Genomic DNA, 288,358 nt, shown 5'->3' with positions numbered 1-288,358 from the left:
GTCAAAATACTAAAAGTTTGGCAGGATGGGCAAATTGCTCTGAGGTCCTTTCATTGTCTAGGAAGAGAGTAAACATGCCAATTAACATTAAACATTAAAATCTGATAAACTTCCATGCTCTAATATTTAGAGTAGATGTTAAAGGAATAATAAAAATGATACAACTCCTAAAAGGTTAAGTTAAATAGTTAAAATAAGCAGACCAGTAACTAAGAAACCTCAATAACTTGAAAACTTCCTTCTAGAAGTTATAAAAAGAACAGCGTATTAAAACTAAAAAAAATAGAAGTAAGGAAGTGGTTATAACAATTCTAGTAAAAAGCCCAATTGATATTTTAGGGTAGGAATTAAAAGTCTGTTCTAAAATTTATGTGAAATTTATATTAAATTCAATATCAATGCAAAAATGTTCGACAAATTTACTAGCAATCTGAATCAGGCAGCACATTAAAATGATTATACACCATAATCAAATGGGATTTATCCCAGGTATGCAAGGTAGTTCAACATAAGAAAATCAGTTAATACACATTAACAGAATGAAGGAAAAAGAAACATGATAATCTCAATTGATGAAGAAAAGACATTTGACAAATGCAGCACCTATTCTTGATAAAAACACTTATAAAACTAGGAATAGAAAGAAACTTTCTCAATATGATAAAGGACATCTGTGAGAAACCCACAGCTAACACCCTCCTTAATGTGAAAGACTAACAGCTTTTCCTTAATATCAGAAACAAAACAAAGATGTCCATTGTCACCCCTGTTATTCGACATTGTATTGGAAGTTCTAGCCAGTTAGGCTAGAAAAAGTAATAAAAGGCATACGAATGAAAAGGAAGAATAGAAGCTTTTCTTATTTGTGGATTACATGATCCTATATACAGAAAATTCTGAAAAGTCCACAACAAAGGTATCAGAACTAGATTCAGCAAAGTGGCAGGGTATAATATCACACTCAAAAGTCAATAGTGTTTCTATACAATAATAATGAATAACCTGAAGAGCAAATCAAGAAAAAAAAATTATTTCCAATAGCAACTAAAAAATCAGCTATCTAGAAATAAATCTAACCAAAGATGTAAAGGGCTTGTACACACACACACACAAATACAAATATTTGTTAAAAGAAATCAAAGAAAAGCTAAATAAATAGCAAGACATTCTGTGTTTATGAATGAGAAGACTATATGTTGTTAAGGTGTCAATTCTGCACGAAACAATTTACAGATTCAATACAATTCCAATCAAAATACCAACAGCCTTATTTGCTGAAGTGGAAAAATCAATCATCAAATTTTTATGGAAGGGCAAGCAATTCCAAATAGACAAGACCATCAAAAAAAGAATGGAGTTGAAGGACTCACACTTTCCAATCCTAAAACTTATGAAGCCACAGTAATCAAAACAGCATGGTACTGGCATAAGGACAGACAGGTAGACCAATGGAATCCAAATGAGAGTTCAGAAATCAACCCTCATGTTTATGGCCAACTAATTTTTGACAAAGGGGCCAGTTCTCCTTAACTGTAAAAGAATAGTCTCGTCAACAAACGGTGCTGGAAAAATTGGATTCTCACATGCAGAAGAATGAAGGTGGACCCTTACATCATAGCATATAGAAAAATCAACTCAAAATGGATCAGAGACTTGAATACAGGCACCAGAATTATATAACTCCTAGAATAAAACATAGGGAAACATCTCCAGGGCCTTGTGTTAGGCAAAGTTTCTTAGTCTTTACAACCAAAGCACAGGTAACAAAATAAAAAATAGATAAATTGGACCTCATCAAAATTAAAAAGTTTTGTTCATGAAACAGCTTTATCATGAAAGTAAAAAGACAACCTACACAATGGAAAAAATATTTGGAGGCCACCTATCTGATAAGGCTTTAATATCCAGAATATATGAAGAAATGCTACAACTATAAAACAAATAACCCAATTTAAAAATGAGCAAAGGATTTGAGTAGACATTCTTCCAAAGAAGATCTACAAATGGCCAAAAAGCACATGAAAATATGCTCAACATTCTTAGCTATTGCGGAAATGCAAATCAAAACCACAAGGAGTTATCATTTCACATGCACTAGAATAGCTACTATTGTAAAAACAACAACAATGGTAAATTACAGATGATGGCGTTGGAAAATAGCTACGCATTTATTATTGGTGGGAATATAAAATGGTGCAACTGTTGTGGGAGACAGGTAGGCAGTTCCTCAGATAATTAATATAGAATTACTGTATGACCTGGCAATCTCACTTCTAGGTCTGAACCCAAAAGAATTGAAAGCAGAGACTCAAACAGATGTTTGCACACTGATATTCATAGCAACATTATTCACAATTGCCAAATATTGAAGCAACCCAAGTGTCTATTAACTGATAATGGAATATTATTCAACCATAAAAGGGAATAAAGTTCTGATACATGCTATGGCCTGCATGAACTTCAAAGATATCGTGTTGAATGAAATAAGCCTAACACAAAAGGACAGAAATTGTATGATCTCACTGATATGAAATAATTAAAATAAGCAAATTCATAGAATCAGATACTGGAATATAGGTTACCAGGGGCTTGGGTGGGGATATGGAATGGGGAGTTAAGACTTAAATTGTACAGAGTTTCTCTTTAGGATGATGGGAAATTTTTCATAATGAATGGTAGTGATGGTGAGTTTAATTAACAGCATTAAATTATATATTTGTGGTTAAAAGATGAAATTTTAGGTTATGTATATGTTATTAGAATAAAACTTTTAAAAAATTTAAAAGGCTGTACAACATAAACTGTGTACCCTAATGATAGGAGAAATGGATCAATGAACAAGAGAGAGTCCAAAAATATAACCGTGCATTTATCATCACCTGATTTATAACAAAGGTAGCACTGCAAAACTGTGAAGAAATGATACTTTTTAAATACTTGCTGCAGCACATCCCATAAATACTTAAGTGGAACTAAAAGAAAAGGGTTCTTTAAAAACACAACCACAATAATATTATTACACCTCAAAATTTCTATAATTTCATAGTATACTCAAATATATAAGCAGTGTTTAAATTTTCTTGACTGCTTCTTAGTTTTTCATAATTGGTTTGTTAGTTTCTGTTTCCAAGTCCAAGTCCCCCACTTTTCATTTGCTTTTTATCTTTAAAGTCTCTTTTTTTTATTATTTTTTTATTTTTTATTTTTTTATTAATGGAAAGAAAAAAAAAAGAAATTAACACAACATTTAGAAATCATACCGTTCTACATATGCACTCAGTAATTCTTAACATCATCACATAGATGCATGATCATCGTTTCTTAGTACATTTGCATCGGTTTAGAGGAACTAGCAACACAACAGAAAAAGATATAAAATGTTAATATAAAGAAAAGAAATAAAAGTAGTAATAATAGTAAAAAACAACAACAACAAACAAACAAACAAGCAAACAAAAACAAAAAAAACCCTATAGCTCAGATGCAGCTTCATTCAGTGTTTTAACATGATGACTTTACAATTAGGTATTATTGTGCTGTCCATTTTTGAGTTTTTGTATCTAGTCCTGTTGCGCAGTCTGTATCCCTTCAGCTTCAATTACCCATTGTCTTACCCTGTTTCTAACTCCTGCTGAACTCTGTTACCAATGACATATTTCAAGTTTATTCTCTAATGTCCGTTCACATCAGCGGAACCATACAGTATTTGTCCTTTAGTTTTTGGCTGGATTCACTCAGCATAATATTCTCTAGGTCCATCCATGTTATTACATGGTTCATAAGTTTATCTTGTCTTAAAGCTGCATAATATTCCATCGTATGTATATACCACAGTTTGTTTAGCCATTCTTCTGTTGATGGACATTTTGGCTGTTTCCATCTCTTTGCAATTGTAAATAACGCTGCTATAAACATTGGTGTGCAAATGTCCGTTTGTGTCTTTGCCCTTAAGTCCTTTGAGTAGATACCTAGCAATGGTATTGCTGGGTCGTATGGCAATTCTATATTCAGCTTTTTGAGGAACCGCCAAACTGCCTTCCACAGTGGTTGCACCCTTTGACATTCCCACCAGCAGTGGATAAGTGTGCCTCTTTCTCCGCATCCTCTCCAGCACTTGTCATTTTCTGTTTTGTTGATAATGGCCATTCTGGTGGGTGTGAGATGATATCTCATTGTGGTTTTGATTTGCATTTCTCTAATGGCCAGGGACATTGAGCATCTCTTCATGTGCCTCTTGGCCATCCATATTTCTTCTTCTGGTAGGTGTCTGTTTAAGTCTTTTTCCCATTTTGTAATTGAGTTGGCTGTCTTTTTGTTGTTGAGTTGAACAATCTCTTTATAAATTCTGGATACTAGACCTTTATCTGATATATCATTTCCAAATATTGTCTCCCATTGTGTAGGCTGTCTTTCTACTTTCTTGATGAAGTTCTTTGATGCACAAAAGTGTTTAATTTTGAGGAGCTCCCATTTATTTATTTCTTTCTTCAGTGCTCTTGCTTTAGGTTTAAGGTCCATAAAACCGCCTCCAGTTGTAAGATTCGTACGATATCTCCCTACATTTTCCTCTAACTGTTTTATGGTCTTAGACCTAATGTTTAGATCTTTGATCCATTTTGAGTTAATTTTTGTATAAGGTGTGAGATACGGGTCTTCTTTCATTCTTTTACTTATGGATATCCAGTTCTCTAGGCATCATTTATTGAAGAGACTGTTCTGTCCCAGGTGAGTTGGCTTGACTGCCTTATCAAAGACCAAATGTCCATAGATGAGAGGGTCTATATCTGAGCACTCCATTCGATTCTGTTCTTTAAAGTCTCTTTTAACTGTAGATCTCTCTCCTCTTTTTTTTCTTGTAAGTTATTTGTAAAAATAACAGGATTCTTTTTCCGGTACAGCTTCCTACATTCTGAAGTTTGCCTTCGTGTTGTGTCATTTAATACATTCCTTTGACATATGTACTTTCTGTAAGGTAGTTGTTAGATAGAGGTTTAATCTCATTCAGGTATATTTGTCAAGAATGTTGTTGTTGTGCTCATTTCAACATAGCTGGAGGCACATAATTATGCTTGTCTTTATTCTTTGTGATTTTAATATTGATCAGTGAGCTCATTTATTGTTAACCTGACCCATCCATTATAAAATTCTTCATCAGCATTTAACCTAATGGGTTTAGCAGCCCTTGATAATCTACCTTGACATATTATTTCATTAAAGGTTACAAAATGATGATAGTGTAATTTTCCTTTTGTTAGCTTTAATTCTTCTATAAATAACTTTCTTTTATCAACTACTTAGTTCATTTGGATACAGTTCATATGGAAAGACAGGATTAATTCTTGATTCTGTCCTTTTATTTTCCATTTTTTTCAGAATAATATATTAGCTACCTAGCAGTCTTCAATATTGGTTAATAAGATTTATTTTAGGCATGGTTGATTCATGGATATTCAGCATCCTTGATTTTTTTCAGTATATAGTAGTTGTTATTATTTTGATGTCCAAATTATTCCATTTTTAATTAGAAGGCTCCTTTCAGACTGGTATCTGAGCCCTTTTGACATTTGTCAGTAATCTTTGATAGGTATAATTTGCTCTCTTCGGTGACAAGATATTCTACCAGGCCCTTCTTGTTCATTTCCTTCTTTTTTGATCATCTTTTGCTGTCCTAGGCATTGACATTTTTACCAGTTTTGTCGTTGTTTCTACAATAGATTTTTTTAAGTAAATAAAGTCATATTGATATTTGCAGTCAATATCTAGAAGTATAGAGTTTTTAATTATCTTTTTTATTTTATATTTATATTTTTCCTTTTACCTGAAAAACCTTATTCTTAATAGCACTAGCATTATTTATCATTTTAATTTATTTGCTTTATCTTACTACAGACACAATAGTTTCACAAAAAAATAGTTACAATATTATTGCTAATAATTTGTTTTAAAAATAGTTTAAGATTTCTTTTAAGTTCTTTAGGACACCACCCACTCAGGATATGCTGTGAAATTATTATGTTTTAAAATAACTTAAAATGGTTTCTCTCTGTGTGGTTACAATTATTTTTATGGCTTTCAATTTGGGGAGATTGCCTTTTTTAATTTGTATTCATTTTTATTCAATTGTGTTTTATAATTACCTAACATGGGTCAAAAGACAAATATACAAAATAAGCCCTTAAGATTTCTTTCCTGGCCCCTCCACCCTGTTTTATCCCTCTAAGTAATTATATTTATTAATTTTTTGGTTTATCCATCTTTTTGTTAAAATGTATGTACACATATACACACACACATAGAAATGCTTATTTGCATATTTGTGTTTCTCCTTCCTTTTCTTATAAAAAGCAGCAAACTATACACTGCTCTGCACTTCCCTTTTTGCTCTTAGCAATATGGTAATATATAGAAATATTCCACAATCTTTTTTCACAGCTGCATAGTGCTTAATTTTGTAGCTGGACCATAATTTATTAAACCAGTCCCCTAGTGATGGCCAATTGAGTTTCCATTCCTTTGCTTTTACAAATAGTGCTGCAGTGTATAGGCATGTGTATATGTCTTCTTGTATTTTTGAAAATATAGGTATTGTTGAGTCAAAGGTCAAACATGTAAACAGTTTTGCTAGAAATTATTGAAGTCTTAAATATTTTGACTAAATAAGATCCTCTAACAAAAGATACCATTAAAAGAATGGGAAGGCAGATAAGTAAAAGATGTTTTCAACACACATATGAATGATTTCAATACACATATGATTGAATCATGTCCCTACAAAAAATATGTTCTTGTTTCTGTGGGTGTGAACCCATTTGTGAATAGGACCCTTGAAGATGCTGTTGTTAGTTAAGGTGTGACCAGAGGGTGGACCTTGATTCATATGACTGTGGTACTTATGAGCAGAGAAAATGTGGATGCAGTCACGTCAGGAGAAGCCAGAAGCCAGACTTCTACATGAAGTGTTCTGGAGGACTTTTGCAGGGAGTGTGTGTGTGTGAAAAAAAAAAAAAAAAAAAAAAAAAGCTGCAGCCACATCCATAAATTAGGAGAAGCTAGAGATGAGGCAGATTATATGTTGCATGTGACAGAGGCAGAGATGGACGCCAAAGAACACAAAGGATTGCAGCAAGCCAGCCCCATAATGTTACAAACTTGGGGAGAAAGCATGGCCTGTCAAGACCTTGATTTTGGGCTTCTAGCCTCTAAAACCAAGAGAAAATAAGTTCCTATTGTTTAAAGTAGCTCATACTGTAGTAAATGTCATAACAACCCTGCAAACTAAGGCACTGACAAAAGGGCTTGTTCTAGTTTGCTAGCTGCTGGGATGCAATACACTAGAAATGGAATGGTTTTTAAAAAGGGGAACTTAATAAGTTTCTAGTTTACAGTGTTTAGGCTGTGGAAATGTCCAAAGTAAAGCAAGTCTATAGAAATGTTCAATCTCAGGCATCCAGGGAAAGATACCTTGGTTCAAGAAGGCTGATGAGTTTTAGGGTTTCTCTGTCAACTGGAAGGGCATATGGTGAACATGGCGATGTCTGCTAATTTCCTCCTTCAAGAAGCCTGCCAGGGGCATTTTCCAAAGGTCGCTGGCTGGTGGAATCTCTGCTTCTCATGGCTATATCATTTTGAAGCTTTCTCCAAAATGCTTCCTCTTTTAAAGCATTCCAGTAAAGTAATCAAGACCCACTTAGAATGTATGAAGACATGTCTCCATCTAATCAAGTTTAAAACCCACAATTGATTGAGTCACATCTCTGTGGAGAGAACTTAATCAAGCTTCCAACCTATAGTACTGAATAGGGATTAGAAGAAACCATCGCTCTCACAAGATTGATTAGGATTAAAACATGGCTTTTCTAAGGTACATAAATCATTTCAAAGTAGCACAGGGCTCTTATCCAGAGCATGTGTGTATAAATTTTCAAAAATCCATAAGAAAAAGATGGACAATCTAAACTAATAGAAAAATGGGTTCAATCTCATGAAAATTATGACATACAAACTGAAATAAAAACTTGTAATGCTAAAATGAAAAATACTGCTAAAACAGAGTGTTAGTGGGAATATTAAGCAGTGGGAAAATTGGTAAGAGTAAAATTGGTATAATCAGTCTGGAAAACAACAGTCTGACACTAAAGCTGAAAGTACACGTATTTATGATACTGCAATTTCTTTCCTAGGTAAGTGCATGACTAAAATGTGTGTTCATGTGCACCAAGATGTTTATACAAGACTGTACATGTCTATCACAAGTAGAATGGTTAATAAATGATGGTATATCCATTCATTTGGAATTAAAAGAAATAAACTATCTACATGCAGCAGTATGAAACTTTTCAATATATTGTTGAGTGAAATAAGCCCAACACAAAATACAGATTCTGTAGAATTATAATTTCATGTATATAAATTACAAAAATTAGCAAAACTAAATCATATTGGTAACAGGTTAGTTAACTTTGAGTGGAGAGGAAAGTAACTGAGGTAGTGATTAAGAAGGTTGTCGAGGAAGGTCAGGGATTTCTGGGCTGCCACTAATGTTCTATATTTTGACCTGGGTAGTAATTAAATGGGTATTGGCTTTATTGAGATGCATTTTTATTTTTATGCACTTTTTACATGTGTGCCTTACTTTCTGATAAAAAGTAAAAACTAAAATATTTAGAAGAGGTGTTTTTATTTTCACTGTTTGCGCATGTCTGCATTTTCAGAAGAAGGAGGAAATAATGAATCTCTGAAGTGACAGTACCTTCATTTTTACCCTAGCTTAACTATTTTCTAATTTTGTGATTTTGGAAAGCTACTTATCTTTTTGTGATTCAGTTTCCTAACGTCTAAAATGGTAACTGTTTCACAGTGTTCTAAGGATCCATTGAGTTAATTTATTAAATATGCTTATAATACTGTTTAACATATATAAGGAGCTCAGTATATGTTAGCCATCCTTTTTCTCTTTTTTCTCTCCTCCTCCCCCCATTTATTCTAAGGGGATTACTAATAATTAGTATTAATCTATACTAGGGGAAATACTAATAATCATTATTAATTAATAATACTAATAATCCTCAGTATTATTATTCTCGTCTCAGGGCACTGTTAGTGCAGGGGCTTTAAACTATCTTTTATAGTTAGTTAGAAAGGAGAGGGCTCCAAACCCTTTCTAGGAACTCTTCCTAGAGAGAACACCCTTTTTCTTTAGAGAACCATTACCAGGACTTGAGCCTGGAGGCAAAAGCTGTTCTCCCAGCTGTTCTGTATGTGCAGGTGATAGAGAGAAGTCTAACAAGCCCAGCTGTTCCAAATGTAATTCTTAAATTAATTACCTCGATGATTACCCTTTAGGTCTCTCTGACTCATTGTATTTGGTTGCTTTGAGCTTAGGGCTTCTGCAGGGCATCCCTGGAGAAGACCTATATGTTCCTCTAGTATGTTGGACAGATGCTTTCTCTGCTATGGCTTTTCTGTCTAGCTGATTTGAGGAATTCCCAGGTATTATAAACTTGTCAAAAACTTTAGTCTGCTGTTTGTACTGTTGTTTTTTATTGTTTTCTAGTATTTTGGCTTTGTTCTTTTGAAAATAGGCGGGGTTTTTTGTCATTTCAACAGAACCTTTGGAGAGAAGGGGTAAATTTATGTGCTCATGTTGCCACCTTGAGTAGAAATACACCTCTTAGATCTTATTTGTTCAAAATAAGACCTTATTGATAGTTGTTATTTAAATGTGTTGTCTGTCAGTCCCCTCTGATGTCACATCTTCTTCTTTGAGTTTAGCTTAATTTGTTAGCTTTCCCCCAGCTCCTGGTTAGGTTTCCCTCTCTCTTCCTGTTCTTCACATGCTCTGAACCCTTTCTGGGGGCTAACACCTAGAATAGTTCCCCAGTTTGACATCCAGTGAATATTTGAGCAGTTTAGTTAAATATGGTGTCTTCCTCTAATTTCCTTTGTTTTTTTTTCATAAAAGTAATTTTCTTGAATGTCTGTCACTTCATTTCTTCCATGGATATGCCAGTTGATACAATATTTGGTCACTGGAAAATATTAAGAAAATACTTGCTAAGCCTGACCTTTGAACCCAGGACTGCTAAGTCTCTCCCAATTTCCGGTGACAGTTGAATGACTGATGGCTCACAGATCCTTCCTGTAGTAATTTGGTGGGAGTGCTCAGATGGCAGGAAAGATCCAAGTTAAGAGTGGGGTTACATAAACAGCTACAGAACTTCCATTCAAACCATAAATTCTCAAAGGGCATTATGAACTCAGGCTCCATTCAAGCTTGGACCAATATTCAATATTTCTACATTTCTGGCTTTACAGTAAAAGCCTTTATGCAGGGCTGATAATCATCATCCAGAGGATGAGTGTGCCTTTATTCTGTTTGGTCTCTCTGTTTTTGGATAATAGCCCTATTCAGATCCAGGATGTAGAAGAAAGTTTCTGACAAGTGCTAAACAGCAATCTAGAGCTCAGACCAAATAGGCTGAGGTTTGAGACACAAATCTTACTTCTATGGTGATGGAGTTGCAAAGCAGAAAACCACAGCAACTGTTTTTTCATATGATTAGGAAAACACAGGGGCGATGGGAAGTGGGCAGCAGCTTGAGACCCGCTTGTGACCGTCAGGAGCTCATTCAGATACCAGTCACTGAGGATGGGTCTCTGAATGGACCTTCAAACCTGGTGAGGGCTGACTCAGGCTTGGCTAGGGATCAACTTGCAGAGTGAGACTGGGAGAGGTAGGGATTAGCATGCCATCTTTGTTCCTCCAATTTACTCATCTGTTTTTTCAGAGCCCAGCTATAAGACCTACTGCTTTTTGCAGCTGGGCCTTTTTATCTGCCAGTCTGTCTTCATTCCTAAAAATGGGTGATGGGTAAAATGAATGCATCTGATCTCCACCTTTCCAGCCTTTGATCCTTTAAGAAGAGCCAGTCTGAAGCAGAATCCTGAATGAGTAGGCTCCAGGGATAGTAACCTGTGCACTGGTATTACTCTGTCTTGGGATTTTTTTTTTACAAGTTTGACAGGTAGTGATGCTATTGAGTACTGATAACCCTTGCAGGCTCACCTTGCCAACTGCTCCTGCCAAATCTGGAAGGTGAAAGAGCAGCAACAGATGTTGCCATAGCAGCTGCAGCCTTCTGTTGAAAGATAAAAGGCATTGCCAAGAACAGTGCAGGGAAGAGAAGAGGGTATAAAGAGGACACACTTGAGATGAGTCAGCTGCTCCAGCTTAGAATCCAGAATCAGCAGAGTCAGAAGGTGGTTTATTGTTTTCCTATCCTAAGGTAACTCTCCACACCTCCCCATCTACTTCTCCAACTCTGCTGTTTCTTGGCAAGTATTTAGATGGTGAACAATGTCCACTCTTCTTTTTGTGAGAGAAGTTTACATTCTACAAACTGTAAGTCCCTGCCTTCCAAGTATAGATCATGTCATTATTTGGCCTTCAAGTTCCCTGGGCTCTAGTCTTGTTAATTAAAATTAAAATAAAAAGTTCTTCCTCTTTCTTGAATCTTTTTTCAGTAATAACACAGAAGCTAATGCCGTTCTCATTTAGGCCACTCAGACATAGGAGTTACCATGATTTTGCTTATTAATATACAGGTCTATGAAGGATATAAAGACTGTTAGATAAATTCTCTAGACCTCAAATATTTCTGGCATGGCAATGAAAGCCTTTATGCAAATCAAATGAAGGGGGACATTTGAGTTAATAAATTGTAATATTAATTAAGTATTTAATATATGCCAGGCACCAATTTAAGCACTTTACATTTATTAACTTAATTGATCCTCAGAAAAAGTCTGAGAAAAAGTATTATCCTGAGGCTCAGATATTAGGTAACTTTTCTATACAGCTGGAAGCAGTAGAACTAAAATTGAATTGTAATCAGCTGGGCTCTGCATTGTGCATTTCTTACCATATTATACTACCTCTGTAGAATTCTTTTCAATTTTAAAGTTCTCTGATTTTCTTCAAAGCTCCAGCCTTTTCTTCTCCTTGGGGAGAACACAGTTATTAGCATTTCAGACTTTAAATAATTCCAAATTTACCATCTTATAAAAATAGAACAAATAATATCTTCATTTTTAGAACTCTTTGCTGTTTTCTAACTTCTCTTCTACTCCCAAGTGCCCATAACTGCACATTGTCTATACCATGTGTGCTGGTTTGAATTGTTATGTACCCCAGAAAAGTCATGCTCTTTTAATCCATTCTTGTGGGGGCAGACTTATTGTGGGTAGGACATTTGATTAGATTATTTCCATGGAAATGTGACACACCCCCATTTAAGATGGGTCTTAATTACTTTACTGGAGTCCTTAAACGAACTGACATAGAGAGCAGATGCCTAGACACAGACACTTGGAGATTCTTGGAGAGCTGACAGAGCAGAAAGATGAAAACAGACACAGACATTTGGAGATGCAGAAGGAACTGAGAGAGCTGTTTGAACCCAGAACCCAGGAGAGAAGGACAGTGACTTCCTATGTGATAGAGAAACCCAGGATGTGATCAGCCTTCCTTAAGTGAAAGTATCTTCTTGTTGGCCTTGATGTGAACATTTTCACAGCCTTTAAAATTGTCATTTGTAATTTAATAAACCCCCTTTATAAAAGCCAACCCATCAAGATAGGTTTCTGGACCAGATAAGTCCTGCAGTGAAGAGGGACCAACCTCTCCAGAACATCAATTAGTTCCATCCCCCTAGCCCATGTTATCAGTAGCCACTTCCAACATGAAAAAGTTAGAATGGATATAGCCCAAATACCCCTAAAGGGTGGGAGAAAGGTCAAAGGTGATGGTGGAGTTATACAGAGAATATAGGGTTTAACAAATGACTATGACTGCTGAATCATTATATTGATATTTCTTTTAGGCTCCAGTATCTTAGAGCAGCTAGAAGTAAAACCTTAAAATTATGGAATTGTAATCCATACCAAACTCTGAAATTTGTTCTACAACTATTGTGCTTTGTAATTTATTTCTTTTTTGGCATATATGTTATTTTTCACACACAAAAAAGAAAAAATAGTATGTATTTCTTCTAGCCTCCAGTGTTTGGGAGCAACTAGAAAGAAAAATCTGAAATAGTGGAATGGTAACCCATAACAAACTCTAAAATTTGTTCTGTAACTACTTGCTGAAGTATACTTTGAAAATCACTGCTTTTTCTTTGTATATATGTTATATTTAGCAATACAAAAAAATTTTTTTAAAAGCCATCCCATTTCTGGTATATTGCATTCAAGCAGCTGTAGCAAAACAGAACAGATTTTGGTACCAGAGTAGTGAGGTGCTGTGGTTTGCAAATGCCAAACATGTTGCGACAGCTTTATAAATGGATAAGGGGAAGGTTCTGGAAGAACTGTGATATGCTTGATAGAAAAGACCTGAATTGCTTTGAAGAGACTGTTGGGTAGAAATATGGATTCTAAAGATATTTCTGTTGAGGCCTTAGAGAGAAATGATGGGTGTGTCATTGCAAACTGGAAGGAAAATGATCCTTCATTTAAAGTGACAGAGAATTTGGCAAAATTGAGTCCTGGTGTTGGATGGAAGGTAGAATTTGAAAGTGATGCACTGGGATGCTTAGCTGAACTTGGATATTTAGCATAAAAAATTACTGAACTAAATGTGGAAAATGCAACCTGTCTGCTCCTTGCAGTTTATAGTAAAATACGAGAGGAAAGGAAGAAGCTGAAAATTGGACTTCTGGGTATGAAGATACCAGAAACTGATAGTTTGGGAGGTTCTGAACTTTTGGAAAATAAGACCCCAGAGGATATTGCCCCACATGAGGATTTAACCATGTTGGATGGTTAAATGGATGCAGTCAGCCATTTCAGAAAAAGCCAGGATTGTAGATGGAGTTACCCAGGAAAGATTTGTGGAAAGGCCTATTGTCTGATGATTTTGATCCCTGTATGCTAAATGCTACATGTAACTTATTAAATTCACTTTTTAAAAGCTGTTACACTTCTGGTATATTGCTTTCTAGTAGCATTAGTAAACTAATACAGATTTTGATATCAGAGAAGTGGGGTGCTGTGGTTTGCAAACACTAAAAATGTTGGGATAGTTTTCAAATGGATTTGGGGAAGACTGTGGAAGAGTTATGAAGATTATCATAGAGAAGGCCTGAATTGCTGTGAAGAGACAGTTGATAGAAATGTGGACTCTAAAGATATTTCTGATAGGGCCTTAGAGAGAAATGAGAAATGTGTCATTGCCAACTGGAAGGAAGACATTTTTTCATAGATGGAAGGCAGAATTTGAGAGTGATGAACTTGGATATTTAGCAGAAGAAATTTCCAAACTAAATGGAAAATGCAATCTATCTCCTCCTTGTAGCTCATAGTAAAATGCAACAGGAAAGAGATGAGTTGAGAACCGAACTCTTGGGTACAAAGAAACAACAAATTGACGATCTGCAAAACTGTAGGCTTCCAGAAAGTGAGAATTCAATGAATAGGGCCCCACATAAGGATTTAACCAAACATGGAAGCAATCTGCCATTATAGGACAAGCAAGGATTAGAGATGGAAGTTATCCAGAAAGCATTTGTAGAAAGTCTGTTGGCTTTGATCCTTGTGTATTACATGGATAGACTCACTGTAAGTTTGGGCTAAAAGGGACAGGAAATAGACAAATTGAAGGAAAAGTGATTTCAAAGGCAGAACCATGGATGCTAAGGTCTGGAGCCAGGAAATCTTGGAGTAGGAGAGCAGACTCATCCATAGAATGGAGAGGGTGAGCTTGCCATGGAAACAGAGGGTGGGCCTTCTGTTTCATTGCTCAGGTAGAGTTGTGCCACCTCAGGCCTTAGAGAGGGTGGAGTGCATAAACTGTGGATTTGGAAGAGCCTGACTGCCACCCCCTTGTTCTGGAGGGGTTCAGCATATTCCCTGGAGATGGCAGAGATCTGGATGTTGCCCCAGTGTTTGGAGAGGTTGGAACCGAAAAAAAGGTGGTCCCCCTAATGCACGTCTGTGTTGCTATTCATCTCAATGTTTGGAGAGAGTAAACTGCTGCATAGGCCCTTGGAAAGGGTGGGAGTACTGCCTTCTAAAGCACCAAGGATAAATGACTCTCAAACTTTAAACTCCAATGGAGTTTGCCCTGTATTTTTAGGAATTGTCAGGACTTTTGACCCCTGTATTCCTTTCACTATCACCTATGGAAATGGGAATATGTATCCTATGACTGTCCTTCTTTTATATATTGATGGCAGATACTTATTCTGAGTTTCACAGATCCACAGCCAGAGTAGAGGTTTTGCCATAGGACAGACCACTCCTGTAGCTGACTTTGATGAGGTTTTGTACTGTTTTTGACTTTGTATGATATTTGTATTGTTACTGAAATGGTTTAAGGCTTTTGAGATATTGTGATGGAGTGCATGTATTTTGTATATGGAAAGAACATGTCTTTTGGGGGTCCAGAGGGTGTAATGTGCCAGTTTGAAAGTGTTGTGTACCCCAGAAAAGGAGAAGTCATGTCCTTTAATCATGATTCAATATTGTAGGGTGAATACCCTTTTGGTAAGATTATCTCCTTGGAGAGTTGGTGCTCCCAGATGTGGGTGTGACTTGTTTATGAGATTATCTCCATGAACTCATGACTCTGCTCATTCAGGGTAGATCTTGATTAGTAGTCCTTTCAAAGAAGAAACTTTTTGGAGAACGCTCAGAGCCAATGTAGAGGTTTGGAGATTGAGACAGAAATAGCCTGGATGCTAAGCAAGAATTCACAGATAAAGCCAGAATCTGAAGAGAAGAAATCTCCAGCCCTTTCATTTCTTAAGCTTAGAAATGAAGCCCAGAGCAGCTAAGTGAAGGCCCACATATGTTTAGAGAGGAAATCACTGGCGTCAGAAGCTGGAAGCAATGGTACCAGGAACAAGGACCAGCAGACACCAGCATGTGCCTTCCAAGATCACCCTCTCTTGAACCAAGATATCTTTCTCTGATGCTTTAGTTAGGACATATTTATGGCCTTAGAACTATAAACTTGTAAATTCTTAAATTCTCTTTTTAAAAGCTGTTACATTTGGTATATTCCTTTATAGCAGCATTATCAAACTAATACAGATTGCAGGAAAAATGACTTCAAAGGCAGAACCATAGAAGCTAAGGTCTGAAGCAAGGAAACCTTGGGCCAAGACAGTGGATCCACCTATGCATGTGGAAAGGATGAGTTTGTCCCAGAAGCAAAGGGCAGGCCTTCCACTTCATTGCTCAGGAAGAATTTTGCCCCTCAGGGCTCAGAGTGGGTGAGGTACATTCCCTAGGGATTGGGGAGGGCCTGGCTACCACCCCACAGTTCTGAGGTAGTTGAACTTGTGTCTCAGAGATGGCAGAGTGTCCAGGTGCCAACTAGATGCCTGAAGAGAGTGGGGCTGAGAACAGGGTGGTTTCCCCAGTGTTTGGATATATTGAAACACTCATCCCAGTATTTGAAGACAGCAGCATTGCTACATAAGCCCTTGGAAAGGGGCAGGACTGCTGTTCTCTCAAGTCCCAAGAATAAAAGATTTCCTTTAAATCCAATGGAGTTGGTTTTTGGAACTTGTTGGTTTTTGGAACTGTTTGGGTCCAGTGACCTGTTTTACTTTTATTTTCTCCCTGTGGCGATGGAAATATTTATCCTGTAACTGATCCTCCTTTATTGGTAGCAAATAAGTTGTTCTATGTTTCACAGGTCCACAGCCAGAGAAGAATTTTTATGCTAGGGCAGACCATGCTTGTAACTAACTTGATGAGATCTTATACTGTTTCTGACTTTGTTTTGTATTTGTGTTGTTACTGAAATGGTTTAAGGCTTTTGGAATTTTGGGATGGAATGACTGTATTTTTATATGGAAAGAGCATGTCGTTTTAGGATCTAGGGGGTAGGATGTGCTGGTTGGAAGATGTTATGTACCTCAGAAAAGACATGTTCCATTTCATCCAGGCTTGTGGGTGCAGACACACCATGGGAGAGACCTTTTGATTAGATTATTTCCACAGAGATGTGGCCCTCCAGTTCAAGGTAGGCCTTAGTTTACTGGAGGCTGTAAAAGAGCTGACACAGAGGGCAGAAAGATGAAATCAAGAGACACAAACATCTGGAGATACAGAAGACACTAAGAGAGCCATTTGAACCCAGAAGCCAGGAGAGAAGGACAGCAGATATCACCATTTGGCAGAGAAAGCCCGAATGTGATCAGCTTTTCTTGAGGAAAGTTATCTTCTTTTTGATGCATTACTTTGGACATTTTCACAGTCTTTAGAATTGTAACTTGTAACTTAATAAATCCCCTTTATAAAAGCAAATCCATCTTTCTGATATATTGCATTCAGGCAGCTTTCACAAACCAAAACACCATGTCACTCCTTATCACCATCCAGAACCATCCATTGACTTTTCAGATCAAATGTCAACTTCTTTCTACCTTCAAAGCTTTCCATTAGAATGATCTAGTGTTGCCTTTGTGAGTTCAATGTTTTCCAACACTTTCCTCCTTTTAGTCAAATTTGCCTTCTTATTCTCCCATCTTTTCAACTTCCCTTGCCCTCCAACATTCTCTGTTTTCATAAGAAAAATGTTGTTTTATATTTGTTTATTTCACAGTTCATAACATGCTTGCATATACGTTAGTTCATCAGTTACCCACAACAAGACTTAGTGTATTACCTGGATTATTTCAACCAGAGACTGATCTCTGTTCTTCCAGTCTTGTCCAATCCAAAGCTTCCTCCTCATTGTTGTGGGAGGAATCTACCTTAAAGGACAAATCTATTCATACTACACCCTCGTTTAAAACCTTTAAGTGGGTTCTCATGCCCACTGTTTTAGAATCTTTCTGTTTTATACCCTTCCTTAAGATTCACTCAAATCAAGGCCTTTCTGAGTTTATGTAGAAAATAGCATGAAGCTGGCCATGATGAATGGCTCACTTCCCCTAGGCTGGCTTGGCATACTTTCCATTGGAATGTTTTTCTAATGTGTTGTTTTTGCTTTTTCTTCGTTTCTTCTGATTTATCTTTGTAGCTCAGGTATAGGTATATATAATAGGCATCAAGCAAATGCTTCTTCAATGATCAGTGAAGCTCATGCATGTTTAATCCAATTCCACTGTGATTAAGCTTCAGAAGATTCCTTAAGGAAAGTTATTAGGTCAGAAGATTCAGCACTGTACTAAACAAAAATAAAGCAAAACAAACAAACAAACTCATTGCGTTCTGGGTACCCCCAGAAAGCCCAAATAATATGAGGTAGTTAGGTAATAGTAAAGGAAGGAAAGAATAGATAGTTATGGAGCAAATACCAGAGGCAAGGCACTAGGCTAGGTATCTACACACACATTTTCTCTATATTTTCAAGGCAGGAAAACTAAGGGCCTGAGAATATAAGTAATTTTCCCCAATTCACACGGGTAGTAAATAGGAGATCCAGGATTTGAAAACAGGTCTAGTTTGCTTCTCTTACTCACCCAGTCATATGCCTATATCCCATCTTAGGTCTGAGGAATGAAAGGATGTAATACCAGAGCACCTTTATTTTTGAAAGAGAAAATCATTCTGGATGCCTCAGTTTAATGAAAGACATCATGTCTTTTATTTGAAAACAAGTTAGGGTAGGGAAATACATACCATTAGGCAAGAATTGCTGTTTGAGTAAATCAACATTAACAGCTTCTGTTTAAGAAAGTATACAATATACAGAGGAACTGAGAGATAATAGAATGAGAAGAGATATGTGTAATATGTTGTGATAAAAGCAATATCTAAAATATACAAGAGACTTCTCCATTTAAATGGGAAAATACAGGAAACAATAGTGACTAGGAAAAGGAAACAGGAACCTGAATGATTTTAAATACTGAGATTGCTCAAACTTACTGTAATGGTTTGGCTAGTGTTCTCCCCCCTTCCAAATTTGTCCAAAATTTAATCCTCATACTGTGAATGTGACCTTATTTGCAAATAGGGTCTTTGCAGATATAATTAAGTTAAGGATCTTAAGATTAGATCATCCTGGACTTTGGGTGGCCCTAAATTTAATGCTGACTGTTTTTATAAGAGACAGAAAAGGAGAAGACACAGAGACACAGAAGGAGAAGGCCATATGAAAAGGAAAGCAGAGATTGGAATGATGTATTTACATGCCAAAGAATGCCAAAATTTTCCAACAGCCATCAAATACCATGGGAAGATGCATGGAATGGATTCTCCCTCAGAGTCTCCAGAAGAAACCAACTCTGCTAACATCTTGATTTCAGACTTCTAGTCTCTGGAACTGAGAGAGAATACATTTCTGCTGTTTTAAGCCATCAATTTTTGGTAATTTGTTATGACATCCCTAGGAAAATAATGTACTCACTAATAGTCAAATGTATAAATTATAACAGCCACGCTATTCATTTTTTAAAAATCTGGGTGTAAATTGGATAAGTCACGTGTTAGCAAAGGTATCTGGAAACAGAGACCCTTTTTCATAACCAGTAGACTGTGAACTGACAGAGGTAGTCTGAGGTGTGATCTTGCAGTCCTCATGAGGATGCAGCAATCCCACTCCTGGCAATTATGTCCCAGGAAAATCCTCATATAAGTGCACAAGGGTAAATGTCTGAGAAGATTCAAAGTTTGTGAGAGTGAGGAATTAGAGAAGCCTATGTGCTGGAAACTTTCTGTGAACTACTCTCAGCAATTAGGAGCAAGAAACACACAACAACATGGAATAATCTTAAGAATGAGGTATCAAATGATAAGGGTAAAGGGGATAAGGTCTGTTATGTAAAACTATTTATGTAAATTAAAAATAAAACTTTATGCTCTACAAAAAACTTGTTTAAAGAAGCAAAGGAATGTGGTTCTTAACTTCCTGTATATCTAATTTTTGAGGTTTAAATTCCTAAAAATGCTTATGGAAATATCACATGGGATTACCTTAATAGATGTATTGGGAATTTATCAGATGTGCTCCTAGTGTATAAAAAGCAACTTATGTAGATTAAAATCTTCTATATACTTTAGAATTTTAAGATAAATATATGGTAGAAGCCTGTCATTTTTAAAACATGGAAAACAGTTATTTTGTAAACAGAATAATTATTATGATGTCTATTTCTGTCTGATTGTTTTCTGTCTGAGATTTATTACAGCAAAACTGCATTGTTATTTTCTGAATAAAAGAGTTAATGACCACTCTTTTGATGGAGTCTGTTTTAGTTTACTAAAGCTGCCAGAATGCAATACACCAGAAGTATGTTGGCTTTTATAAAGAAAATTTATTAAGTTAGAAATTTACAGTTCCAAGGCCATAAAAAAATGTCCAAACTGAGACATCCAGAGAAAGATATGTTAACTCAAGAAAGGCTGATGGCATCTTGAACACCTGTGTCAGCTGGAAAGGCACGTGGCTGGCATTGCTGGCCCTTTGGCTTCTGGTTTCAAACATCTTCCCAAGGGTCATTTTCTTTCTGCATTTCCAAATAGAGATTGTCTCTGAATGTTTCCCAAAATGATTCCCTCTTAAAAAATTCCAGTAATCAGATTAAGACCCACCTTCAATGGGTGGAGCCACATCTCCATGGAAACAACTTAATCAAAAAGATCCCACCCCACAATATTGAATCAGGATTAAAGAACATGTCTTTTCAGTGGTACACAGCAGTTTCAAACCAGCACAGTCCTTCATGTTCTCTCAAAGATGTTATCATAGGGTTCTTTTTGCAGGGGGGATCACTGAAGGATAGTAAAGTTACAGAGAACAAAATAAGGGTGAACAGAAATTGTCTCAGTCTGTGTGGGAGCTGAGATTTGTAAAGCGAACACTTTCCTCAGTACATAGATTTTCTAACAATGTATTAGGAGAAGTAAATGGATGTATGTCTTTGTGTTGGAAAGTCACCCTATCTTAAATGAGACAAAAGATTTGCACAATGGAGTATCCAGATTGAAGACTGTTACCTGAGAACTGGCAGAGAAAGCTGGGCTAACATAGGGAAGGCTCATCTCAGATTTGTGCCAGAGAGGCAGACAATCTTTATGAGGGTCACTATAAGTGGTTTTATATGGCTTGAAATGCTTGAAACTGATTCCAAGGCAATTACTGAAGTGACTGGTACTGCCCAAACTAAGGGGCCAGAATCATCTGCCAAGAAGCTAAAATAGTGGCAGAGCCATTTTCCAGACAAGAGGAAGTATATCTTAGAGTCAGTGATTTCTGTTCAAGGGTGACAGCCACCATTTCAGGTGATCACCTGAAGTGACGAAAGATCATTTCAGGGTGATCTTGCATCTTTGCATCATTCAAAAGTAAATCTGATGAGATTTACTTGCACCTTGTCTGCAGTGTTGAATGCCTTCAATGTTGCAGCTAAAGAGTTTCCATGGTAGTCAGGTCACTTCCAAGGTGACAATGGGGACAGTGACTGACAGCAACTTTGGAATGTTTGAGATTATATGTCATTCATCGTGTAATGGACATTTGTAACTTATTTGGCTCCTGAGCATCTGAACTTCCTTTTTCTTATTTGGCCTGTGAGGGTAGGAGGGGGATGTCATATGAGCCTGTCTCCCTCTCTAGACTCTGAAAATGCCTGATGATTCAGTTTTGCAGTTCCCCTTGCAGTTAGGGCACAGGCATAAAAATGGCTGCCACTGATCAGATTCAGCTGTCCTTGAATTTTGAATCAGGAATGAGGGGTATAAAGAAGCCAGAATGTGGGAACATGGGGAACCATAATGTGAGTTTCCAGGGGCAACAGTAGTCACAGTGTAGTGGCTGTATCCACTCACCAGGGCCCAAGGTAGTATTGGCAATGTAGGTATCTGTCTAATGTTTAGAGGTGATAGTATCCTCAGAGGTCTAGTTGTGTGGTATGATTTTGGCTGAGGTCCAGATTATTGCATTAGCTTCCCTTGTTCTTAACTGTTCTCCTGAAAGGTCCAGTAGCCTTTCAATAAATATGTTTTCTGCTAGAGTAAAATCAGTGAAGCTTACTGGAAAAGAGCGCGTACCTAAGGTTCTTATGGTAACTGCTTTCTGAAACAAGAGACAAAATATGATTTGTCTCTAAAAGAATCTGCAGCCACTAGAGAAGAGCTTCTCATCAAAGTGCTTTCAGACTCTGGTTTCAGTGCCACATCTTTGTTACTCACTAAATCCACAATGTTTAATGAACACATATTTTATGTGGAGTATTGTGCAAGACATTGGTGAGATAATGAAAAACAGTTCCTATTCTCAAGGTGCTGTGTGTCTTAGAAAGGAGACTGATAAGAAAATGGGCAGTTACAAGAAGAAACTTATTTTTAAAGGAAAGGGGGTTCTACGAGGGCCATCTAATTCAGCCTTGCAGAGGATTGGGTTACTATATAGTATATCTTTATCTTAATGTTATGCTTTTGTCCTAAACTCATCTATATTTTCTACCTTTTGCCCTATTACTTGATTTTATTTTTTTATTTTCATTTTTCACACCATTAGACTCCAAGACACCTAACCCACACCTGGAATACAATTTTTCTCCTTCATTCTTTATGTTTATTTATCAGTATTGCAAACTAATAACACATGAAACCAATGCCTGAAAGAATAGTTGTGTGAAATAATACTTTATGTGATGGCCTCTTATTTTCTATACTTTTTCTGTTTAAGGTTTTGAAAATGCTATTTACAACCCACTAAATTGATTTCATCGTCTGCTAATGTTTATTATGTACTCCTGAAAAACTCTGTATTCTTCTGTGTATTTATAATGGTTTGAAGCTGTATATACCCCAGAAAAACGTATGTCCTCCTTTACCGTCTTGCAGTGATGCTATAAAAAATCCTGTTGCTGTGAACATTTAAATGCCTTCATTAAAAATTTTGCTCTCTAGTTGCAAATGTTAAGACTGTTCTCTTAAACTCTTTTGTGGAATCCATTTTTGTCTTTTCAAATGAGGAATGAGAAATGTAAGTATCATTGGAAGCCAATTACACTTGGGGTCAATGTCTTCTGTAAAAAAAATTCACAATCAGGAGAAAAAGCCTATCCTGGAACAGGGAGAAGGCGTCCTGATTATGCTTCCAGAATCATTTCTGTATGGTGAGGTTTAACATTTGAAGTTTAGAAAGGTGAACTCAAGCTGAGCACAGTGTATGAAAACAGCCTTCTTTAGCTTAGCAAATTGGTTTGTAAGTGATTCACTGTTGCATTCAGGAAGGCTTGTGCTGGCTCTCAGAGGAGAAGTTTCTACCAATGAGATACTAGTTATCCATCCAAGCTGATCAATCAATAGTCAGAATTGAGATTGAATATCTTGATTTATATGATAATGACCAGGGAAATGAAGATGTCCTGGAGAATGGCATGAAGTAGAGAAGGCTTTGGGTTTCAACAGCCTACCCTAAAGATGTGTTCTACAATATTTTTCCTAGGATCATGCTTGATATCCATTTAAATATTCCCTAAGGAACACAAAATTTTGCAGATTCCCTCTTATTTACTGACTGTTCTTAGAAGAAAGAATGCAGACTGCAAAGTAGTTTTGATATTTTGGATGTAAATAAACAAGGCTCATCTAGAGACTTAAGTAACATTTATCATGCATTTACTATGCACCAGACATTGCTGTTTTTACAGTTTTGACTTTTTTTAAGTTCCTCAGTAATATTGTGACATAGGTATTGATGTTCCTATTTTGCAAATAAGAAAATTGAGGCTCGAAAATTTATGAGTCTTTGCAAAGATACCATGCAAGAATCAAGCAGGTTCTTTAACTCCAAGTCTCATATTCCATCCTTCCCTGGACAAAGTCATGTAAATGTTCCAAACCCCATGAAGCTGGATGACTCATCCAGCTTAAAACTTATTCATCACTATGGGTAAAATGAATACGCTACTTTAGCTCTTTAACATTTTTTAATTAAATGGAGTGGTAACCACATAACAGATCACAAACTGACTATAGTCCTCATCCTGGAATTTGTTTGAAATATTTTTAAAACATGTGAAATTACATAATTGCAATGATGAAGTATTTGTAGCAGGTTGTAGAACAGGGCTCTCATATTTGAGGCCCTCAGGATACAGGAAGACAGTTGTTGTGTTTTGATTGATCAGTATGGTGTATTTTTGTTTGATTTGAATAGTTTTGAGATCACTTTTATGCAGGGAAGATATTCCCATGAGTTTGTTCCTGGTCTCACTATTCCTTGATTGTTAATTATGGCCAATTCATGCCATTCTGTGACCTACTTAACTCCTGAAGGCATTTGAGTTTGAATCCACGGTTAAAGACTTCAGAATCCATTTTAACTTCACTTTTGTTCCTAGTACTGTCATTGCCTGAGGATTTCAAGTTTTATCACCCTTGAGGACAGTATGCATCCATCTGATTAATTCACTATGGACTAGACTCTGCTAGGTGTAGCTGATAAATAATATTTAAAACATGTTTCAGAAGTGGGGCAAGATGGTGGCATAGGGAGGTGTGGAATTTAGTTAAATCCTCTAAGTTTACAATGGTACACTGTACCCTTGTAGGGTAGAACTGAGATCACAGTGCAGAACTATAAGTAAAGTCTCCCAAGCTGTGGAGTCTGGTGCCCCTCCACTACTGGTACTGCAAGTTTCCTGTGGGAAAAAGAAGCAGTCTCCACTAGGAGCAAGGCAAGGAGAGATCAAGCAAGCTACAATTATGGATGTTAATTGACAAATTCAGATGCTGAATACAAGCCCCAAGCACAGATAAATCCAGAGCAAGAACAAAAGGAACTCAGAGATCTTTCCTGACAGATAGGAGGTGGAGTAATAAAAACAAAAACAAAACACCGAGGCTTTTGGAGTTGGCTGAGCTCAGAATACTGGAAAAGGGCTATGCCCTAAGGAAAGGGCTGTCCCCCAAGAAGAGAACAGGGGTAGCTATTTTAATATCAGACAAATTTGACACCAGATGTAAAACAGTGAAAAAAAAACAAAGACAGACATTATATAGTAATAAAAGACACAGTTCATCAAGAAGACATAACGATCATCAATATTTATGCACTGAGCCAAAGTATATGAGGCAAACATTGACAACACAGAAGGGAGAAGTAGACACCTCTACAATAATAATTGGAGACTTTAATACACCATTCTCATCAATGTATAGAACATCTAGACAGACTATCAATAAGGAAACAGAGATTTTGAAAAGTATGATAAATGCACTGGACTTAACAGACATTTACATAACATTACACCCCACAACTGCAGAATACACATTATTTCAAGTGCTCATGGATCATTCTCCAGGATAGACCATATGTTGGGTCAAAAAGCAAGTCTGAATAAATTTTAAAAGATGTAAATTATGCAAAACATTTTCTTGGATCGTAATGAAATGAAGTTGGAAATCAATAACAGGCAGAAGGCTGGAGAATTCACAAATATATACAGACTAAACAACACTTTTATTTTGTTGTTTTTCCTTTTTATTTTATTAAATGTTTTGGGTTTTTATGCTTCTTTATTTAATCAAGGTGACTATATTAATAACTATATTTGCCTGATAAAGCATAGAATCTTTGTCATCTAGGAAGATTACTCAGATGGTTAAAAACCTTTTATACCTTCTCACTAAGAACAAACAAATAATCCAAGAAAACATTATCATTTTAACAGAGTGAAAACCAAATTTTTGTTTTGCATGATATACATCTGATGATAAAACTATTAAAAATCTTATGAAACTATAAAATCTTAGCCAACCTTAACCACAACAAATAAAATTCACTTCCAGTAAGACTTCCACAACTTTCTATATCCATGCATTTTGTCTTACACATTCCTGTTTCTCATTCTGCAACAATCAGAATTTTATTTTATTTTTTGGGAAAAAGTACTCTCTTTTTCCTTAACAAAAACACTTCCTGCAAACTTTACATATTTAAATTACCTAAAAAGATCTTGAAATCACTCTTCATGCGAGCATCCTATAAAACACAACTCTTCTGTTTCCTTTTTTCCTTTTTAAACAACACACCTTTAAACAACCAGTGAGTCAAGGAAGAAATTACAAGAGAAATCAGTAAATATCTTGAGGCAAATGAAAAAACTGCATATCAGAACTTATGGGATGCAGCAAAGGCAGTGCTGAGAGGGCAACTTATTGCCCTAAACACCCTATATTAAAAAAGAAGAAAGAGCAAAAATTGGGGAATTAAGTGCTTACCTGGAGGAACTAGAAAAAGAACAGTAACTAGCCCCCAAAAAAACAGAAGGAAAAAAATTAAAAAGCAGAAATAAATGAAATTGAGAACAATAGAGAAAATCAACAAAATCAGAAGTTGGTTTTTTGAGAAAATCAATAAAATGATGGACTCTTAGCTCGGCTGATTAAAAAAAGAAAAAGGGTGCAAAAAATAAAATCAGAAATGAGAGGGGGGACATAGGTACTGACCCCACAGAAATAAAGGAGATAATGAGAGGGTACTATAAGTAATTATATGCTAACAAACTAGGAAACATAGATGAAATGTACAGCTTCCTAGAAAAGCATGAACAACCAGCATTGACTGGAGAAGAAATAGAAGACCTCAACAAACCAGTCACAAATAATGAGATTGAATCAGTCATCAAAAAGCTTTCAACAAAGAAAAGCTAGGGCCAGATGGCTTCACGTGTGAATTCTACCAAACATTCAAGAAAGAAGGAGTAGCAATTCTGTTCAAACTCTTTAAGATAATTGAAAAGGAGGGAAATCTACCTAATTCATATTTTGAAGCCAGCATCACCCTAATGCCAAAGCCAGACAAAGATACTACAAGAAAACTACAGACCAATATCTTTAATGATACATCCTCAGCAAAATACTTGCAAATTGAATCCAGAAGCACATTGAAAGAATTATACGCCAGACCAAGTGGGTTTTATTCCAAGTATGGAAGGCTGGATCAACACAAGAAAGTCAATTAATGTAATATACCATATCAATAAATCAAAGGAGAAAAACCACATGATCATCTCAACTGATGCAGAAATGGCATTTGACAAAATGCAACATCCTTTCTTGATGAAAACACTTCAAAGGATAAAGGGAATATAAGAAAAATCCACTAACATCATCCTCAATGAGAAAGACTGAAAGCTTTCCTTCTAAGATCAGGTAGAAGACAAGTATGTCCACTGTCGCTATTGTTAGTCGACATTGTCCTGAGAGTTCTAGCCAGAGCAATTAGGCAAGAAAAATAAATAAAAGGGGCAGGCCATGGTGGCTCAGCAGGCAGAGTTCTTGCCTGCCATTCCAGAGACCCAGGTTCAATTCCTGGTGCCTGCCCATGCAAAAATAAATAAATAAATAAGTAAGTAAGTAAATAAATAAATAAATAAATAAATGGCATCCAATTGCAAGAGGTAAAACTCTCACTGTTTGCAGATGATGTGATACTATATATCAAAAATCCCAAAACTACAGCAAATCTACTAGAGCTAATGAGTAAATATAGAAAGTGGCAGAGTTCAAGATCAACACAAAAAAATCAGTAGTGCTTCTATACAACAGAAGTGAGAAATCTGAGGAGGAAATCAGGAAAAATTCCATTTACAAAAAAGCAACCAAAAGAATCAATTATTTAGGAATAAATTTAACCAAGGACTTAAAAGACCTGTAGGAAACTACATAAAAATTAGTAAAAGAAATCATGGAAGACCTAAATAATGGAAGGACGTACCATGTTCTTGGATTGGAGAACAAAATATAGTTAAGATATAAATTCTACCCAAATTGATTTATAGACTCAGTACAATACCAATTAAAATCCCAACAACTTACTTTTTGGAAATAGAAAAACTAATAATCAAATTTAGTTTGAAGGGCAGCACGCCCCCAATAGTTAAAAATATCTTGAGAAAGAAAAATGAAGTGGGAAGTTCTACACTACCTTACTTTAAAGTATGTTACATATCTACAGTGGTCAAAACAGCTTGGTACTGGCATAAAGATAGCTATTTTGACCCATGGAATCCTCAGAAATGGATCCTCACATCTATGGACAATTCATGTTTTTTCTTTAACATTTTCTATTGTGAAATATAACATATGTACAAAAAAGCAACAAATTTCCAAGTACATTTTTACAAGTAGTTGTAGAACATATTTCAAACTTTGGCATGGGTTACACATTTTTATGTTTTTCCTTCTAGCTGCTCCAAGACACTGGACTAAAAGAAGTATCAATATAATGATTCAGCAGTCATACTCATTTGTTAAATTGTATCTTCTCTGCTATAACTCCTCCTTCTTCTTTGATTCTTATCCACATATTTATGAGTATTTGGGATATGCCCATTCTAACATTTTCATGTTGAAGAGAGTTATCAACAATATAGGAGAGGGTGATGGAACTTGATGAATTCTTGGAGAGGCTGGCCCCTCTGGGTTCAGTATTTGTCTGGCCTTGGAACCATTTGAAGGGTTTAGGTTTCTGGAAAGTAAACTTAGTGCATGAAACTTTTGTAGAATCTCAGATAGATTTAAGGTTAACATGAATGATGTTGGTTGGGGTTGGGCAATTAGCAATATCCAACTGAAGCATACATCAGAGTAGCCTCAAGAATAGCTTCTCAACTCTATTTGAACTCTCTTAGCCATTGATAGCTTATTTTATTACATTACTTTTCCCCCTTTTGGTCAGAAAGGTGTTGCTGATCCACAGGGCCAGGGTCAGGCTCATCCCTGGATGTCATGTTCCATGTAAGGGGGAGGGTAATGATTCTCCTTGCAGAGTTGGGCTTCGAGAGAGCGAGTCCACATATAAGCATCAAAAGAGATTTTCTCAAAGTAACTATTAGGCACAATTATAGGTAGGCTTAGCGTCTCCACTATCAAAATAAGTTTTATAAGAACAAACCTCAAGGTTAAGGGCTTGGTCTATTTGCTTGGGAGTCTCTAATATTTGAGAAAATATAAGGGGTTTCCCAGGTTTAATAGTTCCAGATTTTTTCTCCAGTCCCTCAAGGGACCCTGCCAACAACATACTCTGCCTAACATACTCTGAGATGTGTCCAGGTATTGCATTAAGCTATAGTGAATTACAAGACCTTGTTCCCATTCTGGGCTTTATGTGTTTGGGTTGTTTAAATGAGCTATGCAGCTAGGTTGAGTTAGATTGTATGCCACAGAAAATTCAGGTTTTGGACAAAATAAATTTTTCTTCCTTTATTCTCAAACTGTTGGTGAAGCTCTAAAATACAGACAATATTTTCCTTTGTCCTGTATTCTGATTTACCTTAGTCCCAACCAGATCAGTTTCATTCTTATCTCTAATTGAAGCCTTATTTCTTTTTTGTTTTCTTTAACGCTTGTTGTATATAAGAGTGCTGGCTTTCAGAGCTGCAGAACTCCAACTCTGGTCTTAGGTGTCACATACACACCCAAAGTTCCAGGTAAATACCAGGTTAAACACATATAGCATGCATCTCAGAATCTAGAGATAGCCCAACTCCATACTATATGTGAGTCCTATATGAGCTTATAATTGAGGCCCCAATTTTCTTATAAGTATTTTCTAAAATGACCATATGATATTTGTTCTTTGTTTCTGGCTTATTTTGCACAACACAAATGTCCCCAAGTTTCATTCACTTCATTGAATGCCTCACAACTTTGTTCTTTTCTATAGAAAAATAGACCCTTTCATATATTCCATCAAATGTGTACATCACAGTTTGCTCTTCTGTTTCTCAGTAAATATACCCTTCACTTATCTCCATCCATTAGGAATCATGGATAATGTCCAAAAATAAGCAATCAGTGTCTTACATATCCTCACTTAGTTATACAATCATCAACACTCTCAATTTTAGACAATTTTCATTGCTCCAAAGAGAAAAGTAACAGTTAAACAAACCCTCACCTTAACAAGAGTTAAGGCAAATCTAAACCTCCCCTTAACTCTTGCCCCCTCCCAATTATTTACCCTTAGTATTGCTGTGGTACTGTTGATGTCTTCCTGTTAACTATAGGCCACAGCATGTAATAGTAGTTTTCCCCCTATACCCCTGTATTGTTGACTCTTTGTACAAGATTCCTACTTTTGAAGTGGTCCTTATACAAGTAGTATTTATACTTGTGGTATTAACCAGTGGGATACATAGCTCTAGTCAATCCTTTCCAATCCTATTCACCTTCAATATGGAAATATTACTTATAACCCCACTAATGAACTGTGATTACTTCTATCTGTTCCCTTAAATTTAAGCTCAATCTCATTATGTAACCATTTACCCATCTCTAGCTTCTATGTATCTCTAGGTACTCTATAGTCTATATGATAAGCCTCTGAGTTTACCTTTCCTGGGGTCATACTAACAAAATCATACAGTATCTATCCTTTTGTATCTGGCTTATTTCCTTCAGCATTATGTCCTCAAGTTTCATCCATGCTGTCATATGCTGCGAGACCTCATTTTGTCTTACTGCTGCATAATATTCCATCATATGTATATACCACATTTTGTTTATCCACTCAGCTATTGATGGGCACTTTGGGTTATTTCCATCTTTTGTCAATTTTGAGTAATGTCACTGTGAACACTGGGGTGCAAATGTCTGTTCGTGTCACTGCTTTAATCTCTTCTGGGTGTGTACTGATTACTGGTATTGCCAGGTGTAGGGCAACTCAATATTTAGTTTTCTGAGGCACCACCAAACTGTCTTCCACAGTGGCTCTGCCATTATACATTTTGACCAGCAGTGAATACGTGTTGCAATTTCCCACATCCTCCCCAATACTTGTAGATTACTGTTTCTTTAATAGCAGCCATTCTTAAAGATATGAGGTGATATCTCATTGTAGTCTTGATTTACATTTCCCTTATGGGTAATGAAGATGAGCATCTCTTCATGTGCTTTTTAGTCATTTATATTTACTGTTTGGAATATGTCTATTCATATATTTTGGCCATTTTATAATTGGGGTGTTCTTTTGTTTTTGAGTTATATAATATCTTTACATATATATGATACCAAACTTTTGTCCAATATGTGGTTTCCAAATATTTTCTCCCGCTGAGTTGGCTGTCTCTTCACCTTTTCAATAAAGTGTTTGAGGCACACGAGCATTTGATTTTGAGGAGTTCTCATTTATTTATTTTTTTCTTTCAGTGTTTACACATTCTGTGTAAAATTTGAGAAGGTACTTTGTATTACTAGGTCTTGAAGATGTTTCCCTATATATTCTTCTAGGAGTTTTATCATACTGGCTCTTATATTTAGGTGTTTGATCTACTTTGAGTTAATTTTTGTATAGGGTGTAAGGTAAGGGTCCTCTTTCATTCTTTTGGCTCTTGATTTCCCATTTTGTTCTTGTTCAGTGGACTTAGGGGCCTTGCTGAAGATCAATTGAAAATAGATTTGGTGGTCTATTTCCACACTCTTGGTTTGATTTCATTGACCAATACTTCTATTTTTGTGCCAGTACCATGCTGTTTTGACCACTGTGGCTTCACAACAAGCTTTAAAGTCAGGAAGTATTAGTGCTCCCACTTTGCTTTTCTCTTAAAATATGTTTTTAGCTATTTGAGGTCCTTTTCCCTTCTAGATAAATTTGATGACTAACTTTTCCAAGTCTTCACAGTAGGTTGTTCAAATTTTGAGTTGGATTGCATTGAATCTGTGGATCAATTTAGGTAGTAGAATTGATATTTTAACTAGATTTAACCTACCTGTCCATGATCAGGGAATGTCTTTCCGCCTATTTAGATCTTCTTTGATTTATTTTAGAAATGTTTTGTAGTTTTCTGTGTATAGGTCCTTTATCTCCCTGATTAAGTTTATTCATAGATACTTGATTATGTTAATTGCTATTTGAAATGGAATATGTTTGATTCTGTAAATTGCCATTTGGAGTGGAATGTTTCCCTTAATTTTATTCTCAGGTCATTGCTTCTGTATAGAACAATTACTGATTATGTACATTAATCTCATATCCCACCATTTTGCTGATTTGTTTATTAGCTTAAGCAGCTTTGTCATATATTTTTCAGGAGTTTCCAAGTATAGGGTAATGTCACCTGCATATAATGAAAGTTTTACTTTTTACTTTCTAATTTTGATGACTTTTATTTCTTTTTCCTGCCTGCTTGCTCTGGCTAGAACTTCTAGTACAATGTTGAATAATAGTAGTGACAGTGGTCATCCTTGTCTCATTCCTGATCTTATGGGTAAGGCTTTCAACTTGTCATTGTTAAGCATGATGCTAGCTATGGGTTTTTCATATATACCCTTTATGATATTGAGGAAGTTCCCTTTGATTCCTACCTTTTGAAGTGTTTTTATCAGAAAGGATGCTGAATTTTTTCAAATGCTTTTTCAGCATTACTCAAGATGATCATGTGATTCTTTTCCCTTTCTATTTGTTAATGTGCTATATTACATAGATTGATTTTCTTCTGTTGAACCATTCTTGCATTCTTGCTATAAACCCCACTTGGTTCTGATGTGTAATTCTTTTAATGTGTCATTGGTTTCTATTTGTAAGTTTTTTTTTACTTTTTAAATTGTATAATATAACACATATACAAAGCAAAGAAAGAAAAAATCAATAGTTTTCAAAGTACTCTTCAACAAGTAGTTACAGGACAGATCCCAGAGTTTATCATGGGGTACTGTACCATCAACTCATATTTTTCCTTCTAGCTGCTCCAAAATATAGGAGGCTGGGAGACTTAAATATTTTTTTTTTATCATCACTATTGACTTTTTTCCTCTTTTTTGTAAAAACTAACATATATACAAAAAAATAATACATTTCAAAGCACAACACAACAATTAGTTTAGAACAGATTTCAGAGTTTGGTATGGGTTACAATTCCACAAATTTAGGTTTTCACTTCTAGCTCCTCTAAAGATATTGGCAACTAAAAGAAATATCAGTTTAATGATTCAGCAATAATATTCATTTGTTAAACCCTACCTTCTCTGTATAACTCCACCATCAATTTTGATCTTTCTAGCTATTCTTTATGGGTATTTGGGCTATGGCCATTCTTAATTTTTCAGGTTGGAAGGGGCTGTCAATAATATGGGGTAGGGAGATGGAACTATCTGAAGTTCTGGAGATGCTGGGCCCTCTAGGTTTTAGGACTTACCTGGTCCAGGGACCCATTTGCAGGTTGTAGGTATCTTGGAAGTTACCCTAGTGTATTGAAACGTTGTGGAATTTTATATAGTGCCCTAAGTGTTCTTTAGGATTGACTGGAATGGCTTTGGTTGGGGTTTGGCAAATTATGATAGGTAGCAATGTCTAACTAAAGCTTACATAAGAGCAACCTCCAGAGTAGCCTCTCTACTCTATTTGATATATCTCAGTCACTGATACTTTATTAGTTACATTTCTTTTTCCCCATTTGGTCAGGTTGGAATTGTTGATTCCATGTTGCCAGGGCAGGACTCATCCCTGGGAGTCATCTCCCATTCTGCCAGGGAGAATTTCACTCCTGGGTGCCATGTCCCACATATGGGGGAGGGCAATGATTTCACTTATAGTTGGGCTTAGAGAGAGTGAGACCACATCTGAACAACAAAAGAGGTCCTTCAGGTCCTTAGGTATGCCTAAGTAACTCTTAGGCATGCCTATAGCTAGCTAAGCTTTTCTGCTATGTACATAAGCTTCACAAGACTAAGCCTCAAAATTAAAGGCTTGGCCTATTGATTTGGGTGTCCCTAATGTTTGACACAGTATCAGGGGATTCCCTGATGGTAAAGTTATTTTCTCTCACATTCTTCAAGGGACTTTGTGAATACTTTTTGATTATCTGTTTAATATAGTCTAGGATGTATCCAGACATTACATAAAGCTATACAGGATTAAAGGCCCTCATTATTATTCTGAGCTCCCTGTATTTCTATTGTGCAAACAAGTTATCTAGACAAATTGAGTTAGGTTATGTGCTACAGAAAATTTAGGTTCCAAACAAAATAAACCTTTTTTCCTTTGGTCTCAAGGAGCAGGTGTGGTTCTAAAATATAGACAATTTCTTCTTTAGCCCTGTGTTCTGAATTACCTCAATCCCCACCTGATCAGCTTCATTCTTATCTCTGAATACCAGGTTACATATATATATATATATATATATATATATATATATATATATATATATATATGTAACAGCCTCTCAAATTCCAGAAATAATAATTACCTCTCCAGACTTAAAGTGTCTGCTCTAAAGAGCTCAAAATCTAGGCCCCTGTTTTCTTATAAGAACTTTCTAAAGGAGACCATGCAATAATTGTTCTTTTGTTTCTGGCTTATTTTGCCTCACCAAATGTCCCACAGGTTCATTCACATTGTTACATGCCTCACAACTTTGTTTCTTTTTTGTAACAGCACAGTAGTCGACCATCTATACACCATCTTTAGCCAGTCTACTTCTTAGTCAGTGCATCCTTCAGCCACCTGCATTCATTAGGTATCTTGTATAATGCCCAAAGTCCACAGTCCATCAACACTCTCAGGTTTAGATAATTTAATTTTTCCCAAGAGAAACCAAAAACACACCCTCACTAAATAGGAAATCTAAACCTACCTGTTTTAGTTTGCTAACTGCTGGAATGCAATATACCAGAAACAGAATGGCTTTTAAAAAGAGGAATTTAATAAGTTGCTAGTTGACGGTTCTAAGGCTGAGAAAATGTCTCAATTAAAACAAGTCTATAGAAATGTACAATCTAAGACATCCAGGGAGAGATACCTTGGTTCAAGAAGGCCGATGAAATTTAGGGTTTCTTTCTCAAGTGGAAGGGCACATGGTGAACACAGAGTTCCTCTCTCATCTGAAAAGGCACATGGTGAACATGGTCAGGGTTCCTCTCTCATCTGGAAGGGCACGTGGTGAACACGGCGTCATCTGCTAGCTTCTTCTCCTGGCTTCCTGTTTCATGAAGCTCCCCGGGAGGCATTTTCCTTCTTCATCTCCAAAAGTTGCTGACTGGTGGACTCTGCTTCTTGTGGCTATGTCGTTCTGCTCTGCTCTCTCTGAATCTCCTCATTCTCCAAAATGTTTCCTCTTTTATAGGACTCCAGAAACTAATCAAGGCCCACCCAAATGAGTGGAGACATGTCATCACCTAATCCAACTTACAACCACTCTTGATTGAGTCATATTTCCAGGGAGATGATCTATTTGCAGTTTTAATCATACAGTACTGAATAGGGATTAGAAGAAATGGCTGCCTTTACAAAATGGAATTAGAATTAAAACATGGCTTTTCTAGGGTACATACATCCTTTCAAACCAGCACACTCCCCCTTAACTCTTATCCCTCCCCCCATCATATACCCCTGCTGTTGCTGTGGTACTAGCTGATATTTTCCTGTTAAACCTACCCTGTAGCATGTAATAGCAGTTTTCTCCTTATACCCTGGACTTAAACACTCTTTGTACATGAATCACACCTTTGAAGTAATTCTTACAAGAGCTTATTTATATTTCTAGTGTTAATCAGTGGGACACATTGGTCTATGTAATCCTTTTCAATTATGTTCACCTTCAATATGGTTATGTTACATATAGACATACTAAAGAACTAACTGCCTTCACTTTTATCTATTCCCTTACATTAGAGTTCACCCTCATTTAGCTAACTGTTCACCCATCTCTCACCTCTATTATCTCTAAGTCTGCTATATTATGTTTTATAAGCCTCTGATTTTACCTTTACCATGGTCATAAAAGTGGAGTAGTTATACAGTATCTATCCTTTTGTGTTGGCTTATTTCACTCAGCATTATGTCCTCAAGGTTCATCCATCTTGTCATGTGCTTATGTTTGTCATTTCATCTTACTGTGGCATAATATTCCATTGTATAAATACCACATTTTGTTAATCCACTTGTCTATTGATGGGCATTTGAATTGTTTCCTTTTTTTGGCGATTGTGAATAATGCCGCTATGAACATTGGTGTGCAAATGTCTGTTTGTATCACTGCTTTCAGCTCTTCTGGGAATATAACAGGTAATGTTAGCACTGGATCATAGGGCAATATGATATTTAGTTTCCTAAGGAACCACCAAACTGTCTTCCATAGCAGCTGTACCATTATACATTCCCACTGGCAGTGTGTAAGTGTCCCAATTTCTCTACATCCTCACCAACATTTATAGTTTCCTGTTTGTTTAATAGCAGCCGTACTTATAGGTATGAGGTGGTATCTCATTGTAGTTTGATCTGCATTTCCCTTATAGCTAATGAAAATGAGCATCACTTCATGTGCTTTTGACTCGTGTGCTTTTTTGCTCTTCAGAAAGTTGCTTATTTGTATTTTTAGCCTTATTTTATGATTGAGTTGTTATTTTCTTGTTGAGTTGTATGATTTCTTTTTTTAAAATTTCTTTATTGTGTAACATATGTACAAAGCAAAGAAATAAAAAAAGGAATAATTTCCAAAGCACTCTTTAACAAGTAGTTACAGGACAAATCCCAGAGTTTGTCATAGGCTACCATGCAATCCTTTCAGATTTTTCCTTCTAGCCACTCCAGAATATAGGAGGCTAGAAGACTAAAATATTTTTTTATCACCACAATCGATTTTTTCCTTTCTTTTTTTGTGAAAAATAGCATATATACAAAAAACAATAAATTTCAAAGCACTCCACCACAGTTAGTTGTAGAATATATTTCAGAGTTTGACATGGGTTACTGTTCCACAATTTTAGGTTTTTACTTCTAGCTGCTCTAAGATACTGGAGACTAAAAGAAATATCAGTTTAATGATTCAGCAATCATATTCATTTGTTAGATCCTGTCTTCTCTGTACAAATCCACCATCAGCTTTGATCTTTCTATTCCCCTCTTTAGGGGTATTCGGATTATGGCCATTCTAACTTTTTCATGTTGGAAGGGCTGTCACTAATATGGGGTAGGAAGATGGAACTATCTGATGTTCTGGAGAGGTTGGGCCCTCTAGGTTTCAGGACTTAACTGGTCCAGGGACCCATTTGGAGTACTAGTGCATGGAACCCTTGTGGAATCTTATATATTGCCGTAGTTGTTCTTTAGGATTGGTTGGAATGGTCATGGTTGGGGTTTGGCAAGTTATGATATCTAACAATGTCAAACTGAAGCATGCATAAGAGTAACTACCAGAGTAGCCTCTCAACTCTATTTGAACTCTCTCAGTCACTGATGCTTTATTAGTTACACTTCTTTTTCCCCTTTTGGTCAGAATGGAATTGTTGACCACATGGTGCCAACACCAGATTTGGCCCTGGGAGTCATCTCCCATGTCACCAGGAAGACTTTCATCCTGGATGTCATGTCTCATGTAGTGGGAAGGGTGATGATTTCACTCATAGTTGGGCTTAGAGAGAGTGAGGCCACATCTGAGCAATAAAAGAGGTCCTCCAGAATTAACTCTTAGGTATACCTATAGGTAGCTAAGCTTCTCTGCTACCTACATAAACTTCCCAAGAGTAAGCCTCAAGATAAAGGGCATGGCTATTGATTTGGGTGTCTCTAAAGTTTGACACAGTATCAGGAGATTTCATGATGTAAAGTTGAATATTTTCATATTTTTTTCCCATCCCTCAAGGGACTTTGCCAATACTTTTTGATTATCTGCTTAATAGAGTTTAAGATGTATCCAGGCATTACATTAGACTATACAGGATTAAGGGACCTCTTTTTTTATTCTGGGCTCCCTGTGTTTCAATTGTTCAAGTGATCTATGCAGATAGGTTGAGTTAAATTATGTGCTACAGAAAATTTAGGTTCCAGACCAAGCAAATCTTTCTTCCTTTGGTCTCAAAGAGTATGTGTTGTTCCAAAATAAAGACATTGTATTCCTTACCCCTGTGTTCTGAACTACTTTAACCCCAACCTGATGAGCTTTGTTCTTATCGCTAAATGTCAGGTTATATATATAACAGCCTCTCAAAATCCAGAAATAATAATTACCACTCTGGACTAAATGTGTCTGCTATAAAAGCTTGCAATCTAGGCCCCTGTTTTCTTTTCTTTATTTATTAATTAAAAAATAAAGAAACAAAATAAAACAACATACATAATCAGTAATTCACAGTATCATCACTTAGTTGCATATTCATCATTTCTTAGAACATTTGCATTAATTCAGAAAAAGAAATAAAAAGACAATAGAAAAAGAAATAGAACTAACACAGGAAAGAAAAAAAAAGATTATACCTACCATACCCCTTAACCCTGGCTTTCATTGATCACTAGCATTTCAAACTAAATTTATTTTAGCATTTGTTCCTCCTATTATTTATTTTTATTCCATATGTTCTACTTCTTTGTTGACAAGGTAGATAAAAGGAGCATCAGACACAAGGTTTTCACAATCACACAGTCACATTGTAGCAGCTGTATCATTATTCAATCATCCTCAAGAAACATGACTACTGGAACACAGCTCTACATTTTCAGGCAGTTCCCTCCAGCCTCTCCATTACATCTTGAATAACAAGATGATATCTACTTGATGCATAAGAATAACCTCCGGGATAACCTCTGGACTCTGTTTGGAATCTCTCAGCCATTGACGCTTTGTCTCATTTCCCTCTCCCCCCTTTTGGTCAAGAAGGTTTTCTCAATCCCTTGATGCTAAGTCTCAGCTCATTCTAGGGTTTTTCTCAATCCCTTGATGCTGAGTCTCCGTTCATTCCAATATCTCTGTCCCACATTGCCAGGAAGGTCCACCCCCCTGGGAGTCATGTCCCACGTAGTAGGCCCCTGTTTTCTTGCAAGTTGTTTTCTAAAGGAGACCATACCATTATTGTTCTTTTGTTTCCAGCTTATTTTGCCTCCCCAAATGTCCCACACGCTCATTCACGTTGTTGCTTGCCTTGCGACTTTGTTCCTTTTTTGTAGCAGCTAACATTCGTTCATAAGTGTATGCCATCGTTTGCCAATCTACTTCTCAGACAGTGCATCCTTCAGCCACCTGCATTCATCAGGGATCACGTTAGTGCTCAAAGTCCATAGTCCATCAACACTCTCAAGTTTAGTTTCATTGTTCCCAGGAGAAAGTAAACCAGTAAACACACCCTTGCCAAGTAGGAAATCTAAACCTTCTCGTAACTCTTATCCCTACCTCCATTATTTACCTCTGCTGTTGCTGTGGTAGTGTTGATGTTTTCTTTTTAAACCTAGCCTATAGCATGCAATAGCAGTTTCCTCCCTGCACCCTGGACTTAAATACTCTTTGTACGTGAATCATACCTTTGAAGTAGTTCTTGCAAGAACTAATCTATATTTCTAGTGTTAATAAGTGAGACACATAGGTCTATACAACCCCTTTCAATCATGTTCATTTTCAATATGGTAATGTTACTTCTAGACCCACAAGAACCACCTTCACCTCTATCTATTAACTTACACTGGAGTTCAACCTCATTAGCTAACCATTCACCCATCTCTAGCTTCTGTGTATCTCTAAGTCCCTTATATTCTGTATTATAAGCCTCTGATTTTACCTTTACCATGTCATAAAAGTGGAATCATAAGTACCTGTCATTTTGTGTCTGCCTTATATCACTCAGACTTATGTCCTCAAGGCTCATCCATCTTGTCATGTACTTCAGGATGTCATTTTGTTTTACTGCTGCATAATATTCCATCATATGTATATACCACATTTTGTTAATCCACTCATCTATTGATGAGCGTTTGCTTTGTTTCCATTTTTTGGCTATTGTGACTAATGCTGCTATGAACATCAGTGTGCAAATGTCTGTTTGTGTCATTGCTTTCAGCTTTTCTTGGTAAATACCAAGTAATACTATTGCTGGGTCATAGGAGAGCTCAATATTTATTTTCCTACAAAACCTCCAGACAGTCTTCCATAGTAGCTGCACCATTATATACTCCCACCAGCAGTGCATAACTGTCCTAGTTTCTCTACATCCTCTCTAGCATTTATAGTTTCCTGTTTGTTTAATAGTCATTCTTATAGTTGTGAGGTGGTATCTCATTGTAGTCTTGATCTGAATTTCCTTTATAGTCAATGAAAATGAGCATTTCTTCATGTGCTTTTGAGCTATCTGTATTTGCTCTTCATAAAAATACCTATTCATAACTTTAGCCCATTTTATAATTGGATTGTTTGTTCATTTGTTGTTAAGTTGTATGATTTCTTTGTGTATACAGGATATCAAACCTTTGTTGATATGTGGTTTCCAAATATTTTCTCCCATTGAGTTGGCTGCCTCTTCACCTTTTTGACAAAGTCTTTTGAGGTGCAGAAGCATTTGATTTTTAGGAGCTTCAATTTATCTATTTTTACTTTGGTTGCTTGTACTTTGGGTGTAAAATTTAGGAAGCTACCTCCTATTACGTGGTCTTGAAGATGTTTCCCTACATTTTCTTCTAGAAGCTTTAGGGTGTTAGTTTTGATATTTAGGTGTTTGATCCATTTTGAGTGAATTTTTGTATAGGGTGTAAGATGGGGATCCTCTTTCATTCTTTTGGCTATTGATATCCAGTTCTTCCATGCCCATTTATTGAAAAGGCAATTTTGTCCCATTTCAGAGGATTTGGGGGCCTTAACTAAAATCAGTTGACCCTAGATTTTGTGGTCTATTTCTACACTCTTGATTCAATTCCACTGGTCAGTATTTATATCTTTGTCCCAGTGTCATGCTGTTTTGGTCATTGTGGTTTTATAATAGGTTTTAAAGTAAGTCTTTAGTTCTCCCACTTTGTTCTTCTTTTTTAGGGTGATTTTAGCTATTTGAGATTTCTTTCCCTTCCAAATGAATTTGGTAACTATTTTTCCAAGGCTTCAAAGTAGGTTGTTGGAATTTTGATTGATACTATGTTGAATTTGTAGAACAATGTGGGTAGAGTTGGCATGTTTAGATCTTTGATTTCTTTTAATAATGTTTTGTAGTTTTCTCTGTATAAGTCCTCTATGTCCCTAGTTAAGTTCATTCCTAAGTATTTAATTCTTTTAGATGCTGTTTTGAATGGAATTTTTTCCTTAACTAACACCTCAGTTCAGTCATTGCTTGTATGTAGAAACGTTACTGATTTTGCACATTAATTTTATATCCCACCACTTTGCTGAACTTGTTTATTAGTTCAAGTAACTTTGCTGTAGATACCTCATGTTCTTCCAAGTATAGTGTCATGTCATCTGCAAATAATGAAAGTTTTACTTCTTCCTTTCCAATTTGGATGCCTTTTATTTCTTTGTCCTTCCTGATTACTCTAGCTAGAACTTCTAGCACAATGCTGAATAATAATGATAACAGAGGGCATCCTTGTCTCATTTCTGAACTTAGAGGGGAGACTGGGGGGACTTTCAGTCTCTCTCCACTGAGTATGATGCTGGCTATCTGTTTTTCATATATTCTCTTTACCATATTGAGTCAGTTACCTTTGATTTCTACTTTTGGAGTATTTTTATCAGAAAAGGGTGATGAATTTTGTCAAATGCTTTTTCAGCATCAACCAAGATGATCATGTGATTTTTCCCTTTTGATTTGTTAATGTGCTTGTGTTGAACCATCCTTGCATTCCTGGTATAAACTCCACTTGGTCATAGTATATAATTCTTTTATTGTGTTGTTGGACTTAATTTTCTAATTTTTTTTTTTGATAATTTTTGCATCTATTTTCATTAGGGAGATTGGTCTATAGTTTTCCATTCTTATAGCATCTATACTCAGTTTTGGTATTAAAATATTAGCTTCATAAAATGAGTTAGGTAGTGTTCCTTTTTCCACAATTTTTTGGAAAAGTTTGAGCAGGATTGGTTTAGCTCTTTTGGGAATGTTTGATAAAATTCCCTTGTGGAGCCATCTGGCCCTGAGCTTTTCTTTGTAGGAATACTTTTGATGATTGATTGAATCTCTTTACTTGTGACTGAATTGTGAGGTCTTCTGTTTCTTCCTGAGTCAGTTTAGCTTGTTTGTGTGTTTCCATGAATTTGTCCATTTCATAAAAGTTGTCTAGTATGTTGGTGTATAGTTCTTCATAGTGTCCTCTTATGATTTCTTTTGTTTCTTCAGAGTCTGTGGAAATGCACCCCTTCTCATTTCTGATTTGATTAATTGCATCCTCTCTCTTTTTTCTTTCTCAGCCTTGCTAGTGACCTGTCAATTTGATTGATTTTTCTCAACCAGTTTTTTATTTTATGATTTTTTCTATTGTTCTTTTGTTCTCCCATTCATTTAACTCTGTTTTTATCACTATTATTTCTCTTCTGTTTGCTTTGGCACTAGTTTACTGTTTTTTCTCAAGTTCCTTTAGGTAAGTAGCTAAGTCCTCAATTTTTGCTCTTTCTTTTTTTTTTTTTAATATAGGCATTAAGGCAATAAATTCCCCTCTCAGCACAGCATTTGCCACATCCCATAAGTTCTGATACATTGTATTCTCATTTTCATTCATCTGCAGATACCTACTGATTTCTCTAGTAATTTCTTCTTTCACCCACTGGTGGTTTAAAGTGTGGATTATTTAATCTCCATATATTTATGAAAGTTCTTGTTCTTTGGTGGTTATTGATATCCAGCTTCATTCCATTGTCATCAGAGAAATTGCTTTGAATAATATAAATGTTTTTAAATTCATAAAGACCTGTTTTGTGCCCCAGCATATGATCTATCCTGTAGAATGTTCCATAAGAACTAGGGAAGAATGTATATCCTGGTGTTTTGGGGTGTAATGACCTATGTATGTCTGTTAGGTCTAATTCATTTATCAAATCCTTTAACTTCTTTGTTTTCATGTTGATCTTCTGTCTAGTTATTCTATCTATAGAGGAGAGTAGTGTATTGAATTATCCTGCTATAGTTGTTGAAACATCTATCACTCCCTTCAATTTGCCACTGTCTGTCTCATGTACTTCAGAGCTCCTTAATTTGGAGCATAAACATTTATGATTGTTATTTCTTCTTGGAGAATTATCCCTTTTATTCATATACAGTGTCCTTCTATGTCTCTTATTATGTCTTTACATTTAAAGTATATATTTTTTTGTATATTAGTAGAGCTACTCCTACTTTCTTTTGGTTACAAGTTGCGTGGAACATCTTTTCCTATCCTGATCTAGTTTGCTAGCTGCTGGAATGCAACATACCAGAAATGGAATGGCTTTTAAAAGGGGGAATTTAATAGGTTGCTAATTTACAGTTCTAAGGCTGAGAAAATGTCCCAGTTAAAGCAAGTTGAAAGAAATGTCAATCGAAGGCATCCAGGGAAAGATACCTTGATTCAAGAAGGTCGATTGAAGTTCAGGGTTTCTCTCTCAAATGGAAGGGCACATGGCTAACACAGTCAGAGTTTCCCTCTCATCTGGAAGGGTACATAGGGAACATGATGTTATCTGCTAGCTTCTTCTCCTGGCTTCCTGTTTCATGAAGCTCCCCAGGAGGCTTTTTCCTTCTTCGTCTCCAAAGGTCACTGGTCTGCTTCTTGTGGCTTTATCATTCTGCTCTACTCTCTCTGAAGTGTTCTCATTCCCCAAAATGTTTCCTTTTTTGTAGGGCTTCAGAAACTAATCAAGGCCCTCCCAAATGGGTGGAGACATGTCATCACCTAATCCAGTTTAACAACCACTCTTGATTAAATCACATCTCCAGGGAGATGATCTGATTAGTTTCAAATATACAATACTGAATAGGGATTAGAAGAAATGGCTGCCTTTACAAAATGGGATTAGTATTAAAACATGGCTTTTCTGAGGTATGTCTGTCATTTTGAACCAGCACATTCCACCCTCTGGACCCTAAAAAAGACATGTTTTCCCCATATACAAAATACATTCATTCCATACAATATCAGAGAATCTTAAACCATTTCAGTAACATTACCAATACAATGCAAAGTTAAAACCAGTACAAAATCTCAAAGTTAGTTACTGTCCTAAGGCAAAATTCTCCTCTGTCTCTGAACCTTATTTGCTGCCAACATACAAAGGAGGAACAGTCATGGGATACATACACGCATTTCCATAGGGAGGAAAAAACACAGGGGTCTCTGGACCCACAGTTTCAAAAAACGGCAGGGCAAAGTCCATAAGATTTCAAAGTCTGAGAGTCATTTATCTTTGGGGCTTCTGAAAGTGGCAGTCTGACCCTTTCCAAAGGCCTATGCAGAGGCCTACCTCTCTCTGAATGCAACCTTGGGGGACATTGGGGAATCCACCTTTTTCTCAGCTCCACCCTCTCCACGCATTGGGGCCACACACAGGCTCTCTGCCTTCTCCAGGGCACATGCTCAACCCCTCCATGTGGTGGCAGCCAGGCTCTTCCCAAACCCAAAGGGACGTGCTTCACCCTCTCCAAGGCCTGAGGCAGCATGACTCTTCTACTGCAATGAGGTGAAAGGCCCATTCTTTGCTTTCGGGGCAAACTCACCTTCTCCAGGTGCTTGGGTGGGTCAAGTCTCCTAGCCTGAGGCTTTTTAACTTCAGACCTCAGCCTCTATTGTTCTGCCTCTGAAGTTATTTTTCCTCCAATGTGTCCCTTCTCTGTCCATCTCAGTCCAGACTGGCAGTGGTTCTCTTTATACAGATCCCACAACACCCTTGTTGGCTTTCTATGCAGTAGTCTTGGATCATGTCCATTAGACATTAAGAGTTTCCACAAATCCTTCCTGGATAACTCCATTTCCAATCCTTCTGAAATGGCTGACTGGTTCCACATTTGGTTAAATCCTCACACAGGGCACTATTCTCTGGGGTCTCCATTTCTGGAGGCTCAGAATTTTCAAGAACATCAATTTCTGGTTTCTTTGTACTCAAGAGTTCAGTTTTCAACTTATCTCTTTCCTGTTGCATTTCACTATAAACTTCAAGGAGAAACCAGGCTGCACTTTCCACATTTAATTTGGAGATCTCTTCTGGTAAATATACAAGTTCATGGCTTTTAAAATCTGCCTTCCAGCCAAAGCCAGTAGTCAATTTTGTCATATTATCTCCCATTTTAAAACAAGGATGGTCTTCCTTCCAGTTTGTAATGATACACATCTCAGTTCTGTCTAGAGCCTGGTCAGAAGTATCTTTAGAGTCCACATTTCTATCAAGATTCTCTTCAAAACATTTTAGGCCTTCTCTGTCAAGCTCCTCACAACTCCTCCAGATTCTTCCCCTTATTCATTTAAAAACCCATTCCAACATGTTTGGTATTTTCAAACCACAGCAGCCCCCACTCCTGTTACCAAAATCTGTTCTAGTTTGCTAGCTGCCGGAATGCAATATACCAGAAACAGAATGGTTTTTTAAAAGGGGAATTTAATAGGCTGCTAGTTTACAGTTCTAAGACTGAGAAAATGTCCCAGTTAAAGCAAATCTATAGAAATGTCCAATCTAAAGCATCCAGGGAAAGATACCTTGATTCAAGAAGGCCAATTGAAGTTCAGGGCTTCTCTCTCAAGTGGAAGGGCACATGGCAAACACAGAGTTTTTCTCTCATCTGGAAAGGCACATGGGGAACATGGTGTTATCTGCTAGCTTCCTCTCTTGGCTTCCTGTTTCATGAAGCTCCCAGGAGGCATTTACCTTCTTCATGTCCAAAGGTCACTGGCTGGTGAACTCTGCTTCTTGTGACTGTCATTCTGCTCTGCTCTCTCTGAATTGCTCTCATTCTCCAAAATGTTTCCTCTTTTGTAGGACTTCAGAAACTGATCAAGACCCTCCCAAATGGGTAGATACATGTCGCCACCTAATCCAGTTTAGTAACTACTCTTGATTAAATCACATCTCCAGGGAGATGATCTAATTACAGTTTCAAACATACAATGCTGAATAGGGATTAGAAGAAATGGCTGCCTTTACAAAATGGGATTAATATTAAAACATGGCTTTTCTAGGGTACATACATCATTTCAAGCCAGCGCACATCCTTTCACTTTCAATCTGTTTGTATCCTTGTGTCTAAGATGAATCTCGTAACCAGCATATAGCTGAATTATATTTCTTAATCCATTCTGACAATCTGTACCTTTAATTGGTAAGTTTAGTCCATTAACATTCAAAGTTATAACTGAAAAGGCATTTATTGAATCCACCATCTTATCTTTTCTACTTTATTTGTCAACTCTATATGTTTTTTTCACTCTTTCTCTTTTTATTCAAGAAACCCTTACTGCTTCTCTTCAATTCTGTGCCTTCCTCCAGAATTCCCTCTCCTGTCTTTTTTTCTCAACTGGCAGAACTCCCTTTAGTGTTTCTTGTAGGGCCAGTGCCTTGTTGACAAATTCTTTCAGGATTTGTTTGTCTGTGAAAAGTTTAATCTCTCCCTCAGTTTTGAAGGACAATTTGGGTACAGAATTCTTGGCTGGAAGTGTTTCTCTTTCAGGATCTTAAATGCATCATACCACCACCTTTTCACTTCTATGGTGCTAGTGGAGTAGTCTGAACTCAGTTATGTGGTTACTTTTGTATGTAGTAGATTGTTTTTCTCCTGCTGCCTTCAGGATTTTCTGCTTCTCTTCAACGTTTGACAGATTGATTAGTATGTGTCTTAGGGAAGGCCTATTTGGAGTTTTTTGAACTTCTTTGACTTGCATATTTCTGCCCTTTATAAGGGTTGGGGAATTTTACCCCAATATATCCTCAACTAATCTTCCTAGCCCTTTTCTTTTCTCTTTCCCTTCTGTAACATCAATGATTATTCTATTCGCATGCTTTGTTTTGTCCATCATTTCCCTGAGGACCACTTCAAATTTTTCCATCTTTTTTTGCCATTTGCTGTTTTGAGTGTTCAAAATTAGTTGTCCTGTCCTACTGAACCAACGACCTAAACATTAGAGCTAAGACCATAAAACTTTTAGAGGAAAATGTAGGGAAATATCTTTAAAACCTTGTGATAAGAGGTTGTTTCCTAAACCTTACACCCAAAGTATGATCAGTGAAAGAAGAAGTTGATAAATAGGATCTCCTCAAAATTGTAAACCTTTGTACTTTAAAGGACTTGGACAAGAAAGTAAAAAGGTAGCCTATGCAATGGGAGACAATATTTGGAAACCACATATCAGATAAGTATTTAATATTCAGAATATATAAAGAGATCCTACAACTCAACAACCAAAGGATAACAACTGAATTTTTTTAAATGGGCAAAAGACATAGACAGACACTTTTCCAAACAGGAAATGCAAATGGCTCAAAACAATATGAAAAGATGCTCAATTTCACTAGCTTTTAAGGAAATACAAATCAATGTGATATCATCTCACACCTATTGAAATGGCCATTATTAAAAAAAAAAAAACAGCAAACGACAAGTGCTGTAAAGAGTGTAGAGCAAAGGGCACTCTGATTCAGTGTTGGTGGGAATGTAGAATGGTGCAACTGGTCTGGAAAACAACTTGGCACTTCCTCAGGAATCTAAATATAAAATTGCTATATGATCCAGCAATTCCTTTACTTGTATATACTTGGAGGAACAAAGGCAGGCACACAAATGGACATTTGTACACCAGTGTTTATGGTACCATTATTCCCAATTACCAAGACATGGAAACAGCTCAAATGTCCATCAGTGTATGAATGGATAAACAAATTTTGGTATGTACATACAATGGAATATTACACAGCTGTAAGATAGAATAAAGTCATGATGCATGTAAGAATGTGGATGAAACTTGAGGACATTATGATGAGTGAAATTAGCCTGAAACAAAAGGACAAATACTGTGTGGTCTCACTAATATGAACTAACTATATTGGAAAAACTCTGAGAGTTGAAATTAAGAACACAGGTTATCAGGAGATAGAAAGAGGGTAGGGATTGGGCATTTGATGCTGAAGGAGTATAGGATGTTCAACAGGATTGGTTGTAAAGTTTCTAAAATGAATAGCACAATACTATCTAATGATAGCACAATTTTGTAAAAATGTTGAATAAAACTCAGAGTGAGTATGTTTGAAAGAGGAAGGTGAGGGGCATGTATAATACCAGAAGGAAAGATAGAGGATAAAAATTGGTACTGTATAACTTAGCAAAACCTAGATTGGATGATGGTGATTAAATGAGAGAGAACAATGAATGCCATCATTACAAGGTGGTAAAAATGGGGTAGTCTATTGAAAAAATACAGTCAGTGTAAAGTAGGGTCTATAATTAACAATAATGCTGCGATAGTCTTCCATTACTGGTAACAAAAACAGTATTCCAAAGCTAACTGTCAGTGAGAGGGGGATATAAGGGAGGGGTGTGGATTTTTTGTTAATGGTGTTGTTTCTCCTTTTCATGTTTTTATTCTTTGTTCATTTATTTTTATCCTTTGTTTTTTCTTTTTTAATTAATTTAAAAAGTATTTTTAATGTTTTCCTTTTCTTTCCTTGCAGAAGAAATGGAAATGTTCTCATATAGATTGTGGTGGTCAATGCATTAACAAGTGATTATAATCGGGAGCCATTGATTGTTCATTTTGGATAGTGTTCTAGGTTGTTAGCTGCTGGAATATGATATACCAGAAACAGAATGGCTTTTAAAAGGGGGAATTTAATAAGTTGCTAGTTTGCAGTTCTAAGGCTGAGAAAATGTCCCAATTAAAACAAGTCTATGGAAATGTCCAATCTAAGGCATCCAGGGAAAGATACCTAGGTTCAAGAAGACCAGTGATGTTCAGGGTTTCTCTCTCCACTGGAAAGTCACATGGCAAGGTTTGCTAGATTTCTCTTCCAGCTTCTTGTTTCATGAGGCTCCCCGGGAGGTGTTTTCCTTCTTCGTCTTCAAAAGGTGCTTGCTAGTGGACTCTGCTTCATGGTTCTGTGGCATCCTGAAACTTTCTCCAAAATACTTCTTCTTTTATAGGATTCCAGTAAACTAATCAAGACCCACTTTAGAATGGGAGGAAACACATCTCCATCTAATCAAATTTAATACCTACACTTGATTGAGTCATATCTCCGTGGAGATAACCTAATCTTGTTTGCAACCTATAGTACTGAATAGGGATTAGAAAAATTTATTGCTCCCACAAGGTTGATTAAGATTAAAACATGGATTTTTAGGGTACATAAATCCTTTAAAACAAGCACAGATGTATTGTATGGTGTGTGAATAAAACTGTTAAAAAATGAATAGAGAAATACAAATGCTGGAGAATACGTGGACAGAGATATAGCTACTCACTATTGGTAGGGAAGTAGAACAGGGCAGTGCCTCTGGAGGGCAGTGTGGTGGCTCCACAGTAAGCTAAGTAAAGGGTGGCCAAATAATCTTGCAACCCAGTTAATTGGTATGCACTTAGAAGAACTGAAAGCAGGGTCACAAATGGACATTTACACACTGGTGTTTATGGCAGCAGTATTCACAATTTTCAGTTGATGGAAGTGCCTCAGGGCACATTAAAGGATGAATGGAAGGGCAAACTGTGGTGTGTACACACAGTGGAATATTGAGTGGCTGCAGGGAGGAATGAAGTTGTAAGGCATGCAAATAGGCTAATGAACCTTGAAGACATATTGAGTGAAATAAACTAGAAACGAAAGGACAAATATTGTAAGACCTCACTAATATAAACTAACTGTAATGATTAAACTGTGAGTGTTAAAGTTCAGAACACAGGTTATCATGAGAGAGAAAGAGGATGGAGATTGAGCAATCAACAATAAAGGAGTACAGAATGTTCAGTAAGTCTTATTGTAACAGTTCCTGGATTGTAAGCTCTTATGGCAGTTATAGCTATTCCTGTTATTTCTAAGTTCTGAGATGCTGAGCTGTTTGTCTATAACCTGGTCATTCCCTGGAACTTTGAGTATTTGTGTGACATTTGAGACTCAAAGTTAGAGTTCTTCAGCTCTCAAAGCAGCATTACCCCAATCAGAAACTGTTAATGAAGCTGAAAAAGGGATCAGATTTGAATTAGAGATATGAATGACGCTGATCTGGTTAGGAATAAGGTAAATCAGAATACTTGGTAAAGGATGATATTCCTGCATTTTAAAACTTCAGTTTCTGTATAAGTGCAAAGGAAGAGATGTTTATTTGGTACAAAATTTATATTTTTTGTAGTACACTATCTAATTTAACCTGTATGTTCAGTTTATTCAAACAACATAATTTAATAGGGAATGTGGTCTTGTTGTTTTATACAGGTTGATATAATACCCCAATACATGCCAAGGTAATTTGGGCAGAAAATAAAAATGTATTTACAAAGTCCTCTTGAGAAACTGGGGGAAAATGTGAAAATATTAAACTTCCCCACCTGGGGAATTCCTGATATTTCACAAGTATTAGGGACTCCCAATTTAATAAACCAAGCCTTCAATCTTGAAACTTATCCTTGAAAAGAAGCTAAGCCTATTTATAGTTATGCATTAGAGTTATTCCCAGAGAATCTCTTTCATTGCTCAGATGTGGCCTCTCTCTCTAAGCAACTCTGCAAATAAACTCGCTGTTCTCCATGCTACATAGAAAATGACTCCCAGGAGTGTAAATCTACCTGGCAATGTGGAACATGATGCCCAGGGATGAGACTGGCCCTGGCATCAAGAGATGGAGAAAGTTTTCTTGACCAAAAGAGGGAAAAGAAATGAAACAAAATAAAGTTTCAATGACTAAGAGATTTCAAATAGAGTGGAGAGGTCATTCTGCAGGCTATTCTTATGCATTATATAGATATTCCTTTTAGTTTCTAGTATATTATAATGGCTAGAAGGAAATAATTGAAACTGCTGAACTGTAATCCAGAAGCCTTAATTCTTTTATTTTTTAATATTTTTATTGACAGATCTTCACACACATACATTCCATGCATGGTATACAATGAATGGCTCACAATACTATCACATAGTTATGTATTCATCAGCATGATCGTTTTTGAGAACATTTGCCTCACTCAAGAAAAAAGAAAGACAAAGAAAAAAAAACTCATACATACTATGCCTCTTACCCCTCCCTCTCATTGACCACTAGCATTTCCATCTACCCAATTCATTTTACCCTTTGTCCCCCCATCATTTATTTATTTTTATCCATATTTTTTTTACTCATTTGTCCATACCCTGGATAAAAGGAACATCAGACACAAGGTTTTCACAATCACACAGTCACATTTTTAAAATTATATCTTTGTACAATCATCTTCAGCTCAACAGTTTCAGGGTGTTTCCTCCAGCCATTCCAATACACCATAAACTAAAAAGGGATATTTATATACTGCATAAGAATAACCTTCAGGATAACCTTCCAACTCTGTTTGAAATCTCTCAGGCACTGAAACTTTGTCTCATTTCTTTCTTCCCCTTTTTGGTCAAGAAGGCTCACTCAGTCCCTTGACGCTGTGTGCTGGCTCATCCTGGGATTTCTGTCCCATGTTGCCAAGGAGATTAATACCCCTAGGAGTCATGTTCCACATACGAGGGAGGTCAGTGTCTTCAACTGCTGAGTTGGCTTAGAGAGAGAGGTCACATCTGAGCAACAAAAGAGGTTCTCTGAGGGTGACTCTTAGGCCTAATTTTAAGTATCATCCTTTGCCCTGTATTCTGATTTACCTTAGTCCTATCTAGATCAGCATTATTCATATCTCTACCTGAAGTCTGATCACTTTTTCAGCTTTTTGAACAGTTGCTGTTTGGGGTGCTGCTGATTTTCATAGCTCTAACTCTGAGTCATATAAATATATGAAGTTTCTAGGAATGATCAAGTTATAAGCAAACAGCTCAGATTCTCAGAATTTAGAAATAATAGTTACAAATCCTGAATTGATGTGACTGCTGTTAAGAGCTTACAATCTAGGACCCTTTCAGTAGGCCCCAAACTGATAAAACCCATGTCCTTGACTTCAGTTCACAGAGTTTTTTTTTTTGTTTGTTGTTTTGCATGGGCAGGCAATGGAAATTGAACCCAGGTCTCCAGCTTGGCATGTGAGAACTCTGCCACTGAGCCACCATCACCTGCCCAACTGAGTTTTTATATTATACTTAGTCCATGTGATTGAGGCATGATAATATTTGTCATTATGTTCCTGATATTTCATTCAACATACAGTCCTTAAAGGTTTATACACCTAGTTGCATGCCTCACAACTTCATTCCGTTTTGTGGCTGCTCAGTAGTCCAATGTATGTATTCACTGTAGTCACCCCTTTCATTCCTCAGTTGTTGTTTCCTTAGGCCACCTCCATCCATTGTGGATCGTGAACACTGCCACCATAAACATTGGTGTGCAAATGTCCATTCCTGTCCCCACACTCAGTTCCTCCAGGTATATTCTGAGTAAAAGTGTTTCAGGATCATGTGGCAACCCCAACCCTATCCTCCTGTGGAACCCCACACTGCTCTCTTGATGAGCTGCACCTCTCAGCTTCCCTACAAACAATGAATAGGTACATCTCTTTCTCCACATTTTCTCTAGCACTTGTTTCTGTTCATTTTTGAATAGTTATTTGCATATTATAGAATACAACCTAAGTAAATAGACATGCCATTGCCACCATAATCTATATGAAGGCATTTCCTTTTCTTTCACAAAGAATCCGTACTCCTCCCCCATGTCCCTCTGCCTGTTGACATTTGGTTTCAGCATAATGCCCTTGTTAAACATTCAGTGGAAGCATATTACAATGTTACTGCTGACTATAGACCCCTAGGTTGCATTCATTGTACTTTTTTTGTATACCATCTATTTTCAACACCCTGCAATGTTGGTTTTCTCCCTCATGCAAAAACGTTTTTTTTATTTCTACATTTAATCACCATTATTGTCCACTCTAGGCATTCCTAAATTATACTGTGGTAGTTGGATTCAGTTGTCAACTTGGCCAAGTGAAGGTACCTTGTTCTGTTGCTGTAGGCATGAGCCAATGGTACGTGAACCTCATCTGTTGCTCGTTACATTTGTAGTCAGCTAAGAGGCATGCCTGCTGTAATGAATGATGTTTGATTTAATTGTCTGGTGCTTAAATGAGAGAGCTCAATGTAGCATAGCCCAAGCAGCTCAGCATGCCTTATCTCAGCTCTTGCAGCTCAGCCCAGGCCTTTGGAGATGCAGAAAGAAATCACCCTGGGGAAAGTTGTTGGAACCCAGAGGCCTGGAGAGAAGGCCAGCAGAGATCACCCTGTACCTTCCCACATAAGAACCTCAGCTGAAAGTTAGCTGCCTTTCCTCCAAAGGACTAACGAGATAAACCCCCTTTTATTGAAAGCCAATCTGTCTCTGGTATGTTGCATTCCAGCAGCTAGCAAACTAGAACATATACCATCTAAATTTTTATTCTCTATCTTTCCTTCCGGTTTCATATGTGCCCCAGCCCTTCTCCCTGAATCATACTCATTCATATTCAATCATAACTTTCAACTTCATTCTGTGTACTTATATTATTGTGCTACAATCAGATAGTATCGTGCTATCCATTTCTGAATTTTTTCAGTCAATCCCGTTGCACAATGTGTATTCCTTCAGCATTGAATGCCCAATCTCTACCCTGTTTCTATCTTCTGAAAACCTGTGTTCTTAATTTTGACTCTCAAATTTGACCGATTAATGTTAGTTTATATTAGTGAGACCATACAGTATTTGTCATTTTGTTTTGGGCTAATTTTGCTCAGCATAATGTCCTCAAGATTCATCCACATTGTTAAATGCTTCATGACTTTATTTTGTCTTACAGCTGCATAATATTGCATCATATCTATATGCCACAGCTTGTTTAGTCACTCATCTGTTGATGTACATTTGGGCTCTTTCCCTGTCTTGTCAATTGTAAATAATGCAGCTAAAAACATTGGTGTGCAAATGTCCATTTGTGTCCTTGCCTTCAGTTCCTCTGAATATATACATAGTAATGGGATTGGTATATCATATGGCAATTCTATGGTTAGCTTCCTGAGGAACTGCCAAACTGCCCTCCAGAGGGGTTGTACATTTTACATTCCCACCAACAGTGGATAAGTGTGCCTCTTTCTGCATATTTTCTCCAATACCTTTTTTTTTATTTTTTATAATGGCCATTCTAGTCAGTGTGAGATGATAACTCATTGTGGTCTTGATTTACATTTCCCTAATAGCTATTGAAATTGAGGATCTTTTTACGTGCCCTTTAGCCATGAAAAGTTCATGTCTTTTGCCCATTTTTAAATTGGGTTGTCTTTTTTGTTGTTGAGTTGAAGTATCTCTTTATATATTCTATTTGCTAAACCCTTATCTGATATGTAGTTTCCAAATATTGTATCCCATTGCTTAGGCTGCCTTTTTACTTTCCAGACAAAGTTCTTTGATTCAGAAAAGATTTAATTTTATGGAGAACCCATTTATCTATTTCTTTTTTTCAATGCCCATGCTTTGGTATAAGGTCTAGGAAACCACCTAGACTGTTAATTATAGATCCATAGGAAATATGAGATATTTCCCTACATTTTCATCTAAAAGTTTGTGTTCTTAACTCTAATGTCTTTGATCCATTTTGTGTTAATTTTTGCATAGAGTGTGAGATATGTATTCTGTTTTATTCTTTTGCATATGGATATTCAGTTCTACAAACACAATTTGTTGAAGAGGCTGCTTTTCCCAGGTGGGTTGGCTTGACTGCCTTATCAAAAATAAACTTTCTATAGATGAGAGGGTCTGTTTTTTGAATATTCAGTTTAATTCCATTGGTCAGCATATCTATCTTTATGCCAGTACCATGACTTTTTGGCCACAATAGCTTGTAATATGCTTTAACGTCAGGTAGTGTGAGACCTCCCACTTCATTTTTCTTTGTCAAGATATTTTTAGCTATTTAGGGCACCCTGCCTTTCCAAATAAATTTGGTTATTGGTTTGTCGGTTTCTTCAAAGTAATTTGATGGGATTTTAATTGGTATAGTATTGAATCTATAAATCAATTTGAGTAGAATTGAATCTTCACTATATATAGTTTTTCAAACCATGAACATGGCATGCCCTTCCATTTATTTAGGCCCTCCATTATTTCTGTTAGAAATTTCTTGGAGTTTTCTATGTACAGGACTTTTGTATCCTCACTTAAATTTATTTCTAAATATTTGATTCTTTTTATTGTTATTGTAAATGGATTTTTCCCCTTGATTTCCTTCTCAGTTTTTTCATCATATATATATATATATATATATATATATATATATATATATTTTATATATGATATTTAGGCATTGATCTTGTACCCTGCCACTTTGCTGTACTCATTTATTAGCTCTAGTAGCTTTGTTATAGATTTTTTGAGATTTTTGATATATAGTATCATGTCATCTGCAAACACTGAGAGTTTTAGTTCTTTCTTTCCATTTTGGATGCCTTTTATTTCTTTTTCTTGTCTAATTGCTTTGGCTAGAACTTACAGTATAATATTGAATAACTGTGGTGATAGTGGGCATCCTTGACTTATTCCCAATCTTAGAGGGAAAGCTTTCAGTCTTTCCCCATTGAGGATGATGGTAGCTGTGGGGTTTTCATATGTTCCCTTTTTCATGTTGAGGAAGTTCCCTTCTATTCTTTTCCTTTGAAGTGTTTCATCAAGAAAGGATGTTGAATTTTGTTGAATGCCTTTTCTGCATCAATTGAAATGATTATGCGATTTTACTGCTTTGATTTGTTCATGTAGTATATTATGTTAATTGATTTTCTTATGTTGAACTAGCCTTGTATACCTGGAATAAATCCTACTTGATCACAGTGTATAATTATTTTAATGTGCTGGGTGGATTCAATTTGCAAGTATTTTGTTGATGATTTTTGCATCAATTCATTAAAGAGATTCATCTATAATTTTCTTTTCTTGTAGTATCTTCATCTGGCTTTGGCATTAGAGTAATGTTCAGTTCATAGAATGAGTGAGGTAGCTTTCCCTCCTTTTCAATTTTTTGAAGAGTTTGAGCAGGATTGGTAATAATTCTCTCTTAAATGTTTAGTAGAATTCATGTGTGAAGCCATTTGGTCCTGGACTTTTCTTTTTGGGGAGCTTCTTGATGACTGTTCAGTCCTTTTACTTGTGATTGGTTTGTTGAGGTCATCTATTTCCTCTCAAGTCAATGCTGGTTGTTCATGTCTTTCTAGAAAGTTGTCCATTTCATTTACATTGTCTAGTTTATTAGCATATAGTTATTCTCATAGTATCCTCTCATTACCTCCTTTATTCCTGTGTGGTCAGTGGTTATGTCTCCTCTTCCATTTCTGATTTTATGTATATGCTTCCTTTCTCTCTCTCTCTTTCAACTCAGCTAAGGGTCCATTGATTTTATTGATTTTCCAAAGAACCAACTTCTGATTTTGTTGATTTTCTCAATTGTTTTCAAAATTCATTTATTTCTGCACTAATCTTCATTATTTCTTTCCTTTTGTTTACTTTGGGGTTAGTTTGCTGTTCTTTCTTTAGTTCTTTGAAGTGAACAATTAATTCCTCAGTTTTGCTCTTTGTTGTTTTTTAATACAGACATTTAAGGTAATACATTTGCCTCACAGCACTTCCTTGGCTGCATCCCATAAATTTCGATATGTTATGTTTTCATTTTTCTCAAGATATTTACTTATTTCTCTTGTAACTTCTTCTTGGTCCACTAATTGTTTAAGAGTGTGTTGTTTAGCCTCTGTATATTCATGAATTTTCTGGCCTTCTGCCTGTTATTGATTTCCATGTTCATTCCATTATGATCTGTGAAAATGTTTTGTATGATTTCTGTCTTTTTCAATTTAATTGAGACTTGCTTTGTGGCCCAGCAAATGATCTGTCTTTGAGAATGATCAATGAGCACTTAAGAAAGAGGTGTAACATATCCTGCTGTTATGTGGATAATGTTCAGTAAATGTCTGTTAAGTCTAGTTCATTTATTTTATTATTCAAATTCTCTGTTTCCCTATGATCCTCTGCCTAGATGTTCTATCTATTGGTGAGAGTGGGAGTTGAAATCTCCAACTATTATGGTAGAGGGCCTATTTCATCTCCAGTATTGTCAGTGTTTGCCTCATGTATTTTGGAGCACTCTGGCTTGGTACATAAATATTTATGATGGTTATGTCTTCTTGTTGTATTGTTCCTTTTATTAATAGATAGTGTCCCATTTGTCTCTTTTAATGGTCTTACATTTGAAGTCTGATTTGTCAGAAATTAGCATAGCTACTCCTCCTCTTTTCTGATTGTTGTTTGCATGAGATATCTTTTCCCAACCTTTCACTTTCAACCTTCTGTTGTCATTGGCTCTGAAATGGGTCTTCTGTATGCAGCATATTGATAGGTTTGGTTTGTTCAATCCATTTTGCCTTTCTGTGTATTTTGCTTGGGAAATTTAATCCATTAACATTTAATGTTATTGCTCTAAAAGCAGTACTTTCTTCTACCATTTTGTCTTTTGGATTTTATATGTCATATCTATTTTTTTCTCTTTTTACCTTTACTGTTAGTCCTTATTTCTACACTGTTCTCCAGTTCTTTCTTACTTTTTCCTATCTGCTTATAGTAGCTCACTTTAGTATTTCTTGTAGAGCCAGTCTTTTAGTCACAAATTCTCTCAGTAATTGTTCATTTGAAAATGTTTTATTCTCCCCCTCACTTTTGAGTGTCAGTTATTCTGGGTATAGAATTCTTGGCTGGCAGTTTTTCTCTTTCAGAATCTTAAATATATCAAGCTACTGCCTTCTCACCTCCACAGTTTCTCCTGAGCTTCCCTTCTATGTGATGTATTGCTTTTCTCTTTCTGTTTTTAAAATCCTGTCTTTGTCTTTAACATTTGACAATCTAATCAGTGTTTTGGAGTATGTCTGTTTGGATCTGTTTTGTTTGGGGTATGCTGCACTTCTTGGATCTGTAATTTTATGTCTTTTATAAGAGATGGGAAATTTTCAGTGATTATTTCCTCCATTAGTTTTTTCCCCCTTCTCTTCTCCTGGGACGCCCACAACAAATATTCATGTGCTTCATTTTGTCATTCATTTCTGTGAGACCCTGCTCATATTTTCCCAATATTTTCTTTCATGGGTCAGATTTCAGGTATCCAGTCCTCTAGTACACTAATCCTTTCTTCTGCCTTTTCAAATTTATTATAGGTTTTTTTTTTTGTCTCTTCTGTTGTGCCTTTCATTCCCATAAATCCTGTCATTTATTTTTTTGCAAACTTTTGAGTTCTTTTTGTTTGCCCAATGTCTTCTTTATATCCTCCCTCAACTCATTAGTTTGATTTTTGATGAAATTTTGCATGTCTGTTTGAACATCCTGAATTAGTTGTTTAAACTCCAGTCTTTCATTTCAAGTATTGGTTTTTTCCTTTGACTTGGCCATATCTTCATTTTTTCTGTGTATGACTCATTATTTTTTGCTGGCATCTAGTCATATGAATGCCTTAATTAGTTTATTCTGGAGGTTGTTTTCACTTTTTCACCTAGAGTTCTCTTACTGGATTACTTTGTTACCTATCTGTTCTTTGACATTCAGTTCAACTTATTGTATACCTCTAGCCTAGGTTATGTTTAACTGATTAGTATTTTTCAGTTCTTGTTTTTCAGTTTCTTGCCCTCCCTATATGGAACCTTTTTTTTTTTTTTTAAGGATGGTCTTTTCAAGTATTATAAACCCCCGTCAGTTTTTCCCAGACTAGACAACCCCACATCTCAGGAAGAGAGAGTAGCCAGCCTCATCTTTTCCCCAAGGTAGAGACCCAAAAGATTGTCAGACTTTACTGTGAAGTGTCAGACTTTGCTTTTCCTATACTGCCCAGCCTGTGACACTTGTCTGCCTGTGGCTTCCCACCAGGTTCATGTGATACAGCATGTTTAAGTTCAGCTCCCTGCCAGGGGCATTTTTGAGATAGAGGTGAGGTAGTAGGATGGCTTTGCTTTTTTTCTAGCCCCTGGGGTTTGAATCCCTTAAGGGAGAGATTCTTCTTGAGCTGAGCCCTGCCCCCTTTTCTTGGGGAAGATACACACTTTAGGGAATTAATCCCTTTCACCAGATTAGTTACTTTGTCTCTTAGAAAAGCTTAATTCCACCACTTCCTGGGGCAATGCTGGAGCCTGAGAGTGCTTCCAGTTCTATCTAATCAGCTGTTTAATGATTTTTAAAAAAAGCAGAAAAACCTTTTCAGAGCCAGACTCTCTTTCCTCAGGTTTGTCAGTCAAGAGCTTGAGTTGGTACATGCCTCTGTGTATCTCCAGGCTTTATGTGCCCCCTTTTCTTGGGATCCAGCTCTTTTCCATTATTTTGGATTGTTCAACTCAAAAAACCTGTTTTATTTTATTTTATTATTATTATTTTTTCTGTCAGCCCTGACTCTGCTCTGCTGGGGCAAAAACTCCTAGTTACTTTAGTGCTTATTTCAGATTTGTCTGTGCTGGGGGCCTATTTCCAGTAGTCAGAACTGGTTAATTAATTCTGAAATTGGAGCTTGATTGAGCTAAGCCCTTACTGTAAAATCTGTTTCCTTTCCGCTCGGGGAACCGACCTGCCATGCCAGCTCAGGAGGGGGTCCCCCCTCCTCAGCTTGGGGGACTTACAGTTCTGAGTGTGAGTTCAGCCATTCTACCAGGTCCAGACTGGTTTGAGCTCTGTGTCCAGCCACTGATGTCCCCCAGCAGTTGTTTTGTATCATTCCTGGCTATTTACTAACTGCTCTGGAGGACAAACTAAATTCTGCACCTCGCTGTGCCACCATCTCAAATTCCCTTTTTGAAAGCCATTTCATTTCTAGTATATTGCAGTTTGGCAGTGTTTAGCAAACTAATACAGATTTCGTCACTGGAGAAATGGAGTGCTGCAGTTTGGAAATACCAAAAATGTTAGGATGGCTTTTTAAATGGATAAGGGGAAAATTCTAGAAGAGTTGTGGAGATTTTGATAGAGAAAGCCTGAATTTCTGAAGAGATTGCTGAAAGAAATGTTGATTCTGAAGATACCTTTGATGAGGTTTTAGACAGAAATGAGGACTGTGTTATTGCAAACTGGAAGGAAGGTGACCCATGTTTTAAAGTGGCAGAGAATTTGGCCAGATTCTGTACTGCCATTGGATGGAAGTTAGGATTTAAAGGTGACAACCTGGGATACTTAGCTGAGAAAAAAATGTCCAGACTGAATGTGGAAATTGCATCCTGGTTGCTCCTCGAGGCTTATAGTAAAATGCGAGAGGAAAGAGATAAATTGAGAATGAACTCTTGCTTACAAAGAAATCTGAAGTTGGTAGTCTGCACAATTCTGGACTTCCAGAAAGTGAGACGTTGTATAGGGTGCCACATGAGGATTTAATCAAACATGGAAATAACCAGCCATTACAGGAAAAATCACGATTGGAAATGGAGTTATCCAGAAAGGATTTGTGGAAAGTCTTATTGCCTGATGCTTATGATCCTTGCGTATTACATAGGAAACTGACAAGAGTGTTGTGTATAAATAGAAGCACTGTCAGGCTGGACTAAAAGGGACAGAAAAGGGACAAACTGAAGGAAAAATAACTTCAGGGGCAGAAACATGAAAACTGATGTCTGAAGCTAAGAAACAGGCCAGGAGGGTGGACCCACCCCTGCACTTGGAGAGGGTGTGTTTACTCCAAAGGCAGAGGGCAGGCCTTCCATCTCAATCCTCAGGAAGAGTTTTGATGCCCACCTCAGGGAAGATGGAGAGCTGTGGTAATTAGGTTCAGGTGTCAACTTGGCCAGGTGATGATGCTGAGGCCTTAAATCACCAGTATGTGAAATTCAGATATGGCTGGCTACATTTGCTATTGGCTGAGTGCCTTCTACAATGAGTGGGGTTTAATTTAATTAGATGGAAGCTTAAGACAGATAGGTCAGAAGAGAATTCAGAGCTCAGCACACCTCATCTCAGCACTTGCAGCTGAGCCTAGATTTTTGGAAATGCAGAAAGGAATTGCCCTGGGGAAAGCCGTTGGAAAACCATAAGCCAGGAGAGAAGGCCAGTAGATGTCACCAGGTGCTTTCCCATGTGACAGAGAAACTCAGTTGGAAGCTAGCTGCCTTTCCTCTGAAGAACTATACATTTTTAACTAAATAAATCCCCTTATTAAAAACTGGTCCATCTCTGGTATGTTGCATTCTAGCAGCTTTGGCAAACTAAAACAAGCACATAAACCAGGGGTTGAGGGAGCTTGCCTGTCACCCCTTCATTCTGGAGTGATGAAGTCCTGGAGATGGCAGAGATCCCAAGTGCTGCCCTGAAACTTGAAGAGGGTGGAACCAAGAGAAAGGTGGTCTTCTGCAATGTGCCCATGTTGCAACTCACCCCAGCATTTGGAGAGAGAGCAGAAGGGTGGGGCTGCACTTTCTAAAGATCTGAGGATCTCAGACTTTGAAATCCAATGGCATTTGCCTTGCAGGTTTTTAGAACTGTTTGGATCCAGTGACCCCTGTTTATCTTTAGATTTCTCCCTATGGCAATGGGGACAATGTATCCCATGACTTTCTTTCCTTTGTAGATTGGCAGCAGATAACTTGTTCTGAGTTTCACAGATCCACAGCCAGAGTAGAATTTTGTGCCTTGGGATAGACCATATCTATAGCTGACTTTAATGAGATTTTGTACTGTTTTTTTACTTTTTATGGTATTTTTATTGTTAATGAAATGGTTTAAGGCTTTTGTGATATTGTGATGGAGTGTATGTATTTTGTATATGGAAAGAACATATCTTTTTGGGGGGTCCAGAGGGTGAATGTGTTGGTTTGAAGCTATTATGTACCCTGTAAAAGGCATGCTTTAATTCTGTTTCCATTTTATGGTGGGGCGGGGGGGCAGCCATTTCTTTTAATCCTGATTCAACATTATAGGGCAGAAATAGATTAGATTATCTCCACAGAGATGTGGCAAGCCCAATTGTGGGTGTGGCCTTTTGATTAGGTGGAGATGTGACTCCACACATTCAAGGTGGGTCTTGATTAGTTTACTAAAATCCTTTCAAAGCGGAAACATTTTGGAGAAACCTTTGAGGTAGGTGCTTGAAGAATCGACAGAGACACAAATATTTGGAGATGCTTGGACTGCCAACAGAGAGAACAGATGCCTAGACATGGGTAGAGCCCAGTAGATGTCACCATGTGCCTTCCCATGAGATGCTAAGAAGCCAGAACCCAGAGTTGTGTCCCGGAAGAGCTAATGAATGCCCATAGATGCTTAGAGAGGAAACTGCTGGCATCAGAAGCTGAAAGTAATGCAACCAAGACAAGGACCAGCAGATGCCAGCCACATGTCTTCCAAGCTGACAGAGGTGTTCCGGACAGCATCAGGTTTTCTTGAGTGAAGGTAACCTCTTATTGGTGCCTTTATTTGGACATTCTCATAGCCTTATAACTGTAAACTTGTAACTTAATAAATTCCCTTTTAAAAAGCTGTTCCATTTCTAGTATATTGCATTCTGGCAGCTTTACCAAACCAATATTGTAGAGGTAAAGATCAAAAGGTTCAACAGAGCATGTGACTTATTGTCTCTCTCACTCTTTTTTTAAAGTATTGTCATAACATATATATAATACAAAATTTCCCATGTTAATGACTTTCAAGTTTTCAGTTCAGTGGTATTAAGCATGCTCACCATGTTATGCAACAGTCAGCATCATCCATCACCAAAACTTTTTCATCACCCCAAACAGAGACTGTGTACCCATTAAGAATTAACTCCTTAGTCCCTGCCCTCACCTCCTGCCCCACTTGTCCTGGTAACTTGTAATCTATTAGCTGACTCTATGAATTTGTATATTCTAGATCTTTCATGTAAGTGAGATTATACAGTATGTGTCCTTTTATGTCTAGCATATTTCATTTAGCATTATGTCTTCAAAGTTCATCCATGTTGTTGCAAGTGTCAGAATTTCGTTCCTTTTTATGACTGAGTAATATTCCAGTGCATGAATATACCACGTTATATTTATCTATTCATTTGTGAATGGATACTGGCTTGCTTCAACCTTTTGACTATTGTGAATAATGCTGCTATGAACATTGGTGTACAATATCTATTTTGAGTCCTAGCTTTAATTCTTTTGAATATATACCTAGAAGTGGAATCACTAGATTTTTCAATTTGCTGATGCTGCTGGAATGCAATATACTAGAAATGGATTATCTTTTGTAAAGGGGATTTACTAAGTTGCAAATTAAAATTCTAAGGCCACGTAAATGTCCGTAAATGTCCAAATTAGGTCACTAAAAAGAGGATACCTTCACTCATGAAAGGCTGATGAAGTCCAGGTTTTCTCTTTCACATGGGAGGGCACATGATGAAGTCTGTTGTCCTTCTCTCTGAGCATCTGTTTTTAAATGGCTCTCTAAGTATTTCTAAGCATCTGTGTCTAGATGTGTGCTTTCTGTGTTAGCGCTCTCTCTCTCTCTCTCTCTCTCTCTCTCTCTCTCTCTCAGTGAGCTGTTTTAAGGACTCCAGTAAACTAATTAAGATCCACCTTGAATGGGTGGGTTCATATCTCCATGGGATAATCTAATCTAATGGTCCCACACAAACAATAGGTCTGCCCCCACAAGATTGGATTAGGATTAAAAGAACATAGCTTTTCTGGGGCACATAACAGTTTCAAACCATCACACTAGGTCATATAGTAATTATATACATAATCACCAAATTGTTTCCCACAGTGGCTATACCACTTTATATTCTTACCAAAAATGTACAATGGTTCCTCTTTTTCTGTATCCTCTTCAACATTTGTTATTTTTATCTTTTTTAAAAATAATAGCCATTCTAGTGGGTATGACGTGGTAATTAATTGTGTCTTGAAATTAGAGTAGACATTTCCCAAAGCAACAGTCAAGAAAGGACATTTCTAATACATACTAAAATGCAAATGTATTAACAGTACACGACCCGATGAGGGAAAAGCTGGCTGTCTGGTTGTGGTTGTGGTATCATATGCATGGGACAAATGGTAAAAGTTGATATAAGAAAGAATAATATTATAGAGAATGTGGAGAACTTTGTACATTTTGCTAAGAAGTTAAAATTTTATTCTAAAGGTAAAGGAGAAATATTCAAAGATTTTAATTAGGGAAATGACAAAGCTAACTTCCTGTTTTTAGATAAAATTTGTTGGAATTCAAATTAGAAGGTAAAGAATTTGAAGAAAGGAGTCAAGTTAGGAGTTTATTCAATAGCTGAGATGAGAAATGAGAGACTAAGGAAATGGCAATGGATAAGAAGTAGTGCAGCTTCAAGGGATTACTAAGATAATTGAGAGGCAGAATGGACCATCCTGAGTAAAGGATTGAGTAGTAGGGTGTGGTGCATGTATGCAGCCTGAAAATGGACTGCTGCAGTATTATAGTTCACTCATGGGGAAACTTAAGAGATAGTGGTAAGGATTTCTCCTAATGTAATAGATCTTTGGGCAGTGTACTTGATCATCCACTTCAGGTGGAAAGAGAAGTAACCCAAGTTAAGAATATATACAAATTCATAAGTAGTGGTTAATGACTTGGTTGATTGGTCAGGATTTTAGAAGTAGTAAGATTTGAAGATTACAGACAAGCAGGTCTGCAGGAGAGGCATGTGTAGGTACCTATGGAAATGGGCACAAAGTATGAAGATCTTTTCATTGAATGTTAATTCTTGCCAGACAGCACCTGTTGCAGAAGAATACCAGCCAACCAAGTGGAAAGTATGGCATGATCAGTAAATGTCAGCCAGCCTCTGTCCTTGGTCGTCTCACTGTTTGCACAGTAGGTTCCTGAAAGAAGAAGATATCATGGTGGAGACAGAGGCTCAACATGGGCCTAACAGCATGGATCCTTCTCACTAAGGCTAGTCCAATTGCTCCTGCTGTTGTGTTTCTGACCTGTCAGGAACAGAGACCAATACTGAGCCCCTTGATAGAATGTCACACCTTGAGGAGACATCCTGTCATTTGGAAGAAACTGTGGTCGTTGTAACCTTATTCTTAGAAAGGAAGACATTTCATTCTGATTGGGACTAATATACATTCTGGGTATGGGTTTGCATTCCTGCCTACAGCGTCACAACCCAGCACCACTATGGAAAGGCTTAGTAGGTGTCTGACCCACTAGCATGAGCGGCCATGTGACATTGCCTCAGACCAAGGGACCATTCACAGCAAAGGAATTATGGCAATGGGCACATGACCATGGGATCCTATGATTCTTCCACATACCACATTACCTAAAAGCTGATGTCATGATAGAGCATTAGGATCACTTCAAAAGGCATAACTGAGGCACCAGCTTAAAGTGACACTGTTTCAGTCCACTAAAGCTGCCAGAATGCAATATATGAGAAATGGGTTGACTTTTTCAATGGGGATTTATTAGGTTAAAAATTTACAATTCTAAGGGCATGAAAATGTCCAAATTAAGGTATCAAGAGGAAGATATCTTCTCTGATGAAAGGCTGCTAGCATCTAGGGTTCCTTTGTCACTTGGTAAGGCACATGACAATGTCTTCTGGTCTTTCTGGTTTCACTGGCTATCTCCAAAAGTCTCTGAGCATTTCTCTCTCAGCTCCTGTTGGTCCTTGCTTATTTCTCCCAAGGTGTTTCTCTCTAGGCTCTCTGGGCTTTTACTGTCTTTTAACCTTTTCACAAAGGACTCCAGTAAAAGATTAAGATCCATCTTCAGTAATCTGGGTCATATCTCAATTGAAATAGCCTATCCAAAAGATTCTATCCACAAATAGGTCTGTCCCCATAAGAATGACTTAAAAGTACATGGCCTTTTGTGGGGTACATAACAGATTCAAACCAGCACAGACACCCTGGGAAGATATGATGCCATCCTTCAGCATATATCATATAGCTCAATTCTTAGGTGATTATATGGTGATGGTTCCCAATACAAGAATCAAGGAATGGAAGTAAGAGTGGTTCCATTCACCATTTCCAGGCCACACTTGGAAAACTTGGGCTTCTCAACTCTTTGACTTTAATTTGATTTGCATAAAGGTCTTTCATTCAGGGAGGGGTATATATTTCCCAGGATATAAAGAGAGTCCTACGAAACTTAAAGCTGTAGCTTGCACTTGGTCACCTTGGAATCCTTATGTTATAAGACCACCAACAAGGGTAATTGAACCTTTGAACCTTATTTTCTGAATAGGTAGGATTGCTGCTACACAATAGGGACATAGAAGAATGTGTTTAGGACTCAAATGTTCCTCCAGGGTATCTTTTTTTAACCTTTTTTTAATTATGAAATATAACATGTACAAAACAGCAATAAATTTCCCAAGTACATTTTAACAAGTAGTTATAGAACAGATTTTAAAGTTTGGTATGGGTTACAGTTCCATGATTTTTATTATTTTTTTCTTCTAACTGCTCCAAGATACTGAAGACAAAAAGAAATATCAATATAATGATTCAGCATTCATACTCATTTGTTAAACCCTACCTTCTCTGTATAACTATATCATTACCTTTGATCTTTCTCCCACTCTTTAGGGGTATTTGAGCTATGCCCATTTTAACTATTACATGTTGGAAGGGGCTGTCAATAATATGGGATAGGCAGATGAAACTAGTTCATGTTCCTTCCAGGTAACTGTAAAGGGGAAACCTCAACAAGTATAATATGAGAACCAGGTCTCCAGAGCTCAGAACTTTCAAGGAAGAGGGTCTGGGTCATTTCACCAGGCAAACCACCTAGACCTACACAAGTGCTAAACAAGAGAGAAGAGAATCTAATATGGTTAGTAGAAGAGGGAGAAAAGAAGTTATCAGTTATAGCCATATGACCAACTATAGCAGTGTGGGGAGTAATTCATATTACTAACTCAGAAATTTTCCACTTTGGCTTGATAAAATTGAATGTCTCTAATCCCATGTGAGCCGTGGATATTTTTCATCTTACTGCTTTCTGGTAGATCTTTGCCTGGCCTTTTGTGTTTCACTGTAAATATTCTCAGCTTAGTATTCAGCAATAGATTCAAGATGACACCATGCACATTTTTGGAGATGTTTCTCTACTAGATCTGGTTTCTCCAAGATTCTATCCTGCAAATTCAGCCATCTCAGCTTCCCTGAACTCTGATTGTTGGCTTCCCAACTTGGTGAGACCACATGGATCCCCTGTACCTGTACTGTGGTTCCAATTGTGCCCCCAAACAAAAATTCAGAGCTAATGTAGGGCTTACCTGGATTTTTTCTACCTCTCTCAGGATTTACTTTCCTAACTGATTATCTGTTTCCCTTTGTCAGAAAACAGCTGTTTCATATATATCACCCTACATTCTATTTGTATATAGTAGAAGATGCAAGTTCAGTATCACTTACTTGGTTATGGTCAATGAAAAAAGGAAGATGTCTACAAATGACTTTTAATCTTTTGAAAGCATGTTCAACCTCACTCATAATTAAAGAAGTACAAATTAAAATTTACATATTTTATTAATTCTGAAATTGGGATGTTTTTGTATGGAATAGAAGTGAAGTACAGTTTGATAATCTCCCCTATCCTCAATGCACAGGATCCTTTAGCAACCAGGAGGTATAGGACAACATATTTGTATAGAACATACATACAGGGAAGGTGGATTTTAAGCTCATGTCTGAATACCTAACCACCTCAGCTTGGTAATCAGTTTTGCTTCAATTTCTAACTCCATTTCCAGAGTTCTTGGATTGTGATTTGTTCTCTTCATGGCCATCCTGTAAGACCTTTACTCCTCAATTACTTCAGGGTAGTCTAGGAAAATTGAAGCTTCCACAGCTGTAGTAATATGTCAGAGAAGGAGTTATAATTATTTCCTGCAGAAACTAGACCATCAGTATAAAATATAAGGAAGGCTGGGGATGCAAGGGTAGTTCAGTGGTAGAGTTTTCTCCTGCCATGTGGGAGACCTGGGTTTGATTCCTGCCCCATGCACTTAAACTTCCCAAACAAACAAACAAGCAAACAAACAGACAAAAACCAAAGCAATCAACAGTTCAAAAAATGGTGCTGCGATAAGGGGATACTCATATGGAAAAAAATAATGAAATATGACCCCCACCATACCAAAAAAAAAAAAAAAAGGCTGGAGTGCATCTGAGGTTTGCCATATCCATTTACATTTGGGTAGTGTTCATTAAATTCCTAGGCTGTGGGTGTCATTTTCATCACTATTAAAATTACGAGGCCCTGAAATGATGCATACATAGGTATGGTGAGAAATATGGTTGTTTCATTTTAAGTCATTTGTATAAAGGATGTTTCTATAAAGGGAAGTACTGGCATTGTGTTCCCATAAGACTTCTATCTATTCTTCCAATAGTGTACTCAGAAAGGTTTCATCACATGTATAGTATTACTCTTGGTCTCATGACCCCAAAGATCACCATGCCTTCTTGATTTTATGCTTATTTTTGGGGAGATGGTGGGTGGAGGAAGAAATTGTGGTTAAGTGCATAAACTTTGGAGTTAAGAAGGTTTCAAAACCTGGTTCAATCACATTCTAACCCTGTGGCCTTGGGAAATTTATAAATCCTTTCTGGGACTGTTTTCTTCACTGGTAAAACTGAGAGTTATAATTCCTTTTTTTTTTTTTTTTTATAAGGCTGCTGTTTTAGTTTGCTAGCTGCCAGAATGCAATATACCAGAAATGGAATGGCTTTTAAAAAGGGGAATTTAATAAGTTGCTAGTTTATAGTTCTAAGGCTGAGAAAAGGTGCCAATTAAAACAAGTCTATAGAAATGTCCAATCTAAGGCATCCAGATAAAGATACCTTGGTTCAAGAAGCTGATAAAGTTCAGGGTTTCTCTCTCAAGTGAGAAGGCACATGGCGAACACAGTCAGTGTTTCTCTCTTGGCTGGAAGGGCACATGGTGAACATGGTGTCATCTCTTAGCTTTCTCTCCTGGCTTCCTGTTTCATGAAGCTCCCCGGGAGGCATTTTCTTTCTTCATCTCCAAAGTGTGGCGGTGGACTCTGCTTCATGGTGCTGCAGCATTCTCTACTCTCTCTGAATCTCCTCTTTCTCCAAAATGTTTTCTCTTTTATTGGATTCCAGAAAACTAATCAAGACCCACCTGAATGGGTGGAGACACATCTCCACCTAATCCACCTTAACAACCACTCTTGATTGAGTCACATCTCCAAGGAGATGATCTAATTACAGTTTAAGCATACAGTACTGAATGGCAATTAGAAGAAAGGGCTGCCTTTACAAAATGGGATTAGGATTAAAACATGGTTTTTCTAGGGTACATACATCCTTTCAAACCAGCACAGCTGCTTTGAGGATTAAATAGGATAATTTCTGTTAGCACTAAATTTGGAAGGTTATAACATACCAATAAATTGTCATTATTATTATTATTAGCATTATTATTTAAATTTATTGCTAAATTCCAAAAGATGAGATGCCAAATATTTTAGTCATAATTGTTGCTTTATTTTGATTCTATCCTTATTCATATGACAGACTGTGAGATATTTTTAGGTCTAGAGTCACTTTTTTTGAGACAACTAACATCCAGCTATTCTGTTTGGAGGCCTGTGTATTATTTAGTGTTGACAAACTCCTGCAGTAATAGAAGAAACAGAGTTGCATTTGAAATTAGAATCAGATGATGACCCTGTTGCCTTCCCATCCTCTTCCCTCACAACACAGACACACTAATACAACACAAGCTTATCCTGAGGTTGGGTTGAGGATTGAAGGGATGGAGCTACCAGGAAACGATTCTGACTGAAGTTTGTCACTGTCCATCCACATTTCCATTCCAGGAATAAACCTATCTGAGTCTCTGATATGTAGACAGATGGTAATTGATGATTAATTCTAACTATAATTCTTACTAAAATCATTCTCTAAAGATAATGCTGCTGAGCATATGGCCATAATCTAAATTTAAGATTATAGGTTATCTGTAGGTCCCAGCGATAGTGTTGAATGGTTCTCAGAGGCATCTCAACTCTTCCTCTCCTGTGTGTTTTAATGACAGTGATGAGCCTTGCGGAGGACAGACTTCTCTTCCCATTTGGATTTCTTCCTTCTGCTCTCCTCAGGGGTCTCAGGGAAATTCTGATTTCAGTGGAGATTGAGGTGTTTGTCCTTTAGCTTCTCCATTAGGTTACTGTAATTACAGGGCTTTTTTAAAATTCCAATGGATGTTTTCCTTACTTATAAAAGTAATATGTTGATACTGTAGAAAATTTATAAATATTTAGTCCTTGAGAGAAAGAAAAATCACTGTCCCTCATACCTATACACACACAAAGTCCTGTCATCCAAAGATAAGCACAATTTGAATTTGGCTTTTTCTTTTATGCTTTTCTTTTCCTATAATCAGATTTTTGTGGCAGATGAAATTGTTGCTTACTTAGCAGCTATTAGCTTTCCTTTCTTGCTCTTGGAACCCCCAAATCATTTGAGAGGCAAAGTGCTGGTCTCAGGCGGTGAATCATAATCATGATAGGTCTAAGCCAATCATGACAATTCGGTTCTGCTTGGCCAGTGATTGGGCCAAGAATGAGCATGCTTCCCAGGCTAGTGAGATCATGGGGAAAGTCTGTTGGGTGGCAGAGAGGTGGGGAAATATTTTATCTCTGATAAATATAGAATCAAAGAAAGAGAATTTTGAATTGCTGACATTTAAAATTATTCTGTTTGTAGGATTAGCAGCCATTTGCAACTACCTGTCTAAGGATGCAAGTCAATTGCCTGAAGATGATAGAGTGGGAGGTTGAAAGAGCTTGGGTCTTTGATGATGCTGTGGAGCAGGCTAAGCATCCCAACTTCATGTTTATAAACAGTATCATAATAATACAAAGCAGTGTTAGTTTTTTTTATTGCTGTTATTTGGTGTTAAATGTATACTCTTACACACTATTGTTTTGAAAAACTGTACTGAACAAGTATCAGCTGTGAGGCTGAAACAAAGATCCTTGTTATTGGAACTAGGAGAAGAGTTAGAAAACTTCAGAATCAGGGAGATATCATAATCCATGCTCTGTGCCCATTAGATATCTTGATTAAATGTTATTTTCATGAAGGAAATTGGAAGAGAGCTGAGGCTGCTCTTTCCTCATGTGCATATGTGTTTCTGGAGCAGATTCTTCATGAATTATTTACTGGCCTGATCAGAATTTATTTTGCAAAATGTTTGAAGCCTGGCAAGTGTAATTGTAGAAGCTATACTGGACGCATTCCATACTGGAGTCAGTGAATTGCCATTTGTCTGTTTCTGGAAACAGTAATACACAGTTCATCTGCGTTTGAACAGGTGTGTCACATCCTAAAGAGAATGGTATCTTGGCTACTCCTCAAGTCTTATCTGATTCTAAAGGGCGTGGTTAAATTAAGATAGAAATGAAAAATGATGGACTTTTTCTCTCTAAGAAAATGAGAGTTAAACATGTTCTGCTAACATGAGAATGTAATAATCTACAGCATTCTGAATAAATTAAGTGTTGGGGCCAGCCTTAGTCCCAGAATAATGCAGACAGATACCATTGATTGCACTCCTAGAATATACCTATCATTTTATATTTATCTCATTCAATAAATACTTAAAAGTAAGGTGACTTCAATTCATTTGTTAGAGACTATTGGGCTTTGCACTTAAACATGAGAGGGGTCCTCAAGCAGAAGCTGCTCTAGTCTAGTTAGAACCCATTGTTCTCTCCAAACTTCTGTATTTCCTTGGGTATTAATAAGAAACTCTTGGTTTTCTCTTAGTTGAATATGTGGCCCCTTCATTTATGTTTGTCCAACATACTGATGCTGAGAAGTATTGGAAATCAATGTGGGAAAATGAAACCGGACTCACATTATACACAAAAAGTCAATTTCCAAGTAGATTGTTCATCTGCATGTAAAGATAACATGGAGGAATATCTTCATGAATGTGGCTAAGAAATTCTTTCTTCAATATTATGAGGTAGCAGTTCAACTCCTACTCATACACTCAGAAGAAAGGTGTGCACATATTTGGAAGTAAAGATAATGGTTACTGTAGGGGAATAGTGATAGGGAGGAGGCCCTGCAGATAAGGGTGAGGAAGAGATTTGAGATGCCAGCAATATTGTATGTGGTAATTTATTGAGATGTACATTATGTTTTGTACACTCTGGTATAAGTATATGTTACATTTCACAATAAAACAGTAAAAAGAATTGGCTGTAGAACCTAAAAAAGGAACTCAAGTAGGGTTTTAGTACTAGAGTCATTGTGAGAAAATTTTTCTTTCCCATCACAGAGGAGGAATTTAGGGAAACAATGAGGGCTAGAGGCTCATAGGCAGAATGAACATAATGTGGTCAATATTGGAGGGGAAGAACAAATAAGGACATGTGTTCTAGTTTGCTAGCTGCCGGAATGCAATACACCAGAAATGAAATGGCTCTTAAAAAGGGGAATTTAATAAATTACAAGCTTACAGTTTTAAGTCCATGAAAATGACCCCAATAAAAGCAAGTCTATAGAAATGTCCAATCTAAGGCATCCAAAGAAAGGTACCTTGATTCAAGAAGGCCGATGCAGTTCAGGGTTTCTCTCTCTAATAGAAAGGTACATGGCAAACATAGTCAGGGTTTCTGTCTCATCTGGAAAGGCACATGGTGAACACAGAATCATCTACTAGCTTCCTGGGAGGCATTTTCCTTCTTCATCTCCAAAAGTCACTGGCTGGTGGCCTCCCTGGTTCATGGTTCTGCAGCATACTGAATCTTTCTCATGGCTGTCATCATTCTCTGCTCTCCCAGAATCTCCAGCATTTTCCAAAATGTCTCCTCTTTTATAGGATTCCAGTAATCTAATCAAGACCCACCCAAATGGGACGAGTCACATCTCCATTTAATCTATTCAAGTTTAAGCCCCACACTTGATTGAGTCACATCTCCATGGAGATGATCTAATCAAAGTTTCCAACATACAGTACTGAATGGGGTTTAGAAAAAATGGCTGCCTTTACAAAATGAGATTAGTATTAAAACATGGCTTTTCTGGGGACCATACATCATTTCAAATTGGCACAACATGTGATTATGATGTCAAAGTAAGATCTTTATATTTTTCAGAGTTACATCAAGGTCATGCCAAATCATTAAAATTACAACAGGATGTCAGCATCTCAGATCATATGGTAAAGAGCACTGGTTCTACCATTCTGTTTCCATGAAATAAGTTATTTAACCTCTGAAACACTATATGCTTGCTGCTAAATGTTGAAAAGACCCATCTCTTGATGCTATTGTGAAGAATAAATAAAATAAGGTGCACAAGCACCTGCATGTCATATAATAATGGTTTCTTTATTACCACACACCATTTTACAGTTATGCTGCATTGTTAGCTTATTGTATTGGTCATTAGGATCAATACTCCCAATTTTCAATTTACCCCCTCCTTGTCATGGAGTAATGATACAATTTTAGAGATAAATTCCAGTTCTGACATTGGATTCTGATTGATTTAAGCCACTCGCAGCTATCTTAATCTCTTTGCTAGTGATTGGTTCAAGAACAAAGGCTGTAATTCTCCTAGCAACTCTATTTATGAACAGGAGAATTCCAATCTGAGTATGAAGCTGAACCATGGCAAAGAGTATCCCTGAGAGAATTGAAGGGAAACAAAAGTTAAATCCCAATCATGACGCATCTGAAGCAACCCCCACCTATTTTTGAACTTCTGGTTATATAAATGAAAACCATTTTAAGCAAATAAAATTTCACATTTCTTAAAGACCAGATAGGTTGGGTTTCTATTAACTAATATGTTTAATATTTGCTGGTGAACAAAACTTCCTATGAAATATTTTTAAGCTCTGTTTTTTTTTTCTAATGGCTGATTTTGAAACTTAAGTGTAATACAGAGTAATTATCTCCATTAAATATTACTTAATTTTATATATTTGATATATTTGAAGTTTCTTTTGTGGAATTCCTATTAGCAAGATCCCTTCACAAAGTCCCAATTCCAGAAAAATAAATCATTGCCCGTGGCACTGGCCTTTCCAATAATCAATAAGCAGGGTCTTGATTGCTTCCCTCTTTGTCATAACTTATCACTGTGTGTGTATATGTGTGGCCTCTGCCTTTATTGCTTTTTGCTTCGGTCTCTATTTCTTTCTCTTTGTCTTTGAGTTTCTCTGTCACTTCTTATTCTTTTGTCTCTCTTTCTCATTGTGTTTCTGCATCTCTCTTTCTTTCTGTCTGCCTTTATCTATCTCCATATTGTCTTTCTCTATCACTATCTTTTTCTCTGTTTCTTTCTATCTTCTTACCAGCACAAGGAGATTTTACTCTCTTTGCACAGCAGAATTTGATAATTATTTGGAACAATGAGTGACTGGTGTGTGTTTCTGACTAGCCTATTTTCCACATGGGAATTTTACTGTGATTATCCTGTTGTTCCCCCATCATTGGTAAAACTGTGAGCAGATAACTGATCTTTCTATGTTTGTATTATTAGCCCATCAGGACTCCCAGCTTAATCTAAGGAGAGATTCTGGAGTTTGAACTAAATGGAGTATCCAGATGGGACTTTGAACATGTCTCGCCTGGGAAGAAGTATGTTCATGGATGGGAAAATAATCATGGAAGTTTAGGTAGCCAAATCTTTAAACTGTGATAGAAATTGTAGATTGATCTCCCCACCCCCAGCCCCTCACAGCTACCAGTGGCTGTTCTCTTAGTCTCTGAGTCTGGATAGGGAGACATTGAGGCAAGTTACAGAAATTACTTTTCCGGTCTCCTTTGCAGCTAGGTATGGCCATATGTAGTGTTTCTATACACTAGTAATGAACAATATGAGGGAGAATCAAGAAAAAAATTCCATTTACAATTGCAACCAAAAGAATAATATATTTAGAAATAAATTTAACTAAATATACAAAAGACCTATACAAAGAAAACTCCAAGAAAATGTTAAAAGAAATCACAGAAGACCTAAATAAATGGAAGGGCATGCTGTGTTCATGAATTAGAAGACTAAATATTGTTAAGATGTCAATTTTACCTAAATTGATTTACAAATTCAATGCAATACAAATTAAAATCACAAAAACTTACTTTTCAGAAATAGAAAAACCAATAACCAAATTTATTTGGAAGGACAGGGTGTCCTGAATAGTTAAAAGTATCCTGAGAAAGAAAAATGAAGTTGGAGGTCTCATGCTACCTGATTTTAAGGCATATTCGAAGCTACAGTGGTCAAACAGCATTGTACTTACATAAGATAGATATACTGACCAATAGAATTGAATAGTGTTCAGATATAGACCCTCTTGTCTATGGACTATTGATCTTTGATAAGGCAGTCAAGCCCACTCACCTGGGACAGAACAGTCTCTTCAATAAATTGTGCCTAGAGAACTGGATATCCCCATGAAAAAGAATGAAAGAGGATCCATATCTCACACCCTATACACAAATTAACTCAAAATAGATTAAAGACCTAAACATTAGATCTAAGACCATAAAGCTTTTAGGAGAAAATGTAGGGAAATATCTTATGAATCTTATAATAGGAGGTGGTTTCCTGGACCTTACATCTAATGCATGAACATTGAAGAAATACATAAATAAATTGGAACTACTCAAAATTAAACACTATTGTGCATCCAAGAACTTCGTCAAGAAAGTAGAAAGACAGTCTACACAATGGGAGACAATATTTGGAAATGATATATCAGATAAAAGTCTAGTATCCAGAATATATGAAGAGATTGTTCAACTCAACAATGAAAAGACAGACAACCCAATTACAAAATGGACAAAAGACATGAACAGACACTTCTCAGAAGAGGAAATACAAATGGCTAGAAGGCACATGAAAAGATGCTCAACTTCACTGGCTATTAGGGAAATGCAAATCAAAACCACAATTAGACATCATCTGACACCCACCAGAATGGCCATTACCAATAAAAAGGAAACCAACAAGTGCTGGAGAGGATGTGGAAAAAGAGGCACATTTATCCACTGTTGGTGGGAATGTCAAATGGGACAACCACTGTGGAGGCAGTTTGATGGTTCCTCAGGAAGCTAAGTATAGAATTGCCATATGACCTGGCAATACCATTGCTAAGTATCTACTCAGAGGACATGAGGGCAAGGACACAAATGGACATTTTCCCACCAATATTTATGGCAGCATTATTTACAATTACTGAGAGATGGAAGCAGCCAGAATGTCCATCAACAGACGCATGGCTAAACAAGCTGTGGTATATACATACGATGGAATTTTATGCAACTGTAAGACAGAATAAAGTTATGAAGTATGTAACAACATGGATGGGCCTTAAGGACATTATATTGCTGAGTGAGAGTAGCCAGAAACAAAAAGACAAATATTGTCTGGTCTCACTGATATGAACTGACATTAATGAATGAACTTGGAAAACTTCAGTTGGTAACACAGACCATCATGAGATAGAAATAGGGTAGGTATTGGGTAATTGGAGCTGAAGGGATATAGACTGTGCAACAGGACTGATTGTAAAAATTCAGAAATGGACAGCACAATGCTACCTAACTGTAATACAATAATGTTAGAACACTGAATGAAGCTGAATCTGAGAATGACATAGGAAGGAGGCCTGGGGCATAAAGGAAATCAGAAGGAAAGATAGATGATAAAGACTCAGATGGCAAAATCTAGGAAAGCCTAGAGTGTATAATAATAGTGACTAAATGTACAAATTAAAAAATGTTTTTGCATGAGGAAGAACAAAGTAATGTCAATAATGCAGGGTGTTGAAAATGGGTGGTAATTAATATTTTAAAACTTTAACTTATGTGTGAGACTAAAGCAAAAAATGTTTGTTTGGTACAAAATTTATATTTTGACTAGTGCATCTCCTTATAGAACTTATGTGAACAAATTAACTGAACACCATAGTATGTGGAACCTTGAGTAGAGCATGAGATTTTTGTAGGTTTGCCCAAAGTGATGCCCCAATAAATCCCAAAGTGATTTGAACAGTGAATAAAAAAATATTTGCAAAGTCCCTTTGGGGAATGGTGAGAAAGGGATAAAATTCAGCTTCCCCAAGTGGCAAATTCTTGATATTCTCAAAAGCAGTGGGGACAACCAAAGCAATAGGCTGAGCCCCCAATCTTGAGGTTTGTTCATAAAAAGGGAAAATACAACTTCCCCAAGTGGAGAATTTTCCCTCTTGATGCAAATGTTCTAAGAAATGATCATGATGATGAATATACAACTATGTGATGATATTGGGGGTTACTGATTATATATGAAGAATGAAATAATCATATGGTAAGAATGTTTGTTTTTGTATGTTCACATGTTTAATAAATAAAATAAAATAAAATAAAAGTAAGATCTCTGAATAGAAGGTCTATTCAGTATGGGAAGTTATAGCCTGAGAAGACTAAGGAGGAAAGTGCATGGTGTCAAAGCCCAAGAGAGGTGAGAAAAGTGTTTATGATGGAGAGGCAGAGGGTGGGGAATTGTGGCCTAAAAGAAGGTGACAGAAACTGAGGTAGAGGAGAGAATATCTTTGAAGGAGTAGCCTGGAAGTGTGCCAGAGGGTATCCATGTGAAGAGGCAACCTGAGCAGGGTGAGGAGGACATCCATGTAGGATGTGTCAGAGTTTGAAGGGAGTGAAACAGTACCTCAGTAGCAATGAGCACATTGACACCCAGATTTTAGCTTCTAAGCCAGATTTTCATTCCTTATAAAAATGACTGATTCTACAACTGGGCCATAGAAAGCAAAAAATGAGCTTGGAACATCTTTCTGTGCCAGAAAGCAATGAAGTTGTCAAAGAATTGTGGGGACATGACAAAAGTCCCAGAAAACAGATTCAATAGGCTCCCATTGGTTGAATTAAGGACTGTGTGATCACCAACAAAAATCATTCAATCAAATAAAGAATCACAAATCCAGTTATAAAAAAGAAATAAATTGGAAATCGTATGAGGAACAAGATATTGACATAATTTTAGAGTAGCTACCCATCAAATACTTGTTAATTGCAAAAGAGGAAAGGATAACTTTACAGTAGAAAAGGCTGACAGTTACCACCTTAATCAAGTGGTCGAAATGAACAATTATCAGAAACAAAACAAATTGAAATTGGGAAAATTTGTTAGAATGCACTGATCATACAGGTTGGCAGTCAGTGGTTTTATGCATCTGGAAGGCCATGGCACAGGCCACAGCACAATGGTCTCGGACACAAGATGGCTGCAGAATTGGCAGCATCAGATACTTTCCCTACCATCATTCAAGGCTGAAAGGAGTTAGTTGTGTGTAAATGATTTTGGTTAATCAGTGAGCTTGCTGTATGCTCTCTTTGGAAGTGAGGTTTAGTTATGTTGCATTAGAAAGATTAGGGAAAGAATATTGATTCTCTCTGGCTGTCTCTTAGATTTAACTACATAATAAAGGAAAATTTTATTCTTCATTGCACATGCATCCATACATTAGGGCCTAGAACCAATGTAGAACCTAGAAGTATAAACTGGAAGTTTACTAAACCCATCATGGACTATTTTAATGCAACTATTTATAATAATATCTCATTAATATTCATATCCAGGATAAATGCTAAACTGGTTGGGACATTTGGACAAACAACAGGTATAAACTGAAACTGTCCCTGATAAATCAGAAAGTATAGGACATATTATTTCTTAAGTACTAGGTCTGACCCATCCATGTTCTTCATCTGATGTTAATTATTTGTTGATCTAGAATAGGCTGTGTTGAGACATCTACCTCAAAATATCTGTGGCCTAACATGATTTACATTTATTTCTGGCATACAACACGCAGTTTGATCAGGTGTGGAAGGTTACCTTCCACATGATGATTCAGAGATCTCAGCTCCTATTTTGTGGCATAGCCATTTTCTAAGACCTTCTCTCGTTGGACTCTCTGGATTCAGCTGGCCAGCAGGTGAAAATGTGGAGAGTTACATGGGATGTTTTTATCACCAAACCTGGAAATGGTACGCATCCTTTCCCATTGGCCGGAACTCACTTGCATGGTTCCAACCACCTAACTAAAGTAGACTAGTAAATGTAATCTTTGCCCAGGAATGGGGAACAAGATTGGTTAGTGTTTAGCCAGTCTCTTCTATAATAACTTAAAAAATTAGTCTACCAGTAGTAATGTTAAAATTTTTTTTATCGTACTTTGGTATTCAGCAATGACTATTAAGACAATGACCAATTATTCTGTGATTCTTATAAAGCATCTGTGCATATAACTTTTAATGTTAGCTCATTTAATCGCCATAACAACCTTTTGAAAGAAGTATTAGTATTCCTATCTGCAGATGAAGAAATTGAAGAATAGGCTGACTTAGTTGTCTAATCCCATAGCTGGGAAATTAGAGTCAGAATTCTAACCCTGGTTTGTGAACTTCCAAAGCCATTGCACTTCATCATAATTCTTTGCTATATTGTTTGTCTTTCAGTGTTTGTCTATGTACTTCTTAAATCCAAGTATACCCTTAATGTAACTACACTGGTTACTCTAAACATATTTTTCCTTAATGTGTTAATTTTATATTTTTAATGAGAATTTTCATTTTTCTCTTTCTCTCTGTTAGAAAAGAAAGCATGGTGATTAATAGCCTGATTTTGGAATCAGACTGAGTTGGGTTTGAATTCTAACTTTACTATTACTATTCATGTGACTGGTAAAGTAAATTAAACTGTTGAGTATTGACTTCACTATATGTATACTAGAAATTATAATACCTAATCAAAAGTGTTGTTGTAGGATTACATGGAATAGCATATATTGGGCCAGATATATAGCATCCTTAACGGAGTCATCATTGCCTTTCTCCCTTGAATTCTCTTCTTCCTCTCTATAGCCAAAAACATGTGCCATACTTTCCCTGAATGTTAAATAGTTTGCCAATCTGAAGTGTGTGTGATATATGACTTACTATACCTGGTATTTTATTTTTCACTTTTATGAACTATTAAGATTCTTCACATTTCCTGATCTAAGTATTTTATATATATATATTTGTCTTTTTAAGTCCTAAAGAGAACAGAGGAATGAACTGAGTGTGATTTTTGGAGCAAAATCATCATATGTTTCTTCTGACCAAGTAGTTGTGGAATGTGACCACAAACATATCATTTCTATGTTTCTGTTATTTATCTTGTTCCCAAACTCTAGCTTCTAGATTTCATAAAAGAATTTGTCATCTTGCCTTAGAAATCTCTTTATTTCTAAATATATTGTGCCAGTTTGAAAGGATTTATGTACCCTAGGAAAGTCATGTTTTAATCCTAATCAATCTTGTGAGAGCAATAGTTTCTTCTAATCCCTATTCAGTACTATAGGTGGGAAACTTGATTAGGTTATCTCCACAGAGATATGACTCAATTGTGGGTATTAAACTTGATTAAATGGAGATGTGTCTCTACCCATTCTACATGAGTCTTAATTAGTTTACTGGGATCTTATAAAAGAGGAGACATTTTTGGAGAGAATGTGTTCTGAGAATGATGGGAGAATGAGGAGAACAATAGGAGAGCAACAGAACAGAGTCACAAGTATGATAAAAGAACCGTAGAGTCCACCTGCCAGCGATCTATGGAGGTGAAGAAGGAAGATGCCCCATTGTAGTTTGCTAGCTGCCAGAATGCAATATACCAGAAACAGAAATTTTAAATTTTAAATTTAATAAATTGCTAGTTTACAGTTCTGAAGTCGAGAAAATGTCCCAATTAAAACAAGGCTAGAGAGATGTCCAATCAAAGGCATCCAGGGAAAGATACCTTGGTTCAAGAAGGCCGATGAAGTTCAAGGTTTCTCTCTCAAGTGGAAAGGCACATGGTATACACGGTCAGGGTTCCTCTCTCATCTGGAAGGGCACATGCAAAAACGGCATTATCTGCTAGCTCCTTCTCCTGGCTTCCTGTTTCGTGAAGCTCCCCAGGAGGCATTTTCCTTCTTCATCTCCAAAGATCGCTGGTGGTCTCTGCTTCTCACGGCAATGTCGTTCTGTTCTGCTCTCTCTGAATCTCTTTCATTCTCCAAAATGTTTCCTCTTTTATAGGACTCCAGAAACTTATCAAGACCCACCCAAATGGGTGGAGACATGTCGTCACCTAATCCAGCTTAACAACCACTCTTGATCAAATCACATCTCCAGGGAGATGATCTAATTACAGTTTCAAACACACAGTGTTGAATAGGGATTATTCTGCCTTTATGAAATGGGATTTTGATTAAAACATGGCTTTTCTAGGGGACATATATCCTTTCAAACCAGCACATGCCCCTTGGGAGGTTCATTAAGCAGGAGGCCTGGAGAGGAAACTAGAAGATGTCTCCATGTTCACCACGTGCCCTCCAGCTGAGAGAGAAGCCCTGAACCTTATTGGTCTTCTTAAACCAAGGTATCTTTCCCTGGACACCTTAGATCAGATATTTCTATAGACTTGCCTTAACTGGGACATTTCCATGGCCTAAAAACTGTAAACTTGCCACTTACTAAATTCCCCCTTTTAAAAAGCATTCCATTTCTCATATATTGCATTCCAGCAGCTAGCAAACTAGAACACACATCTTTAAAATATGCTAATTTTAAATAATGTATGCCCTCCACTGAATTTTGGCCATGAGTTTCATCCAATCAAATTTTGCAAGTATTTATAATATTTTTAGTTATATTAAAACATAAAATTTATTTGTTATATTTATCTCCTACCATTGCTGGGTACTAGGTGCTGAGATCATAGTGTTGGATAAAGTAAACCCATCTTTCCCACTCAAGTAGTCTACATTCTGCTTCCTAATCCCTTTCCTTGTTAATTTCTGTTTTGATTTTTCGAACAGTCTCTCTTATACTATTTTTCTTTCTGTGGTACCATTGTATACTTTAGAGTATTATTTAGCAATTTATCTTCATCTCCCTTGAACATTTGTTGTAAGTCTTAGAGGTCATGGTGGTGGTTCTTTTCTTCTTGTTTTTCACGGGACATGGCCCTTGTCTTCCAACAGCCTTCCATTTTGGAATCACAAATCACCATCTGGAAACTTATTCTTTGATACCATCTGTTTAATCATCAATAACCCTACCAATATCTTCCTTCCCCTTCCTAAAGAATGATCTTCACCAGGAAAAAAAAAAAAAGAAAAACATGATCTGTGCTTCTAGCCCATCAGTAATATACTCATTGCATGTATATTACAAAGGGTCATCAGCTTAGTATTTGATTGAGCTGACTTGTATCCTATGCATTACTTTTGTTTTTCTGAAGAAAATATATATGCTCTGAGGGTGAAGAATACTGTTTTCTAATTCTCTTTTTATGTCCTAGAATGTTAAGCACTGAGATGGGCACAAAGTCATCATTCAATGCTAACACATGAGGATTGTCAACAGTCTTGTACATGGCCAACCTATTTAAGTAAAATTTGTCTCTAGAGCACACCACCAGAACCCAAATCTTCACGGAGCTTCTCCCTTCAGGCTCACTTGTAGTAATATCAACCTTATGAGACTCTCAGAGGCCTCTGAGACCAATATAGGTACTCTTCAGAAACTTCAATCTGCTCAATGAAAGAAATTGTATTCTGGAGACTACAATCCTCCCCCAGAGAATTGTTAAAATCCCTTAGGGCCAAATCTGGGAATAACTTTTTACATCCTCATAAATTCTGAATATCATTAGGACCTAACTAGTGCTTCCCAAAGAAACTTTTTTTTGACTTTTTTTATTGTATAGTATAACATATATACAATGCAAAGACAGAAAAAAACAATAGTTTTCAAAGCCCTCTTCAAAAAGTGGTTACAGGATAGAACCCAGAGTTTGTCAAGGGCTACCATATGATCCTCTCATATTTTTGTTCTAGCTGCTCTAGAATATAGGAGGCTAAAGGGCTTAAGTACTTTTTTATCAGCACAATCGACTTTCTTTTCCTTCTTTTTTTGTGAACAATAACATATATACAAAAAAGCTATAAATTTCAAAGCACAGTACCACAATTAGTTGTAGAACATATTTCAGACTTTGACATGGTTTAGTTTCACAATTTTAGGTTTTTACTTCTAGCTGCTCTAAAATACTGGAAACTAAAAGGAATATCAATTTAATGATTCAACATTGTATTCATTTGTTAAGTCCTATCTTCTAAGTATAATTCCACTGTCACCTTTGATCTTTCCATACCTCTCATTGGGGTTGTTTCGACTATGGCAATTCTAAATTTTTGATATTGGAAAATAGGGAATGGAACTATCTGCTATTCTGGAGAGGCTGGGCTAAAGTTTCAGGACTTATGTGGACCAGGGACCTATCTGGAGTTTGTAGGTTTCTGGCAAGTTACTTTAGTGCCTGGAACCCTTGTGGAATCTTATAAATTGCCCTAGTGTTCTTTAGGATTGGCTGGAATGGTCCTGGTTGGGTGTTGGCAGGTTATTATAGGTAACAAGGTCTGCCTGGAGCTTGCATAAGAGCAACCTCCAAGTAGCCTCTCGACTCTATTTGAACTCTCTGCCACTGATACTTTATTAATTACACTACTCTTCCCCCATTTGGTCAGGATGTAACTGTTGATCCCATGGTGCCAATTCTGGATTCATCCCTGGGAATCCTCTCCCACGTCACCAGGGAGACTTTTACCCTTGGATATCATGTCCCATGTGGGGTGGGGGAGAATGATTTCACTTGCAGAGTTAGAATTAGAGAGACTGAGGCCACATCTGAGAAAAAACAGAGGTCCTTCTGAAGTAACTTTTAGGCATGCCTATAGGTTGTCTAGGCTTCTATGCTACCTACATAAGCTTCACAAGAGTAAGCATCCTGATCAAGGGCATGGCCTATTGATTTGGGTTTCCCTAAAGTTGGACACAGTATCAGGGGATCCCCTGATTATAAGGTTTAATAGTTTCACAGTCTTTCCCAAAGAATCCTCATGGTTATTTTTTCTTTATTAAAGAAGTTGTGAGATTACAGAACAATCATACTTAAAATATAGAATTACCATGTACTACTCCATCACCAACACTTTGCGTTGGTTTGGAACATTTGTTACAATCAATAATAGCAAATTTTTATAATTGTACTATTAATTAAAACATGGTTTAACTTAAGGTTAACTGTATAGTGAGTGTATTTCCATGGCTTATTAAAAATTTTTGTTCTGTTACCATATTTACAATCTAACATTTCCCCATTTAATCATATTCAGATATATATTTCAGTGTTGTTAACTGCATTCACAATGTTGTAGTGCCATCACCACCATCCATTTTAGAACATTTCCATCATTCCAAACAGGAGCCCTGTACATTTAAACTTTAGCTTCCCATTCTTTATTCCTACCTGGTCTCCTAGTAACGTATATTCTAGATTCTGATTCTATGAGTTTGCTTATTCTAATTGTTTCAAATCTGTAAGATCATACAATATTTGTTCTTTTGTGTCTGCTTGTTTTACTCAACATGCTATCTTCAAGGTTCATCCATGTTGTTGCATGTATCAGGACTTTATTCATTTTTATGGCTAAGTAATATTCCATTGTGTGGATATACATTTTATTTATTCATTTATTGGTTGATGGACACTTGGGTTGCTTCCATTTTTTGGTGTTGTGAATTATACAGTATGAATATCAGTTTGCAAATATCATTCAAGCCCTGCTTTCAGTTCTTCTTGGTATGTACCTAGTAGTGGGATTACTGGTTCATATGATAGTTTTATACTTAGTTTTCTGAGGAACTGCCAAACAGTCTTCCACAGTGGCTGCACCATATTATTTTTGCATCAATTGAGATGACCATATGTTTTTATCCTTCATTCTGTTAATGTGACATGCTGCATTAATTTATTTTATTATGTGTAATCAACCTGGCATGCCAGGAATAAATCCCACTTAAACATGGTATATAGTTCTTTTAACATACTGTTGGATTTAGTTTGGTGGTGTTTTGTTAAGGATTTCTGCCTCTTTAGTCATAAGAGATACTGATCTGTAGTTTTCTTTGTGTGGCTTATGTATAAGAGTAATATTGGCCTCATAGAATGAATTAGAAAGTGCTCCCTTCTCTTCAGTTTTTTGGAAGGGTATGAGCAGAATTGGAGGTAAGTCTTTGCTAATGTTTGTTAAAATTCCTCTGTGAAGCCATCTGGTCCTGTTTTTTTCTTGTTGTTGTTGCGAAGTTTTTGATGATTGATTTATTCTCTTTATTAGTAATTTTTTTTGAGCTCTTCTATTTCTTCTTGGGTTGATGTAGGTAGTTCGTGTTTCTAAGAATTTGTCAATTTCATCCAGGTTTTCTAATTTATTTGTATGCACTTGTTTATAGTATCCCCTTATAGTTATTTTTATTTCAGCAGTTTCCGAAGTAATATCCCCCTTTTCATTTCTTGTTTTCATTATTTGTACCCTGTCTCTTTTATTCTTTCTCAGTCGAACTAAAGGTTTGTTGATTATCTTGATCTTTTTTAAGAACCAACTTTTTGTTTTGTTGATTCCCTCTATTGTTTTGTTGCTGTTGTTGTTTTCTATGTCATTCATCTCCACTGTAATCTTTGTTGTTTCCATTCCTCTCCTTGCTTGGGGTTTAGTTTGCTTTCCTTCTTCTAGTTTTTCCAGTTTTTTGATTAGGTCTCTGATTCAAGGTCTTTCTTCTTTTTAAGTGTAAGCACTTAAAACAGTTTGCTACCCTCTCAGGGCTTCCTTCACAGTGTCCCATGAGGTTTGGTATGTTGTATTTTAATTTTCATTTACCTCAAGATATTTCCTAATTTCCCTTGTGATTTCCTCTTTAACTAATTGGTTCTTTAAGAGTATGTTAGGGAGGCAGGGAAATATGGCAGCATGGTGATTTGTGGAATTTAATTTGTCCTCCAGAGTAGTTAGTAAATAACTAGGAACTGTACAGAACAACTGCTAGGGGGACATCAGTGACCAGACAAACATGGTACACCAGACTGGAATAGGTGGAACATCTGAGATCCCACACATAACTGTAAGTATACCAAGCTGCAGAGGCTGGTGCTTCTCTCCCATGGGCATGATAAGCTAGTTTCCTGAGGGGAAGGGAAACAGAGTTTACTAGTAGCAGGGAATAAGCTCAACCAAGAGCAAATTGCAGAATTTATCAACAAATTCTGACTGCTGAAAACAGGCCCCAAGCACAGATAAATGTGGTGTAAACACTAAAGGAACTAGGAGTTTTGCCCTGGCAGAGAGCTAGTGGGGCTGATGGGTAAAAATGAACAGCCAGAGAATTTTTTACTCAGACAGCACAAAATACTGGAAAAGGGCTTGACCTAAAGAAAAGGGGGTCACATATAGCCTGAGGACATATAGAACCATGTACCAACTCCAGCTCTTGACTGACAAGCCTGAGAGCAGGGGTCTGGCTCTTAATAGTTTTTTGTTTTTCTTTGTTTTCTTTTTAACCTCTTAACAGCTCATCAAATAGAACTGCAAGCATTCTCAGGCTCCAGCACTACCCCAGGCCAGGGTGGAATTAGGACATGTCTGAGAAACAAAGCAAATAGTTACATGGAAGGGGACAATTCCCTAAGGGTGTATCGCCAAGAAAAAGGGGGTGGAGCCCCAGTTGAGGTAGAGACCCTCCTTCAGGGAATTCAGATGCCAAGGGCTAGAAAGCAGAAGCAACCAAATCTTGTCTAATACCTCAGTGTCCATCTCACCCACACCACTGGCAAGGAGAGGCTGTTGAAATTAAAGTCACTGTATCACTTCACACTGGTGGAAAGCTGCAGGAAAACAAGTGTCACATACTGGACAGGATAGGAAAAGTATAGAGTCTAGGGGCTTTCTAGAAAATTCTGCCAATCTCCTGGGTCTCACCTTCAGGGAAGCTTGATACTGGCTAGTCTCTCCCCCTGAGACATGAGCATGTCTGGTCTGGGAATATCTGACTGAGGTCAATCATATCTGAGGAGACTCTCCTCAAAAAAAAAAATTGCTCCTATAAGCAGGGCAAGAATCCAAAAAACAAGAACTGAAAAATCCTGTTCAGTTAAACAGAATATATACTAGAAGTCTAGAAAAATTAGAACTGAATGCTAAAGAACACATAGAAAACAAAACTATCCAGCAAGAAAATCCTAGGTAAAAGAGTGAAAACCAACCTCCAGAATAAACTAATTAAGTAAATCAGATGCCTAAACAGCTGTGAAAAATAATGAGTCATACTAGGAAAAGGAAAGAAATGGCTCAGTCAAAGGAACAAATCAACACTTCAAATGAGATACAGGATTTGAAACAACTAGTTTAGGATGTTCAAAGACATATGCAAAATCTCATCAAAAATCAAATCAGCAAGTTGAGGGAGGATATAAAGAAGACATTGGGCAAACATAAAGAAGAACTTAAAAACAACTCACAGAACATATAGGAATAAAGGGCATAGTAGAAGAGATGGGAAAAAAAACAATGGAAATCTGCAAGGATAGATTTGAAGAAGCAGAAGAAAGGATTAGTGAACTAGAGAACTAAACATCTGAAATCCAACACACAAAAGAAAATATAGGGAAAGAAGAAAAATATGAGCAGGGTCTCAGGTAATTGAATGATAATATGAAGTGCATGAATAAATGTACTATGGGTATCCCAGAAGGAGAAAAGAATAGAAGGGAAAAAGAGGACAAAGACTGATGGAGGAAATAATCACTGAAAATTTCCCATCTCTTATGAAAGTAGTAAAATTACATATCCAAGAAGTGCAGCATACCCCAAAAGAATAGACCCAAATAGACATACTCTAAGACACTTACTAATCAGATTACAAATGTCAAAGAGAAAGAGATAATTTTGAAAGCATCAAGAGAAAAGCAGTCCATCACATACAAAGGAAACTTGATAAGACTGTGTGGATTTTCCAGCAGAAACCAGGGAGGCCAGCAGGCAGTGCTATGATATGTTTAAGATTCTGAAAGAGAAAAATGGCCAACCAAGAATTCTAGATGCAGAACAGCTGTCTTAAAAAATGAGAGAAAGAATAAAATATTTTCAGACAAAAAGTCTTTGAAAGAATTAGTGACTAAGAAAACAGCTTTATGAGAAATACTAAGGGAGCAATGCAGGCAGATAGGATAGACAGGACAGACAGGTTTGGCAAAAAGTATAGAAATTAAGACTATCAGTAAAGGTAAAATGAGAAAAAAACTAGGTATGATATATAAAATATAAAAGACAAAATGGTGGAAGAAAATACTTCCTTTACAATAATAGCATTAAGTGTTAATGGATTGAACACCCCAATGAAGAGACATAGACTGGCAGAATGGATTAAAAAACAGGACCCATCTATATGCTGTCTACAGGGAACTCATTTTAGACCCAAGGACAAACATATGGTGAATGTGAAAGGTTGGAAAAAGATATTTCATGCAAACAACAACCAGAAAAGAGCAGGGCTAGCTGTATTAATATCTGAGAAAGTAGACTTCAGTATAAAACAATAAAACGAGACAAAGAAGGACACTATGTATCAGTAAAAGGAACAATTCAACAAGAATATATAACAATCTTAAATATTTATGCACCATGCCAGAATCTGGCATGCATGAAGTAAACACTGACAACATTAAAGGGAAAAATAGACACTTCTACCATAGTAGTACTAAGAGACTTCAATTCCCTGCTCTCATCAATGGATAGAACCTCTAGAGCAAGTGTCAGTAGTAAACAGAGATGTTGAATAATATGATAAATGAACCAGACTCAACAGACATTTACAGAACATTATACCCCACAAAAGTATGATACGCATTTTTCTGAAGTGCTCATAGCTCATACTCAAGGATAGTTTATAGGCAGGGTCACAAAGCAAAGTCTGAATACATTTTAAAAGACTGAAAATTATATAAAACACTTTCGTGAATCATAATGGAATGAGATTGGAAATCAATAACAGGGAGAGGTCCAGAAAATTCACGAATATGTGGAGGCTAAACAATACATTCTTAAACATCCAGTGAGTCGAGGAAGAAATTACAAAAGAAATCAGTAAATATCTTGAGGCAAATAAAAATGAAAACACATATCACAATTTATGGGAGTCAGCAGAGGTAGTGCTAAGAGGAAAATGTATTGCTTTAAGTGTCTATATTTAAAAAAGAGGTAAGAAGGGCGGGCCGCGGTGGCTCAGCGGGCAAAGTGCTTGCCTGCCATGCCGGAGGACCTCGGTTCGATTCCCGGCCCCAGCCCATGTAAAAAACAAACAAGCAAACAAAATACAATAAAACAAGAAAATGTTTAAAGATGTTTCCCTTTCTTCCTTCCTTCCTTCCTTCTCTCTGTCTTTCCTTCCCTTCCTCCCTCTCTCTCTAAAAAAAAAAAAAAAAAAAAAAAGAGGTAAGAAGAAAAACTGAGAAATTAACTCTTCACCTGGAAGAAGTAGAAAAAGAACAGCAAAACTAACCCTAAAGCTAACAAAAGGAAAGAAATAATAAAGATTAAAACAGAAATAAATGAATTTGAGAATATGACACAATAGAGGAAAAACAACAAAATCAGAAGTTTTCTTTGAGAAAAAATCAATAAAATCAATGGACCCTTAGCTAGACTGACAGAGAGAGAGAGAGAGAGAGAGAGAGAGAGAGAGAGAGAGAGAGAGAGAGATGATGCAAATAAATAAAACCAGAAATGGAAGAGGGGCATAACCAATGACCCAACAGAAATAAGGGAGGTAATGAGAAGTTGCTATGAGCAACTATATGCTAATAAACTAGACAATGTAGATGAAATGGACAACTTCCTAGAAAGATATAGCAACCAACATTGACTTGAGAAGTAGATGAAGAAGCCCCCCAAAAAGAAAAGTTCAGGATCAGATAGCTTCACATGTGAATTTTACCAAGCATTCAAGAAAGAATAGGAATGAATCCTGGTCAAAACTCTTCATAAAGATTGAAGAGGAGAGAAAGCTACCTCACTCCTTCTGTGAAGTGCACATCACCCTAATACCAAAAGCCAGACAAAGATGCTACAAGAAAATAAAAGTATAGACCAATCTCTTTAATGAATATAGATGCAAAATGATAAGAAAAAACTTGCAAATCAAATCCAGCACCACATTAAAAAAATTAGACACAGGAATAAGTGGGATTTATTCTAGGTATGCAAGGCTGATTCAACACAAGAAAATCAATTAATGTAATACACTCTATCAATAAATCAAAATTGGAAAACCACATGATTATCTTGATTGATGCAGAGAAGGCAGTAACACAATTTTACGTTCTTTCTTAATGAAAGCACTTCAAGGTATAGGAATAGAACAGAACTTCCTCATTATGATAAAGGGAATTCATGTAAAAACCCACAGCTATCATCATCCTTAACAGGGAAAGACTGAAAGTTTTCCCTCTAAGATCAGGAGGATGACAAGTATGCCCACTGTCACCATTGTTATTCAACATTGTGCTGAAAGTTATAGCCAGAGCAATTAGGCAAGAAAAAGAAATAAAAGGCATCTAAATTGGAAGGAAGAAGTAAAACTCTCACTGTTTTCAGATGATATGATACTATATGTCAAAAATCCTGACAGAGTTCTTTGATACACAAAGTGTTTAATTTTGAGCAGCTCAGTAGGGCATACCTTGTTCGTGGATTGGAAGACCTACTATAGTTAAGATGTCAATTCTACCCAAATAGATTTACAGATTCAATGCATTACCAATTAAAATTCCAACTTACTTTGAAGAAATAGAAAAATCAATAACTTAATTTATTTGGAAAGGCAAAGTGCACTGAATAGCTAAAAATATCTTGAGAAAGAAAAATGAAGTGGGATATATAAACAAAGGGTCCATTGACTTTGTGTATCAAAGAACTTTGTCAGGAAAGTAAAAAGGCAGCCTATGCAATGGGAGATAATATTTGGAAACCACATCAGATAAAGGTTTAATAACTAGAATATATAAAGAGATCCTTCAACTCAACAACAACAATAAGACAAACAACCCTATTTAAAAAATGGCAAGAGACATAAACTGACACTTTTCAGAAGAGAAAATACAAGTGGCTAAAAGGCATGTGGAAAGACCCTCAATTTCGACAGCTGTTAGGGAAATGCAAATCGAAACCACAATGAAATATCATCTCACACCCACTAAAATGGCCATTAAAAAAAAAAACAGAAAATGACAAGTGCTGGAGAGGATGTGGAGAAAGAGGCACACTTATCCACAGTTGGTGGAAATTTAAAATGGTACAACCCCTCTGGAAGACAGTTTGGCAGTTCTTCAGGAAGCTCAGTATAGAATTGCCATGTAATCCAGCAATCCTATTACTAGGTATATTTCAGAGAAACTGAAGACAAGGACACAAATGCACATTTACACACCCATGTTTATAGCAGCCTTATTTATGATTGCTAAGCAATGGAAACAATCCAAATGTCCATCAGCAGACAAGTGACTAAACAAGTTATGCTATATACATATGATGGAATATTATGCAGCTGTAAAACAGAATAAAGTCATGAAGCATATAACATCATGGAAACACCCAGAAGACATTCTGCTCAGTGAAATTAGCCAGAAGCAAAAGGATAAAAACTCTATGGTCTCACTAATACGCACTGAACATTAATGGGTGAACTTTGAGCATTAAAGTTAAGAACACAGGTTCTCAAGAGATAGAAAGAGGGTAGAGATTGGGCATTTCAGTGCTGAAGTACAGGGATGATTGTAAAAAATCAGAAATGGATAGCACAGTACTATCTTTTGTAGCACAATAATATAAGTACACTGAATGAAGCTGAGTGTAAGTATAGTTGAAAGAGGAGGGCTGGGGGCGTATATGACCTTTCCAGAAGGAATATAGAGGATAAAGAATGAGAAGCAATGACATAAAAATGATGGTGATAAAGTGTACAAATTAAAGACATTTTTGCATAAAGGAAAACAAATGAGTGTCAATATTGCAAGGTGTTGTATAGCTATATAGTTTTACAATGTGACTATGTGATTGTGAAAACCTTGCATCTGATGCTCCTTTTATTCAAGATATGGGCAGATGAATTAAAAAATAAGGATAAAAATATGCAAATAATAGGGAGCATATGGGGCTAAAAAATGGGTAGATTGAAATACTAGTGGTCAATGAAAGGGAAGAGTAAGGGGTATGGGATGTATGAGTGTTATCTTATTATTTCTTTTTCTGGGGTGATTCAAATGTTCTAAAAATGATCATGGTGATGAATACACAAATGTGTGAAGGTCTTATGAGCCATTGATTGTATACTTTGGATGGACTGAATGTGTGTAAATATATCTCAATAAAAATATGTTTTAAAAAAGTGCATGAGAGGTTTTCCAAACCTTGGGAGGAGCTACCCTACCTCAACCCACCAGTGGAAAATAAAAGAGTATGTTATTTAATTGCCCCCTTTTTTGAATACTCCATTTCTTCCTCTCTTATTGATTTCTAGCTTCATTCTATTGCGTTTAGGAATATACATTGTATCATTTCAATATTTTTGTACTTATTGAGACTTGTTTTGTGACCCAACGTATGGTCTATCCTGCAGAATGACCCATGTGCACTCAAGTAGAATGTGTATTCTATTTTTGTTGAGTGCATTGTTCTATTTATGTCTGTATTTAGAGTATCATTCAAGTCCTGTACTTCCTTATTGATCTTCTGACTAGATGTGGGGCATTAAGTGCTCCTTCTGTTAATGGAGAACAGTTCATTTTCTCATTCAAATCTGTCAGTATTTGCTTCATATACTTTGGAGTGCTGCTGTTAAGTGCATATATATTAATAAGTGTTACATCTTATTGAATTTTTCCCTTTATCAGTAGGTAATGACCATCTTTGTACCTCATAACTGTTTTTGATTAAAGTCTATTTTATCCGATATTAATATAGATACCCCAGCTCTCTTTTGGTTACTATTTGCATGGTTTATATTTTTCTATCCTTCCATCATCAATCTACTTGTATCTTTGAGTTAAAGTGACTCTCTTGCTGACAGGATGCAGGTGGGTCATGCTTTGTTATCTATTCTGCCAATCTGTGCCTTTGGACTGAAGAGTTTAACCCATTTAGATTTAAAGATTCTACTGATAATATAGGTCTTTCTTCTGCCATTTTGCTATTTAACCTTTTGTAAGTCTTTTACTGTTTTTGTCTTATTTCTATTAAAGCTACTATAATATTTATTTGCTTTCTTGCATTGTGCCATATTGAGTGCCTTCCTATTTCTATCTGGATGTATATTTTTTCTTCTGTTTTCCCTGTAGTTACTGTAGGGTTAAAATTTAATATCCTAAATATTCATAACATCAAAGTTGTATCTACTTTGATACAAACTTAACTTCGGTAGCATGCACGCACACTTTTTTTCCCCTTTATTCCTTTATCTCCACCGTTTTTTTTTTTTTTTTTTTTTTTTACTTGTTCCCATTCATATCTTCATAAGCTGTATGTTCAAAACCTAGATGTGTCATTACTTTTTATACATTTGCGTTTTAGTACCTTCAAGAAGTAAGAAATGGAGTTAAGCACCACACAGTATATTATAAGAATACTGGCATTTATAATTACCCAAACGGTAATGCCCTCCTATTAGGAACATTTGTGCAAGGCAAAAGCATTTTGCAGGTTCTTTCCTGTTTTAACTGGGACTATATCTTGTCCTGGGTTTTTGCTTGTTATTTGTTTTAGAATTACCCTGCTTGTAGGTGTTTGGTTATTCCCTGTTTCCCAGGGATAATCTCCCTCCCCCGGGTATCTGAAGCTGGTGGATCTTTGTACCAGGTTGTCTGCCTCTGGTTTTTTATACTCCTTTCTTTGTCTCACGGTGCTTTTGCCTGGAGGGCAAATTCTGGGAGGAGGTCACCCCAGAGAACACTTTTCCAATTCAGTCTTTTCTGACCAGGGACCCACAAAGCGGGTACAGACTGACTCCAAAGTGTTCTGTGGAGGACCTCAGGAAGGGTCCCTAAAACTTCTTTGAGGGCTCCACAAATCTGAGCTTTTATGGCCTGCCCAACAAATGCAGGCTTTCAACTAACTTCCCCAATAGCTCCTAGAAAGCACTGCATCTTTAAATCTTCATCACCTATGCCCCTGTCTAGGGAGGATTTAAACAGTGGCTGCCTCTGTCTGTCACGGGGTTGAATCAATGGCTGTTGCTGCTGTTTTCTAGGGCTCGTTTAAATAATAACTGCCCTCAGTGTTGTGGCCCAGTGATGCAAATTCTCTGTCAAAAATCATGATCGGTGATTGTCTGTGCACACCACTGTTCTTGGGGATGAGGGTTTTTAGGTCCTCTTCTTCCAGTGACAGGACCCGGGGGCTTCCTGCTGTGAGAGTGGTGATGGGTGCTGGTAGTCACCATGAGAAGAGAGCAATTTATAGTTCTTACCATGATTTATCAGCCTTTTCTTCCCACTCTTCCCTGGATGCTGTGCAATGTTCTGTCTTCTGGAGTTTCAAAATAGTTGTTTCAAACAATTCCTGCCTGTTTAATCATTGTTTTGGTAAAAGTACTGAGTCCTGGAGCTCCCTACTCCTCTATCTTCCCCAGAAGTCCAGCATAACTTTTAATATGGAGCAAAAATTACCCATCTGTGAGTGACTATAGCTCATATCCACCCCTCATATATATCAGAAAATTTTATTATTAGTTGTTCAAATGCTAGAGTTTAAAAAATAAGTTCAATTATTGTTTTGTTAAGATCTGGAAAAATTTGTAAATTGCTCTGAAAATATAGTGTATTTCCCTAGAGATAAATCCTGACAGAAATATAAACTTTGAAGTCTCAAATACAAGTTGAAATGTTCACTTAAAAAAAAAATAGGCGGGCCGCGGTGGCTCAGCGGGCAAAGTGCTTGCCTGCTATGCCGGAGGACCTCGGTTCGATCCCCGGCCCCAGCCCATGTAACAAAAACGGAGAAACAGAATACAATAAAACAAGAAAATGTTTAAAAATGTTTCCCTTTCTTCCTTCCTTCCTTCCTTCTATCCTTCCTTCCTTCTCTCTGTCTTTCCTTTAAAAAAAAAAAAAAAAAAAAAAAAAAAAAAAAAAATAGTCCAAATTTTAGTTAACATAATTTAAATCTTACCAAAATCATAGTAACCTCTAAGCATTAAGAAAAGCCAAATATAACATGGTTGAATAAGTACAGAGAAATTATTGAACTCTTGCTTTTATAACACACATTTTGGCTGATAGATGTTTCTAGATAACAAGAGAAAATTGATAAGGACAAATACTTCCAGATGAAAAAGTATGACTGGTTTCAGGTACTCAATATTTTTGTATGCTTATAATTTCTTAGTTTGACCTATACTGTTATATAAGAGTAAACATAAAGTGAAGGTGATATTAATCAGGATAACCATGAAACTAACCATTGTACTTTATAGAAAATGGTTTATATTAAAGGTCTGCTCATGCAACTAATAGTTAAACCTTAGAAATTTAAACACTGTGATAATACTGATGATATAAAAATATGTTATCGGGCGGGCCATGGTGGCTCAGCAGGCAAGAATGCTCGCCTGCCATCCCAGAGGACCCGGGTTCGATTCCTGGTAGCTGCCTATGTAAAAAAAAAACAAAAACTCTAAAAAAAATATATATATATTATTTGAGACCTACTTCCATATTATAATCAATCTAGTAGGGATAATAAGACTGTACAAATTTAACAAGTATTTGTCATGCTTGTTGGCTTCCTAGACTCTAACCCTCTTCCTATGTTTAGAAATATTTTTTTTAACTTTGTGAATCTTGGTGAGAACTAAGGCCTGTCCTACAGTCCAGATATTCCAGATACTTACTTTCCAATCTAACCCTGTATCTAAGGCATGACCATGCCAGCTGGTACCTACTAATCATAAGCAACCATTCTGGGACAAAGATTGTGGGATGGGGTAAGTTCTTTATGGTGGGGTTCTCATAATGTTGAGTTCCTCAAAAAGCAGTGCAGAGGACAAGAGTCAGCATCCCTGACTCAACATCCCTGACCCAACAACAGTGCTAGCAATGTTGTTGGGTCAAGGTGCAATCTTTGGAGGCTGGCAGCAGCAGCTGTGATAAATGTACTCTCCAGAAAAGTTCTGAAGCCTGATTTGGGGCAGTATTCCTGGTTCTTACCTCCATACTTGTTTCTTCAGCTTTCCTGGTTAATTCTGTAAGCTCTCCAATTTGTTTTAAATAACCTTCCTGCTTAAATCATTCCAATTTAGTTTTTACTTTTTAATTAAGAAGCTTGAGTTATATATATAGTAAAATTCAATTTATGGTGTCATAAAAATTATAGAAAAAAAGGCAGAAGAATGGATTACTTCTGGATATGTCCTTTGAATGACTCATTTACCTTTGATAAGAAGGGGTGAATCCATGGTAACCCACCATAATGTCAACCTTGAAAGATTGAGTAGTCTTCAAGTGAAACAATAATTTTTTTCATTTAATAGTCTGTCATCTGAATTTCTACGAATCTTGTTGAAACTGTAAAATACTTTCATGCCATAACCTTATGAGACATAAGGCATTTCTTACATTGATTATACAGTAAGTACCTCATGATACTTTTGTCCTATAGTAGACCTGGTTAATTGATTATGAATGAAGAGAGTAAAATCATAATATTTGAGTTAAAAGAACTTTAAAAAGTACTTTAACCACATTTTCTTTTTTGATTGGGTTGGTAGGATAATTGTCAATACTTCCACTTTCCTTTTGGTTCACTGAAATCTAGGTCAAGGACCAATAGACTGCATGCTCTATAGTTGTTGTTCAACTACACAGGTTGTGAAGAGTGCCAGATACAAATTTCTGTCAAGTAAGCACACATGTGCTCTGGAAGGTGGGACCAATTCTGTCTTCCAGGCATGCCAATTCCACTGTAGTCATATATACACATTTAGAATCCTATAACACTTTCTCCTTCTTTATGATATTGTTTCTACCATTATAAGCACCCTCTTGAGAGTATTATTTCATTAACAGTTTGGAGGATGACTTACAGACCATAATCAAATCAGTATCTCCTGCCCTGTATTCCCTACTCTTGTCAGACTTTTCTAGGGTTTAGAATTAATCCATGCCTCATACTCAGATTGGAGATTTTCTCATCTGTCATACAAACTGATCAATGGAATTTAATTCACTGGGTGTTTCAAAGCATTTGCTTTGTGTCCAAGGTGAAGTATAAGTACCCTTCATCAGTTTGAGCAAAGATAAGTCACTCATAACTATTCATCTCCTTTGGAAAGCTGGTGACTCTATTTTATAGTCATTGACTTCTAAGTGGATTCTTTAAACAATGATCATGGAACTCTGCCACCTTCGGTTCCTCTATCCTCTAAAATTCCCCTGACCTATACTTATACACCATGCAACTTTGAAAATTCATCTTTTTAGCTAGATGTTGATCTAGCTCAATATTTGATATATTCATTTGATTTATTATTTTATGTTGTAGGTTGAAGGATTGTTGAGGATAGATACTGTATCTGTTTTATCTGCCTTGGAATATGACTTTCCCCTAGGAAACCTTAATTGAGAATGATCTATTATAATTATATGTCTTTGTCATGGATCCATATTGAAAGTAGTTGATATTTTAAAAGACATCATATCATTATATATCCATATGACTATAATTTTATTTCATTTTCTTAATACCATATAAAAAGGGATAGATGTTAAAGAGGATTTGAGGACATGAGGTGTAGTAATTTAATGAGAGATAAGGTTGAAAAGTTAAGCTGAGACCAGTTTAGAAAGGGCTTGAACTTTAAATAAAAGAGTTTGGACATCATTATGTAGGCAGAGAGGAAATGGTTAGGGTCTTTGAACAAAGGAATGATGTGATCAGAGTAGTTCTTAGGGAAAATCAATCTTGCATCCAAGTGTGGGCTGGTTTGGAGAAGAGTGGACATGGAAGTGAGCGCCAGTGAGGCTCTACTGCTCTTGACGTGGTTCTGAGTTGCTGAGCTGAGCAAACATGGCTGGCGGTCATATTATTGGAGGTCTTTTTCCAGAATTGAGTAATGTTATCTAGTGCCTTGCAACATGAAACAAAAAACTTTGTGTTCTCAGTTCCCATTTATCCATGAAAAATCAGGTAGCTAAAGCCAGTGAATTCAAAGTAAGCTCTTTGGTGAACCAGAGAACATTAAAGGGGATTATACTGAACAGTGATTGGGTTTGTGTGATATACATATTGCATTCCTATTTCTAAATCTATCTACCTATACTCCCACAGGGTCTAAATATACATTTAATATCTAGGGCTTCATATAATAAAAAAATGCAGAGAAGTGGTGGGCCACAGTGGCTCAGCAGGCAGAGTTCTCGCCTGCCGTACTGGAGACCCAGGTTCAATTTCCAGTGCCTGCCCATGCAAAAAACAAACAAACAAACAAAAAATGCAGAGAAGGGAGAATTCAAAAGGGAATGCACTAAATATTGAATTAATAATATATATTATACATATTTTATATGTGAGCAAGTGAAGAAAAGGGTCTCCATATTTTTCAGGGGGAGGTTCTCATTTTCTCAGATTGGGAGGTTATCTAGAGATGCCAAAATAGGTTGAATAAACAGGCCTATTCTTGCGTCTTTGGGAAGTGTATGGCAATGCTGAATTTTACCTGAACCTTATGCTTCTGGAAGAGAGCAAGGCTTATGATATCATTCTACCCTTTTGTGTTCCAGAAATGGCTTATTGTAATGGACTGCCCTTTTTCATATGACTTGGATAAGACACAATGATCCTCCCCTATTTTTTAAAATGAGCAGTATTATTTTTAATTTGCTGATTTTTTTAAATATGTGAAGATGCTGTTACCATTAAACAACCCCCATTTACTTAAAATAATTATTGAGCTCAAAGTGGCTTTTTAAAAAAATCCACTTTAGTCACACACCATACAGTCCAATCCAAAGTTTACAATCATTGGCTCTTGGTATAATCACAGAGTTATGCATTCATCACTACAATTTGAGAACATTCTGCTTGCTCCAAAAAGAAAAATTCCATACCCTTTATAGTCCCCTTATGGGTGACACTTAGCATTGGTGTTGTACCTTTATTACAATTGATGAAAGAATATTATAATATTGCTGTTAACTATAATCCATAGTTTGTATTAGTTGTATTTTTTTGCATACTACTCTATTATTAACATCTTGTAAAAATGATGTACATTTCTTCTGGTTCATGGAAGAACATTCTTTGTACAGTCATTGTCCACAACAGGGTTCACTGTGTTACACCGTCCCATGTTTTGCCCTATATCTTTCCTTCTAGTGATAAACCCAACCCTAAACTTACCCTTTCTACTATAATTACACACATAGTTTAGCATTGTTAATTATACTAACAGTACTGTGCTACAATCACCTGTATCCATTTCCAAACATTTACAAATGGCCTCATTAAAAATTCTGTACAAATTAAACATTAGCTCCCCATTCTCTACCCTCATTCTATCTCCTGGTAACCTATACCCTAGATTTTAACTAGGGTTTGCTCATTATAATTAGTTCATGTTAGTGAAGATATACAATATTTGTTCTTTTGTGTATGACTTGTTTCACTCAGCATAATGTTCTCAAGGTTCATCCATGTCGTGGTATACATCAAAACATCATTCCTTCTTTTAGCTGAATAATATTCCATCATATATATATATATATATATATATATATATATACACACCACATTTTGTTTATCCATTCGTCAATTGATGGACACGTGTTGTTTCCATCTTTTGGCAATTGTGGATAATGCTGCTGTGACCACTGATGTGTATAAATCTGTCTGTATCTCTGCTTTCAGTTCTCCTGAGTATATACCTAGTAGTAGGATTGCTGGATCATATGGCAATTCTATGCTTAGCTTCCTGAGGAACCAGCAAACTGTCTTCCAGAATGGCTATACCATTCTACATTCCCACCAGCAGTGAATAAGTGTTCCTATTTCTCCACATCCTCTGCAACATTTGTAGTTTTCTGTTTTTATGACCATTCTAGTAGATATGAAATGATATCTCATTGTGGGTTTAATTTGAATTTTCCTAACATCTAGTGATGTTGATTATTTTTTCATGTGCTTTTCAACTATTTGTATTTCCCCCTTTGAAAAAGTGTCTAATCCAGTCTTTTTGCCCATTTTAAAAATTGAGTTGTCTTTTTATTTTTGAGTTTTAGGATTTCTTTATGTATTCTGGATATTAAAGCCTTATTGGAGATGTGGTTTCCAAATATTTTCTCCCATTGAGTAGGGTTCCTTTTCACTTTCTTGACAATCCTTTGAAGCACAAAACAATTTAATTTTGAGGAGGTCTGTTTTTCTATTTCTTTTTTCTTTTGTTCTTTGGGTTTAAAGTCTAAGAAACCATTTCCTACCCCAAGAAGTATTCCTCTATTTTACCTATGACAAAGCCATATATAGACTCTGCAAATTCCCATTCTTTGCCTCATAAAAAATTAGTTGAGCTGTTTGTACTCACTCAAAAATCTGGGCAAAATATGCACTATCTTGATTTGACCAAACTTTGGTTAAGCTTCTCTCCATCCATCAAGCCCTTGACTTTTGACCCATTTTATTCTGAGCCAGCATATCTTCCCTTTTTAATCTCCCATCCTGAGTATCAACTGATCTCAGGGTAAAGCATTCCTTGGTCAACTGTCCTCTCAGGCTACCTTTTCATCCCACTTACCCACACCCTTGAATAGCCCTGCCTATAAAAATAAAACCCCTTTGTGCCTCCCTTTATGAAGCTTGCAGATTTTATGGTCAAACATTCTCTCTGTTGTAATATTCCCTTTGCCCCCTCTTGCAATAATAATCCTTTTGAATAAAGTCTGACACCACCTAAGTCTGGATTTGTTTTTATTTGACAAGCAGAATGTAGGAAATGAGATTTTTTAGAGGAGCCTGCCAACTTTGATCCCTTCCTTGAAAATTCCAACACAACAGGAGAGAAGAAGATAGCACAGTGATAAGTGGGCTGGACAATCTACTCTTCCCATAGGCTCCTCTAACTAGAGTGGATCCTAGGAATTAACCCTCAATTTGCAAATGAGGAAGCAATGGTCCTATGCATCAGTTTTCTATTGCTATGTAACAAGCCACTCAAAACATAGTAGCATGAAACAGAAAATATGTATTTTGCTCAGGATTCTGCTGACTGGCCTCAGCTTTTCAGCTCTGTGAGATTGGGCTGGGGCTTATTTGTGGGTCTATGGTCAGCTTCCAGGCCAGATAAGGACTGACTGGTTTAGGGGGGCCTTGGATGAGATAACTTACCTCTGCTCCATTAGCCTTTCATCCTCCAGCAGGCTGCCCTGGGCTTGTTCATATGATGACTGTGTGGAATTCGAAGAGATCAAGTAGAATTGTGCAAGGCCTTTTGAGCCTCAGATACAAAAACTGGCATCTCATTGTTCCACTATATTCTGTTGGCCAAAACAAGTCACAAGGCCAGCCCATATTCAAGAGGTAGAGAAATAGATTTCATGTCTTGATGGGAGGAGCTGCAAGGAATTCAGCCTTTTAAAATTTTAATCTACACAATCCCATGAGATGAAATCCAGTCAGTGGCAAAGGGACTAAAACAAATGGTGTGTATCTTAATTCAATGCATTGCCCTAGTCACAGCTTTGCAGTCTTCAGATGCCAATATTCTTGAACTAGAAGAAAGAGGGAAAGAACAATCCATTTCCAAAGGATTTACCATGAAAAATACTTGAGAGGATGAGATTAATAGTGCTACTGTATAATATGATTGTTCAAGTTTTGCCCTGCACAAGGATGACAGGCCATGAAGGTAAACAGGAGCTGATAGTCAGTTTGTGCTCTGCCTGCAAAGCCATGTACTCTTCTGCAGGTTTTATTTGTCTGGAAAAAGAACTTCCTTTTACTAATTTGTACAAAGGCACTGTTCATAGCAAATCATATGCCTGCCTAAGGAGATGCTTATGTCTAATCCATACAAAACTCCCTGAGCTAGCTCTGGCTATGGATACAGAGCTCCCAAAGCTGCTGAGAAGCTGAATGTACAGACAACTGTTCCAAGCTTTTCTCCCAAATCAGTCATTCCAGTGAACAGTGCAGAGATGTTTGCCTTTGGAAAACTATTTATGGAAACTTTGGACCATGTACTGAAAAATCAGAATTTGCAAGAGTCAAATCCTATTTTGAAAACCTGTAAAGACATTTTCAGGAACAGAAAAGGTCCTTCTTATTGTTTTTGTTACATCCCACACTTGACTTCCTGTTCCTCTTACCACTTTAATCTAGCCCCTATATCTCTCTAGAAATATCTCTTTTGTAAGTGTTGTCGACTGTATTAGTTGTATGCTTCGTCTCAGACACCTCCTTAGCAACTCATTCCTTATGTTCACTGATCTCTGTGAGCTGTTCTGCTTGAGTTCCTCTCTGCACATGGTTTTTTCCTGTATGAAATTTATTTCCCTTACTTATAAAGGTTTGAAGAAAAATGATTTCTTTGATTTATTTCTGAGAATAAAGTATATGACATTCCCTTAAATTGAAAGATCATCTTTGAAAATAAACTCCACAGGTGTTTTCAGTAGCTTGGTTCGGTGCTGTAAACCTGCCCCATGAGGGGCTCCCTAATGAGCTTGGGAAACATTCCTTATTGTATCCTCCTCTTCAAGGGTCATGTACATTTACATGTTAGAGGCTGTGGGAAGCCCTCCAGAAATGAACCCTATTTTGTATATATATATGTGTGTGTATGTGTGTGTGTGCATATATATATTTTATATATATGTGTGTGTGTGCATATATATATTTTAATATATGTGCACGGTCCGGGAATTGAACCTGGGTCTCCCGCATGGAAGGTAAGCATTCTACCACCGAACCACCTATTTAAAATATTTTTAAAATGTTCTCAAACTTATTTGATTATGCACACTTACTAATATTTGGTTGGGCTAGTATTGTTTGGTGCACTTAAAAAATGCTGCACTACCTGTGACTGCAACACAGAAAAATATGGTTTAATAGAATTAGGGAGGATTAAGAACTGTTTGACTTAGGTTATGACTGCCTCTCCACTGCTAGCCATCTGTGTGACTTAGAGGGGTCCAGTCACTCAACCTCTCCTAACAGGAGACATGACAAAGCTCTATGGGAAAAACACAGGCAAGATTACTAACACAATTATTGTAAGAGAATTTTAGGACTATGAGAGGCCACGAAAACTTAGGGTGACCCTGCCTCTGATGTGCAGCTTCAACCCCCCAACCCAGTCCTGCCTTCAGATTGGATTTAATTCTCCTGATATAAAAATCTTTGGTGAGTTTCTGTTGCCTACAAAATGAGATACAAAATTCTTATTCTGGCATGCAAAAAATACACCAGACTGTTCCGGTTTATCTCACTGGCCTTATTTCTCACCATGTCCTACCTAATATCCGATATTCAACTTATGCTGACTTCCTATTATTGTTTTTTAAATATTGTAAGCACTTTTCACTTATGCTCACATTCTCTCTACCTTTTCTGCTTGGAAGTCTCTTGTCATCCTTCAATGTCTGTCCAGAATGTCTCTCCCCTGGGAAGCACAGCTCTCTTCTTTACATTCATATAGCCTTTTGTACATACCTATACTATAGGACTTACTCACATTTCATTCTAGATGGCCAAGAATCTATATTTCTAATATATTATAAGCTCTTTGATTGCAAGATTTGTACCATAGGCTTCATGGTATCCCAGTGCAGAGCACAGTGCCTGTCACATAGAAGGCATTCAGTACAGACGTGCGAGTAGATTGAAAATGAACCAGCCTCTCCTACGTAAAGCTGGAAGGTATCTTTATGATGATCTAGTCAAGGATATGGCATGTATATGGCTTTCTCCCTCTAACACTCTCCCCTATCAACTCTTGATAGTGATTGCTAATCAAAAATTGTACTTTTCTCGGTGAGACTGGGTGTAATTTCAGAATTCATACCAGCATTATTCTAGGAAGTCACTATCAGTTGGTTAAAGTCAGCACGTAACTTGAAATCTATTTTCCATCCTTGATCTATTTGAACTCCTTTACTTTACAGGTGAGAAAAAAGATTTAATGAGTTATCCAAGAGGACACACAGCTAATAAGTATCAAACACATGACTTGAATCCAGGTGTCTTGATTACCACTCCAGTGCTCTTTCTGCTGTACTGAGATGTTCATGTTTGCTAATTCTTATTTTATTCCTGGGCCCTTAAATTAGCTTGAAATTCTATGAGAAAGAATTAAAGATTATGTGGGGGGTTTTTTGTTCTGTTTTGTTTTGTTTTTTACCTCTTATTGCCTTAAACATTGTAGGATCTCAGGGTATATTTGCAGATTATTTTATTTAATTTGCATGTCAGTCGTGATATGTTCCCTTACCCATATGCTTTCACAATCAGTATGAGGAAAGATTTTACTTGGGGCAGGTAAATGTTAGCCCACATTCTAGCTGGTACGTCATGAATTCTGAATGAAGAGATCAGCTTTCGCTATGCTTCTCTGTCCTGCCATTCCACTCTGCAGCACTGGCTTTGGTATCACAATGACCCTTCACTTAAGAAATTGCCAGATTCTTTGTGAACATTGCATTTACAATCATGGTTTCCCCAATAATCCCAACACAAATCTAGGCAAGCTGTTAGTAATAACTTTCCATCACAGCAGGGAAAAAAAGATAAAGACATTTTAAAGTTGAGTGCTGAGCATTTTGCAACACATCAAGCACACTCAATCTTCCCTTTCCCATATGGGTCTTGTGAGTATACATTTAAGTGGGCCAAAAAAACCGAAAAACAAAAAACAAAATTTTACCATTTATATCCCTTTATTTTGTGTCTAGAATTAATGGTGGATAGTCTTCTTCCTACTGCAGCTGGTAGCACAGAGCTTTGAATCAGGAAAGTACTGGGAAGTGTGATTATCTGAGGTTCAAAAACGGCTTTCTACTCTAAATTGTCTGTCTCCCATCCCCCGCCCTGAGTTGAATAGCCAATGTGCTGAAAATTTCCAGAACTGGAGTCATTCTTTTATGCAAAAGTTGTTTTCACGAAATTTTTGTTCAAAGATTAGAGAGCAGAAAAGTGCCTGAGTATGAGGGTTATCAGCACCCAAGAAGCAGCACATGAATACTGGGTACCTGTAATGGGGTGTTGAATGGTAGACTGCTACCAAAGATACAGAGATGAAGAAATTATAAAAGAACATTTTGTCTTGAATTTAGCTCATGACTCAACGGCCATTAATTTAGCAAGTCATGCCCTTCTTTGAGTGATATATTTTTCCTTTTTGGTTTGGATTTATACCCCATCTTCTACCACTACCTTAGTCTGGTCCGTTTGTCTCTCATGTAAAACATTGCAGATGCTTACCTCTGAATTAATCTGCTTACCTCTAGGTCCTCCAACTCAGGTCATTCTTCACACCAACTCCAAGGTTATTTTAATAAAACACAGTTCTGATCAAAATCACTTTGTTGTCTTTTTAGTTCTGTTCTTTGCCTGATGGGTCTCTCTCTTTTCACCCTCCATCACTCTTAATCAGTATTCCATGCCAAATGCAAGTGTTGCTTTTGATTCACCAGACAGAGTTTATTGCTATCTTACTGTATTCTCATTGTATTTTCTGATATTGATTTTATGGCCTCCCCTACTTGGCCTTATATCTAGCAGTATATCAATCTATTTTCCCTCTTTGAAATCACAAACACTTTTTTTCTGTGTGTCCTTATTAAATGGTTTTTGGAAGTGAATTAAACTCAAGGCATTCGACATTCTTAAAAAAATAGTGTGAACCTGCTGTAAAAATAAGGAATTTTACATTTCAGAGCATTCTCTAGATGTGGGAGCAATATTGTTCAATGTGTAAGGTTTCATTTATCTTTTTTTGGCATTTAAAAATCTTTTCCTATTAACTAGAGGCAAGTTGAATTAAAAAGGAGCCCCCAATTTACACAGAATTCTGTCCTTCCAGCTTGCTTTTACTTTAGATGGTTTTGATTTACTATTACAGAGATTGCTACTCATCTCTTTCTAAGGAGCGATATCTGGTTTATGTATTCCCCCCCCGCCAGCTCCTCTTTTTTCCTTTTCCTTTTTATCTTCCATCAGTGTTGTTGTTGTCATAAGTTATCAAAGCGTCATTATCCTCCCATTGCCCTTCTACTATGTATCAGATGGTTTACATATAGCATATCATACTTAATCTCCATAATATTTTGCATAAAGGTATTATATTTCTCTTTTTCAAGATGAAGAAACTGCAGTTCAGAGATGTTTAGTAACTTTCCTAGTGTCACAGAGCTGGGATATAATGCTAGGAGTGTTTGTCTCTCTCCTTTTTAACTTTCTCCCTCCCTCCCTCACTCCTCCTCTCCCTCTCCTTCGACTTCCTCTCCATCCTCTTCCTCTCCTTCCTTGTCCTCCTCCCCCTCATCTTCTTTTTCTTCTTTTTCCACTATTATAAAAGAAAACAGCTAGGATTTCAAATTCTGCCCTTTTATTTCTGGAACTGGATTTCTTTTGTTGGTTAATACATGCACATGATTTAGGCCTCTGAATTAATCTGCTTACCTCTAGATCCTCCAACTCGGGTCATTCTTCACACCAACTCCATTTTTTCACCCTGTTAACAAGTCCCATATATACTTGAACCCACACTGAGAGGCTGGATTATTCTCATGGTTGTAGAGATACCTGTGCTGTCATACAGATCTGGATAACTTGCTAGTGATCAGCTCTGGATGCATTCAGGTCCTCATTTGTGCTCATTGTGTGGGTGGCTCTTTCTGAGATGGATTTTCCCCTTCATCTCATTTGTTCTTCCTGAACCCTTATTTTAGTTTCCCCAATGCAATAGCAATAGAGTTTTCGTGGATTTAAGGGTGCTATTTTATACCCTAAGGAGGCTAATTCTTAAACTTGGATAGATAGCTAGAGACTCTTAGCCAAGATTTGGGTACATATAGTGTGGTGGATTACAGAGGATTCTTTAATAGGAAAATAGAGGAAAGGTCCCAAATCAGTCTAGGCAATTTTTCTTCTGACTTGTTGACTTCTTAACCATCACTAACCTAGATAAGTGGTAACAGATGGGCTGAGAACTAAATTGAGCTAGGATGTGGTCACCCTTTGCAACCTACTTTGAGTTTATAATCTCTTAGAGAAGGATGCCAGTGCTGAGGAACAGAGTTGTTTTCCTCCCCAGAGGGCACCCAGTGTAAATGGTGTGATAAGTGAAGCATTTTCTCCACTAGTGACAGATTTTCCCTCAAAGTCTCATTGTCCCCAAACTTCATGTGTTCCCGCAAAGGTCACTGCTTTCAAGTCACTGTTTTATTGCATTCTTTTTTGGGGGTAGGCACTGCTTGTCTCAGGGGACAGACAGCATTCTTGTCTTCAGACCTGCCAACTGCTCCTCCAAATAATTCTACCAACCACAATTTCTATGATTTGCTTCATTATGTCTCAACTCCCTTACACAGTGTATGATTTTTATAGCGTTGGTCTTTCTTGGGGAGGAGCATGGAAAGGAATGAGGGGTTTATAAAAATAATAAGACTGAGCTTTGCTTAAAGATTTCCAAATCACTCACTTATAAACTGACTATTTAGAGAGGCAGCTTTCAAAATTTGGCTGCAGAGCTAGAAGGAAAAGAAGTAAAAATAATCCAAGCTCAGCAGATATATATTTAGATAACAAATTCAAAGAGAAGCAGATGAAGAAACCTGGATAGACAGCTAAAATCCAGCAAATGAAAATAACAGATTGCAATTGGGCCACACAGCTGACACATGAATAGTAAATCCTCATGGCGAAAAGCTGCAGATGAGGCAGCCCAGGAAGCAGAGATTAGTGGGGAAGATGTGGCCCAACAGTCCGAGAAACCCAGTGTCTCTGCTTGAGAAAGGCTCTGGAGCCAGGGCTGGGTGAGAATTGCAGAAACCAAAAGAATTCTTTAAGATGCAAAGGAATAAATCATAAATGGGGGCACTTCAGATCATGGTGACTGGTAGATAGGAAAGATACCTTTGGGAAGGGAGTCTTGCTGGCTGTCTCCCAAATAGTACATCACAGAAATTTTCTATTGATAAGTCTGACCCATTAGCCAGTCTTTTAGAGGAAAATGTCTATGGATAGACTCTCAGTGAGTGGATAAAACTCCATTATTGGAGGGTTCAAACTGTGGTTCTTCCTTAGATCAGCCTATAATTGACCACTTATGTGAGAAAACAGCCTATGGGTTAAAAATCAGCCCATATATATGCAGTACATCCTAATGACTCTTCCCTTCTAAATCCTGATTCATTTTTCCCTGAACTATTACAGTGGCCTCCTCCTACTTCTTCTCCCCAGTTTTTGGCCTGCACAGCTACACAGTAGCCAGTCTAACTCACAGCCATGGTCCGCATTGCCACTGGGTCAAAAAAATATTTGATGCTCCTTGTTTTAGAGAAAAATATCCATAGTATAATACTGACAATAAGGGTGATCACACATTGTAGCTTGCCCAGGACAGTCCCAGTTTACACTTGTGGTCTCAGCATCATGGTTCTTCCTTCCCTTCTCAAATGCATCCTGGTTTGGATGTCACCCCCTATTCTAGTTCCTCAAACATATGGTCTTGGCCTACCTTACCAGACTCATCATTTCCCCCCTCTCTGCTATGGCACCCAGTGCTGTAGATAGAGCCCTCCTGGACATCACAGACAGTCTCTGCATTTCTGTAACTATGCACCGGTCTAGCTTTTTGGCCTGTTCAACTTTATCTTTCAAAGTCAGCTCAGATGTCCCCTCCTCCTTTTAACCATCTCTAATAGCTCCAGAGTTCATTGCTTTCTTCGGACCTTGGAACACTTCCTTGATATCTATCATGGCATTTGGTTCCTTCTGTCAAGAATTATCCATGTTTTCTGATCAGATTCTCACACTAGAGTGTGAAATCCCTTAATCCCTTAAAGTAAGGGACTACATTGATTGTCTAACCATTCCTGGCTGCCTGGCCCAGTCATTTGTAAGCAGAAGTAGGCTCAACTGGGAATGGTGACATGTCTTAGTTGTTGTATACTTTAGTAAATTAAGAGTTAATTTTGTTGAATTTTTTCAGGAGCTGTTACCCTTTTGCTGTAGCTGCTCAGTTTAGAAGTTTGTTCACTTTGCCAGCAATTAGATCTCCTGTGGCCTCTGTGACCCTTTACACTTTGCCAGGGAGCCTCACTTTACCTCTTCTTATATAATCAGGTCACAGGTTTCAATCACAGACATATAATCCTTCACCAGATATTCCTTGTCTTATTAATAACCAGTATCTCTTACCATGTACTTGGTTTATTGAATATTTAGATCCTACTCTGAGCAAACCAATACAATTCAATTGGGGTTTCTCAAACACACTAAGGGATAATTGTTTGCTTTGTTAAAAGGTTCTCCATAGGATTGATTTTTTTTTTTTTTTTTTTTTAAAGAGAGAGGGAGGAAGGGAAGGAAAGACAGAGAAGGAAGGAAGGATGGAAGGAAGGAAGAAAGGGAAACATCTTTAAACATTTTCTTGTTTTATTATATTTTGTTTGTTTATTTGTTTTTTACATGGGCTGGGGCCGGGAATCGAACCGGGGTCCTCCGGCATGGCAGGCAAGCACTCTTGCCCGCTGAGCCACCGCGGCCCGCCCACCCATAGGATTGATTTTAATAGTTTAATGCTAGTAATGTTCTTTATTTTAAATAATGTTTGAGGAATGCTTTAGTTAAATTAAGACAGGCTCCGCATTTTGAAGACTGGAGAGGATTTGTCTTGTTAGTTGTTATCCCTTCTTAATTTCTTGATTGTTTTGAGATAAATCTGACCATTCTGGGTTTCTGACCCTGCCAATTTTTTTCTTTTCTTTTCTTTTTTTCCACATAGACTAATTAAAGCTTCAGGTTACCAGGTACATGTTTTTCATTCTTTTAGGCCATCTAGCATCTTTGAATACTATTCTATGCTTGAGGAATTACCTCCTGTGCCATATAGAATAAAAAAATTGTTTTCTAGCTTCCCTTATAGTGAGGATATAGGCATATGGTTTCTGTGCGTATAAGCAGAGTACCCTTGCTAAACTTGGAATTGGCAGCTATTGCTACAGAAAAGGAGATACCTTGAGGTATCTATGACAAGGTGGTGGCAGTTTATACTATTTCCAATGCATCAGTGTCAGAGATTTCATGGATACTTTCAATACCCTGCCTTGACTACATTTGAGGTGCAGCTGTGGGTCTCATGCCAGTAGTGGTGCAATGGTGTTTGCACTAAAACAGCTCTGTGGTGTGATTTTGCCTTTATCCCTGTCTGCTTCTCTGGCCTTACAGGAGATTCTTTGAATGACCTAAATATCCTTTAATAAATTTTTTTTTGTAAACTAGTTAGAGATGTCTATCAAGAAAATCCTGATAGACATGAAGTTCACATTATGCCCCATCTAGTTCATATTGTTTATTCTGCCTCTGGTAGTAGTCTGTCATAGTAGAAGTGATGGTGAGGTGGGAGGATCCAGCTATGGATGGTATCTCTGCAGTACAGATATTGTCTACATCATCAAGCGCTGGGGTTCCAACTTTTAAATAACTCTTAATTCTGTTGACTTCTCTATATCCCTATTGCCAGCATCTGAGGCCATCACTGTCTGCCTTGGTACTGTCTTGGCACACTATAACCCATCCTCCATACTGTAGCCAGGGGAAGCTTTCTAAAGCATTCATTTAATTCTGGTCTTCTATTTTGTGAACCCCTGCAATGACTCTAATACTCCTCAAATAAAATAAAGTCCCTAACATGGTTTGAAGGCTTTAATGTTATAGTTCTACCTCTTTGGCCTAGTATCTCACTTCTCTTATCTGTTCTTTTTTTATAATTCAAACATATTGAGCATGGCTCTAACCTCTGGGTCACTCCGTCCCTTCTGCTTGGTACACTGTTTCTCTCCTCACTCAGCTTCCTTTCTTTAGATCACTCTTTGCATAAATCAGGATATTGTTAGCTGCTATAAAATATAATCTAACATTTTTAGGGATTTTACACAATAAGAAGGTATTTCTCATTTGCTCCAGAATCCAAAAATGGCATTCCTGGACTTAGGCGCTCTCTCTCTCCCCCCCCACCCCCTCACACACACACACACACACACACAGACAACTCAGTCACATGGCCACACCTAATTATGAGGGAGACTGGGAAGACTAGGAAATATATCAGTGTGGCCTGTAAGAAGCAGAAGTAGAAGACTCTACCACAGAATTTATTAATTTTCAGGCCTCCATTGTAACTGCCTTTTTGGAGGCTTCTTCAACTCTCTGCTCCCAATTCCTTCTAGATGTTCTCAAACTACCATGTTTTCTCAGACAGGTAGTAGAGCCTAGAAACTAAAAACGTAGATTCTGGAAACAGGCACACATGAGTTTACATTCCAGCTCCACTATTTTCTAGCTATTGGATTTAAGCCAGTTATCTACTTTTGGGCCTAATTACTTTTTCTGTAAAACTTGGATAACAGTAATGTTTATAACAGAGATTTGTGATAAAGATTAATGAAACAATACATGTGAAGAGTTTAGTACCCTGTCAGACATACAGTAAATGTTTAATAAATATTAGAACTTATAATTTTTTTTGTTTTTCTACCAGAACATGTTTTGTGGTGTGCTAGAGCTGGCTTGCTCAGTAGAGCCAATTTTGTGCATCTCTTTCTAATCCACATTGATAAGTTGAAATGAGCTGTAGTGGGAGTATTTATACCATGGAAATAGGCAGCAAAATATCAGGTTGTTTTATTTTTAAACCACCTTGTTTTCCCTCAAGTGACTCTGTCAGGGAACTTCTGTGAAGGCAAAGCCCAGCACAGTATCAAGTACATAGTAAGTGCTCAATAACCATATATTGAAAGACCGATTCAAAATGTTGGAAGAACATAAACTAGACAATTAGAGAATGTGGCGCAAAGTAATACACATAACATATTTACTTCCTCCCCAAAGACCCTGAGCAACAGAAGATTGAAGAGTTATCTAGCATTGCCAAAGGCTTACCCAATAGTATCTGGACATTTCTTGGCTGAACTCATTAGGAAACCAAAAGTAGAAGTGATGAGGTCAGAATCAATTGATGATAGATGTTTGTGTTCCCCAGGTCTACCTGAGAAGTACAAGGTGGTTTGAAGGTGAACTTGGTCAAGAAACATAAGCTGGTAATTCCTTGAGAAAGATGATATAAGCAATGCAATGGATAACAATGCTCCATAACTGATCTTGGATTCGGTTCCATGCACTATAACTTTGTGCCAAGGTTAACCGACATTCTCTCCCACGGTAATTTGTTGTTTTTTTTTGTTTTTGTTTTTTTGTTGTTGTTGTTGTTTTTGCTCTGGTAGCAGGATTAGCTTGGACACTCCCTTTATTTTATAAATACATATTAATTGTGGAGAGAGGGTCACACGTTCATTTATTATTTCAACGCTTTCTGGATTGTACTGTAGTGTTTGGGGACCTAGAATAATGACCTGATTCAGTTCTCTACCTCCCATTAAGGGTGTCAAGCTCACCTTTGCCTTCCTCATAGCATTTGTCCCATGTTCAATAAATATTTATTGAAAAAATACTGTTGGCTCATTACTTCAGAACACTATCAGACAAGAATGCAATCTAATGTATTTAAAAATATATACAGAGAAGCCTTCTAATTATTCATCAACCATTTATGTGAGAGACTTTCTTCCTTCCTCTCTTCATTCTGTCCTTTCTTTTATTTTTAAGATTTCAACCTAACTCCGTATCTATTACTTCACAGATGTAGTAGTTAAATTTCACCTTCATTTATAATCTCAAAGGCACTAATTTGTGCAGTTAGAGATCATTTAGTTCAACATCAACCCCATCTTCTCTGAACTTCAAAAATTGAATTCCCCATTTTTCTTTGTAAGTTATAAGTTCTGCATCATTCTGAGTCTTTTTTTATATGAAAGGGGTTTCCTCATAGACGTCCTTTTTTGCATTGAAATTTCTTTTTAACCTATCTATCAAATTTAGATGTTGAAGGGAATTTAGAAATCTTCTGTTCCCAAAATTCTCTCCCAGACATACAGAACAACTGAAGACTCGGAAATGTTAAATGAATTTCCAGAGGTCACAACCAGTAAATGGCAGAGCTGAGACTTGAACCCAAATCCTCTGGTACCAAACTGAGCTTTCTCTACAATGTTTCAGTGGATCTGTCTACTACTGAGGATATTCTAATGATTTGTCGATGTAAAGGGCCAGACCATGGTAATGAATGAGAAACCTATAGGACCGTTTTGAGGGCAAGTGCAGTTTATCTAGGTCTTTGGCAGCCCTTTAGCAGAGGAATGGCAATGAAATACTACTTAGAGCTTGCAGAGGTATGATCATTCCTGCAGGAAAGGGAATACACCATCAAATAGAGATGCAGTTTACACCAGGCACTGCTACTTCTGATCCATTACTTCAACTTTTGAGGTTTTTTTTTTTCAACACAAAAGAAAAGGACCTGGGAGTGCAAGGGTAGTTCGGTGGTAGAATTCTCACCTGCCATGTGGGAGACCTGGGTTCAATTCCCAGTCCTGCACTCCCCCAACTGAAAAAAAAAATTCAGTAAACGGTGCTGCAATAATGGGATACGTACATGGAAAAAGAATGAAATGTGACCCTTACCATATGGCATACAAAAAAAATCCCATCTGAACCTGTGAAAATCTTGTTCCTGTTGAGGAAGAAAATATCCATTTACTAGGAGATTAAAATAGTGGCTATTTGCATTTCTCCCAAGTAGATTTTTTTTTAAATATGATGAAATAATATACAACCACATAAGAAAGATACCATCCAATCACAGGAACGTAATAAAGATAAGCCAAGTACAGGAAAATTATGACAGAAGTATGTCCTAACTGTTAAGCCTATCCCCACTCTGATTAATGTGTATGCAATCTCCTTTATTGAACTGGGCTCTGTACTTTTTTGTACTTTTCTGAGTACAGTGCCTGCTGACTTCAGTTTTTTTATGTTTATTTTTTTGCAGCATAATAATTTCCCAAGATGTAGAGACGCTACCCATTTGCTGCCTGGTCAGCCGCAAGAAGTTTGTTTCTGAAATACATGACTGTTGTTGAGCGTCTTCCATAATAGAAATGAAACAAAGGGAAGACAGTCAATATTTTTACTGATACTTTTCATTCCCTTCAAATTCAGAGCTATTGAATACTGTTTACGAACTAAGCAAGGTTGGTCTGAAAACAATAATACAGAGAAGGGTTGTGAAGATGGCTGTTCCTTGCAGCGTCCCCTAATCCTTTGACATGTCTAGGTACTCACAGTAGGTAATAAAATAATTCCAGACCCATTAATGTACCTGATAATAGGCCAAGGATCATATTTCTTTTGTATACTTCCATTAAATATAGCACTGAAATCAGTACATAGCAGGTGCTCAATAAATATTTACTAAATGAGTGAAATGAATTCTTTATTATATTTTGTATTCAAAATGCTTTCATTGACATTAATACTCTTGACCAATACTTCAGGCTCATGATGTAGAATCTATTAACTCCATTATACAAATGTAGAAATAAGCCTTAGAGAGATTAAATTACTTGCCTAAAAAGACATGAAGAAATAGTTCACAAGACTTAAATATAATTAGTAAAAATATTTACATATTTTCAACTTTATTAGTAATCAAAGAAATGTATCTAATTGGAACATACTATTTTCACCTAGCATACTAGTAAAACTTAGAGCAATGAGTGTTGACAAAGTGTGGGAAAACAGGAACTCTTATATACTTTTAGTATAAGTATAAATTAATACAACCTTTCTGCAGGTTAATATGATGCTATGTATCAAAATCTTAAAAATTTTTAAATGGTTCAATCTAGAAATTCCACTTAAAGCGTTTATTTCAAGAAAATATTACACTGTATATTAAGAAAGGTATTTATTAAAACATCATTCTTACTAAAGGAAAACAAAAATGAGCTAAATATCCACCATAAAAGATTGGTTATATAGCATATGTATAAATGTGTAAAAGGATACCATTTAGAAATTAAATTTGACTAATTAGACCATGCCTAATTAGATTAGTGTGTCATGGAAGAAAAGCCTACATGATATATTATTAAGTCAAGGAAGCAGTTTACAAAATAGTATGTATAATATGGATTGCTTTTTTTAAAAACTTTTTTTTATTGTATAATATAACATATATACAAAGCAAAGAAATAAAAAAGCAATAGTTTTCAAAGCACTCTTTAACTAGTGGGTACAGGACAGATTCCAGAGTTTTTCATGGGCTACCATATGATCCTCTCACATTTTTCTTTCTAGCTGCTGCAGAATATAGAAGGCTAGAAGGCTTAAATACTTTTTTATCATCACAATCGACTTTTTTTCCTTCTTTTTTTGTGAAAATAACATATATACAAAAAAGCTATACATTTCAAAGCACAGCACCACAATTAATTGTAGAACATAATTCAGACTTTGACATGGGTTACGATTTCACAATTTTAGGTTTTTACTTCAAGCTGCTCTAAAATACTAGAGACTAAAAGAAATATCAATTTAATGATTCAGCACTCATATTCATTTGTTAAGTGCTATCTTCTATGTATAATCCCACCATCACCTTTGATCTTTCCATCCCTCTGTTTAGGGGTTTTTGGGCTATGGCAATTCTAAATTTTTTGTATTAGAAGGATCTGTCACTAATGTGAGGTAGCGAAATGGAACTATCTGATGTTCTTTAGAGGCTGAGCTAGGTTTCAGAACTTATCTGGACCAGGGACCCATCTGGAGGTTGTAGGTTTCTGAAAAGTTACTCTAGTGCCTGGAACCCTTGTGGAATCTTATAAATTGCCCTAGGTGTACTTTAGAATTGTTTGTTTTCTAGTCCATACTTCTGTCTGTTCATTATATTCAGGTTCTCATTTTTGCTTTTGATTTCTTTTTTTTTTTTTAACCTAGATCTTCTTCAGCTTTCTCATTACCTATTTCCCTGTTGTTATAACCTTCTTTACCTCATCCTCCTCTCCATTCACATGTCTAAGTCCACCTCTCCACCTCACTTGAGCTCAGGGACTCACTCATCATTTTCATTCAGACTCAAGTTTTATTTCCAGAGAGCAGTATACTCCCACCACCCATCCTGTCTGCTTACAGCAGGCAGCTACATTAGCCCACAAGCTGGCTGTTCTCTCTGGTTTTCAGTTTTATGTTTGTATTTGCCCCCTGAGGAATTCCCTTACTCTCCAAAGGGCTCAACTTTAAAAGTATATCGTGGGGTGCATGGGTGGTTCAGTAGTACAATGCTCGCCTTCCATGCAGGAGACCTGGGTTCGAGTCCCAAACCATGCACCCCCCAAAACACAAGGAAAGAAACAAAAAGTATACTGTGTTTTATCACTTGTTTTGTAACAAGAGATTTCCAAGTTATCTCCTGGAAATGGAAATCTTACATAAGTAAAGAGGAAACCAACATGAAGTTTCACTTTGGAAAACAAAAATTATTTATCAAAGGTCAAATATTGGCAGAAGTAAGACGAGAGTAGGTCTTTTGGTTCTGAATCCTATGTTCTTTTTCAATGTGACTGCTGATCTCTTTAACCTCTTAAAAAATGTGAAGAGTAAGGCAGAGAGGCAATGATCATCATATCAGAAGTCAGAAGGCCTAGGTTCTATTCATTAAATTTACCACTTGAGTGATCTGGAGCAACTTCTTTTATTTGTTGGATATTTATTTTCGTTATTGACAAAATGGGAATAATAAAATCTACCCAGCCTATTAACGGTCTTACTATTATGATGTCCATAAACAAAAGATTGAAAGTACTTATGAAAGGTTTAGGAAGAAGAGAAAGAAAGAAAGAGAGGAAGAGATAGATAGTTGATAGATAGATAGATAGATAGATAGATAGATAGATAGATAGATAGATAGAGACTGAGAGGAACACAGAGGGAGGTGGGAGGGAAGGAGAAAGGAAGGTAGGAAGGTAGGAAGGAAGGAAGAAGGAAAGAAGGAATGAAGCAAAGAGTTGTTATATAAAAGAATGTCCTTGGAGGTATGGGTGATTGTCATGGTCAGGTTCATGTGTCAGCTTGGCCAGGTGGTGGTACCTGTTTGTCTGGTTGGGCAAGTGCTAGCCTGTCTTTTGCTATGAGGGCAATTCATAGAATTAAATCATGATCACATTGGCTACATCCACAGCTGATTCCATTTGTAATCAGCCAAGGGGAGTGTTTTCTTTAAAGAGTGATACTTAATCTAATTACTGGAAGCCTTTTAAGAAGGATTCAGAAAAGGCAGGCCCTCTTCCTGCTTCAGCTGGTGAGCTTCTCCTGTGAAGTTCTTCCAGACCCTCGATAGGAATTGTCAACTTCACAGCCTGCCCTACAGATTTGGACTCTATGTTCCTACAGTTATGTGAGCCACTTTTATAAATTTTATATTTATGAATATTTCCTGTTGATTCTGTTTCTCTAGAGAACCCTACTAATACAATTTGGTACCAGGAGTGGTTCTTAAGAAACAAAATCTTAAAAATTGGTTTTTATGAATGGTTTTCTACTCTGACTAGACTCCAAGGCACTAAGGACCCTGATTTCCATAATCAGAATGACATTCCCAATCCATGAGTGAGTTGGCAAAAGAGAGTCAAAATATCACCATTCAGTTCTTCTGATGCTTTGCTTGTATGAAGCCAGGCTTTAGGGGATAATGTTTTTGACATTTTTATGGACTTTTGTGGAAATAGGAAGTATAGAGATGTTGGCTGGTTATTGTTAGATATGCTGTATGCAGTAATGAGTTAAAGGGATGGACTTAAGTCTTCAAACGAGAAGCTTTTGTGCTGTGTAATGGATGTGTTGTGGGGCGCACTGAAAGAGAGACCACACAATTCAAAACTGCAAGCCAATTTGGAGTCGTTATTAGCCAGCTGGCAACTACCTCAAAGAAACCTCCAAGAAAGAGGATTCAGAGAGCAGCCCCTAGAGATTTTCAAGGTGTGCTTATAAAGGCTAAAATCATGCTGTGGTTTTTTTTGCAGTTGCTAGCAAGCAAGCGGTTCATAGAAGCAGAAGAATGCTGTTAGCCGTTGCCAAAACCTATCCCATTCCCACAGTTTCTTAGCATTGGTTATTGTTTAACTCTCGGGGACATTCCGCCCCACCAGTGTGCAGACTCTCCCTGCTTGGGCCTGATTAATTGCTCCTGGCCCTCCACATTCCCCACTGGTTTTATGAGAGAATCAAATTATTGTTTCTTCATTTTGATTATAAATCTGTTGATATTGGGTTTTAAGGACTAACAGTTAAACAGTTTGTATTTTTCTTTGCACATATGAAGTTAGACAGTTGATTACACGGGGTCCAAACATTCAGCCTAATGATATGAGAATTAGGGGCCCTGCTGCAGCGGACAAGAGCGTGGTCAGCCATGGAGACCAGGGAAATAAGTTTTCATACCAGTTGGTTTCAGTTTGTCAGCATTCTTCCCACTCTCGTAACCTGCTACGGACTAGGGATAGACTATTTCTAATTATTCCAGAATGATTGGCATAGAAGCAGCAGGTTGCTCCGAGGGCTACGCATAACCCCCCTTGTTTCAGAAATAGGAGGTCTAAGCCTCTGCGGTTTTGGAAGACGACCTCAGCCAGTGAATTTAGGGAGTTTTCCAAACGGCTGATGGAGCTTTCTAATTCACTAAGATCCAGATCAACTTGTTTACTAAGGGTTTTAAAATTTTGGTCCCTGGTGATAAGGGCTGAAGTCCTGATTGCAGTTGATCCTGCAATGCCCAGTCCGACAAGGAGGGGCACTAAGATTGGGGCTCGCTTGACCCGGTAATTGGTTTCTAAATGTTCCCTACCTCCTTCCCCAGGTGTCCAAACAGTTGGCAGAGATTAAAGTGGAGGGTTGGTTGGAGGGAGTGGTGGTTGTAGCCACCAGTACTCCATGCACCGTTTTTGTGAGTTCCCAGGAATAGTTTATAACCTGGTGAGGGTTTTTTCCCCGCAACCCCCACCAGGGATATTAAGAGGATCCAGAGGGATTTCCGGAAAGTCTTATCTTTAGTGGATCCTCAGTTCACTGGGTGATCCATTTTTCAGGGATCTGGTCTGGGGTGGCCTTTTTTATCTGGGTGTGCTGAATCCAGTGCCATTTTCCCGCAACTTTCATTGCCGTTGGGGTTGAGAGGATCACTGGCAGGGGTCCTGTCCACCGGGCTTCCAAGGTGGCTGGCTGAAGTTTTTTTATCCAGACTAGGTCTCCGGGCTGCACCTGAAATAAATCTTTTTTAGGAGCAGGATTTGTTGGTCCCGGATGGGCTGCTTTCACCAGTTCCCGAGTTTGCTGGGTGGTAGACTGCAGGGCCTGTCATGATTTTAGAAGAGAATGGCTATTTAATTCAGCTATTTTTTCTTCTCCCAATTTAGGGATTAGTGGAGGTGGTCGTCCAAACATGATTTCGTATGGGGTAATTCCCTTAACATAGGGAGTACATCTAGTTTTTAGAAGGGCAAATGGAAGGAGACTCACCCAGTTTTCGTCAGTCTCAAGCTTTAGTTTATTTAAAGTTTCCTTTATTGTTCTGTTCATTCCTTTAACTTGCCCTGACCTCTGTGGCTTATAAATACAATGTAATTTCCATTTGATATTTAATATTTTTGCTAACAATTGGGTAACTTAGGCGATGAATGCCAGCCCATTGTCAGACCCCATTGCAGTCGGGAGGCCGAATTGGGGGATAATTTCAGAAACTAGTATTTTTACTACTATATGTGCTGTCTCGGTTCTGGTAGGAAATGCCTCAGTCCATCCAGAGAAGGTGTTGATGAAGACTAACAGGTATTTGTATCCATATGGACCAGGTAATATTTCCGTGAAGTCTATTTCCCGCTGTTCCCCCGGGCTTGTCTCCTCAGCCTGGTTCCTTGGGGCATTTCTCTCCCTCAGTCGGAATTTACCTGGGCGCAGATGTGGCATCTGGAAGGTATCTGCCGGGCTTGTTGCTGCAATCGGGGAATGTAGTAATCCTTTTTAAGAGTTCAGTTAGTTTTCTACTGCCCAGATGTGTACTTTGGTGAACCTGGGCAACCAAATTGTGCCCCAGGAGCTCTGGCACTAGGATTCTCCCGTCCGGGAGAATTTTCCAACCATCCGGATCTGTTTTGGTGCACAGTGTTTCACCTAGTTTAATTTCTTCCCTGGTATATTCTGGAGAGCTCGGCAGCACTCGCCCCGGTAAAACAGGAAGTATCTGCAGCGTCCGCACTGGTTTTTGGGCAACCTCTTTTGCTGTTTTATCAGCCAGGGCATTTCCTCTGGCAATTTGAGTTTTGGCAGTCTGATGTCCTTTGCAATGTATAATGGCTGCCCTTTTGGTAACCAGATAGACTCTAGCAAGGCGAGTATCTCTGGTATATTTTTTATTTCTTTTCCCCTGATGTCAAAAGTCCCCACTTCTGATACAGTGTCCCATGGACATGCGCAGTTGCAAAGGCATATCTGCTGTCTGTGTAGATGTTGACAACCTTCCCTTTTCCCCACCTTAGAGCCTGAGTCAGAGCTATTAGTTCAGCCTTCTGGGTCGAAGTCCCATGTCCTAGGGCCTGAGCCCAAATGACCCGGTCCACAGTTACCACCGCTGCCCCCGCATACCTGATTCCCTCTGACACATAACTGTTCCCGTCTGTATATAATTCTTCATCAGGATTTGGCCAGGGGTTGTCAGTGAGATCAGCCCTCAGGTTTGTGAAAGATTCCAAGATCTCGTGACAGTCATGGATGGGCTCGGATGGGTCATCATCCGGAAGCAAGGTGGCAGGGTTAAGAGCCGCCATTTTTAGGAAGCGGATTCTTGGGGGATCCAGTAGCAATACCTGATACTGAGTTATCCGGGCATTTGAGAGCCATCTCTCAGGTGGGCTCCTTAGTAATGTTTCTACTGAATGTGGGGCCACTATGTGTAAGTCCTGTCCCAGAGTTAATTTAGATGCTTCTTTTACCAAAATGGCAGTGGCTACAATGGCTCGGAGGCAGCTTGGCCACCCGGCAGCTACATAGTCTAGTTTTTTGGACAGGTAGGCAACTGGCCTTTTCCATGGTCCTAACATTTGGGTGAGGACTCCTTTTGCTATTCCTTGGATTTTAGCAACATGTGGTTGAAAAGGTTTGGACAGGTCAGGCAAAGTCAAGGCAGGGGCACTCACAAGTGCCTGTTTTAATGTTTTAAAAGCTCTTTGCTCAGCCTCGGTTCAGGTTAGAGCTTCCTCTTTTCCCCCTGTGCTAGTGTACAGGGGTTTTGCTATTTCTGCAAATCCAGGAATCCAGAGCCGGCAATATCCAACTGTTCCTAAAAACTCCTGTACCTACCTTTTTGTTTTTGGTTGGGGTATTTTTAGGATAGCTTCAATCCTACTGGAAGACAGAGCTCTTTTTCCCCCTTCTAATTCATACCCTAAGTATGTTGCTGAGCTGGTACAGATTTGGGCCTTTTTGGCTGAGACCTGATAATCCAACTGGGCTAGTTCCTGTAACAAGTTTTCAGTTGCCTTTTTGCAGTTTGACAGGTCATTAGCTGCCAGTAAGAGGTCATCCACATATTGTAGGAGAGTTATTTCTGGATGCTCTTGTCTAAAATGAGCCAGATCCTGGCTTAAGGCCTCATCGAACAGGGTGGGAGAATTTTTAAAACCTTGTGGCAACCGAGTCCAGGTTAGTTGTCCAGAGAACCCCCCCTTGGGGTCAGTCCATTCAAAAGCAAAGATGGGTTGACTTACCGCAGCCAGGGGAAGTGAAAAGAAGGCATCCTTTAAGTCCAGAACAGTGTAGACCTGCTGGCTGGGAGGTAACAGACTCAAAAGCCTATATGGATTAGGCACAGTGGGGTGAATAGTTTCAATTCTTTTTTTTTTTTTTTTACCTCTCGGAGATCTTGTACTGGCTGGTAATCATTGGTCCTGGGTTTTTGGACCAGGAGAAGGGGGGTGTTCCAGGCTGAATGGCAGGGGACCAGAATACCTGCCTCCAGGAGTCTTTTGATATGGACTGTGATGCCTCTTTAGCCTTTAAGCTTATTGGGTATTGTCGGACTCTGATTGGGGTGGCAGTGCTAGTTAGCTGGACAATGATGGGGGGCCGGTGGGCAGCTAATCCTGATAGGTTAGTTTCTGCCCATACACCTGGTATTTTTTCTTTAAACTCCCGCAAATATGGACTTGGGGCTGGCAGTGCCACCTCTGCAGTAAGTAAATACTCTTCCAATAAGGGGCAAGTGAGGAGGGTTGCCGAGGGGGTTGTATCAAAGGAGAGCTCAGCCAAATTGTTTTTGAAAGAGATGGTGGCTTGTAATTTCTGGAGAAGATCTCTCCCCAAAAGGGGATATGGACACTCGGGCACCACAAGAAACGAGTGGGTGAGAGTTCCTACCCCAAGGTTAGTGATCCTAGTCTTAGTCCATGGGTAAGACTTTGTCTTTCCCGTTGCTCCCTGTATGGGGATTTTCTCCTTAGATATGGGCCCTTTTGCTTGCTGGAGGACAGAGAAGGTCATCCCAGTATCCACCAGAAAATTTATAGGCTTGCTCCCGATTTCTAATGTGACCTTGGGCTCCCAGGGGCTCAACCCCTGGCCCCATCAATTCCTCTCTTCAACCAGAACAGGGGTTGGTTTCATTCCTTTAAGTCCTCTTTTAGGGCATTCATTTTTCCAATGTCCATTCTCTTTGCAGTAGGCACATTGGTTTGCACCTAGGCCCAACCTTTTTCCTTGGTTTCCCTTTCATTTTTCAATAGTTCCCCATCTTTCTTTTTGTTTTTCCTGTTCAGCCATTGAGGATACTAAAATTTTGGCTATGTTTTTGGACTGCATGGTCACGGGGTCATCTCTGTCATTAAAAGTTTTTTGGGCAATCTCTATCAGTTCAGACAGCACTTTACCCTCAAATCCTTCTAACTTCTGTAATTTTTTTCTTATGTCTGGGGCTGACTGGGTGACAAATGCTATATTTACAGCTCGCCTATTTTCGGGTGCCTCTGGATCTATAGGAGTGTACAAGCGGTATGCCTCAAGGAGGCGCTCGAGGAAAGCGGCCGGAGATTTGTCCAGCTTTTGTATGGTTTCGCTCACCCGAGACAAGTTGGTCGGCTTATTGGCTGCTGCTTGTATCCCCTGGAGTAGAGTCTGGTGATACTGATCGAGAGCCTCCTTACCTCTATCAGTGTTGGGGTCCCATTCGGGGTGGGTGGAGGGGAACACAGCCTCTAATCAGGTTGATTCAGTAGTAGGCTGCCCATCAGGTCCAAGAATTAACTTCCTTGCCTCTCTCCTGACTCGATCTCATTCCTCAGAGGTGAAGAGGGCCTGGAGGAGTTGTTGGCAGTCATCCCAGGTGGGCTGGTGGGTAAAAAAGACAGTCTCCAAGAGGGAGGTGAGCACTTGGGGCTTTTCAGAGAAAGAGGAATTCTGGTTTTTCCAATTATACAGATCACTAGAGGAAAAGGGGACATAGACCATGAAAGGTGATTGGTCGTCCCCCAGGGCAGGGCCAACCTGCCTTAAGGGTAAAATTGGAACTCCGGAAGAACTCGGTGATTGTGAACGAGAACAAGGGTGGTAAGCAGAGCCACTTCTGGAATGGGGGGGGGGGAGCTGAAGGGTACCTCCTGGCCATTAGAGGAGCTGGTTGTCGCCTCTTGGCCGTTTCTCCCCTCCGGAGGTGGAGGGGTTGTTGGGTATGGGGGAGGGTCTATTAAGAGCAGATCCTCCAGTGGTCCTGTTAATACTGGGATTCCATTAGTTTTTTTCTTTTTGAGAAGTTTTTATTAAGAGGGCCGTTTTAGCTCTGGGGGCCCTTTCTTTTCGGAACTCCAGGCAAGACCGTAACCACTTGGGTTTTTCTGTTAAAATTTCAATCCAAATTAGTATATAGGGGATTTGGTCAGGGTGGCCTGGATCAACAAAAATCACCCTTTGGACTTTATAAGCTATAGATAGGTCTGTGGTTTCCTCAGGAGGCCACCCAGAACCAAAAGTTGGCCACACCCATGAGCAGAATTTTTCCAAGTTGGAGGCGCTGATAGGGGCTCTGTACTCTCCGGCCTTCCACCGAAATTCCTGGAAATGTTTCAAGAAACATTGAAGCGGAGTACAGACAGATGAACTTGACTGACCCATGACAATTACAACAAAAACAACACAAAATGTGACGAGACCAACAATTAAGAGGAGGGACAAAATGAACTAAGACAAACCAATGCCTTATCCCTAATAGATTCCTAACCAGAATCCCAGGCAATGTCTTGCTCCAGGACCGGACCTTGGAAGTAATGCTGTGTCCAGCCTTCCAGAGGTCCCCACTGGATCCAGTAACAGACCTGTACTCACCGGTGAGGTTTCCATAAACAGATGACTCCACCAGATTTTGTATAATTTTGGAGGGTCCTGTAGAACTGGTCCTGTCCCTGGTCCTTGCCTGGGGCGGAGGAACATCTCTTCTAGGCCGGACCTCAGTTCCGGGGGCGATCCCCAGGACCTGTGGTCACCAGATGTCCCATTAGGGATGATCTCACTGGGGCCTCTAAATGTTGTGGGGTGCACTGAAAGAGAGACCACACAATTCAAAACTGCAAGCCAATTTGGAGTCGTTATTAGCCAGCTGGTGACTGCCTCAGAAACCTCCAAGAAAGAGGATTCAGAGAGAAGCCCCTAGAGATTTTCAAGGTGTGCTTATAAAGGCTAAAATCATGCTGTGGGGTTTTTTTGCAGTTGCTAGCAAGCAAGCGGTTCATAGAAGCAGAAGAATGCCGTTAACCATTGCCAAAACTATCCCATTCCCACAGTTTCTTAGCATTGGTTATTGTTTAACTCTCAGGGACATTCTGCCCCACTAGTGTAGGGACTCTCCCTGCTTGGGCCTGATTGATTGCTCCTGCTTGGGCCTGATTGATTGCTCCTGCTTGGGCCTGATTAATTGTTCCTGGCCCTCCACAGATGTATACGTTTCTGTGAGAGTCCTGAAGGAAAATCTTATTTCCTGGAGCCATAAACTTGAGATCTCCAAAAATCAGACTCAGAATCTTATTGTTAGAATAGCAACTTTACAACTTAAACTGAAATCTCAGTGTTGCCTGGTGTCTGCCATTAAAGTGAGGTCATTGATTGGAAAGGAGTGGGACCCTGAAAAATTGATGGTGATGTATGGGTTGATAATGATGTTGGTGGAGAGGGTAAAACCTTAGGTCATGCTGAGTCTTCTCTAGATAACCCTGTAATAGTCTGCCCTGAGGACATAGCCACCCCACCCCAGCCTGCCTTGAGGAATTGGCCACACAACCACACCTGAAGGGATTAGCCCTAGAATGATTAATCTTGTTTCACCAGATGAAACTGCAAATGAATGCCCTGAAGCAAATGGCTTGGAATATAGTTCTAATTCTTTTCATGGCCCCCACCCCCTCCCCTCATTTCTTCCAGACCTATAACTAGACTAAAGTCCCAACAGGCCCGTAAAGGTGAGGTGCAAAGTATCACACACAAGGAAGTATGTTATACTCCAAAAGAACTCTGTGAGTTTTCTGATTTATATAGACCTAAATCAGGGGAATATGTGTGGCAATGGATTTTAAGGGTGTGGGATAATGGTGGGAGGAATATAAGGCTGAATCAGGCTGAATTTATTGATACAGACCCACTAAGCAGAGATTCCGCATTCAATGTTGTAGCTCAAGGGGTTAGAAAAGGCATTAACAGTTTGTTCAGGTGGTTGGCTGAAATATGGATCAAAAGGTGGCTGACATTATATGAGGTTGAAATGCCACAACTGCCCTGGTATAATGTAGATTAGGGGATCCACAGGCTTGGAGAGATTGGAATGTTAGAGTAGATTTATCAAGCAAAGCCTGCTCTTATACTCCAGGAATGTCCAGAGGATGTACCTTTTACCAGAACAGTGAGAAATAAATTTGTGAGACTAGCACCATTATCCCTGAAGAGCTCTGTAGTTGCACTTCTCTGTAGGTCAGATATTACTGTGTAAACTGCTGTCACTGAACTGGAATCCTTAAACACAGTGGGGATGACTGGATACCAAGTTGGTAGAAGCCAGGTGGCAACACTTAATTGCCAAAGACAGGAGAGATGTGGCCATTGTAATAGATAGCAAACTCAAAGAAGGAGTCAAAATAATCTGACTTGCAGAGATTTGTGGCATTGGCTAGTAAATCATGGGGTACCTAAAAATACAATAGATGGGTGGTCTACTAAATTCTTGTTTGAGCTGTATAAACAAAAGAGTTCTAGGTCAAGTGAGCAGAAGTCTAACTTGAATTACAAAAAGACAGAGTCATGGCCCATTAATCAATTTCCAGACTTGAGACTGTTTACAGACCCAGAGCCCCTTGAATGAAGGAGAGGCCAGGTCCCATTGGGGGAGAGCCCTGTTACACTGCCACAAATTTACACTGTTAATCTTTCTCCAAGCCTTCCCCAAGGAGACCGATGGCCTTTTACCAAAATAATTGTGCACTGGGGAAAAGGAAATGATCAGATATTTTGGGGATTATTAGACACTGGTTCATAAGTGACATTAATTCCAGGAGACCCAAAACATCATTCTGGTCCACCAATCCGAGGGGTGGCTTATGGAGGTCAGGTGATCGATGAAGTTTTAGCTCAAGTCCATCTCACAGTGGGTCCAGTGGGGTCCCAGACCCATTCTGTAGTTATTTCCCCAGTTCCAGAGTGCATAATTAGGATAGACATACTGAGCAATTGGCAGAATCCCCACATTGGCCCTCTAACTCATGCAGTGAGGGCTGTTGTAAAGGGAAAAGCCAAGTGGAAGCCACTAGAATTACCCCTACCTAGCAAAATAGCAAATCAGAAGCAATGCTGGATTCCTGGAGGGAGTGCAGAGATTACTGCCACTTAAGGACTTGAAGGATATAGGGGTGGTGACACCCACCACGTCCCCATTCAACTCTCCTATTTGGCCTGTGCAGAAAACAGATGAGTCTTGGAGGATGACAGGATTATTATATACCCACCCAGGAGGTAACTCCAATTGTAGCTGCTGTTCCAGATGTGGTATCATTGCTTGAGCAAATCAGTACATCCCCGGGTAGCTGGTATGCAGCTATTGATCTGGCAAATGCTTTTTTCTCAATAGCTGTTAATAAGGACCACCAGAAACAGTTTGCTTTCAGCTGGCAAGGTCAGCAGTATACTTTCACTGTTCTACCTCAGGGGTATATCAATTCTCCAGCCTTATGTCATAATCTTGTCTGCAGGAAACTTGATCATTTCTTCCTCCCAGAAAACATCACACTGTTCCATTATATTGATGATATCATATTGATTAGACCTAGTGAACAAGAAGTAGCAACTATTCTAGACTTACTGGTAAGGTATTTGCATGTCAGAGGATGGGAGATAAATCCAACAAAAATACAGGGGACTTCCACCTCAGTGAAATTCCTAGGTGTCCAGTGGTATGGGGCATGTCAAAATATCCCTTCTAAGGTAAAGGATAAGTTGCTGCATCTGGCCCCTCTTACAACCAAAAAAGAGGCACAATGCCTAGTTGGTCTCTTTGGATATTGGTGACAACATATTCCTCATTTGGGTATGCTACTCCGGCCCATTTATCACATAACCAGGAAAGCTGCTAATTTTGAGTGGGGACCTGAACAATAGGAGGCTCTGCGACAGGTCCAGGCTGCTATACAAGCTGCTCTGCCACTTGGACCATATGACCCAGCAGATCCATTAGTGCTGGAAGTGTCAGTGGCAAATAGAGATGCTATTTGGAGCCTTTGGTAGGCCTCTATAGGAGAATCACAACACAGACCCTTAGGATTTTGGAGCAAAGCCTTACAATCTGCTGTAGATAACTACTCTCCTTTTGAGAGACAGCTTTTGGACTGGCCTGCTACTGGCCCTTAGTAGAGACCAAATGCTTAAACTTGGGCCACCAAGTTGCCATGAAACCTGAGTTGCTTATCATGAGCTGGGTGTTGTCTGACACACCAAGCCATAAAGTTGGGTGTGTGCAGCAGCACTCCATCATAAAATGGAAATGGTATATATGGATACAGCCAGTGTGTGTGGGTCCTAAAGGCACAAGTAAATTACATGAGGAAGTGGCCCAAATGCCCATGGTCTCTACTCCTGCCACATTACCTTTTCTTTCCAAGACCAGAGTTATGGCCTCTTGGGGAGTTCCTTACAGTGAATTGACTGAGGAAGAGAAAATTCAGGCCTGGTTTACAGATGGTTCAGCATGATATACAGGTACCACCTGAAAGCAGATAGCTGCAGCACTACAGCCCCTTTCTGGGATGTCCCTGAAGGGCAGTGGTGAGGGGAAGTCCTCCCACTGGGCAGAACTTCGAGTAGTGCATCTGCTTGTTCATTTTGCTTGGAAGGAGAGCTGGTCAGAGGTGCATTTGTATACTGACTCATGGGCTGTTACTAATGGTTTGGCTGGATGGTCAGGAACTTGGAAAGAATAGTTGAAAATTGGTGGCAAAGAAGTCTGGGGAAGAGTTGTGTGGATAGACCTTTCTGAGTGGACTAAAAACATGAAGATATTTGTGTCTCATGTGAATGCACACCAGAGGGTGACTTCAGCAGAAGAAGGTTTTAATAATCCGTTGGATAAGATGACCCGTTCTGTGGATACTAGTAAGCCTTTTTCCCCAGCAACACCTGTCATTTATGAGCTCATGAACAAAGTGGTCATGGTGGAAGGGATGTAGGTTATGCATGGGCTCACAACATGCATTTCCGCTCACCAAGGCTGACCTGGCTACAGCCACTTCTGAGTGCCCAATCTGCCAGCAGCAGAGACCCACATTCAGCCCCCGATATGGCACCATTCCCCAAGGTGACCAGCCAGCTACATGGTGGCAGGTTGATTACATTGGACCACTCCCTTCATGGAAGGGGCAGCGATTTGTTCTAACTGGAATAGACACATACTCTGGATATGGGTTCGCTTTCCCTGCACGCAATGCTTCTGCCAAAACTACTATCCGTGGGCTTACAGAATGCCTTATCCATCGTCATGGTATTCCACATAGCATTGCTTCGGATCAAGGAACACACTTCACAGCAAATGAAGTGCGGGAATGGGCACATGCTCATGGAATTCTCTGGTCTTACCATGTTCCCCATCATCCAGAAGCAGCTGGATTGATAGAACGGTGGAATGGCCTTTTGAAAACTCAATTACGGTGCCAACTAGGTGGCAAAAACTTGAAAGGCTGGGGTAATGTTCTCCAGGAAGCTGTGTATGCTCTGAATCAGCGTCCGCTGTATGGTGCTGTTTCTCCCATAGCCAGGATCCATGGGTCCAGGAACCAAGGGGTGGAAATGGGTGTGGTGCCACTCACTATTACTCCTAGTGATCCACTAGGAAAATTTTTGCTTCCTGTCCCTGCTACCCTGAGTTCTGCTGGTCTACAGGTTTTAGTTCCAAAACGGGGTGTGCTTTCTCCAGGAGAAACAACAGTGATACCACTGAACTGGAAGTTAAGATTGCCACCTGGCCACTTTGGGCTACTTATGCCTCTGGATCAACACACCAAGAAGGGGATTGCATTATTGTCTGGGGTAATTGACCCTGACTATCAGAAGGAAGTAGGACTGCAACTACATAATGGAGGTAAAGAAGAGTTTTCTTGGAATATAGGAGATCCCCTGGGGCGTCTATTAGTACTACCATGCCCTGTGATTAAAATCAATGGAAAACTGCAACAACACAATCCAGGCAGGACCACTAATGGCTCTGAGACTTCAGGAATGAAGGTTTGTGTCACCCCACCAGGCAAAGAACCACGGCCAGCTGAAGTGCTTGCTGAGGGGAAAGGGAACATGGAATGGGTAGTGGAAGAAGGTAGTGATAAATATGAACTTCGACCACGTGATCAGTTACAGAAACGAGGACTGTAATGCTGTTTTGTTTGTGTTATACTATTTAATTGTAAGATATCAAGTTTAAGAATGAATGTTGCCCAAGGATTTGCATGCTATTCTGGAGAGATTTAATGTGTTTCCAGTTATATGCAGGACAGTTGAGTATTGTCAGGTAAAAGAAAAAATGTGTGCTTATTTGTTTTCATTTGGAAATTAAGTATGGTCTAAGGTGATATATATATATATCACCTTAGACCATATATATATAATGTACCAAGTTGACAAGGGGTGGACTGTCATGGTTAGGGACAGGTGTCAACTTGGCCAAGTTGTGGTACCTGTTCATCTGATTGGGCAAGCGCTGGCCTGTCTGTTGCAATGAGGACATTTCATAGGATTAGGTCATGATCACGTCAACTACATCCACAGCTGATTCCATTTGTAATCAGCCAAAGGGGAGTGTCTTCTGCAATTAGTGATGCTAAATCCAATCATGGGAAGCCTTTTAAGGAGGACTCAGAGGAGACAGGTTGCATTCCTGCTTTGGCTGGTGAGCCTCTCCTCTGGAGTTCATCCAGGCCATCCATTGGAGTCATCGGCTTCACAGCCTGCCCTGTGGATTTTGGACTCTGCGTTTCTACGGTCACGTGAGACACTTTCATAAATTTTATATTTGCCTGTGTTCCCTGTTGATTCTGTTTCTCTAGAGAACCCTAACTAATACACCTTTTAAGGAGGATTCAGAAAAGACAGATTCTCTTCCTGCTTCGGCCAGTGAGCCTCTCCTTTGGAGTTCATCCAGACCCTCCATCAAAACTGGCAGCTTCACAGCTGACCCTACAGGTTTTGGACTCTACGTTCTGACGATTACATGAGACACTTTAATAAATTTTACATTCACGAATATTTCCTGCTGATTCTGTTTCTCTAGAGAACCCTAACTAATACATTAATGTTGCATGCATTTTGATTCTTAAATATTTTGCTTATGACTAATTTCTTTTTCATTTCATCCTTCATTAAGATTTTCAGCCACCATATGGCCTTCCTTATTCCTTGTCTTCAAAGAATCCTCTGATATTTCTAACACCTCTTTTCCCTCCGTCAATTATTCAGACATCTATTAAAACTCTGTCTGGGGATAGAGAACTATAGACCATGAGGGAAATAGCTGAGTAGAAAGACAGTGACAATACATTGAGATGAGGGTTTGGTAGAGGTAACCACAGGGGACTGGAGAAGCAAAGAAAAGGGGTCTCCCTTCTTTGTTCTCTGTTCCACATAAAAGCTCACATGTTCTGTGTGCTAGTCCTTTGGAGTCCTGTTCCTAACTAGGTGAGTGGATGAGCATAACACACACACATACATACACCAGCTCATCTAGTTTGATAGAGACTACCAATTGCTATCTTTTCAGGAGCTAAACTTCCTAGAGACAGTGCCCGAACCTGAAGGAATGATACTAGTGATGGGTGTTTAGCCTGCCCAGTCTAGCAGAGGGATTGTTTTGGGCCATATCGTGCCAGTTTGCTATGTTGACAGATGGCCTAGAGGAATCTTGCATGGGCAACTCAAGCATGGTTCTCTTTAAGGGAACTATCTGACCAGCATTGACAAGATTCAAGTTTATAGGAGGAATGGCTATGCATTCAGGGAGAGAAATCTCTTCATATTTGTGAATATGAAATGCTATTCATGTTTGTGATGTATACTCTTGGGGTGGTGATGTTGGAACAATATCATAAGCAGTATCAATGCAAAGTTCAGTTTTGCTGTGATCTGCTAAGATGGCTTACAGTATCTCTACCTTTTAATTCTGATTTGTCAGAGTTATAGGCTACAGTAAATTTGTCCAACTGTGAGGAATCTTCTCAAGGAAAATAAATGAGGGGTTGGCGGAGAGAGTGGGGGTGGTTGAAAGGGGGCGACTAATCCTAGAATAGGTTAAAAAAGCAAAACTCCCAAAGTAGAAATATTAAAAATAGAGAAGCCTTCAGGACCAGATGGTCAGAATTATGAACAAGCCTAGGGACAAAATTAAATAAACCCTCAGGGAAATATTTTGTCATCTTTTTGGAAGCCTGGATGGGCACCCAGAACTGCTGAAAGCTTCCTGTGCCCCCTCTTCCATTTGAAAGCTAAAGTAGTGAGAGTTAGTTAAAATCTGACCTACTTCCAGGAAAACTTTTTGGTCAGAAATAAAGGGTAACACACACACACACACACACACACACCAAAAATGATATAGAAGCAGTGGGGTGCAGAGATAAAAAAGACTGGATTTGCCAACCAGGAACCTGGACAACTGTCCTAACTTTCATCATCATCATCATCATCATAACTTATCCATTGCTTATCTAATGATGAGTACTCTTCTAAGTGGATTACATACATTGCCTTATCTAATACTTTACAAAATGCCAATGTATGAAGCTACTGTCCCCATCTTACCCATGTGGAGACACCTAAGAGAGGTTAAGTCCCTTTTATGTTATTCCATAGCTCAGCTATTTGGGAATAGAGCCAAGACTTGATCCTGGGTTATATCTTATCTCAAAGAATATGCTTTTATCCATGTGCTATACTGACTTATACACTTGAATGACCTTGGAAAATTACTTTCTCCCTCAGCCTCAGTTTTCTTTTTCACTGTTGAGTGATCCAGCTAAAATTGTCCCATCTGTTAATAAGGGAGTACATAATTATTGATTTAATGTTCATTTCTCTCCTAGATTATAAACACCACAAAAACAGGGCTTTCTCTTAGAATTACCATATTCCCAGCATCTGGCACAGGATCTGACAAGTGAATGATACTCAATAAATATTTTATGAATGAATAAATGAACCAGAACAAATCTCTTTTCTTTAATCTGTAAATCCCATGACCCAACAACAGACAAGTCACATGAGCCCTTCATACCACTTTTCTCAGCTTTTATTTTTTACGTTTTTTTTTTTTTTTTGCATGGGCTGGCACTGGAAATTGAACCCAGGTCTCTGGCATGGCAGGTGAGACCTCTGCCTGCTGAGCCACCATGGCCTGCCCTTTCCTTAGCTATTTAAAGGACTTTCCAAGGGGGATGAAAACTTGCTTGTTTGGGTTCTCTGTCATTCTTCTCTTGAAGTCAGTGCTGAGTTCTAGCAGTGATTTCTGTTTCAGAAACAGCACCCAACTTTGTCATGGTTTAAAATCTCTATAAAATAAGAAGCAATAGCAAAGTCAATAATAAAAATGTAAAACCATCCTCTCGCTGCCCAGCTTTATGCTAACTATTATGGGTTAGAAGTAATACTAATTTCCACTGACTTAGGATGGAGACTTAGAATTTAGAGAACAAGCAGATACAGTCAGGATAGATTTTAAAAATACTCTGTAGGAAGTGCTCAAAACAGCATGGTACTGGCATAAAGATAGATATACTAACCAATGGAATTGACTAGAGGGTTCAAATATAGACCCTCTCACACATGGAGAATGGATCTTTGATAAGGCAGTCAAGCCAGCTCACCTGGGACAGAGCAGTCTCTTCATAAATGATGCTTGGAGAACTGCATATCCATATACAGAAGAATAAAAGAGGATCCATATCACTCACCTTATGCAAAAATTAATTCCAGATGGATCAGAGACTTAAACATTAGAGCTAAGACCATAACATTTTTAGAAGAAAATGTAGGGAAATATCCTATAAAACTTGTAATAGGAGGTGGTTTCTGAGATCTTAAACCCAAAGCACAAACATTGAAGAAAGAAATAGATAAATAGGAGCTCCTCAAAATTAAACACTTTTGTGCATCCAAGAATTGTGTCAAGAAAGTAAAATGACAGTCTACACAATGGGGGACAATATTTGGAAACTACATATCAGGTAAGGTCTATTATCCAGAATATATAAAGAGATTCTTCAACTCAACAACAACAAAAAACAAACAACCCAATTAAAAAATGGGCAAAAGACATGAACAGACAGACACTTCTCAGAAGAGGAAATACAAATGGCTAAAAGGCACATGAAAAGATGCTCAACTTCACTGGCTATTATGCAAATACAAATCAAAACCAAATGAGATATCATCTCACACCCACCAGAATGGCCATTATCAAAAAAAAACAGAAAATGACAAGTGCTAGAAAGGATGTGGAAAAAGAGGCAAACTTATCCACAGTTGGTGGAAATGTAAAATGGTACAACCACTGTGAAAGGCAGTTTAGTGGTTCCTCAGGAAGCTAAGAATAGAATTGCCATATGATCCAGCAACACTATTGCTAGGTATCTATTCAGAGGACATGAGGGCAAGGACATAAATGGACATTTGCACACCAATGTTTATAGCAGCATTATTTAAAATTGTCAAGAGATGGATATAGCCCAAATATCCATCAACAGATGAGTGACTAAACAAGCTGTGGTATATATATACACGATGGAATATTATGCAGCTGGAACACAGAATAAAGTCATAAAGTATGTAACAACATGGATGGAGCTTGAGGACATTACGCTGAGTGAAATTAGCCAGTAACAAAAGGACAAATAGTGTCTTGTCTCACTGATATGAATTAACATTAATGAGGGAACTTGGAGAATTTCAGTTAAGAACACAGGTTATTAGGAGACAGAAAATAGGGTAGAGATTGGGTAATTGGTGCTGAAGGGATACAGATTGTACAACAGGACTGATTGTAAAAATTCAGAAACAGCACCATGCTACCTGACTTTAGCACAATAATGTAAGTACACTGAATGAAGCTGAATGTGAAGATGATAGAGGGAGAAAGTCTGGGGCACATATGAAGCCAGAAAGAAAGATAGCCAATAAAGACTGAGATGGTATAATCTAAGAATGCCTAGAAGGTACAATGATAGTGACTAAACGTACAAATTAAAAAGTGTTTTTACATGAGGAAGAACAAAGGAATGTCAATATTGCAGAGTGTTGAAAATTCATATTTTAAAACTTCTACTTCTGTGTGAGACTTAAGCAAGAAAGGTTTATTTGGTACAAAATTTATATTTTGACTAGTGCATTTCCTAATTTAGCTTATATGGACACTTTAATTGAACACTATACATATGTGGAACCTTGAATAGGGCATGAGATTTTGTTGGTTTTTCCAGGTTAGTGTGTTGCCCCAATAAATCCCAGAGTGATTTGAACAGTGAATAAAGAAGTATTTGCAAAGTCCCCTTGGGGGAATGGGGAGGAAGGGGGAAAAAATCAACTTCCCTGTTTGGAGAAGTCCTGATATTATTGCAAGCAGTGGGGACAACCAAATCAATAGGTCGAGCCCTCAATCTTGGGGCTTGACCCTATTAAACTTATCCCTGCAAAGAATAGGCTAAGCCTACTTAAAATTAGGCTTAGGAGTCACCCCCAGAGAACCTTTTTGTTGCTCAGATGTTGCCTCTGTCTCAGCCTATATGGCTAGCAAACTCACTCCCCTCCCTCCTCTGCATGGGACGTGATTCCCAAGGGTATAAACCTCCCTGGCAACGTGGGACAGAAATCCTGAGATGAGACAAGACCCAACATCAAGGGATTGAGAAAAACATCTTCATCAAAAGGGGGAAGAGAGAAATGAGACAAAATTAAGTGTCAGTGGCTGAGAGGTTTCAAACAAAGTCAAGCAATTATCCTGGAGGTTATTCTTCAACATTATATAGATTATCCCCTTTTTAGTTGATAGTGTATTAGGGTGTCTAGAAGGAAGTAACTGAAACTTTAGAGCTGTGTTCCAGTAGCCATGTTTCTTGATGATGATTGTATAATGATATAGCTTTTGCAATATGACTGAGTGATTGGGAAAACCTTGTGTCTGATACTTTTTTAATTTATAGTAGGGACAGATGAGTAAAAAATATGGATAAGAAACAAATACTAGGTGGAACAAAGGTTAAAATAAATTGAGTAGATTGAAATACGAGCGGTCACTGAGAGGAAGGAGTAGGAGGTATGGTATGTATGAGTTATTTCTTTTTTCTTTCTTTTGCTGGAGAGGTGCAAATGTTCAAAAAAAGTGGTCATGGTGATAAATGCACAGCTATGTATGATATTGTGAGCCATTGATTGTAACCATGCCAAGAATATTTGTATGTCAAGAATGTTTGCGTGTTTGTTTGTTGTTTACAATTAAAAAATACTCTGTAGGAGAAAGTGCCATGTTATATGATACTGAAGCTAAAAACTATGGTGGGCCTGAGAATGAGATGCCAGTGTTAGAAGAAATCATAGGGGGAGATGGAGTACAGAGGGGAAGAGCTTGATTAAGTAAGGAAGGAGAAGGAGGAAAGGCCTTGAAAACTTTCCTTCTCCTCCTGGAGAGTAGAAGGTTGTACATCATCAATTCCTTCTGGGCCCCAGGCATAGTAATAATGACATCACCTTAACATTTATTATACTTCCAATGTACAATTATTATAAGTTCTTTTTCATGTGTTATATATTGTATAACTCTAAAAGCAACCCAATGAGGTCAATACTGATTATTCTTACTACTTCTATTTTTCAGATAAGAAAATTGAGGCACAGAGAGGTTATCACCTTTCCCAAAGGAACCAACATTCAAACCTGAGAAATTGCATCAGGTAGGACTGTTCATGGGAGAAGAAACTTCTCCATGTTTGCTGTCATGAAAGGAACTCCTCCTACTGTGTTGAGGTGGGGCTTGGGATGTGGACACAAATGGAGACTTTCATGTCCTCCATAAAATTTGGCTACTTCGAAGCCTGGATTCATAGTGAAGATTTCCTCACTTTCAGAATGGCCCTGCTTTGGGAGAGGTAATACATGATTTTCCTTTCACAACCAGGCTTCCGTGACTTTTCATGCCCTTCTGACCTTGGGGCCCAAAAGTGTATATCCTGTCTCAAGAATTATAAGGGAATTTAAAAAAAAAACCAAATTGAGTCCTAATAGGTAGATGATAATTGGAAAACCACAAACCTAAATTAGAATGACTAAGTTGGAATGTGGCTTAGGTAAGTACATCTACCATGAGTTCCCAGAGCCTTAGAAGGAGCCAGTCTGGGGCTGGGAAGCCAGTCTTGTAATTACAAGCCAGTCTTATAATTCCTTGAGTTACAAGAAATAAGGCTCATAGTGTTACCACCCATTTCATCCCCCATAGGCTGGGAAGTATATTTCATGCAAGATTCAGAAAGCTGGAAAAGGTATTGTGGAAAGTCCTGTGCTTCTGGTAAGAGGTCAGCATCATTAGACATAGGTTAGTACCTTCTTACAGGGAAGGGACTAAACACACCATTTACAGGGGCCCCCAGTGGAAAAGTAGTCTGAAAGGGAATGAAGGTAAGTAAGGCAAAGGATAGAGTGGCTCAATCTGTAATCTAGCTTTGTATTACTTCCTGTAAGTGTCTGGAGAGTGGCTATCCCTGGACTTGTCTCAGTAGTAACCTTGCTAATGGCTCTTTCCCATAACTATATTGTGAAGCTATTACAGTCTGTTTTTCAAATGGATTTTGTATTAGTGTACATTAAGATACTAGAAATCTTTTAATGTGTGTGTCTTGTGCCCTTAATTTTGTAAACTTCTGGATGGTAGTTCTCATGGTTGACTTTTATATTTATTGTGGAATGAGTGATCTCAGAGTGATCTCCAGAGTCTCTTCCAGGGCTTATATTGTTGCTTACATCAGACTTTCAGAGGGTCATGAGGGCTGGAAGTAGAGAAACCTGGGGAATGAGTTCTGGCCTGGCAGTCACTAATGCAGGAGAGTATCATCCTTAGGTCATTAATATTCTGGATGAATGATGGGAAGTTGATGTCTGTTGCATAAAATTCTTGTGGATTTTGCTGGTTAAGAACTCTCAGGACAATTTGGGGGACATTTTATAAAATTAATTTCTTTTTCATCATGATTTTATCTTCAATGCAGAAAAGCCCAACTCTGAAACAGTAGTTAACATAAACATTTCCACTTGTCAATGTACGAATTTAAAATCCTTTGGTTAGTATTTCCCAGCAAAGATCAAGATCTACAGTCACTTTCTTCATGAGCACACAAAACATCTTCCTATTATCCTATTACTGTAAGGAATTGCTTCCTGAAGACAAAGGTGAGGCTCATGATGGCAAGAGTGATGTAGTTTAGCTTTCAACTTATTTACATTTCTTAGATGCCAAGTTCTCAAGTCTGATGCTCATGTCCTTGTGTCAGACTGTCTTTATTTCTGCCAAAAGTGTAATAAAAGAAATATATTTATTCTCCAAAGTTTATATTCATAGTGTTTGCTTTTTTGCCGATATGCTATATATTCTCGTATCTGTGATTTCTGAGCGTCCTTCTCCATAACTCTTTATTCACTTAATAAAATGTTATTTTGTCTCATGATCATCATCTGTGTTCAGAATTTCTGTGGAAACAGAAGGCATCTTGGGGGAAATGTCATGGAATTTCGTTGGTAAAATTTTATTCCCTGTATTGGTCAGTAATATTTAATGTTATGGATGACCTACTGTCTTTTTAAACCATTATTCTCTTGAAGTACATCTAGGTAGTTGAAGTTTGGAGCTGTTATGAATAAAGCTGCTATGAATATTTCTGTACAGATTTTGGGTGAAACATAAGTTTTCATTTCTCTTGGATAAATATCTAAGAATGCAATTGCTGGGTTACATGGTACTTGCATGTTTAATTATAGGAGAGTACGAAATTGTTTCCAGAGAGGCTATACCATTTTACATTCCCATCAGCAATGTTAGAATGATTTAATTTTTCTGCATCTTTGCCAGCATTTTGTGTTATCACTATTATTTTTAACAATTTTACCTATTCTGTAGATGTGTCGTGTTACTTCACTGTGATTTTCCTGATGACTAATGATGTTGGACATTTTTTATGTGCTTAGTTGCCACATGTTTATTCTCTATGGTGAAATGTCTGTCTGTTTCTGTCTTTTGCTAATTGACCTTTAAAGTATCCTCTTTGGCAAACTATCTGTTCAACAATTTTTTCCCATTTTTAAAATTGGGTTTTCTGTATTTGTTTCTTTTTCTTTTTGATTTATACACATCCTTTATATATTCTGGATTTAAAGCCTTTTTTGGGTTAAATGTATTATATATCTTTCATTCCATCTTTCACTCTGTTAGTGGTGTTTTGTGATGAATGGGAAATCCTAATTTTTTTTCTATTTTTTAAAAATTTTTATTGATAAAACCAATCAACATACAATATGAACATTTTTCATCACATAGTTGTATATTCATCATCATGATAATTTCTTAGAACATTTGCATCAATTCAGAAAAAGAAATAAAAAGAAAACAAAAAAATTCACACATACCATACCCCTTACACCTCCCTTTCATTGATCACTAGCATTTCAATCTACTAAATTTATTTTAACATTCATTCCCCCTATTATTTATTTATTTTTAATCCAAATGTTTTACTCTTCTGCCCATAAGGTAGATAAAAGAAGCATCAGACACAAGGTTTTCACAATCATACAGTCACATTGTGAAAGCTATATCATTATACAATCATGTTCAAGAAACATGGCTACTGGAACACAGCTCTGCATTTTCAGGCAGTTTCCTCCAGCCTCTCCATTACATCTTGACTAACAAAGTGCTATCTATTTAATGCGTAAGAATAACCTCCAGGATAACGTCTTGACTCTGTTTGGAATCTCTCAACCATTGACACTTTATTTTGTCTCATTTCACTTTTCCCCCTTTTGATTGAGAAGGTTTTCTCAATCCCTTGATGCTGAGTCCCAGCTCATTCTAGGATTTCTGCCCCACATTGCCAGGAAGGTCCACACCTCTGGGAGTCATGACCCATGTAGAGAGGGGGAGGGCAGTGAGTTTGCTTGTCGTGTTGGCTGAGAGAGAGAGACCACATCTGAGCAACAAAAGAGGTTCTCTTGGGGGAGAATCTTAGGCCAAATTTTAAATAGGCTTAGCTTATCCTTTGCAGGGTTAAGTTTCATATGAACAAACCCCAAGATTGGGGACTCAGCCTATTGCTTTGGTTGTCCCCACTGCTTGTGGAATATCAAGAATTCTTCACTTGAGGAAGTTGAATGGAAATCCTAATTTTAACAAAGTCCAATTTATCAAGCTTTTCTTTTATGATGATCACTTTTTTATTCTTTTTTAAAGAAATTTCTGCCTCCTTCAGGATCATGAAGATGTTTTCATATATTTTTTTCTAAAATTATTATTGTCCCTTTTTCTGTATTCCTGAAGATTGTGTATATAAGTTTGATGCTACTTCTTTCTTAAATAGTTAGAATTCACCAGAGAAGCCATCCAAGTTTGAAGTTTTCCTTATGGGTAGAGTTTAAATAAAAGGTCAAATTTCTTTAATAGTTATCAGATTACTAAGAATTTCCATTTCTTGTTTTTTTATTTAAATTGTGAAATTTAATTGATGTAAAGTTGTTCATAATATTCTTTTATCTTTTTTATATCTGAAAAATCTAAAGGTATACCTTCTTTTCATTTCTGGTATTGGTAATTTGTATTTCTCTGGTTTCCTTTATCAGAATTGGTAGGAGTTGATTGATTTTATTTATCTTATGAGAAAACATTTGGCTCTGTTGTCTTCCTTAGTTGTATCTTTGTTTTCTAGCTCAATACTTTTTTTTTTTCACATGGGCAGGCTCCAGGAATCGAGGGTCTCTGGCATGGCATGTGAAAATTCTGCCACTGTAGCTCATTACTTTTTTAAACTTTATTTCCTTCCTTCTACGTTTCATAGATTTGATTTAGCTATTCTTTTTTAGATTAATGAGATGAGAGTTAAATGCTTGATTTTCTACCTTCCTTTTATAATATAGAAATATAAAGGTAATGATTTTCCTCAAAGCAATGCTTTACCTGTGTTCCATAATTATCTTATCTTCATTATCATTCATTTCAAAATGATTTCTAATTTATGTTTTCACATCTTCCTTGATCATAATTTATTCTTAAGTATATTATTTAATTCCCAAGCAACTGGATTTTGTCCAGTTAGCTTTTTGTTATTGATTCTAATTTAATTATATTGTGTTCAGAAAGCATATTCTGAATGATTTCAGTCAAAACCCTAATGAACTGAATGTTTTGAAAGAATGTGGCAAAGCAATACTCTTTTTAAAATTAAAACAGCTAAAATTTAAAATATGTATGCTTTATAAATTCATAGAGATGCAATAAAGCTATATAATAAGATAAATGAGGGAACGATAAGGAATTCAGGATGTTGTTTATTTTTCATAGGGGGAGACAAGAGTATGTTAGGAAAGGATGGGGCATGTGTGGCAACAGAAGCAGACTGTTTTAACATTTCTAGCTTTCAATTTGAATTGTGGGTTCATGGACTCTTACTATATCTTTCATTTAACCAAACTGTGAGTTTTTTCAACAGTTGAAAGAATTATTTCAAACATGCAGGAAAGGGCTGAAAATATTATAAAATAACACTCCTCTACCGGAAAGGATTAAATTAGGTTAACATTTTGCTTTTTCTGTTTTAGATCTTTTTCTACATCCCTTATAAAGAAATGTTAGATACAACTAAATTCTTTTAACCTATTATTTTCTTCTCCCTACTATACGTCCAAAAATGGTGTCTCATTCCTATGCAAATTTGTATGTTTTCACTATATTTTCATTTATGCATAAACTTTTTTGCATGCTTAAAAATCTTTTTAAATAGTATTATGTCTTTAATCTTATTGAAGAGATATAGTTTATTTTAACCGCTGGGTAATAATCCATAAAATAAATAAATTACTGTTATCCATTCCTTAACTTTTTTATCATTATGAATAGTGAACATTCTTTTCACAGGTCTTTTTGGTTATAAATATATCTCTCTGGGGGTACACCTAATAGTGTAATTTTGTTACATATTGCAATATTGCTCTTCAAAATGAATTTAATAAATTATATGACCACCAGCAATGCAATATTAGTAAAATTTCCTTACGTCACTGCCAACACTTGGGGCTATCAGTCTTTTAATTTTTTTTGCAAATCTGTTGACTATAATGATTCGTGTTTTTCTTTTAAGTTTGCATTTCTCTGAAGTTCAGATAAATAGAACATCTGTTCAAATGTTTATTGATTAAATTTTTTCTGCAGTTGCATGTGTATATCCTCTACCTTATTTAATGAGTCAATTTATCTTTTTCATTGATTTGTAGGGGTACATAAATATATACAAATGTTTAAATTATAAATATATTCTGTGTACTAATCTTTTATAAGTTTTATGTATTTAAATATAGTCTTCTAGGCTACATCTTATTTTCACACTTTATGATGTCTTTTGTCAATAAAAAATTTTAGCTTTAGTATAGGCAAATTTACCACTTTATATTTTGTCCTTTTCGTGTCCTTTTAAATAAATCTCCCACACCTTTATGTCATGACTAGTTTTTCTTCTAAAATTTTTTTTAAATCTCAAGTTTTGTTTTTCATATATAGCTCTTAAACTTGGATTTATTTTTATATGTCATGTGAGATAGAAATCTTCTCCTTTTCCTTACTGATGAATGTCTGGTCACCATTTATACATATAGTCATCATTTCCTCACTGATTTGTAACATTATCTCTGTAAGATGCCACATTTTCATATATGTCTACTTTTAGATTTTCTTAATTGATTTCAGTGGTCTAGTTATTTATCCATGTAAACAAAATCCTATGAAAATTAATATAGCTTTAGATTTATTTATAGTAACATAAAAAGCCCTGTCTTTCTCTGCTTCTTCAAATTTGTCTTGATTATTCTTGGCCCTTTACTTTTCCAAAGAAATTTAGGATCAACCTGTCAAGAATTTTCTTAGAAATGAGATTACTTTGAGTATGATTACCTCCTTAATAATACAGACTCTTCTTATCCACAAGTATGATATGCCTTTTCATTTATTTAGGTTGATTTTAATGTCTTTTAATATTTGATAATTTTACCCAAAAAGCTTTTAAACAGCTCTTGTTAAATTATTTCTAGTTACCACATTGCTTTTGTTTCTATCATAAATAGAAATTAATACTTTCAATTAAAAACAAACCAGTAATTGTTATTATTTACAGAAATGCTGTTGATTTTGTTTCTTAATCTGTTATCATCAACCTTCTTGAGCGCTTTAATTTTTTCCAATAATTGTCTGTAGAATCTCTTAGCTTTCTTATGATGACAATAATATTATTTGGGAAGAATGACAACTTTTTAAATATTTTTTATTGTGAAATATAACACATATACAAAAAAAAAGCAATAATTTTCAAAGCACATTTTAACAAGTAGTTACAGGACAGATTTCAAAACTTGGTACCATTCCACATTTTCGGGTTTTTCCTTCTAGCTGCTCAAAAACACAGGAAGCTAAAAGAAATATCATTATAGTGATTCAATGGTCATACTCATTTGTTAAATCCTGTCTTCTCTTTTATAACTCCTCCTTCTACTTTGATCTTACTCCCAAACTTTAGGGGTCTTTGGGCTATTCTTTCTAACTTTTTCATATGGAAAAGAGGTGTCAACAATATAGAATAGGGGGATAGAATTGCTTGATATTTCTTGAGAGGCTGGCCCTTCTGGGTCTCAGGACTTATCTGGACCAGGGACCCTCTGTAGGCTATAAGTTTCAGGAGAGAAAACCTAGTACATGAAACCATTGTAGAATCTTAGCCACAGCCCTAGGTTTTCTTCAGGGCCAATAGGACAACCCGAACATATGGACCCCAGAACAGGAATGAGGCCTTGTAATTCTGTATAGTATAATGTAATACCCAATGATATCCCAGACTATGGTGGGCTGATAATTAAAAAGTATTGGTAGACCAGGGAAACCCCTGATACTATCTCAGATATTAGGAACTCCCAAGTTAATAGACCTCAGTTGATCTTGAGGCTTGCTCTTACGAAACTTATTTCTGAAATGGAGAAGCTAAGCCTACCTATAGTTATGCCTAAGTGTTACTTCCAGAAAACCTCTTTTGTTGTTCAGATGTGGCCTCTCTCTCTCTCCAAGCCTAACTGCAAGAAAAATCATTACCCTCTCCCCTACATGGGACATGACATCCAGAGATGAAAGTTTCCCTGGCTACAGGGGACATGACTCCCAGGAATGAGCCAGGCGCTTGCACCATGGTATCTTCACCTTCCTGACCAAAAGGGGGAAAAGAAATGTAACAAGGTAGGGTATCAGTGGCTAAGAGAATTCAAATATAGTTGAGAGGCCATTCTGGAGGATACTCTTATGCAAGCTTCAGCTAGATATTACTTATTACCATGGTTTGCCAACTCCCAACCAAAACTATTCCTGTTAACCCTAGAGAAAACCTAGGGCTCTATCTGAAATTCTACAAAAGTTTCATACACTAAGATTACTTTCCAGAAACCTACAACCTCCAGGTGATTCCTAAGCCAGATAAGTCCTGAAACCCAGAGGGGCCAGCCTCTCCAGGCACATCAACTAGTTCCAGCCCCCTATCCTATATTATTGACACCTTTTCCCAACATGGAAAAGATAGATGGGTGTAACCCAAATAACCCTAAAGATTAGGAGAAGGAAGACTTATAACAGATGATTTCGGATTTAACAAATGAATATGACCGCTGAATCATTATATTGATATTTCTTTTAGTCTCCAGTATCTTGGAGCCGCTAGAAGATAAAACCTGAAATTGTGGAGCTGTAACCCATACCAAACTCTGAAATCTGTTTTATAACACTTGTTATAATGTACTTTGAAATTTGTTGCCTTTTTTGTATATATGTTACATTTCACAATAAAAAATGCTTTTAAAAAAAAGTAGTGGTAGTATCCCTTGAGGAACTGGAGAAAAAATGTGGAAATATTAAATTCTACCCTCTGGTAAATCCCTAATAGTCTCTCAAATATCAGGAGTTCCCAAGAAAATGGACCAAGCCCTTGATTTAGAGACTTGCCCTTACGAAACTTATTTCTGTAGTGGAGAAGCTAAGCCAACTGTTCTAGTTTGCTAGCTGCTGGAGTGCAATATACCAGAATCAGAATGGCTTTTAAAAAGGGAAATTTAATAAGTTGCTAGTTTACAGTTCTAAGGCCGAGAAAATGTCCCAATTAAAACAAGTCTATAAAAATGTCCAGTCAAATGCATCCATCCAGGGAAAGATACCTTGGTAAGGAAGACCAATAAAGTTCAGGGTTTCTCCCTCAAGTGAAGGCACATGGCGAACAGTCAGGGCTTCTCTCTCAGCTGGAAGGACACATGGCGAACACGGCGTCATCTGCTAACTTTCTCTCCTGGCTTCCACTTTCATGAAGCTTCCCAGGAGGCATTTTCCTTCTTCACCTCCAAAGGTCACTGGCTGGTGGACTCTCTGCTTCGTGGTGCTGCAGCATTCTCTGCTCTCTCTGAATCTCCTATTCTCCAAAACATTTCCTCTTTTATAGGACTACAATAAACCAGTCAAGACCCACCCAAATAGCTAGAGACATGTCATCACCTAATCCAGCTTAACAACCACTCTTGACTAAATCACGTCATCCAAGGACATGATCTGATTACAGTTTCAAGCATACAATATTGAATAGGGATTATTCTACCTTTATGAAATGGGATTTTGATTAAAACATGGCTTTTCTAGGGGGCATACATCCTTTTAAACCAGCACACCTATAATTTGCTTCCAGGAATCTTTAGTTGCTCAGATGTGGCCTCTCTCTCTCTCTAAGCCTCACTGTACAAGAAAAGTCATTACCCTCCCCCTCTATGTGGAACATGACGTTCAGGGATGAAAGTCTCCCTGACAATGCGGGACATGACTCTCAGGGTTGAGCCTGAACCTGGCACCATGGGATTAACAAGACTTCTGGACTGAAAGGGAGAAAAGAGAGGTAACAAAATAAGGTATCATCGGCTAAGAGAGTCAGGTGGAGTCGAAAGACTATTTTGGAGGCAGCTCTTGTGCAACCTTCAGCTAGATATTGGTAATTGTCATGGTTTGCCATATCCCAATTAATGCCATTCCCATTGGCCCTGAAGAACACCTAGAACTTTGGCTGAGACTCTTCAAGGGTTTCATCTGCTTGGTTTGCTCTCCTGAAACCTGTAACCTCCAGAGGGTTTCTGAGCCAGACAAGTCCTCTAGAGCTTCACCTACTGTGTAAGTTCAATGGTAGAGAGGTTTATTGTGTCTAAAACCTTAATTTTCTGTAACACATAATAAATCAACCCGTCAGGATAGCTCATTTAAATGAGCCAAACACCTGAAGCCCAGAAAGAAAGCTTTTTTTCTGACTCATACTTTTTATTCCACAGATAAGGAGGTATTTTATAGTGCTTGCCTTGCCTTTCAGCATAGTGTTGAATAGAATGGGTGATATTGAGTATGCTCTTCACCGTAAAGGGGTTGCTCCTGATGTTTTCCCATTGATTGTGAAATGTTATTTAGGTTATTGATAGATATTTATCATCAAGAAAAGGAAAAGATAATCTAATCATGACTGGTTGAGTTGGTTTTCTAAATCACAAGTGGATATTAAATGCTTTTTTCTGCATCTGTTAATATGATGATAAATTTTTATTTGCTTATATGGTGAATCATAATAGTTAAGATTTTAAATATTAAACTATATTTATATTCCTAGAATAAATTCTGTTTTAAGTTTTTTTAGTGCTTTGCTAGAATTTACTTTTTAATATTTTACTTAAACAGTTTTTTGCATCTGTGTTCATAAGAGGACCTTTTTTTCCCCTTTCCACAAAAGAAAAAAGTAGAAATAATAAAGTGACTTCTGGGATATTTAGGCCTTTTATTTTCTTCTAGACTCAATTTTTCTGTTTTCTTTTTTTTTTAGAAAATTGTCAGTTTTCTTCTAGGTTTCAGTTTTATTGTAGGAAAATAATAAAAATTCTGGCGCTTGAAAGCTCTACTGTATTTTTAGTTTTGTTCCATTTAAAATTTTTTATTGTTTATGTAAGCACTCGTGCTCAAGTGCATGCTCTCTCTCTCCTTTGTCCCTCCTCTCTCACTTATCATCATTCTTGCCAGAAGTTTACTCTGTTAAAGAACCAACTTTGTAAAAGAGTATTTTATTTACCTCTATATTGTTTCTATTTATTATTTCACCAATGCCTACTTTAATGTTAATTATTTCATTCCTTCTAATTTGTATTTCCTGTGTTCTTTTAACTCTTGAGTTGGATATGCACCTTATCAATATTCAGGTTTTCTTCTTTCCTGTTATGCACATTTGAAAATATGAATTTCTTTCTATGCATTGTTTTAATCACATTTCTTAAGTATTTACATATTTTGTTTTCATTTCCAAATATTTCCTCATTCCCAATAAGATATTTTCTTTAACTAATGAATTATTCCAAAAATTATTTAGTGAGTAATAAAAGTGTAAGGTTTTTTGTTTTTGAAAGGATAGTCTTTCTTTGTTGCTGAATCTCAAATTGATTATATTATAGTAAAAAAAAATATGGCCTATATAATGCTAGTTCTTTGGTGTTTATTGCAACCTGCTTTGTGGTCCCATGTACTCAATTTTCAAAAATGTTCCATGTGTGCTTAGAACAAGTTTTGTTCTGTAATTGTTGAGTGGTCTATATATGTCAATTGTATCAAGAGGTATATCAAAGTTTTAATGATGCAAGAAAAATTTCCAATATCTATGTGGATTAGTCTATTTCATTTCTTAATTCTCTTCATTTTTGCTTTATGCATTTTGAGTATATTATTAGATGATGTTCAGAATTAATGTATTTTCTTGACAAATAGTTCTTATCATTTTGAAATGATCCTTCTTAGTTGTTTTTTTTTTTTCTTATTGCATGGGCAGGCACCAGGAATCGAATCAAGGTCTCTGGCATGGCAAGCAAGAACTCTGCCTCTTCTTAGTTTTAAAACTGCTTTTCGTCTTAAATTCTGTTTTGTCTGATATTAAGAAAGCTTCACCAGATTTCTACTGATTTGTATATTCCCATCTTGGCTTTCAAGTTTTCTGGGTCATATTTTAGGTGTGTCTCTTGCAGAAAACATGCATCTGGATTTTTCTTAGCCCAACTTGGGAATTTCTGGTTTTTAACTGATTAATTTAGTTATTTTATATTTATTGTGATATTAACTTTTATTTATTCCATATTTTGGGGGGGATTCTTAGTAAGTTTGCTTTTACTTTGCTCCTTTGTACTCCTATTTGCCTTATATTAGATTTATCAAGTGTTCTTTCTTACATTTTTGCACACTATTGGTGAAAAGATACATGTTTAACTCAAATTATTTTAATGGCTTTTTCTAATATTTTGAATTGATCTAACAAAGTATACAGTTAATAATAGGAATATTCCTTGCTCTGAAGAAATAAAGGGATTTTGAGCATTTTATTTCTGATAACTTTGTTCTAACGTGATTTTTGTTCAATATTTTGCATCCATTCTGTTTTTTTCTAATAAACTTTTATTTTAGAAGAGTTTTAGACTTCCAGAAAATTGCAAAGATAGTACAGAGAACTCCCATATTGCCCCCACCTAGCACCTTTATTATTAACAATTTATGTCGGTATACATGGTGTATTTGTCTCAATTAGTGAACCAATACCAACACATTGTTAACTAAAATGCATTCTTTATTCATGTTTTCTTAGTGTTTACCTAATGACCTTTTTCTGTTCCAGAATACCACATTAAATTTAGTTGTCCTGTCTTCTTAGGCACCTCTTGGCAGTGACAGTTTCTCACACGTCCCTTGTTTTTGATGACCTTGACAGTTTTGAGAAATACTGGTCAAATGTTTTATAAAATGTCCATAATTTAGGATTTGTCTGATTTTTTTCATGATTAAACTGTGATTATATGTTTGGGGGTGGAAGAACACAGAGGTAAATTTCCATTCTCATCACATATCAAGGGTTTGTTCTGTCAAAATGACATCACTGCTGCTGACCTTGATCACCTATCCAAGGTAGTGTTTGTCACCCTTGTCCATTGTAAGGTTACTCCCTTCTCCCAGCTTTCCACACTGTACTTCCCACATTTAAGAAATAGGAACTTTTGCTCCACTCCTTGAGGATAGAGTATCTATATAAATAACTTGGAATTGTTCTGCACAGAAGACTTGTCTCTTTTCTCCTCATTTAAAAATCTATTCAATCATTTATTTATGTCAGTATGGACTACTGGATATTATTTTATAACACGAGTTAGAATTCAAAGCTTTTAAAATTTTGTTCCTCAGCTCTTTCTAGCTTTAACTATTAGGAACTCTTTCCATTGGCTTCTGTGTCCCTTTGATATAACACCCTGTTGTGTTTTTTGTTTGTTTGTTTTAGTACTTCCTCAATTTCTGATACTACCAGATGCTACAAACTCACTTTACATATTTCCTGCCTCAGTCTTAGAATCACATATATCTGCAAGGAGCCCTGGTTCCTTTTATTGGCAAGTGGAATTAGAAACCAAGATCTGGGTACTAATTATACTCATTGTTACAGGTGTGTCATTTCTTCTAGGCTTTCTAAGCTGCTAGAAAAAGAAATATTTGTGTATACTAACCAGCAATATCTATCAATGTTTTTGTATGTATGCATCTGTGTTTATATTAAGCTAAACATGTTTGTACTGATGTCTCTAACTTAACCCATTACCACATGGATAATTTTCCCTTTCTCGCCTTTCTTGTCTGTAACCTCCTACTCCAACAGTGAGAAACCTGACTCCCACCGTTTGCCATCTACTTACTTAATTGTTCAGTACCACTATACATTACAGTGGCTTCACAGCTGTTAACATATCCTCCCATGGGAAACTATCGACTAGGGTATAGTGCTCATATACAGTTCATTTTTCCTTTATTCTTACAGACTTCACTCATTTCCAAGATAATTTATATCAGAATCTTTCACCACCTCTTAACCTCATTTATCAAGGTTGTTTCAAAATTTTGTTATAGAATTTGATTCTTTTGTCACATTTTACATTCCATCTTGGGATCCTCTTACATCTTAAATATTTTTTAAAAATTTCATACCTTAAAGTTTGACTCTTTCTGCTGTAAAGTTCTATGGGTTTTGGCAAAAGCAATTAGTCATAATCACCATGGCAGAATCATACAGGATAGTTTCATTGCCATATAATCCCCTGTACTTCGCTTAATTATCTCACTACCAACTCCTGGAAATCACTGATCCGTTTATTGTCTCTATACTTCTACTTTTTCCAGAATGTGATAAAATTGAAATCATATAATATAAAGCCTTTTCAGACAGGGCTGTGATCATGGGGGCTATGTGCTAGATGGAGGTGACAATATGGATGTTGAATTGGTGGGGATTGCCTTCAAACTGGATGGAAATGCTGTTAAGTTGAAAGGAGAAATCAAGATAAATCAATGTTATCAGAGATCAAAAAATAGTTATATCAACAACATACATGGAGATGTTCATTGTAGTATTATTTATAATAGCAAAAATCTGAAAATAAAGAAATCCTCAATAGGAATGATTGAATAAATGGAGTGTGTGTATGTGTATGTGTGTAGTCTATTATGCCCCTATTTAAAATGTGTAATCTCTAAGCCAATAGAACTGGATGAGTTTACTTAATGTTTAGAGATAAAAGCTAGTGTGTTGAATTTGAACCAATTTTATTTTATTAAACTTCTTAAAATTGTATAATATAACATATATACAAACCAAAGAAAAAAAAGCAATAATTTTCAAAGCACTCTTCAACAAGTAGTTATGAACAGATCCCAGAGTTTGTCATGGGCTGCCATTCCACAATCTTAGGTTTTTCCTTCTAGCTGCTCTAGTAACACTGGCAGCTAGAAGGAATATATTTATATTATCATCTCAATCGACTTTTTTTTTTTTTTTACTTTTTGTGGAAAAATAACATATTTTTAAAAAGCAATAAATTTCAAAGCACATTGCAACAATTAGTTAATGAACAGATTTCAGAGTTTGGTATGGGTTACAATTCCACAATTTTAGATTTTTACTTCTAGCCACTCTAAGATACTGGAGACTGAAAGAAATATCAATATAATGATTCAGTAATCAAATTCATTTGTTAAACCCTACCTTCTCTGTATAACTCCACCATCAACTTTGATCTTTCTCCCACTCTTTAGGAGTATTTGGGCTATGCCCATTCTAACTTTTTCATGTTGGATAATATGGGGTAGGGGGATGGAACTAGCTGATGTTCTAGAGAGGCTGGCCTCTCTGCAGTTCAGGACTTATCTGTTCCTGGGACCCACCTGGAGGTTGAGGTTTCTGGAAAGTTACCCTAGTGTGTGGAACTTTTGTAGCATCTTATATGTCATCCTAGGTGTTCTTTAGGATTGCTGGAATGGTTTTTGGTTAGGGGTTGGCATGTTATGGTAAGTAGCAATGTTTAACTGAAGCATGTGTAAGAGTGACCTCCAGAGTAACCTCTCTCCTTTATTTGAACTCTCTTAGCCACTGATATTTTACTTATTCCACTTCTTTTCCCCCTGTTGGTCAAGAAGGCATTGTTGATCCCACTGTGCCAGGGCCAGGCTCATCTCTAGGAGTCATCTCCCATGCTACCAGGGAGACTTTCACCCCTGGATGTCATGTCCCATGTAGGGGGTGGAGGGCAATTATTTCACTTGCAGAGTTGGGCTTAGAAAGGGAGAGAGGCCACATCTAGCAACAAAAGAGGCCCTTCGGAAGTAACTCTTAGGCATACCTATAGGTAGGCTAAGCTTCTCACTACATACTTAAGCTTCACAAGAGCAAGCCTCAATATCAATGGCTTGACCTATTGATTTAGGTATCCCTAATGTTTGATGCAGTATCAAACTTTCCCTGGTGGTGAAGTTTAATAGTTCCATATTTTTCCCCCATCCCTCAAGGGACTTTGCCAATACTTTTTGATTATCTGTTTAACATAATAAACAGGGATGTAACCAGACATTACATTAAACTATCATAGGATTAAAGGCCCTCATTCTTATTCTGGGTTCTGTGTTTGCATTGTTTAAATGATCTATCCAGACAGGTAGAATTAGATTTTATGCTACAGAAAATTTAGTTTCTGGACAAAATAAAACTTTCTTCCTTTGGTCTCAAAGAATATATGAGGTTCTAAAATATAGACAATGTCTTCCTTAGCTCTGTATTCTGAATTACCTCAATCTTGACCTGATCAGCCTCATCCTTATCTCTGAATACCAGGTTATACGTATATAAAACAGCCTCTCAAAATCCAGACATAATAATTGCCCCTCTGGACTAAATGTGACTGCTATAAGAGTTTGTAGTCTAGGCCCCTGTTTCTTATAAGTATTTTCTAAATGAAACCACAATAATTGCTCTTTTGTTTCTGGCTTATTTTGCCTCACCAAATGTCCCACGGGAGAATTTGAACAAAGTTTAATTAAAAAAAAAGATAAGATATAAAAATGGAAAAAAAATCTATTCATCATGGTAGATTAATTGCTCTAAAAAACAGTCCCAAAATAACAATGTCTTAGCCTAACGAAAGTATTTTTGTTGCTCTAGTCCCTGTCCAACATGAGTAATCTGACATATGGGAAAAGAGAATAAGGTTCACATGTGGAAGTTTTGTTTGTTTGTTTGTTTTTATGAGTCAGGCCCATAGAAATATACATTACTTTCACTTTCATTTTTTCAGGGAGGCCCAACTGCAATGGAAGCTCAAAAATGAAATCCACGTATATTCACAGGAGGAAGAGGGGAGCTAAGATATTTATAGGAGTTAGCAGTCTCTTCTGTAGAGATTTGTCATTGATAATATAGTTTGAGAGAAAGGAGAAATAAAATACTTGTAATGAAGTATTTTAGAGACTGAAATTAGGCTGAGATATTGGGTAGAGAGATGATAAGACATGATGGATTTAAGTTTTGGGCCAGCCTGGGTTGTTGATGAGATAACTTGTTGGAGAGACCCAGTAGGCAATGGAAAATACAAATGGGTCATGGAAGAGAGGCAGAAACTGTAGTACAGTATTGACTCATTTGCCTGAGTTAAAACGCATGCAAACATAAGAGGATACTGAGGAATAAGTATAGAGGATCCACTGACTTCTTTAAAATGGAGTGGGCTAAGGAAGCCAAGAAGGAAGGGAAAAATAGAAAAGCAGGAGGAGAACTAGATATTCCAGTGCCATGGATGCCGTGATTTTTTTTTAACATTTTTTATTGTTAAATGTAGCATATATACAAAGAAACGAAAGAAGAAGCAATGATTTTCAAAGTACACTTCAACAAGTAGTTACTGAAAAGATTTCAGAGTTTGTTATGTGTTACCATTCCATTATTTCAGATTTTTTCCTCTAGCTGCTCCAAAATAGGGGCAGCTAGAAGAAATATTTTTTTTTCTTTTTTTGTGAAAATAACATGTATGCAAGAAAGCAATAAATTTCAAAACACTTACAACAATTAATTGTAGAACAGATTTCAGAGTTTGGTATGGATTACAATTCCATAATTTTAGTTTTTTGCTTCTAGCAGCTCTAACATACTGGAGAATAAAAGAAATATCAATATAATAATTCAGCAATGATACTCCTTTGTTAAACTCTATCTTCTCTGTATAACTCCACTATCAACTTTGATTCTTCCCCACTCTTTAGGGATGTTTGGGCTATGCCTATTCTAACTTTTTAATGTTGGAAGGGGCTGTCGATAATATGGGATAGGGGGATAGAACTAGTTGATGTTCTGGAGAGGCTGGCCCCTCTGGACTTCAGGATTTATCTGGTCCAGGGACCCATCTGGATGTTGTAGGTTTCTGGAAAGTTACCCTAGTGCATGGAACCTTTGTAGCATCATATATATCATCCTAGTGTTCTTTAGGATTGCTGTAATGGTTTTGTTCGGGGTTTGGCAAGTTATGGTAGGTACTAATGACTAACTGAAACCTGTGTAAGAGTGACCTCCAGAGTAACCTCTCTACTCTATGTGAACTTCTTCAGCCACTGATACCTTATTTTTTATATTTCTTTTCCCCCTTTTGGTTAGGATGGCACTGTTGAACCCACTGAACCCACTATGCCAGGGCCAGACTCATCCCTGGGGGTCATTTCCCATGCCATCAGGTAGATTTTCACCCCTGTATATCATGTCCCATGTAGTAGGGAGGGCAATGATCTCATTTGCATAGTTGGGCTTAGAGAGGGAGAGAGAGGCCACATCTGAGCAACAAAAGAGGTCCTCCAGAAGTAACTCTTAAGCATACCTATAGGTAGGCTAAGCTTCTCTGCTACATACATAAGCTTCACAAGAGCAAGACTCAAGATCAAGGGCTTGGCCTATTGATTGGGTTGTCCTTAATGTTGGGCACAGTACCAGGGGTTTCCATGATGGTAAAGTTTAATAGTTCCATATTTTTTCTCCCATCGCTCAAGGGACTTTGCCAATACTTTTTTTCTTTGTTTTGTTTTACCCAAACTTTTTGATTATCTGCTTAGCATACTCTGGGATGTAACCAGGCATTACATTAAGCTATACAGGATTACATGCTCTCATTCTTATTCTGAGCTCCCTGTGTTTGCATTGTTTAAATGATCTGTCCAGACAAGCTGAGTTAGATTATTTTCTACAGAAAATTTAGTTTCTGGATAAAATAAATCTTTCTTCCTTTGGTCTCAAAGAGTAGATGAGGTTCTAAAATATAGACAATATCTTCCTTACCCCTGTATTCTGAATTACCTCAGTCCTTGCCTGGTCTGCTTCATCCTTATCTCTGAATACCAGGTTATACATATATAAAACAGCCTCTCAAAATCCAGAAATAGCAATTACTGGATTGCTCTGGACTAAATGTGACTGCTAGAAGAGCTTACAATCTAGGCCACTATTTTCTTATAAGTATTTTCTAAATGAGACTATACAATATTTTCTCTTTTGTTTCTGGCTTATTTTGCATCACAAAATGTTCCACAGTTTCATTCACAATGTTGCCTGCCTCACAACTTCGTTCCTTTTTGTAGCAGCACAATATTCAATCATATGTGTACACCACTGTTCACCAATCTACTTCTCAGTCAGTGCATCCTTCAGCCACCTCCATTCATTGGGCATCATGTATATATTCCAAAGTCAACAGTCTGTCAGCACTCTCAATTTTAGATAATTTCATTGTTCCCAAGAGAAAGATAACCAATAAACCCACCCTCACCAGCTAGAAAATCTAAACCTCCCCTTAAATCTTATCCATTGCCCCATTATTTACCCCTTGTGTTGTTGTGGTACTGTTGATGTTTTCCTGTTAAACATAGCCCATAGCATCCAATAGCAGTTTTCACCCTATAACCTGAATGTATACACTCTTTGTATAAGATTCATACCTTTGAGGTAGTTCATGCAAGAACTTATTTTTATTTGTAGTATTAATCGGTGGGACACATGGTTCTATACAACCCTTTACAATCTTGTTCATCTCAAATATGGTAATATTACTTATAGACCCACTGGAAAACCACCTTCACTTCTATCTATTCCCTTACATGTGAGTTCAACCTCATTAACTAACTGTTTACCCATATCTAGTTTTCTGTGTATCTCTAAGTCCCCTATATTCTGTAGTATAAGCCTAGAATTTTGAGCCTCATCCATCTTGTCATGTACTTCAGGACATCATTTCCTCTTACTGCTGCATAATATTCCATTGTTTGTATATACTACATTTTGTTAATCTACTTGTCTGTTGATGGGAACTTGGATTGTTTCCATCTTTTGGGGATTGTGAATAATGCTGCTGTAAACTTTGGGGTACAAATGTCTGTTTGTGTCACTGCTTTCAGCTCTTCTGGGTATATACTGAGTAGTGCTATTGCCTGGTCATAGGGCAACTCAATATTTAGTTTCTTAAGGAACCACCAAACAGTCTTTCATAGTGGCTGCACCATTTCACATTCCCACCAACAGTGTGTAAGCACCACAATTTCTCCACATGCTCTCAAACATTTATAGTTTCCTGTTTGTTTAATAGCAGCCATTCTTATCGGTGTGAGGTAGTATCTCATTGTAGTTTTGATCTGCATTTCCCTTATAGCTAATGAAAATGAGCATCTCTTCATGTGCTTTTTGGCCCTCTGTATTTGCTCTTCAGAAAAATGCCTCACAACTTTGTCCCATTTTATAAATGAATGGTTTGTTCTTTTGTTGTTGAGTTACATAATGACTTTATATATACAGGATACCAAACCTTTATCCAACGTGTGATTTCGAAATGTTTTCTCCCATTGGGTTGGCTGCCTCTTCACTTTTTTGACAAAATCTTTTAAGGTACAAAAGCATTTGATTTTGAGGAGTCCCCATTTATCTATTTTTTCTTTTCTTTTTTTTTTTTTTTGTTTGTTCTTTGGGTATAAAGTTTAGGAAGCTACCTCCTATTACTAGCTCTTGAAGGTGTTTTCCTATATTTTCTTCTAGGAGCTTTTATGGTACTTGTTTATATATTAATGTCTCTGATCCCCTTTGAGTTAATTTTTGTATAGGGTGTAAGATAAGGGTCCACTTTCATTCTTTTGGCTATTAATATACAGTTTTCCCATGTTCATTTATTGGAAAGACTATTTTGTCCCAGTTTAGTGGATTTTGGGGCATTGTCGAAGATCAGTTGACCATAGATTGGGTGGTCTATTTCTGAACTCTTGATTTGATTCCAAGATCAGTTGACCATAGATTGGGTGGTCTATTTCTGAACTCTTGATTTGATTCCACTGGTCAATACTTCTGTCTTTGCTCCAGCACCATGCTGTTTTGACCACTGTGCTTTACAATAAGTTTTAACATTCGGAAGTGTTAATCCTTACACTTTGTTTTGTTTTGTTTTTTAGGATGCTTTTTATCTACTCGAGGTCTCTTTCCCTTCAAGATGAATTTGGTAACTAGATTTTCCAAATCTACAAAGTAGGTTGTTGGAATTTTGATTGGTACTGCATTGAATCTGTAGATCAATTTTAGTAGAATTGGCATCTCACCTACATTTAACCTTCCTATTCATGAGCTAGGAATGTCTTTCTACCTATTTAGGTCTTCTTTGATTTCTTATTAGCAATGTTATGTAGTTTTCTTTGTACAGGTCCTTTACATCCCTAATTAAGTTCATTCCTAGATAGTTGATTGTTTTAGCTGTTATTTTGAATGGAATTTTTTTTCCTTAGTTGACTCTTCAGATAGGTCATTGCTTGTGTATAGAAACATTACTGATTTATGCACATTCATTTTATATCCCACCACCTTGCTGAATTTGTTTATTAGCTCAAGTATCCTTTCCTAGATTTCTCAGGATTTTCCAAGTATAGTATCATGTTGTATGCAAATAATTAAAGTTTTACTTCTTCCTTTCCAATTTGGATGCCTTTTATTTCTTTTTACGCCTGATTGCTCTAGCTGGAACTTCTAGTACAATGTTAAATAATAGTGGTGTCAGAGGGCATCCTTGTCTTGTTCATGATCTTAGGGGGAAAGTTTCTGTTTCTCTCCATTGACTGCGATGCTGGCTATGGGTTTGTCATATATGCCCTTTATTATATTAAGGAAGTTACCTTTGATTGCTTCCTTTTGAATTATTTGTGTCAGAAAAGGATGTTGAATTTTGTCTAATACTTTTTCAGCAGCAATCGAAATGATCATGTGATTTTTCCCTTTTGATTTGTTAATGTGATGGATTACATTAATTGATTTTCTTGTGTTGAGTCATCCTTGCATTCCTGGTCTAAACTACACTTGGTCACATTGTATAATTATTTTAGTGTGTTGTTGGATTTGATTTGCTAGTATTTTGTGAGAATTTTTGCATTTATGTTCATGAGGGAGATTAGCCATTTGTTTTCCTTTCTCATAGTGTCTGTACCCAATTTTGGTATTAGAGTGATGTTAGCTTCATAAAATGAGTTAGGTAGAGTTCCTTTTTCCTCAGTTTTTTACTAAAGTTTGAGCAGACTTGGCATTAATTATTTTTGGAATGTTTGATAAAATTCCCCTGTGAAGCCATCTGTCTCTGGGCTTTTCTTTGTAGGAAGATTTTTGATGATTAATTGAATCTCTTTCCTTGTGTTTGGTTTGTTGAGATCTTCTATTTCTTCTTGAGTGAATGTAGCCCCAGTGGGGCAGAATGAGACTGTGTGTCTGCGCAGGAGAGATTGGTCAAGCTGGGGCAGGTATGTGGGCACACAGGCTGGTGTGTGAGGCAGGGACTCATAGTGGAGGGTTGGGACAAGGGCACTTATAGCATGGTGGTGATAGAGTGATGGGGTTCAGGTGTGTGTGGTATGGGGTGAATCGCGGGTCGCAGGGCAGGGGCAACACATGTGAGGGTAGTGTAGTCAACGAATGCAGCTTGGCTTACTTCCTTGTCCCTGCCTCCTTGACTGTGAACTCCTGAGGGCTCCTGGCTTTCTTTTCAGAACAGGTGCATTAAGTTGTTTGCACTAGCTGGATGGTCTCCAGTTCTCTGAGCCTCAGTTGTTCGGTTTTGCAACCAGGGCTTCCCTACGTAGTGTTGAAGACCCTCCCAGGTCACTTACACCCTGGAATCACTGTCCTAGTCACCTCTGTGATGTGTATTTATAAAAGTATATGGGAACATAAGATAGTAGAGGAACCAATTTTCAGTGATAAGAGGAAGACCCTAAGAAGAATTAGCATAGCTTTTAAGATAGTTGTGCCTCTAGAAGCTTTAATTTCTTTTGACATAGCACCTCTGTCTCTCCAGGTCTCTCTATATACATTATCTTTCTACTCCATTGATTGACTCTCTCTGTCCCTCAAAGTGAACTCACATTCATACATTCCAAGAGGGGAGTTGATTGATTTGTGTAGTTATCATACAATATAAAGGGGTCTTATGGGCAAAGGTCTAAAGCTTGGCCTCCCTAAGAGCTATTGGCAGAACTTCAGATATGGACAGGTAGGTTAGCTCAGAATCTGCTGTTTTCTTCTTAATGGGACAAAACAGGATAAGGAGAATTAAATAACACACACAAGTTTTGCTTCCAGTGAAACCAGGAAAGACAGAATATGAAAATTCCAAAAACTGTGTAATGGCTGTCAGAAGTGTATGAGAGACAGAGGATATAGGATTCAGTATTAGGATGGTGGGGAGTTGAACAAAAAGGTACTTAGGGGATTGAGTGGCCACAGACTTCAGGAAAATTTTTCATTCATATAGTCCCTTAGGAGAGAAACAAAACCTGAAAGTACAAAAGCTAAAGTTTAAGTTGCCACTGTTGTGCTGATTTGAAACTATTATGTACCCTCCCCCCAAAAAAACCATATTTAATCCTGATTCAATCTTGCAGGGCCAGCTATTTATTTTAATCCTGATCCAATATTGCAGGGTGGAAACTTCTGGTTAGATTATCTCTGTTTGACATGTCCAAGTGTGGGTGTAGGCTTTTGATTAGATGGAGATGTGACTCTATTCACAGCAGATCTTGATTAGTTCACTAGAGTCCTTTGAAAGGGCAAATATTTTGGAAAAAATTCAGATGTAAACACTTGAAGGACAGTTGCTTCAGAGCAGACAGAGACACAGATGCTTGGAGCACTGACAGAGAGAGCAAATGCCTAGACATGGGCAGAGCCCAGAAAACGTCACCATGTGCCTTCCCATGAGATGCCAAGCAAGCCAGAACCCAGAGTTGTGTTCTAGAGGAGCTAAGTGAAGGCTGACAGAAGCCAAATAAGGAATCCACACAGAAGCATAGAGAGGAAACCACTGTCATCAAAAGCTGGAACAAGGACCAGCAGATGCCAGCCATGTGCCTTCTCAGATCAGCCTTCCTTAAGCTAAGGTATCTGTCTCTGGATGCCTTAGTTTGGACATTTTTATAGCCTTAGAACTGTAAACTTGTAACTTATTACCCTCCCTTTTTAAAAGCCATTCCATTTCTGGTATATTGCTTTCTGACAGCATTAGTAAACTAATACAACTGCTATGGAAAGAACTGAGCTTGGACAGGAATAGGGTCAGGCAGTATCACCTGCATGAGGGCAAATAAAGAGCAAGGGTGAGAAAGTATCACAGAAAAGCCTATGAGGGAGTTCTTCAAATATAGAAACCACAGATAAACAGTTTTAGAAGAATTCAGGAAGAAATTATTTCATGGATTATTTTTAAGGAATCTACTAGAAGATAAACAACCAAGAGATGACTGGAAAATTTTTGCAAAAGACTGGTGTGAGCACTATATATAACTTTAGAACTAAGAAAAAGAAGGAGGAAAAAGCTAAATTTTGGAATGGAGAAAGGGAAGGCATAATAAGCTTATTTATTACTTCATCCCTCCTCCAACCAAATCAGCTGCACATGTATTTGTTACAATTATTGCTTGAGGAAAACAGACAGATGCTGATTTGAAGAAGAAGCTTGAGAACAATGAAACAAGATTCTCCTAAGTTTCTCTCACAGACTGCAATTCTAGAGATCAATGTCTATTTTACACTCAACGCTGCCTCATCACCTTAATTGAACTTGTGAGGACTTGAGTTTGTCCTTTCATAAATGCCTTAGGGTAGAGGGGACCTAGCACGTGACCTGAAATTCTGGGAAGAGCCACTCCAAAGCCTGCCTTCATGGACTTGATTGGGCCTGATCCCTGCTTGTGACCTAAGTGGTGGGTACTGTTCAACCCTAACTTCTTCCCTTTGTAGCTCTTGGGTCGGGTTTGGTTGATTATTTGTGAGGCTGACCAATAGCTGTAGTTCCCTTTCTTTTCTTCTCAGTCCTTCTTCTGAATTATCTCCTTGGATTACCTGCATCCTGGAACTATTGCTGAGCACTGCTTTATGCAGATTTGAGGCTGGGGATGTTGGAGTGGTGTGAAAGGCCAGTTCCTCTATCTCACAGAGGGGATCTTGTGCTGTTTTAGTATCTGCTGCTGATTTTTTATGATCTTATTTTAATTAAGACTGATAGTGTGTTGAATAGGCTTTACAGATGTAGATGTGGAAAACAAAAGGAGAAGGAAAATGGTGATTTAGTTTCTTTTCTAATAGCACTGAAGCAAACTAATCAGTTTAGTCAAATCAGTCAAATTTTATTCCCATGAAATGAATTTATCAATTTGTCTTATTGGCTGAGATGACTGTCCACTAATGTTGTCCCCAAAATGGGAATGGACTAGATAGGCCACTGTGCACTGCCATGTAAGCACAGGGTGAGGAGGAAGTCCTTGGCTCTCTGCTCAGCCTGGCTTGGGTTTGTGGTTCAGCATCACCTGTGATAGAAACAACATTATCTGTGTGACTTACAAATTGTTGAAATTTTACCCTGCTCACAAATGGCCCTTCTGTTGTTCATGAATCCCCAACATTGCTTATCTGTACATATCAGAATCTGAAGATTGATGTGAAAATACAAGTGCCTGGGGGTAGGAATAACATATAAAATTATTATGATCCATTCACCACACGGCTAAAATTCATGTGTAAGTAGCCTTCCAGGCACCTATCAGATGCCAAGTATATGGGGCAAAAGCACAGAGGTTTTAATGGGCAAAAGGGAGACAGGAAAGTGTATAAGGCATAGAGCTACCTGAACAAGGTACCAAGATGGGATACCAGTGGAGACTTTGGGGCATGGGTAAGAAAGGGGTCTCTATAAGGGAGATTAAGACCAGCAATTAAGTTGATTTATTTTGTAATTCTGCGTTTACTTTATAGTTCTGCATAGGGCCAGACCTGCTATTGCCAGAAATGGGAATTTTATATATACTGCACTGCCCTCCTTTCCTAATTTTATTCTGAAAGGCCTTTTCTGTTTGGACCAAGAGGTGAAAATAGGAGGACAAAAGGGCAAAGAAGGGCCAGTTATTTATGGTAGTCAGAGAGAGAAAACATGAAAGTGTTCTAATAAAATTGGACAGAAAGAAGAAGCAGTTAAAAGTCAATCTGTAGGGAATTAGACCACAGGCTAGAAACTCAAAAGCACCAACTTTGTCTCTGTGGAGTGTCCCCTTTCTGTCCTTCCCAAGTAAAATTGAGAACAGTGAGTTTTCTCCTGAAAATGGCCAGGAGCTGGTAGTGGTGTGGTGGTGTACAATAGAGGTCAGGCTCAGACCACAGCTCCTATGTCTGTGGCAAAGCCAAGGTGATGGGAAGGGATAGGAAACTGTATCATGGTCTACAGTTGCATCTCTAATTCTTATTCATTGGGATTGAAGCCTTTGTTGAAAGGAAGATTGTGTGCTACGTACTTTGTTTAGGACACCTATCTGCTGAGCAAACATTTTGAAAAATCAGGTTGAAAGTGATGATGAGGGACACTGCTGAGGATGAAATCAGAGCCCCAAAGGTACAGCCCCTGAAAATAAAAATACCACCATTCATGTGAATTGTGAACTCCTGGGATCAAGAACTATATGTTATAAATTGTTACAGATTGGATTCCCTGGAAAGCAGACTTGGTGAGGGAGACTTGTATGCAACATGTTTCTTAGGGAGTGCTTTTGAGATGGATGCCTATGGAAGACAAAGGAAAGAAGCAGGATTGGGCAGAAAGAGGAGTTGACTGCCCAGTGAAGGCATACCAGTGAAGATTTCAGCTGACCCCCTACAGGGACCTCTGAAGTTGGAATAGCCCTTTAGTTGTCTTGGGTTGGAGGGAGAGAGTCTGACTTTTGTGCTCCCACAACGATTAGATTCAGGGTGCACCTACAAAGAGGTATGATCTTGGCTAAGACAGATTTTTCTGGACAAGGCACCCCAAACAGTGCCAATAGTTGAAAGCTGCCTTCTAATAGCAATTCCAACAACTGGAAAATGAATCCTTATTTCTGAAGAGGGAACTAGATGGTACATCCTGATCTACCACATAAGAACTAACATCCCCAGCACCTAACACTACACTTGGAATATAGTCAGTGCTAGCAAATATTTGTTGACCAGATATTGAACTGATTTCCTAAGAAATATGGAAAAAAAAAACCCTCCTATATCTATAACACTCCTCTGCAGTTAACCTTGGCAGGATGGAACAGGTAACGGAATTAAACTACTGCCTGGTAAAGCTGAACCTGCTTATAACTATGCCTAAGAATAACCCCAGAAGCCCTCTTTTGTTGCTCAGATCTCAGTGTTGCCTCACTCTAAGCCAACTCTGCAAACAAACTCACTATCCTGCCCCTTATATATGACCTGACTCCCAGGAATGTAAGTCTCCCTGGCAATGTGAAACATGACTCCCAGGGATCAGCCTGTCCCTGGCATCGTGAGATTGAAAATGCCTTCTTGACAAAAACAGGAAAAAGAAATGGAATGAAATAAAGTTTCCATGGCTAAGAGATTTCAAATAGAGTCAAAAGTCATTTTCAAGGTTACTCTTATGCAAGCTTCAGCCAGATATTACAAATTGCCACAGTATGCCAGGTCCCAACCAACAGTATTCCTTAAAAACCTAAAGAATACCCTGGGTTCTATCTGTGATTCTGTATGTTTTACATAGTAAGTTTATTTTTTCAGAAACTTAAGGCCTCCGGATTCTTCCTATGCTGGATAAGCCCTAAAACCCAGAGTCTCTCCAAGAATATCAACCAGTTTCATTCTTCAACACCATAATTTTGATACCCCTTTTCAGCATTAAGAAGTTAAAATGGTCATTGCCCAAACATCCCTGAAAATTGAGAGTGATTAAATGAGAAGGAGGAAGTGTTACTGAGAAATTAGGATTTAACAAATGATTATGACTGTTGACTCATTATATAGGTATTTCTTTTTAGTTTCTGATGCATTGAAATAGCTAGATGGAAATACTGGAAATTGTTGAGTTGTAATCCATTAGCTATGATCTTTGATGATTGTATGGCTATATAGCAAAAAAAAGTCAGTTGCCTGTGTTCATATGGATCTACTTCTGAATATTTTATTCTGTTCCATTGGCCTATATACCTATCTCTGACATTACTACACACTGTCTTAGTTAACTTACCTTTATTGTAAGTCTTTAAGTTGGGGTTTTATTTTTTCTTTTAATTTCTTTTTCTGGAATAATGCAGATGTTCTAAAATTTTTGATCATGGTGATGAATGCAAAACCATGAGATACTGTGAATAATTGAGTGTATACTTTGGATTGTATGATGTATGAATATATCTCAATAAAATTCCATTTGAAAATCAAAAACAAAAACTACCACCTGGGCATCCTTCAGTTATTTAATGGGATTATCCATTGGCACACGGAATCAATTATATTATTCCAAAGTGATAGTCTTTGTTAAAGGTTCTTACTGGGGATATTTTGTCTTCCAGGGATATTTGGCAATGTCTGGAGATGTTTTTCATTGTCATGACTGGGGGTCGGGGTGTGCTGCTGGTATCTGGTAGGTAGATGCCAAGATGCTGCTAAATACCTACAATGTATAGGACAGCCCCCACATCAAAAAATTATTTGGACAAAATGTCAATAGTGCCAATGTTGAGAAACCCTGTCTTTGTTCATAGAATAATCATTTCCCAACCTGATGCAATCTCCATCCCTTTGACCTCCCCCACCACACAGAAATGCATGTTGTGGCTATCTCTCTTATATCATCTGAATTCTGTCTTGATTCAAATACTTGTCTTTTTCCCTTAGTAGACTTTGAGTGCCTGGAAGGCTAAGATAGTTCTTATTTAACTCTGTATCCTTCATGATAACTAGTGTGTTGTAGAAGCTATATATATATAATTGAGTTTCAGTGAAATAAATCGAAAGGATCATTGACTTTGTAAGGCTGGGACCTCCGTACTAGAGAGAATTTGTGTCCCTCTCAGAGTATCAAATATAGCACTGGAAGATGTCAAGAACTTGACTCCTGTGTGAGGTTATCAGGAGAACTGGACAGAGGATGTGGAGAACTTAGAGTCTGTACACTGCAGACCATGGCTAGTCTGGAGCCTTTGCTCCTATTTAGATGTCTGGATAATTCAGGACTCAGGGGAAGCTTGGCCTAAAGGTAGTATGTACTTGTTCGTTATTTCCTTGGGGTCTCCGAGCAGGTTGTAAGAGGCAGAGGCTGAGTTAAGAGGACCTCTGAAGCTAAGGTTAGAAGGAAGCACCCAAGAAGACAGAATTGGTTAATATTTATGCTTTGTTCTTTTAATTTTCCCTATGCTCTGGACCCATACATTGTCCCTGTGTTCTTCCCTGTACAGAATCTAGGTTGCAGAAGGCCCATTCCTTATTTCTTTGGATCTCTTGGAATCAAGTGAGCCTGTGATCTTGTGTAAAAGCCATATTCAGGGCTTCAGTCCTCCATTGGGGAAAGAAGTGGTATAAGAATCTCATCCTCTGTTCTTGCTTGGAAGGGAAAGGCAGATTTACTAATCAGTTTTCAAAATTGACTTAGGTTGGAGCTGGATTGCTGTCCCCATTGACAATAATCCTCAGAACCCAACAGCTTATCATTTAATCTACAAGTTTGTTATAACACCCATGATCTAACATGGGTTAACTAAGTCACCTTAGTTCAATAAAAGTCCTTGGCATTAGATTTTGTTGGTTTGTCCAGAGTGATGCCCTGATGAATCCCAAAGTGATTCGATCAGTGAGTGGAAAAGTATTTGCAAAGTCCCCTTCAGGGAATGGTGAGAACAGGGAGAAATTCAACTTCCCCAAGTTGAATTCTTGATATTCTCACAAGCAGTGTGGACAACCAAAGCTTTAGGTTGAGCCCCCAGTCTTGGGGTTTGTTCATATAAAACTTAACCCCACAAAGAATAGGTCAAGTCTACTTAAAATTTAGGCCTAAGAGTCACCCCCAAGAGAGCCTCTTTTGTTGCACAGATGTGGCCTCTCTCTCCAGTCAACACAACAAGCAAACTCACACCCTCCCCCTGTCTACGTGGGACCTGACTCCCAGGATTGTGGACCTTCCTGGCAACGTGGGACAGAAATCCTAGAATGAGCTGATACTCAGCATCAAGGGATTGAGCAACATCCTAGAATGAGCTGAGACTCAGCATCAAGGGCTTGAGAAAACGTTCTTGACCAAAAGGGGGAGGAGTGACACAAAGTGTCAATGGCTGAGAGATTCCAAACAGAGTGGAGAGGTTATCCTGGAAGTTATTCTTACGCATTAAGTAGATATCATCTTGTTATTCAATATGTAACAGAGAGGTTGGAGGGAACTGCCTGAAAATGTAGAACTGTGTTCCAGTAGCCATGTTTCTTGAAGATGATCGTATAATGATATAGCTTTCACAATGTGACTGTATGATTGTGAAAACCTTGTGTCTGATGCTCCTTTTATCTACCTTGTCAACAGACGAGTAGAACATATGGAATAAAAATAAATAATAGGGGGAACAAATGTTAAAATAAATTTAGTTTGAAATGCTAGTGATCAATGAAAGCAAGGGGTAAGGGGTATGGTATGTATAATCTTTTTTTTCTGTTTTCATTTATTTCTTTTTCTGTTGTCTTTTTATTTCTTTTTCTGAATTGATGCAAATGTTCTAAGAAATGATGAATATAGAACTATGTGGTGATATTGTGAATTACTGATTATATGTGTAGAATGGAATGATGATATGTTAATGTTTTAGTTGTTTGTTGTTAAATTTTTTTTAATTAATAAATAAATAAATGTAAAAAAAAAAAAGTCCTTGGCATTAATACTGCCTCAGTGCAGAGGATTTATCTGTTCATGGAATCATTTATTTTTCTGGATTTTTCTGGAAGATAGGCACAGATATTTCAAGCTGGTAGTGGGGCAAAAATTCCTGGGATCTTAACTCTTGAATCTCATGAGATTTATCCTAAATGGGACTGGAAAGTTTTTTATCTCTCCAGTCCCTGAAGACCTGCTTTTCAGCTTTCACCTGAAATATTGGAAGCTATGCTTTGCCCATACCAATAAAGCACATATTTCTCTGTTCTGTGGAGGAGTATGCAATTTACAAAACACATTTGGCCCAATTGGCACTGTTGCAATCTATCATCCAATTAGGTGTTTAGAATGTATCCTATTCTAGTCATAATAATATCATTATGAAAATCCAAGAGCATTCTTCTTGGGCAGACACTGGTTTTTAAATCAGAACACCTCCAACCGTTATTAATTGTTTTTGTGTAAAAATACCATGAGTGATTGAACCAAATTATATATAAATCACCTGCCAAATTAAATTTCTAAAATCACCGTCATTACTGAGTAATGCTAGTGTGAAATAAAAGCAGTCAAACCTAGGAAATGGGACATTCTTACATACCTAACAAGTAGAGAGACAGGCCGGTCTTCTTCCCAGATGCTTTCTTCTCCAATCCCCCCTTGCCATCCTGCCCAATGACGTGCATGCACACCAACACATAGACACAAGTACATATACACACTCACAAACAACGTAACAACTAGATCAAACTTATTAAACTTCTAAATTCCTAAATCTGTTCATATTTAGATTAAGGACGTGATAACATCATAGTGACCAGTGAGTCAAAAGTATAACAGTATGTCTGATCTCAAATCTGAGGCCTTATCTTGTACTAAGGGAGAAAGACAGAATTTTAAAGTATTTTTCTAGGAAAAATGGTGTAGGAATCTTTTATTAACAAGAGAAACCTCAGTAGACATGAGTGCAATTTAATATTTAGAGGCTAAAGCCCACTCTGAGTTGACAGCTTATCAGGAAGATACATAGTTGAAAATGAAAGAAGAAAAGTGATTCCTATAGAGACCAACTGAAACAACAGGAAAAAGTAGATTCAGAGAGTCAGGAATTCCATGAACATGTAGCAAAAAATAGAATGAAGTTTGCAATCAGAGAACGCAGGTTATGTATTTAATGTTTTTGAGTCTTAGCTATGAAATAGAGAAATCAGATATACCTTATGTTACATTAGGAATCATTGAGGAAATATATGTGAAAGCATTTTATAAACTCCATCAGCACATCAGTTATTATTTGTCATTATCAGTATATTTTTTTCATACTTATACTTAATTTGATTTTTATTAGAACTGGGTGCTAAGTTTTAGCCTCTAGATAATAGCAAGCATATTTTTTGAAAGATGAACATAATTTCCAATCTATCTGATTTATCATTAAAAATTTATCTTTCAACAGAAAACCTCTGATTTCTTTATCAGAGGTGTTTTCCACAATTCAAATTAAAGTGCCTTTAATGGAATAATTTATGTTATTTGACCTGGGGGTGGAGGTTGGAGGGCACAATGGAAAAGGGAAGTGTACTGTTGGAAATATTGTAATTTATTATATGCTAGTGAGATTCTACTTTCTAGTCCTTTTTAATCCTTATATACATATCTTAGAACATGTGATACCATCTGTCTTAGCTTGTCAGGGCTACAATGAAAAATACCATACAATGGATTGTCTTAAACAATAATAATTTACTGGCTCATGATCTTAGAAGCAGAACTCCCAAATCGAGGCACTGACAAAGCTATGCTTTTTCCCTGAAGTCTGTAGCATCCTGGTGCCAGTTTACCAGAGTCATTGGGATTCTGTGGCTTGTATCTCTGCCTCTGTCACATGGCAATCTTCATCTCCTTCCATCTGCTCTTCTGGTTTCTGCTGATTTCTGGCTTCTTCCTGTGGCTGTCTCTGATTTCCTTTTGTAAGACCTGTAGTAATACAGATTTAGGCGCACCCTGATTCAGTTTAGTCATACCTTAACTGATAATATAGCATATCTTCAAAGGGTCCACAGGGATGTGAATTAAGATTAAGAACATGTCTTTTATAGGAGTACATAATCCAATCTACCATAACATCTGAGCTAGCTGGCTTTATATGCAATGGGAAAAATTTGAAGTACATGGAAGAGCTGCTCTGATCCCAAATACCTGGCATCCTCACCTGTCTAAAACTTGTATTATTGCTGTCTTTCCTAAAGGAGCCCTACATTTTAACTGGGGAAGTTGCTTTTCCTGAGGATTATATAATCATTCCCCACTTCGGTGAAGAAGGGCACTGTCTCTCAGTGAATGGGGCACAGGGACAACACATTTTGATAAGGGAAATGAGGCAGTAGCAGCATGAAGCTGGCAGGGTGACAGTCATACAATTGGGGCTATTTTGGGTGGCACAGAGATGGTTGTGGCAACTATGGTGTAGGACACTGTATTAGATAGAAAGAGCAGCCGACCTGCTTTCTGGCATCAAAGGCCAGCTCTGCTTGTGAAGGAGTCATACTCACATCTCTCCAGTATTTTCCGCCAAGAGAACCCTAGATGAATGGTAGTTTTATAAGACTGGCTCTCTCTAATGCCAGGAAATTATTGTTGTTTAAGCCAATCCATTGTCTGTTATTCCTTTTTTATTTTCTCCTTTGATGAAAGAAAGACAGAAAGAGAAATAGAGAAAGAAAAAGGAGATTGTAAAACACCAACATGGACTAGAGGTAATATTCTGCTTCCTACTTAGCCCGGGGCTCTTGTCTTAGAGGAGGCAGGCTGAAGTCCTATGCACCAAGGCTGAGGAAATTAAAAGCCTTGCCCATCCTGCTTATTGAGTTGACAAGTGGGATCGTAGGGTAAAAGGAAATAGTTTTCTGATGAAGAATCTGCCCAGGGCATGAGCTTGAGGGAATCTGATGGACATTAGCAACTGTGGAGACCATGACCTAATATCAATCCTGGGGCAGATGGAGGATGCAGACTACTGATGTACAGCCTGGCTCAGAGAAGATTGACTCTATTCCTGGGGGGTGGCAACAGCAAGGTGTGTTAGGCTAGGCCCTTAGTGTGGTAATAGCCTGGGTAACCAACTTGATAAGAATCCTCTGCCCCGGGGTGGGATCTGACTCTAAGCGCTAAGGTCTCTCTTCATGCCTCCACTTGTTTCTCAGCTATTCCTTGCTCTGGACAGCTGTTCTCTTCTGGTTCTTTTCTGCTTAGCTACCCGGCTTCCAATGTTGTGCTTCTTCCTAGTCCTTCATTTGTGTGTGTGCCTATGTCCCTAACACCAAGATATGACCTATGGTGTTTTCCTACCTTCCAGCCTTTCTCTGTCTTTCTAGAGCTATTTGAACCAACAGTGTCTGACTAGTGGAAGAAACATTACATGAGGCTAGAACACAAATATATACAGCAAGTAAACCAATTTCATTTCTGCAAGATGTCACTGAACTCAGTTAAGCAGCTACTCAATTTGTCTAGGAGTGAGGGGAAGCATGGATTGGAAATAAATTAATTAAACTAGCTGGATTAAATTGACTGGTCATTTCAAACCAAATCTTGATCACTTTTCAGTGGGTATGCACCACCTTAGAGAGCTTCTGAAACACAGTTCCCATAGCAACTGTACAAAAAAGAAATGGCAATAAGAATGGCAATAAAATGAATGTGGAATTTATCTATGTTCTTCTGCCTGACTTCTTTAGGGCAATCTCACATTCTCTAGGGTGCTGGCCATCTGGATATGTTCTCTTATTCCCAGCAGTTTCCCCAGGAAAGAAGTACATTGAGAATGCTCCCTTTTTACCTGCTTCTGACTGACAGATTGAGATTGTCATTTGCAATTGTGAACTTCAATCCTTCATGTCTCTAATGAAATCCTGCTGCAAGCTGGCCCTATCCTTCTCCCTTGAATTTTATTGGTTCCCTTTGCTATAGGATTATGGCTTTACTGCAAGGGAGATTAAGATTTTAGCTATGGGACCGGTTCTAGATGATTTCGCTCAGTTAGGGAGTACATCATTTTGTACATAGCAGCTCCTCTAGCTCTAAAAACCTCAAAGGAAAATCTATCCTCAAGGTGTCTCATTCTACTACCCCTTCCTGCCCCCCTTTTTATTACTAACAAGGAGGTGATTCAGAACATTCTGTGTTTTGGCAATTTACAGACTGTTTAATTCAGCCTCTTCTATTGATCTGTATCCTGACTCAAATGTCCATCTTCTAAACCTTGAAAATATCTTCATTAGAACTACACTGAACCTCCTTCTTTAAATAAACACATAACACAACAATGCAGGCTGTCTCACCCAAACCTATTTCACTGTGTATAAAAGAATTTACTCTCTCTCTTTTTTGAAATCTCTCTCCCTAAGAATTGCCTCCAACTCCAGTTTCTAATACATGTACAAAGAGGTTTTGCCTGAAATTGGCTGTTAACTCTTGTATTACAAAAGCAGCAGCAGTATTTCTGAACCGTTATTCCTAGGTTATAAGCCCAATTTCCTCAGGTTAGCATTCAAAGTCCTTTGCAAGTTCATCATGTTACCATTGTAATTTATGCCAAAGCAAATAAAAAATATATATCAAATTTAGCCAAAATAATCTGTTCACTACACACCCAAAACACCTCCCTGTTTGCAGCTACATATCTTTGTTTATGTCATTCCTTTAGCCTGGAATGACCTCTGTCTTCCTCTATGCTGCTGTTCAAAATCTTTTCCCATTCACCCCACTTCAATTTCAATCTCTGTTTAAAGCCAATTCTGATCATTCCATTTTATACATTTTATTAGGTGCTATTGAAATTGGCTGCAGAAAATAAATTGGACTCAACTTTGCTCCCTGTTTGTTTATTTTGGGGCCCAGATGGAAAAGGCAGAGGTTACCTGGTGCATGACTCCTAGCGGCCACTGGTGTACGAAAGAACCATGCCAAACATATAAGCATATTTAAGTCTTCTGCTCAAATCTTATTCACTAATGTCCCATTGTGAAAGCAAGTTATGTGGCTTTGCCCAAGATTTCCTGGACAGGGAAGTCTAAGCCACCCACAATGGAGGGAGGAGTGTATGAATATTGCTGACCAATACTGCAGACTCTCACAGCCTTCTTCATATGTCACAATACCCTCTTCCCATGTAAATATGAATGATAAGCTTCTCCTAAAGGAAGGGACTCTATTTTGTTTATCAGCTCCACAGTATCTGTTCAAGGTCTGACAAATAGCTGAACCCAAATTAATATTGTTTGCCTGTTGGTTTCACTATATATTTTCAGCCTCACCTAAAACGGAGAGATAGCCAGCAATAGTTTTGAAAGGTGTGAGAGGTGTTCCAAAGAGTGCCATCAGTTTGGGATGGCTGGTCAGTGAATATTGCCAAATTCATAGCCATTTTGAGGACTGTGTAGTTGCACTATTGTTAATCAAGATGGACAGAAGATGGTATCTTTATTTGGATTGTTTATTACTGGGTTTATTTGTTTTAAAAGAAACACCAAAAGATTGAACCTTACTCAGAAATTTCCCTGAGAACCATTTGAGTGTGTTCAAGGACCAAAAATTAGTTCTCTGTTTTTATCTTTGTAAATGAGATTGCAGTGTATTTGGTCAAAGCCTGCATTTGTGCTTGGCAATAATAGTTCTCTTTCTTTCCCTTCTTTCTGTCTGTGACACAGATTCCAAGTCTCCTTGAGATCATTTTTGAGAGGCTTATCACAAGGGCTCTTTCTTAGAACTGCATTGTGGATGAACGTGGAAAACACTTCCCAGGGTGACTTTTGTTCACATTACGGAAGTAGTTGAGGCTACACAGGTATTACAACTGACAGGTATTATAGAAAGAGCATGGGTTTTAGGATAAGAAAGACCTGAGTTTGAATCACAGTTCTGACACCTTCTGCCTCTGTAAACTTGAACAATTTACTTAACCTTTCTGAGTAACTGCTCAGTTCCTTTATCTGAAAACTTATGAAATTATCTTCAGTAAATGATTTAAAAATCAATAAGTATTTTTTGAATGTTAAAATCACTTGGAAGTGTCACTGCAAGGTTCAAATGAAATAATGCCTATTTTATGTAAAAGATCATGCTTGGTGAATATGAGGTATTGCATGTTATGCTCTTATTCCTGAACTCTTATGAGATCTTATTTCCTATATTGTGCTGTCCCTCTTCCTGTGACCAACTTGTCTATATGTTTATGCTCTTTAATTTTATCATACTTTAAACAGATGATCAGTCAACCAGTTAATAAATCAGTCCACAAGTATTTATAGTGTGTATATACTATCTTGGGACCTATAAATAAGGATTTATTTTTGCAATAAGATAAGAAAATACATATCTTTGTAAATTCTTACTCTAGAAAGGACAAAGCTGGACCTCCCTCCAAATCAGTGGTTCTCAAATGGGGCCAATTTTGCTGCCCAGGGGACTTCTGGCACTTTCTCCAGATATTTTTTATTGTCATGACTGGGGAGGGGAGGGGTACTACTGGTATTTAATGGTTAAAGGTTTGGAGTGCTGCTCAGTATCCTACAATGCATAGGACATAGCCCTCCCCTTAACAACACAGTCTGTCCCAAATTTTCAATAGTATCACTATTGATAAATCCTGTAGTGTAACTTGGGAAAAGAAAATTCTCTAAGTGAAGAGTAGATTTTGCCAAAATCTCCCTCTTACCTCAAAATCATGCTGAATTTGATAGATGTCTAATAGTGATAAGTGATTTGAGTGATTCACATTAAGGCTATTTATATAAAAATCCATGTGGTCAGTTAAATAAATATAGTGGGATCTTCTCCCTTCTTAATGCTTACAGGTCAAGGTAAATGACTCAGAATTCCTTGGCAGAAAGTACTGACAACAATCTTGTTTTCAAACTGCTCCAGAACCTAGGATTAAAAAGTTCACAAATGTGGATTGACAACATCCTGTGAAAACACAGGCCTTGAGCTGTCCTACCTCTCAACTCCTCACTGAAGCTTTCCTTGGATTTGTTCATGGAATGACCCTTCCATTTCTCTGGTGTTATACTCTGAGGGGTTGAGGTATTGGATAATTTTCATAGACACATCGTCATGTGAGGATCGTAAACCCACTCAGTCTCCCCATTCTCCTATTCCTCCACTTCTTTCACCTTGTGCCATGTGGAAGCTGAAAAAACCACCTCTTACATTGCAAAGATGAGTCCAGGAATTGAAGTTCATCATCCATCATCAGGCTTAATCTATCAGAGATTGAACTAGAGAGAGTAATTTGGTAGAGTCTAGCTAGCTGTTCACAAAATCCATCTTTGCATCCTGAACTCATAGCTAAACTACATTTCCTACCCTCTCTTGCTGCGAAGTGTGAAAACATGACTGGCCATTCAAACACAGTCATAATGTATGATCACTTACAACTCAGGTTGGGCCCATAAAAACATTCCACAGATCTGCCAACTGGATTTGGATATTCAGGGCAACTTTAAAATACATATATTGAAGATTGCAGAGCCCCTTCCTCTCTCTTAAGTAATGCAATCTTGTATGAGAAGCAAGAACACATTCAGAGTCCTGGGTGGAAAACAAGTTGGGGACCAGAGAAGATGGCTAATCACTGGTAGAGAGAACAGATATAAGAAGACAGTGATGATTCTGAAAGAGGGGACTAATTTGATTTTTACCAACTAAGTAGTTAGTAAGAGCTGAGTTAGTGAGAGCTGTGGAGCTCTCACTCTGGGTGCATCTTCCACATACCGCTTAGTTTCTGGGCAATGATTTTGGACAGTTGAAGAGGAATTTGATAAACTCATGGGGCTAGAGAATAATCATGTATAAATCACTGAGATGCAAGCACAGCCCTTACTCTGACAAATCTTCCTGGAGACATAGATGTCAGAGGCAGACAGTTTTACCCTAGAAAATACCACTAATATCTTTCTCCTCCACACACCTTTTGACGAAATATTTTTCCTTCATTATGTTCTCTAGGTGAAAAAGAAAGTTTTTAAAACTAAGAAGAGGAATACTAATGAAAAGAACAAATGATTCTTTCCTGAACTTTCCATTACAAGCACCCTCAGGTTTTAATTAAGAGAATCTATTTTTCCCCTTCCCCAACCTCAAACCTGGTTTCCTGAGCAACACAGGTGCCCATAGAAATCACTTGAAAACGGCCTGGGGGCTTGTTTAATGTCAATGCCTGATCACTTTGCTAAATGTCACTGCTTCAGATCATGCATTTTTATCTTCAGTTTCTCCTCTGCTCATCTTTCCTCCTGGGTAGGAGACCCTCAGTGTATCTTCAAGGAACAATAAAACTTTCTGCTTGACTTCACTTAATTTTTTTTTCTAGAATTATGGAAGAAACTCCAGGCAGGGGACCTTATCAAATGACCAGATAACAATTCTGTTACAATAAAGAACGACTAAGATTCTTTTTAATGCAGAGAATTGGAGTTTTATATGTCTTCCTGTCTCCTCTAAACTCCTGCAATTTCAACAAGGCCCCCTGCCACCTTAACCCTCTACCCAGACCCTTTGAGATACCCACAGGAATCAACAACATTTCTCAGTTTTCTCTCAATGTTTCAATGATGTAATTTCTTCATTCTTTCTTACAACTTCAGCCTTTTACCCAAGACATTTATTCCATGCTCATTTTCTCCACCTTGATATTAAGTAAAAATGGTAATATATTTTAAGCATATTTAAAATAAGTCACAAAAAACATCATATAACTCATTTTGGGGGGTCTTAGTTTGAGAAATGATGTAAAATGAAGTCAATAGAAGGAGAGGTAAATAGATCAAAGAGCACGAGAGGCTTAATCTACTCATTTTGCCTCAGGATCTCAGACCTGCAACATGTACAATATCTTTACTCTCCTCCTTCATCTTCCTCTCCTTTTGAAATGATTGCTTAATGTGGTCAAATGCCTTCTCTTCCTTGTTTTCCTTTTTTGTAAAATGAGTCCTTTTTATTTAATTATACTGTGTCATCATAACAAGTTTCCCAAAGAAGGAAAATTGAGAGCTGCATCAATCAGTGGGAAACACTGCTCATTTTTTTCAAGCAAGCATCAAAAGCTGTCAGTGTCTGGTACTAAGAGATGAAAATAAGCAATTCCTGGCTCCAGAAGTTCCAGTTCCAGTGGTAGCAATGTGCATATCAATGTATTACTACAGAAAATACAATTGTCACAAAGGAGGGTGAACAAGACACCAAAGGAACCAAAGAAGAAGGTGCTTTACCCCATAGAGAAATTGAGGAAGGTTTTCCACAAGAGAAGGCAGTCTTTTCACTTGAATTGTAAATGATGATTAGTGCCATTAACCCAAATGAGGAGACTATAAAAGGAGCATTTCTGGGGATAAGATGAGTTTAAATTGGCTGTAGGATTCAGGTAGAGATGTTCAGAGAATAGATGGAGATATATATCTGGAGTTCAGGTTCTATAATAATAGAATTGGACATCCCAAGTATAAAAGTTTAAGCTATGAAAATATAATTTTCAGGGAGAGTATGTATGGTACCAAGGAAGGAGATAAAGGCCAGAAAAATGGCAAAAGAAGGAATCTGGCACATAGCAGGCTCTCAATAGTCATCTGTTGGATTATTGAATAAATGAATTGAATGAATGACTAAATCTGGGAAGGACATTAAAAAGGAGCAGCACAAGAGATAGGAAGAAAACCAGTAGCGTATGAAATAAAAGACAAGGTGGAATTTTCAAGAAGGATGACTCATCAACAATATACAATCCATAAAAGTAATGGAGATATTGGACTTGACTGAAAGGTGTCTATCGGATTCATCTAACAGATCCAAAATTTATATTTTGCTTTATAGAAAATTTCAGGTGCATTTCCTGTTTACTTCAGGATGTTTTGACCAATGCAATAAGATAAGAAATAAAAAGCATAAGCATTGTAAAAAAAAAAAAAGAGGCAAAACTGTCATTATTTGCAGATAATTTCAATGAAAACCTAAAATCAGAAATCTATTTGACAAATAAGAGACTTTAGAAAGTTTGCTAAATTCAAGATTAACAGTGACTTTTTTTCTATACCAACAATAATTAATTAGGAAATGTAATAGAAAATAGACCACTTAAAATGTGGGGGGGGGGGCTTAAAAATAGAATGCCTAGTAATTAATACATTACTCACAAAAAACCTTGTGTCTGATGCTCCTTTTATCCAAGATATGGGCAGTTGAGCAAATAGATAAGAACAATAAATAAATGAATAATAGGGGGGATAAGGGGTAAAAAAATTAGGGTAGATTTAAGTGCCAGTGGTCAATGAGAGGGAGGGGTAAGGGATATATGAGTTTTTTCTTTTTATTTCTTTTTCTGGAATGATGCAAATGTTCTAAAAATGATCATAGTGTTGAATACACAACTACATGATGATATTGTGAACCATCGATTATATACTCTGGATGGATTGTATGTGTGTGAAGATTTCTCAATAAAAATATTTTTTAATGAATTAAAAAATAAAACATAAAAATAAATTATCCACAAAACTTTCATGGGAAAATATTTTCATGTGGAAAAAAATTTAGAGGCTTTTATTGAGGGGAATATGACAAACTGATTCTAAAATTTAAGTAAATGTCCTTGTATATTGAAGAAATCTTTTGAAAAAGAGAGCAAGAAGGAGGACTCAATTTATCAGATATTAAGAAATATTGAAAAGCTATAATAATTAAAATACCAGACCAGACACAGATATATAGAATAGAGCATAGAAAAGGCACAACTTATAAGCGAATTTAGTACATGGTAGAAGTGATATCACAAATCAGTGGGGAAAGGTAATTTAAAAAGGGGAAATCTAAATAACTGCCGAGTATATGAAGAGATGCTCTGTACACTGGTAATCAGAGAAATGTAAATTAAAACAACAGTGAACCAACTACACTGTTGTAACAACTAAATTAAAGCAACAGTGAACCACTATACAAATGTAACAACTATTACATTTGATAATATTGTTTGTAAGGATGTTGAGTAATGGTTGCTTTCATATCCTACTGGTGGGAAGATTTGGGGCAGATATTTTGGAGACCAATAAGGTAGTAGTTAGTGAAATTAAGTATGCATAACCCCAAGAATTAACTATTTCATTCCTGTGTTGTGTGACCTGGACCAATACTTTTCAAAGTTCAATGTGTGTACCAATCACCTGAGGATCTCACTAAACTGCAGATTGTGATTGAATAGGACTATGGTGAAGTCTGAGATTAATTTCTATCAAGTACCAGATGGTGTCTATACAGCTGGTTGGAGAACCACACTTAAGACCGTGTCCCTAAAACAGTGATTTTTTAACCCCTTTATATTTTTCAGAATCACCTGGGACATTAACAAAAATACTGATGTATAAGTATCACTCCTTATTTGGAAGGTAGCACTGAGGTCTCCAGGTGTTAGATTTAAAACAAAAAATCTTACCCAGATGTGCTGGTTTGAAATTGTGTACTCCAGAAAAATCATGTTCTTTAATCCTGATTCAGTATTGTAAGGTGGGATCTTTTTTATTAAGTTGTTTCCATGGAGATGTGACCCACCCAATAGTGGATGGGATCTTTTAATGAGGTGGTTTCCATGGAGATGTGTTTCTGCTCTTTCAAGGTGGTTATTGATCTGCCTACTGGAGTCCTTTAAAAGAGGAAACATTTTGGAGAGAGTTCAGAGCCGGCAGAGCCAACACAATAACTGGATGTTTAGAGAGGCAGAAGCCAAAGGACCAACAGATGCCAGCCACATGCCTTCTAGCTGACAGAGGTGTTCCAGACCAATCAGTCTTTCTTGATTCAAGGTATCTTTCTCTGGATGTCTTAGTTTGGACATTGTTATGACCTTAGAACTGTAAACTTGTAACATGATAAATTCCCTTTTAAAAAGCCATTCCTCTTCCAGTATATTGCATTCTAGCAGCTTTTAAAAACCAGTGTACCAGGTGATTTTACTATATTAGCCATGGTTGAGAACCTATGCCCTAAGAGAAACTTTATATTTAAGAATGCTTATCACAGTGCCGTTTTAAAGAATTAGTGTAATCAAGATGTTCATCATTTGTGTGCAAATAAGTAAATTCTGGTATTTGTACAGAATGGAGTACCATTAAAAAGTCAAGAGGGGAAATAAAAAAGTATTTACAAAGTCTGCTTGGGAAACTGAGGAGAAAGGAGGAAATATTCAACTTCCACTTTGGAGAATTCCTGATATTTTCACAAGCAGCAGGGACAATCAAATCAATAGGCTGAGCCCTTGATCTTCGGGTTCACCCCTATGAAACTTATTCCTGCAAAGGATAGGCTAAGCCTACTTAAAATTAGGTCTAAAACAGGTATGACCACTTGGCCAAGTTGACACATGAACCTGACCATGACAGGAACCCTCTGAAGGTTTTGGTTTCTGCAGAGTAAACTGAAGGTGGGAAACATTAGTAGGATCTCTACTAATGTTTTAGTAGATTTTTTTTTCACTTTAGACTTTTTAATATTTCATACAGCGATTATGGTGCATTCAGGAACCTAGTCCCCCAAATCCTAAGAGGGCTCCCACCCCTGTCCTCCTTCCCCATTTGAGGGCCCCAGGGTTTAGGGTAGAGGAAGGGAAAGTAACCATCCATCCGGGGGCTGACCCTAGAGACTGTCCCTGCCCTGCCTCACTCATCCCAGGGGTAGGGGGGTAACACCTGGGCACAGCTCCTCATGTGTTCCTCTCCCTGCTTGTGCACATACACACACTATGGCTCCTCAGTGAGTTGGTCAGTTCCTGGCAGGGCCCCTACTCAACAGCACCAAGTGGGAGGGGGGCAGGAGGGCTGGGCTGGGCTAGGGAGACCATGAGAGGGAAGGAGGCCCCGGCTATGGGACTGCAGGAGGGAAGAGTGGGACCCCCTGCCTCATCCATCTGCCAGAGTCTCTGGTAGTCCCCAGGTCCCCCTGCAGCTGGGGATGGCAGGTGGGGTAGGAAGGCGAGTGGCTGAGGCATGCTTTCCCTTAGCTGACCCCAGATAGTGCCCTGAGTGTTCTTTAGGGTTAACAGGAAAGACATTGTTGGGGCCTTGGCAAACTGGCAATTTGCAATATCTAGCTGAAGCTTGCATAAAAGTAACCTGCAGAATACCCTCTGAACTCGATTTGAACTCTTTTAGACACTAATACTTTATTTCATTATATTTCTTTTCAACCTTTTGGTCAGAAAGGCATTGTCAATCTGACTGTGTCAGTGTCAGACTCATCTCCAAGAGTCATGTCCCATGTTTTCAGGGAAACTCAAATCCATGGATATCATCTCCCACATAGGGGGAAGGGTAATGATTTTAACTGCAGAGTTGGGGGGAGAGAGAGAGAGAGAGGGTGGGAGAGAGAGAGAAACCAAGGAACCAAGAAAGTGCTCTGGAAGTAACTCTGAGGCATAATTATATGTAGGCTTAGCTCCTTCACTACAGAAATAGGTTTCATAAGAGCAAGCTTCTAAATCAAAGGCTTGGTATATTAATTTGGGAGTCCCTAGTGATTGAGAAAGACTCAGGGATTTTTCTGATGGGAAAGTGTAGCAGTTCCATGTGCTTTTTCTCCAGTTCCTCAAGGGATTTTTACAATACTTTCTAATTATCTATCCAACATACTTTGAGATGTATCTGGGTATTACATTAATCTGTACAGAATTGCAAGTTGTCCTTCCCATTCTGGGCTTTATGTTTTTAGGTTCTTTATTAAATGGATTAAAGACATGAATAGTCATTTTTCTGATAAACAAATACAGATGGAAAAAAAGTATTGAAGAGATTAAAAATCTCTTTTAAAGATTTTATTGAAGAGAAAAAAAATGAAGATATTATCATTTTCAATAGCTATAATGGAAATGCAGGAAAAGACTACAAAAGGATACCACCTCATCCTTATAAGAATGGCTGCTATTAAACAAATAGTAAATTACGAATGTTGATGAGGAGGTAGAGAAATTGGAAACTTATGCACTGCTGGTAGGAATATGTAATGGTATAGCCATTATAGAAGACAGTTTTGTGGTTTCTTTGCAGACTAAATATCAAGTTCCCATATGACATGGTAATACCACTACCTGGTATATACCCAGAAAATCTGAAAGCAGTGACACAAACCATCATTTTCACACTGATGTTCATAAAGGCATTATTCACAATCACTAAAAGATGGAAACAATTCAAGTGCCCATCAATGGATGAGTGGATTAAAAAAATGTGGTACATACATATGATGGAATATTATGCAGCAATAAGATGAAATGACATCCTGAGCCACATTACAAGATGGATGAGCCTTCAGGACATAATGCTGAGTGAAATAAGCCAGATACAAAGCATAACTAATGCATGAATCCACTTGATGACTATAGAAAAAGCTGTGATTTCTAGTGACATAGTTTGACTCATGGATCCTCAGAATCTGTATGGAGTAGAATCACTTTATCACAGAGTATGTATATGTTCAGCTTTAGAAGACATCACCAGTTTATCAAGTTGATTATATCAGTTTGCATTCCCACCAACAGTGTATGAGGGTTCTCTACATCCTCTGCAACACTAAATATTGTCAACTGGGAAATTTTAGGTAGTCTGATGGGTGATTGGAGATAGATTGTTGTTCTAGTTTGCCAGCTGCTGGAAGGTGATATACCACAGAGTGGCTTTTAAAAGGGGTAATTTATTAAGTTGCAAATTTACAGTTCTAAGGCTGTGAAAATGTCCAAATTTAAGCATCTATAAAAATGTCCAAATTAGGGCACCAACAAGAGGTTACCTTTACTCAAGAAAGATCGATGGAGTTCAGGTTTTCTCTCTCAACTGGAAAGGCACACGGTGAACATGGGCATGCCTGCTAGCCTTCTCTCCAGGTTTCTTTATTCATGAGTTCTCCCAAGGGTATTTCCTTCTTCATCTCCAAAGTCGACTTTGAGCTCTCATGGTTCTCATGGCTCCGTTTTTTTTGTGACTCTTTCCAAAATGTTTCCTCATTTAAAGGATCTCAATAAACAAATCAAGACCCACCTTCAATAGGTGGAGTCATATCTCCCTATAGTCAAAGGTTGATACTCACAATAGGTGTGTCACATGTAATCTAATCAAGTTTCCAACCTATAGTATTGAATAGGAATGAAAAGAAATGACAGCTTCCACAAGATGGATCAATATTGAAACAAGGCTTTTCCTTAGAAAATAATCCTTTCAAACTGGCACACTCGTTGTGATATTTGGTTTGTGTTTCATTAATGGCTACCAATGTTGAACAATTTTATATGCTTTTTGACTAGATCATACCTTTTCAAAAGTGCCACTTTAAACCTTTTGTACATTTGTATCTGGGTTGTCTCTTTTTCTTATTGTTTGTAAGAATTTTAAAAATAAATTTTCATCCTTTTTAAATTAAAAAAAATTGTAAAATAGACAATTTTAAAGATACCAGTAAAAATCAACTATTCAGAAATAAGTTTATTAGAATTTTATTTTATCTTTTTCTTTTTCACTCCATATTATCGATGTTTCTATAAGTTGGGATCATGCTGTAGATACAGTTTACAGTATTTTATAGATACAGTGTTTTAATTCCCCCCATGCATTTATAATGAACTTTTGCTACTTTTTCATTTGGTCTATCAGAGCTCCCCTTGCCCATGCATTTATTCATGTGGCAGAAGCAAATCCAATCAGGAAGGTGAGAGAGGATTGGCTCTTCACTCCAGGATCCTAAATATAAGGGTACAGATCTCTGTCTTTACATGGAAAAAACCTGCATGAGAATGAAATCAGTGTAGAAAGCCGAGCTGGGAGACACTGAAGTCAAGTCCTGGTGATTATTTAATTCCTTCATCCAGCTGTGTCTCTTGGGCTTTCTCCTCTTCTGTGAGTCAATATAGTCCTTCTTGTGAATAAGTTCATTTGTTTTGGTGTTCTGTCACTGTTATCAGACAGTCTTGCTACTATAAATTTATATAATAAAATATTACATTACTTTAAAAAAAAATTAGGTCTAAGAGTCACCCCCAGAAAACCTCTTTTGTTACTTAGATGTGGGCTCTCTCTCTAAGCCAACTCGGCAAATGAACTCACTGCCTTACCCCCTATGTGGGACATGAGTCCCAGGTGTGTAAATCTCCCTGGAAACATGGGACAGAACTCCCAGGATGAGCCAGGACCTGACGTCAAGGGATTGAGAAATCCTCCTTGACCAAAAAGGAGAAGAGAGAAATGAGACAAAATAAAGTTTCAGTGGCTGAGAGATTTCAGACTGAGTCAAAGGGTTATCCTGGAGGTTATTCTTATGCATTATATAGATATCCTTTTTAGTTTATGGTATGTTGCAGTGGCTGGAGGGAAGTACCTGAAACTGTTGAACTGTGTTCCAGTAGCCTTGATTCTTGAAGATGATTATATAAAGATATAACTTTTGCGATGTGACTGAGTTTTTGTGAAAACCTTGTTTCTGATGCTCCTTTTATCCAGGGTATGGACAGATGAGTAAAAAAAAAAATGGATAAAAATAAATAATAGGGGGGATAAGGGGTAAAATAAATTAGGTAGATGGAAATACTAGTGATCAATGAGAGGGAGGGGTTAGAGGTATGGTATGTATGAGTTTTTTTTTTTTCTTTTTATTTCTTTTTATGGAGTGATCTAAAAGATGTTCTAAAAAATAACCATGGTGATGAATACGCAACTATGTGATGATATTGTGAGCCATTGATTGTATACCATGTATGGAATATATGCGTATGATGTGTCAACAAAAAATTTTTTTTTTTTAAAAAGGCTAGAGAAATAAACCAGATTTATATGAAGCAGTATGGCTGTCTGTCAACAATATTCTGAGCAAAGAAAGAAATAAACAAAATTATATTTAGAGCACATTTATCTGTATAAATACAGACAGCAATGCTATATGGTTTTATGCTAACATATGCATATAAAACACATACAAAGTTAATTGGGTGTCTTTATCATGTAAGAAGAATAGATTGGAATGGGCACAAAAAATAAAAATCTTAAAAAATAAAAAAGACCAGGCTTTCATAGAGTATTGGTGACTGCTTGCCAAGATTGTAGAATGTGAAAAATTAATTCTATATATGAGCTAAAAAAATAAGCCTCACCAGGTCTTATTGATGAACGTGTAAGAATAATTTCTGTAAATTTGTTGATGGTAGAAATCAGAATGCATTAGGCTGAAAAGAGACTGTGAAGTGAGACTAGTTTCCTTCATCATTATCATTAGAAAAAAAAAAAGTTACCTGCAAAAAAAATTAAAAAGGTAAGGGCAACAAGAAGAGTTTAAAGAGGGTGTTTTTACATGACATTTTTGAGCCAATGGATAGTTGGACGGAAAGAAACATATAGAGAATACGGAGTTGAGGTCAAAGGACTGAGAGGGTGGCTGACTTTTAAAACAAGTTTCCTGAAAAGACAGGTACAGAAATCCAGAATTGTAGGTCCCAAATTCTGTTCTACAGATTAGAGTCTGGTCTGTTTCGTGATATATAGTGTATATAATCTCCCTCTCCTTTCCTGTTTCTTTTTTATGTCTCCCTATATATATGTATTTCTTTATCTATACATGCACACAAACACAGAGGCAAATATGTGAAACGTATATTATAGGGAATTTTGTTCACACTGTTTTCTGTTTGTTTGTTTGCGGGGCAGGGGAGGGGAGGGGTGCATGGGCAGAGAATTGAACCTGGGACTGCCACATGGCAGGCAAGAATTCTTCCATTGAACTACCCATGTTCCTTCTTTCCTTCTGTACGAAATATTTTACTACAAAGAAATAAATCACTAGCGATCTTGTTAAACTTTGGCTTCCTAAAGTCTCACCCATGGGAATTCATATTCAATAGGACTGGCTGGGTCTTGAGAATCTATATCTTTAACAAGATCCCTAAGTAATTTTTATGCTTCTCAAATTTGGGAGGCACAAATGTAGGGCACAGGTGAAAAGAATACCCTTGGGCAGAAGAAGGGGCACTTTTTTGAGATAGGAAAAAATACCTAAGGATGGGAGAGAGAGAAAATTAGTTGCTAAGCAAGGTTGGCCTCTGGACATGAAATGGACATATCTGCTGAGAGGAGTGAGGAAAATGTGTGCCTTATCTAAAAACATAGAATGAGAACCCAGAAGCAGTTGTCTGAGGATAACACTGATTGGCATTGTTCTAAGAGAGCCCTGACCTCTGTCAGGGAAGTTCTTAAACTCCCAGAAGAGACAGGTGACTATAGCCTTAGGATTAAATTACCTGTAATGCTACAGAGACTGGATGATCTAGGGTCCATCCCAAATGGTAGAGTGAAGGGATTCAGTGTGAAACAGTAGTCATAGAGCTGCCAATAGCTATGGAGCAGTAGAAGTCTTCTAGAAACTGCATCAAAAAGAGGAGAATGACATAGGACTTCTACTCCTTTATTGGGTATTTCATACAAGGGGACCATAGGAATAGTTTTATGGTTTGAATTGTGTCCCCAAAAGTTATGTTCAAGTCCTAACACAAGGTCTCATGAACGTGATCCTATTTGGGAAAAGGATCTTTGAAGATGTTATTAGCTAAAATGAGGCCAGACTGGATTAGGATGTATCCTGATCCAATATGATTGATGCCCTCATAAGAAAGGGAGAATTGGACCCAGTCAGAGAGAGAGGCAGTCATGTGACAGAGTAGAGATTGAATTATGCCACGGAATATCATGGATTGCTTTAAGCCAGAACTTAAAGACTTCAGAGAAAGCACCTAATTTAGGATTTGTAGCTCCCAGAACTATAAAAACAATAAATTTCTGTTGTTTGAATCCATCCAGTCTGTGGTGCTTTTTTGGGGCAGCCCCAGCAAACTAAGACAGGTGGGATGGAGGAGGGGTAAAACCCAGCATGCTGTGTCCCATTTCTGTGCTTTACCTTTGTTTGACTCCCTTTCTTTTCCATACTCCCACCCATATTAGTTCCATCAACTGTGCAAGCTTGAGCTCATTCTTCAGGAACCATTTGCAGAATCATCTTCAAGAGTCATCTTGTGTGAAATTTCTCCTGCCTCCCAGAGGCTGGAGCTATGTTCTTCCACATGTCCAATCCACCTTGTTTAAACCTGCTATTGTAGTATACACCAGATTGCATAGATTCTCAACAAATGACCATGAATTAATAAGGTAATAAACTGAGGGATGGTGGGAGTCACATATCTCTGTGACTGTCAGCCAAGTCCTTGTTTGTCCATACTCAAAGCAGATATGTCCTGGAGTAATAAGTGTTATAAAAGTGTTAACTTGAGAACAGGCTCTGAAAACCAAAGTGCAGAATAAGTTTATTGAGCCAAGTGACACATGTGGGAGCAGAACTAAAACAAAGTTACTGCTCAAAAAAAAAAAAAAAAAAAACATGGTGGAGAAATAGTTTCTACAGAACAAAATAAAGGTGTGAAAGGATGGGGAGGGGGAGGCAAGGAGAACTTGAGCCATGTGAGTTGTCTGTCCGAGGCCCTATGTCCTCGGGTAGATTTGCAAGGACTGTTTGCCAGGTGTTTGTAGGAATGGGCTTATCTGGTGAAGATAAGCAGACCTGCTGGACTTGCTTATTATAGTTTTTCCTTTCCCATGGAGGTAGGGGTCTTATACAGCAAAGGGTTGTTGGTATGCCGGCCTGCCTCCGTTATTTTCTGCTTCCTCTCTGTAGAAAAGGGAGAGTTCAGGCAGATCAAGTTCACTGGAAAACTATTTACCATTCCCACCCTTCCTCACCAGTGAACCAGGAGATCTGGAGCATAAGAGTCAACGGATACTGTTCTATCCTTGGACATTTAAAGGCAAGTAAAATAGTACTAAGTGCCTGTAGGATGAGCTTGCTCTTTGCCCTGGATGAAATAACCTGAGAAAATGGAATTTCAAGGTTATTTCACCTTCTGCTTTTTAGATGCCAATGAAACACAAAGTTCTAAGTGAGAAAGGAACTTTTTTCCAAATAAAAATTGGAAGATTTGTGTTTAGCTGAGAATTGTCTTTCAGGGATCTCCTGTCATGTCATCCATCCTCGCTCTGAATATTTAGGCTATCTGTGTCTATTTCTATACAATTGCAATAGTCTTATATGTGGCATATGCTTAAATGTCAATACGTGTGTCTTATTGTCATCTCGAATTTCCCTATACTTCCCTAATATCTCCTAAGAGTATCTAGATTGTTGCTTTTCACAAAGAGATGTGAAATCATAGAAAGTTAGAGAGCATATAATACAAAGTTCTCATCTTTCCAAAGAGAAAATTGAGCCGCAGAGACATTATTCAAATTTGCCTTATAATACACATTGATTTGAACAATGAAAGAGTCATTAAATCATTTATTCAGTCAATAAATTTTTCAGCGACTTTATGTGCAAAAATACAGTGATGTTCAACATAAATATGAATATGACACTATCTCTGGCATCAGGAATTTTGTAGTCTTTTCAGGAACAAAGTCATAAACAGCAGTATTCTGCCAGTGGAATATATACTTTGATTTATATGCTTGGGCACAGTTTGACAATATATAAGTTTAAAAAAAGTGACTTTGGCCCCTCAATTCTACTGTAAAGAATTAATCCTATAAAAATAAACTTAGATATAAACAAAGATTTAGCCATTAAGTGCTTTGAAATCAGAGTATTGCTTATGAAAGTCTTACTAGATTTCAGAATAAACTATGGTATGTGATACATGGAATTCTTTGCAGTCATTAAAAAGTGAATTGAGCAAGAATATTAATATGGAAACATGATCATGACATATTGTGAGGGCAAAAGAATAGGTACCATTGCAGTTTTTATTTTATGAACCTATTTGTATAAGAGATATCTTTATTCATTCTTAAGATAAAACAACCCGAAGTATTCATTATAGCTATCTCCAAATGGTAAATTACAGATACTGTTCTCTTTCTTCTTCTTCTTCCTTTTTTTTTTTTTCATATTTTCTAAATGTTTTCAATTACTGTAATTTGTTTTCAAATAAATAAATAAAATAAATGGTATCTGAGTGAAAGGCAGCATGGTTGGCCGTGACTATCTGTATCTCCCTGCTTGGAGCCGAAGACATTGAAGAGCTGAACTGTACTGACCCGTGACTCAAGTGACCCCTTCATCATGAGCAGTTGTTTTTCACTCAGTTGTCCCAACTGAGCAATGTAGAAATCCTTTTTTAAATTTCATGGGGAAAAGTCTAAAACCAATGTTCTCTCTAAATCTTGAGAACGGATAAATAAAAAAGTCTTAGGAAAGATGGTATAAAAAATTTCCAAAGCACATGAGAACAGCTCTACTCATTCTCTTGTGCTGGTCAAATTTATTGATGTTTGTCCCAGTGAGCACCATATACCCACCAACCTCTAAAGGGGTCCCCAAATCACCAAATAGCTCATTGTGTTCAGTAGGGGTCATGTGTTTTCATGGATTTTATTCTTTGAAAATGGGTAATTCAGGTATATGTGCTAACTCTTTGTCAGGCAGAACAAGCAGTCACCCAGACCATCCTACTCCCCAACCATCCAGAGTAATCAAGTGTTGACTGTTAACTAGACACCAAGAATCTCTGTTCTCAACAAAGTGCTTTCAATCTATGAGGGAGGGATCGGCATGTTCTCAAAGGACAAACTGAGACAAATTCAATGGGAACACTCTACCAAGGTCAGAGTGAAAAGAATATTTGCCTAACAAAGACCTCAAGGCAATCATATTAAATTAGAACAGGAATGAGTACATGCTCTCCTCTATTTATTTAGTTGGCAGAAGGTACTTTATTTTATATAGATCACATCACCATAATTGAAAATGTATTCTATTTTTAACGTATTGCACCCTGTTGGAGGGAGAAGCTGGCTTCTTAAAAGGGCATAGTGCAGCACAGGAAGGGAGGAAGAGGTAGATAATGAACATTTATTGAATACCCTCTTGGATCTCATTTAGCTCTCTGCCCTGGCTCCTTAATGATACAGTTCCCAGCTTGTCCAGATAATTATTACAATTTCCATTTTACAAATGGGGAAATCAAGGGTAAGTTTCAGAGGATTTAAGAAATGAACTCAGGATTGCACACTTGGTAAATGGCAGAGCTAGATTTCAGACTCAGGTCTGTCAGATTCCAAAGACCATGCACTTTCTAAAGCATCTCACTGCTTCTGACGGTCAGACAGAATGAATGCCAGAGTGTGTTAAATCATAAAGGAGGCAGAGAGAGACCAAGGGACAATGAAAGTAGCTTGGCATGTAAGACATTCAAAAGCCTCTGTGAAGTGGTCACGCAGTTGCCCCAGATTGATATCAGAAGAGTACTAGAAAGGCCGTGGTTATGGGAGGCTAGTTTCTGGGTGTTTGATTTAGAATCAGCCCTCATCAGGCTCCGGGGTATTTTAGCAGGCAGCTGTTCAATTGAATTGACCCTGAGCAAAATCAAGAAGCTTATGTTCATTATCTTCAGTACTGGTGACCCTGCCATTTTTAAATGAGGCAGGTTCGATTCCCAGTGCCTGCCCATACAAAAAAAAAAAAAAAGAGGCAGGGACATGCAAGATTCCAGTGGGTATCCAGTGCCTAGGTGTTTCATCCTGGGCCTAGCTCCCTGCATCTCATTTTGAATCTGCCTCTGTGGCTCTACAGTTACAGATATATTTGGCAAATGAAAGTGGTGGTATGGATCTCTGAGCTTGTCTCAGGGAATCAAGACTGAACTCATGATAACAAGGTCTTCATTGGCCTCCAACATACAGTTTCTTTTCTCAGAAGCAGGAATGAGCCCATTTGGGTTCTGGTCCTCAGTCAGCCAGAAGTCAGAGGTATGACACCCCTTCTGGTACCTGCTCCAAGTCCCCGGTCCCTTTTGTTTCCTCCTATGCCTTTTAGGCCCTCAGGTTCATCCTGCACTTTACAGGATTCTACACCAAAGCTCTACAGGTTGTATAGCTTTATGAAAACTTAGCTCTTTCTTTGCACACCAATGTTCATAGTAGTATTATTCACAATAACCAAATGTGGAAGTAATCCAAGTGTCCATCAGCGGATGAACGGATAAATAAAATATGGTATATACACACAATGGAATATTACTCAGCTGTGAAAAGGAATGAAGTCCTGATATATGTGACAATATGGATGAACCTTGAAGACATCACGCTGAGTAAAATAAACCAGACCCATAAGGACAAATATTGTATTATCTCATTTATTTAAAACAATTAGAATAAGCACATTCATAGAATCAGAATCTAGAATATGGCTTACCAGGGGTTGAGGGGGTATAGGGAATGGGAAGTTAAGGCTTAAAATATACAGGGTTCCTATTTGGAATGATGGAACTGTTTTGATAATGGATAATGGTGATGGCAGCACAACATTGTATACATAATAAGCAGCACTATGATATATATTTGAATGTAAGTAAAAGGGGAAATGATAGATTGTATATATGATAACAGAATAAAAATTTAAAAAAAATATTCCATGGGGTGCACAGGTGGTTCAGTGGTAGAATGCTCACCTTCCACACAGGAGACCTGGGTTCGATTCCTGGGCCATGCACCTAGAAAAAAAAGAATCCATGAAACTACACTACACAAACAATGAATCTTAAATTAAACCATGGGCTTAAGTAGTACAATTAAAAGGTTGCTATATTCCACACTAATGAAAGGTTTGATGGGGGTCAGGGTTGTATATAGGAATCCTGTATTTTTGCCTCATTTTTCTGTAAACCCGCAACTGCTCTAATAAAGAAAAAAATAAAAAACACAAAACTTAGCTTTCACATATCCCCATCCCTTGGGTCCTGAAAGGTGACTGGTTAAACTGAAAATTATGGAATTGTACCTTTGATCTTAGGAATTTATATAGTTTAATCTCAGATCTCTCCCAATTCAGCTGTTGACCTGTTCAACAGAAATTATTTGAAAGTTTGGTCTTTTGTTGAATCAAAATCTGCCTCTTTCAATGAATAGTGCTGAAAAATCTGGATATACATATGCAAAAAAATGAAGGTGGACCCTCTACTTCACGCCATAAATAAAAAGTAATTAAAAATGGATCAAAGACCTAAATATAAGAACCAAAGCTATAAAACTCCCAGAAGAAAACATAGGGAAACATCTTTAGGACCTTGTGTTAGGAAATGGTTTCTTAGATTGTATACCAAAAGCACAAGAAACAAAAGAAAAAAATAAAGAAATGGGACTTCAAGACAATTGAAAATTTTGTATATCAAAGGACTTCATCATGAAACTAAAATGCCAACCTACCGATAGGGAGAAAATGTTCAGAAGCCACATATCTCATAAGGGTTTGAAATTCAGAATGGATAAAGAAATCCTGCAATTTAACAATAAAAAGATAAACAACTCAATTTAAAAATGGGAAAAAGTCTTGAATAGACTTTTCTCCAATGAAGAAATACAAATGACCAAAAAGCAGTTGAAAAGATGTTCAACATCTTTTCCAATAAAACCATGAGATACACATCACACCCACTAGAAAGGCTACTATTAAAATAACAGAAAATTACAAGTATTGGAGAGAATGTGGAGAAATAGGAACACTTGTTCATTGTTGGTAGGTACATACAAGGGTATTCCCCTGTGGAAGAAAGTTTGGCAGTTCCTCAGAAAGTTAAGAATAGAGTTACCATGGGACCCAGCAATCCCACTTTTAGGTACATATCCCAGGGGATTAAAAACAAAGATTCAAAGGCATATTTGCATGCCAAATGGAAGCAATCCAAGTGTCCATCAACCAATGAATGGTTAAATCAAATGTGGTATATATATATATATACACACCATATATATATATATACATAAAATGTGATATTATTTAGCCATAAAAGGGAATGAAGTTCTCATATGTGCTACAGCATGGATGAACCTTGAAAACATCATTTGAGTAAAATAAGTCAGACACAAAAGGACCAATATTGTATGCTCTTACTGACATGAAATAATTAGTATAAGCAAATTTGTAGAATCAGAAACCAGAATACAAGTTTCCAGGAGCAGGGGTAGGGGTATGGAATAGGGATTAATGCCTAATTGGTATAGAATTACTGCTTGAGGTGATGGAAAAGTTTTGGTAATGGATAGCGGTGATGGCAGCAGAACGTTGTGAATTAATTAACAGCACTGAATTATATATTTGAATGTGGCTAAAAAGGGGAAATTTTAGTTTATATATGTTACCAGAATAAACTTAAACATAGGACTGTACAACACAGTGAACCTTGATACAAACTATTGTCTACAAATAATAGTTCAATTATAATAATATGCTTTCATCAACTGTAACAAAGATTCCATACTAATGCAAGGTTTTACTAGTAGGGGGTATATGGCAACTCTCTATTTTCAGCATGATTTTTCTGTAAATATACAACCTTTCTAATACAAAATTATATTAAAAAACAAAAAAGGAAAACATCTTCCTTCTAGCCATCTCTCATTGGTTCAGTTCTGCCCTCAGGAATTATGCAGCCCATGAAAGGTAATGTTAAAAATGTTTAAAAGAGCTAATGTCCTTTAATGAGATTATTAAGAGAGGCTTCTTGTAGGAGAAACTGTGTAAGAGAAAGCTTTAGGCAGGCCACTTCCAAGAGTCACCTTTGAATTCCTAGCAGTCCCATTTCCTCTGTTAGGTGGTGTTTGGAGGTTTTTGTTCTTCACCTGAAACAAGTCAGGAAAAGCCAAGTCTCCAGGTCCAGGCTGAAAATCCTCTAAGTAGCTCTTCTATTGCCAAATCTTTAGAGAGGATGGGCTGTGTAAGACGACAACCTCAGGCTTCAGCATGGCCCTACGTGACATCTCAATTAAAGACATATCCCTGATTAGAAAAAAAAAGGGGGGAGGGGGTGGAAGTAAATTATTTTGTATTTTTTGATGTTACTTTCAAATAAGCAGATGTAAATTACATAAGGCCTAGAAGAGCATCTATATTTTATCGGTACAGAAACAAACAGTAAGAACTTCTTCTATTATATAAAACTGACCATAGCTCACTTATTAAACACTGGATGATTGAAAGCACAGCAGCCATAACTTCAGAAGCAGCAGTTAAACCCTTGAATCCAAATGTCTGAACATCCCTGGTCACACCAGCTCTGCCATTTCTAACTCCTGAAACTCCTGAACATAGGGGCTCAAGACACCCAGTCACCTGAAGGTATAACCATTGCTGGGATCAGTAGCCTGGTCAATGGAGGATGTAAGCACAAATTCATTGGCTTTCATCCCAATATCTTCCAGAAAGGTATCTTGGATTAATAAAGAGTAGGCTTAGGAATCAGGCAGATTGGGTTTGATTCCTGGCTTCATCTCTGACTAGCTGTATGCCTTTGGAAAAACTTTTTCATCTCATTTTCCTCGTCTATTAAATGGAGATAATTCTCTGTTTTCCACAGGAGTTCAAGGATTAGGTGGAATCATGTTTATAAACCTGAACATTATAGTAGTAGTTTTTGTGAAAATGTATTCCCTTTCCCTTCTCTACCATATCTTCCTTGCCTCAAGCTTTTTCTCTAGTCTAGAGTTTAGTAAAAGGATGTGGTAGAAAGGGCTTTCAGATAGACTCTTAAACCAGCCCTTCTTTGTCTACTGCTACTGCTTTGATCATTTTGTTCTCATTACCACCTCCACAAAAAGATGAACCAGGTGACATGGGAGAAGCAAAACTCAAATCCATCTGTTCGATTCTTTGTATGCACAGCTTTTGGAAGAGGGTTAAAAGCTAGTAATGGAAGTGGGGGGGGGGGGGGAGCTTTTATTTATGATGCATTTACTCCAGACAATACAGAGATGCCTGTCTTCCCAGACCTTCTGACCAATGAGGGGGTTGTACATACAGATGAATCATTTCAGAAATGTGATGTGTGTTGTAATAGAGGTATTTACAGGTCATCAGGCAGTTTGGACACACAAATTGCTATTCCTCTCCCTTCCTCTCCCCTTCTCTCCCCTTCCCTTCTCTCTCTTACTACAGCTGAAAAGGGTTCCTGATCTTTCATTATTGAACTGGGCAGCTTACTAAGGGTCTGGGAAAAGCATTAGGCCTCTCCAGCTACCATTGAGGTTTTCTTGTTTTGTTTTGTTTTTGTTTTTTTTTGGAGTGCATGGTCTGGGAATTGAATGCCATTGAGTTTTGCTTCTAGGAATTCATTCCTGGATGTTGGTGGAGAACTTACTGGCAACTTGATATTGTGAGCAAAGAATGACAGATGTGGAGATAATTTTGAATTGTGTTAATGTTCTGGGAAACAAATGAGCTCCTGTTGACATAATACCTGATTTAAATAATGGATTGCAGTGTATTATGATTCAATGTCCTTGCTGAAAACTCAAATCTAAGAGTAAGATGTGCTTTTGTGAGATCTATTGCCATCATAATCCATGAAGTGTGCTTTATTCTGTTATTAAAACAGGATAAAATTCAATTTATTTGGATTATCTGATCCATTTCCTAAGAATAAAAGTATTACACTTGAAAGCTCTTTATAAATAAACATAATAAGGCAAAAAAGTATAATACTTTGTGTTACAAAAATATTATAACTTAAGCTATATGTTATTTAAAGTATGTGTCCTATTTTTCTGGTTTTGGTTTCTTGCTATTAATAATGATCATAAGCTTATTTTGAAAGTGTTTCCAATAATATGGGTCAACTGGCATTAAAGTGGAGACAAAAACAAACAAAACCATCTGTGCTTTCTTTTCTCACTTACCTATCAGACCTGAGTGTGTAGTGGACATTCCACCTCTTAACAGCATTCCTCTGAAAATTTTATTCAGCATCAGTCATGCAAAGGTTGATTTTACATCAACCAGCCCTGATATCATATCTGTATAATTTCAAATAATCTATGAGGCCTGTGTCGAAGACCTATGTTCTGTGAAGTTTCCTCCTCCTTTATTTCTTCTTTCTATGCTATAAAATCATTATGAGTATAAGTACATGGAACCTTAAGTAAGACATGAGATTTTGCTGGTTTGTCTAGAGTGATGCCCTGATAAATCACTCTAGTGTGATTTGAACAGTGAATAAAAAAGTATTTGCAAAGTCCCCTTCAGGGAATGGTGAGAAAGAGAGAAAATTCAACTTCTCCAAGTGGAGAATTCTTGATAATCTCACAGGCAGTGTGGACAACCAAAGCTATAGGCTGAGCCCCCAATCTTGGGGTTTGTTCATATGAAACTTAACCCCCCAAATGATAGGTCAAACCTACTTAAAATTAGGCCTAAGAGTAACCCCCAAGAGAACCTCTTTTGTTGTCCAGATGCGGCCTCTCTCTCCAGCCAACACAACAAGCAAACTTATCACCCTCCCCCTGTCTACATGGGACATGACTCCCAGGGGTGTGGACCTTCCTGGCAATGTGGGACAGAAATCCTGGAATGAGCTGAGACTCAGCATCAAGGGCTTGAGAAAACGTTCTCGACCAAAAGGGGGAAGAGTGAAATGAGACAAAATAAAGTGTCAATGGCTGAGAGATTCCCAACAGAGTCAAGAGGTTATCCTGGAGGTTGTTCTTACGCATTAAATAGATATCACCTTGTTAGTCAAGATGTAGTGGAGAGGCTGGAGGGAAATGGCTGAGAAAATGTAGAGCTGTGTTCCAGTAGCCATGTTTGTTGAAGATGATTGTATAATGATATTGCTTTCACAATGTGACTGTGTGAATGTGAAAACCTTGTGTCTGATGCTCCTTTTAACTACCTTATCAACAGACGAGTAAAACATATGGAATAAAAATGAATAATAGGGGGAACAAATGTTAAAATAAATTTAGAGTGAAATGTTGGTTATCGGTGAGGGTGAGGGGTGGGGGGTATGGTATGTATGAATTTTTTTCTGTTTTCTGTTTATTTCTTTTTCTGAATAGATGCAAATGTTCCAAGAAATGATCATGATGATGAATATGCAACTATTTGATGATATTGTGAATTACTGATTATATATGTAGAACGAAATGATCAAAAGTTACAAATATTTGTGTTTGTTTGGTGTTTTTTGGTATTATAAAAAAATTAATTAAAAAATCATTATGAGTAGAGAGGGAGGTTTAGAGAAGAAAGGGTAGACAAAATTAAAATCTTTATATACAATGTAGACTATAAAAATTTCCATTTACAGAATGCCTTCTGTGTGGTAGGAAATTTTCACCTATGTTTTAAAATCTTCACATTAATGCTTTACAGTAGGACTGTGTTTTCCCTATTTTACAGAGACGGAAACTGAGACTTACAAGTTAAATGACTTGTCCTGAGTCTCAGAATTAGCAGTGCTGAGGTAAGGTGATTCCTAAGTTTGCTAGTTTTCAAATCCCTCACACTGCAGTTGGCCTATAGCAGAAAACTGGTTTGTGGGCCCCATCCAGGTCAAGGCCATGGTGTTTTGTTTTGCTTGGCCAGCACTGTAGCAGGCTCTCCAAGTTAGCCATTTTTATTTTATCATATTCCTCCATTCCCTTCATGCACTTATTTTATCTCTCTAGTCCCTGGTAGAGTTTGTGACTTCTGTCCCTGGTGAATGGATCATGGCTTTGGAGCAGACAGGCAAATCTTACATTCCTGACTCGGCCAGTTGCTTATGATGTGTCCTTTTGGCAAGTCTCTAAGCCCATTTCTTCCACACAAATGCAGATAACTTTACCTACACCATAGAGCTGTTATAAAGATTAGAAGGAAGTATATGTGAAATGCTTGGCATTCAATATTTACTGGTGCCCTCTCTTATCCTCTCCCACCCTCTTTTTTGTGAAATCATTGCTTTGAAAAACTCCCATATGTTCTTTTAACTCTGAAGACTTTACATGTATAGAAGTGTTCATTAAGACTAGTGTCAATTGCTACCATAAGAGGATATCAGATTGGAGTTCTTCTCCCTCTATATTTTATTGAGATGTGGAAATGAAAGGCACCAAATAGCAAAGTGAGTATGAAACCTATCCTCATATATAATGATTTCCAACATAAATATTCAATAACCACTTTCATGATCCTTTGTTCCCTCAACCACATTAAGGATATTAAAAAAGTCATAATGGGGAGAAATGAGAAAGTTGGTGAAAAGATATCCTAGGAGTTGGCTGTGTTAAAAGTCCTTTCGCCTCTCCTCCTTTTCCTCAAGCCTAATGGGGACAGACTTCTATGTGGTCCTTTGTAGAGCTAAATATATGAGTGGCCACAGTTGTTGTGATGGAGAATGAGACTCTGATGACTTGGGTCTGACTCTCATGCAGGAAATCTAGAGGACAAATGTCTAGCAGAATGCTTTCATGGCAGTGTCGGGGGTGTGGGGAGGTTGCTATAATCACATTCGTCTGCATTCCTAGATCTCATTCTAGACAAAGTCATATGAGTGTTTCCCACAGAGCAAATGTGGGCCATGGGAGCAGCTTGTAGCAGATGTTGTCAATGACACACCTATCTCCCCTAGACCCTTACATTTCAGTGTGCTCCTAATTACTAGTGTCTGAATCTCTGCCCTTCAAGACTTTTTCTAGGATTTCAGGGGGTCACTCTGCCTGTCAGTGAGGTAGGCCAGAAATGCCACAGAGTTATAGTCTTCTTTGGAGCTGCTGAAATTATATTATTCTGAGATGGTAGATAAATACCACAGCTTCCTTGTTTCTATGCTGAAATAACTTGGAGACATGTGTTTTACACCATTTTCCAAAATTTGCCTTTGGGATTCAACTCTAGTAGTAACTGGTTTAGTAGTGCACTCCTTACAGGGTATTTTCTCTTCTCTGTATAACTTCTTCACTCCCCTAATATTGTTCTCTCCCAAATAAACTACTTGCAGTTGGGTCCTGGCATCAGGGTCTTCTGGGAAAACCCAACCTCAGATAGTTGGTACTATGAGAGGTCCAAAGGAGAACCCCTTTAGGATGGGATTATGGAACTTGCCAACCAGATCACAAAAGAACCCAATTACTGGTGGTAAGAGAGGTGGTGATAATCCCTGAGATGCTGAGCACCACAAATATTAATGCTCTCATCTGGGGTGAATTGGAATAGGATATGGGCTTATGCAATATCTCCAGCATTTTTAGATATGGTGGCAGTGGCAATTATGAGGACTGTGGAATTGATATTTTGTTGTACCTGTTATAGTGGCATAGAAGAAAATGATATGCTCAATTGGGCTAACTATCAATATGAGCTCAGTGTGAAACCCAGAAGACCTCTGACACAGCATTTAAAACCATATTTCTTGTAGCCAAAGGATAGATCTAGCTGCTTATCAGATTCAGCACCTGAGTGTGAGCAAGGTGGAATTGTGGACTACATTCTGAATCCTGGAAGTTCTCCTATGCTAAAACCAGGCCCTGGAGACCTGACATGGAGATGTTTAGGCAGAGGTGCTTGTGAAACTCAAACCTCCGGATTCTCCTAAACTCTCTGGGCTTGCAGAAATGGTTTACAACCCATTGCTATAGTACAACATATTCTTGTTGCCTGGAGAAAACAAAGAGAAAGATGCCTCATAAGATTGCACTTGTCTTCTTTAAGGTTGCCCCAACCTCTCACTCATGGATTCTAGAATAAAAACTAGGGTTAAAACTCAGCTTGACCTACTGGAAAAGTACTTTTCATGCTCTAAGAAGAAGAGATCATTAACAAAACAGCTTAAAGACCTGGCTAATAAGTCCTGGGGAAATCAGGAAAAACAGACCTAAAAGTGGACCTTGAGGGTGTTAGTCTAGTGGTTGAGGAATATAAAGCTGATAGAATTTTTGAAAGTGGTGCAATGTCTTATGACCTCAGCTTAATGTCTTGGCAGAGACACCTGGAGCTGCTGAGATGGCTCATGAAACCTTAGAAAATGATGGGTGTTAGTTTGCAAGCTACTGGAATGAGATATACCAGAGCTGGGATGGCTTTTAAAATGGGGGATTTAATAAGTTACAAGTTTACAGTTCTAAGGAAGTGAAAGTGTCCAAATTGAGCCATCAACAAGAGATTACCTTCACTCAAGAAAGGCCGATGGGTCAGGAACACCTCTGTTAGTTGGGTAGTCATGTGGCTGTCATCTGCTGGTCCCTTGCTCCTGGGCTCCATTGTTTTCAGCCTCTGTTCCTGTCGGGGTTCCTCACTTTACTTCTCCAGGGCAGACTTTCATCTCTTGGCTTCCCTAGGCTCTCTCTGGGTTTCTAACACCTTATGGCTGCTGGGCTCCAAGCGTCTTCAAACATCTGCCTCTGTTCTCCATGTGTCCACATCTGTATCAGCTCTGCTGTGAAGTTTCTGTTGGCTCTGAGGCTTTTGTTGTTTCTGCCTGTCTCCAAAATGTTTCCTCTTTTAAATGATTCCAGTAAACTAATCAAGACCCACCTGGAATGGGTGGAGTCACATCTCCATGTAATCAAAAGTTTGCACCCACAGTGGGCATGTCACATCTATGTGGAGATTACCTAATCAAAAGTTACTGCCATACAGTATTGAATTAGGTTTTTTAAAAAACAAAAAACAGCCATCTCCACAAAATTGAGTCAGAATTAAAACATGGCTTTTAATGGGTACATAATATTTTCAAACCAGCACAGATGGCTTATAATAAATGAGAAAGAATTAATGTATAAATACCCAGCAGCCTTGCCCTCAAGTGGGCATTTCTCAGGTGGGTGTGAAATGATCTTTCCTGGAGTTTTCTCTTAGATTAAACATCAAGAAGCTGAAAGAAATATCAGATTCCTAGGGGATGAGGAAGAAGCCCGCAAGTGGTAAAGCAGCAAAGAGATTGAATGTGCCCAGATCAAAGAGGAAGCACCTCATCCTAACAGTCAGCCTAAACATCTCTCAGGCCCTAGGAATTTAAAGCCACTGTGTGATAGAACCAGTCTAAGCTGCATTTCTTTTTCTTTTAAATTACATGGGCAGGCACCTGGAAATAAACCCGGGTCTCCAGCGTGGCAGGCGAGAACTCTGCCACTGAGCCACCATTGCCCTAAGTTGCATCTTTTATCCCTTCACCTCTCCTTTGCAGTGACTCCAGGGAGATATGAGAACTGTCTAGCGATCTGGGGATGGGTGACAGGGGAAAAGGAGGAGAAATAAAGGAGAAAAAATAGAAAATAAACCAAACATTATTCCTTTTCATGCTGTGGTCCTTTGGTCTAAAACAAGCCCAAGATGAGGGGGAAGAGAAAATATATGATTAGTATGCTTTTGAATTTTGGTGTTTCTAACCTAGATATTTTAATTACTGAATTGGCATTCTGTTCATGATTTTTAAAAATGTAGGCTGTCATTTAACTAACAGTGGACAAAAAAGACATGAGACCTATTAATTTTTCACCTAGCAGCTCAGAAAATATTTCTGTACAACTTCTAAAGGTACCATAACACAAATTGTTCTACCAAATTATTGTTACCTTTATCTTCCTCAGAAACACTTTGGCTTTACTCCCTGCATATCCTGTTATCAGTAAAAGGCATAGTTGATAGCAGTTGACACAGAGACTAGGTAACAATACAGAGAAGGAAGAAATTTAAGCTGTCCCATGTATTTTTTTCCTACATAGTCACATTTTGTGATGATACCTCCTAAGTTATTTTAAAGCCATATGTACATTGATTCATTTGTTTTCTTTTTCAAACATAAAAAATGATGTGGTTGTTTGAAGTAGTATGAACCCCAAAAAGAACATTTTCTTAAATTTAGTCCATTTCTGTGAGTGTGAACTCATTGTAAATAGGACCTTTTGATAATATTACTTCAGTTAAGAAATAGTCCACTTCAATCAGGATGGGCATTAATCCTCTTACTGAAGTTCTTTATAATCAGAATGACATTCAGACAGGGTTAGAGAAAGTCACAGAAGCAAGAAGCTGAAATTGAAGAGAAGAGAATGGAGAGGCCAGAAGAGGATGTTATGTGCATTGCTATGTGACATAGGAGCCAAAGTCCAAGGACGGCCAGCAGCCAGCCCCAGAAAACCAGTCTTCAGGGAGAAAGCATTGTCTTGATAATTCCTTGATTTGTGCATTTTTCCTAACCTCAAAACCATGAGCAAATAAATTCTCATTGTTTGAACTGACCCATTTTCATGGTATTTGCTTGAGTAGCCAGGTAAACTAATGATATCTAGAGGATTAAAAGAAATTTAATCTAAAAGATAAATGATAAAATCTAAAAGAAAGCTATGGGAATATCTGGCTTTCTCTCTTGGGTCTCCAAATAAATACGGTTTGCTTCATTAGGAAGAAAGAAATAGGAGGAGGAAGCGAGATGACCATCTCCATGTGGAATGTCACCTTACTATTACTGTATTCCATCATTATCATCCAGAATATTGTGTTCTTAGACACTTCCGTGTCCCTAACCGTCTTCCTCTCTTGTGAAAGTTTGAGTCAGAAAAAACAGAACCAAAAGCTGCACTCAAATCCCTCAAGATTACTTCCCCTTTCTTGGCACCTTCATTTACCAAGGAAGGAAACAGTTTTGGTGATATTATTTGTTCTCCCCCAAACCCTCTTGATTGTTCCCTGAGACTGAATATTTTTCACTTTTGTTGCAGATTGATTGCTTAGAGAATGCAATCTTTCCACATCAAAGTATCTCTTGGTTAAATTCAGCACCGCAGAGAAAACAGTTATTGAAGTTGTCCCAAAATATGGGTAGAACTCAGTAAGTTGCCCATCTCTCCCTTTGGATCATGATTTCCTCACTATACAGAGACAAGTTTTATGTCTAATTCAGTGGTTCTTGATGTGAACCTTAGGTAAATTTGGCAATGACTAGAGACAATTTTGCTTGTCATAACTGGGAGGAGCATATGACTAGCATCCAAAAGGTAGAGACCAGGGATGCTACTAAACATCTGTGTTATTTTCCCTATTGCTGCATAACAAATTACCACAACTTTAGTAGCTTAAGTTTATTTTCTCACAGTTCTGTAGGTCAGAAGTCTGGAGGGGCTTGACTGTTTACAGTGTCGGAAGACCAAAATCAAGGTTTTGGCCAACCTGCGCTCTTATCTCGAGGCTCTAGGAAAGAACCTGCTTCTAAACTCATTCAGGTTGTTGATAAAATTTAGTTTCATGTGGTTATAAAACTTTCCTTGTGGGCTGTCAGCCAGGTTACACAGATTATTTTGCATGGGGCTCCCTCCATCTTCAAAGCCAACAACAGTGCATCAAATCCCCCTTGTACTTTGAATCTTTGACTTCTCTTCTGCTGCTCACCAGAGAAAACACTCTTCTTTTAAAGGACTCACTTGATTGGACAGACCTACCTGGATAATCTCCATATTTTAAGGTCAACTGATTTGGGACTTTGAGTATACCTACAAAATCTCTTCATGGCAATACTTAGGCTAATGGTTGAATACATAACTCAGAAATTTAATCTTGGAGTACTATCTTTAGAATTCCGCTTACCACAATCGCTAAGATGTATAGGACAGCCTTTGGCAACAAAGAATTATCTAGCCCAAAGTACCAATAGTACTTGGTTGAGAAATCTTTATCTAGGCATATCTTTTATGCAGGGTGGAAGTATTTTCAGTTTATTTTTCTCATGAAAGATGAATTCACAGCCTATAGCACTTGAAAGAAGCATATGCCATTGGGGTTCTGATCATGATCCAGAATGCTCATTTTCTGGGAGCTTTTGGTCACAAAGATCTTATCAACTGTCTGACATCAGCCAATCATCTACTAGGCCAGCTATCTTTAACACAACCACTTCTCTAACTTCATATACATCAATCTATTTAATTAGTGTACATTCTTTTGTTCTTTGACAAGAGTGGTATTTCAATAGGACATATTAGGAAAAGAGTGAAATGTTATCATTCTCGGCTTTGGACAAATAATCAAATCATGTATTTAACTAGAATGCAGGTTTCCTGATTGCAGAGACTTTCCTTGGTCACTGATATACCAAACACCTAACACAATGTATGGCTTATAATAGGTGCACAATGTATGGCTTATATTAGGCACATAATGAATATTTGTTGATGAGCACCTCCCAGTCAAGGATAAGGAGAAAGAGGAATCTTGACATTTTTCACAAATAACCAAATTTTACTAGGGCTGTAGCTTGATTGGACAAAACTTTTCTTAATGAAATTTAAAGAAGTAAAGCATATGTTTGTGCAACTGAAGGCTGACAGTGCCCTGGTGGTATGTACAAGTGTATAGGCTCTCAACTATTTGTTAAAACTAGAGGAGTCATCTAGTTCAAACTCCCACTCCAGTAAGAAATATCCTCTATGATATCCCTGGTGAGTGTTTGTTTTCCAGCCCTTAGAGATGGTGTCACAGTTCTAGATACTTTGGAATGGTCATTTTCAAAGTTTCTTGCGTAGTCCCTAAAAGCCTTTTAGAAAATCATGGACCTCTTGTCATTTTCAAAGTTTCTTGCATAGTCCCTAAAAGCCTTTTAGAAAATCATGGACCTCTTGCAGATTTCAAGCTGACATCTAAAACATTTTGATCATAAGTTTAATATTTGCAAAGGGTATGATTTCTGGCATATCACTTATCATTTATGTGCTTAAATATATTTTGTCAAAACCTCGGATTGGTAGATTTAACTCATTCTAATTGTCTTCCATACTATCAGGAAAAAACAATTCAAATAGACAAATCAGGCTTATTTTCTGTGAGAAAAAGAGTGAATTCATTTTTTTTATTTAAATAATTGAGAATACTTGTATTCCTGTGACGACCATCTCACTTCTGAATTCTAATTCTAAGATAAATCCATATATAGATAAATAAGGAATAGAGCTTTAAAATGAGTTTATTTTGGATGAAATATGGTACTGTGCCATCAATATTTCTTACAGATGATCTTTTTGCTTTGTTCTCACCTCCTCAGGAGTTAAGCATCTTCAAGGAATTCATTTGTTTTGTTCCTTGATGGTTTTTACACCAAGTAGTTCAGGAATGGTGAGACATACAGTTGTTTCATCCTTTGTAAAATAAGAGAAAGGCAAGGAGAGGTGACAAAGGAATTTTGACATCAGCCAGATAAATTTTGGGGAAAAGAAAAGTACATATAGACATTGAGGATTTGGAAAATAATTCCCTTAAGACTATCCATACCCATATACTCAAGGAAAAATTTTAGTATACTCCCAGGAATTTAAGTTCCTGCTGGTTTAGACAACAATCTGCTACATTGTTAGAAAGCTCTTCCCAATATTGAAATAGTGAATTGAAATCTTCTTCCTTCCCTAAATCTGTTCCACTATACTTTGTTCTCTCTGGAGTACCTAGAGCAAGATAAATTAATCCTCTATGGATAATGCTCCATACATTTGAAGATGCTATCATGCACTCCTTTATCTTTTCATCTCTAGGATTATATTCCTTGTTCCTTGAAATGCTCTTTCTCTGCCATTCTTTTCAGCCCCTTCACCCTTCTAATCATCCTTCCATAAAGGATACTTAATTTTATAAAAATTTTCTGAATCTTGATATCCAAAACAAAATAATGTTACTATTGCCAAAGATAAGCTACCAATATTAGTGAATTCCTTTATAATGTAAATAGCTACCATTTACTGAATGATTACTGTATTCTCAGTGCATAAGGGAACATGACAAAGAAGGTACTATTATTATCATCTTCATTTTTAAAGGTGAGAAGATTCAATTTGAAAAGGACAGTTTGTACAAGGTCAATAACTTCTTTCAGTGCCTTGTTTATTAATTAGTTGCCAGATGGACCAATAGTTGATTTTAAAGTAACATTGCATAAATGGGGCCTGCCTCTGTAGGTATGCAGAGACCCAGAGTAGAGGGGACATATGTTTAGGTAAAATGTCAGGATCAGCTGCACATCCACTCGAAAAGTCCCTGTGAAACCTTGCATGTATCCTGCAGCACTGTGGTCTAGAATGAGCTACTAGGTGACCTAGAGCAGTGTAGCAGTTTTGCAAACTGGATTCTGTTCAGTCCAAAGAGGTCTAAGAGCCCTTTGTGGACTGCCACTGAAGGAATGAGAGGGAGCTTTCTAGCCTCCCTCCTTTGCTTCAACCAAAGAGCTCTTCTTTTTTCTCTAGTTTTACATATCTGCAGTTCTCAATCAGTTTGCATTTGAATAAAGAGTTATACAGCTTAAGAGAGATAGAGGAACCCCCTGCCCCCCACACACACATACACTGACAGCAGTGGGGTTGGGGTGGGGGAGAGGGAGAGAGGGAAAGATTGAAATTGAGAGTGAGTGAGAAAGGAACCACTAGTCATGGAAAGAATATTAATTTTGGAATCTGTTTGTCTAAGTTTGACCCTAATAGCATACTTACTGCTTGGTAACTTAGACATTTTCTCTAACCACTCTGTGCTTTAGTTTTCTCACCTGACATATATCGGATAGGCAAAGACTTTTGTTGAGCAAATAAGTGAATGAATGAATAAGTGATTTTGGAAATAATAATTGTACAGGGTTGTTGTGAGGGTTAATGCTAATAGAGAGAGAGTTTAGTGCAGCCTGGCATAGGGTAGGTGTTTTGCAAGTGACAACAATAGTAATTATTATTATTATTATTATTATTATTATTGATTCAGTGCTTCTTTAGATTGCTGAAACAGGTGCCCATATGTACTACTCTCTAAACTAGATGGAGACCTCTCATTTAACTTGAGAACAAATATTATATGTTACTAAATATTTGGAACCTGTCCAAACCCTGAGGGGTTTTCCCATTATAAGGGAAGATCGAGGGAATGGCAGAATCTAGCCTCTATTCTTGGAAGTATGTCTTGAGAAGTTTGGTGGCAAAGAAAAGTGGCTATCTATTGTCTGAACGAAACTTGGCCACTGTGCCAGCTGTGCCCAAGCCATATAGCCATTGGGTGGGATCAATTCCTGCAGCCCCATAGGTGTGCATATTTGCTGTCATTGCTGTTTCTTGGGCTTGGATTACATTACCTAGTGAAATTCAAGTCTATTCATCTAGCACATTTATCCTCTGGGTAAGACAAATTATAAACACACAGCCCATTCTTCTAGTAAGAGAAAGGAAAAAATATGCTGGGTTTTGACCTAAAAATTATATATTTAGTCTATCTAAATCATTTCCAGCTGAATTCCATTGTCTTGTGAATCATATTCATCTACTGTAGAATGTAAGTTCTCCAGGGTAAGACCTTGTCTTCCCAGAGGTGGTTTAAAATAGTGCAGGCACTTTTCCTGATAAAATATTTAGTTATAATTTATAATGTAAGAATAAGAACAATAGAAGCCTCATCACATGTCCTAGAAACATAGTGTGAAGAGAAATCCCATTACATGTATATTATAATTCCATTACAACCTATTATAAAGGTGTGTTCCTCACTGGGAAAACCCATGCACTCATTTCTCCAAATGTAGAAAACTGATAGACCAGTAAGAGTTAATTATGTAACGATTCTTTGCTTTACAAGATGGTTTTTGCTAAAGATTCTCTTTAAATATCCAGATCTCTTTTTGGAGTATTCAAAATTGGATTTGCTTTACAAAATGTTGATTAGACTCAACTTTTCAGGAACAAAGAGAGTGTGCAAAATGGGGGATTGCCTGTCAAGTGTCAATGGTGAAGTCAGTGAATGCAGTGAAAACAAGGTTCACCATTGTGAGACCATCAAAGCCAGAATACCTAAATATGGCCGGAGGCTTTGGCAGGGCTTCAGAAGGTCCTCATTTCAGACAGGAAACCTAAGCCAACATTAAGGTCTCTGACCATCTTTAACTGTGACTCTGGCAATTGAGGGCATGGAATCCTGCTCTGAAGCAATCACACATTATTTAGCATGTTCTGAAGTATTAGTTTAAATAGGGATATTTTTTAATTGGGTCAAATATATAGAAAGAGTTGATGACTTTTATTCAAATAAATGAAAGCAGAATATTTGGGGAGATATGATGCATTTCTTCCTCCACATATAAGTCATGGGCAAGGAGAGGAAAAGGAGAAGCCGGAATAGGACAAGAGAGGAACACAAGGTCAAAAAAAGAGGAAACCTTTTTGCTCCCCAAGTCACTCTTTTTTTATGAGCATAGCATATAAAAGTAGATAGGTGTGCATGGGTCATTCCTACTAGCCCTTGATTCTGTTGCATAGCAGGAAAAAGCAGTAATGTTTAATGCATCATTCAATCTGGCAAGTAAGTTGTTGCGCAGACACTGTACTAGACTCAAAGATAGGAACAAACAGGGCAAGGCAGGGGAAGTGTGCATTTAATAAAACACCTGTTTTGTTTTCAAAGGCCATACAATGTCTCTTGGTACTGTTCCAAGCTGACTTCTCCTACCGAAAGATAAGCATATTCCATTTCAAGGCTGGCTACTGTAACCAAAGGCACCATTCAGATTTTCCCAAGGATCCTAAACCAATAGTTCACTAGTTGCTGTTTAGATTTAGACAGGGTGATGAGAAACCTTTGGGAAATTCTTTCCATTGTGCAGAAAGGCTATGATTAATAGTACAAAAAAGGCACCAAGCACTTCAACAAGCTTTAAGGCCAATGACAGAGTGCTTTGTGAGAGGTACAATGCGCAGAAGTTTTCATAGTGCTGTACATTTCTGGACTTTTCTAACTGAGGAGTCCCGCCTTGTACATCTTGTGTGTGCTTTGTGTGTTCATGGGTGCACAGATTGTCAGAGGAGAAGGAGTGTTTAATATACTGAGTGGGCCTTGGGCCTGTAGATGAAGAGTGTATGAGGGAGGAAGGGAGACTTCTGAGTCAGGTAGAGCCAAGGATTAGTTGGGGATTCTGGTGGAGAGGAAACTGGTTACTTTGAATTATTTGATGTTAAATGTGCTTTCAGGCTTGAATTTCAGGTTCTTGCATCCAGAAATATCCCCAAATCATCTCTCGCTCTCACACAGTTTATATTCAGAACCATGGGCACCACAGAAGGATTCAAGAAAGGAAGATCGCTATCAGCCAAGGGAGAAAGTCTGATCTGTGCCTGGAGAGGAGATGGGTCTCCAGAGTGTAGAAATGCTTTCCTGGGACCATCTGTAGGGATGTTGAGAGTGAGGAATCTGGCAGCTGGAGAACTGAAGCTTCAACCTTTCCTAGGCCTGGGAGTGCAGAAGGTGGGTTGCTTACGGGGTGGAAGTGGGGGTGCGCATTGTAGCCCCTGGACATGCAGGGAACTGGGTGCAAGGGTGGCAGGGGCCTCGTTCTGCCAGGAACAAGGTGTTGGGGTGTTAGGGTAGGGTGGGGGCCTGAGGGGTGGCTTGGAGCCCTGGCGGTGACTGCCTGACGTCACCGGCCTCTCTGGCAATAGGCTGCGAGCTGAGCTCCCTGAAGCGGCGGCGGCGCCGACAGCAGCGCGGTCGGTCTCTGGCCCCTTCACTCCGCGCCTTCTGCAGCCACCACTGCAGCCGCGCCGCGGGGGCTCTTTCTCTGCAGCCAGCTGGCGGCCCCAGGTAAGAAACGCTTGCGGCTAAAGACTCCCGGCGGTCCTGCGCGATGGGGGAGGGCAGCCCCGGAAGCCTGGGCAGGCACCCCTGGCCATATAGCTTCGGCTCCGGTTCGGACCCGGGCCCTGGCCCCGGCTTGCGCGCCGCCTCGCTGCTCCGCAGTGCAACAGTTTGCAGCTGCCTCTTGGGAACAGCAAGAAGGCTTTATCGCGCGCTGCGGTTTTGCCGGCTCTGGTCTCTGGAAGAGCCTCCGGCCCTCGGGCTGGGAGAGAAGGCCGGAGAGAAGGTCCGTTCCCCAAACTTTGCAGACGGGAACCCTCCTCTTTCCATTTACAACGCCCCTAAAAAGAAACAACATATCGACAAGTGGGGGGCGGGGGAAAAAAGACAAGGAAGATGGGGAAAAGGGGGACATTTGGGGGATGTGATTCAGCTGAGAAAGGTGCTTCATCTGCCTTTGGGGGGAGGTGGGGTGTTGGTGTTGGTTACCAGGGAAGAAGACTAGAGAAAGGATGGGACGCGATCTGCGCGTCCGCTGCTATCGCTAACAGAGGCGAACTGAAACGTTGTGTCAGGCGGTACCACCCTGGAAATAGAGAACCTAAAGGATTTAACGCCAGCCGGGGTGAGAGGGTGGGGGGAGGGAAGACTGAGTACCCGGAGTCGGCTCAGCAGCAGGGGTGGGTGCTGAAGAGGGTAGGATCCAGGCGGAGATGTCCGCGGAGAAGGCGCCAGAAAGAGCGGACGCTTCAGGAAGTAGGGACCGGGATCCGAAGCGGCAGCAGTCTGTTGCAATTAGAAAGTTGCTGAGGCTCAGGGAGACTACCTTATCTGCTGAGTAATCCGCACCTCCGCTGTGCCAGCACAGACCCCTTTCCCGCGAGTGGTGCGAGCAAGTAGCTGAAGGCTCTGGTACACGGCGGGGGGCAGGTGGGCTGGGGTCCGTTGGCTGCGGAGATGATGGGCAGCGCCCAGCCGAGGCAGAGTGCGGGGAAGAACGTTTGGCAGTGGCGGCTGATTATTCCCGTCCTTCGCACTACCTCGAGCAGCGGCTGGGATCCTAACTAAGCCTGCTCTCTTTGCAGCCTGGTGCCTCCGTGCAGGGTGCAGGAAGAAGCGCGCGGAGACGCGTTCCACGCGGGGCCGGAGAGGATCTGCCAGGCGCATCTCGCTTTCTGGCCGGCTTGCTTGCCTGCAGTTGTTCCTTTAGTCCTGCGCTCGTGCGCCAACCCCGGCAAGGCTCAGAGAGTAGTTTTGGGTGGCGTGGGCGCCCTCCTCTTCCTCGCTGGTGGGAACAGTGTGCCTAAGAGGGGAAGCCTGGTGGGCCTGGCCCCTCCCAGCCCAGCGCCGATGAGTGCCAGGGCGCCCAAGGAGCTGAGGCTGGCGCTGCCGCCGTGTCTCCTCAACCGGACCTTTGCTTCTTCCAACGCCAGCGGCAGCGGCAACCCGAGTGTCCGTAGCCCAGGCGCAGGCGGCGGCGGTGGTGGCGGCACCTGCATCACGCAGGTGGGACAGCAGCTCTTCCAGTCTTTCTCCTCCACGCTGGTGCTGATTGTCCTGGTCACCCTCATCTTCTGCCTCATCGTGCTGTCCCTCTCCACCTTTCACATCCACAAGCGTAGGATGAAGAAGCGGAAGATGCAGAGGGCTCAGGAGGAGTACGAGCGGGATCACTGCAGCAGCAGCCACAGCGGCCGGGGGCTGCCCCGGGGGGGCAGCCAGGCCCCAACCTATGCAAAAGAAACCCGGTTAGAAAGGCAGCCCCGGGACTCTGCCTTCTGCGCTCCTTCCAATGCCTCCTTCTCCTCTTTGTCCCCCGGCCTCCCATGCCCAGGCCCCTGTTCTCCTCCTCCTCCACCGCCGGCCCCTAGTCCGCAAGGAGCGCACGCAGCCTCTTCCTGTTTGGACGCAGCTGGCGAGGGCCTTTTGCAAACGGTGGTACTGTCCTGATTGTCTGGTCCCTTTTTGATCCCCTTTCTCTTTTCCAATTCCTTTGCCGTCTTTTGCTTTTTCCCTCTCTTCTTCCTTTTCCCTTCATCTTCTACTTTCCTCTGGCCCCTTTTCCTCTTCCTTCTTTTCATCTTTGCCCGCCCCTTACACTGTTTCTCCTCCGCCGAGGCACTGTGCGGTATTTGTAAATACGGGGCGAGGAAAGTCTAGGAAGAAGGAATAATGCTGATAATAATACTTTATTAATATTTACAATAATTATTATAATACTAACACAACCCAAGCGCATGACAAATCACATAATTTCTCATTGTCAATGAAAGATGTGTCTTCCCTCCCAACCCCAGGACCCCCTCCCACAACCCAATAAGGAGGAGAAACCGCACAAGTTATCAAACACACAGAAGGCATTCACCACCCGGGAACAAAGGCAGGGGAGGGGTCTCAGTGGTGTTGTATATAGCTGTCAAGTTAAGGTTCCATTACCTTCTTCCCCCTAGTCCCCCAAGCTTTCACTCTTCCTTCAGCTTCCCTCCCCTCCCCATTCCCATCCCCAGCCGGACTCAGGCAATAGTATGTTATAAAGAAAACGTCTGTATTTAAGCAACAAAACTAAAAGAGACCACAGAGACAGCTGTACAACCAGGTGAAACAAATGTGAAGAGATTAGCTTAAGGATAGATATTTCAATCCGTGAACAGACCCAGAAAAGGAGGCAACGTTTATGACAGGTACCCCTCTCTAGTCAGCCCCTGTTTTGGTTAACCACTCCCTTGTTCAGGACACTGCATTTTAATTTATTATTAGAAATATCCCTCGCTGGTCGAGATTAAGTATGTTAAAATTATTACATTAGTTAAAAACAAAACTAATCTGCTTTTGCTTGCCCCACCTCTACCTGTATACCTTTAATTTGTGACCATTTTCAGGATTCACAGAGGGCCCCAGGGTTGTCCAGCCAAGTCTGATGCTGAAACCACTTCACTGTACTGGTTATTCCCTCTGGTTGTGTAGGTGAAGGAGGGACTGTTTCGGAAAGTGATTATTTCTAGCTTTCAGTTGGTTTCTTTTTCTGCAATCGGGTTTGTATGTACTATTGATTTTCTTATTATTAGACATCTCATAAGTTACCTTTTGCAAAAAAAAAAAATATATATATATATTAGGTGATGTACAGTACTGAAAGTGCCGTAACTAACCAACCAGAATGTTTCTGTTTTACTTTTAGAACATGTGTACCTTTGTTATGTATTTATTCTATTGGTACCAAATACCAAATCAAACTACAGTTCTGTACTAAGTCCTTCAAACTGTATATCCTTTGTTCTTAATTTCCAGCTGTTGATATAATGGTTACCTCTGAATGAGGAATTCAGTGGTGCAGACCCGGCTTCTGCTGTTTCCAGAAGTTTTCTTTTGTACTATAGTGTAGTTGACTGTTATGAAAAGATGGCATCTATGTTTTCTTTTTTTTCCTCTTGAGAATAACAGAAACAACCACCACAACAGAAAACAAACAAATAATGGATGCGCAGGAATGCCATCTATTAAAACATGGTTAATATTTAAACAGTGCCTGTAGTCCTCCCTGCATGCAGTTACCACCTGGAAGCAGTGATGTGTGTGCCTGCTTGTACTGTATGTGTTTGGGGGTGAGACTGGTGGGGATGTTGGGCAATTTGAATGACAGGACATGCAAATTTCAAGAGCAGTTAAATCCAGTGACTACTTGTAGGAGAAAATGTTTGCAGATTGTTTACGTAGAAATATGTGTCTGCCTCTGTGATGCATCAAAGGAGGGGCTGTCTTTCTCTTTCTGAGTCTGGCTTAGCTAACTTCACTGAATACATGAACACAGATTGAGGAGAAAAGTGGGAGACCAAGGTAAATATTTTGTTTTTTCTCCCCCTACCAGACAAGGACTTCTAAGTTAGAAATGAAGGCCACCTATGGTCAGTTGCCACTTTGTTTCTCTTAGATGTATGGTAGAAGGGCCAGAAGCATATTATAGTCTTAATTATATGCAGCGGCAGCCCTTCTTGGAAATCCATTTTTAGACAGATATTCAAGAGTCTGGAAAATGTATGCTTGGGAATTGTCTACAAAAATCTTAAGTAAAAGACTTCTCACTAACCTGCAGGGTATAATGCAACAGTGCCCCTAGGTGCATCCCTCTCCCAAGTAACTAACTGTTCTAGACTCTGTCTTGGTTCCAGGAATATGTGCTCTTATCCAGAGAAAATATTATCTCTGAGGTTTAGGTCATCTACTAAATTTCCTAAGGTCAGTCTAAATCTTTTATGAAATAATTTAGTAAGATTAATTTTAATCACCCACTTGATTTTCACCCAAGTCCTTTCCTGAAGCACAGAGGATCATCATTTCAGCATGCCATGTTGTAATATTAGGAAGACCAGGTATAATCTTTGGGTATAATATATTAAACAATGAACCAGAATCTCTCCAGTGCCTTAGTCACTTCCTAGTAATAAGTTACAGAGTGCATTAACTCCCTCAGGCCACTAGGGAATCCTTCAGTGCAGCGGAGTCAACATTGTACATCAGAATGACTAAGGCACTGTGAAAAAGAAAGTCCATTAATTTCTGTAGCGCACCCTCATCCAGCTGTAGCTCTTTATTACTTTATTCCACAATGACTTTCTGGACTTGAAATTTAGATAGAATCAGGGACCCAAAAAGGGAGCTCCCTCATTTCCAGTGAGCTCCACTAAGTACATGAATACTATTTTCTTCCATTTATTTGGTGCACTTTTTACAGTGAATAATTTCCCATTTTATTAAAGCAATAAGATGTTCTGTTGTGAGCAATGCTGGATGATGACTCCATTTCTTTGGTGCTGAAGCTATTCATATGTTCTTGCCTTATGAATCATAATGCATTCAAGGCATGCAATAATAATCCCCTTCCAAGGAGCAGCCTGTAAACTCCTGGGAAAAGGGTAGTTATGAAATTGTCCTATATCATCTTTCTTCAAGAAATAGAGGGAGCAGGAGAAATAGATGCATTTATGCATATTGTAAAACAAGATCTTGATATCTCTAAACATGGGCACACATATCGGTAATGTGCTTGTGTTATGTACCTTAAAATTTATATGCCTCTCTTCTAATTGACAATGGTTTGATATTTTTAATAGGGCTCTGTGTAAAGATGATGGGGTTCACAAGTAAAATTTCATGTGAGTTTAATTTATTCAGAACCTTAAACTTCTGTTGGTATCACTTGGTATTTTTTATGAGATAGAAAAGTAATTACATGAAATTCTGGTAATGCCAGTCCCCACACCAAATTATAGAAATAAGCACATATCCAAATAATTTGCACACACCCTGTTTAAAGCCCTGCTTCTTATAGAGCTGAGTCGACAGTCTCAGGAGTTTGGGATGCTACCAAAAGGGCATTTTGACTTTTATTTATAAGAAACAAAAGGCAATCTGGAAAAAAGCTAAATTTATTTTAAGGATTTTACTCACTGATGTCCCGTCAAACTAATTGCTTCACACCCCTGCAGCTACAGCTCAACTCCTCACTTGCTATTCAGTATTAATAAGGTGGCATGCTTGATTCTTATTGTTCTTTAAAATAAGAAAATTAGAGAGAGGATGCCATTATGTCAACTGTATGGGACTCTGAATCTTAAAGATGCAGATGGATATAATCTTCTTTAGAATTTATATACACCCATAGATATGTATTTGTATATGCATACATTTTGTACAAATTTACAATGGAATTTTGTATTCTCTTTTCTGCCATTACAAGAATGAGATGGAAACCAAATAGTTGTTCCAGCCTCTTATCCATAGAGGATACTGAAAAGTCAGGTATATGCATGCACTTATTTCTCTGAGGTCAAATCTGAATGACTTTCTCTTTATTTAATGAAAGGAGAGAGTCCTGATTGGCTCAGGGAATTGGTAATTAGATAAGCTTCCTTTCCTAGATTAGTGACTCAAACATAGCAATGATAGTGATGTTATGACCATCTCTCTTGGTTCAAATGTCTAGATGGAAAGCAAAAATATCCAGAAAAAGTTTAGAGCCACCTAGACTAAAAACCTGGATTGTGGCTAGATTTTTTCATTTATAACCTATATGTTGTATGGAGATATAACGTATATCTTACAGCTAAAAGTAAAGTGGAAATATGACCATTATCTGTTTAGTTTGATGAGTAGTTTTTAGAAAATATGAATAAATTAGGGTTTAACAAAACTTCTTTGCACCTGACTTTTCCACCCTTTATATCTATATCAGTTGAATTAATTAGATAGTGGTTAAAATTACTGGTTTTCCACTGTAGAGACATATGCTTTAAGTACTTTTCTGTGAGTGTCAGTTGAGCGATTCCTAGTTGATAGTACTTGGAAGTTATAGATTAAATTATAACTAGAAACTCTGATCTAATCTGGTCAGCCTCCTTAGGTCCATTCCCATGTGAATTTGGACTTTGAATCTGAATCTAAAAAGCCACTTATCTTGGGGGATCATCCTTTGGAACAAGTGATTGACGCTCACAGACATTTCAGTTCACATTAGAATGAATTGCTGTCTATATAGGAGGGATATTTAATCACTGGATTGAATGTAAACGTGGTTCTGATTTGGGTTTTGACTTGTTTGCTAACAGTTGAGAAATAGCTTCTATGGCTTGACTTATTAATGTCACTGACCTAATAATCAATTGGTACCATGTAGGAATGCTTAGCTGAAAATAAGAACTTAATTAACTTTAATTGTGCGTCTATGACTTATCAAGGTGATCTTTTGAGGGCAGGGATATTTTCCTGACACTTTTGATTTCATTGGGTTGTTTTTATAGAAAGATTAATGATGACAATGACAATGACAACATCATTAACAACAGAGAAACTGAATTTTGAACTTGAGTATATCCAAAAGACAAAATAAAATAGACATTAGAGTTCATGGGAAATTTGTTTTGCTTTTCTATCAATAAAAGAATTTTCTTGTTAATTGGCTGTTTGTACCCTATTTCCTTATTAATTTAATTTATAATACAGCAGGCATACAAAATTATTCATTCTGTTACTCTCAGAAGCTCAAAGAAATTATAGGATTTAAAAAAGAAATCCTCTGTAATTTTTCTGATCTTTCTCATAAACCAGCTAAGTAATGGGAAATATATGCAATTTAGTCAAATTCAGTATACTTAGTCCGATATAATAACTTAGAAGTCCAGTCCCTTTAGGCAGATCTTCAGGCTCTTTAGGTTATATGCTTAGTTTCTTAGATTTCCTCTTTCCCTGCCTGTACTTCTCTAAGATAACCAGCTATAGGGATGTGGCTTACTTGAGGGATTGTGGCATTTGTGGGAAAAGGGGGGCCTCAGATTCATATCATTTCATATAGATATAAGCTGATCCCTTCTGAAAGGCAACAGGTTGGAACTGCTTCCTAGTCTGAGGTGCCATTGTCCCATTTAGCTTTTGTTCTGGTATTCACCACTGAAGTCTTAGACCCTGGGCCTTTGCCCACATTAGGAGTCTAAACATCCTGACTTCTTCCTCACAACGTCCACCAGTTCTTTCACAACTTTGTCTCCTTCTTGGAGATACAGAGCCTTCTGGATACTCTGTATACCAAGGACCTACCATGAAAAGGCTTGGGTTCTATCCCAGGATCATTAATCTAGCCAACTCCCTTTGGCACCTCAGCTCCACTTTTTGCTCAATGTTATATGTGCCATAAATAAGGATTTCTTCTGAGGTGTTGTACACCCACACTCATGTATTTTAGGGGGCTTGTCAGTTAGCCCTGATCCCTAGGCTTCTGCAAAACTATTTAGATATTTAACAAGCACCACAACCCTCTGTATGTGGAGGAGGAGCATGGATGCCCGAACAGCTGCCTGTCTTTCTTTTCTTTTGTCTTATTTTTTCTCACAATTGCAAGAGCCAAATATTTCTTTTTATGCCACCTTTTCCCTACCTGAAACCCCTCCTACTCTGCCTAAGCCATAGAGTTTACCTTCCCACTACCTCATTGACGTCAGTCTCCTTCTTCCTGACTTTAGCTTTGAGACTAACTCTTAATGAACAGGGTTAGGAGAGAAAGAGAGAAGTTTATTGATGGAACCTAAATTGGGAGATATTTGAAGCATAATGCTGCTATAGTAAACCTTTTATATTTCTGTAAAAGACATTTTCTCATGATTAAGGTCCTTCCTTAAGGTGAGAGTTTGTTCATTATCCTGCAGTTATTTCTGTTTCAACTCCTACTCTATCGCTCCAAATTTGGCTAGAAAATCTGAATGCTGATTGAATGTTTTACCTCTATCACTGTAATCACTATTTAGTCTGAAAGAAGGTCTTTACTCCACCCTATCCCCACTCTCTAGGAGTGGCAGATTGTGCATGGGAAATGCGTCCCTTGAGCTGAGATAAACTTCTAGTGGAGGTAGAATACCGGAGTGGAGATGAGTAGCTATCTCTCCCTAAAGGCAATAGGAAATAAGTGTTGGAGCCACAACCAAATCTCTACCATCTTCCTCTTTACTCTTAGGAGATATATATTCTCTAACTTCTGTTTTCTGGCTCAAAAGAGTATGGGTTTTGACTGAACTAACTCTCATAAGAGTGGCATCGCTCCACTGATTCCTTGGATTTCCCTGGTTAGAGTTTATTTATGTTATACTAACTGTGTATTCCCTTTCTGAATATTGTTGAAGTCCAATCACTTCTTTCAAAAATGCCGTCTCCAAATGTGTCCCAGGTGTGAATTGCTGATATTGAGCTTCCTTCTTTGAAAAGTGGCTCTTTTCAAACTTTTACAGACTAGTAAGGGGCTCTAATGATAACTTGTCTTAACTACCCTTTTTTACTCTATCCTGACCATCCTCTTTCTACATATGTACATCCTCTCTCTAAAGGTTATAGTCTTGACTCAAAATTATTTGACTCTTTAATTTTGGCCTAGGGATTTATAATCACTCCATAATGCAAAAATTCGCTACACAGACTCAAAAATTCTGGGAACCGCCCCTAAATGCACTGAGGTGGCATACTCACTCTTCACATACAGATGTGCAAAGCAAATGTGGATTCTCTATTTTGCTGTATTTTATCTTATCTTCTTCATAAGACTGTACTTGCGAGGTAGTCATTTTTAAAAAATTCTGAAATGTTTTCTCCTTCTTCTGCTCCATTCTATAGTGGTATCTGTGTATGATTTATGTTATCACATGGTGGCAGAGAAGAAAGGTTCCTCAGACTCATGCAGTGTTAAATGGATCCTTGCTAGTTCTGGGTGCTGAGTGGCTGACTGGTCTGCTTCCTGAACTGGTGACTGCAAGGATCCAGCAAATCCCATTAAGTGCTTATCATTGGACTGTGATCCTGGACATTTTTATATAGCATCAAACATTTTTATATAGCATCTAATATTTGCTCAAACTGCAGTACCTTACTGTATTCTAAGCATCAACTGGGACAAATGTCAGACACCCATGAGAGAGATTATAGGTGTCACTAGTATCTTGTGCCTCAGTATGGATTGGCCTTTTCTTGAGATTCTCTGATAAAAAGAGAGGAGAGAGGGCAGCTCATGGAGTTCCAAAGAGAAAGGCAACACCTAGGAAGAACAAAGAAAGAAGAGGCTAATTTTGCCCTTATTGATTAGAGCTCTTCCCCATCACAGTGTGTCCTATAGGGATACGGGGACCCATATGGCATTAAAAACCAGTTGATTTAAAAGAAATGCAGTAGGGCTGTGCAAGGTCACGGTGGTAGAATTCTCGCCTGAAATGCCTGAGACCCCGGTTTGATTCCCAGAGCCTGCACATGCACCACCCCCCAAAAAAATGCAGTGACTGCAATTATTAGTTATCCATGAACTTAGCTGAGGTTACTTGTTTACCCTCAGGACTTTAGTGAAGTCGAGGCAGGTGGGCATGAGCATATTAAAGCCAGGCAGCAAACCTGTTTAACCCTATTTGATGCAGTTTATTTTCAGAAGGAAAATATATTTGGGGGCTTGACCTTAAGGTTTTCTTACCTTGTAGTTCTGAAATAATCTGCTCCAGAATAAATGGGCTGTCATTTTTTCTATTCCACAGTTCAGAGGTATCATACTGGCTTAATCTGAGGCCTCTGATTAAAACTCTAGCATGTGATCCTCAATTATACTTTTATTAATTTCCTCCCTGAATGAGGAGCCAAAATACTGTCCAATAGCTCATTGGGCCTATTAGCACATCTTTGATTTTTGTTGCTCCTTCTTCTTTTAGTAAATTCAGGGAAGGCTAATGAGCTATCTTCAGGTTTGGAACCTAATGCATCTGGGCATTGAGTTAAGAGTTGGTTTTACATTTTTCCAAGAGAAATTTGTTCAAGCAGGGATTCTTCCTCAGTAATGGACTTCTTCACAAGCTTAAGGGTGAGATAAGCAAATGAAACAGCAGTAGTCTACCCTAGTGGGCTTCAGGATGCAACACATTCTCCTTAGACTTGAAACCAGAATTAAATTTTCATCTATGGCATGCATCCATTGCACTTATCTGATTATGTGAGATTTTTGCTTTTCTGGTTAGGAATGTCTTTGCACAGAAATGGGACTATTTTCTTCTAGAAGGACTGAATATATTTACCTTCCTGTTCTGGAGATAGATAGGTACGATTACCATTTTACGAAGCAGGGCTTAGGAATGGTAGACAAATTGCTACTCACCATCTGTATTTGTCAGGGTTCTCTAAGGAAACAGAACCAACAAGTGATATCTGTAAATATGAATGTTTACAAAAGTGTCTTATGCAACTATGGGGATGAAAACGTCCAAATTCCATAGGGCAGGCTGCAAGTTGGCAACAATGATGAAGGTCTTCAATGAATTCCTCAGGAGAGGCTGGGTGGCTGAAGAAGGGAAAAAGTTATCCCTTCTGACTGCTGAAGTAATCACCTCTCCCATAAAAATCTTCAATTCATTGAATGAACATCCCTCATAATGGGAGGCACTCGCCTTAGTTGATTGCAGATGTAATCAGACATAGATGCAATCAACTAACTGTTGATTTAAGTCCATGAAATGCCCTCATGTAACAATTAGGCCAGTGCTTACTTGACAAGACACCTGGTACCATCACCTGGCTCTTTGTCAACTTGGTAGCTAAACACATCACTGTAAACATACTTAATCTCTAAATAGAACACAATAACAGACTTATTTTTCACCTAACAATACTCAAATGTTCTGTATACAAGCAGAGATCAACTAATCTCTCCAGAATTGTGTGTAAATCCTTGGATAGCATTCACTCATAAATTTGATAACCTATAACTTAAATACTATGATATGAACAATACAACTTATGTCATTCAATAAGGGGATGAGATAGAGAAGAAAAACAGATAATTGTTTCACATACAAACACAAACATATTCATAACAAAGCAAGGAAGAAGTATTCATGCCATCACAGTCCTCATTTCTGTAACTGGTCACGTGGTCTTAGTTCATATTTGTCACTATCTTCTTCTACTACCCATTCCATGTTCCAATTACTCTCAGCAAGCACCTCAGCTGGCCATGATTCTTTGCCTGGTAGGATGATCTCAACTTTCATTCCTGAAGTTTCTGGGCAATTGGTAGTCTTGCCTGGGTTGGGTTGTTGCAGTTTTCTATTGACTTTAATCACGGAGCATGATAGCACTAAGAGACGTCCCAGAGGATCTCCTGTATTCCAGAAAAACTCTTCTTCACCTCCATTGTGTCATTGCAGTCCTATTTCCCTCTGATAGTCTAGATCAATCAGCCAGCCAGTATAGTAATCCCCTTCCTTGCCTGTTGATTTAGAGGCATGAGAAAGGAAAGTGGCCAAGTGGCAGTCTTAACTTCCAGTTCAATGAAATCAATGTTGTGTGTCCTGGTGGGAACACTCCTCCTTTTTCTAACTAAGACCTGTAGACCAGCAGAGCTTAAGGTTTCAGGGACAGGAAATAAAAGTTTTTCTAGTAGATCACTAAGGGTGATAGGAATGGTGCCACCCCCATTTCCATTCTTGAGCCCATGTACCTGGCTATGGAGAAACAGAGCCATAGAGTGGATGCTGATTCAGAGAACAGCATCCTGGAGAACACTGCCCCAGCCCTACAGGGGATTGCCACCTAATTGATGCCATAATTGAGTGTTTAAGAGGCCATTCCACCATTCTGTTGACCCAGCTGCCTCTGGATGATGGGGAACATGATAAGACCAGAGAATTGCATAGCATGTGCCCATTCCCGTATTTCATTTACCATAAAGTGGATTCCTTGAAAAGAAGTAATGCTGTGTGAAATACTAGGACAGTGGATAACGCATTCCTTAAGTCCACAGATGGTAGCTTCAGTGGAAACAATAGCACAGGGAAAGCAAACCCATATCCAGAGTATGCATCTATTCCAGTTAGAACACATTGCTTCCCCTTTCACCATGGAAGTGGTCCAGTGTAATTAACCTGCCACCAGGTAGCAGGCAGATCACCTCGGGTAATGGTGCAATATCAGGGTCTGAGTCTCTCAATGGGTCTCTACTGCTGGCAGTTTGGGCACTCAGCAGTGGCTGTAGCCAGATCCACCCTGCTGAGTGGAAGTATATGTTGTTGAGCCTGTGCATAATCTCTATTCCTACCACTATGACTACTTTGTTCATGAGCTCTTTGGGCAATGAGAAGAGTGGCTGGGGAAACAGGCACACTGGTATCCACAACACAGGCCATCTTATCCACTTGATTACTAAAATCTTCCTCTGCTGAAATTGCTCTTTGGTGAACATTCACCTGGGACACAAATATCTTCATGTTTTTGCCCACTCAGAAAGGTCTATCTACATACTTCTTCCCCAAACCTGTTTGTTATCAATTTTTCAATCATGTTCCTTCCAAGTGCCTGAATATCCAGCCAAACCATTAGCAATAGCCCCTCTGGCCAGTTCTCCTTCTAAGCAAAATGAACAACCAGGTGCACTGCTTGAATTTCTGCCTACTGGGAGGATTTCCCCTCACCATTGTCCTTTGGGAACATACCAGAAGGGGCTGCAGTGCTACAGCTGTCCACTTACAGGTAATACCTGCATATCATGCAGAACCATCTGTAAACCAAGCCCAAGTTTTCTCTTCCTCAGTTAATTCACTGTAAGGAACTCCCCAAGAGGCCAGTGCTCTGGGCTGGGAAAGAGAGGTAATGTGGCAGGAGTAGAGGCCATGGGCATTTGGGCCACTTTCTCATGTAACTAACTTGTGCCTTTAAGACCTGCTCAAGCCCTATCTCTTATATACATTTCCATTTTATGATGGGATGCTGCTGCACACACAAACTTTATGGCTTGATGGGTCAGACAACATCCAGCTCATAATAGGCAACTCAGGCCTTATGGTAACTTGATGGCCCTTAATTAAGCATTCTGTCTCTACTAAGGCCCAGTAGCAAGCCAAAAGCTGGTTCTCAAAAGGATAGTAGTTATTTGCAGTAGATGGCAAGGCTTTACTCCAAAATTTTAAGTGTCTGTGTTGTGATTTTCTTATAGGGGTCTGCCAAAGGCTCCAGACAGGATCTCTATTTGCCACTGATTCTTCCAGTACCATTGGATCTGCTAGATAATGTGGACCACGTGGCAGAGAAGCTTGCACAGCAGCCTGAACCTGTTGCAGAGCCTTCTCTTGTTCAGGTCCCTACTCAAAACTAGCAACTTTTCTGATCATTTGGTAAATGGGCCGGATTAGCACACCCAAATGAGAAATATTTGGTCTTCAAATCCAAAGAGGCCAGTTAGGTTTTGTTCCTCTTTTTTGGTCATAGTAGCTCCAGATACTACAGTTTATCCTTCACCTTAGAAGGAATATCTCAACGTGTCTCATAACACTGGATACCACTAGAAATTTCACTGAGGTAGAAGGACCCTATATTCCTGTTGGTTTTAGTTCCCATCCTCTGACAATACAAATGCCTAATCAGTAAGTCTAGAGTAGTTGTTACTTCTTGCTCACTAATATAACATGATATCATCAACATAATGGATCAGTGTGATGTCTTGTGGAAGGGAGAAAAGATTAAGGCCCCTGCAGACGAAATTTTGACATAGGGTAGACATATTAGCACATCATTGATAGCTGTTGCTCCTTCTTTTAGTTAATTTTGGGAAGGCTAATGGGCTTCCTTCAGGTTTGGAAACTAATGTATCTGGGCATTCAGTTAAGAGTGGGTTTTACATTTTTACAAGAGAGGTATGTTTAAACAGGGATTCCTCCTCAATAATGGACTTCTTCCCAAGCTTAGGGGTGAGATAAGCAAATAAAACAGCAACATTATTCCCTAGTGGGGCTTCAGGATGCATGACATTCTCCTTAGTCTTGAAAACAGAATTAAATTTTTATCCATGGCAGGCATACTTACACATATCTGATTATGTGAGATTTTTGCTTTTCTGGTTAGGAATATCTTTGCACAGAAATGGGACTATTTTCTTCCAGAGGGACTGAATATATTTAGCCTCCTGTTCTGGATATAGATAGGTATGATTGTAGGGCTTAGGAATGGTAGGCATATTGCTAGTCACCATCCTATAAATCTACCACATCTGTTTCCATTAAATTGGTCCAATACACCCATACAAGCTGGATACATATTTCTCAGCAGCCACTGGCAATCCTCCTTAGAACTGCTTCAGTCCAACTCCCATTTACTTGCTTTTCTACTCTGTTCTCTTTCTTGTTTTCACAATGTGTCCCATGTTTGCTGGATACTATGTCTCCTGCTTTCCCTTCTAACCTTTGGATCTATGACCCAGTTTCTGTTTTTCTATCTACGGCAGTTGTTATCAGTGCCTCCACCATATCCCCTTGATATTCACCAGTCTCATACATGTAGATGGTTTCTTATTGCAAACATCACAACTCCCTACATGAGCACCTTCTGAGACTACGGAGACACTGAGCTTTCTCCCAGGGCAACCAAAAGTACCAGGGACTTAACACCCCCAGGAAGAGACAGATGGGAATTGGTGGATAAATTCCCCAGCTTTCTGGGCCCTGGAATGAACCAATTCTGAAATGTGTTCTGTACAGTCTCCTAGAGTCTCCTTCTTGACTCACCTTTTTCCACTCCCCTACAGATGCTTTCTATAATCGCCTCTCAAATAAACTATTCATACTTAAATCCTTGTCTGAGAGTCTGATTCTGGGGGAACCCAACCTACAACCCTATCCCAGTTTCAGACATAAGTTTCTTCCAGTACATGAAAACTCTCTCTGCCTTCTGAGACTTAGAGTAAGCGAAACCCAGTCTTTAAGTCCTACCATAGTCCCATGAGAATTGACCCAGCCAAACCTGATCCCTACCCAGGTTCCTCTAGGCAGAAAAAGCTTGTGATATTACAATTCATTAGATTGAGATAGAATTTCATGATTTATGTAAGTGAATAGTCATGTAGACGGTTTGTGAAGAACTTTCCAAAGGTATGGTTGTTTCATCAATCATTTTGTCTAAACCTGGCCTGGTATAAAAAGGCAGTAAAATGTGGTGGTGAAGAGCTGGTCTCTTGAGTCACATAGAACTAAGTTCAAATCCTAGTTATGACTCTATCATCTATGTGATCTTGGGACAGAGTATTTATTCTCTCTAGGTCATAGTTCTTTTATCTATAAAATGGGAATGATAATAATTGAACCCACCTTAGCAGGATATAGGAAAATTAAATGCCATAATATTAAAGTCCTCCCCATAAAGCCTAGCACATTATACATATTCAATAAGTATTGGTTCTGATTATTATTATGCCTTAAGGTATGTTATGCCATAGTATGCTCCAAGGCATAAAATAAGGCATTATGTTATATTTTAAGAAAGAAATATATATTTGGATAAAAACACAAATCTGAACATTCAGTTTTCCTGCTACCTAATAAATGGAGATTTGGATTAACACGTGGCTTCTTGTCTTAAACATGGGCATTCTCATGCAAATTGAGTATGGGAGAGCTCTTAGGTGAAACCTGTAAAGGAATGAAGGAAACAGGTTAGAACAAAGAAAGTAAACCAGCAAAGATGTAGAGTCAGTTGAATCTAGACTCAGCCTTGAGGCTAGGGGCAGCCTTTTTTTTTTTTTTTCACCCCTATCACTCCCTCCATTATATGATTCAACTTTAGGGGAAGGGCCTAAGCTTTCAGGTACTTCCAGGAGAGGAAGTGGTTTTAATTTCTTGAAGTCAGTTCTCAGAATGGTACAACTGTGATATGTTAGCAGCCAACACTCAGAGAAGCTTGGGGTAGGTGTACAGTTTAGTAATATAGATCTAAATGGGGTCTCTACAGCAACTACTACACTCCTGTATTTCCATAAGGTGTATTACACATTAATAGAGTTCTGCAGTCATTTCTTCTATGGTAATTGCAAAAACAAAAAATCCACTAATTCTTATCTGGCCTCTTGATCAACTCATAATGCGAAGTACACTTGTAGCTTGCTCCCCACTCCCCAGCCTCCAAGGATGTGATTTCATGCTGGACATAGAGGTCACAAGCTATTACCAAGGAAGATTTATATAAGCTTTTCCCCTTCTGGTACCTCCTATAGGTTCCTGACAATCATGAGGATTCTGAATTTGTCTCAGATCTCATTTGGGCGGCACATCTGCATCTACAAAGACTTAGGTAGGAAAGTACTTCCACTGTCCTGTGGCTTTCTTTATGAGAAGCCCACCAACCTGTTCTTAGAAAAACTGTCTATGTTGCATAGCAACATGTTTTGGGTCCAGGAATTACAAATTTAACCCACTCCATGCTCTTTCTGAAAGTCATTGTCTGGTAATCTTCCCCTTCAAGTCTATAGTTACGCTCCATTTACTGATGGCTAACACAGTTGGCGAGAACTGTGAACACTTGATAAGAATTAGGAGACCTGAATATGAGGCTTAGCTTTACTAGTTACCAGTCATGTGAACCTGAGCACATCACTTTTTATGGGGGGGGGCCTCAGTTTCCATACTTATAAAACTGGTTCAGAATACCTGCCCTAAGTCCCTCAAGGGCTCATTGTTTAAATTAAGTGAGAAAACACACTTACTAAAGGACTTTATGAAAATTGTCCTGAGATAAGTTATTGAATTATTGTTATTGTTATTATTAGTACATTTGCCTTTGATAGTCTCTTGCAGCTCCTCTCAGGTTGATTGATGTGTGATATAGCCCTGGATAATTCCTGTGGAAGTGAGAGCAATAGGCTCCATCTTCCCATTAGGCATTGTCCCTTAGCTCTTCAGTGACTCATGTCCCTCTATCTCTGACATCCAAATAGTTCCCTTAGAGTTATAGGACAGAAATTTTTCTTAGGTTCCAAAAGGGATTTAGGAAGGAAAGGACTATAGAAAGATTTAATGAGATGACCTCCTCACATAGTCTAGTTTATATAAAGCTTCCTTTCCTGGGTAAAAGTTATTATCCAATATTTGTCCCAATTAAATTCCCAGAGAAACAGAATTATGTTGTCACACCAGGGAAGATGACTCAAAGTCCATTAAAATGAATAATTTAAAATTAATATACTATTTATTTAGGTTAATGCTTTTCATACAAAAGTTAATTTTTCTTTCAGGGCATTTCTGAGGCTCTTTAGTAACATCATATCTGACAGAGGCACTGGGCACTTTGCAGTCACCAATAGGAGGCTGTGGATGTTGGTATATTGAAGGTAGTGAAATGTACTGTGTGTATGTAGGAAGGGAGATGCCAAAATTTTCTGCAAGGTCTGTGGTTGGGAAATTTTGAAATTTCGGTTCATCTTTTCTTGGATATTTATTATAGAAATATACATTTATATATATAATATACATTTATTTATAGCTAAAACATTCCTGACCATTTCCTGTGTATTAAGGGCTGTGACATGGGTGAAAGAGTCACAACTGGTAACTTGCAAGAAATACAATATAGGGAATGAAGCAAGAATGATCAATCTTGGGAGGAGAATACAATGATGGTGAGGAGGGAAAAGCAAGTGCCGAATGTGGGCTGAGGATATGACTGGCTACACATGCCATATTGTTACACTGGTAACTGGTTCTGCCATGCAGGGGCCCCTTTGGAATCTTATAAGTATTGCATATTAAAATGTTGAGAATACTCTATGGTTTTGAAGGCAAGAAAGCAGATCAAACTGAGGGGTTTAATTCTATTACTGAGTTCATATATAGCCTTGCTACTCAAGGTGTGGTCCACAGTCTGGCAGCATCAGCATCATGCAGGAGCTTGTTAGACGTACAGAATGTCAGGTCCCATACCAGATGTATTGAATCAGAATTTGCCTTTTAAGAAGATCCTCAATTGATTGCACTTTGGGGTTTGGTAAGTACTGCTACAGAATACAAAGAATTCTCTAGATTGTCTTATATAGAACATAATATAGAGTGTCTTCTTTAAAGAGATGATGCTATTAAGGTATAGAGAATTTAAGAAATATCTATGTGAACCTGTTTTATAACAATGGAAGGAGCCAGCCCCTGCATATAACAACCTCTGCTTCTAGAAATGAGGTTATGTGATATTTTTCAAAAGACTTTACCTAAGGATCTGGGTTTCCTCTCTCACCCAGGACAGGAGCTCTCATCAAAACACTGTGACTCAGCATCTATCCACATCTACCTTTTATATGGCCCTGTATTCCTGCCCTCTTTCTGAGCCTTGCTTCTGCCTTATTTTCCTGCACCTGAGTCTTAATCTTAATAAGCAAGGCCTTATCTTATAAATCCTCCCATCTCCAGTTGTTCTGCTAAAGACTGAGGCTTGCTTGATTCCAGTATGAAGTCATCCTTCCTGCTGAGTGACGCTTTAGATACTGCCTGGACTTTTAAAGAGTCACATTGTTAGAGGTTTTTCACTGCCATATGTTCTTATCCTCTTATTGCCTTTCTTAAACACTCAGTAGAAACAAACAAATGCTCATTTTTATTATGACCTATGTTCCTTTACACTTCAAATACTGTGATTTGCTCTTAGCACTTAACATAACTAATTTAAAATGATGGAAGAAAAATTCTGTTTCCAACATGGCTTAGTAACTACCTAAAAACTGGCCTTTAGTTAACAACTATTAACTCTGGACAAACCAACTGACTGATGACTCTGAATGGATAAAGGCAGGCAAATTTGGGGGTGGAGGTAGAAGCGTGTCTTAGTTGACTTTTCTATTTTAAAAGCTTTTAGCATGAGGGAAGCCTGCAGCTGGCACTGATAAAGCTAGATTGTGATAGAAAACTCACAATTTTTCTGGTCTGAAGAACCAGACAACAGTGTTCAGGGCAATCATGGCTGCTGGAAAAGTGAGAGAAGAGCCCTAGAAGGAGGGTATGCCTTTGTTCTATATTATTATTATTCCATTCATATTTAATGTAACTATTGGCATAATTGGGACTAGAAAGAGGATCTACGTGTCTAATTTGTCCTTATTCAGATTCACAAACATTATTTTCTAATCCCTTATTTCTGCCCTCCAAAGAACCCGTGTCTTTATTGCCTGGTCTTCTGTTGTAATGCACTTGCATTTTATCAGTATCACTCTCTGCAGGCACTTAGGTTTTAGTTTCACCATTATGGTAAATTAGCTTCCATTCTTCTATCTCCTTTCCTTCTGCCAAATATGTGTTGATGTTTTTCACTCATTTGTTCAACAGAAAGTGATTGCATGCCTACTCTAAGTCAGGCACTATTTCAGTTGCTAGGAATATAGCGGCGTGGGGTGGGGGACAAATAAAACCCCTGCGTTCCTGAAGTTTAAATTATAGTAGAGAGACACTGATAATAAAGACACAAATATATAATATGATTTTATGATATATTAAATTTATGAAGAGAAATAAGCTGGGTAACATAGCTTAAGGAGTTAGGATTAGTGCTGCTGTTTAAAACAAGGTGGTCAGGGGCAGTTTGTCTGATAAGGTGTCCTGTCCCATCTGACATCTTTTACTGTTAGTTTTAACATTTTAATTTTTAAAATAACTTTATAGTCACTTTAGTGAGGTTTGGGGAGGAAAGTATCAATAAATACTTATCTTTAATTTACTAAGATTAACTGAAAATATAAGTTATTTGCTAACTCAGTTTTTAACTCTCCTTGTTTTTCTCTAGATCTGTTTAGCTAAACAGGCTTCTGAAGAATTTAAATATCCCTAACTATCCCTCAGTTTTAAACAAGGAAATATAGTTAAAGGTTTCTCTAATCCCTAGAGATCCTTGCCACAAGAGCTCAAATTCTATTAAGAGATATTAACCTAAAAGCACACAGTAGCTTCTTCAAACATAGTTTAACATTTTGAAACCAGTTTTCCAAAGATATTACCCATTCTTCATAATTTCTTCATCTTGCAAATAATTCTAATTGGAAAATTAGCATCTAGTCTGCTTGGCATTGTTATCTAGATATTTAAATGTTAAAAAGTCAAGATTCTATTGTGGAATTTAAGTTATATTTTTTCTCCCCAAGCATTTAGCATTTAAATTTCTGGAATGAATTGTTTACTCCTGCTCTCCTTGTGTTAGAGGTCTGCTATGGAAATGGATTCTGTTACATGCTTGGTAAACACATTATTTTTAGCTCTTTCTTAAGGGACATTAATTTACTATGAAGAGGGTAATTAAAGTGATGTATAAATCAGTGGTGCAGTTATTAATGGGATAATAATGGGATATCAGGCTTTAGTAGCTTGAAGACCACCTAATATGGAAGAGCCATGAAAAATCTTAGGCCTGCTTCTTGTCCTGAGGAAAAATTAAAGCAATGACAACATCACAACAGTATGTTGAAGCTGTAGCTTCTAAGAGTTAAAATGGCATTGTTTTCCCTTTGAGGTGAAATGTGTCTCTTTTAAAATCATCTTCAAAGTAACAGGAAATTATTTCTTAGATCTTGATCATTGATGGTAATATGTGTGCTTTCTAGTGGAATCCTACCTTAATGCTAGGTGATCATTTGTTCATTTATTTATTCAATAAATATTTATTTAATGCCTTCCTTTCATCAAATACTATTTGAACACTGGGAAAACAAAACTGCAAGACACTTCTGCCCTCTTGGAGATCATAGTTGAATGGGGTAGAGAGATGAATTGATAATTAATAACACACTGTGATTGGTGCTGTAAGAGTTGTGCAGTCCCAGTGAAACCTACCTTTCTTTTAGGAGTCAGGCAAAGATTCCAGATAAGAAAGCATTGTTCTCAGTCTCAAAATAGGCGGGACATAATGTGTTGATGGAAGGAATTCCAAGAGCACTAAAGTTTCACAATGGCAGCTCTATGTCTGTTCGTCATTCTGTCCATATCATTTAGCGTTTAGCACAACACCTGGTACACTATAGCCCATCAGTACCCTTTTGTTGATGAAAGGAAGAGTATGGAACAAATTATGTTCCCAGTAACAGTAATGAACTTATGTCTTTACGTATGAATTTGTATATATAGAAATGTAACTCTGACTCCAAATGCTAACTGATATCATCATACTTTTCTCTGCCTTGGAGATATGAGTTCCAACAACTTATAGTTGTTTCCTCGGTGGCAGTAATTGATCAATGCACCATTCACAGTTGGTTGCCTTAGTGAGGGGTTGAAGAGTAATTGCTGAGCATTTATTTGTATTGTTAAATTGGCAATCATTTTTTCAGATGATTAAATAAGACTTCAATTCTTGCTCCCCCTATTGTATATACTCCATATAAGACTTAGAATAAGCTTTTTAATGAACAGAGTAAGACTCAGGTAAAATGGGGATAATAATTAAATTTTTCATTCATCTAATATCCATTGAGAATCTGTGATGTGTCATGATCTGTGCAAAGACTTGGAGATAAGCAGATGAAAAGACACAGCCTCTATCCTCAAGAAGTGTACAGTTTATGATGGAGACAGATGAAGAAACACACAATTACAATGTGCTAAACCACAGCATTTCTGTGTATTTCTTTTTGTCTTTAGCCTTATAATTTCCAATCAAAATATTGTTTTCCAAAATTCCTTAGGTTAGCTCTTTTCTTCCCTAGTCCCTTCAGTGTGAATAAAATAAATTCACTTGGAGTTCCGGGTCAAGATGGCGGCTTAACAACATGCGCGTTTTAGTTCGTCCTCCAGAACAACTGCTAAATAACCAGAAACAGTACAGAACAGCTCATGGGGCCACGTCAGTGACCAGACACACAGCGTACCTCAGTCTGGACCAGTTGGACCGGCTGTGAGCACCCCCCAAAACCATGAGTTCCCAAAGCTGCGGTGGCCAGCGCCCCTCCCCCACAGGCCGCTTCCCAGAGGGGAAAGGAAAGGACTTTACCAGCAGCAGTGACTGGGCACAATCAAACGCCAATTGTGGAACTAATTAACAAATTCTGACTACTAAAAATAGGCCCCCAGCTCAGGTGAACCCGATCAAAGCAGAGGTTGCTCACTTTTGCCCCGGCACCAAGGGGGCAGGACTGACAGAAAAAGGGGGAAAAGAAAGAGAAGGAAACAGGTTTTTGTGGCTGTGTATCTACAAAGGCTTGACTGCCTCTGGATACAGCGGCAGGACTTTTCAGGCTGCAACTGCCCCAGGCATAGGCAGAAGTGAGCTCTTTTGGGGGTTTATCTGGAGCCTGTGCCTTCCCCAGGGGAGGGGTGAAGGCCCACCCAGGTGGAATCCCTCCATCAAGGAATTCAGACAGCAGGGCTTGGTAATTTGAAGCCATTAAAACCAGCCTACAACCTCTCCTCTGTCTCCAACAACCCCCCAGCCAAAGTTAAAGGTACCGCATCATCTTATGCTGGTGGGACCTGCAGTCAGACAAGCGCCACATACTGGGCAGGATAAGAAAAACAGAGTCCAGAGACTTCACAGGAAAGTCTTTCAACCTGCTGGGTCTCATGCTCAGGGAAAACTGACGCAGGTGACTCTTTCCTCCTGATAGGAGGCCAGTTTGGTCTGGGAAAATCTGGCTGGGGTCTATAATATCTAAGCAGACCCTCCTAAGTGTGTGTGGGGGAAAGGTACCACACAAGCAGGGCAAGAAACAAGAAAACAAGAACTGAAAAATTCTCCTCTGTTAAACAAAACTTAAGCTAAAGGTTCAGATAAAGCTGAACAGAATGTCAAAGAAAAGATAGACAACAAATTCATCCAGCAAGAAAACCCTAGATAAAAGAAGTGAAAGCAATCTCCAGAATAAACTAATTAAGGTAATTAAATGCCTAGACGCCAGCAAAAAAATAACAAATCACACTAAGGAAATTGAAGATATGGCCCAGTCAAAGGAACAAACCAACAATTCAAATGACATACAGGAGCTGAAACAACTAATTCAGAATATACGAACAGACATGGAAAACCTCATCAAAAACCAAATCAATGAATTGAGGGAGGATATAAAAAAGGCAAGGAAAGAACAAAAAGAAGAAACTGAAAGTCTGAAAAAACAAATCACAGAACTTATGGGAATGAAAGACACAGTAGAAGAGATGAAAAAAACAATGGAAACCTACAATGGTAGATTTCAAGAGGCAGAACATAGGATTAATGAACCAGAGGACAGAACATCTGAAATCCAACAAGAAACAGAAACTATAGGAAAAAAAATGGAAAAATATGAGCAGGGACTCAGGGAATTGAAAGACAATATGAAGCGCATGAATATACGTGTTGTGGGTGTCCCAGAAGGAGAAGAGAAGGGAAAAGGAGGAGAAAAACTAATGGAGGAAATTATCACTGAAAATTTCCCAACTCTTATGAAAGACTTAAAATTACAGATCCAAGAAGTGCAGCATACCCCAAAGAGAACAGATCCAAATAGACATACTCCAAGACATTTAATAATCAGAATGTCCAAGGTCAAAGAGAAAGAGAGGATCTTGAAAGCAGCATGAGAAAAGCAATCCATCACATACAAGGGAAGCCCAATAAGACTATGCGCAGATCTCTCAGCAGAAACCATGGAGGCGAGAAGACAGTGGGATAATATATTTAAATTATTAAAAGACAAAAACTGCCAACCAAGAATTCTATATCCAGCAAAATTGTCCTTCAAAAATGAGGGAGAAATGAAAACATTTTCAGACAAAAAATCACTGAGAGAATTTGTGACCAAGAGACCAGCTCTGCAAGAAATACTAAAGGGAACACTAGAGACAGATATGAAGACAGAAGAGAGAGGTGTGGAGAAGAGTGTAGAAAGGAAGAATATGAGTAAAGGTAAAAGGAAGGAAAATTAGATATGACATATAAAATCCAGAAGGCAAAATAGTAGAAGAAAGTACTACCCATACAGTAATAACACTGAATGTTAATGGATTAAACTCTCCAGTCAAAAGACATAGTCTGGCAGAATGGTTTAAAAAACAGGACCCATGTATATGCTGTCTCTACTCAAAGGTCACGAGGCCAAGGACACAAATGGACATTTACATGTTTATAGCAGCATTATTAACAATTACCAAGTGATGGAAACAGCCAAAATGTCCATCAACAGACAGTTGACTAAACAAACTGTGACATTTACATAAGATGGAATATTATGCAGCTGTAAGACAGAATAAAGTTATGAAGTATGTAACAACATGAATGGACCTTAAGGACATTATGCTGAGCGTGATTAGCCAGAAACAAAAGGACAAATACTGTATGGTCTCACTGACATGAACTGACGTTAGTGAATAAACTTAGAATATTTCCTTGGTAACAGAGACCATCAGGAGATAGAAATAGGGTGAGATATTGGGTGATTGGAGCTGAAGGGATACAGATTGTGCAACAGGACTGAATATAAAATCTCAGATATGGACAGCACAATACTACCTAACAGTAATGTAATTATGTTAAAACACTGAATGAACCTGCATGTGAGAATGATAGAGGGAGGAGGACTGGGGACATAAATGAAATCAGAAAGAAAGATAGATGGTAAAGATCGAGATGGTATAATCTAGGAATGCCTAGAGTGTATAATAATAGTGAAATGTACAATGTACAAGTTTAAGAAATGTTTTTGCCTGAGGAAGAACAAAGGAAGGTCATTATTGCAGGGTGTTGAAAATAGATGATAATTAATACTTTAAAATGTCACCTTATGTGTGAGACTAAAGCAAAAAAATGTTTATTTGTTACAAAATTTATATTTTGACTAGAGCATTTCCTAATATAACTCATGTAGATAGTTTGATTGAATGTCATAAGTACTTGGAATCTCAGGTAGCACATGAGATTTGGTTGGTTTGTCCAGAGTGATGCCCTGATGAATCCCAGAGTGATTTGATCAGTGACTGGAAAAGTATTTGCAAGCCCCCTTCGGGGAATGGTGAGAGTGGGGAGAAATTCAACTTCCCCAAGTTGAATTCTTGATATTCTCACAAGCAGTGTGGACAACCAAAGCTATAGGCTGAGCCCCCAGGCTTGGGGTTTGTTCACATGAAACTTAACCCCACAAAGGATAGGTCAAGTCTACTTAAAATTTAGGCCTAAGAGTCACCCCCAGGAGAGCCTCTTTTGTTGCTCAGATGTGGCCTCTCTCTCCAGCCAACACAACGAGCAGTCTCACCACCCTCCCCCTCTCTGCGTGGGACATGACTCCCAGGGGTGTGGACCTTCCTGGCAATGTGGGACGGGGATCCTGGAATGAGCTGAGACTCAGCGTCAAGGGACTGAGAAAAACCCTAGAATGAGCTGAAAATTAACATCAGGGGATTGAGAGAACCTTCTCGACTAAAGGGAGAAGAGTGAAATGAGACTGTGTCAATGGCTGAGAGATTCCAAACAGAGTTGAGAGGTTATCCTGGAGGTTATTCTTATGCATTAAGTAGTATCACCTTGTTGTTCAAGATGTAGTGGAGAGGCTGGAGGGAACTGCCTGAAAATGTAGAGCTGTGTTCCAGTAGCCATGTTTCTTGATGATGATTGAACAATGATATAGCTTTCACAATGAGACTCTGCGAATGTGAAAACCTTGTGTCTGATGCTCCTTTTAGCTACTGTATCAGCAGAAGAGTAGAACATATGGAATAAAAATAAATAATAGGGGGAACAAATGTTAAAATAAATTTAGTTTGAAATGCTAGTGGTAAATGAAAGCGAGGGGTTAGGGGTATGGTATGTATAATCTTTTTTTTCTCTGTTATCATTTTATTTCTTTTTCTGTTGTCTTTTTATTTCTTTTTCTAAATTGATGTAAATGTGTAAGAAATGATGAATATGCAACTATGTGATGATATTAAGAATTACCGATTGTATATGTAGAATGGAATGATCTCTTAATGTTTTGTTTGTTAATTTTTTTAATTAATAAAAAAAGTTAAAAAAATAATAATAAATTCACTTGTAATACAGTATTACAATGTATAATACAGTTTAGTTAATTGGCTATTGCTTATATTACACTTTGGGGACCCCCAACAACCTTGTTCATTTTAATTATTTATTTTCTGGGCTTACTATGGGGTTACTATGGTTCTAAAGGTGAAGGCTATACAAAATGTTATAACTCAGGATATATCACCTCCCCATCTCTATTAACCTGTTCTCCTTCCTCAGTCCTTTCCATTCCATTCTCATCTACCTCCATGTGTATCCAACCTTTCTGGTATCTGGTTTATAGTTTATTTCTTATGCACAGGTGACTGGAGATGGATATTATTTTGTATCTCCTTATTTCTTACTTGAAAAGTAGCATAATAAACATATGCTTTTGCACTTCACTGTTTTTACTTAATTTCTATCATAGAAATCCCTCCAAATCTATTTGTAGAGATCTACCTTATTCTTTTGACAACTGCCTAGTACTTCATTGCATGTATATACTGTAAGTTATTCAGCCATTCTTCTATGCCTGAGCATTTAGGTTATTTCCAAATAATGTTGCAGTGAGTAAGCTTGTGCATTGTTTGAAGTGGATCTTTAGGGTAGAAGTACTTAAGTAGTGTGGGTAGGTATTGTCAAATTTCCCTATAGAAAGGTTGATCCAATTTGCATTCTCACCAGCAATGTATGAGTACCTGTTTCTCTGCAGAATTATCAGTGGAATGTGTTGTCATAATTTTTAATTTTGCCAGCTCAAAGAAGTGAGAAATGGTATCTAAGTATGTTTTAACTTGCATTTTCTAATTATGAGTGAGTTTGAGGGCCATTTTAAATCTTTTTTGCAAATTATCTGTTCATGTCTGGGTCAGGAAAAATACAAGATGAGCTTAAAACATTTTGTGATGTCAGAACATAAGGAAATGCTTAAAAATATATAGGGAATTAGGTGACTGGTTGGGGAAGATGGTGAAGTAGGGAGCTCCAGGACGCAGTGCTTCACCAAAACAGCTATTAAACAGCCAGGAACTGTCTGAAACAATTTTGAAACTGCAGAGGCCAGAAGAACACCGTACAGCATCCAGGGCAGAGTGGGAGGAAGAGGCTGATAAACTTCAGGAAAGGACAGTAAACTGCTCTCTCCAGCATCCATCTCCCACTTTCACAGCAGGCCACCTTGAGATCCATTCCCAGGATAGCTCACTGGTGACAGAAAGGGACAAAAAAAAATCCTCTTCCACAAGAACAGGATTGGACATGGCCATCACTGATCATGGTATTTGAATGGGATGTTTCGACTCCTGGGGGCCTGGCCCAGAGGGCAGCTATTTTGTCAATCTGCCTTGGACAAAAGTGTTGGCAGCCATTGTTTCATCCCTCTTTGGATAGGCAAGGTGGTGGAGATTCAAAGACACAACTCTACCTCAGGGCTGCAGGGGACAGTTCGCTAAAAGGCTGCATTTGCTGGGCAGGCCAGGAAAGCTCAGTTTTGGAGAGCCACCAGAAGACCTTTTGGTACCCTACCTGATCCCCTATGCAGAACACTTTGGAGTCCGTTTGTGGTTCTCTGACCCTGTTGTAACTAGGAAAGACTGATTTGGAAAAGTGCTCTCTGAGGTGACACTCTCCCAGAATTTGCCCTCCAGGCAAAAGGAGCTTGAGATGATGAAAGGCATGTAAAAACTATAGAGGCAGACAGTGTGGAACAAAGACCTGCTGGCTTCAGACACCAGGAAAAGGAAGTCAATCTCCTGGGAAACAGACGGGGACAACTAGACTCCTGTAAACAGGGGAACTCCAAAACAACCAATAAGCAAATGACCTAAGACAAGACAAAGGCCCAGAAACAAAGCAAGAACTGCACACTACATTCACTTTGGACAGGCATTCCGTATAGGAGGGCTGAAGCTCAAGACAATCTGTCTTATCACCAGTCAGTCATAAAACTAAGAAACAGACATCTCAGGGAATAAATCCCAGAGTTACCATTTTTAAATATTAAAATATACAGTGTGCAATAAAATACTACAAAACAGAAAAAGTAAAAGGAAGTGATGGCCCATCCAAAGGAATAGGATAAAGATACAGAAAATACCAACAAAGAAAATGAGAATGTTTAAAGGGTTTTAAAGACAACCCCTTTAGAAAAAAAAGTCCTAAAAATGCTCAGGGAGATGAAGGAAAGTGCAGAGAAAGAACTACAGAATATCAGGAAAACAATGAATGGGCAATATGAGAGTCTAAGTAAAGACATAGAAATTTTATAAAGGAACCAAAAGAACTACTGGAATTGAAGACCACAATAACTAACTGAAAAATTGCCAGGAGTGTTTCAAGAACAGAATAGAGCTGGAATAAGAAAGAACCAGTGAATTTGAAGAAAAGACACTTTAAATGAGTCAGGCTGGGAAGTAGAAAGAAATATTAAAAGTAAAAAATAGCCTAAGACAACTACGGGACATCGTCAAGTGCACCAATATATGCATTATGGGAGTCCCAGAAGGAGAAAAAAGAGAGATAGGGACAGAAGGAACAGTCAAAGAAATAATGACAGACAACTTCCCAAACATAGCAAAAGATGTGACTATGGACATCCAAGAAACCAAGAGAACACCAAATAGGATAAGTAATGAAGAAAAATATACCCCATCGTGTATTGATCATAGTATTGGAAGGAAACGACAAGGAGAAAGCTGTAAGAGAAAAGCAATATGTTACATATAGGGGAGTCACATTTAGATTGAGTGTCAATTTCTCAACAGAAACCATGGAAGCAAGAAGTCAATTGGTTGAAATACTTGAAGAGCTAAAGAAAAACACCTGAAAGTCAAGAATTTTGTAACTTGTGAGACTCTTTTTCAAAAATGAGGGAGAGATTAAGACATTCTCAGATAAACAAAAGCTAAGGGAGTTTATCATCACCTGCCCTACAAGTAATGCTAAAGGAGGCACATCAGTTTGGAAAAAAAAAAGGTCACTAGAGAGTGATTCAAAGCAGCATAAAGAAATAAAGATCTGTGGTAAAGTTAACTACTTGGGTATTTATAATATCAGTATTATTATATTGTATTGTTTGGTATATAACTCCACTTCTTACTTTCTACAGGTGATAATATACAAACGCATAAAAATGTAATGAAAATGTTTGTTTTGGGCATGCAATGTACAAAGATGTACATGGAATAAGTACAAAAAATGTTGGAGAGAAGAGGGGTATAAGAAAAGTGTATGTGCATGCTCTTTTTTAAAAAATATCTTTATTGTAAACAACAAACAAACATGCAAACATTCTTGGCATGGTTACAATCAATGGCTCACAATATCATCATATAATTGTGTATTCATCACCATGACCATTTTGTTTAACCTTTGCATCTCTCCAGCAAAAGAAATAAGAAAGAAAAAGGAAAAAAGAAAAAACTCATATATGTCATAACCCTTACCCTCCCCTCATTGACCGCTAGTATTTCAACCTACTCAATTTATTTTAACCTTCGTTCCCCCTATTATTTATTTCTCATTCAAATTTTTAACTCATCTGTCCATACTGTAGATAAAAGGAGCATCAGACACAGGTTTCATAATCACACAGTCACATTGCAAAATCTGTATTATTAAACAATCATCTTCAAGAAACACAGCTACTGGAACACAGTTCTACATATTCAGGTACTTCCTTTTAGCCACTCTAATACACCATAAACTAAAAAGGGGGAATCTATGTAATGCATAAGAACAACCTCCAGGGTAACATCTCAACTCTGTTTGAAATTTCTCAGCCACTGACACTTTATTTTGTCTCATTTCTCTCTTCCCCCTTTTGGTCAAGAAGGTCTTCTCAATCCCTTGATACTTAGTCCCAGCTCATCCTAGGATTTCTGTCCCGCATTGCCAGGAAGGTTTATACCCCTGGAGTCATGTCCCATATGTGTTGGGGCAGAGGGGAAGGCAGTGAGTTTGCTTGCTGTGTCAGCTGAGAGAGAGAGAGGCCACATCTGAGCAACAAAAGAGGTTCTCTGGGGGTTACTCTTAGGCCTAATTTTAAGAGACTTAGCCTATCCTTTGCAGGGATAAGTTTCATAGGGGCAAACCCCAGGATTGAGGGCTTGGCCTATTGATTTGATTGTCCCCACTGCTTGCAAGAATATCATGAATTCTCCAAATGGGAAAGTTGAATTTTCCCCCTTTTCTCCCCATTCCACCAAGGGGACTTTGCAAATACTTCTTTATTCATTGTTTAAATCACTCTGGGCTTTATTAGGGCATCACACTAACCTGGACAAACCAATGTATCTCATGCCATATTCAAGGTTCCATGTACTTATGGTGTTCAATTAAACTGTCCATATAAGTTAAATTAGGAAATGCACTAGTCAAAATATAAATCTTGCCCCACATAAACATTTCTTGCTTTAGTCTCACACAGAAGTTAAAGTTGTAAAATATGAATGACCATCTATTTCAACAGCCTGCAATATCGACATTCCTTTGTTCTTCCTCATGCAAAAACATTTTTTAATTTGTACATTTAGTCACTATCTTTGTTCACTCTAGGCATTCCTAAATTATACCATCTGAATCTTTATCATTTATCTTTCCTTCTGGTTTCATCTGTGCCCCTGCCCTTCTCCCTATAGCATTCTCTAAGTGCATGCTCTTGAAGTTAACATGGTATCAAATCAAATATGATTATTATATACTTGGGATGTTAAATTTCAACCCCATGGTAACCATAAGGAAAAATAGATGAAAAACATGTCCAGATAGAAGTGAGAAGACACTCAATATTGTCCAACACAAAAAAGCCAATAAAAAGAAAAGTAGGCTTTAATGAAAGTGAGATAAAAAAAGATCTGAGACTTACAAAGGCTAAATAGCAAAATGGCAGAAGAAAGTCCTGTATTATCAGTACTGACAGTGTATAAATGGATTAAACTCTCCAGTCAAAAGGCAGAGATTGGCAGAATGGATAAAAAAGCATGACCCAGCTATAAGCTGTCTGCAAAAGACTCACCTTAAGTTCAAAGATAAAGTAGGTTGAGGTTGAAAGTTTGGAAAAAATATATATGATGCAAGTAGTATCCAAAAGATCACCGGGGTGGCAATACTAACATCAGGTAAAATAGACTTCAAGTCAAAAATAGTTACAAGGGACAAAGATAGTCGTTATATACTGATAAAGGGGATAATTCAACAGGAAGATGCAAGAAATATATATATATATTCATCTAACACAGAGCCCCCAAATATATGAAGCAAATACTGAAAGATTTGAAGGAAGAAATTAACGGTTCTACATTAATGGTAAGAAATTTAATACTCCACTTTCAATAAGGATAGAACATCTGGTCAGAAGATTAATAAAGAAGTATAGAACTTGAATGATACACTAAAGCAACTAAACTTAACAAACATATATAGAACACTGTCCCCAACAAGAAAAAGAATACAATTGTGTTTTTGACAAGGTGGCAAAAACCACTCAAATGGAAAAGAATTATCTTTTCAACAAGCGGTGCTGGAAGAACTTAATCTTCATTTGCCAAAAAAAAAAAAAAGAGGATCCTCACCATATACAAAAATCAACTCAAAATGGATCAAACACCTTAATATAGGAGTTAGACCTATCCAACTCCTAGAAGAAAACATAGGGATGCATCTCCAGGTCCATTAGGCAATGGTTTCTTAGACTTTACAGGGAAACCAAAAGGAAAAAAAAGGTAAATAGGACTTCATCAAAAGTTAAAACTTTTGTTCTTCAAAGGATTTTATCATGAAAGTAAAATGACAGCCTACACAATGGGAGAAAATATTTGGAAACCATATATCTAATGAAGGCTTAATATCTAGAATATACAAAGAAATCCTTCAATTTAACAATGAAAAGATAAACGATCCAATTTAAAGATAGGCAAAAATCTTCAACAGATGTCTCTCCAAAGAAGATATGCAAATGTCCAGAAAGCACATGGATAGATGCTCATCATCATTTGCCATCAGGGAAATGCAAATAAAAATCACAATAAGATATCATTTCATACCCATTAGAATGGCTGCTAATTTTTCAAAAACATAAAATAACAAAGTGTTGGAGAAGATACAGAGAAATAAGAACACTCATTCATTGCTGGTACAATGTAAAATGGTGCAGCCTGTGTAAAACAATTTGGCAGTTCCTTAGAAAGCTAAGTATAGAACTACAGTATGATCCAGCAATCCCACTACTAGGTATACACCCAAAAAAATTGAAAGCAGGGACTGGAACTGAAATTTTCACTTTGAAGTTCATAGTGACATTATTCACAATTGCCAAAGATGAAAGCAACCCAGGTGTCCATCAGCTGATAAATGTATAAGTAAAATGTGGTATATACATTGAAATATTATACAACCATAAAAAGGAATGAAGTCTTGAGACATGAGACAACAGGTATAAACCTGGAAGGCATCATGTTGAGTAAAATAAACCAGACACAAAAGGCAGATATTGTATGATCTCACTGATTTGAAACAGTTAGAATGAGCAAATCATAGAGTTTGAATCTAGAATATATCTTACTAGAGGATAGGGGTGAGGATAGAAAATGGGAAGATAATGTGTAAAATATACAAGGTTCTGGGTGGGCCATGGTGACTCAGTGGCAGAGTTTTCATCTGCCATGCTGGAGATCCGAATTTGATTCCCAATGCCTGCCCAAGTGAAAAATATACAGGGTTCTTATTTGGAATGCTGGAAATATTTTGATAATGGATGGATGGTGGTGATGGTAGTACATTTTTGAATGCAGTTAACAGCACTGAAATATATATCTGAGTGTGATTAAAGGGGGAAATGTTAGATTGTATGTATAGTAATTGAATAAAATTACTACACCACATTGTTTAATGGAACTACACTAAACAAATTGTGAACACTATGTTAAACCATGTGTTCTAGTTTGCTAGCTGCTGGAATGCAACATACCAGAAACAGAGTGGCTTTTAACAAGGGGAATTTAATGAGTTGCTAGTTTACAGTTCTAAGGCCGAGAAAATGTCCCAATTAAAACAAGTCTATAGAAATGTCCAATCAAAGGCATCCAGGGAAAGATACCTTGGTTCAAGAAGGCTGATGAAGTTCAGGGTTTCTCTCTCAGCTGGAAGGGCACATGGTGAACACAGCATTATCTGCTAGCTTTCTCTCCTGGCTTCCAATTTCATGAAGCTCCCCGGGAGGCGTTTTCCTTCTTCATCTCCAAAGGTCACTGACTCGTGGACTCTCTGCTTTGTGGTGCTGCAGCATTCTCTGCTCTCTCTCTGAGTCTCTCCTCTCCAAAATGTTTCCTCTTTTATAGGACTTCAGAAACTAATCAAGACCCACTCAAATGGGTGGAGACCTGTCATCCCCTAATCCACTTTAACAACCATTGTTAACTAAATCACATCAACCAGGGAGATGATCTCATTACAGTTTCAAATATACAGTATTGAATAGGGATTATTCTACCTTTAAGAAATGAGATTTATATTAAAACATGGCTTTTCTTAGGTGGCATAGTTCCTTTCAAACCAGCACACCATGGAATTTAATTGACAGTACAATTATAAAAATGTGCTACCGTTGTTACAAGTGTTCCCCATCAATGCAAGGTGGTAGCAATGGTGTGGCACATGAGAATCCTGTATTTTATGCATGATTGTTTTGTAAACCCACAACTTCTCTAATAAAGAACAAAGGAATGGATAAGGAGAACTGGGATCACACATGCGTTGCTGGTAGGAATGTAAAATTATACAGAAACTATAAAAAATAATTTGACAGTTTCTTATAAAACTATGCAAGTAATTGTCATATGATCCAAAAATTGTACTTCTGGGCATTTATCCAAGAGAATGAAAACTAATGTTCACACAAAAACTTGTGCACAAATGTTCATAGCAGCTTTATTTATATGGTATTGTATTTATGGTATTATTATTGTATGATATTGTATTATATGGTATTTATATGTTATTGTACATCTATTACATGGAATACTATTCAGCAATTAAAAATAATGAATTATTAATATATAACAGCTTATATTAATCTCTAGAGAAGTATGTTCAGTAATAAAATCCAATTTCAAAAGATTACAAACTGAAACACCTCATTTATATAACATTTTTTGAAATGACAAAGTTTTTAGAAATGGAAAAAGGATTCGTGGTTGCCAAGAATTAGGAAGGTGGAATGGAGGGGTGGGAAGGAGGTGGGAGATTTATAAAAGAGAAATATAAGGAATTATTTTGGTGTTGAAAGTGTTCTACGTTTTGACTATGGTGGTGAATACAGAACGTACACATATGATAAAATTGCATAAAATTAAATACATACCCCCCATACACTAAATGAGTGCCAGTTAAACTGGGTGTAATTGGAATAAGATTGATGGATTGTTTTAATGCCAATATCTTGCTCTTGGAATGGAAGTATAGTTTTTAAGATGTTACAACTCGGTAAAAGGAAAAAGAGTTCTCTTTGCAGTTTTTCCTGCAGCTGCATATAAATGTACAATTATCTCAGAATTCAGTTTGAAGAAAAATGATGGTGAAATGACAAAGAACACAGAAGCCAATCCATAAAGAGTCATCCAATGCTGAAGCAATGTAAGCCACAAAATAATGTTTTGGATTATAACCCATAGAATAAAATAAATATCCTTGAGTCTATATTGATACAAATAAATAATCAGCTTAAAAAATAAGTGAGAAGGGTCAAAGGACCAACTCTTCTTTTCAAAGGAAATACATACAATAAAATTAGATGAAATTAGGCAAATACTGTAATAACAAATATTGTATGTATCATCCACTGATGATGCTGAAATTAGTGGGTCAAAGTTTGAGGAGAAACAGGATATTAGCATTATCTCAAAATGTCTCTTCCAACATAGTTATTAGTTATAAGGCAAATGCTATTATGAATAAAGTACTATAAACAAACAGGTCTTCTTGCAGATAATATCCCTGCAAGAAGTGTTGAAGTTTTTCAGAGGTATGGAAAATTATATGGATCAGAAACTTGGATCTACATAAATATAAAGGAAGAGTGCTATAGGAATAATAAATGAAGGTAAAAGAAAATATTTTATTTTTTAATTCTTATTTGATTTCAAGGAGAAAAGCTTATTTAAGTAAAAGAATAACAAACATTGGGTGATTATAGCATATTGATAAGTAATATGAATTTCAGTATATCATAAGGGATAGTATGGAAAATTTTTGAATGTTCTTTTAAAAGTTATCACACTACACAGAAACTATATACTGTTATTAGAAAGTGGACCCAGACTAGGATTTAAAATGTAATTTGGAAACTCACTAAATTTTTTCAAAAAGAAATATAATAGATATGCTGAGAGAATATAAACTGAAATCATATAAATGTTCAACTTAAGCCAGAGAAGGCAGGCAAAGTTAGGGGCAAAGAAACAAGAAATAAGGGCAACAAATAAAAAACGGTTACAAATGTGGTAGACAGCAACCCAACCATATCAGTAAACACTTTAAATGTGGATTGTCTAAATATACTAATTAGAGTATCATTAAAAATGGTAAATTATCAGAGTTGATAAAATAACAAGAGCAACTACATATTATCCACAATAGATCCACTTTAATTATAGAGACTCAGGTTAAAAACAAGGGCTGGAGAGAGATATACCATGCTAACACTAATCAAAATAAAGGTGGAATAGATATATTAATTCAGAGAAAGAAGACTTTAGAATAACAAAAATTGTCAAGGATAAAGAGGATATTACATAATGATAAAGGGTCAATTTTCCAATAAGAAATAGCAATCTCATATGTATATGAGTCTAACAACACAGTGTCAAAAGGCACGAGGCAAAAATGATAGAATAAAAGGAGAAATAGACAAATCCAGTATTATAGTTTGAAACTTCAATTGCTCAATTGGTAAATCAAGAAGTCAGAAAATGAGTAAGACTATAATTGACCTGATAAGTACTTTGATTTAATTGATATTTGTAGAACTCTCCTTCCAACAGTAGCAGAATACACATTTTTTCTCAAGCTCACTTGGAATTTTACCAAGATAGACTACATTCTGAGCCATAAACTACAAATTAACAAATTTTTAAAAAAATGTAAATTGAACAAAGTATTACCTCAGACCACAGTGAAATTCAATTTGAAATCAATAATAGAAAGCTGGAAAAAACATCAGATATCAGATATATGGCTATTAAACACTATACTTTCTAATAGTACATGGATCAAAGAAAAGTCTCAAGGGAAATTAATGAATATTTCAAACTAAATGAAAATGAAAATGCAACTTATCAAAATTTGTGGAATGCAGCAAAATCAATGCTTGGATGGCTATGTTTTGTATTATTCAATGTGTACATTAGAAAAGGATAAAAATCTAAAATTACCACTTAAGCTTACACTTTTTGCCTACAGCAAGCAGAATAAAAGAAATACTCAAATTTAATGTAAAAAAAAATCAATGAGATTGAAAAATAGAAAAACAATAGAGAAAATCAATGTGCCCAAAATCTTATTCTTTGAAAAGATCAATAAAATTAATAAACCTCTACACAGGCCATAATTGTTTTTTTAAATGAGAAAATACAAATTACCAGTATCAGAATGAAGGACGGGCATCACCACTCACTCCACTGACACAAAAAGTATAGTAAAGGAATATTACAAACAACCCCTATGCCCATAAATTTGATAATATGAAAAAATCAACCAATTCTTTGAAAAATACAAACTATCAAAACTTACACAAGGAGAAACAGATAATCTAAAGAGGCTTAAAGCTAGAAAAATATTGAATAAATAATTAACAATTATCCATAAAAGAAAACACCAGGTCAAGAAAAAGGAAAAGTACAGACCATAATTTCTTATGAACACATATGTACAATTACCCAACAAAATATTAGCAACTCGGGTGGGTAACTGTGGCTCAGTAGCAGAGTTCTCACCTGCCGTACCGGAGACCTGGATTTGATTCCTGGAGCCTGCCCATGTCAGTATATATATATATACTAGCAGATCAAATCCAACAATGCATAAAAAGAATTATATGCCATGAAAAAATGAACAAGAATCAACAAGGTGGGCTGCAATATTTGTAAACAAATCAATGAATCACAGCACATAAACAGGCTAAAAGAGAAAAATTGTATAATCCTATCAATTGATGCAGGAAAAGAATTTGACAAAATCAAGCATGCATTCATGAAAAAAATTCTCAGAAAATTAGGACTAAAGGATAATGTTCTTGATATGATAAGGAACATCTATAAAAAATCTACAGCTAAAAGCATACAAATGGAGAGAAAATTGACACTTTCTCCATAACATCTGGAACAAGGCAAAATGTTTTATTTCACCTTTCCTATTCAACATCATACTGAAAATATTAACTAGTGAAATAAGACAAGTAAAAGAAATAAAAGGCATACAAATAGGAAAGGAAGAAATAAAACTGTTTTTATTAGCAGATGATATCATTGTATATGTAGAAAATTGCAAAGAATCAAAGAACAACAAAAAAATTCTCTTAGAACTAAATAGTAGCTATAGCGAAGTCTCAGAATATTGCAAAAGTCAACTGCATTCCTGTATAATAGTAACAAACAATTGGAATGTAAAAACAAAAGAATAAATACTTAAGTATAAATCTAAAAAATATATATAAGATCAATATGCAGAAAATTACAAACTCTGATGAATGGAGTCAAAGAATGTCTAAATTAATGGCGAGATATTCTGCATTCATGAACTGGAAGACTTGATATTGTTAAAATTCAATTCTTTTGAACTCACTCTATAGATTCAACACAATCCCAATCAGATACTCAGAAAACTACTGTGTAGGTATCAACAAACTAATTTCAGGGTTTACATGAAAAGTCAGGACCTAGAATTTCAACACAATACTAAAGAAGAACAAACTTGGAGGACTCAGCCTACGTAACTTCAAAACTTCTATAAAGTTTTAGTAATAAAAACAACATGGAAAGGATTCTGTAAATAGTAAGATCCAGAATCAGTCCTTCCATCAGAGCAACTTTTAAACAGGTAGGAAGTGTCTAAATCAACTATTTTGAAACTCCAGAGTTCAGTAGAACACTGTGCAGCAACCAGAGAAGAGCAGGAGCAATAGGCTAATAAATTATATTAAATACTGATAAATTGCACTTTCTACATGACAGTTACATTGCCCGTTTCCCACTCTCATTGCAGGCAGCAGTAGGGTCTGGCCCCTGGCATAGATTGCTGGTGCCAGAGAAGGACATAAAAATCCATTTCCCCAAGATGTGGGGAGAGACATGGTCAGATCCAATTGCTAAGCACACCATTTGATTAGCTACTTTAGATCACTGGGGACCTGGCTCTGAGGGCAGCCAAGGAGAGAACCCACTGTGGATAAAGCTGGTAGAGGAGATGTAAAGATAGTAAGCTTCCTCAGAGCTGCAGAGGACAGCTGAAGTGCTGCATTTGCTGGACAGGTGCTGAATCAAAAAAGCACAGAGCTGGGGGGCTGTGGAAGAAGCTCTTGTCACCCTTCCTGGCCCTTCCCTCCTGCCGTCTCTGGGGAAGTTGAAAGCTAGCTGGCACTCCCTTTATGGGTCCCTGGACTTGTTCTGTCTGGGAAAGACAGACTTGGGTAGTTTTTCTCTGGCATGGGCTCTCTTCCAGAATTTGCCTTCCAGGCAAAAGTAGCTTGAGACAATGAAAGGAAAGCAGTGCAAGAAACAATTGAGGCAGGCAGGCTGGGGCAAAGACTTAGCTGCTTAAGTCCTGGAGTAGAATCCTGAAGAGGAAAGCTTGTTTCCTATAAAGTGGAGGGAACATGCAAACTCCTGTAGAGAGGTGAACTCCTAAGGCCAGTAACAAGCACAAGCCTAGGTCAAGTCAGAGGCCCTGAGAAGATGAAGGTGGGGGGACTGCACTTTACATTTACCTTGGGCCGACCTTCCTGCTAGTAGAGCTGAACTTTAACAGAGGGCACCAACCAATGCAAAGCCATTTTGTGAAGTCAGTGACAGGTGTTCTTTGTTTAGATTTCCTTGGCTTTGTTAGCTCCTGACACTAAAAAAAATATCTGTCATATCACTGGATACAAATTAATGAAATGGACATCTCAGGCAATAAATCCCAGAGTTAACTTTTAAAATATTAAAATGTACAGTGTGCAAAAAAAGATAGAATGTAAAAAAAACAGAAGAAACAAGAAATGATGGTCCATGCAAAGGAGGAGAGTAAAGTCCAGAAAACATCAGTAAAGAAGAACAGAGAGTGGACATACCAGCAAAGAGTTTAAAGACTGCTATTCAAAATGATCAAGGAAATAAAGGAAAATACAGGTACAGAACTAAAGGGTATCAAGAAAAAAAGTAATGAAAAATATGAGACTCTCAATAAAAAAGTAAGACATTTTAAGAAGGAACCAAACAGAACTACTAGAGTTAAAGACCACAATTAGTGAAATGAGAATTTCCCAGGAGGATTTCAACAGCAGATTGGAGTTGGAAGAAGAAATAATCAGTGAACTCTAAATATAGCTAAAACATCTTGAAAAAAGAAGAATGAATGTGAATATGTATCTCCAAGAACCCCAGAGAATACCAAACAGGGTAAACTTAAAGAAAATTGCTATCACATACTGATCAAACTGTCAGATAAAAAGGAAAAGGAAAGAGTTCTGAAAGCTGCACAGTAATGCAATGTTATATACAAGAGTCCCCATTAGCTTAAGTTTCAATTTCACATCAGAAACCATGGAGGCAAGAAGGCAATTGGTTCAAGTGCCTAAAGTGCTGAGGAAAAACAACTGCCAATAAAGATTTTTATATTTGGAGAGACTACATTTCAAAAATGAGGGAAGAATAAAATTTTCTCAAAAACAGAAGGGATGAGGGAATTCATCACCACTAAACCTGCCCTCCAAGTAATGCTAAAGGGAGTTAATCAGACTGAAAAGAAAGGGCACTAGATAGTGGTTCAATGCAGTGTAAGGAAATAAAGGCCTGTGATATAGGTAACCATTGGGTAATTTTAAGTGCCAGTATTATTGTATTGTATTGTTTGGTATATAGCTCCACTTCTTATTTCCTACAGTTGCTAAAATGCAAATGCACTTGCAAATGACATGGTCCTATTTTGGAAAATCCAGAAAAAATGACAGCAAAGCTACTTGACCTAATAAGCAAGTTCAGCAAAGTGGCAGGAAACAAGATCAACATGCAAAAATCAATGGTGTTTCCATACACTAGTAATGAGCTACCCAAGGAGGTAATTAAGAGGAATATTCCATTTACAATAGCCCCTAAAAGTTTCAAATAGCTAGAAATAAACCTAACCAAGGATGTAAAGGACTTATATAGAGAAAACAACAAAACATTGCTAAAAAATAAATAAATAAAAGAAGACCTGAACAAATGGAAAGATATTCCATGTTCATGTTTTAGAAGGCTAAATGTCATTAAGATATCAATTTTACCCATATATATCTATAGATTCAATGCAATACCAATCAGAATTCCAACAAACTACTTTGCAGAAATGGAGAATCTAATCATCAGTTTTTATTTGGAAGGATAAGAGACCTCAAATAGCTAAAAACATCTTGAGAAAGAACAATGAAGTGGGAGGTATCACACTTCCTGATTTTAAAGCACATTATTTCTTAAGTTTAAAGCATATTATAAAGCCACAGTGATCAAAACAGCATGATACTGGCAAAAAGATATAATGATCAATGGAATTGAATTGAGAGCTTAGAAATAAACCCTCAGATCTCTGGTCAATTATTTTTTTTCCATTTATTTACTTATTTAGATCAGTTAATTTTTGATAAGGCTCCCAAGTCCACTCAACGAAAACAGAATAGTCTCTTCAATAAATGGTGCTGAAGATCTGGATATCCGTAACCCATAACCAAAAGTATGAAAGAGGATCCCAATCTCACATCATATACAGTAATAACTCAAAATGGATCAACAACCTAAATTTAAGGGCCAGTACCATAAAACTCCTGGAAGAAAATGTAGGGAAACATATTAAAGAGTTAGTGATAGGCCGTAGTTTCTTAGACTTTATATTTAAAACATAAGCAATGAAATAAAAAATAGATAAATGAGAATTCCCCAAGATTGAGTACTTCTGTACATAAAAGTCTTTGTCAAAAGGTGAAGAGGCAGCCAATTCAATGGGAGAAAATATATAGAAACCACATATGGGACAAAAGTTTGTTATCCTGTACACATAAAGAGTGTATCAACAGCAAAACAACAAACAACCCAATTATAAAATGGGCTACAGATATGGATAGACATTTTTCCAAAATACAAATACAAATGGCTAAAAAACACATGAAGAGATGCTCATCTTCATCAACTGTGAGGGAAATGCAAATCAAGACTACAACGAGATATTACCTCACACCTATAAGAATGGCTGCTATTAAACAAACAGAAAACTGCAAATGTTGGAGAGGATGTGGAGAAATTGGAACATTTATTCATTGCTGGTAGGTATGTATAATGGTACAGCCACTATAGAAGACAGTTTGGCAGCTCCTCAGAAAAACAAAATATTGAGTTGCCCTATGCCCTAGCAATACCACTACTCAGAATATACCCAGAAGAGCTCAAAGCCATAACACAAACAGATATTTGCACACCGATGTTCATGGCACATTATTTACTATTGCCAAAAGATGGAAATAATCCAAGTGCCCACGAACAGATGAGTGGATAAACAAAATGTAGTATGTACATATGATGGAATATTATTCAGCAGTAAGAAGGAATGAAGTCCTGAAGCATGCGACAACATGGGTGAACTTTGAAGACATTATGAAATAAGTTAGACATAAAAGAACAAATATTTTATGATCTCACTGATAGTTATTATTTGTAAACTCATAGGCACAAAATATAGAATAAAGGTTACCTGTATATAAAATGAGGCTAAAGAATGGGGAATAGTTGCTTAATATGCGCAGAATGTTTAACTAGGTGAACTTAAATATTTGGAAATGAACATAGGTGATGGTAGCACATTATAATAACAATAAATAACAGTGATGAATTGTGTCTAAGTGTGGTGGAAAGGGGAAGTTTAAAGTCATGTATGTCACCAGAAGGAAACTGTAGGTTAAAATATGGGAATGTGTAACATAGTGAATCTTGTGGTGGACAATATCCATGATCAGCTATACAAATATAAAAAGTTCTTTCATAAACTAGAGCAAATGTATGACAATATTAGGAGGCATTTATAATAGAAGGATATATGGGGAAAGTGTACCTATTGCAAACTATGAACTATAGTTAACAGCTATATTTCAATACTCTTTCATCAACAGTAACAAATGTACCACACCAATATTATGGGTCAATAATATGAGGGGTGCTGATAAGTATGGGAAGATTAGGATTTTCTTTTTTATTTTTATTTCTTTTCTGGAGTAATGAAAATATTCTAAATATGGTCATGGATGGGGCCAAATGCACAGCCATGTGATGATACTGTGAACCAGCAAGTGCATATTTCATATGGTTTCTAAGCTGTGTGAATATATTTCAATAAAACTGCATTTTAAAAAAGTAGTAATAAATGTTTGTTTTTGGACATACAAAGATATAAGTGGGAACTAGTAAAATATGTGGTGGGGGGATAGAGGAGTATAGAAAAACTAAATGTGCATGCTATTGATGTTAAGTTAGTATCAAACCAAATATAATGTTATGTATTTAGGATGTTAAATTTTAACCCTATAGTAGCCACAAGGAAAATATATGAAAACTATATCCAGAGATAAATGAGAGGGGAGTCAATATGGTACAATAAAAAATCAAATAATTATGGAAGTAAGCATAAATGGAATATTTAGTACAAAATAGGTATAAGACTTACCAAGACCAAATTGCTAACTAGCAAAAGAAATTCCTGCATTATCAGTAGTGACTTTAAATGTAAATGGATTAGACTCCCCAACTAAAAGGTAGAGATTAATGGAATGAATAAAAAGCTTGACCCAAATATATGCTGAAATGGGTTTAGATTTTCATGATATTATGATGGAATAAATGTACTTTGTATATGGAAAGAATATGTCAATTTGGGGTCCAGAGGGAGGAATATGCGTTTTGAACTGTTATGTACCCTAGAAAAGCCATGTTCTTCTAATTCAATCTTGTGGGGGCAGATATGTTGCTGGATGGGACCTTTAAATTAGGTTGTTTCCATGGAGAAGTGACCCTGCACATTCAAGGTGGGTCTTAGTCCTTTCATGGAGTCTTATAAGAGGGACATCTTTTGGAGAAAGCACAGATGCTTAGAGAGCCAACACAAAGGTCAGAGAGATGAAACCAAGAGACATAGACATGGAGATGCTAAGCTAAGAGATGAAATTCGAAGTTTGCCCTGGAGAAGCTATATGAGGACCCATATTGTATGATATCACTGATATGTAATAATTCGAATGAGTGAATTCACTGGAATCAGAAGATGAAAGCAATAAACTGGGAGCAAGGACCAGCAGATGCCAGCCACATGCCTTCTAGCTAACAGAAGTGTTCCAGATGCTGGTTGCCTTTCTTCAAAGTAAAGGTATCTTTCTCCGATGCCTCAATTTGGACATTTTCACAGCCTCAGAACTGCAGATTTGTAGCCTAATAAATCTTCTTTGTAAAAACCAACCCATTTCTTATATATTGCATTTTGGTAGCATTAGCAATCCAAAACAGCCACTTTGAAAAAAAAAAAGAACGAAGCTGAGGGGCTTTCATTTCCCAATCTTAAAACCTAGTACAAAGCCATAGTAATCAACGTAGCATGCTGCTGACACAAGGACAGACATATGGACTAATGAAATTGAATTGAGAATTCATAAATCAACCCTCACATTTATGGTCAACTGAGTTTTGACAAGGGGGGCAAAGATCACTCAATTGGGAAAGAAGAGTGTCTTCAACAAATGGTGTTGGGAAAACTGGATGTTGATATGCTAAAGAATAAAGGTGGATCCCTAGCCCTCATCATATAGAAAACTTAACTAAAAATCAATCAAACACCTTAATGTAAGAGTTAGAACTATCAAACTCCTGGAAGAAAACCTAGGGAAGCATTTTCAGGACCTTGTGCTAGGCTATGGTTTCTTAGACTTTACATCCAAAGTACAAGCAACAAAAGAAATAATAGATAGATGACATCATCAAAATTAAAACATTTATGCCTCAAACAATAATCCACGCAATGGGAGAAAATATTTGGAAACCATATATCCAATAAAGGGTTATTATCCAGAATAAACAAAGAAATCCTTTAACTCAATAACAAAAAGAGAAACAACCCAATTAAAAAATGGGCAAAAGGCTTGAATTGAGTCCAAAGAAGATGATCAAATGGCCAAAAAGCATGTGAAAAGATGCTCCACATCATGAGTCATTAGGGAAATGCTAATCAAAACCATAATGAGGGGCAGTGCAACGGTGACTCAGTGGCAGTATTCTCTCCTGCCATGCCGGAGACCTGGGTTCCATTCTTGGAACCTGCCCATGCCAAACAAACAAACAAAACAAACAAAAAGCATAAGGAGGTACCATTTCAATACCCCAGAATGGCTACTATTAAAAAAAAAAAGGAAAATAGTAAGTGTTTGAGAGGATGTGGAGAAACAGTCACACTCATTCATTATTGGTGGAAGACATTTTGGTGTTTCCTCAGCAAGTTAAGTATAGAATTACCATGTGACCCTTCAATCCCATGTCTAGGTATATAGCCCCCCAAAATTGAAAGTAGGGCCTCAAATTGATTTTCCACACCAATGCCCATAACAGCATTATTCACAATTGCCAAAAGATGGAAGCATCTCAAGTATCCAGCAACATATGAATGTGTAACAATATAAGTTGTATACACATAATGCAATATTACTTGGCTTTAAAAAGAAATGGAGTTTTGACATGTAACAAATGTATGAACCTTGAAGACATCATGTTGAGTGAAATGACTAGACAAAAAGGAAAACTATCATGTGATATCACTGATATGTAATAATTTGAACAAGTAAATTCATAGAGTCAGAATCTAGAATATAGGTTAGCAGGGGACAGACTAGTGGTGGAGAATAGGTCGTTAAGTGTTAAAATGTGCAAAGTTCCTATTTGGGATGATGCAAAAGTTTTGGTAATTGATGGTGGTGATCATAGCAAAACATTGTGAATGTAGTAACAATACTGAATTATGTATTTGAACGTTATAAAATCTTAGGTGGGAAATCTTAGGTCCTATATAAGTTAATAGAATAAAAATTTTATTAAAAATAAACATAACTGTACAACACATAGTGAACCCTAATGTAAACCATGTACTGTAGTTAAAAGCACAATTATAAAAATGTGCTTTCTCAACTGTAACTAATGTACCACCTCAAGGCAAGGTGTTAATAATAGAGTAGTAGACAGGAACCCTGTATTTTATGCAAGATTTTTCTGTAAACCTACAATATACCTAATAAAAAATACATTTTAAAAAGGCAATGCAGTTAAAATGTCTAGCAAATTTACCCAAGTGACAAAAACTTGAATATCCTATAACTATTATGGATATTGAATGATTAGTTGCTGATCTTCCAACAAATGAAACACCAAGCCTAGAGAGCTTTACATATATATTCCATCTGTTCTAAGAAACTGAAAAGCCCAGTCATGTACAACTTTCCTAGAGGACAGGATAAAGAGGAGCATTTTCACCTCAATGAACGCATGATATATAGCATAATGTCCAATGGAGATCAAAAGATGAATTATTCGTTAAACATACCGTGGCAACTGGGAACAATACTTAAGAAGAAATAGTCTGAAAAGGAAAGATGATGTTATTTCATAGTTTTCTCCAAATACAAGTATTGTTGTTTTATTTTCCCAATTTTGCCTCTATTTTTGTACTGGGGACAGACTGGTTTTGTGACACTTAAATATAAATCTAATGGTTAGAGTGAGACAACCCTTCTAATCTTTGAATCATTCCTATAGTACCTCTCACCATAACTGTCATTGTTGGAACACTCTTGTCATCCCAGGTGAATATTCAATAAAGAATCCTTCCCAACTTGGTTTAATTGTAATTTGTACTTGGATATTGTATTTTCAGTACTGTGTGCTCAAGACAGTTTTACCAGTTCTGTAATGATTCTGCAGTTCCTATTATCTTCATGCTGCGTTTAAATTGCATCTCTGTGAATCCCAGCACAAAGCCCTCTTGTGATCACAGAATTGGCTATCTTAGGTCTAAGCAAATTTCTTGGACTGGCTTATATGAAATTTGTGGCTTCAGGTCAGAAGAATATACAGTATTATAAGAAAGCTATACTCCCCAATACACAGAACACAAGAATAAAAGGAAACAATGAGTAATGAATAATTGAAGGACTCTGATTTGGAGACTAAGAAGACTTGAAAGGATTATATTTGTGTTCAAACACCACGGCCTCACTATCTGAAATGAGGAAAACAGGAAAATTAACTGAGTTTTTATCTATAGGAGAAAAAAATTCCCCTTACATAATTTTTATTCAAAACAGCTCTAATTAGTCAAAAAATTATGTGTTTGCAAAACAAATAAAACCCCCAGAACTGCCTGTCAGTTATTACCCACAGAATTACAATTTTTTTATTAACTCTACTTAAAACTTAACTATTAACTAAAAATTAAGTTAGGTTACATTTCAGTCCATTTTTCAAAGGATTTGTCATTTCACTTCAGGAGAGATGAGCCAATATCAAATTTAATATAAAATATATTCATCACTAAGCCCTTCAGCCCTTGTTGGATGGAAGAACCACCTCATTTTCCAGAAGATCCTCATGGGATATACAATTCAGGTAACTTGATGAAGGCAGTCTTGCAGAAAACACAGAGGCTCTTCATGAGCCTTGCTGCTAAGAAAACAATTATTCTACTTTATAAAAGGTATGTAACATAATTGATCACTACCACACTGATGTTTATGGAACCACTGTGTTCACACAAAGGACAAACACCTGAGCTCTGTGTTCTGGAGAACTCATGGGCAAATGTAGAGATACAGGCATGTTTAGGGCAGATCCAGGCATTAGGGCACACACTTGACCTCTCAGTAAAAACGCAGCAGTGTTAACTTAATCTAAACTAATGGGCCATTAACTTGTCAAAAGCTTTCAAATTCATAGTGTTTTCAATCCATTCTTAACTATTTCTTCTATCAGCATCCTAGCTCAGGTTCTCATTTTCTTTCCTTTGGAATATTATAATGGCTTATTTCCTGGTACGGATGCCTCTAAACTACCCTCCATATAAGTTCTGTGTGACCTTCCTAAAGTTCATGTTACATGTTCTGATTATTTTCTGTCTATGGTTCCCTAAAGCCTCTCTTTATTCTTTCATGCTATAAACTCACATTCTAGCCTAACCTCTCACTAACAGATATTCCCAATCCCCAAACTGGATTATTTTGAGTTTGGTCATCCCAGGAATACCCTTTTCTCCTTTGGCAGACAAAAATCTCCTACTTACTCTTTAACGTTCACTCAAAATGCCTTCTCTTTCCTATTTCTTTCTCTCGTAGGCTACGGATCTCAGCCTACATCATCTCTCTTTCATCCATATTGATCATCGTATTTTATTCTAGTTAGTTATGTATATTTTTATCCCTGCTTCCAAAAGTAAGCATCTTGAATTCATGGGCTCCCTTATTTATTGGGATCCCCAGTACCCAAAACCATGCTGGCAAATAGCAAGTGTTCAATAAATGTTTATTGAATCAAATAGAAAATAATACTAAATAGATTTTTGTCATTCTTTTTGGCTGCATGTATCTAAAAACACTTCCTATGCCGGGTGCATATCTCAGTTTTAGAATCTATTGGAAATAGCATCTGTCCCCCTTCATTGAAGTTGAAATTGACTTGCTTTCCAAGGTCCTTTTGCCACCAAAGTATGATGTATGTCTCAGAATTCACCAATCTTGTACTCACTCTGGACTTCAAAAGAGTGGAGAACCCACTCTGGCATCCATGGGTTGCAAAGTTCAGGTTTTGACTATAGCACTGACAACGGTACCTCCTACAGGAGTATACACTTGCCATGCCAACAAACATGTCAAGACTGTTTTATAATTTTATTTGTGACATTGCTTTAGGAAGCTTCTTAGCCTGATTCTTCAGTCCCCCCTGAGATACTCTGTCTAATCCATCTCTTTTTTTCTGCTTAAATTGGACAAAGTCTGTCTCTGTTGCTTGCAACAGAATCCTCAAGGATTCAGAAATCCTACTTCTTGCCCTTGTAGCTTTGCTCAAATCAATTTCTTTGTTTGGAATGCTCTCTCTTGGCTTCTCTTTGCCTGTGAATTCTGACCTTTCCTTAGAGATCCATATGAAAGGTTATCATTTCTGTGCATCCATCTTGATCCTTCTAACATAAAGTTCTCTCTCTCACTTGAACCCCTCAAACAATTATCTTTTTTTAATATGGGTCTTATAGTATCACATCCCAATCTTAGAACAATATATATACTTGCCTTATTTGTTTTGAGGGCAAAAGTTGGGTTTTACTCGATAGTATACTGATAAATGATTAATAACTAGGGCTCTGGTGAAAAATGCATGCATGTATGTATGTATGTATATATGTATGTATGTACGTATGTATGTATATGTATTTATACCTAATTACAGATAAATATAAATAGATATACATATGTTTAAACATACATTTATTTAAAAATTTACTGATTGTGGTGGTTTGGAACTGTATGGACCACAGAAAAACATGTTCTTAAATTTAACCCATTCCTGTGAGTATAAGAGAATGAAATTCAGACAGGCAGAGAAAGCCACAGGAAGCAAGAGGCTGGGTATCAATGGGACTCAGATGAGAAGGGAGAGACCAGGAGATGTAGCCATGTGCTTTGCCATGTCGTAGAGGAGACAAGGATTGCTGGGCACCAGCCCTAGAATGCCATTTTTTTCAGGCAAAAAGCATCGCCTTGATGATGCCTTGATTTGGACATTTTCCTGGCCTCAAAACTGTGAGCAAATAAATTCCCATTGTTTAAGCTAAACCATTTCATGGTATTTGCATGAGCAGCCTAAGAAACTAAAATACTGATATAGCTAATTGGATCTCAGAAAATACTTTGTTTTTGCCAAATGTTATATATATAACCAAATTAAACTTGGCAAGCAAGTGTATTTCTACATGAATATTAATTGGTACACTTATTTATGTTAATTAATGAGAGAAAAGTGAAACAATGAAAATGTATGTCAGAACTTAACTCATTTGTAAATGTCATGAGTGACTTCTTTGCCGATTTGGACAATAGTTGTTGAATATGGAAGAATATTTCCCAATCTTTTGTGCTATTACCAGTGTAACAGTTACAGATATGACATACTTCTGAATTCTATCTGCATTATTAACATTTCTACATCACTTTCATATTTCTGCATGATCAAAAAACATTAATTCAAGCCATGATTGGTACTATTTGTCTATTTTCTTGGTGTAAAAATGCCTATCATGACTGAATTCAAATTACCAACATGATATTGCTCAATGCAAAAAAAAGTAGCATACTATTATTTCCACCATAGACATTGAATAGATGTAAATAACTTCAAAGCATAGATAATAACAAAATGGAGGAAAATAGAGAATGATGTTTTGAGTATGGCATTTTTGTTTAATAGGACATTTAATTTTAAGCTTATGTAATGTAATTTAATTTTTAACAAAGACTTTGTTTAACCAACTCACAAACCTGAAAATTTAACAGTTAGCGCTCATGAGACGATATAAGCCAACATCAGCACGCTGTTGAATTATCGACTGCTACTCCGTTCACTATGTAAAGCACCATGGGCATAAAGAGTTAAGTGCTTAGTAAATTCCTCCTGATTTGAATACCATTTGATGGTTTGGAACACACTAGAGTTCATCCTCTCCAGACCCTGCCATTTTCAAAGGCAACGTCAAAGTCTGAATTGACTCTAGGCCCTATGACCTAAAGCAGGGGTTAGGTGTTCACATCATTAGCCTCTGGTGGCACAACATTGCCGTGGAGGTTACAGAGAGATGGAGAGAAAGAATTTTCTTCACGAGTTACCCTAAATACAACCACCCGACTTCCCGTAGATACAGTAATGTACTGGCTTTGTATTCTTGAATGACTTCTGATGAATACAAATCCCTTGGATTTTTCTTAGAACTATTTTTGGATTATCCTTGGGGGTCTGAAATATCCTAGGCCCCAGATGTTTGAAAATGGGAGTATTCAAAGGGCAGTGTGGTGGTTAAATTTTTGCAATTAAGCAGCTCTATGTTAAAATCCCATTTTTCCCTTAGAGGTTTTATGATCTTTAGTTCACTAAATGTTAACTAAATCATTGGCTATTAAACAGTCCATAAAAATCAACTAAATGAAAGTTTCATAAATGAAAGTTAAGTAAACCCAGGGATTTAGTTGTCTACTGGACTGGGTATATGAAATGAAATTACAGTGATTGTGCCAAAACACTATTTTTATTAAAGGAAAAGATATATTTTTAACTCTCAATGACCTCTCCTCTTCTTTATCTCCATTAGGCCTTTACTATTGGTTACACATTTTTTCACTTAATTACATGTTGTTGTGCATCATTCTTTAGTAGTTCAATACTTATATATCTTGTTTTTCCACTTCTTTATCCTCACCATCACTTCACATCACATGTCCACCAGAAGCTCGATTGTAAACTCCCTGAGGGCTAGGATCTTACCTTAAAAATAGTTTTTGTTCACTTATTTCTATTGTCTAATAAAGGTTTAGACTCACAGGTCTTGATAAGTATCAATAATAATCGATTCTTTAAACCTAGGGTGGAAATAAGAGTTATTTTAGGTTTTGTAGGTTTCAGTGGTGATGCTTAGAGAATATCTTACCTCATTTCCAAGGAAGCTGGATTCATTCACAGCTGGAGGCAATGAACTTAGATAAAAGGTTGTCTTACTTGCTTCATTACCCAACAAATTAGCAGCATAGCAGAATTAAAGAACTCCAACTCCCAGTTTTATTTTTTTAGTTGTGACTAAACCACATCATTACAGAGGCAATTACCTGACACAGATTTCTCAACTAGGCCAAATGAATATTTTACTCACCTCCTCCTCCTTCAACATAATCTTTCCTAAAGAATAAAAAACAATCAAGATAAATTTTAAAACAATAATCAGCACTTTCTTGACAGAAATGAGGAACAATGTTCTATGAAAAGGAAAAATTTTCTGATGATCTGTCCCATTAATTTGAAAATTCAAAGCTGAACCCGGTGTACATTGTGTTGAACAAAATAAGCCAGATACAAAAGGGCAAATATTGTATGGTCTCCCTTATAGGAACTAATTATAATGAGCAAAGTCTGGGAGTTAAAATCTAGAATATAAGTTACCAAGAGATAGAAAGACTGAGCAAATGATGCTTAAGGTGTACAGAATTTTTAAGAAGATTGATTGTAAATGCTTGGAAATGGATAGAGGTGATGGTAACACAATACTGTAAGTGTAAGAACAGTGCTGAGTGTGAGTATGGTTAAAAGGGAAAGTCTAGGGTTGTGTATGTCACTAGAAGAAAAGCTAGAGGATAAAACATGGGACTATTAGACGTGGTAAAACCTATAGTGGATAATAACAATGGTTAATTGTATAAACATAAGAAAGTTCTTACATGAACTAGAACAAATATATATCACTATTTCAAGGTGTTAAAAATAGGACGGTACATGGAAAAAATATAATTAATGCAAACTAAGGACTGTAGTTGACAGTGGTATTTTGATGTCTTTCATCAATTGTAACAAAGGCACTATACCAAAGCCAAGTGTCAATAATATGGAGGGTGGTATTCGAGGTATGGGATTTTTATTTTTTTCCAAAGCAATGAGAATGTTCTCAAATTGATTGTGCTGGTGAATGCGTAACTCTGTGACTATACCAGGAGCCATGGTTGTACACTTTGAATGGATTGTATGGTGTATGAATAAAACTGTTTAAAAAAATTCAAAGCTGAATGTGATGAGCCTGCTGGAAAAATAAAATGTATTAGTCAATTTGAGTGAGTAATAATCTGTGATGCCAATAGTTCAAGCCATGTCCTGAGTATCTTAAAAAACTTCAGTCACACGTACTGCTCTTCAAAGGTATATGATAATTCTACAAATTTTCACAGGGAATTTTAGTTTTTAAATGTTTTTATTATATCATAATTCATATATAATAATATATATATATATACTAGGTGTTCAATTCAATACATTTTAACAATAGTACACACCCATGTCATTATCAATCAAAAGAAGATATAGAATATTTCCTTCTCCCCAGAAAGTTTTTAAACAAGTTTTTCCAGGCAATCTCTCCCAGAAGAAACTACTTTGTAACTAATAAACACATATATTTGTTTTGCCTGTTCTAGAACCCCCGCATAATGAGAATCATGTAGTGTATAGTTTTTTGTGCCTGGTTTGTTTCACTCAGACTATCTGAGAGATTTAAACATGTTTCATGTGTATCCGTAGTTTATTCTCTTTCTTACCAAATAGTATCACATTGATGAATATAACACAGAGTTCTTTTTATCCACTCTCCTCATTATGGGACATTTACATTGTTTACACTAAATTTTGACTATTATAAATGAAACTGCTAAAAACATTCTTGTAATAATCATATTGTGGAGATATACTTTCCTTTTCTTGGATATATTTATAGGAGTGAAATTGCTAAGTTGCAGGATAAATATATGTTTAACATTATAAGAAACTGTGAAATAGTTTTCCAGCATGGTTATGCATTTCTACACTTGCACCAACAATGTATAGAAGTTTTGTGACTCCATATCCCTGCCAATATTTGCCAATGTCAGACGTTTTATTTTAGCCATTCTAGTGGGTATGGAATGGTTTTACATTATAGTTATCCTTTGCATTTATCTGATGACTAATGATGTTGAAAATCTTTTCCAAGATTTCCAATGCCTAGTGGCTGACTATTCTTATATCTTCTTTGGTGAACTGTCCAAAATTTTTGCTCATTTTCAATTTTCATTTACAACAGTTTGGGATTCCAGAAAAATTGTGAAGATGATACTGAGAGTTCTCATATATCCTACAACCAGTTTCCTCTATTATTAAGATTTTACATTAGTATGGCATATTTATCACAATTAATAAATATTGATATATTATTATCTGTTCTAGTTTGCTAGCTGTTGGAATGCAATATACCAGAAACAGAATGGCTTTGAAAAAGGGGAATTTAATAAGTTGCTAGTTTACAGTTCAAAGGCTGAGAAAATGTCCCAATTAAAACAAGTCTATAGAAATGTCAAATCTAAGGCATCCAGGTAAAGATACCTTGGTTCAAGAAGGCTGATGAAGTTCAGGGTTTTCTCTCAAGTGGAAGGGCACATGGCAAACACAGTCAGGTTTCCTCTCTCATCTAGAAGAGCACACAGTGTCATCTGCTAGCTTATTCTCCTGGCTTCCTATTTCATGAAGCTCCCAGGGAGGCATTTTCCTTCTTCATCTCCAAAGGTTTCTGGCTGGTGGACTCTGCTTCTCTTAGCTATGTCATTCTGCTCTACTTTCTCTGAATCTCCCATTCTCCAAAATGTTTCCTCTTTTATAAGACTTCAGAAACTAATCAAGACCTACCCAAATGGGTGGAGACATGCCTCCATCTAATCCAGTTTAACAATCACTCTTGATTAAATCACATAAGAAATGGCTGCCTTTACAAAATGGGATTAGGATTAAAACATGGCTTTTCTAGGGTACATACATCCTTTCAAACCAACACGTTATTAAAGAAAGTCCATATGATACTCTGATTTCCTTAGTTTTTACCTAATGTCATTTTTCTGTCCAGGATTCAATTCAGGATACCACATTAAATTTAGTTGTCATTTCCTTGGGCTCCTCTTGGCTGTGACAGTTTATCCTACTTTCCTTATTTTTTTATGACCTTGCTGTTTGAAGGAAGTATGGTATGGGTATTTTGTAGAATGGCCATCAATTGAGATTTATCTGCTGTTTTTTTTCTCATGATTAGATTGGGATTATGTGTTTTGGGGAGGAAGACCACAGAGGTAAACTGCCATTCTCATCACATCACATGAAAGGTAAATACTATCAACATGACTTATCACTGTTATGTTAAACTTGATCACCTGGCTGAAGTGGTGTTTACCTGATTTCTCCACTGTAAATTTGCTCTTTTTTCTACCATTTCCATCTTTGAAAGGAAGTCATTATGTGAGTTCACACTAAAGGAATGGAGACTTATGCCCTACTCCCTTTGGGGTGGAATATCTACATAAGTAATTTGAAATCCTTCTACCAGGTGACTTCTCAATTCTACCCCATTTATTTTTTTTTTTTTTTTTTTTTTTTTTTTTAAAGGAAAGACAGAGAGAAGGAAGGAAGGATAGAAGGAAGGAAGGAAGGAAGGAAGGGAAACATCTTTTAAACATTTTCTTGTTTTATTGTATTCTGTTTCTCCGTTTTTGTTACATGGGCTGGGGCCGGGAATCGAACCGAGGTCCTCCGGCATAGCAGGCAAGCACTTTGCCCGCTGAGCCACCGCGGCCCGCCCGTCCCATTTATTTTTTAATCATCGTTTATGTCAGTATGGAATCATGGATATTTATTTTATACTTTGGGTTCTAATCCAATACTTCTCTAATATGTGGCTCAAAGTTTCCCAGCTTTGGCCATTGGACACTTTTGCAGATGGCTCCTGTGTCCCTTTGACATACCCTCATCATTTAAGGGTTGTTGTTTTTTTTGTTTTGTTTTGGCACACTTTCTTAATTTCTGGTTCTACAGGATGCTCCAGGCTTACCTTGTTTATTTCCTGCCCCAGTCCTAGAATAAGCCATTTCTCCAAGAACTCTAATTCCTGTCTTCAGAGATTAGTGTTAGAAACCAAGATCTGGGAGCTCAGTGTGCTTGTTACAATGGAGCATTTTATTGCTCCTAAGCATTCTCAGCTGACAAAACAAGAAAGGAGTGTATGTATCCTAACTCACATATATACATTTATCTATAAGCATTTCTATATGCAGCCATCTGAATTTATACTAAATTAAAAATGAATTTGTACTGATGTCTCCACCTCTATACGTTACCAAATGGATCGTTCTAGACTTCTTTTGCTTATCTGTAACCTCCCACATCAAAAATGAGAAATCAGGCCCCCACCATCCACCATTCATTTACTTCATTGTTCAGTGCCAGCATACATGCATAGCAATATCAAAATTGTTAATCCATGGATTACAATTTATCAATTAACTAAAATAATAGTGCTTAAATAAGTTCCTTTTGCCTTTAGACTTACAGAATCCATTTCCAAAGTTACTTAGTTCAGCCTCCTTATCCCTACCATCTTCAGTGAGGTTATTTAGTACTTTTGCAATATAGTTAGATTCCTTTGCAACATTCTACAATCCCTCTTGGGAACCCCCAACCTCGTAAATGATTTTTTGAAAATTTGAATATATTAAGGATCACTCCTTGTGCTGTAAAATTTCATGGGTTTTCACAAACACATGGTGGCATGTGTCTTCTATTATAATATCATTCCAGATAGTCTCACTGCCCTAAAATATTCCCCGTGTTTCACTTATTAAACTCTCCTCTCACTATGAATTTTTGGCAAACACTATCTTTTTACCATTTCTATAGTTTTTTTTTTCCACAATATTACATTGGAATCATAAAGTGTGTAGCTTTTTCAGATGGGCTACTTCTACTTATCATTATATATGTAAGATTCATCTATGTCTTTGAATGGCTTGATATCTCATCTTATCATTGAATAATAATCTATGGTATGAATATACCAAGGTGTGTTTATACATACCTGTTATGCATTCCTATAAAGCACATCTTGTTTGCTTCCAGTTTTTAGCTGTTATGAATTAAAGTTACTATGAACACTGAAGTACAGGTTTTAGGGTGGACATAAGTGTTCAAATCAGTTGGATAAATGCCTAGGAGTTTGTAGGATCATATGATGAGAAATTACCAAACTGTCTCCCAAAGTGGCTGTACCATTTGCATCCATCAAACAAAGAGAGTTCCGTTACTCTACATCCTCACTAACAATTGTTACTATCAATTGTTTTGTTTTTATTTTAGCCATTCTAATAGGTGTGCAGTAGTATATTATTGTCATTTAATTTGAAATTTTATAATGATGAATGATTTTGAATATTTTTTCATATGCCTACTTGCCATCTGTATATCTTCTTTGGTGAGATAGCTGTTCAGATCATTTGCCCATTCTTTCATTGGGTTATTTTTTTATTGTTGAGTCCTAAGAGTTCTTTATATAATATGGATAAAATCCCTTTATTAGATATTTGTTTTGCAAGTATTTTCCCCATTCTGTGGTTTGTCATTGGATTCTCTCAATGGTATTTTGGTAGAGTAAAATATTTATTTTAATGAAAGACATTTTATCAATTTTTCTTTCATGGATCATGCTTTAGGTGCTGTATCCAAAACCTCTTCACCAAACCAAAGGCTTGTGCATTTTCTCCTCATTTCTTCTAGAAGTTTTAGACTTTGCATTTTAAGTTTAAATATGATCAATTTTGAGTTAGTTTTGGTGAAAGTAGTAAGGCCTTTTGTAGGTTCAGTTTGTTTTTAATATGGACATCAAATTGTTCCATTTGTTGAAAAGACTGTCTTATCTCCATCAATTAACTTTTGCTCCTTTCTCAAAGATCAGTTGCTTATGTTTGTGTAAACTTCTTTCTGGGATCCCTATACTGCTTCACTGATCACTGCTATTCTTTTCTAATACCTTCTATTTTTCTTTTCTTAGGGAAATGGGGTTACAGAAAAATCATACGTAAAATATGCCATATACCACTCTATTATTTGCATCCTGCCTTGTGGTACATTTGTTAAAAATGATGAAAGCACATTTTTATAACTGTACTATTAACTTAGTCCATGATTTAACTTGTGTTTCACAGTTTCTGATATGCAGTCCTGTGACTTTTTTTAAAAAAATTACTCTAGTAATATATAAAAACTGAATTTCTCCCCTTAAGCCACTTTCAAATATATAATTCAGTGATGTTAATTAATTAATAATGTTGTGGAACCATCACCAATATGCATTACCAAAATTTTTTCATCAACCCTAACAGAAATTCTGTACCAATTAGGCATTAAATCCCCATTCCATACCCCCACCCTTGCTCCTGGCAACCTGTATTCTGGTTTTTGACTCTATGAATTTGCTTATTCTAATTATTTCGTGTCAGTGAGATCATACAATGTTTTTCATTTTGTGTCTGGCTTTTTTCATTCAACATGTTTCACTCATTAATGTCATCACATGTATCAGAACTTCGTTCCTTTTTATGGTCGAATAATATTACATTGAATGTATATTCCACATATTGTTTCCATTCATCAGTTGATGGATGCTTGCATTGCTTCCATCTTTTAACAATGGTGATTAATGCCTTTATGGATATTGGTGTGAAAAATCAGTTTGAGGTCCTGCTTTCAGTTTTGGGGGGTATATACCTAGATGTGGGATTGCAGGGTCATATGGTAATTCTATACTTAACTTGCTGAGGAAACACCAAACTGTCCTCCACAGTGGCAGCAATGTTTTACATTCCCACCAATAATGAATGAGTGTAACTGTTTCTCCACATCCTCTTTAACACTTATTATTTTCCTTGTTCTTTTAAGTAGCAATTCTGGGTATTATAATGGTACCTCATTATGGTTTTGATTAGCATTTCTCTAATGGTTCATGATGTGGAGCATCTTTTCATGTGCTTTTTGGCCATTTGAGTATCTTCTTTGGATAAAACTCTATTCAAGCCTTTTTCCCATTTAAAAAAAAATTATTTATTTATTTATTAAAAAATTTAACAACAAACGAACAAAAACATTAACATATGATATTCCATTCTACATATATAATCAGTAATTCACAATATCATCACATAGTTGCATCTTCATCATTTCTTAGAACATTTGCATCAATTCAGAAAAAGAAATAAAAAGACAATAGAAAAAGAAATAAAATGAAAACAGAAAAAAAAAGATTATGCATACCAAATCTCTTACCCCTCGCTTTCACTGATCACTAACATTTCAAACTAAATTTATTTTAACATTTGTTCCCCCATTATTTATTTTTATTTCATATGTTCTACTCGTCTGTTGACAAGGTAGAAAAAAGGAGCATGAGACACAAGGTTTTCATAATCACACAGTCACACTGTGAAAGCTATATTATTGTTTAATCATCTTCAAGAAACACGTTTTGCCCATTTTTAATTGGGTTGTTTCTTTTTTTGTTATTGAGTTAAAGGATTTCTTTATTTATTCTGGATAATAACCTTTTATCAGATATGTGGCTTCCAAATATTTTCTCTTCCACAATTGTGTGGATTGTCATTTGAGGCACAAATGTTTTAATTTTGATGTTATCCCATTTATCTATTATTTCTTTTGTTGCTTGTGGTTTGGATGTAAAGTCTAAACAACCATAGCCTAGCACAGGTCCTGAAAATCCTTCCCTAGGTTTTCTTCCAGAAATTTGATAGGTCTAACTCTTATATTAAGGTGTTTGGTCAATTTTGAGTCGATTTTTATCTGTGGTATGGGAGAGTTCTTCTTCCATATGGACATCAGTTTTCCCAGCACCATTTGTTGAAGACACTCTTCTTTCCCAGTTGAGTGATCTTTGCCCCCCTTGTAAAAAATCGGTTGACCATAACTGTAAGGGTTGATTTATGAACTCTCATTTGAATTCCATTAGTCTATATGGCAGTCCTTGTGCTGTTTTGATTACTATGGCTTTGTAATAAGTTTTAAGATTGGGAAATGAGAGTTCCCCAACTTCATTCTTTTTCAAGGTGGCTTTTGCTATACCGGGCCCCTTACCCTTCCATATAAATCTGAAGATTTGCTTTCCATTTCTGCAAAAGTAACTTGTTGAAATTTCCATTGGGAGTATGTTGAAACTGTAAATTGCTATGGGTAGAATTGACATCTTAATGATTTTTGGTCTTCCTTTCCACGAACATAGAACATCCTTCTATTTATTTAAGTTTTCTTGGATTTCTTTTAGCCGTGTTTTGTAATTTTCTGTGTACAAGTCCTTTGCATCCTTGGTTAGATTTATTTCTAGATATTTTATTCTTTTAGTTGCTATTGTGAATGCAAATTTTTTCTCGATTCCTTCTTCTGATTGTTCGTTACTGATGTATTGAAACACTACTGATTTTTTTTAACTTTTTTTATTGTGTAATATAACATATATACAAAAAAAAGAAAGAAAAAAGCAATAGATTTTGAAGCACTCTTTAGTAAGTAGTTTCAGGACAGATCTCAGAGTTTGTCATGGGCTACCATACCATCGTCTCAGATTTTTCCTTCTAGCTGCTCCAGAATACAGGGGACTAGAAGGAATAAATATTTTTTTTATCATCACAATCAACTTTTTAAAATTTTTTTGTGAAAAATAACATGTACAAAAAAGCAATACATTTCAAAGCACAGCACAACAATTAGTTGTAGAACAGATTTCAGAGTTTGGTATGGGTTACAATTCCACAATTTTAGGTTTTTTACTTCTAACTGGTCTAGGATACTGGAGACAAAAGAAATATCAATTTAATGATTTATCAATCATATTCATTTGTTAAACCCTACCTTTTCTGTATAATTCCACCATCACCTTTGATCTTTCTGTCCCACTCTTTAGGGATATTTGGGCTATGGCCATTCTAACTTTTTCATGTTGGAAGGGGTTGTCAATAATATGAGGTAAGGAGATGGAACTAGCTGGTTTTCTGGAGAGGCTGGGCCTTCTAGATTTCAGGACCTGGAGGTCCTGCAATCTGGAGGATGTAGGGCAAAACACTACTGACTTTTGTGGGTTTATCTTATACTCTGAAACTTTGCTAAATTCATTTATTATCTCTAAGAATTATGTTGTGGATTTTCCAGGATTTTCTGTATGTGGGATCATGGTATCTGTGAGTAGGAAGAGTCTCACTTCTTCCTTTTCAATTGGGATGTCCTTTATTTCTTTTTCTTTCCTAATTTCTCTGGCAAGAATTCCAGGTACAATGTTGAATAAGAATGGTGACAATGGGCATTCTAGTCTTGTTCCTGATCTCAGAGGGAAAGCTTTCAGTCTTTCGCCATTAAATATGATGGTAGCTGTGGGTTTTTCATACATGCCCTTTATCATGTTGATAAATTTCCCTTCTTGTCCTAGTATTATAGGTGTTTTTACCAAAAAAAGGTGCTATATTTTGTTAAATGCCTTTTCTAAATCAATTGAGATGATCACGTGTTTTTTCCCTTCATTCATTTAATGGGATATATTACATTAATTGATATGCCTATGTTGGTGCACCCTTCCATATCTCAGATAAATATCTCTTGATCATGGTGTATAATACTTTCAGTGTGCTATTGGATTCATTTTTATAGTATTTTGTAGAGACTTTATATTTTATACAGTCATAAGAGATACAGGTCAGTAATTTTCTTTTCTTGTGGTATCTTTTTCTGGCTTTAGTATATGGTGATGTTGGCCTCAAACAATCCATTAACAAGTGTGCTTCTTAAGCAATATTTTGGAAGAGTTTTAGCAGGGTTGTTGTTCATTTTTCTTGGAATGTTAGGAAAATTCCTCTTTGAATCCATTTTGTCCTGGGTATTTCTTTGTTGGGAGGTTTTTGATTTCTGATGATGCCTTTACTAGTTAGTTTTTGTTGAGCTCTTCTATTTCTTCTTGAACCAGTGTAGGTAGTTTGTGTTTTTCTAGTGATTTGTACATTTCATCTAGGTTTTCTTATTTATTGGAGTCTAGTTGTTCACAGTATCTTCTTATAGTCCTTTTTATTTCAGTGGGGTTGATGGTAATGTCCCCCCTCTTTTTCATTTCTGATTTTTGTTTTTTGTGTCCTCTCTCTTTTTCCTTCATCAGTCTAGTTTGTGGTCCACCAATTTTACTGACTTTTTTCAAAGTGTCAACTTTTGGTTTGTTATTTCTTTCTGCTGTTTTTTTTTCTTCTCTATTTATGTATCTTAGCTCTATTCTTTGTTATTTCCTTCCTTCTGCTCACTTTGCATTTACTCTTCTCTTCTTTTTCTAGGTCTAGGATAAAATTTCTAAATATTTTGACTTCCTTGTCTTTTAATCTCTCATAATTTTATACCTCTGTTTGCCTTGTTGCATGCAGGATAAATATTTATTCAAGTTTCTCTCCAGTTCTTTGCTTCTTTCTTCAATTATTCATATTCTTTAAAAACAATCACTCTGTTTAGAGTTTTTAGAAATGTAATTATGCAAGTATGACATATATGAAAAAGTGCACAATTCGTAAGTGCACAGTTCAGAGAATTTTAAGACTTAGTGCACCAATGTAATCACAACTTAGAACAAGAAGCAGAACATTTCCACACTCATTGATGCTTTTACTGTGTGCCTTCTTCCAGTCACTATCCCCTGTTGTGTGATATTTATAGTATCTCCTGCCTAAGGATTGATCTTACCCTTGCTCCACTCCTCAAGCATTCCTCTCTGTAACTCCCTGAAAATATGCTGAGATTTGGCCGCTACATCCTGAACTTGGCCCACCCCAAGTACATCTTGTTCTGATAAAAGAGCACAATCCAAGATATTTTCCCAAAACTTGCACACAAGTCCCTGGTATTTAGCCACTTTTGTTCCCCCACCATATACAGTCTGTGTACTGGTTGCCATAGATGCAGATGTACTTGAGTGAACTCATTTCCAGTCTCACTATCTATCATTGAATAGTTGCAGCTCTTTTTAAGTCTTCTTATCGTTGAGTTATGTCTTCTTTATACATTCTGAATACACGTCCTTTTTCAGATAATGCTTTGCAGGTGTTTACTCCTGTTCGGTAAATTTTATTTTCTGAGGGCTGTTTTTAGAAGCACGAATATTTTAAATTTTGATGAAACCCAACTTATCTTTTTTCTTTTTATGATTTGTGCTTCTCTTTCAGATGTGAGCAAACTCTCCCTAACCAAAGAGCTGTTTTTTGAAAATGTGTTGTAATATAGACATCCAAGTTTCCCCACAACATTCATTGAAAGGATTATTATTTCCCCATTGATTTATCTTAGCAGCTTTGTTGAGATTCAGTTAACCATAAATGTAAAGGTTGATTTCTGAACAGTATATTCTGTGTCATTTAGATGTATGAATTTCTAATAACACACTGTCCTGATCAATGTTGCCTTGCAATAATTTTAAAATTCAGGTGTATAAACTTTTCACATTTTATTCTTTTTCAAAATTGTCCTGGTTATTATAGTTCCTTTGAATTCTAAAAAAAATTTAAGATTATCTTGTCAATTTGTATATATATTTTAAAAGTCTACTGGAATTTTAAGGATTACATTGATCCTATATAGAAGCCTGGAGATCATTACCATCTTAACAATATTGAGTCTTCTGGTTTGTGAATATGTTATATCTCTCCATATATTTAGGATTTTCTTTTATTATTCTCAGCATTATTTTGTAGCTTACAGTGTATAGATCTTGCTCTGTTTTTAAAAATATATTTCTGGGCAGTGGAAGGGTAGCTCAGTGGCAGAATTCTTGCCTGCCATACTAGAAACCTGGTGTGCTGGTTTGAAAGGATGTATGTACCCTAGAAAAGCCATGTTTTAATCCAAATCCCATTTTGTAAAGGCAGCCCATTTCTTCTAATCCCTATTTAGTACTGTATGTTGGAAATTTTAATTAGATTATCTCCATGGAGATGTGACTCACTCAAGAGTGGGTGTTAAATTGGATTAGGTAGAGACATGTCTCCACCCATTCCAGGTGGGTCTTGATTACTTTACTGGAATCCTATAAAAGAGGAGGCATTTTGGAGAAAGCTGGAGATTCAGAGAGAGCTGAAAAGAAAGACAGAACTACAAGAAAGCCACAACAGAATGCTGCAGAACCACAAAGCAGAGAGTCCAGTGACTTTTGGGGATGAAGAAGGAAAACATCTCCTGGGGAGCTGGAGAGGAAGCTAGCAGATGACAACATGTTCGCCACGTGTCCTTCCAGCTGAGAGAGAAACCCTTCTCATGTTCGCCATGTGTCTTTCCATTTGAGAGAGAAACCTTGAACTTCATCAGCCTGCTTGAACCAAGGTATCTTTCCCTGGATACCTTAGATTGGACATTCTGTAGATGTGCTTTAATTAGTACAATTTCTCAGCCTTAGAACTGCAAACTAGAAACTCACTTAATTCTATACCCCTCCCCCATGTCTCTGTGCTTGTTGACCTTTAGTTTTGGCATAATGCCTTTGTTACATTCAGTGGCAGCATATTACGAGGTTGCTGTTCACTATAGACCCTAGCTTGCATTGTTTGTACTTATTCCCGTATATACCACCCATTTTCAACACTTTGCATTGTTTAGATCCATTTGTTCACCCTTTTGCAAAACATTTTTATATTTATACATTTAATTGCCATCATTGTCTACCCTAGGCATTCCTAAGATATACAGTCTCAGTCTTTATCCTCTATCTTTCATTCTGGTTTCATACGTGCCCCCCACCCTTCTCCCTCAATATGCTCACATTCAACTTCATTGAGTGCACTTATATTATTGTACTACAATCAGATAGCATTGTGTTATCCATTTGTAAATTTTTATGATCAGTCCTGGCGCACAATGATATTCCTTCAGAACCAAGTGCCCAATCTCTGCCCTATTTCTATCTCATAATAACCTGTGTTCTTAACTTCAACTCTCAAAGTTCATTCATTAATGTTAGTTCATATTAGTGAGACTGTATAGTATTTGTCCTTTTGTTTCTGGCTAATTTCACTCAGCATAATATCCTCAAGGTTCATCCACATTGTTACATGCTTCATGACTTTATTCTGTCTTACAGCTGTATAATATTCCATCATATATATACCACATCGTCTTTAGCTACTTATCTATTGATAAACATTTGGGTTCTTTCCATCTTTTAGCAATCATAAATTACAAGATTTATAAGGTATTTCCCTACATTTTCCTCTAAAAATTTTATGGTCTCAACTCTATGTTTAGATCGTTGATCCACTTTGAGTTAATTTTTGTATAGGGTGTGAAATATGGATCCTCTTTCATTCTTTTGCATGTAGATATGCATTTGGATATCCAGTTCTCCAAACAGCATTTATCAAAGAGGCTGTTCTTTCCCAAATGGGTTGGCTTGGCCACCTTCTCAAAGATCAATTGTCCATAGCTGAGAGGGTCTATTTCTGAACATTCAATTCAATTACACTAGTCAGTATATCTATCTTTATGCCAGTATCATGCTGTTTTGAGCACTGTAGCTTCTTAATATGCTTTAGTGTCAGATATTATGGGACCTCCTACTTCACTTTTCTTTCTCAAGATATTTCTAGCTATTTGGGGCACCTATCCCTTCCAAATAAAAATCCCAAATTGGGATTTTAATTGGTATTGCATTGAATCTATAAGTCAATTTGACTAGAATTTATATCTTAACTATATTTAGTCTTCCAATCCATGAATATGGCATGTCCTTCCATCATTTAGGTCTTCCATGATTTCTTTCAACAATATCTTATACTTTTCTGCGTATAGGTCTTTTGTATACTTTGCTAAATTTATTCATAATATTTTATTCTTTTGGTTGCTATTTTAAATGGAATTTTTTTCTTGATATCCTATTCAGATTTCTCATCACTACTGTGTAGAAATACTATTGATTTTTGGATATTGATCTTGTACCCTACCACTCTGGTGTACTCATTTATTAGCTCTAGTAGCTTTGCTGTAGATTTTCAGGATTTTCAACATATAGTATCATATCACCTGCAAACAGTGAGAGTTTTACTTCTCCCTTTCCAATTTGATGTGTTTTATTCTTTTTCTTGTCTAATTTCTCTGTTTAGAACTTCCAGCATTATGGTGACAGTGGGCACCTTGTCTTGTTCCTGATTTTAGAGAAAAGCTTTCAGGCTTTCCCCATTGAAGATGATGTTAGCTGTAGGTTTTTCATATATTCCCTTTATCACGTTGAAGAAGTTCCCATCTATTCCTATCCTTTGAAGTGTTTTCATCAAGAAAGGATGTTGAATTTTGTCAAATGCATTTTCTGCATCAATTGAGGTAATCACATGTTGTTTTTTTTGTATAGTACTGTTCCCTTTCAGATTTATTCCATATCTTTTCTGTCTTTTCTGTTCTATAAATGTTGGCATTTTTCAGGGGCGTATTATCGATCGTCTTCTCTTCTCATAATATCAAAACTCTCTGCCTGAATTTTAAAATGAGGGATGGAATATCATCTCTAGAGCAAGAGCTGAATGGAGCTGGTACAGAACTTGTGCACAAGGATAGTCTGAGTCAGAAAGACAGCAGTAACTTAAAATATGTCCCTATGAAGGGAACTCAAGCTGAAATTGTACCTCGTCTCCAAAACTAGATGTTTATATCATATGTCAAGAGCATCAATGTCACTGTAAGGTGTAGAAGGGAAGGGTGCTCTTCAGCATAGTGAACTTCAATAATTATGTGAGTGATAATGTAAACGGATTGCATTTGGCAAAGAAATGGAGACTGTGGGGTTTTGTGGGCACATGTATATACAATCAGATAAAATTGACCTGAAAATATACATTGTTCCCGCTTCTCTGGTACAATCTCACTAAACCTGTAATTCAATATTCTACCTACCCAGAAGTTTATCTAAAATTAGTAGCTGGGTATTAGAAGCATTTGCATAATTGCAACTCTGAGTAATAAGGACTGGGTAGAAGACCTATTTAAGTAGGGAAAATGTTAATAAAATCTGATGAGGGTGAATATTAGAGGAAAAGGGAAATAATAAGTGAGACACAAGGAAATTTAATAAGCAGGAGGAATGAGATGACAGGTGAAAGGGAGTAAGGAGACTGGAGCAGGTCATAATTGAGATGAGAAAAAAAATCACTGAAGTCTAGAAGACCAAAATAAAATTAGACTATTTCTCTGAGAGGAATATTTTATGGATCTGAGGCATTTTAAGCCATATATACAAGAAAATGTAAATGTTGAACACCTTTATGACCATTATATCTTCTCAGTGAATATGTCACACTTTATACAGCATTTTATCTAGGTAAAACATTCTACAATATTGACAGAAAAGTTCTAATTTAACACAATTGGTCCTCCCTCAAAGATCTCAGGTCCCTACATGCTATCCCACATATTGCTACATGGAGTTTATTCCTTTCTGCTAATTTGTATAGCTCTGCAAGGGCTAAGGAACCAGGAGAGAACTATTTAACCCAATTTCACCTATATCTCATGAGGTATATAGTTACTGTGGACACACTAAGATGGTTAAGCATTTTACAAGAATTTGTTTATTTAATCCTCAAAATAATTTCATGATGTATCTTCACTCATTAGTAGATTGATCTATTGCTCCCAATAATTTATTGTCCCCCAAAGAGAACATCCTGTTCACATCAGGATTGACCCCCACATTGCTTATTTCCCTATGCTATGACTGCAGCATTTGCCATATGTAGGCTTCTTCTTTATCCTAGATCTCAGCATGAAGAATCCATGTCATGAATAACCACATAAGAAGCATGAGTAACATGTAAAACCTATGTTATCTGAAGCTATTAAGATTTGTAGGTTTCTCTGTTACTGCATGTGGTAGTTAGATTAGTTGTCAACTTGGCCTGGTGAAGGCACCTAGTGCTGTTGCTGTGGACATGAGCCAATGGTAGGTGAATCTCATCTGTTGCTAATTACATCTGCAGTCGGCTAGGAGGCGTGTCTGCTGCAATGAGTGACGTTTTGACTTAATTGGCTGGTGCTTAAATGAGACAACGCAATGTAGCACAGCCAAGCAGCTCGGCATTCCTCATCTCAGCACTTGCAGCTCAGCCCAGGCCCTTGGAGATGCAGAAAGAACTCACCCCGGGGAAAGTTGTTGGAACCCAGGGGCCTGGAGAGAAGACCAGCAGAGACCATCCTGTGCCTTCCACGTAAGAAAGAACCTCAGTGGAAAGTTAGCTGCCTTTCCTCTGAAGAACCAACAAAATAAATCCCCTTTTATTAAAAGCCAATCCGTCTCTGGTGTGTTGCATTCCAGCAGCTAGCAAACTAAAACACTGCAGTATAACCTTGTGGGAACTGACTAATACACCTTACTTTACAAACGTTAAAAGTGTCATAGAAAGTTATAAAAATTTTAAATTGCAATTTCCTGGCAATAAAAATTAAGGACAGATGGGCCTCAGATTTAAACCAATAGAGCTCACACAATCACTAGGCTCTCCTAGGCCCTAACTGTTAACGTCTGGATTTAATACATCTTATGCAGGTGTGATCTTTACTTATTATTCAGATTCGGCCCTTTTTGGTCCCACATAGTGCCCTGATGGGAATTCAGTGGGACATCAGCCCTAGATTTAACCTTTCAGAAAGCTAAAATGGGAGAAAGTTATTTTTTAATGTATAGGATTACCTACATAATTGCTTCACTGAAAATACAAAGGACATTACTGGTTTTATTAAAAGATTTCTGGGAATATTTTTTTCATATTGGGCTTATGATCCTTAAAGAAGGTTGGGAATCAGAAGAACAAAGTCGCAGTCCTGGCTCCATTACTTGGTGTTCCATTTTGAAACTGTTGTGTACCCATAAAAGCCATGTTCTTTAATCCTCATTCAGTATTACTGGGTGGGATCTTTTTTATCGTTTCCAAAGAAGTCTGACCCACCCACTTGTGGTTTTGATTAGTTGGTTTCCATGGAAATGTGTCTTCACCCATTCAAGATGGGGTTGCTTACTGGAACCTTAAGAGGGAACCATTCTGACAAGAGCCCACAAAGCTGACAGAGCCACACAGCCAGAGAACTTTGGAGATGCAGAAGGAAAATGCCCCTGGGAAAGACTTGCAATGCTATATGGAATACCATGATGATGAATAAGGCATTCTGTAAGCCCACGGATGGTAGTTTTGGCAGAAGCATTGCATGCAGGGAAAGCAAACTCATATCCAGAGTATGTGTCTATTCCAGTTGGAACAAATCGTTGCCCCTTCCATGGAGGGAGTGGTCCAATGTAATCAGCCTGCCACCATGTAGCTGGCTGGTCACCTTGGGGAATGGTGCCATATCAGGGGCTGAGTGTGGGTCTCTGCTGCTGGCAGATTGGGCACTCAGCAGTGGCTGTAGCCAGGTCAGCCTTGGTAAGTGGAAGTCCATGTTGCTGAGCCCATGCATAACCTCCATCCCTACCACCATGACTATTTTGTTCATGAGCCCAACTTGGCAAAGTTGACACATGAACCTCACCATGACAGATGCCTTTTATTTCTTTGACCTGCCTGATTGCTCTAGCTAGACCTTCTAGCACAGTGTTGAATAATAGTGGTGACAGTGGGCATCCTTGTCTTGTACCTCATCTTAGGGGGAAGGCTTTCAGTCTCTCTCCATTGAGTATGATACTGGCTATCTGTTTTTCATATATTCCCTTTATCACAATGAGGGACTTACCTTTGATTCCTATCTTTGGAGGGTTTTTATCAGAAAAGGATGCTGAATTTTGTTGAATGCTTTTTCAGCATCAATCAAGATGATCATGTGATTTTTCCCTTTTGATTTGTTAATGTGCTGTATTACATTAATTGATTTTCTTGCATTGAACCATCTGTACATTTCCGGTATAAACCCCACTTGGTCATGGTGTATAATTCTTATACTGTGCTATTGGATTCAATTTGCTGATATTTTATTGAGAATTTTTGCATCTATGTTCATTAGGGAGGTTGGCCTGTGGTTTCCTTTCTTATAGCATCTTTATCCAGTTTTGGTATTAAAATTATATTAGCTTCATAAAATGAGTTAGGTAGAATTCCTTTTTCCTCAAGTTTTTGGAAAAGTTTGAGCAGGATTGGTGTTAGTTCTTTATGGAATGTTTCATAAAATTTCCCAGTGAAGCCATCTGACCCTGGACTTTTCTCTGTAGGAAGATTTTTGATGGCTGATTGAATCTCTATACTTGTGATTGGTTTGCTGAGATCTTCTATTTCTTCCTGAGTCAGTGTAGCTTTTTTGCGTGTCTCCAGGAATTTTTCCATTTCATCTAAGTTGTCTAAATTGTTGGTGAATAGTTCTTCATAGTATCCTCTTATGATTTATTTTATTTCTTCAGGCTCCATGGTAATGCACCCCTTCTCATTTCTGATTTTGTTTATTTGCATCCTGTCTCTTTTTTTCTTTGTCAGTCTTAGTAGTGGTCTATCAATTTTATTGATTTTCTCAAAGAACAAACTTTTGGTTTTATTGTTCTTTTGTTCTCCTAATCATTTATCTCTGCTTTAATCTTTGTTATTTCTCTTCTCCTATTTCCTTTGGGGTTAGTTTGCTATTCTTTCTCAAGTTCCTCCAGGTTTGCTGTTAAGTCCTTGATTTTTGCTCTTTGTTGTTTTAATATAGGCATTTAAGGCAATAAATTTCCCTTTCAGCACAGCCTTTGCCACATCCCATAAGTTTTGATAAGTTGTATTATCTTTTTCATTCATCTCCAGATAGCTACTGATTTCTGTAGCAATTTCTTCTTTGATCCACTGGTTGTTTAAGATTATGTTATTTTATCTCCATATATTTGTGAATGTTCTCATTCTTTGGTGGTTATTGAGATCCAGCTTCATCCCGTTGTGATCAGAGAAAGTGCTTTGAATAATTTCAATATTTTAAAATTTATAAAGACCTGGTTTGTGCCCCAGCATATATTCTATCCTGGAGAATGTTCCATGAGCACTAGAGAAGAATGTATGACCTCGTGCTTTGGGGTGCAGTGACCTATATATGTCTGTTAGGTCTAATTCATTTATCAAGTTATTTAACTTCTCTATTTTCTTGTTGATCTTCTTTCTGCTTGCTCTATCTATAGAGGAGAGTAGTGTATTGAAATCTCCTACTATTATTGAAACATCTATCGCTCCCTTCAGTTTTGCCAGTGTACTTCATGTACTTTGGAGCTCCTTGATTGGGAGCATAAACATTTATGATTGTTATCTCTTCTTAGTGAATTGACCCTTTAATTAGTATATAGTGTCCTTCTTTGTTTCTTATGATGTCTCTACATTTAAAATCTATTTTGTACAATATTAGCATAGCTACTCCTGCTTTCTTTTGGTTACAACTTGCATGGAAAATCTTTTTCTGACCTTTCACTTTCAATCTATTTGTACCCTTATGTCTAAGATGAGTCTCTTGTAAGCAGCATGTAGCTGGATTATGTTTCTTAATCCATTCTGCCAGTCTGTATCTTTTAATTGGTAGTTTAGTCCATTAACATTCAAAGTTATTGCTGAAAAGGCATTCCTTGCTTCCGCCATCTTATCTTTTTATTTTATTTGTCTGATCTATATATTCTTTTCTCTATTTCTCTTTGTATTCTTTAAATTACCCTCAATGATACTTTCCAGTTCTGTGCCCTCCTCCAGACCTCCCTCTCCAGTCTTTTTTTTTTTCAGCCAGCAGAACTCTTTTTAGTATTTCTTATAGGGCTACTCTGTTGTTGACAAATTCTTTCAGGACTTCTTTGTCTGTGAAAACTTTAATCTCTCCCTCAATTTTGAAGGACAGTTTGGCTGGGTACAGAATTCTTGGCTGGAAGTCTTTCCCTGTCAGGATCTTAAATCTCTTTCAGGATCAAATGTGAACTCAGTCTTATTTGATTTCCCTTGTATGTAGTAGATTGTTTTTCTCTTGCTGCTTTCAGGATTTTCTGCTTCTCTTCCACATTTGACAGACTGATTAGTATGTGCCTTGGGGAAGGCCTATTTGGATTTATTCTGTTTGGGGTTCTTGGGGCTTCTTTGACTTGTATGTTTATGCCCTTTATGAAGGTTGGGAAGTTTTCCCCCATTATATCCTCAACTATTCTTCCTAGCCCTTTACTCCTTTCTTCTCCTGGAACACCAGTGATTCTTATATCTGTGCACTTTGTTTTGTCTATCATTTCCCTGTATTCCCATTCAATTTTTTCTATCTTTTTTGCCATTTGCTGTTTTGAGTTTTCAAAGCCAATTATCCTGTTCTCTATATCACTTATTCTTTCTTCTGTCTCGTCAAATATGGTCTTGTGTGCTCTAGTATGTTTTTTATTTGCTCAACTGAGTCTTTAATCTCTGATTTCTGCTATTTTTCTATTTATTCTTTCAAATTCCTCTTTGTGCTCTTCTACTGTTTTCTTGATCTCCTTTTTATCATTTGCTGTCCCACTTATTTTATTAAATAGAGTTGAATGAACATCTCTGATTAGCTGTTCCAACGTCTGTGTCTCCTCTGGTGGTTTAATGTGGTCATTAGGCAGGGCTATATCTGTCTGCATTGTGGTATGCTTAGTGATCTTCTGCTGTCTTTGTCGCATGTAAATATCTTGATTGATTTACTTTGAGAGTTGATTTCTTTCAGTAGTCTAAAGCCTTGTGTTTGCTCGATGGTTGTATAGCAGGGAGCAGGGCACAGGGTGGAGCACTCAGTATAGTGATTTGTTTCAGGGCAGGTATAGGTGCAGGTTGGGGATGTTACACTGATGTTTGTGAACGTGGGCGCCCTGTGGCCAGGGAGGATGTAGCTGTGCAGGTGCACCGGTCTTGGGGGTATAACCCTGGTGTGCACTGGTCCAAGGCATGGAACCCTTTGTGCACATGTGTAGAGCTGTGGCAGCAGGTCGGTGTTATGCCTTCATGGATTGGGGACAGATGTGGCCTGGCTGCGCAGGTGGGCACTTTCAGGGCTGGAAAGTGAGGCTGAGGGCTGTGCGCATGCCTGGTTCTAGGGCTGCTGTAAAGTGTGGTTTCCAGAGCTGAATGACGTGATTGGGTCCTGTGCATGCGTGGGCCTAGAATGCCGTAAACGGATGCAGAAACATAAGTAGGGTAGGGTGAGGCTGTGAGACATTATGGGCTGCGGGAGGGATGGGGAGGGTTAGGGGTAGCCTAGGTATGGAGGTTAGTGCCTGCAAGCTTTATGTGCTGGCAACAGCCTGCAGGGAACACGGAAGAGGAGGTAGTGCTCGGAAGGGATGTAGGAGAGGTGGGTTGGGCTGCACTTGGGATGGGAGTGTGGTGCAGGTATGTGCACTGGGGGCTGGTGGAGTGGGGTGCCTGGAGCGTGGGGAATGGGAGTGGGTGATGGGGTTCAGGTGTGTGGGGTGTGGGGAGAATTGCTGTTCATGGAGCTGCACTGGTGAGGGTAGCATGCCCAAGGAAGGTGGCCTGGCTTACTTCCTAGTCCCGTGTGCCCATCCATGAACTCCCGCAGGCTCCTCCACTCCATGCCTGGGTGCGAGGCTCCAGCTTTCTGCCTCTCAGTTCCTCGGCCTCTGCAACCAGAGCTGCTGCATGTGGTGCAGAAGACTCTCCCAGGTCAGCCGCACTCCTGAATTGCCACCTCAGTTGCCCTCCTGTCCCTTCTCTCTGCCCTCCTGTCCCCTCTCTCTGCCCTCCTGTCCCTTCTCTCCCAGCAGCTTTTACAAACTAAAACACTTGGCAAGCATCAACCTGGGGTGAATTAACTTCCCATAGTTTAATTCACATAATTAAAACATGAGGACAGTAATTTCTACAATACCCCCCAAGTCAGTTAAAGGGATTAAATGAGATAAGACATGTGAAAGTCCTTTATCTATTATAAAGAGCTATGCACAAATATAAATGATCATTCCTCCTGTTAGAATCTCAGCATGAGAAAAGTTTTAAAAGATCACAAACAGTTCTTTTCCTTGCAAGAACTGCAGATTCCTGGCAAGAGGGTGAAATGAGAAGCTAAAGGAAATTATTCCCACCTTTAGAAAACTTCACAGTATCTCCACCATTTATTTTGTGAGTCCATTCTATAGTGGGGAGATGCAGACAGATTCTGTAACTAAATCTAGTATAGACAAATGGATAGCTGCATGGAGATGAGAATGGGAAAATAGAGAGGAAAGATTATTTGCTGTATATGAGGTTTCTGATCTCCCAAGTATTTTTATAATCAATGTTTTGGTGATAAATTAATAAATCAAATGCCAACACAGTTCAACAAATCACCTTTCCCATTCATTCAAAAATTTTATTGAGGGCCTACTGTGTGCCAAACCTTCTTGTAGATATTAGGGATACAATAGAAAACAGAACAAAGTCCCTCATTTAATTTACATTTTAGTGAAGGGAAACAATTAATACAAAAGAAACAAACTAATTATAGTAAGTATAATTTCTGATAGTGATAAGTGCTATGGAGAAATTAAGGTAAGGAAATAGTGGCTGAGTGGGAATGAGGCAAGAGTCAAAAGCAGCTACTGTAACCCAGGAAGTTATTGTTGTGTAAGTAACATTTGAGCTGATATCTAAAGGAAGAGGGTATGGCAGAAGAGACTTCCAGTCAAGAGAGAAAGGCAATTGCAGAAACACTGACAAAGAAATGAAAAAGACAAAATAGTTTGATCACAGTCAATTTCAGGGGAAACTAGTATGATATAAATTGAAAAAGATAAGCTCAATTTCATAGGGCTTCAAGACCAAAAGGATTTGACTTTTATTCTAAGTGTAGCTGGAAATCATTGAATAACTTTATTTAGGGAGAGAGATATAAATTTATTTAATAAAAATATCACTTTGATTCCTGCATGCAAAATGGACAGTAGTGGATCAAGAAAAGAATCAGGAAGACCAGTAAGGAGGTTATTGTAGTAATTAAAGTAAGAGATTCTCATAGTTGGGACTAGAGTTGAGCAGTAGAGTTGTCAGTTTGCTAGTATAGTTTGGAATTAGATCCCAAGGGAACATCTTGAATGTTTGGATCTTCAGTGTGAAGGAAAGGACAACCAAGGATGATTCCAAGGTATGGGGACACGTAATTAGGATGTATTTTAGCATTTGCCTAGTTTAGGAAGACTAGTGGAGGACCCAGTTAGACTGCGAAGTGATGGATCAAGAGACTTCTTTTGGATATACCTTGCATTATAGATGACTATTTGACATCCAAATGTATGTATCAAGTAAGCAGTTACATACGTAATTCTGGAGATCAGAGGAAAAATCTAGGTTTGAGATTCATCTATGTGTGTATTACATTTAAATCCCCTAACTTGAAGTATAGATGAAGAGAAACCCTCTGGAAAAATATAATACATAGATCCAAAAACTTTCCATCATCCACACATCTATAGCACATTAGTTCCTCAGTAAATATTTATGAAATGAATGAATTCATACCATAGCTACTGCCCAATTTGTTAGGAAAAAATTTAACATGCTGTGCCTGGGCTAACATGATCTTCACTACTAAAATATGCAAAATAGATCACTTTGATTTTATGCCAATAAATATTGGTGATCAGTAAACTTTAATTCTTCATTATATATGTATATATATACATGTGCATGTGTTTTAACTCACTCTCAGAAAATCTCTGTATAATACTGGTAGGTTTCACCATTCCTCTGGATTGTGTTAGAGGGAAATCTGGACTGCTTTTGTCTAATATCCTTTAAAGTACAGATATGAGTGAAGGCTTTACCTTCCATATTGTCCTTGTCTGTTTTTCACATACAGGAGCTCAACCCAGTATTTGGGCAGGATTGTCAGTGTCCTGAGTCACTCTAATCTGAGCAAAATTTTAGCCCAGACAAATGCCACTCCTACTTGGTCATCAGTATGCCACCAAGAGTCAGTTACTCCTGGGAGGCCCTCACAGGATACTTAAATAAGGCTAATGGGACTTCTTCCAGCAGAAAGTACTCAGTGACAGTGCTCATTTGAACGGTAATAGAAGGTCTGTGTACATTGACCTGGCTCCCTCTTGGGCAGATTTTAGGTTCTCTCTAGTTGCTGATTCCTCTCTGTCCAAGAAGTATATCCTAGTCTAGCATCTTCCTTCATGGTCATGTCTCCTTCCAATTTCCTCCCTATCATCAGCTCTGTGATTTCTCATCTATTCTTGTGACTGGAGTAGTGTAGCTCTTGAACTACCCTCCTTCCAAGTGCGAGAGTGCCCACATGCTCCTTTCCTCAGCATGTGTATTGGTAAATTTCTTAACTACTTGCTCTGAAAAAAAAAAAGGCAGAGGAGTCAGGAAATTCAGTTTTTCATGTGCCTGAAAGGAGAGAAGAATTGGATATTAATGACCAATGCAGTTTACCAGAATCCTCCCTTCCAAATATTTGGTTGACTCTCTGCCTCACATGCAAAATAAATATATTTATTCCTCCCTAAGGAAGATGACTCCAAAGTTGCTTCTACTCCAAGTATTAAATTATTCACCTTTTCCCCTAATGACACACTCAGTAGATAATAGTGAACAGGAATAGGGTAATTGCCATAAACAATCCCATTTGGAAACAGGAAGAATGGGAGATACTAGTCTGTGGCAATTCTGAAATCCTACTGTGTAGACACTTTAAGGGGTTCTTATCCTGGGGGATGGGAACATTCCTTGATTAAACTGCAAGTCTGCCCCCAGGCATAATGCATTTGTTCTGTACTGCATGAACCCTGGCTCTATATTCTGAAATGTTATTCATTTTACATTATCCTTTTTGGCTAGATCTAAAGTGAGTATTGGGGAAATTTCTTCCTTGGGAGCTGAGCGTATTTCTTAGCTTCCTTCTTTCCCATAAAAGGTTAAGGGTCCATGGGTTACCTTAAGTCTTGGTTAAACATAGTCTCCCTTAGTCTAGGCCAATAATTCTTTTGGCAGTAAAACTATCTCAAAAGTTTAATGGATTTCATATATATATATATATATATATATATATCCACTTTGTTCCATCAATAACAACACTGAAAATTATTTTCAAGACACAATTCTCAGGTCTTCTATATTTCTATTCCTACTCACTCCATGCCTTCAATTCCTCATTTAGTTACAGGTATTTTGAGGCTAGAGGCTTTGGTGGCAGACACACTCTTAGTCTTTTTATTCCTCTCTCTTTTATCCAATTGCAAGTATTTACATGGTGCAATCTTCATCCATTCAGAGGTTTTTAAACAGTCTGTGTCATAACCACACCTTTGATTTGATTCCTGTTGCAATTCTGAGTCTTAAACTTTTGTCACTCAATGCATTTTTCAATTTTATCTTGCATTATTTGGGGTTGAGAAGCAATTGTCTCCACTATACATATCCTTTTAAATTGTCCACTTTCCCTGTTCTCATTCCTTCTTGAAAACTGACCAGTTCTTTTCTCTGCTCATGTATTTTTTCTAGTACCTTGCTGAACATAGCTGCTGGCAACCAATACATACTAACAACATTCTCCTTTTCAACTTTTCCCTATTGATAAAAGTTCATTAAGTGCATGATTGTCTTTCCAAGTTATTGTAGATATCAGCTCTTTCAAAAATTTTGCCAGTATATAATATGGGGATGTTATGAATATACCTCTCCAACCAGATTCTTAATCTAATATCACATACTTTAGGTTAATATTTGTGGTGTCACCCCACTTCTAGGTATATACTATTGCATTAGTTAAGAGAATCAAATTATACTGTAATTAGGAACAATCTCAAAATCTCACTGGATTAAAATAACAAAGGTTTATTTTTCAGTTTCTCAGTCATGCCACATATCTATCATAGGTTGGCTGGGAGCACTTCTTGATTTTATCTTACTCTAATGACACACTGAGAGACAGGCAATAATCTTGAAATTTGCTACTGAAGAGTAAAATATATGTTCTGGCAGGTGTCAAACCAGCAATGAAATACTCCAGCCCCAAATGGACACATCATTTCCGCTTACAACTCATGGCCAAAAATAGTCACGTGGCCCCACCCAGCACAAAAGGGCCTGGAAGGAGAAAAGAACCTAATAGTTATTAAGCTTCACAATGACAACCAGAGCCAATCACTAGGTGAAGATCCTGAGCAAAAGAGACTTATACACTGCCTTCTCCTATCTCCTAGTGCTACCTGAAATAGGGAAGCAATGATTCTCCACCATCTAAGTATAATCATTAGGCATTACCTACTAATATGTTAGGCATTACCTACTAATATGTTAGGCATTACTTACTTATACAGCCATATATAGTCCCAGTCTTTCGCCAATTCCAAACCACTTAGGAATGGAGACTAGTAAGGCTGCAGAGACACAAATGTTAGTAATTAAGAAGAGCTCTTGATATAATATAGTCCAATTTCTTATTTTACAGAATAAAATACTATCATTTCATTCATACTACTAATAATAACCACTTATTGAACATTAGCTTAGTATCAGAAACTGTACTAACCAATTTACCTGTGTTTTCTCGTTTAATCCTTCAGACACACCTTGGGGAAAGCATTATTATTATTAGCTGCTTTTTTTTTTTTTTGGCTTTTAACAAGGGGAATTTAGGAAGTTGCTAGTTTACAGTTCTAAGGCTGAGAAAATGTCCCAATTAAAACAAGTCTATCGAAATGTCCAATTTAAGGCATCCGGGGAAAGATACCTTGGTTCAAGAAGGCCGATGATGTTTAACGTTTCTCTCCCAGCTGGCAGGGCACGTGGTGAACATGGCGGCATCTGCTGGCATTCATGATTAGCTGCTTTTATAGATTAAAAACCTGAGCTTGAGGGAGTTGCAGTAACTTGCCAGCAAGTGCTAAGTCTTGGATTCAAATATACATCACCTGTGTCCAATATCACTGTGGGGAAACACGACATGATACCTCCTTCCATGTCTGGTGTTTCATTTATTATTATTAGATTTTCATTCTCAGTACATTCTACTTTAATACAATATTTCATCAAAATCCATTATATCTTTGGTATTAAAAAAAGAAATCTCTCTGAGTTATATAATAAGTGTAAAGAAACACCTTTGCTGAGCTCTTGCTAGAAAAGACTGAATCTGTGAATCCCTGGATGTTTAATTATTGTGTCCAGATGTTAGAATGACAAGTTTCATTTACATGTCCCTCATTTGTTTCCATGCTTAGTCTGGTTCCTTTTTGCTTCGCAACTGTCGTAGGGGGAATTTCTGTTCAATGAAACAAGATCAATGAGAATGTATGTTTTATTAGCCTCAACAAATGGCAGAATAACTGCCCTGATGGCCATATTTTTGTAGCTCTATTACCAGAATTTTGTTGGTTTGAATTTTTTAATTGCCATTTCTCAGGGAAAGCACATTAAGAGAAGGAAAGAGAGTCCCAGTGAAATGATGTGAACCCATGGATCCAGTGAAGTTTGAATTTAGTTACAGCTCTATTCTTCTTGATGTCTTTTTCCCCCTCTTCAGATAGTTTGCATTGAATTCTGTTACTTGAAACAAAGTATACTAATTAATATAGTTCTACTATAGTATTATATTTTTTATTTAATTCACAGTGATCAAAGACCATTAGTCATATTTTCTATTCTTCATTTAATTTCACTTGAATAAATAGTTCCTTCCACCCCAAATTATTAAGAGATACTCTAAAGGACACTGATTAATCTTTACTTCTTGCTTTCAAGGCATATATTTGCATACATTTAGACCGGTGGACAGTAGCTTACTTTGGCAACATTACTTAGCCTTCCACAAAGTTATCTTTACTAAATTGCACTTTGAAATTGGCTTTTATTAGAAATCATTAGAATAAAGAGTCTGCATCAGTTTATTATGGCTGCTGTAACAAGTTACTATAAACATAATGCCTTGAAACTACACAAATGCATTTTCTTAAGGTTCTGGACATCAGAAGTAGAGATTAGCTTCACTGGACTAAAGTCAAGGCATCAGTCTGGGGGACTTTCCTTCCCTTTCCCAGCCTCTATTGCTTTATTTTTTGCATTCCTTGGTTTATGACCTTTTCCTCTATTTTCTAAGTCAGGAGTGTAATCTTTTCAAATCCCTCTCTCTGTCACTTTGCCTCTTAGCCTCCCTCTTAAAAGGATACTTGTGATTGCATTTAGGGCCCATCCAGGTAATTCAGGATAATATTTCCATATTAAGATCCTTAATTTAATTGTTTTTCTTTGCCATATAAGGTGATATTCATCCTTTGTAATATAAAGTATATTAACAGTTTCCTGAAATTAGGAAGTAGACATTTCAGGGGTCATTATGTAATCTACCACAGAGTCCTATTGATGCTGTTTCAGTATTTGTTATAAAGCCTAATTTGAAGACCTTATCTTCTCATATATATTCCTACACATGAAGAATGCAGTTTTAAATTTCATATTGGGGAAATCTTAAATAATAAGTAAAATTTTGATATATTTTATGTAAAATGTTATGGTTGTATTTTTTTGTTCTGAATTTTAGGAACATCCTAGTCTAATTTGCTTAATAATGGAAGCATACTAATTTTAAGGGCAACATATTTACCTCCTCCTCCCTTTATGATTTGATTTTCAAATTATAATATTTTGTTAACCATAATTATATATATTATATATACATATACACATATGTTTATATGTACGTACATGTACAGCAACATATATATGTATATACACACACATCCACACACATAGTCATTCCTTATTTTTGAGGATTCCATATTTTGTGAATTTGTTTACTTGCTAAAATGTATTTGTGACCCCAGAATCAATACTTGTGGTGCTTTTGCAGCCTTTCAAGGACATACACAGAGAAAACTTTGAGTCTGCTAACAGATGTGCACATTCCCAGCTGAGGCTGAACAAGGCAATAATCGGCCTCTTGTTTCAGCTCTCATGCTGTAAACAAGTGCCCTCTTCACGTATATTTAGTGTCACGTTTTACTTTTTTTTGCATTTTTGTGATTTTTGTTAGTGATTTTGCTGCTTAAAATGACTCCTAAGTGTAGTGCTAATGTGCTCTCTGGTGTTCCTAAATGCAAGGCTATGAAATGCCTTATGAAGAAAACACATGTATTAGTTGAAGTTCGTTCAGATATATAGAGCTGTTGACCATGAGTTCAGTATTGATGAAACAACAATATATATTAAATAAGACATCTTTAAACAGAAACACACATGAAATAAGACTGTATAATGATTGGTTGACAAAATGTGAAAGCCTCTGTGATTAGAGGCTTTCAGGAACCTAAAAGGACCCTTAATAGCAATGATTCAGTATTTGCTGATTAAGTGTTCACAACAAATTTATGGAAAATAACTACTGCTTATAACAAGAATTAATTGTATTGAGTGTAAGTTACTTCAATCTGTTTAAACATAAGTGGGTAGCAGGTAATGTTCTAGAGATGCAAGTTGTTTATAGGCCAGAGAATAAAG

At 37.5% G+C, this 288,358-nt stretch overlaps 1 protein-coding gene and 2 long non-coding RNA genes across 3 annotated transcripts; 2 read left to right on the top strand and 1 right to left on the bottom strand.

The window, feature by feature from the left end:
* Positions 1-85,646: 85,646 nt before the first annotated feature.
* Positions 85,647-207,378, top strand: LOC143643329 (uncharacterized). Its single transcript, XR_013156223.1, has 3 exons — positions 85,647-85,756; positions 136,256-136,331; positions 207,190-207,378. It is a non-coding gene; the product is annotated as an uncharacterized LOC143643329 (long non-coding RNA).
* LOC143643328 (uncharacterized) lies at positions 168,028-171,404 on the bottom strand. Its single transcript, XR_013156222.1, has 3 exons — positions 171,216-171,404; positions 168,849-168,978; positions 168,028-168,273 (listed from the first exon to the last, which is right to left on the bottom strand). It is a non-coding gene; the product is annotated as an uncharacterized LOC143643328 (long non-coding RNA).
* Positions 207,379-209,082: 1,704 nt separating the features above from the next.
* Positions 209,083-209,682, top strand: C8H11orf87 (chromosome 8 C11orf87 homolog). Its single transcript, XM_077112044.1, has one exon. It carries the CDS (start codon positions 209,083-209,085, stop codon positions 209,680-209,682), a length of 600 nt encoding a protein of 199 aa, XP_076968159.1.
* The last annotated feature ends 78,676 nt before the right edge of the window (positions 209,683-288,358 follow it).

This window comes from Tamandua tetradactyla, chromosome 8 (genome assembly GCF_023851605.1).
Source record: "Tamandua tetradactyla isolate mTamTet1 chromosome 8, mTamTet1.pri, whole genome shotgun sequence".
In the NCBI taxonomy this organism is placed as follows: Eukaryota; Metazoa; Chordata; class Mammalia; order Pilosa; family Myrmecophagidae; genus Tamandua; species Tamandua tetradactyla.
This window is presented reverse-complemented; position numbering and strand designations above follow the sequence as displayed.

Excerpts from the sequence above, each read along its gene's own strand:
- C8H11orf87 (XM_077112044.1), top strand. The coding sequence starts at position 209,083 with ATGAGTGCCAGGGCGCCCAAGGAGCTGAGGCTGGCGCTGCCGCCGTGT.